The 269,621-nt window shown below is 39.1% G+C and overlaps 18 protein-coding genes, 2 long non-coding RNA genes and 1 pseudogene across 24 annotated transcripts; 14 read left to right on the top strand and 7 right to left on the bottom strand.

Moving 5' to 3' along the window:
- The first annotated feature begins 2,557 nt into the window (after nucleotides 1-2,557).
- Nucleotides 2,558-4,083, top strand: LOC125271156 (microfibril-associated glycoprotein 4-like). The gene is made up of 6 exons (XM_048195153.1): nucleotides 2,558-2,584; nucleotides 2,688-2,752; nucleotides 2,839-3,051; nucleotides 3,132-3,228; nucleotides 3,364-3,531; nucleotides 3,624-4,083. Exons 2-6 carry the CDS (start codon nucleotides 2,747-2,749, stop codon nucleotides 3,878-3,880), a joined length of 741 nt encoding a protein of 246 aa, XP_048051110.1. The 5' UTR covers nucleotides 2,558-2,584; nucleotides 2,688-2,746; the 3' UTR covers nucleotides 3,881-4,083.
- Nucleotides 4,084-11,098: 7,015 nt separating this feature from the next.
- Nucleotides 11,099-19,068, bottom strand: LOC125271131. Its single transcript, XM_048195114.1, has 9 exons — nucleotides 18,816-19,068; nucleotides 18,584-18,726; nucleotides 17,449-17,480; nucleotides 17,240-17,354; nucleotides 17,027-17,119; nucleotides 15,180-15,315; nucleotides 14,948-15,090; nucleotides 12,164-12,357; nucleotides 11,099-12,081 (listed from the first exon to the last, which is right to left on the bottom strand). Exons 2-9 carry the CDS (start codon nucleotides 18,703-18,705, stop codon nucleotides 11,474-11,476), a joined length of 1,443 nt encoding a protein of 480 aa, XP_048051071.1. The 5' UTR covers nucleotides 18,706-18,726; nucleotides 18,816-19,068; the 3' UTR covers nucleotides 11,099-11,473.
- A 13,363-nt stretch (nucleotides 19,069-32,431) lies between these two features.
- Nucleotides 32,432-34,204, top strand: LOC125271169 (microfibril-associated glycoprotein 4-like). The gene is made up of 6 exons (XM_048195170.1): nucleotides 32,432-32,709; nucleotides 32,813-32,877; nucleotides 32,964-33,158; nucleotides 33,239-33,335; nucleotides 33,465-33,632; nucleotides 33,719-34,204. Exons 2-6 carry the CDS (start codon nucleotides 32,872-32,874, stop codon nucleotides 33,970-33,972), a joined length of 720 nt encoding a protein of 239 aa, XP_048051127.1. The 5' UTR covers nucleotides 32,432-32,709; nucleotides 32,813-32,871; the 3' UTR covers nucleotides 33,973-34,204.
- Nucleotides 34,205-37,117: 2,913 nt separating this feature from the next.
- Nucleotides 37,118-38,811, top strand: LOC125271151 (microfibril-associated glycoprotein 4-like). The gene is made up of 5 exons (XM_048195147.1): nucleotides 37,118-37,501; nucleotides 37,605-37,669; nucleotides 37,756-37,968; nucleotides 38,049-38,145; nucleotides 38,228-38,811. The coding sequence occupies exons 2-5, from the start codon at nucleotides 37,664-37,666 to the stop codon at nucleotides 38,656-38,658; spliced, it is 747 nt and encodes a 248-aa protein (XP_048051104.1). The 5' UTR covers nucleotides 37,118-37,501; nucleotides 37,605-37,663; the 3' UTR covers nucleotides 38,659-38,811.
- Nucleotides 38,812-42,559: 3,748 nt separating this feature from the next.
- On the top strand, nucleotides 42,560-56,660 carry LOC125271154 (microfibril-associated glycoprotein 4-like). 2 transcript variants are annotated; one of them, XM_048195149.1, is made up of 6 exons: nucleotides 54,475-55,218; nucleotides 55,320-55,384; nucleotides 55,471-55,683; nucleotides 55,764-55,860; nucleotides 55,943-56,110; nucleotides 56,243-56,660. In XM_048195149.1, exons 2-6 carry the CDS (start codon nucleotides 55,379-55,381, stop codon nucleotides 56,500-56,502), a joined length of 744 nt encoding a protein of 247 aa, XP_048051106.1. In that variant the 5' UTR covers nucleotides 54,475-55,218; nucleotides 55,320-55,378; the 3' UTR covers nucleotides 56,503-56,660. The 2 variants fall into 2 exon arrangements, with proteins under 2 accessions (XP_048051108.1, XP_048051106.1); XM_048195151.1 differs by lacking the exons at nucleotides 54,475-55,218; nucleotides 55,320-55,384; nucleotides 55,471-55,683; nucleotides 55,764-55,860 and adding exons at nucleotides 42,560-42,787; nucleotides 42,876-42,972.
- Nucleotides 48,145-48,800, bottom strand: LOC125271192. Its single transcript, XR_007185533.1, has 3 exons — nucleotides 48,566-48,800; nucleotides 48,360-48,474; nucleotides 48,145-48,239 (listed from the first exon to the last, which is right to left on the bottom strand). It is a non-coding gene; the product is annotated as an uncharacterized LOC125271192 (long non-coding RNA).
- On the top strand, nucleotides 52,254-53,886 carry LOC125271157 (microfibril-associated glycoprotein 4-like). 2 transcript variants are annotated; one of them, XM_048195155.1, is made up of 6 exons: nucleotides 52,254-52,398; nucleotides 52,506-52,560; nucleotides 52,644-52,856; nucleotides 52,937-53,033; nucleotides 53,171-53,338; nucleotides 53,425-53,886. In XM_048195155.1, exons 2-6 carry the CDS (start codon nucleotides 52,555-52,557, stop codon nucleotides 53,679-53,681), a joined length of 741 nt encoding a protein of 246 aa, XP_048051112.1. In that variant the 5' UTR covers nucleotides 52,254-52,398; nucleotides 52,506-52,554; the 3' UTR covers nucleotides 53,682-53,886. The 2 variants fall into 2 exon arrangements, with proteins under 2 accessions (XP_048051112.1, XP_048051111.1); XM_048195154.1 differs by lacking the exon at nucleotides 52,254-52,398 and having other exon boundaries at nucleotides 52,418-52,560.
- A 19,101-nt stretch (nucleotides 56,661-75,761) lies between the features above and the next one.
- On the top strand, nucleotides 75,762-76,564 carry LOC125271178 (microfibril-associated glycoprotein 4-like). The gene is made up of 2 exons (XM_048195180.1): nucleotides 75,762-76,007; nucleotides 76,094-76,564. The coding sequence occupies exons 1-2, from the start codon at nucleotides 75,851-75,853 to the stop codon at nucleotides 76,348-76,350; spliced, it is 414 nt and encodes a 137-aa protein (XP_048051137.1). The 5' UTR covers nucleotides 75,762-75,850; the 3' UTR covers nucleotides 76,351-76,564.
- Nucleotides 76,565-77,830: 1,266 nt separating this feature from the next.
- Nucleotides 77,831-79,364, top strand: LOC125271153 (microfibril-associated glycoprotein 4-like). The gene is made up of 6 exons (XM_048195148.1): nucleotides 77,831-77,898; nucleotides 78,008-78,072; nucleotides 78,159-78,371; nucleotides 78,452-78,548; nucleotides 78,631-78,798; nucleotides 78,931-79,364. The coding sequence occupies exons 2-6, from the start codon at nucleotides 78,067-78,069 to the stop codon at nucleotides 79,188-79,190; spliced, it is 744 nt and encodes a 247-aa protein (XP_048051105.1). The 5' UTR covers nucleotides 77,831-77,898; nucleotides 78,008-78,066; the 3' UTR covers nucleotides 79,191-79,364.
- Nucleotides 78,001-92,397, top strand: LOC125271158 (microfibril-associated glycoprotein 4-like). Its single transcript, XM_048195156.1, has 5 exons — nucleotides 78,001-78,072; nucleotides 86,423-86,635; nucleotides 86,728-86,824; nucleotides 90,688-90,855; nucleotides 90,935-92,397. Exons 1-5 carry the CDS (start codon nucleotides 78,067-78,069, stop codon nucleotides 91,189-91,191), a joined length of 741 nt encoding a protein of 246 aa, XP_048051113.1. The 5' UTR covers nucleotides 78,001-78,066; the 3' UTR covers nucleotides 91,192-92,397.
- A 6,333-nt stretch (nucleotides 92,398-98,730) lies between these two features.
- On the top strand, nucleotides 98,731-100,171 carry LOC125271159 (microfibril-associated glycoprotein 4-like). Its single transcript, XM_048195157.1, has 5 exons — nucleotides 98,731-98,868; nucleotides 98,944-99,153; nucleotides 99,234-99,330; nucleotides 99,417-99,584; nucleotides 99,677-100,171. Exons 1-5 carry the CDS (start codon nucleotides 98,863-98,865, stop codon nucleotides 99,931-99,933), a joined length of 738 nt encoding a protein of 245 aa, XP_048051114.1. The 5' UTR covers nucleotides 98,731-98,862; the 3' UTR covers nucleotides 99,934-100,171.
- On the top strand, nucleotides 98,743-168,697 carry LOC125271165 (microfibril-associated glycoprotein 4-like). Of its 3 annotated transcripts, none has more exons than XM_048195165.1 (5): nucleotides 98,743-98,868; nucleotides 167,478-167,687; nucleotides 167,768-167,864; nucleotides 167,947-168,114; nucleotides 168,196-168,697. In XM_048195165.1, exons 1-5 carry the CDS (start codon nucleotides 98,863-98,865, stop codon nucleotides 168,450-168,452), a joined length of 738 nt encoding a protein of 245 aa, XP_048051122.1. In that variant the 5' UTR covers nucleotides 98,743-98,862; the 3' UTR covers nucleotides 168,453-168,697. The 3 variants fall into 3 exon arrangements, with proteins under 3 accessions (XP_048051122.1, XP_048051123.1, XP_048051121.1); XM_048195164.1 differs by lacking the exon at nucleotides 98,743-98,868 and adding an exon at nucleotides 167,352-167,402; XM_048195166.1 differs by lacking the exons at nucleotides 98,743-98,868; nucleotides 167,478-167,687 and adding an exon at nucleotides 113,767-113,988.
- Nucleotides 114,122-115,181, top strand: LOC125271190. The gene is made up of 2 exons (XR_007185531.1): nucleotides 114,122-114,322; nucleotides 114,588-115,181. It is a non-coding gene; the product is annotated as an uncharacterized LOC125271190 (long non-coding RNA).
- Nucleotides 168,698-178,790: 10,093 nt separating the features above from the next.
- On the bottom strand, nucleotides 178,791-180,449 carry LOC125271143 (annotated as a pseudogene).
- Nucleotides 180,450-190,084: 9,635 nt separating this feature from the next.
- On the bottom strand, nucleotides 190,085-191,638 carry LOC125271141 (microfibril-associated glycoprotein 4-like). The gene is made up of 6 exons (XM_048195130.1): nucleotides 191,518-191,638; nucleotides 191,367-191,416; nucleotides 191,061-191,267; nucleotides 190,884-190,980; nucleotides 190,634-190,801; nucleotides 190,085-190,550 (listed from the first exon to the last, which is right to left on the bottom strand). The coding sequence occupies exons 1-6, from the start codon at nucleotides 191,621-191,623 to the stop codon at nucleotides 190,297-190,299; spliced, it is 882 nt and encodes a 293-aa protein (XP_048051087.1). The 5' UTR covers nucleotides 191,624-191,638; the 3' UTR covers nucleotides 190,085-190,296.
- Nucleotides 191,639-195,580: 3,942 nt separating this feature from the next.
- Nucleotides 195,581-197,068, top strand: LOC125271167 (microfibril-associated glycoprotein 4-like). The gene is made up of 5 exons (XM_048195168.1): nucleotides 195,581-195,738; nucleotides 195,829-196,038; nucleotides 196,119-196,215; nucleotides 196,298-196,465; nucleotides 196,597-197,068. Exons 1-5 carry the CDS (start codon nucleotides 195,733-195,735, stop codon nucleotides 196,851-196,853), a joined length of 738 nt encoding a protein of 245 aa, XP_048051125.1. The 5' UTR covers nucleotides 195,581-195,732; the 3' UTR covers nucleotides 196,854-197,068.
- A 14,269-nt stretch (nucleotides 197,069-211,337) lies between these two features.
- Nucleotides 211,338-214,336, top strand: LOC125271135. The gene is made up of 6 exons (XM_048195122.1): nucleotides 211,338-212,385; nucleotides 212,475-212,603; nucleotides 212,735-212,928; nucleotides 213,008-213,155; nucleotides 213,524-213,728; nucleotides 213,882-214,336. Exons 1-6 carry the CDS (start codon nucleotides 212,170-212,172, stop codon nucleotides 214,184-214,186), a joined length of 1,197 nt encoding a protein of 398 aa, XP_048051079.1. The 5' UTR covers nucleotides 211,338-212,169; the 3' UTR covers nucleotides 214,187-214,336.
- Nucleotides 214,337-214,428: 92 nt separating this feature from the next.
- On the bottom strand, nucleotides 214,429-220,663 carry LOC125271138. Its single transcript, XM_048195126.1, has 6 exons — nucleotides 220,499-220,663; nucleotides 218,662-218,924; nucleotides 218,369-218,559; nucleotides 217,960-218,050; nucleotides 217,639-217,838; nucleotides 214,429-215,063 (listed from the first exon to the last, which is right to left on the bottom strand). Exons 1-6 carry the CDS (start codon nucleotides 220,655-220,657, stop codon nucleotides 214,873-214,875), a joined length of 1,095 nt encoding a protein of 364 aa, XP_048051083.1. The 5' UTR covers nucleotides 220,658-220,663; the 3' UTR covers nucleotides 214,429-214,872.
- Nucleotides 220,664-227,148: 6,485 nt separating this feature from the next.
- LOC125271162 (microfibril-associated glycoprotein 4-like) lies at nucleotides 227,149-228,585 on the bottom strand. Its single transcript, XM_048195159.1, has 5 exons — nucleotides 228,436-228,585; nucleotides 228,151-228,360; nucleotides 227,974-228,070; nucleotides 227,724-227,891; nucleotides 227,149-227,640 (listed from the first exon to the last, which is right to left on the bottom strand). Exons 1-5 carry the CDS (start codon nucleotides 228,439-228,441, stop codon nucleotides 227,384-227,386), a joined length of 738 nt encoding a protein of 245 aa, XP_048051116.1. The 5' UTR covers nucleotides 228,442-228,585; the 3' UTR covers nucleotides 227,149-227,383.
- A 10,931-nt stretch (nucleotides 228,586-239,516) lies between these two features.
- LOC125271181 (microfibril-associated glycoprotein 4-like) lies at nucleotides 239,517-240,128 on the bottom strand. The gene is made up of 2 exons (XM_048195184.1): nucleotides 239,824-240,128; nucleotides 239,517-239,743 (listed from the first exon to the last, which is right to left on the bottom strand). Exons 1-2 carry the CDS (start codon nucleotides 240,022-240,024, stop codon nucleotides 239,573-239,575), a joined length of 372 nt encoding a protein of 123 aa, XP_048051141.1. The 5' UTR covers nucleotides 240,025-240,128; the 3' UTR covers nucleotides 239,517-239,572.
- A 25,011-nt stretch (nucleotides 240,129-265,139) lies between these two features.
- LOC125271155 (microfibril-associated glycoprotein 4-like) lies at nucleotides 265,140-266,588 on the top strand. Its single transcript, XM_048195152.1, has 5 exons — nucleotides 265,140-265,289; nucleotides 265,363-265,572; nucleotides 265,653-265,749; nucleotides 265,830-265,997; nucleotides 266,082-266,588. Exons 1-5 carry the CDS (start codon nucleotides 265,284-265,286, stop codon nucleotides 266,339-266,341), a joined length of 741 nt encoding a protein of 246 aa, XP_048051109.1. The 5' UTR covers nucleotides 265,140-265,283; the 3' UTR covers nucleotides 266,342-266,588.
- Nucleotides 266,589-269,621: the final 3,033 nt, after the last annotated feature.

The raw sequence follows: 269,621 nt of genomic DNA, 5'->3' as shown, positions 1-269,621 counted from the left end.
CAACAAAATAATAAAATGACAAAAGCACAAAAAAATTAAAATTAAACTAAAATTAACATGAAAAGTAAAAGTATAAAAATAAAAGCTCAAAATATTATAGAACATAATAATATTGGTATATTAATTGATGCTAAAACAACACTGCTGTAAATATTACATAATATATCAGATAAATCTGTACATTTGTTTTAATAATTATTAAACTATGAACTAATGAATCTTTATCCTATTTTCACTAAATTAGCTGAAGAACTTAAAGGTTCATTAAAAAGTTACACTAAAATTTACATTAAAGTTACAATAAAATATCTCAATAATATTGTTTTATTATATAAAAAGTAGCTAATAATAAGTAGAAAAATGTAATAATACTAAAACTGAAATTCAGTTGAAAATAATATAAAAATAAAAACTAATGTAAAATATCATTCCTATAATAAGATCTCTTCACAGTGTGCAGTAATTATATAAATGATATTGTCAGTCGCCATAGTTACACAAATGAACAAGATCACTGCATTTATTTACATTCAGAAAGTCTTTTTGCTCTGTCTTCAGATCAGTGTAATGATCAAAATAAGCACACACACTATTTTCACTGTGACGGTCTCGAGCTCTCAGTGTGTCTGAATGTGCTGTCAGTGTAAAATATTGATTTTAAAAGAGCCGTCTGGAGATGATCCTTTCATCTGAAGCCCGTCTGACTTACGCTCTCTCTAGAGTTCATGTTCCTGTGTGTTTCTATCAGCTCAATGATGACAACAACTCTCACAACTACAACAGTGACAGATGGAGACTCTACTGGACTCATTTCTCTAGAGTTGTTGCTGAATTTCATGACATTGTTTTCATCTCAACACAGTGTCAAATGAGTGAAATGAACAGCATCTTTTAAGAGATCAAGCTTTGTTGCACCTTTACAGATTATATTTTAAAATATAGATAAAAAACTGATTATTTACACCATGAATAATTATTATAAATATGCTATATGATATTTACCATCTGAAACAAACCATATCATGTCAACAAATGGAAAAGTCAGCAGCTGTTTACTATCATGTTAAGTATTGTGTCTTTCGCCCCAAATACCATACTTTTAAATATTCTTCTGTTATTGAAAAACTGTTGCTTTAATTACATTCAACAAAACTTAAAATCATTAAGAAGGCCTTTGTCTCAAAATATAAACGTTGATTTAATCGATTCTCATTTGCAACATTTTAAAAAACATCATCAAACTACCTCAGAATCAACTTTGTGTTGCTGCCCTCGATCACGTCAAGGATCAGACAAATTTGCACATGCCTCTTGAAAAGCGGATGTTTAGGAAAGTGCTGCGGCAAGTTTTTGTGCCATCTAGTGGTGTAGAGGGAAATAAAATTAGAGGAGCATTTCGCCCTGTTGTACCTTATATAACAACTGCAAATCTTCCAATGTGTAAACAACATGATTTACACACTAAATCCAGCATAAACCCCAGCACAACCTGCATATGTACAACCACCACCTGGACCTGAAGTGATTGGGACTGCTGATGCAATTACAAACATTCAGAAAACTGTGCTAAGGCGAGTCTGAGGGGATAGAGAAGGGGAGGGGGAGGCAAATCCATAGCCAGAAACTTGTGCCTCCGTTGGTAAAACAATCAGCCAATCACCATTGAGTATTTCACTTTCAGCGATTAGGAGAGTTGAGAAAAGACACATGGTAGAGGAGGCGTAAATTACGTGATATTAGTTTGAACTGCTGACGCTGATGTACCAACTACTTCTGGAGAGTAGAGATATTGATTATTTGATCACAAACAAAATTACCAAGATTCGAACAACAGCTACAAATGAATAATGAAGGAAGACCCCGCGCCTAAGCTAAGATATAGGCTACAGCAATCATTCACTATGTGCTCTTTTAACACAGACATTAAAAAGGACATGAGGACATTTTTGCTTCAAGTGATAGGCTAGGTGAGTGAAATTACATTGTGTTGTTTTCTCTAAATGTACTCTCTGAAAGTGACCCAAAAAAGCCATTTTAAAGCATTTATGCAAACTGCTGACAATAGAAACTGTAGTGATTGGCATTAAAATTGCATTTTAAACCCAGAAATGTGATATTAAGTTTATTCACAAATGGAAAGACACTTATGGTCCATTTTGAAAGAAAAAGAAACTACTGCTAACCATGTAACTTATCACCAATACATATTTCAACATCTTGCAATGCAAGAGTGACTGAAATGTCAGATACTCTTACTGATAAAAAGGTTGGTTGAAGATGTGAGTGACAACGATTTTATAGACATTTCTATGATAAATGAACCCAAATTAAATTATCATTCTGTCATCATGTCAGAGGTGAGTTGATGCTGTACTTTCCTGCTGCTTCTCCTCTATCCTGGCGAAATAAAAGCAAAAAGCGATTTAATAAATAACAAAAGCAGCAGGCAGCATGTTAACATTCAGTTTGTGGCAAGAATCAAGGGTTTTGCAATATAAGTTTCTACAGTAACACAGAGGAGGAGCCTGAGAATCTGACAGATATATAGAGATTGTGTCAGACTGAACCACACAAGGCACAGACGGTGAGTTACTGTTTTATTCTGCATTATTTACCTCACAGAATATTAAGACATTTCTACAACAGAAAAACAAACATCTGATGACTTTTGGTTTGCTTTCTTCAAGATTTAAAAAGAAAACATTGATAAATCTCTGCAGTGATCAGCTGAGAAAATATTGAGAAGATGGCGGTAAGTTCAATCACATTTACTGTTTTTACTTTTATTATAATTGATCATCATGAACGAGGATCTTGATCAGTCGTGTCTCTCTCTAGATGACGGTGTTTGTCGCGGCTCTGCTCTCTGTTTTCACGGGGTTTGTTGTGTCGGTTCCTGATGGATTCAAGCCGGTCGACTGTTCTGACCTTTATAAAGCAGGACAAACAGTCAGTGGGATTTACTCCATCTATCCAGCAGGTGACGTTCCTGTCTGGGTTTACTGTGACATGATCTCAGATGGGAAAGATGAAGACAACGGAGGATGGACGGTACGAATGTGACTGTAGATCATTAAACGCACATCAGAACATACATTATGAATCATATCTTCTATATAAACCCATCACAGGTGTTTCAGAGGAGAATGGATGGCAGTATTAATTTCTATCAGCCGTGGAATCAGTACAAGAGAGGATTCGGGTCCACTGAAGGCGAATACTGGCTGGGTAAGATCTCACAGTGTGTCTGTTTTGGTTTGTCAGAGTTTTAAACTTCGGCATTTGGTGTCAAGAAAAGGTTTGAAATGATAGAAGTGTTCATGTGTTTGGTTGAACATGTTCTTCATGTGTGTGTGTGAACAGGGCTGGAGAACATGTACCAGCTGACACGTAACAGAAAGTACATGCTGAGAGTGGATCTGGAGGACTTCACCGGAAGGAAAGTTTTTGCTCTGTACTCGTCCTTCTCTGTGGGTCCTGAAACTGACGGGTATAAACTGCATGTTTCAGGATTCACTGATGGAGGAGCAGGTATAGGACACTTTCATTCACATTAAAAAAATTCACACTCAGTTGAGTAAATGTGCTCCTGATGTCCTCAATGATGCTCTTCTTCTCTGCAGGTGACTCTTTGACTTACCACAATGGTATGAAGTTCTCCACCTTTGACAAAGATCAAGACTCCTGGGGAAATAACTGTGCCAAACTGTATCTCGGGGCATTTTGGTACGCAGCCTGTCACTATGCAAACCCCAACGGTGTGTATTTAGGGGGAGAAGATCCCACCATTTTCGCCATTGGAAATGTTTGGTACCACTGGAAGAACAATTACGCTGTTGGTATGAAATTCATCAGCATGAAGATCAAACGTGTGTCTTAGACCTTTGAAGAAACATTACAAAACAAAACAATCAAATTAAAGTTTAGTTTCCTTTCCTCTGTTAACTGTGTAACTTAGTAAATCATGTCAGAATATATATCACTGATGTTTTGTGTACTCATCATTTGTTTTCTTCTTCTTTGTTTTGGGTCACTTCTTTAAATTTACAACTGAAATGAATCAACAATAAACTCCAGCAATGAAAGTCAATATATATCAATGTAGTTTTGATTATTGCCACATGAAATAAGTCATAATTTTAGTTCTTGAAACTGAGTAATTGAATTACTTAATTCTCAAATATTTTAAGTAAAATTTAACAAAATATTAAGTATATTTTTAAAATATAATTTGTTAGTCAAATACTTGTTTCCTTTAAAAATTTAAATGAGAAAAATGTAATCAATAGATTTTAGACAAATCAAACTGTTGGATTTTAGGAGTTTATTTTGATATGTTGCACAGATATTTTTAGAGTGTACTGCTAACCATGTAACTTACCACCAGTTTGTATTTCAACATTGTGCAGTGCAATGACTGATGTTCTTACCGATAAAAGGTCAGATGGAGATTTGCATCATATCAGATCCTGCTGCTTCTCTTCTGTCCTGTCAAAATAAAAGCAAAATTAAAAATAAAAGCTTTTTAATTTAATAAATAATAAGAGAAGCAGGCATTATGTCAAAGGGTTAGTTCACCCAAAATTGTCATCAAATAACTGGGAGTCTATTTAAATAAGTTAGACTGGTGTGATCACATGAATTACTTGTATAAAAGGCTCAGAGTCATATCCACTTGAGTTTTGGTGTATGTCGGGTATAGTCAAGGACTTTGTATGATATACTCAAAAAAATATTTCAGTCTAAATTTAAGTAAATTTACTAAATTTAATGTAATTGATTTACATTCAAATTTTCCATCCATTTGGATTACATAGATTTTACATAAACAAACTAATAAACTTAATGTGATCCATATTTGTAAGTCATATGTAGGTAACACTTTACAATAAGGTTGTATTAGTTAGCATTAGTTAATGCATTAGTTAACGTTAACTAACCATGAACAACACCTCTGTTCAGCATTAGTTAATGTTTGTTAACGTTAACTCACGCATGTATTACAGTATTTCACAATTGCTAAAACACATTTCTTGAAACCATCACTCATTTTCTCAAAACATTAAACACAAATCCAATCTTCAAACTAATTTCACTCTGACTCTTATGGCAAAATCAAACAAAGCTTTCAGATCATACACACATTAAACAATATATAAACACTACAGATCATTCACTAGACACTACATTAAAAAATGGAAAACACAACATCCAGAACATGAGGTTACAGAAAAAATGTATATTGAAACACAGTAAACACATTTTGCCATTACATAAAATGTATAGAAATCACAAGTAATGTGAATTTAAAGTATACTATATGTACTGCAAGAACAGTATTAAATTCAATATTATATAGTATTGAATGTCTGTATATTCAATACTTACATACTGCAAACATACAGCAGTCTAAATGCAAATGAATAAAAGGTCAAAGAAAACTCTAAATGAAAAGCATGATACATGCATGATACCTTTATTTCAATTGCAATTTATACTACACAGATACTAGTATAGTATAGTATAGTATAGTCTAGTATAGTATAGTATAGTATAGTATAGTATAATATAGTCTAGTCTAGTATAGTATAGTATAGTATAGTCTAGTCTAGTCTAGTATAGTCTAGTATAGTCTAGTATAGTATAGTATAGTATAATATAGTCTAGTATAGTATAGTATAGTATAGTATAGAATAGTCTAGTATAGTATAGTATAGTATAGTATAGTATAGTCTAGTATAGTATAGTCTAGTATAGTATAGAATAGTCTAGTCTAGTCTAGTATAGTATAGTATAGTATAGAATAGTCTAGTCTAGTATAGTATAGTATAGTCTAGTCTAGTCTAGTCTAGTATAGTATAGTATAGTATAGAATAGTCTAGTCTAGTCTAGTATAGTATAGTATAGTATAGTATAGTATAATATAGTCTAGTATAGTATAGTATAGTATAGTATAGTATAGAATAGTCTAGTCTAGTCTAGTCTAGTCTAGTATAGTATAGAATAGTCTAGTCTAGTCTAGTCTAGTCTAGTATAGTATAGTATAGTATAGTCTAGTATAGTATAGTATAGTATAGTATAATATAGTCTAGTATAGTATAGTATAGTATAGTATAGTATAGAATAGTCTAGTCTAGTCTAGTATAGTATAGTATAGTATAGTATAGTATAGTCTAGTATAGTATAGTATAGTATAATATAGTCTAGTATAGTATAGTATAGTATAGTATAGTATAGTATAGTCTAGTATAGTATAGTATAGTATAATATAGTCTAGTATAGTATAGTATAGTATAGTATAGTATAGAATAGTCTAGTCTAGTATAGTATAGTATAGTATAGTATAGAATAGTCTAGTCTAGTATAGTATAGTCTAGTCTAGTATAGTATAGTATAGTATAGTATAGTATAGTCTAGTCTAGTCTAGTATAGTCTAGTCTAGTCTAGTATAGTATAGTATAGTCAAAGCAGCTTTACAGTGATAACAGGTACATGATGATCAGTAATGCAAAGAGGGTTCATTTTGGCTGTACAGCTCTAAAAGAAAATAGTGTCATTGTTCAGCTGAAGTCAGTTCAGTGTTGATTCACTTACATTGTAAAGACCATCAATTATTACAGTATTTCACAGTTGCTAAAACACTAAACCCCATTCTCTGAACCCAGTGCTCAGTGGCCTAAACCCATTTGTCGAATCAGTCTCTTTGTAGGCAAAACCTTAAACAAGTTCAGGTAGTTAAGACACTGTTTGCAAATCTCATCCACTCTTTTTGCAAAACTCTAAACACATTCTTACTCACTAAAACACATTTTTCACTGTGTTGCAAAATGGTAAATACATGTGGCAAAAGTTAAACACAACTACAACACAGTTGTCATCCTTTAAACACAATGACTCAAAATTATTCACACTTATTTCTAATGATGTGATCAAATCAACTGTATAAAATATAGGTCAGTTCAGAGTGCACAGGTGACACAGGTGCTGAAAGATGATACCAACAATAGATGGAAACAATCTGAAAAGTAGAGGAGGAAGAGTATGTGTAAGAGGATGATGAGGAGAAAGAGCAAGGGGTGTGGAGACAAGGCTGTCAAGGCTGGATCCGGCACAGGTTTTTCCCTTTGCCTGGCAAGAGACGACATTGCCTGTGATGTGGAAAATGTCCTCAACAATATTCAATAATATTCAACAATATTATTGATCTGACAGTACTGACATTATAGGATGAGAACTGAACTAAGCTAGCCTAGATGATGACATCACTGTTTTCTGCAGAACTGCTTTATAGAGGAAAATAATTTAACAAATATTTTCTGATTTTCTAGACTATTTTAAATCATAAAGTGAGCATGATATTTTAAATTTAGATTAAAAAAACTTTGTTAAAACAATTTTTTCTCGAAATTATGTGATGATTGCAATCTGAGGAGGTTTGAGCGCCAAAACTAGGGCCGAGGAAACAAATGCAAGTTAAATTATGAAAAATCGTCCTGCCAAGTTTGAATTTCTGATCAGTTTAATTTCTGATTAATCATTTAAAGATTGCGATCTCGATTCAAACACACACGCAATCTTATTTCTAATGACAACTCTGTATTAAACCTTTAGCCACACAGTATTGTTATTTCTGCCTTACAAATATTCACATTATCATAGAAGTACTGGGATAAACATTTATAGTTCGCAAACAGTGGCCATCAAAAGTGCAAATCACCTTTAAAAAAATAAAGATTGTATCAATTACATCGTTATGCCACCAGGTGGCGACAAATGAATGTTAAAAATGCACCTGCTATTACAGTTTTTCTTGATTGTTTACACACATTTTCTGAAAGCATGCCTCATACTCTCAGAACTCTACACACAAATCAAAAAACACACACACAATGGGCAAAACCCCTCAATTCTCCTGCAAAATGAAACTTTACATTCAAAACAATGTTCTTTCTTCTCAAAATGGTATTTTGTTTTCAAATGACACACACAAACCATCATATGAATAGACATTTATAAGAACCAGTTGAACACTGATGTGCTCTATGTAAAACACTATGATGAATGGAAAACACTTCTCCATTCATCATAATGACTTTGGTCTTTATTTGGTTCAGTGTTACACTTACTACAGACAGTACATACATAAGTGTGTTGTAAAATATTTGTAGTATATATATATATATATATATATATACATATATATATATATATGTATGTGTATATATATATATATATATATGTGTGTATATATATATATATATATATATATATATATATACATATACATACATATACATACATATATATATATATATATACATACATATACATATATATATATATATATATATATATATATATACATACATATACATATATATATATATATATATATATATATATATATATGTATGTATATGTATGTATATATAATCAGAACACAAATACACGGTAACAAATATATTTTATTTTTCCAACAAAAACAATGTACAGTGCACATCCCAACCAATGCAAAGTTGCACATACCGTACAAAACAACAGAAGAATTTACTGTATACAGTTACAGTAAAAAAACTATGCTGCTCTGCCTCTGTTTCCATTGTTGGCATCCATTGCTCCAAAACAGAAGAGCTCACCTGTTGCCCTTTTATGCTAAAGCTCTGTTTGCTAATTGTAAAAATGTGTGACAGGTGTTTGCCCATGTGATGAGTCAGTGTGCATATTTGAATGGCAGTGTGTTCCTTGTGAAAACAAGAGATTTTTCTGCCCGAAAATTGTGCCAAATGCAGAGAATTGTGTGTAGTGTTTTGAAAAAAGTGTGTTTTAGAACTGCAATATGAGTGTAAAGCAGGAATTGTGCTTGTAGTTTAGCAGAATTGGTTCAGGGGGTTGGTGCATGAGTTACATGCTGTGGTCATTGTGTCTCAAGTACCAATATTTGTGTGTAAACAATTGAGAAAAACTGTAATCATTCATTCAAGAGATTCGTTCAAAAACGCTGATTCATCTAGTAATGAAAGAAGTGAAGTCTTTATGAGTCATTGAATCATTCTTTCAAACTGTTTTTTTTTTTTTAAATAATTCATTCAAATGAATTAAACATTTTTAAATACTCTGCAGCAATTTACATTTTGTCAGAACCTCTAGGCTAGTAAATTTAAGTGTTATTTTGTTTAGTTATCTGTTTAGAATCTGAGGGAAAATTGTGATTTAGTTTTTTACATGTTCAAGATTCTTTTCTTTTTTTTAAATTTCATTTTTCTAAAATGCCAGTCGGTGTTTAAAAATTTACTAAAACATTAAAAAATCTTTAATGCAATAACGTTTCATTGTAAAACTTTGAAAATAAAACTGGATTAGTTAAGAAAATTGCTTAAAGTATTAAAATTATGAAATCATAATTCAGGGGAACCAAAGTTTACCACTTTAAACATAATAAGTTTGATATAATGCAACTTTTAGGGTGCTTTCACACTTGGTTCGATTGCCTGGACCGAACCCGAGTTCGATTGCTCCCCCTCCCCCTGCCCCTACTGGACTGTGTTCATGTTATATTACCCCAGACCACCCTTTTTAAAGGATTAGTCCACTTTTTTATACATTTTTCCTGATAATTTACTCACCCCCATGTCATCCAAGATGTTCATGTCTTTCTTTCTTCAGTGGAAAAGAAATGAGGAAAACATTCCAGGATTTTTCTCCATATAGTGGACTTCAATGGGCACCAAACTGTTGAAGGTCAAAATTACAGTTTCAGTGCAGCTTCAAAGAGCTCTTAACGATACCAGACGAGGAATAAGAGTCTTATCTAGAGAAACCATCGAAAAAAATACAACTGTATATGCTTTAATATATAAACAAATTATCATCTTGTACGTGCTTTGGCTTTCTGCATTCTTTGAACAGTTTCCGCTGTATGTCCTACGCCTTCCCTATTCTACTTACGGAAAAAAATTAAACTGGCGCTGCATTCGTTCCATAAGTAGAATTTTATTTTTTATTTTTGACCAATTATCAAAATAAAGTATAGTTCTACAAAAGCTATTATTATCAGAGCATGTCAGCAGACAGAAGGGAGTGAATCAGTGAACGAGAGCATCATTATGTCTTTTATTATTATTATTATTATGATTACAAACAGTACAAAGATGACATTAAAGATATACAACTTTATATACAACACACAAAATGTATCAATAGTATGTTCAATGTCATCTGAACATATAGGAGTAAAAAATAACAATGCTTTGTTAAAAAAGAAAGATAATAAAGGAAAAATAGGATATAAAAAAGAAAAAAAGAACATGAGGGTAAGACATTGATTTATACATCAATTAGAGTGTACAAATTAAAGTCATTAGAAATTGAGGTTGTTTTTCTTGCTTTCTTATTTACAGAGGATGAAATAGTGTTAAGATACATTTTAAATTCTTTCAAAAAAAAATTATAAAAGAATTATAATTATAATTAAGTTGGCTTGAAAAAGACTGTTAAAGCTCGGAAAAATCCCATTGACTTTCATTGACGGAATGTTCAAATGAGCCAAGACTATTCAAACTCCAACTGTCAAAATTCAAATTTAAACAATGGAAGCCCATTAGACTCAAAAACTCAATTAGACTCAAGTGCCATTCTATGTACTATTTCTAATCCATTGAAACTTATTCAAACTCATAAACTCATCTAATCTATCTATCTATCTGTCTATCAAACTAAATCTATCTATCTATCAAACTAAATCTATCTATCAAACTAAATCTATCTATCAAACTAAATCTAGCAACACCCTATCAACCACCCCGAGTACCCTAGCAACCACATAGCAACACCTTAGCGACCACCCCGAGTACCCTAGCAACCACATAGCAACACCTTAGCGACCACCCCGAGTACCCTAGCAACCGCATAGCAGCACCATAGCGACCACCCCGAGCACCCTAGCAACTACATAGCAACACCATAGCGACCACCCCGAGTACCTTAGCAACCGCATAGCAACACCCTAGCAACCACCCAGAGCACCCCAGCAACCACATAGCAACATCTTAGCAACCACTCAGAGTACCCTAGCAACCGCATAGCAACACCTTAGCAACCACCCTAGTACTCTATCAAAATTACTAAACTAAAACTGAAACTTTCAAACTGAAAACTTTTAAAACTGCTTCAAACTTTCTGGACCGGCTTTTTCATTTATAATTATAATTATAAAATTAGAAAATTGTATATTCCCGCCACCTGTTTCCCCCTAGCAGGCATTCATGAGAAGTTTAAATATCACATAGCTCCTCCCAGTCCACACTGCCATCTAGTGGTTAAAAATGACATATGGCTCCTACAAGTATTGTTTCCTTGTGACATAAGCCTTCGAGTTTAGTCAAATAAGCTTTTAAGATCATTTTTATTTTAGCGTTTCAGATGCTATATAAAGTATATCTTTGTGCTCATGCAGACCTAATGAAGGATCAAATGATCAAGGTGCTGCTGAAGCTCCTGAAAGAATCACACCGTGTTGTTTAATGTCACACAGAGACAATGAGGACTTATCATCAACCCTAAATCCAGCATAGAGGGGTTCAGTGAATGTGGTGTTGAATGTGTGTAAGTGTGTGAGTGTGTGTGTGTCAGAGACGCTGTAGAAGGACAGAGTGCCGGCCGACACGTCCACATACACTCCTACTCTCTTAGAGGATGAACGGACAGCATGCACTCCTGATCTATTAGACAGGGGTGAAGGGACATGTATGACAGTGTATTTCTTATCGTGACAGACAGTGAATTTGTTTTTAGAGCAGTTCAGACTCCAGGATTTGTCATTGCATCCAAACACACAGTCTTTCCATCCTTTCCTGACGATTCCATTATAGGCCACTGCTATACGAGCTGTCCCGCTCCATTCAGCCTCCCAGTAACAGCGTCCAGTCAGACTCTCTGCACACAGAACCTGCTCATTGTTCTCAAATCTCTCTGGATGATCAGGATACGACTGATGCTGAAACACACATGTGATCTTCCTGTTCTCCTCAGACAGAATGAGACGAGTGTGTGCTGTGTTTGGATCCAGTGTGAGATCACAGGCATCTGAACACGAGAAGAGAGAAACATTTCACTAAATGAGACAAATCAACATCAAATCACTAGATGACTGTGTGTGGAGACCTACATTTGTGTAGTTCTGCTGTACTTCTGAACTCTCCCCCATAAGCAGCTCCGCTCCGTTCAGCCTCCCAGTCCAGTCCAGTCAGACTCTCTCCACACAGAACCTGAGGAACCTCATGCATCTGAGGCTCTTCCGTGTGTGTGTTTGAAGACACACGTACTTCTGCTGTCGTCTCAAGCTCTCCTCCATGATCCACACTATAAACACACATCAAGAATACACACACGTTCAGTATGTCAGAATTCAGTCCCTGTGATCCAAATCTCAAGTCAAGTTCTGTGTTTAGCAAGCTAGCTATTACAATTAACAGTGTATTTATTAAAAAAATCAATTTATTCATTAATATCATTTTTATATATTAATTCATTCTAATGTGAAATGGTTAAATGAAAGATGCACATTTTCTCCCCAGTAGAATTTTTCTGAAGGAAGAAAATCTCTCAACTAATGCTGTCATTACATTAATATTAAAGGTTAAAATTAACTGATTTGTAGAGGCTATATACATTTAAATTACACATGATAAGTTTTTAAAACAATAACATTATAATAATACATTTTATAATGACATAATTATGTTTCTGCTTGTTTTTAGAACAAACATTTAAATGGTGTCTGTCATAAAAACAGAACGAATTTATTCAAACATACATTAAATATTGAAAAACAGGTTAAACCTCTAGGAGGAGTTTGTTAAAGCAAGACACCTGGAAATGGAAAAACTGCATATAAATTGTAGAGGAAATTTAAAATGGCTGACTTCCCGTTGGGTTTAGGGAATGGCTGCAAGAGGCTGTTTTATAGGTACTAGGATGTCACATGTATCTACCAAATTATGTACATGTACGCGATATGTAGCACGAGGGGCGCTTCGTTGAAATTCGAGCCATTTTGGAATGATTAATTCTGAAACCCTGGGGAGAAAATTTAGTCTGGGAAAAGCTTCTTGCCAGGGACGTGAGATGTCTATAGCTGTACTTATAGTCGCAACTAAGATCCTTCATTTTAACAAGAGTAACATTCAACATTTATTGTAACAAAACACATATACAAGAGAGCTTTAAAGGTGCCCTAGAACGCTTTTTCAAAAGATGTAATATAAGTCTAAGGTGTCCCCTGAATGTGTTTGTGAAGTTTCAGCTCAAAATACCCCATAGATTTTTTTTTATTAATTTTTTTAACTGCCTATTTAGGGGCATCATTAACTATGCACCGATTCAGGCTGCGGCCCCTTTAAATGCTCGCACTCCCCGGCCCCCGAGCTCGTGACTCTATTTTACATTGCATAAACAAAGTTCACACAGCTAATATAACCCTTAAATGGATCTTTACAAAGTGTTCGTCATGCATGCGTCAGATCATGTAAGTATAGTATTTATTTGGATGTTTACATTTGATTCTGAACGAGTTTGATAGTGCTCCGTGGCTAAAGCTAACATTACACACTGTTGGAGAGATTTATAAAGAATGAAGTTGTGTTTATGAATTATACAAGACTGCAAGTGTTTAAAAATGAAAATAACGACAGTCTTGTCTCCGTGAATACAGTAAGAAATGATGGTAACTTTAACCACATTTAACAGTACATTAGCAACATGCTAACAAAACATTTAGAAAGACAATTTACAAATATCACTAAAAATATCATGTTATCATGGATCATGTCAGTTATTATTGCTCCATCTGCCATTTTTCACTATTGTTCTTGCTTGCTTACCTAGTCTGATGATTCAGCTGTGCACAGATCCAGACGTTAATACTGGCTGCCCTTGTCTAATGCCTTGAACATGAGCTGGCATATGCAAAAATTGGGGGCGTACATATTAATGATCCCGACTGTTACGTAACAGTTGGTGTTATGTTGAGATTCGCCTGTTCTTCGGAGGTCTTTTAAACAAATGAGATTTATATAAGAAGGAGGAAACAATGGAGTTTGAGACTCACTGTATGTCATTTCCATGTACTGAACTCTTGTTATTCAACTATGCCGAGGTAAATTCAATTTTCAATTCTATGGCACCTTTAATGCTACACTTGGTTTACCTCCTTAAGGCACTGTTCCACAACCTTTTTTTGGCCACAGCACAGTTTTGATAAATAAAAAAATCCCACAGCACACCACTATATAAAAACATAGCAAAATTGCACAAGCATGCATTGCTTCAAATCGTATATTAAAACATATTATATTTAAAGTAGTACTCACATTTAATGATCTTAAAGTTGACATGAAACGGAAGTTGCAATTGTCTTTTCTTCTCTACTATGATGTCTATCCGAGTGAAACGGCATCTGAAATGAGAGGGCGGGACTTGATTTTGTCCTTCGGGAATTGAAAGTTGGGCGTTGCTAACAAAATGGAAGCAGATCCGAATGCCCGTTTGCAGGCAGTTGTGGGGGATTTCTCTCCACAGGACTCACTGAGAACACCCTCACGTTACTGTAAGAGCTTTATTTACTGAGGATGACGAGGACGGTCAATGGCTGTGACTGGCATCAGCGCTGGTTAATGCATTGATCTCTATAGTGAAGCATCAGCTTAGCCCAGTCACAGCATTTACATTCTACATGGAGGTGGGCGGAGTTATGAGGTTTGACTGACATTTTAAGGAACCAATGGAATTCCCTTTTTAAATGCTTTTTATTGGTTAATATTTGTAAAACCCACATACAGACATATAGGATGACCAATAGTATTAATATTATAAAACATAAATGACGAAATATAGAGATACGAGGTTCCGATAATATTCTTATCAACCTGTCTCAATGGTTGGGAAACTCTACCTCTCTGCAGGTGGACAGATCTCCACACTACTGTTAGTGACCTGTATTCCAAACCAGCCTTTCCAGAACTTTATATCCCTCCCACCGTGAGTGAAACGGATGAACCGGACACCAGGTCCATAATCCTCGAAGACGTGGGTCACCTGAAATAAAGCAGAACAAACACAGGGACAACAGCGCTTTGACTAAGTTTGATTATTGAAGAAGAATTTGACTGTATTATTCGACTCACTTGACGCCACGGCTCATCATTCCCCTTCTTAAACACAACCTTCTCAGGCTTAAAGGATCTGATGGGGTTCCTCATTTGATCAAGCAGCTCTACACAGATCTGATACTCACTCCCACTGTCAGCTCGTGGGGCATACCTGCAGATAAGACTTCAGATCAGTGTGCTTTCATATTACATAAGTTTTTTCTTTTTACATAAGATTACAATTTATGTTTATTCTTACAATAAAAATATAACAATCTACCAATAAAAAAAACTAAATTCACATATGAATGTCATATCACTTTGGGTTCTCATACTGCACATAAGGCACATTTAAACCAGATATATGCCATTCACTAAAATTAATCACATAAAATAGGGCTGAACAATTAATCAAAATAAAATCTAATTTATGATATTTTATAATTTAAATAATTATATAATAATATTTTTAATTTTATGTGCTGTGTGTTTCAGAGTGAAGCGTGGCACTGTGATCATTTACGTATGCTCTCTTTAGGGCTGGGCTATATGTTACAAATATTTTAATCGATAATCGCCTTCAAAATATTGCATAATTGGATTATATCATCCGCCCGAGCCCCAACGGAGACATACACCGTAAACACACATTAGCTTTGCCACGGATTAAAAACTAATTGGTTTGTTCTGCATGAGCAAAAACAGTAAGGTTTTTTCTTTCTTTCTGGTTAGAGTTTCATGGCCTCCTTAGGCTGCTTATAACGAAATAAAAATTATTTATTTAGAAACATAAGGAATTAAAAATTATAGTGGAGTATTTTATGTTTTGTAATTTTTTTCATCTACAGCAATGCTCCCATTATGCTGCCAAAATTGGAAACTATGAGCATGTGCATGAGATATTCAAAGCACCGCAATTGTTCATCCATTTGCAATATAACTAAATTGTATTTATAAAATAGAGTGAATTACAATGGTCATGTTTGTGATTTTTGTTTGTTAATTATGTACATTATTTAAATTAATATTGAGGAACAAGTGCAGTTACTGCTAGCATTTTGTTTCTCATTAACCTTTATTAAACTGCAGACCACAATAAAAAAAGGCCTACCTGATAATATTTAATTTTTAAATAATTAATAAATAATTTTTCGTCTGCAGAACAGAATAATTTGCACACGCACAAAAAAATGAATAGCAATGTTAACTTAGGAATGAAAACATCAAATAAAGATGTGTAATAAAGAAAAAAATATTTGACAAAAAATTATGAAAATAAGGATAAATGATGTTTGAGGGAACGCATCTACACAGACACGTGTTTCCGACTTCGCCACTTCCTGTGGAGCTATTTTTATTCTGCGACTAACCGACTAATACAATTTTTCAATACACAAGCCTAATCATGTCCCTTTAGGGGCTCCATAGAATGAGTTATTCATTATCCAGTTAGATTTTTTTCCCCCAAATCGTTTAGCCCAACTTGAGAATAAAAACAAATCTTTCATTTTCTTTGTCACTGTTTTTCCTATGTTCTCTAAATAAATCTTTCTGCTTGATTTATGGTTCGGGTGTTGAATCAGTTCTGGGACGAGAAACAGGAGCTCTGAAGATGTTCAGTTTGTGCAGTTTATTTAAACTCTTTATTTAGTTCATTGTATCTGTTCTTTCTCCTCTACTCTAGACAGGGGAGTTCGTAACACCCAATCATTCTATGATATTCAAGTCACCTGGTGAACTTTCCTGTGTTTTTAATAATTGCAATATTCTTCACAGAAAAACTAAATATCACATTACGTTTTATTTTCCAATATCGTGCAGCACTTTAAAAGTTCACCAGCTAAGATACTGTAGAATTAAATGGAGTTTCAGCGAACACTCACCAGTCTGATATTCTGATATGAGGTTGCAGATCCATGAAAGCATCACTGTAGCCTTCTTTCTTCAAATCAATCAGCTGTCGCTTCAAAGATAAACTGAGGACAAAGTTATCATGTGTGGATTGGCTTGATGACCGATTCAGTTTCATATTTTAACATGGACTGAAAAGAAACAGGCTCAAAATTTTCTTGAAGGATCTAAAATATCAAACATACCCGTAAGATGTTATAAAACAGTTGGTGACCGTGTCGTCTGGATGTGGTTTATTGTTGGTTCCTGTCACCCAGCCGTCACCTCCATTCTCTACAATCCCCCATCCTTGGAGTCCATCTAATAAGAACATCAGAAAAGAGACATTAGCTGAAGCAAAAATTCATTCATTAAATAGTGACACTTAATGTACAAACTTAATTATGTGAATCACCTTCGGCTCTGGGATTTTTTATCAAGTTGGTCCTACAGGTGGAAACAGAGAAGTTACATTACATATTCTGATGATAAACCAACTGAAACACAAATAATCTCACTACAGGCTGACGTTAACTTTTTATTCTTTAATGTCATGCATTTCACACTTTCTTTTAAAGTTTATTTTTTACAGTGTACATTGTCTCAGTAAAGACAAATCCTGAGTAGGAATAATATAGGAATGCTTCCAAAATATTATAGAAATTCTAATTAGAAACTTTCTTTCTGGAATCGTTTAGGATTGTTTGACAAGGGCATGGTGTCAAGGATGTCACCTGACATCAGAGACGGTCACGATGTGGAGTTCTTTTAAGGGTTGCGGGATGTTATTTGGTGGACCTTCAGGAAACATTCAAGGATGTTCTGGGAATGTTTAGAGCACTATTACTATAGGACGTTCTGTTAACGTCCCAAATGTCCTCTTTGTAACGTTCTTATGTGACCATAAAATAACCAAAATGGAACGTCCCCCTAAAATCATACAAGGAACCTTGAACTGCAGCACTTTCAGTACCAAAAGATGTTTTAGAACGTCCCTAATGTTCTGTAAAGGTTCAGAATGTTCGTCACCTTTAGAGGACTTTTAGGGAACATTGCGCAGGGTCACGAGAACGTCACCTTCTACATGGGTAATGACCTGAATCATAATCATGCACTGTTCGTTGTTGGCCAGAGGAGAACTGGCCCCTGACTGAGCTCCATTCTGTCACCTGATGGAGTTTGGCTTCTTGCTGCTGTCGCCTCTGGCTTGCTTAGTCGGGGACACTTGATATTCAGTGTTTTGATCTGTCTGCATTGACACTATTGAATGAGAACTGAACTGAGCTGGATGATGACATCACTGTTTACTCCAGTGCTGATATATAGATAAATTAATAACTATCAGTACTGAATTTACTTAAGCTGGACAATGACACCGCCATCTTGATTCCCGCCTCAAAAAGTAAAAAAAGTCAATGTTAATTTTCTTTTGTTCGCAGATATGGAAAATAAATAAATAAATAAATAATAAAAAAACTCTAGCTCATCTCTGTGTGCGCACTCAATGTGTTTTTGACTCCCATTGTTAAATCACACATGTTTATCCTCACCTGGGGTCAAAGGTCACTGGTTCATTATTGACATTAGGAGGAGTTATGGATTGATCACTCTTCAGAGACACACGATCGGGTTCTGCAGATGAAGATCCCTCATTGCTCCCTTCATTCTCCATAATGAGAAACTGACTTTAAGCCTGCATACAGAAACAGACAAAACAAATCATACATAAAACCAAAAAACTTTCAGTAGACAAAAACTCCATAAAACAGTTTTGAAACTTACCTGCGATCTATGACCTCTGTCTGTCCCTCCACATACAATACAATATGGTGTCTATCCAGACAAAGGTCTATAGCAAGCACCTGTTATATAAAACCCCACAAAATTAACAGAAAAAAGGGGCCTGCCCCTTTGATCGCGAAAGTGAAAGTGCCCTTTGAGGTCGCATTGCGGTGCCCCCGCGATCCCGTTTCTCCCCGCGAATCTTTACTTTCGGTTTTGATAGAAAGACGTATTCTCAGTATGCGCATGCGCAGAGGCATCAACAACAAACAAACCCCGCCTATCGCTCTCTTTCTGATAGGGTTCAGTCTGAAAAGAATCAGGAACCAGGAAGTTTACACAAGTGAAATGTTTTTTTTTTCTCTCAATAATATTGTTTTTTTTTATATATATATATAAAATATCTAATAATTAGTAGAAAAATGTAAGAATACTAAAACTGAAATTCAGTTGAAAATAATATAAAAATAAAAACGAATGTAAAATATCATTCCTATAATAAGAGCTCTTCGCAGTGTGCAGTAATTATATAAATGATATTGTCATTCGCCATAGTTACACAAATGAACAAGATCACTGCATTTATTTACATGCATAAAGTCTTTTTGCTCTGTCTTCAGATCAGTGTAATGATCAAAATAAGCACACACACTATTTTCACTGTGACGGTCTCGAGCTCTCAGTGTGTCTGAATGTGCTGTCAGTGTAAAATATTGATTTTAAAAGAGCCGTCTGGAGACGCAGCGCTCTGATCCTTTCATCTGAAGCCCGTCTGACTTAAGCTCTCTCTAGAGTTCATCCCAGCTATCAAAAAGAAGTTATCAGAACATTATGTTAACATTCTCTTTAAGTTATGAAAACGTTATTTTGGAATGTTTTTTAAACATTCAAAACGTTCAGTTTTTTTATGTATTAAGAACGTTTTTTTCTTGGTTTATGTGAACGTTAGAGGAACATTCCATTCTATATGTTTGGAAATGTTATGAAAACGTTATTTTTGAATATTTTCTGAACGTTCAAATGATCCGTTTTTTATGTATTAAGAACGTTTTTTCTTGGTTTATGTGAACGTTAGAGGGACATTCCATTTTATCATTTTGGAAATGTTATGAAAACGTTATTTTGTAATATTTTCGGAACATTCAAATGATCCGTTTTTTTATGTATTAAGAAAGTTTTTTCTTGGTTTATGTGAACGTTAGAGGAACATTCCATTTTATCATTTTGGAAATGTTATGAAAACGTTATTTTTGAATATTTTCTGAACGTTCAAATTATCCGTTTTTTTATGTATTAAGAACGTTTTTTCTTGGTTTATGTGAACGTTAGAGGAACATTCCATTCTATAATTTTGGAAATGTTATGAAAACGTTATTTTTGAATATTTTAAAATTATCCGTTTTTTTTATGTATTAAGAACGTTTTTTCTTGGTTTATGTGAATGTTAGAGGAACATTCCATTTTATCATTTTGGAAATGTTATGAAAACGTTATTTTTGAATATTTTCTGAACGTTCAAATTATCCGTTTTTTTATGTATTAAGAACGTTTTTTCTTGGTTTATGTGAACGTTAGAGGAACATTCCATTCTATAATTTTGGAAATGTTATGAAAACGTTATTTTTGAATATTTTAAAATTATCCGTTTTTTTTATGTATTAAGAACGTTTTTTCTTGGTTTATGTGAATGTTAGAGGAACATTCCATTTTATCATTTTGGAAATGTTATGAAAACGTTATTTTTGAATATTTTCTGAACGTTCAAATTATCCGTTTTTTTATGTATTAAGAACGTTTTTTCTTGGTTTATGTGAACGTTAGAGGAACATTCCATTCTATAATTTTGGAAATGTTATGAAAACGTTATTTTTGAATATTTTAAAATTATCCGTTTTTTTTATGTATTAAGAACGTTTTTTTTTTCTATGTGAACGTTAGAGGAACATTCCATTCTATAATTTTAAAAATGTTATGAAAACGTTATTTTTGAATATTTTCTGAACGTTCAAATTATCAGTTTTTTTATGTATTAAGAACGTTTTTTCTTGGTTTATGTGAACGTTAGAGGAACATTCCATTCTATAATTTTGAAAATGTTATGAAAACGTTATTTTTGAATATTTTCAGAACGTTCAAATTATCCGTTTTTTATGTACGTTTTTTCTTGGTTTATGTGAAAGTTAGAGGAACATTCCATTCTATAATTTTGAAAATGTTATGAAAACGTTATTTTGTAATATTTTCGGAACATTCAAATGATCCGTTTTTTTATGTATTAAGAACGTTTTTTCTTGGTTTATGTGAATGTTAGAGGGACATTCCATTTTATCATTTTGGAAATGTTATGAAAACGTTATTTTTGAATATTTTCAAATTATCCGGTTTTTTTATGTATTAAGAACGTTTTTTCTTGGTTTATGTGAATGTTAGAGGAACATTCCATTCTATAATTTTGAAAATGTTATGAAAACGTTATTTTGTAATATTTTCGGAACATTCAAATGATCCGTTTTTTTATGTATTAAGAACGTTTTTTCTTGGTTTATGTGAATGTTAGAGGGACATTCCATTTTATCATTTTGGAAATGTTATGAAAACGTTATTTTTGAATATTTTCAAATTATCCGGTTTTTTTATGTATTAAGAACGTTTTTTCTTGGTTTATGTGAACGTTAGAGGTACATTCCATTTTATCATTTTGGAAATGTTATGAAAACGTTATTTTTGAATATTTTCTTAACGTTCAAATTATCCGTTTTTTTATGTACGTTTTTTCTTGGTTTATGTGAACGTTAGAGGGACATTCCATTTTATCATTTTGGAAATGTTATGAAAACGTTATTTTTGAATATTTTCAAATTATCCGTTTTTTTTTATGTATTAAGAACGTTTTTTTTTTCTATGTGAACGTTAGAGGAACATTCCATTCTATAATTTTGAAAATGTTATGAAAACGTTACTTTTGAATATTTTCGGAACATTCAAATGATCCGTTTTTTTATGTATTAAGAACGTTTTTTCTTGGTTTATGTGAACGTTAGAGGAACATTCCATTTTATCATTTTGGAAATGTTATGAAAACGTTATTTTTGAATATTTTCAAATTATCCGTTTTTTTTATGTATTAAGAACGTTTTTTTTTTCTATGTGAACGTTAGAGGAACATTCCATTCTATAATTTTGAAAATGTCATGAAAACGTTACTTTTGAATATTTTCGGAACATTCAAATGATCCGTTTTTTATGTATTAAGAACGTTTTTTCTTGGTTTATGTGAACTTTAGAGGAACATTCCATTCTATAATTTTGGAAATGTTATGAAAACGTTATTTTTGAATATTTTCTGAACGTTCAAATTATCCGTTTTTTTATGTATTAAGAACGTTTTTTTTTTCTATGTGAACGTTAGAGAAACATTCTATTCTATCATTTTGGAAATGTTATGAAAACGTTATTTTTGAATATTTTCTGAACGTTCAAAACACCCTGCCCCGCTACAAATGTTCCCAGAACATCCTCACTGGTGTTAAGGATGTTGTCTAGTAACATTCCCAGAACATTCAGAAATGGTCACGATGTGGAGTTCTTCTAAGGCAGGGATGGACAACTCCGGTCCTGGAGGGCCGGTGTCCAGCAGAGTTTAGCTCCAACCCTAATCAAACACACCTGAACCAGCTAATCAAGGTCTTTAGGATTAGTACACAGCAAAAACTGCAGTGTTAAATTAACTCTCCTGGGAGTACATGTGAGACCATACTCAAGAGTGTTAAAGTGTTAAAATAAGAGTGTTAAAAGAACACTGAAAAGTGTTAAAGTTAATAAGATAATTAAGTGATTAATTGAGTAATGATTGACCATTATTGAAGACACCTGATGATAACAAGCAGAATCACCAAAGGAGAAAATCACAATTTTTAAGCCACCATCGTGGAGATGAGGGTTTGCTTTAGTTGGGCTCTTGTCCCTTGACTTTTTAAAATAATATTTAGTTTGGGCTGTTTTAACTGAGTTATGACATCCAGACAAACAAATGGCAAAAATGATCAGGTGGTGTTGGTTATGTTTTCACATAATCATTATTTGACCTAAATCACTGAACTCATTTAGAGCCCAATCTCTGAGTTAGATTGACATTATTGATTACAGCAGCACTGTGATTCTACAGCAGATCAGCTTTATCAATATAATCTGAAGGATTTCACAAACAGTTCTGAGCAAAAAAAAAAAGAATCTTTCTCTTAGGCACACACAGACATCAAGAATCAGCCTGTGAATCTCAATGACGGTGACAAGCAACATATTCTGATCAACAGATCAACTCTGAACATTAGAAAAAAAGCTACTGTGAATCTCAACAATGGTGAGAATAATAAAGCATGTTGCAGTGTATTCTGGGTGCCACCAATCAAAATTCATCCATGGCTCCCATCATGCATTGCTGAATGAATAAATTATGAGCTGAATAAATTATGAGCTGAATTGTCTTAGTAATTTCCTTTATTCTCATATTTTATTTTGTTCCGTTTATGCGACTTTTTAGTAGCTTTTTTTCTAATGTTCAGAGTTGATCTGTTGATCAGAATATGTTGCTTGTCACCGTCATTGAGATTCACAGGCTGATTCTTGATGTCTGTGTGTGCCTAAAAGAAAGATTCTTTTTTTTTTTGCTCAGAACTGTTTGTGAAATCCTTCAGATTATATTGATAAAGCTGATCTGCTGTAGAATCACAGTTCTGCTGTAATCAATAATGTCAATCTAACTCAGAGATTGGGCTCTAAATGAGTTCAGATATTCAGACCAAATAATGATTATGTGAAAACATAACCAACACCACCGGATCATTTTTTCCATTTGTTTGTCTGGATGTCATAACTCAGTTAAAACAGCCCAAACTAAATATTATTTTAAAAAGTCAAGGGACAAGAGCCCAACTAAAGCAAACCCTCATCTCCACGATGGTGGCTTAAAAATTGTGATTTTCTCCTTTGGTGATTCTTCTTGTTATCATCAGATGTCTTCAATAATGGTCAATCATTACTCAATTAATCACTTAATTATCTTATTAACTTTAACACTTTTCAGTGTTCTTTTAACACTCTTATTTTAACACTTTAACACTCTTGAGTATGGTCTCACATGTACTCCCAGGAGAGTTAATTTAACACTGCAGTTTTTGCTGTGTATTAATCCTAAAGACCTTGATTAGCTGGTTCAGGTGTGTTTGATTAGGGTTGGAGCTAAACTCTGCTGGACACCGGCCCTCCAGGACCGGAGTTGTCCATCCCTGCACTAACAGATCTCTCTAGATATCTGCATCTTCACTTATTACAAACCACTCTGACTTTATTTCTTTCATACAATTCTTTCAACACATGGTGTTGATGTTTTATCACTTTATAAATGTCACCGTTACGGAGGTAAGCGCTTGCTTTAGTTGGGCTCCTGACCCTTAACAATTGGACTTTTTTTTTCTGCAATTGTTGTAACTGTGTTACTAAAGCATTTGTTGCAAAAGAAATTGTGAGAAAGAAAATCTGATCAAATGGATTTGGCTGCTCATTGTTGATGATTTCCTTATCATACTGTGACCTAATTCACTGATCTCTGAACATTGTTTTTCTTTCATGTTGTTGTAGTCCTATGATAATGTATAAAAATTGATATTTTGAAAGTTTTTATCATTAGGCGGAAATCATTCAGACAGCATCGGGTAGATTCACACAGACATCAAGATTCTGCATATGATCCTCAACAATGGTGACAAAATTTTCAGATAAACAGATTAACTCTGAACATCACAAAACAAGATAATAAAGTCACAAAAAATATTTTTGTTTAACTAACCATTAATAAGAATATTTTCAATGCAGGCAGATCAAAGCACTGTTGAATATCAAATGTCAAGTCAAATGTCAAGTGTCCCCAACTAAGCAAGCCAAAGGCGACAGCGGCAAGGAACCCAAACTCCATCAGGTGACATCAGGTGGCAAACAGATGTTAAAATGGAGAAAAAAAAAAACCTTGGGAGAAACCAGGCTTAGTCGGGGGCCAGTTCTCCTCTGGCGAACAGTGCTTTGTTACGATTCAGGTTGCTATCATAAGTCTGATAGGATCGCAACAATCAAAGTATTTATTTCAGTTCCATCCAGTTGAGGATCGTATTCATCACGCCGGTATGGACGGTCTGTTGATGATGTCTTCACAATGGATGATCTAGTCGACTCGATCTCTGCTGATACTTCAGGGCTGCGTTGTGGTCGTGTCAAGGCGCAGGTCCTTGGTCTCAGCTGGATACAGCCCGGATCCGGTTGACTACGGTAAACCTCGGGATAAACAGAAAGACTAATATTAGCATAGATGCCATTCTTCTTCTGATGTAACGAGTACATCTGGTGTTATAGGAAGTGTACCCGGTTCCGGCTGACATAATTTATGCAGCCTAATAATCCTTTAAAATGTAATAATTTAGGCAATTCATTTACAATCACTGTTAGCAGTTTAACTGAAGGTAGAAGCAATGAGCTCCTGAAAAATGAATTACATATTAACAATAATTAGGATATAGAAATTGAGCAATGTTGATCCAGATGATTGCGTCTTCTGAAGTCCTCGCAGGAGTTGGCGCCGTCTCTTCACAGGTGTTGGTCATCTGAGGTCTTCTTAAGAGGCTGGATCCAAACTGAAGCTGATCCTCTCTAGTCACCCCCGTCCCGAGGTAAAACAGAAAAGCAAATGGAGAATAATTAGCGTAGCTGCTGTTCATAACATTAAGCAAAGATAGTCATGTGCAATTGATCTGATATGAGATGCATTATGTGAATGCTTGGCTAAAGCGATGCGTCTTTAATCTAGATTTAAACTGGGTGAGCGAGTCTGAGCCCCGAACATTATCAGGAAGGCTATTCCAGAGTTTCGGAGCCAAATGTGCAAACGCTCTCCCTCCTTTAGTGGACTTAGCTATCCTAGGTACAACTAGGACTGTAAGCACTGGTATGACAGGACAGGATATCATTTGAAATTATATGTATTGTGAAAAGCGCTATACAAATAAATGTGAATTGAATTGAATTGAATTGAACTTCCCTCTTGAATGGTCTTGGTCTCGGTCTTGGAGGGTCTGGTCTTGACTACACCTCTGGTTAACCTTCCTGACACATTCACTGTGTTAAAATCATTGACTCAATGAATGTGTCAGAATGAACACAAGCGTTGTCCCTAAACCCATTGATGTGTAAGAATTTAACACACTTTGAGTCCGTTTTAACACATCCTTTCTAAGAGTGTAGTAACGTTCCTAGAACATTCAGAGACGGTCGCGATGTGGAGTTCTTTTAAGGTTTGGGTAACGTTATTTGGTGGACCTTAAGGGAACATTCAGGACGTTCTGGGAATGTTTAGGGCACTATTACTATAGGACGGTCTGTTAAAGGTGCCCTAGAAATAAAAATTTAATTTATCTAGGCATAGTTGAATAACAAGAGTTCAGTACATGGAAATGACATACAGTGAGTCTCAAACTCCATTGTTTCCTCCTTCTTATATAAATCTCATTTGTTTAAAAGACCTCCGAAGAACAGGCGAATCTCAACATAACACCGACTGTTACATAACAGTCGGGATCATTAATATGCACGCCCCCAATATTTGCATATGCCAGCTCATGTTCAAGGCATTACACAAGGGCAGCCAGTATTAACGTCTGGATCTGTGCACAGCTGAATCATCAGACTAGGTAAGCAAGCAAGAACAATAGCGAAAAATGGCAGATGGAGCAATAATAACTGACATGATTCATGATATCATTAGTGATATTTGTAAATTGTCTTTCTAATTGTTTCGTTAGCATGTTGCTAATGTACTGGTTAAAGTTGCCATCATTTCTTCCTGTATTCACAGAGACAAGACTGTCGTTATTTTCATTTTTTAAACACTTGCAGTCTGTATCAGAGATGTTCACGAGTCTTTTATCTGGAGTCCGAGTCAAGTCTGAAGCCTTTATCACTGGAGTCTGAGTCAAGTCTGGAGTCTTTTGTCACGAGTCTGAGTCGAGTCTCGAGTCATTAAAAATAAATAAATAAATAAATAAATTCTCATAATCAAATCCTAGTTTATCCTAGTTGTATTATATAGAAAAATTATATGATCTTTCTATAATCTGTTTTATTTGAAATTAAGGTCCTATGATGTAAGGGATAATGTACATCCAGTTTTTTGCTTTATAATCCATTACAATGTACAAAACAGTCGTCCTGGCAACACAAGTAGTCATTTTCAATACAGTCGCTAAACGGACACAAGAGGGCGCCAGTGAGTCACGGTTTGTTATACACTAGTTTGTTATACAGCTTCATTGTTATTGACGACAGTCATTATCAGAAAATATCAAACTTCGGAATGTTTAAGAATGTCAATATAAAACACATGCTGATTGTGATACGTTAAAATATGAGCTTTAAGTAATAAATGGATTAACATCTCTTTCTATCTTTCTCTCTTATGGACACACATTAAGAAATAGAAAAGCTGCAAATAATACGAAGATTGATAAAAACGTAGTGCTAGGTTTAAAATCTAGATTTTTTTTGTTCATATTTTAACAGGCTGGTAATTCAAATGAGCCATGCAGCTACACCACAGTATAATAGCTAGCTGTATGAGTTAATGTGACTAACCTTTGTGGATGCGATGTCTCATAAAATTTGATGATGTTGTTCCGGTGTCTTTAATTGTTTTCCCACATTCTGTGCGTCTAGCTGATCTGACGTGATAATAAACCCAAACGAAATAACATATGGCACGGTGGCTCCCGTCATGTTGCATGGGACTCTTATTATGACATTTCAGAGTTAACGCGCACAGACATACGTAATCAAAGTGTATGACAAGAGTCCGATCTACCACGACACGCAAGGAAATGTATGTGACGCAGATATTATAAAACCATTTAAACACAACACAAATTCTTTATTTATTATATCAGTAGTTATGGGTAAAAGACTTGAGTCGTTTTTAAAATATTTAGAGTCTTTTGTGCCGAGTCAAGTCTGAAGTCATTTCAGGTCGAGTCCGAGTCCGAGTCTGAAGTCTGTTAAAATGTGACTCGAGTGCCCATCTCTGGTCTGTATAATTCATAAACACAACTTCATTCTTTATAAATCTCACCAACAGTGTGTAATGTTAGCTTTAGCCACGGAGCACTATCAAACTCATTCAGAATCAAATGTAAACATCCAAATAAATACTATACTTACGCAATTAGACATGCTGCATGACGAACATTTTGTAAAGAACAATTTTGAGGGTTATATTAGCTGTGTGAACTTTGTTTATGTTGTTTAAGGCAAGCACGAGCTCCGTGGGCGGACTTGGGTAAAGTTGGTTTTATATTCGCACATTCGGACTTCTGATAAATTCAGACTTTCCAATAAATGTGCAATAAATTAATGTTTGCGAATTTTAAGCAGCGACATGATATTGACAACCAACGATTGTCAACTTACAACATTTTTCACAGTCGATCAAAATAGGCAAGTATTGTTTTAATGGCATATTTACTTGTGAATGTCCACTGAATGTCCAATGTAGTGTGATTAACAAGACTATTGAATACGGATGTCCGAATGTGCGAATATAAAACCAACTTTACCCAAGTCGTGGGCGGGGAGCGTGAGCATTTACAGTATTTCACAATTGCTAAAACACATTTCTTGAAACCATCACTCATTTTCTCAAAACATTAAACACAAATCCAATCTTCAAACTAATTTCACTCTGACTCTAATGGCAAAATCAAACAAAGCTTTCAGATCATACACACATTAAGCAAAATATAAACACTACAGATCATTCATTAGACACTACATTAAAAAATGGAAAACACAACATCCAGAACATGAGGTCACAGAAAAAAAAGTATATTGTAACACAGTAAACACATTTTGCCATTACATAAAATGTATAGAAATCACAAGTAATGTGAATTTAAAGTATACTGTATGTACTGCAAGTACAGTATTATATTCAATATTATATAGTATTGAATGTCTGTATATACAGTACTTACATACTGCAAACATACAGCAGTCTAAATGCAAATGACTAAAAGGTCAAAGAAAACTCTAAATGAAAAGCATGATACAGTAAACACACACACACACACACACACACACACACACACAAAACAAAAAACAAAGAGTCAGTGAGAGATTCATTCTGCTTCAGCATCACGTCTTCATGTTGGGTCCGGCCTAAATCAAGTCAAGTCACCTTTATTTCAGTTGTTATTTATACTACACAGATACTAGTCTAGTCTAGTATAGTATAGTATAGTATAGTATAGTATAGTATAGTATAGTCTAGTATAGTATAGAATAGAATAGTCTAGTCTAGTCTAGTATAGTATAGTATAGTATAGCATAGTCTAGTCTAGTCTAGTATAGTATAGTCTAGTATAGTATAGTCTAGTATAGTATAGTATAGTCTAGTATAGTCTAGTATAGTATAGTCTAGTATAGTATAGTATAGTATAGTATAGTATAGCATAGCATAGTCTAGTATAGTATAGTATAGTATAGTATAGTATAGCATAGCCTAGTCTAGTCTAGTATAGTATAGTCTAGTATAGTCTAGTATAGTATAGTATAGTATAGCATAGCATAGTCTAGTCTAGTCTAGTCTAGTCTAGTCTAGTATAGTATAGTATAGCATAGTCTAGTCTAGTCTAGTCTAGTATAGTCTAGTATAGTATAGTATAGTATAGTATAGTATAGCATAGCATAGTCTAGTCTAGTCTAGTCTAGTATAGTATAGTATAGTATATAGTATAGTCTAGTCTAGTCTAGTCTAGTCTAGTATAGTCTAGTATAGTATAGTATAGTATATAGTATAGTCTAGTCTAGTCTAGTATAGTCTAGTCTAGTCTAGTATATATATATTATATATATATATATAATGTATATGTATGTATATGTATATATGTATACTACAAATATTTTACAACACACTTATGTATGTACTGTCTGTAGTAAGTGTAACACTGAACCAAATAAAGACCAAAGTCATTATGATGAATGGAGAAGTGTTTTACATAGAGCACATCAGTGTTCAACTGGTTCTTATAAATGTCTATTCATATGAAGGTTTGTGTGTGTCATTTGAAAACAAAATAGTATAGTATAGTCTAGTATAGTATAGTCTAGTATAGTCTAGTCTAGTCTAGTCTAGTATAGTATAGTATAGTCTAGTATAGTATAGTATAGTATAGTCTAGTATAGTATAGTATAGTATAGTCTAGTATAGTATAGTCTAGTATAGTATAGTATAGTATAGTATAGTCTAGTATAGTATAGTATAGTATAGCATAGTCTAGTCTAGTATAGTATAGTATAGTATAGTATAGTATAGTATAGTATAGTATAGCATAGTCTAGTCTAGTCTAGTATAGTATAGTATAGTCTAGTATAGTATAGTCTAGTATAGTATAGTCTAGTATAGTATAGTCTAGTATAGTATAGTATAGTATAGTATAGCATAGCATAGCATAGTCTAGTATAGTATAGTATAGTATAGTATAGTATAGTATAGTATAGCATAGTCTAGTCTAGTCTAGTCTAGTCTAGTATAGTCTAGTATAGTATAGTATAGTATAGTATAGTATAGTATAGCATAGCATAGTCTAGTCTAGTCTAGTCTAGTATAGTATAGTATAGTATAGTATAGCATAGTCTAGTCTAGTCTAGTATAGTCTAGTATAGTATAGTATAGTATAGCATAGCATAGTCTAGTCTAGTCTAGTATAGTCTAGTATAGTATAGTATAGTATATAGTATAGTCTAGTCTAGTCTAGTCTAGTATAGTCTAGTATAGTATAGTATAGTATATAGTATAGTCTAGTCTAGTCTAGTATAGTCTAGTCTAGTCTAGTATATATATATTATATATATATATATAATGTATATGTATGTATATGTATATATGTATACTACAAATATTTTACAACACACTTATGTATGTACTGTCTGTAGTAAGTGTAACACTGAACCAAATAAAGACCAAAGTCATTATGATGAATGGAGAAGTGTTTTACATAGAGCACATCAGTGTTCAACTGGTTCTTATAAATGTCTATTCATATGAAGGTTTGTGTGTGTCATTTGAAAACAAAATACCATTTTGAGAAGAAAGAACATTGTTTTGAATGTAAAGTTTCATTTTGCAGGAGAATTGAGGGGTTTTGCCCATTGTGTGTGTGTTTTTTGATTTGTGTGTAGAGTTCTGAGAGTATGAGGCATGCTTTCAGAAAATGTGTGTAAACAATCAAGAAAAACTGTAACAGTGATGTCATCATCTAGGCTAGCTTAGTTCAGTTCTCATCCTATAATGTCAGTACTGTCAGATCAGTAATATTGTTGAATATTATTGAATATTGTTGAGGACATTTTCCACATCACAGGCAATGTCGTCTCTTGCCAGGCAAAGGGAAAAACCTGTGCCGGATCCAGCCTTGACAGCCTTGTCTCCACACCCCTTGCTCTTTCTCCTCATCATCCTCTTACACATACTCTTCCTCCTCTACTTTTCAGATTGTTTCCATCTATTGTTGGTATCATCATTCAGCACCTGTGTCACCTGTACACTCTGAACTGACCTATATTTTATACAGTTGATTTGATCACATCATTAGAAATAAGTGTGAATAATTTTGAGTCATTGTGTTTAAAGGATGACGACTGTGTTGTAGTTGTGTTTAACTTTTGCCACATGTATTTACCATTTTGCAACACAGTGCAGAATGTGTTTTAGTGAGTAAGAATGTGTTTAGAGTTTTGCAAAAAGAGTGGATGAGATTTGCAAACAGTGTCTTAACTACCTGAACTTGTTTAAGGTTTTGTCTACAAAGTGACTGATTCGACAAATGGGTTTAGGCCACTGAGCACTGGGTTCAGAGAATGGGGTTTAGTGTTTTAGCAGTTAAAGGGGCCGCAGCCTAAATCGGCTCATATTTAATGATGCTCCAAAATAGGCAGTTAAAAAAATTTATAAAAAAAAATCTATGGGGTATTTTGAGCTGAAACTTCACAGACACATTCAGGGTACACCTTAGACTTATATTACATCTTGTAAAAAGACGTTCTACGGCACCTTTAAATTCCCAAATGTCCTCTTTGTAACATTCTCACACGACCATAAAATAACCAAAATAGAACGTCCCCCTAAACTCATATCAGGAACGTTATTAAATGACCAACAGAGGAGCGTGTGGGAACGTTCTGTTAATATTCCAAATATCCTCTTTTTAATGTTCTATTTTGACCATAAAATAACCAAAGTGGAACGTCCCCCTAAAGTCATCTAAGGAACCTTAAACTGCAGCACTTTCATTATCAAAAGAGGATGTTTTAGGAACGTCCCGAATGGAAATCGGAATTTTTGTCCCCTTTAGAGCACTTTTAGGGAACGTTGCGCAAGGTCCTGAGAACGTCGCCTTCTACATGTGTTATGACCAATTCATATTTCAAAATCTTGGAATGCAAGAAGAGTGACTGAAATGACAGATGTTCTTACTGATAAAAAGGTTGGTTGAAGATGCGAATGACTCAACGATTTCATAGACATCTCTATGATGAATGAACCCAAATTAAATTATCATTCTGTCATCATGTCAGAGGTGTGTTGATGCTGTACTTTCCTGCTGCTTCTCCTCTATCCTGCCAAAATAAAAGCAAAAAGCGATTTAATAAATAACAAAAGCAGCAGGCAGCATGTTAACATTTAGTTTGTGGCAAGAATGAAGGGTTTTGCAATATAAGTTTCTACAGTAACACAGAGGAGGAGCCTGAAAATCTGACAGATATATAGAGATTGTGTTAGACTGAACCACACAAGGCACAGACGGTGAGTTACTGTTTTATTCTTCATTATTTACCTCACAGAATATTAAGACATTTCTACGACAGAAAAACAAACATCTGATGACTTTTGGTTTGCTTTCTTCAAGATTTAAAAAGAAAACATTGATAAATCTCTGCAGTGATCAGCTGAGAAAATATTGAGAAGATGGCGGTGAGTTCAATCACATTTACTGTTTTTACTTTTATTATAATTGATCATCATAAACGAGGATCTTGATCAGTCGTGTCTCTCTCTAGATGACGGTGTTTGTCGCGGCTCTGCTCTCTGTTTTCACGGGGTTTGTTGTGTCGGTTCCTGATGGATTCAAGCCGGTCGACTGTTCTGACCTTTATAAAGCAGGACAAACAGTCAGTGGGATTTACTCCATCTATCCAGCAGGTGACGTTCCTGTCTGGGTTTACTGTGACATGATCGGAGGAGGAGGATGGACGGTATGAATGTGACTGTAGATCATTAAACACATATCAGAACATACATTATGAATCATATCTTCTATATAAACCCATCACAGGTGTTTCAGAGGAGAATGGACGGCAGTATTAATTTCTATCAGCCGTGGAAAGAGTACAAGAGAGGATTCGGGTCCACTGAAGGAGAATACTGGCTGGGTAAGATCTCACACTGTGTCCGTTTTGGTTTGTCAGTTTTAAACTTTGGCATTTGGTGTCAAGAAAAGGTTTTGATAGAAGTGTTCATGTGTTTGGATGAACATGTTCTTCATGTGTGTGTGTGAACAGGGCTGGAGAACATGTACCAGCTGACACGTAACAGGAAGTACATGCTGAGAGTGGATCTGGAGGACTTTGAAGGAAGGAAAGTTTTTGCTCTGTACTCGTCCTTCTCTGTGGGTCCTGAAACTGACGGGTATAAACTGCATGTTTCAGGGTTCACTGATGGAGGAGCAGGTAGGACACTTTCATTCATATTAAAATCACACTCAGTTGAGTAAATGTGCACCTGATGTCCTCAATGATGCTCTTCTTCTCTGCAGGTGACTCTTTGACCTACCACAATGGACAGAAGTTCTCCACCTTTGACAAGGATCAAGACACCTGGCCTAAGAACTGTGCCAAAGAGTATCTCGGGGCATTTTGGCACACAGGCTGTCACTATGCACACCCCAATGGTGTGTATTTATGGGGAAAAAATCCCAACCATTACGGAGCTGGTGTTGGTTGGTACTCCTGGAAGAATAATGTCGACAGTATGAAATTCATCAGCATGAAGATCAGACGTGTGTCTTAGACCTTTGAAGAAACATTACAAAACAAATCAAAACAAAACAAAAAAAATGTTACAAAAGAAAACAAAACTAAACAATTTAAGTTTAGTTTCCTTTCCTCTGTTAACTGTGTAACTTAGTAAATCATGTCAGAATATATATCACTGATGTTTTGTGTACTCATCAATCATCAATCACTTCTCAATCATCAATCACTTCTTTAAATTTTAAATTGAACTGAATCAACAATAAACTCCAGCAATGAAAGTCATTATATCTCAATGTAGTTTTGATTATTGCCACGTGAAATAAGTCATAATTTTAGTTCTTGAAACTGAGTAATTAAATTACTTCATTCTCTTTTAAAATAAAATTTAACAAAAATATTAAGTATATTTTAAAAATATAATTTGTTACACAGCAAAATCTCCAAAGTTAAATCAACTCTGCACAGAGTACATGTGGTCCATCTCTAAATAGTGTTAAAATTAAACTAAAGCAAAGTAAAGTCAATGAGATAATTAAGCGATTAATCAAGTAATGATTGTGCATTAGTGATGAACACCTGCTGTTAACAAGCAGAATCACTGAAGAAAAGAGAAACACAAGAACTACAACTGACTTCAGTCACAGCCTTTTTAATTGCTTAATTATCTCATTAACTTTAACTCTGCTTCATGTTACTTAGAGAGGGACCATAATTATGTACTCTGAGCAGAGTTGATTTAACTCTGGAGATTTTACTGTGTAGTCAAATACTTGTTTCCTTTAAAAATTTAAATGATAAAAATGTAATCAATAGATTTTAGACAAATCAAACTGTTGGATTTTTAGGAGTTTATTTTGGTATGTTGCACAGATATTTTTAGAGTGTACTGCTAACCACGTAACTTACCACCAATTTGTATTTCAACATTGTGCGGTGCAATGACAGATGCTCTTACCGATAAAAGGTCAGATGGAGAATTGCATCATATCAGATCCTGCTGCAAAGGGTTAGTTCACACAAAAATTGTCATCAAAAAACTGGGAGTCTATTTAAATAAGTTAGACTGGTGTGATCACATGAATTACTTGTATAAAAGGCTCAGAGTCATATCCACTTGAGTTTTGGTGTATGTCGGGTTTAGTTAAGGACTTTGTATGATACACTGCAGTTGCATCTGTAATTTTGTATGCTGTGGTATGTTGGGGTGGGGGATTTCTGAGAGGAACAAGGCGCTATCTGAAAATTGAGATTGTAAGGATCTGTCCAGCTAACAGAATTTTGTTATAACGTTCTCTAAATATTCAGTGTTGGTTCTGGGAACATTAAAATGTTAGTAGAATGTTATTTAAAGGTTAGTGTTATGTTCCTGAAACATTCTTTCAATCATTCAAACACCTGCTGTGAACAAACACTGAAAGAAAGAGAAATAAGAACACAAACTACAACTTTCTTCAGCCACAGCCTTAGATGAACTGAAGATAAAAGACATTAAATCTCTGAAGATCTGATTAAACAACTCCACAAACAGCATTACCAGCTTCACTTATTACTAACCAGACTGACTTTATTTCTGTCACACGTCTACAGAAGTTCTTACTGAGAATTAACAGAAGTTTAGATGTTTAGTTTGAGGTCACCATCATGGAGATCAGTGTTTGCTTTAGTTGAGCTCTTGACCCCTGACTGTTATAAAGTTTCTTCTTTATCAGCAATCACATGTTTTCAGAAAACATTTCTGCAATGATAAAGGAGATTAACATGTCTGTTTTAATAACAAACAAATGACAGCATTAAAGTGGTTTAATAAACTGCTTTATTGTCATTTTCTTTAGGTATTGAAGTGCTATGTGAAAAGGAAATTATCAACTCAAAAATGTGATAGAAATGGTTTTTTTTTTAACACTGAACTGATTTATATTGGATTGTTTGAAGCTATTTTTTTTTTAAATAACACACTTAGACATCAGCACTCATCATACAAACCTCAAGAATGGTGACAGTAAAAAATTTCAGCTGCATAATTTATTCATGTCACAATGGATGCTGCGAGCCATGAATGTGTTTTGTATGCTGCATGAAGCATGTCACCATTGTTGTGTTTCATATGCCGAATGTTGATGTCTGTGAGTGTATAAATGACACAAAACAATGTTTTAAACAAGAAGTTGACAAAGACAGTGTTGCAAATTATGTTTTTCACATTGGTTGAGTTTGATACTGGAATTTTGTTTAATCAGCAATTACAGGAGAAAAAAAACAGTTTATTACACCACTTTAGTGCAGTTGTTTGTTTGTTATTAAAACAGACATGTTGATCTCCTTTATCAATGCAGAAATGTTTTCTGAAAACACCTGCAATTGCTGATAAAAAAGTAACTCAACAAAAGTCAAGAGTTCAACTAAAGCAAACACTGATCTCCATGATGGTGACCTCAAACCAAACTAAACCTCTGTTAATTCTCAGTAAGAGCTTCTGTAGACGTGTGACAGAAATAAAGTCAGTCTGGTTAGTAATAAGTGAAGCTGGTAATGCTGTTTGTGGAGTTGTTGAATCAGATCTTCAGAGATTTAATGTCTTTTATCTTCAGTTCATCTAAGGCTGTGGCTGAAGAAAGTTGTAGTTTGTGTTCTTATTTCTCTTTCTTTCAGTGTTTGTTCACAGCAGGTGTTTGAATGATTAAAGAATGTTTCAGGAACATCATACTAACCTTTAAATAACATTCTACTAACATTAAGGAAATTGGACATTTTCATGTTCTTGGAATGTTACAAATCAACGTTCCTACAATGTTTAATTTTAGATCAAAATTAAGTTGAAAGAACGTTTGAGGAACGTTATACCTTATAAAAACATTCCTATAACGTCAAGAAAACTGGACGTTTGTAATGTTCCCAGAACCAACACTGAATATTTAGAGAATGTTCTTATAACAAAATTTTGTTAGCTGGGTGTCTTCCCTCATGAAGTATAAATCTCACCCTCTCCATGACACAGACTATGTGTAGCTTATTTACCAACAGACTTGTTAACCCTCGTTGCTCAAAAGAGCGATATAGAAGGTCTTTTCTTCCATCTGCCGTGAGAATGTTTAATCAAATGTGATCATGATTTGTGTACTTTTTGTCTGAGATGTTGTGTTTGGTGAAGTTTACACTGTATTTTCTGGATATATCTTATAGTATCTAACGTATCACCAGTTAGTATGTCAACACTGTGACTGAAATGACAGATGTTCTTACTGATAAAAAGGTTGGTTGAAGATGCGAGTGACTCAACGATTTCACAGACATTTCTATGATGAATGAACCCAAATTAAATTATCATTCTGTCATCATGTCAGAGGTGAGTTGATGCTGTACTTTCCTGCTGCTTCTCCTCTATCCTGCCAAAATAAAAGCAAAACATGATTTAATAAATAACAAAAGCAGCAGGCAGCATGTTAACATTCAGTTTGTGGCAAGAATCAAGGGTTTTGCAATATAAGTTTCTACAGTAACACAGAGGAGGAGCCTGAGAATCTGACAGATATATAGAGATTGTGTCAGACTGAACAACACAAACGGTGAGTTACTGTTTTATTCTTCATTATTTACCTCACAGAATATTAAGACATTTCTACAACAGAAAAACAAACATCTGATGACTTTTGGTTTGCTTTCTTCAAGATTTAAAAAGAAAACATTGATAAATCTCTGCAGTGATCAGCTGAGAAAATATTGAGAAGATGGCGGTGAGTTCAATCACATTTACTGTTTTTACTTTTATTATAATTGATCATCATAAACGAGGATCTTGATCAGTCGTGTCTCTCTCTAGATTATGGTGTTTGTCGCGGCTCTGCTCTCTGTTTTCACGGGGTTTGTTGTGTCGGTTCCTGATGGATTCAAGCCGGTCGACTGTTCTGACCTTTATAAAGCAGGACAAACAGTCAGTGGGATTTACTCCATCTATCCAGCAGGTGACGTTCCTGTCTGGGTTTACTGTGACATGATCTCAGGTGGGAAAGATGAAGATAAAGGAGGACGGACGGTACGAATGTGACTTTAGATCATTAAACGCACATCAGAACATACATTATGAATCATATCTTCTATATAAACCCATCACAGGTGTTTCAGAGGAGAATGGACGGCCTTATTAATTTCTATCGGCCGTGGAAAGAGTACAAGAGAGGATTCGGGACCACTGAAGGAGAATACTGGCTGGGTAAGATCTCACAGTGTGTGTCCATTTGTGTGGATGATCATGTGTTTGGTTGAACATGTTCTTCATGTGTGTGTGTGAACAGGGCTGGAGAACATGTACCAGCTGACACATAACAGGAAGTACATGCTGAGAGTGGATCTGGAGGACTTTGAAGGAAGGAAAGTTTTTGCTCAGTACTCGTCCTTCTCTGTGGCTCCTGAAACTGAGGGGTATAAACTGCATGTTTCAGGATTCACTGATGGAGGAGCAGGTAGGACACTTTCATACTTTCACACTTTTCAGAAGTTCACCACCTTTGACAAAGACTACAACTACTATGGGAGTACCTGTCCCAAACTGCAACTTGGGGGATTTTGGTACACAGTAGGATGTCACCATACAAACCCCAACGGTGTGTATTTGTGGGGAGAAGACAACACACGTCATGCCATTGGTGTTGTTTGGAAAACCTGGAAAATCAATTCTTCTGTCAGTTTGAAATTCTTTGTAATGAAGATCAAACGTGTGTCTTAGAAGCATAAGTGTTTTCAGGAGCAAATTATCTGCTATTGTTTCCAAAATATAACAAATGTAAAGCTTCAAGGTTTTACTTTCCTCGCTGTAAGTAAATCAATGTATATCTTTGGTTTTGTTCTTTTGATTTACTTTAACATAAATAAATCAAATAAACTCCAGCATTGATATGTCTATATGCATTACATCAAATGTATTTGGGTAACAGGGATGAACACTGATCTAAAATTCAACATTGTAGGAACGTTGATTTGTAACATTCCAAGAACATGAAAATGTTCAGTTTCCTTAATGTTAGAAGAATGTTATTTAAAGGTTAGTATGATGTTCCTGAAACATTGTTTCAATCATTCAAACACCTGCTGTGAACAAACACTGAAAGAAAGAGAAATAAGAACACAAACTACAACTTTCTTCAGCCACAGCCTTAGATGAACTGAAGATAAAAGATATTAAAGGGCATATTGCAGGTTAGAGCTTTAGTGATTCAATGTATAGAAAAATAATGTATGAAATAGATTTTCTTGAAAAAACACGCATAAATACTCTACATAGGCTTCTGGAGTCGTTTTTTGTGAGAAAATTTTACTTCCGCATCTGAAAAATGCCAAATCGGACATGACGTCACTGAAGGGAGCGCGATCAATATAAACTAAAACAATGGATCACAATCACAGTTCGGATGCTGAGGAAATTATAAATGCTTATTTATACTCGTATAACTAATCACAGCCATACAATTAGCCTGCTATGTGGTCAAGAGAGCAGGGACAGGCCAGAATTAGACAGAATAACGGTCAAAAGAGACAAATTGAGCTGTTGTGTGAGGAGAAGCAGTGGAGAACAGGACAGAGACCGGTGTTAGCTTAGCTAACGATATGTGCTCAGATCACAATATTGTACAGATTATTATCATGAATCAGGCAATAGCGAAGCTATTGGTCATCTAGGAGTAGGCCTAACTGATTACTAATAACAGAAACGAATAAACTTTGATCAAGCGTATGTCACACGCGTTAATATCCGTCCACACTAACGTTACGTGATATAGCCGTTTCTCATCACGACTGATTTGGTAGTTAGCAAATGTAATAATCAAACACAAAACTTAAAATGTGCACCGTAAGTCTTCATCGAGCTGCATCTCTGACGGATCCGTGATCATGTCTCCCGCCGGCAGCCAAACATATAGTGTTAACTTACTGTATGTATTTCATGTTATCCTTTATTCATTAATTCTGTGTTATGAGTTTATTCCGTGCCCATTCACTGATTGTGTGAGGATGTATGACGCCGTGATTATAGTTGTGTGAACTTGAATGTATATATAAGTTTACATACATGGCATGAATGAAATTGGAGTATTTACATTACCAGCACATAATTCAAAACTGTTTTGTGTGAGTGTGAGACTGTATGCATGTGTACATAATTTGTATTCATCAGTGTTGAAATTGATTCAAGTAAAAACGGTGAAGAAGCATCGTGTGTGTAAGTTTATTCATTTAATATAATTATTTACAGAAGTATTACAATGTTGAACTCCATCATATCGCCAGGATGATAATCCTCCAGTCTAAAATGAACACGTTTTTCGACGCAGATGCAGAAGTGAAGTCCCGTCTCTTCACCTGCACAAAACACACCCCGGCACAGAAGATAGCAGCGCCCTTTTTCTTGTTAGTAAACCTCTGGACTCGATGTCCTGACAGGCTGAAGTTTGTGCAGTCTCCACAAACACAATAATTTACCATTACGATGATAAATAGAATACAAAAACTACCGAAAACACACTGATTCACGGCCACTGTTGCTAAATACCAATATATTCTGCACTGAATCAACACAGAGCTCTGCGAACATCTCCCTGTAGTGACGTAAAATGATGCGACACTGAAAAAAAAGCGGTTTTTACAGAGACCGTCACTTTATCTACTAAATTAATGTCCTTATGTCCTGCAAAACATTTTTAAACCCTGCAGTACCTTTTTATATGGTATTTTTGTACAAGGTTATATATTCATCTCGAAAAAAATGTTAAACCTGCAATATGCACTTTAAATCTCTGAAGATCTGATTCAACAACTCCACAAACAGCATTACCAGCTTCACTTATTACTAACCAGACTGACTTTATTTCTGTCACACGTCTACAGAAGCTCTTACTGAGAATTAACAGAGTTTTAGATGTTGAAGTCTTATTGAAAATCTGAAATCGCCATCATGGAGATCAGTGTTTGCTTTAGTTGAGCTCTTGACTTCTGTAGAGCTGATTCTTTATCAGCAATTGCAGGTATTTTCAGAAAACATTTCTGCATTGATAAAGAAGATCAACATGTCTGTTTTAATAACAGATGAATGACTGCATTAAAGTGGTTTAAACAACTGCTTTATTGAAGTTTTGCTTATTTTTGGAATTGAAATGTTATATGAGAAAAACTCAAATGATGTGATAAAAATCACTTGTAACACTGCAGTGATTTGTGTAATATTGTCAAAACTATTTAAAAGTTAAAAACGACACACTTAGACATCAGCACTCATCATACAAACCTCAGCAATGGTGACAGTAAAAAAAATCAGCTGTATAATTTATTCATGCCGCAATGCATGCTGGGAGCCATGAATGTGTTTTGTATGCTGCATGATGCATGTCACCATTGTTGTGTTTCATATGCCGAATGTTGATGTCTGTGAGTGTATAAATGACACAAAACATGATTTAAACAAAGTTAACAATGACAGTGTTATTTATACGCTCACATCAACATTCAACAATGTTACAAATGTTCTTTTTCACATTGGTTGAATTTTATATTTCTCGATAGCGTTTTCTTAAATCTGCAATTACAGAAAAAAATATATATATATAAACCACAAATTAATATTTTAAACTACACTACTGTAGAATCACAGTGCTGCTGTAATCAATAATGTAAATCTAACTCAGAGATTGGGGTCTAAATGAGTTCAGTGATTCAGATCAAATAATGATTATGTGAAAACATAACCAACACCACCTGATCATCTTTTCTTGTCTTCTTGTTCTTTGCGTTATTTTTCAAACAAAATCTAATATGAAAAAGTCAAGGGTCAAGAGCTCAACTAAAGCAAACACTGATCTCCATGAAGGTGATTCAAAATATTTTTTTCTCCTTTGGTGATTCTGCTTATTATCATCAGGTGTCTTCAATAATGGTCAATCATCACTCAGTTAATCACTTCATTATCTCATTAACTTTATCACTGCTTCAGTGGGTGGAATAAACATATGGCAGGACTTTTACTTTCTGACCCCTGGTCTTTACACCTCTGAGAAAAAGGGATGGATTCCGTCCTTTTTAGGGCCTCATCTTCCTGTTTTTGGTTCGTTTACATGTCTTTGGTCCATGTTGTATTCATATAATGTCAATGATTTTTTCGATGTAAAAATTCCTGCAAAATGGTCCGTGAGGAAAACATCAACAGTCTTCTCCTGCACCCCTTTCTCCCACAGTCCAATTTTAGTTGGCGATCAACAAAACATTAAAACATCAGGCTTATTGTGAAACTTATTATTTGAAGAACATTGCAAAACAGTCAAATGGACCAACTGATAATTTTCTGAACGCTTGCATCAACGGTAGACATTCCAACATTATTGTGCAATAAAATAATGATTCAGATGATTTTAAAAGGTGGTTTCATACTGATAAAGGTTGGGTTGAGAAAACTGTAAACGCTCTAAATTAAGGACTCAGCGATTGAACACAATATCCAGTGATCTGAACAGAACAGAAATGGTGAGTTACTCTTTTATTCTTCAGCATTTACCTCATAGATAATGAATGTATTTATTATTTTTTCACATTGGTTTAATTTCAATGTGATTTGATCATCATGAACGAGGAACTTGATCAGTCGTGTCTCTCTCTAGATGACAGTGTTTGTCGCGGCTCTGCTCTCTGTTTTCACGGGGTTTGTTGTGTCGGTTCCTGATGGATTCAAGCCGGTCGACTGTTCTGACCTTTATAAAGCAGGACAAACAGTCAGTGGGATTTACTCCATCTATCCAGCAGGTGGCTTTCCTGTCTGGGTTTACTGTGACATGATCTCAGATGGGAAAGATGAAGATAAAGGAGGATGGACAGTACGAATGTGACTTTTTATATAAACAAACATGGATAACATTTAATAAATTTAACCTTTAAACTGATTAATACTACAACCCATCACAGGTGATTCAGAGGAGAATGGACGGCAGTATTCATTTTTATCAGCCGTGGAAAGAGTACAAGAGAGGATTCGGGACCACTGAGGGCGAATACTGGCTGGGTAACAATTCACTAGCGATTTTGGGTTGTGTCAGAAATTAAAACATTTACTGGACACTTAAGTCACTATAAAAATATATAACTGTCTTTGCGTTATATAACAAAAGTACAGTGTTATTTATTTTAAAGGTGCCCTAGAATTGAAAATTGAATTTACCTTGGCATAGTTGAATAACAAGAGTTCAGTACATGGAAATGACATACAGTGAGTCTCAAACTCCATTGTTTCCTCCTTCTTATATAAATCTCATTTGTTTAAAAGACCTCCGAAGAACAGGCGAATCTCAACATAACACCAACTGTTACGTAACAGTCGGGATCATTAATATGTACGCCCCCAATATTTGCATATGCCAGCTCATGTTCAAGGCATTACACAAGGGCAGCCAGTATTAACGTCTGGATCTGTGCACAGCTGAATCAACAGACGTTATGCAGGTAAGCAAGCAAAAAATGGCAGATGGAGCAATAATAACTGTCATGATCCATGATATTTTTAGTGATATTTGTAAATTGTCTTTCTAAATGTTTCGTTAGCATGTTGCTAATGTACAGTTATATGAGATTAAAGTCGGCATGAAATCAAAAATGACCCCATTTACTTTGTTAGTGCATATTACTAGTCTTGTGGTGAACAATTAATCCATGCAAGTTAAAACACAGAAAAATATTGTTTGTCGCAGTAATATTCCGTTTCACTTGGAAATACGTCACAACACTGGAGAAAAGACGTTTGCAACTTCCGGTTCATGGGGACTTTAAAGTTACCATTGTACTGTATTCAGGGAGACTAGAGCTGTTGTTATTTTCATTTTTAAAAACTTGCAGTCTTGTATAATTCATAAACACAACTTCATTCTTTATAAATCTCTCCAACAGTGTGTAATGTTAGCTTTAGCCACAGAGCACAGCCTCAAACTCATTCAGAATCAAATGTAAACATCCAAATAAATATTGTACTCACATGATCTGATATGCTGCATGACGAACACTTTGTAAAGATCCATTTTGAAGGTTATATTAGCTGTGTGAACTTTGTTTATGCAATGTATTATAGAGTTGCGAGCTTCGGGGCGGGGAGCGCGAGCATTTAAAGGGGACACGCACTGAATCGGTGCATTTATAATTATGCCCCAAAATAGGCAGTTAAAAAAATTAATAAAAAAAAAAATCTATTGAGTATTTTGAGCTGAATCTTCACAGACACATTCAGGGGACACCTTAGACTTATATTACATCTTGTGAAAAAGGGCACCTTTAAAGAAATGGAAATGAAGTTTCTTTCATTGTAATATAGGCTACATGCAATAGATATAATGTGAACCCTTTAATTGGCAAGACCATAAAGAGACATCAGAAAATTAATTTATTGCTATTTTCCATCTTATTAAGACACAAATAATACAACTTGATCACTTTTTATTTTTTCAAAATGTGACTTTTAATTTTGATTTTAATGTTTGTATCCCACAGGATAAGTTGTCAGTTTGGGGGTATAAATTTATTGAACACTGAATTCTTGTTTGGCAGTGCCTTTTACAACATTTTAAACTATTTTAAAACATTTTATTCTCTTACAACACACAATAAACATCTTTTCTAACACATTCTGATAAAAAATAAGTGATAAACAATATTTATGAATTCATTTATAATGCAAACTAATATGTTCATTCAGCAAAGTTAAATTAAAACTAGCCCTAAAAAGGGCAAGACCATAAAGAGAAATCAGAAAATTAATTTATTGCTATTTTTCATCTAATTAGGACATAAATAAAACAATTTCATGAAAAACAAACAAACAAAAAATCAAAACAAAAAAACACTTTTTTTTTTTTATTGTAATGTTATTATAAATTATCTGAAAATACAATGCTTGTTTGGCAATGCAAATTGGCACGCTACATTTTTAAAACATTTATTCTCTCATAACTTAAACTAAACATTCTTTGTAAAATGATGTTGAACAATAAGTATAATGTCTGTTTATATATTACTGTATCATATTTAATATGCAAAATCGTAAAGAAACTTTATTCATATTCATACACCATTTTTAATGTAGAAAATTAAAACTTCTTTTTACATTTTTTCATGTTAATGTAAATGTCAAATATGACAGAACAGGCTTTTGGGGAACATTTATTTTTCCATCTGTCAATTATCATTGAATTGCATATATGAGCTTTAAAACCCAGATTTATAAATATGATGCTTAACAAAAAAGATGCATATACTATAGATATATTTATAAGTTTGCATGCATTTTTTTGAATATCATACACACACACATTCTCAAAAAGGATGTATTAATTAATAACACATTTTTTGTGTTATGGCTATTTTAACACATTTTGTGTCAATTTAAGTTGATCATGTGTAGAGAGAGAGAGAGAGAGAGAGAGAAACAACACTGTGTCCAACACAACATGTGTTAACTATCATCCAATCACATTGCTGCTATGTCACTCTGCAAGCCGTTAAGCAAGTTTGTGCCTCTTTCTTCATCGGTGGATGACTTGTGTTCATTTTGACACAGTAAATGTGTCAGGAAGGTGATCTGCTGTTAACGAGCAGAATCAAAGGAGAAATTCACACTTTTAAGTCACCATCATGGAGATCGGTGTTTGCTTTAGTTGAGCTCTTGACCCTTGACTTTTTAATATTAGATTTTGTTTGGGCTGTTGTAACTGAGTTATAACATCCATACAAGCAAGGCTGATCAGATGGTGTTGGTTATGTTTTCACATAATCATTATTTGACCTGAACTCAAATAATGAAAAAAAATAAAATAGTGAGAATAAAGGAAATTACTAAGACAATTCAGCTCATAATTTATTGATGCAGCAATGCATGATGGGAGCCATGGATGAATTTTGATTGGTGGCTCCCAGAATGCACTGCAACATGCTTTTTGATGGTCACCACTGTTGAGATTCACAGGCTGATTCTTGATGTCTGTGTCTCTAAATGAAAGAGCTTTTTTCTTTTATTGATCAAAGCACCTTTTGTGAAATCCCTCAGATTATATTGATAAAGCTGATCTTCTGCTGTAGAATCACAGTGCTGCTGTAATCAATAATGTAAATCTAACTCAGAGATTGGGCTCTAAATGAGTTCAGTGATTCAGATCAAATAATGATCATGTGAAAACATAACCAACACCACCTGATCATCTTTTCACTTCGCTTGACTGGCTGTTATAACTCAGTTACAACAACCCAAACAAAAAGAGCCCAACTAAAGCAAACACTCATCTCTATGATGGTGTCTTAAAAATTGTGATCTTCTCCTTTGATTCTGCTTGTTAACAGCAGATCACCTTCCTGACACATTTACTGTGTTAAAATCATTGACTCAGTGAATGTGTCAGAATTAACACAAGCGTTGTCCCTAAACTCACACACTGATGTGTAAGAATTTAACACAGTTTGAGTCAGTTTTAACTATAACTATAAATAGCACATCTATGACACAAATTGTGTGATTTATGACACATTAGTGTGTTAAATATTTTAACACTGCCTGTGTTAAGAAGAATAACACACTGGTTGAGTTAAAAGTAACACAAAATGTGTTGTCCTTAACTAGACACACAGGTGTGTTAAAATATAACACAGGTTGTGTTGTTTTTAACACAACCAGTGTTATATCTTACACCCGTGTGTTAAGTCATCCACCAATGAAGATAGAGGCACAAATTTGCTTAACGGCTTGTGGAGTGACGTAGCAGCAATGTGATTGGATGATAGTTAACACATGTTGTGTTGGACACAGTGTTGTTTATCTCTCTCTCACATTAGTGTGTTAAATATTTTATGCCTGTATTAAGAAAAAATAACTCTCTGGTTGAGTTAAAAGTAACATAAAATGTGTTGTCCTTAACTAGACACACAGGTGTGTTAAGATATAACACAGATGTGTTAAAAACAACACAACCTGTTTTAAGAGTGCACGCAGAATACAACATAGATGACATATCAAATGTTTAAACTGAGAAAATGTATCATTTAAAGGGAAAAATAAGTTGATTTTAAATTTCATGGCATCAACACATCTCAAAAAAGTTGGGACAAGGCCATGTTTACCACTGTGTGGCATCCCCTCTTCTTTTTATAACAGTCTGCAAACGTCTGGGGACTGAGGAGACAAGTTGCTCAAGTTTAGGAATAGGAATGTTGTCCCATTCTTGTCTAATACAAGCTTCTAGTTGCTCAACTGTCTTAGGTCTTCTTTGTCGCATCTTCCTCTTTATGATGCGCCAAATGTTTTCTATGGGTGAAAGATCTGGACTGCAGGCTGGCCATTTCAGTACCCGGATCCTTCTTCTACGCAGCCATGATGTTGTAATTGATGCAGTATGTGGTCTGGCATTGTCATGTTGGAAAATGCAAGGTCTTCCCTGAAAGAGACGACGTCTGGATGGGAGCATATGTTGTTCTAGAACTTGGATATACCTTTCAGCATTGATGGTGCCTTTCCAGATGTGTAAGCTGCCCATGCCACATGCACTCATGCAACCCCATACCATCAGAGATGCAGGCTTCTGAACTGAGCGCTGATAACAACTTGGGTTGTCCTTGTCCTCTTTAGTCCGGATGACATGGCGTCCCAGTTTTCCAAAAAGAACTTCAAATTTTGATTCGTCTGACCACAGAACAGTTTTCCACTTTGCCACAGTCCATTTTAAATGAGCCTTGGCCCAGACAAAACACCTGCGCTTCTGGATCATGTTTAGATATGGCTTCTTTTTTGACCTATACAGTTTTAGCCGGCAATCGCGAATGGCACAGTGGATTGTGTTCACCGACAATGTTTTCTGGAAGTATTCCTGAGCCCATGTTGTGATTTCCATTACAGTAGCATTCCTGCTTATAACAAAATAAAAATTACTGCTTTATTTATTTAGAAACATAAGAAATTAAAAATTATAGTGGAGTATTTTATGTTGGAAACTATGAGCATGTGCATGAGATATTCAAAGCAATTCTTCATCCATTTGCAATGTAACTAAATTGTATGTATAAAATAGATAAAATAAAATTTAATTACAATGGTCATGTTTGTGATCACAGTTTTTAAGTTTTATTTTCCAATATCGTGCAGCACTATAAAACTTGAAATGCACCACCTAAGATACTGTAGGATGCAATGAAGTTTCAGCGAACACTCACCAGTCTGATATTCTGATATGAGGTTGCAGATCCATGAAAGCATCACTGTAGCCTTCTTTCTTCAAATCAATCAGCTGTCGCTTCAAAGATAAACTGAGGACAAAGTTATCATGTGTGGATTGGCTTGATGACCGATTCAGTTTCATATTTTAACATGGACTGAAAAGAAACAGGCTCAAAACTTTCTTGAAGGATCTAAAATATCAAACATACCCGTAAGATGTTATAAAACAGTTGGTGACCGTGTCGTCTGGATGTGGTTTATTATTGGTTCCTGTCACCCAGCCGTCACCTCCATTCTCTACAATCCCCCATCCTTGGAGTCCATCTAATAACATCAGAAAAGAGACATTAGCTGAAGCAAAAATTCATTCATTAAATAGTGACACTTAATGTACAAACTTAATTATGTGAATCACCTTCGGCTCTGGGATTTTTTATCAAGTTGAAACTACAGGTGGAAACAGAGAAGTTAACAGCAAGGGACAGGCAGAGTAGTGGTTGGGATACAGGCAATGATCAGGACAGGCAGATATCACTCACAGGTCGGTATGCAAAGCACAGGTCAGGGGTAGGCAGCAGAGGAATCGTAAACGGGTAACAGGCAAGATCAACAACAGACAGGCTGACCGGATATAAACGCTCAGAATTGCAACCGAGATAAACAAGACTTCACAAAGTGGTGGTGTGTGTGTGAGTCTTTTATAGTCCAGGTAATGAGCTACAGCTGTATGTGGCAATTGGTGATTGGTTTAGAGTGTGCATGTGACAGGCAGGGAGGATTATGGGAAATGTAGTCCAGGAACTGACAGGAACTGATGGTGATCATGACAGTTTTAAACGCCCCCAATGTTCTGTAAAGGTTCAGAATGTTCGTCACCTTTAGAGAAATTTTAAGGAACATTGCGCAGGGTCATTAGAACGTCGCCTACATGGGTTATGACCTGAATCATAATCATACACTGTTAGAGGACTGTTCGTTGTTGGCCAGAGGAGAACTGGCCCCTGACTGAGCTCCATTCTGTCACCTGATGGAGTTTGGCTTCTTGCCGCTGTCGCCTTTGGCTTGCTTAGTCGGGGACACTTGATATTCAGTGTTTTGATCTGACTGCATTGACACTATTGTATGAGAACTGAACTGAGCTGGATGATGACATCACTGTTTACTCCAGTGCTGATATAGATAAATTAACTAAATTAATAACTATTGATTCTTACAACAGAATGAATCAATACTGAATTTACTTAAGCTGGACAATGACACCGCCATCTTGATTCCCGCCTCAAAAAGTAAAAAAGTCAATGTTAATTTTCTTTTGTTCGCAGATATGGGAACAATAGAAAATTGTTCTATCTCTCTGCTATATAATATGCTATATAATATTTACCATCTGAAACAAACCATATCATGTCAACAAATGGAAAAGTCAGCAGCTGTTTACTATCATGTTATTGTGTCTTTCGCCACAAATACCATACTTTTACATATTCTTCCGTTATTGAAAAACTGTTGCTTTAATTACATTCAACAAAACTGAAAATCATTAAGAAGGCCTTTGTCTCAAAATATAAATGTTGATTTAATCGATTCTCATTTGCAACATTTTGAAAAACATCATCAAACTACCTCAGAATCAACTTTGCACTGCTGCCCGCGATCGTGTCAAGGATCAGATAAATGTGCACATGCATCTTGAAAAGCGGATGTTTAGGAAAGTGCTGCGGCAAGTTTTTGTGTCATCTGTAATGTGTTAATATTACACATGTACACATCTTTGTGTTCATTTCAGAGGTGAGGACCAGACCTCCAAAACCAAGACCATTCAAGATCAGAGGTGTGGACGAGACCAGACCTTCCAAGACCAAAACAAGTCCATTCAATCAAGATAATTCATTAATCGACTATTGAACATTAATGATGAACACCTGCTAAATGTGTCAGGAAGGTGGTCTGATGTTAACAAGCAGAATCACCAAAGGAGAAAATCACAATTTTAAGTCACCGTCATGGAGATCAGGGTTAGTTGGGTTCTTGTGTTTTGGGACAACTTTAGTTGACAAGAGCTCAACTAAAACAAACCCTGATTTCTATGATGGTGACGTAAAATTGTGATGTTCTCCTTTGGTGATTCTGCTTGTTATCATCAGACCACCATCCTGACACATTTACTGTGTTAAAATCATCACACAATGAATGTGTCAAAATTAACATAAGTGTTGTCCCTAAACTCACACACTGATGTGTAAGACCTTTTTTTGACTGGTTTTCCTCTTTCCTTCAATGATTCTGCCTGTTAACAGCAGGTGTTCATCACTACTGCTTGATTAATGACTTAATTATCTCATTAACTTCCCTCTTGAATGGTCTTGGTCTCGGTCTTGGAGGGTCTGGTCTTGACTACACCTCTGGTTAACCTTCCTGACACATTCACTGTGTTAAAATCATTGACTCAATGAATGTGTCAGAATTAACACAACAACGATAGAGAAATATTGGATGGAACTATGATATTACGGGTTAATCTCCCTTTCAATTTTGACACATTTTATTTGGGGAGACTTAATATGCAAGGCAAAAAAAATCTGAATTGTAAAATGTTTAAAATTATCCTACTAGCAGGAAAAAAGGGAATTACTTGGAAGTGGGTAAAGGTGGATGCGCCAAGGAAGGAAAATTGGGTTGATGTGATGCATGATATATACATTATGGAGAAACTGACGTACACTGTTAGATTTGAAATGGATAGGTTTGAGAGGTTGTGGAATGGATTCTTGGAATTTATTAGGCCAATAAGATCGGACTTTGTGTAAAATAGAATACCTGGGACATTCCCCTTGTTTGTTCTTGCTACCAGTTTATTTTAATTTATTCTGGGGGGTTTATTCTAGGACAAGATCAAAATATGTATTATATGACCAAATGTGTATTTATGTCATGCAACTTCAATAAAAATAAATAAATAAATAAATAAAAAAAAAGAATTAACACAACAAGTGTTGTCCCTATACTCACCCATTGATGTGTAAGAATTTAACACAGTTTGAGTCAGTTTTAACACATCCTTTCTAAGAATGTAGTAATGTTCCTAGAATGTTCAGAGACGGTCATGATGTGGAGTTCATTTAAGGTTTGGGTAACGTTATTTGGTGGACCTTAAGGGAACATTCAGGACGTTTCTGGGAATGTTTAGGGGACTATTACTATAGGACGGTCTGTTAACTTCCCAAATGTCCTCTCAACGAGTTAGTTTGCCCATATAATCTTCACTGAGGAGGGGCTCGATGAAGCATCTTCAACTCAAGCTCTGATACACCCCCCCCAGTGAATAAATATAGGATGTGATTACATAGGGCAACGTACCTGAAATGAAGGTGGAGTTTGGGGAGGTGGAGGGATGCTGAAACAGCTGAGACTAAAGAGAGGTAAGCAGTTGCTTATATACTCTGGCTGTTGATTGGAAGATTAGATGGGCTCGCTCCTCCCTAAACTACGTTTAGGAACTTCACTTTGTAACGTTCTCGCGCAACCATAAAATAACCAAAATAGAACGTCCCCCTAAACTCATATCAGGAACGTTATTAAATGACCAACAGAGGACAGTGTGGGAACGTTCTGTTAATGTCCCAAATGTCCTCTTTGTAACGTTCTTTTTTTGACCATAAAATAACCAAAATGGAACATTCCCTTAAAGTCATCTAAGGAACTTTAAACTGCAGCACTATCATTATCAAAAGAGGACGTTTTAGGAACGTCCCGAATGTTCTGTAAAGGTTTGGAATTTTTGTCACCTTTAGAGGACTTTTAGGGAACGTTGCGCAAGGTCCTGAGAACGTCGCCTTCTACATGTGTTATGACCAATTCATATTTCAAAATCTTGGAATGCAAGAAGAGTGACTGAAATGTCAAATGCTCTTACTGATAAAAAGGTTGGTTGAAGATGTGAGTGACAACGATTTCATAGACATTTCTATGATGAATGAATTAAATTATCAAATTAAATTATCATTCTGTCACCATGTCAGAGGTGTGTTGATGCTGTACTTTCCTGCTGCTTCTCCACTATCCTGGCGAAATAAAAACAAAAAGCGATTTAATAAATAACAAAAGCAGCAGGCAGCATGTTAACATTCAGTTTGTGGCAAGAATCAAGGGTTTTGCAATATAAGTTTCTACAGTAACACAGAGGAGGAGCCTGAGAATCTGACAGATATATAGAGATTGTGTCAGACTGAACCACACAAGGCACAGACGGTGAGTTACTGTTTTATTCCTCATCATTTACCTCACAGAATATTAAGACATTTCTACAACAGAAAAACAAACATCTGATGACTTTTGGTTTGCTTTCTTTTAAAAAGAAAACATTGATAAATCTCTGCAGTGATCAGCTGAGAAAATATTGAGAAGATGGCGGCAAGTTCAATCACATTTACTATTTTTACTTTTATTATAATTGATCATGAACGAGGATCTTGATCAGTCGTGTCTCTCTCTAGATGACGGTGTTTGTCGCGGCTCTGCTCTCTGTTTTCACGGGGTTTGTTGTGTCGGTTCCTGATGGATTCAAGCCGGTCGACTGTTCTGACCTTTATAAAGCAGGACAAACAGTCAGTGGGATTTACTCCATCTATCCAGCAGGTGACGTTCCTGTCTGGGTTTACTGTGACATGATCTCAGATGGGAAAGATGAAGATAAAGGAGGATGGACGGTACGAATGTGACTTTAGATCATTAAACACATATCAGAACATACATTATGAATCATATCTTCTATATAAACCCATCACAGGTGTTTCAAAGGAGAATGGACGGCAGTATTAATTTCTATCGCCCGTGGAATCAGTACAAGAGAGGATTCGGGTCGACTGAAGGCGAATACTGGCTGGGTAAGATCTCACAGTGTGTGTCCATTTTGGTTTGTCAGAGTTTTAAACTTCGGCATTTGGTGTCAAGAAAAGGTTTTGATAGAAGTGTTCATGTGTTTGGTTGAACATGTTCTTCATGTGTGTTTGTGTGTGAACAGGGCTGGAGAACATGCACCAGCTGACACGTAACAGGAAGTACATGCTGAGAGTGGATCTGGAGGACTTCACCGGAAGGAAAGGTTTTGCTCTGTACTCGTCCTTCTCTGTGGATTGTGAAAATGTTGGGTATAAACTGCATGTTTCAGGGTTCACTGATGGAGGAGCAGGTAAGACACTTTCATTCATATTAAAATCACAATCAGTTGAGTAAATGTGCACCTGATGTCCTCAATGATGCTCTTCTTCTCTGCAGGTGACTCTTTGACTTACCACAATGGACAGAAGTTCTCCACCTTTGACAAAGACCAAGATTCCGATAAGAGGAACTGTGCCAAACTGTATCTCGGGGCATTTTGGTACAATGTCTGTCACTATGCAAACCCCAATGGTGTGTATTTATGGGGAGAAGATCCCACCATTTTCGCCATTGGAAATGTTTGGTACCACTGGAAGAACAATTACGCTGTTGGTATGAAATTCATCAGCATGAAGATCAGACGTGTGTCTTAGACCTTTGAAGAAACATTACAAAACAAAACAATCAAATTAAAGTTTAGTTTCCTTTCCTCTGTTAACTGTGTAACTTAGTAAATCATGTCAGAATATATATCACTGATGTTTTGTGTACTCATCAATTATTTTCTTCTTCTTTGTTTTGGGTCACTTCTTTAAATTTACAACTGAAATGAATCAACAATAAACTCCATCAATGAAAGTCAATATATATCAATGTAGTTTTGATTATTGCCATGTGAAATAAGTCATAATTTTAGTTCTTTAAACTGAGTAATTGAATTACTTCATTCTCAAATATTTTAAGTAAAATTTAAGAAAAATATTAAGTATATTTTAAAAATATAATGTGTTAGTCAAATACTAATTTCCTTTAAAAATTTAAATGAGAAAAATGTAATCAATAGATTTTAGACAAATCAAACTGTTGGATTTTAGGAGTTTATTTTGGTATGTTGCACAATATTTTTAGAGTGTACTGCTAACCATGTAACTTACCACCAGTTTGTATTTCAACATTGTGCAGTGCAATGACTGATGTTCTTACCGATAAAAGGTCAGATGGAGATTTGCATCATATCAGATCCTGCTGCTTCTCTTCTGTCCTGTCAAAATAAAAGCAAAAAGCTTTTTAATTTAATAAATAATAAGAGAAGCAGGCCAAATGTCAAAGGGTTAGTTCACCCAAAATTGTCATCAAATAACTGGGAGTCTATTTAAATAAGTTAGACTGGTGTGATCACATGAATTACTTGTATAAAAGGCTCAGAGTCATATCCACTTGAGTTTTGGGGTGTGCCGGGTTTAGTTAAGGACTTTGTATGATATACTGCAGTTGCATCTGTAATTTTGTATGCTGTGGTATGTTGGGGTGGGGAACAAGGCCAGCCCAAGAATAAGGTGCTCTCTGAAAATTGAGATTATAGGGACCTGTCTTCCCTCATGAAGTATAAATCTCACCCTCTCCATGACACAGACTATGTGTAGCTTATTTACCAACAGACTTGTTAACCCTCGTTGCTCAAAAGAGTGATATAGAAGGTCTTTTCTTCCATCTGCCGTGAGAATGTTTAATCAAATGTGATCATGATTTGTGTACCTTGTGTCTGAGATGTTGTGTTTGGTATAGTTTTCATTCACTGTATATATCTTATTTATAGTATCTAACATATCACCAGTTAGTATTTCAACACTGTGACTGAAATGACAGATGCTCTTACTGATAAAAAGGTTGGTTGAAGATGCGAGTGACTCAACGATTTCCTAGACATTTCTATGATGAATGAACCCAAATTAAATTATCATTCTGTCATCACGTCAGAGGTGAGTTGATGCTGTACTTTCCTGCTGCTTCTCCTCTATCCTGCCAAAATAAAAGCAAAACGTGATTTAGGCAGCATGTTAACATTCAGTTTGTGGCAAGAATGAAGGGTTTTGCAATATAAGTTTCTACAGTAACACAGAGGAGGAGCCTGAGAATCTGACAGATATATAGAGATTGTGTCAGACTGAACAACACAAGGCACAACAAACGGTGAGTTACTGTTTTATTCTGCATTATTTACCTCAAAGAATATTAAGACATTTCAAGACAAAAAACAAACATCTGATGACTTTTGGTTTGCTTTCTTCAAGATTTAAACAGAAAACATTGATAAATCTCTGCAGTGATCAGCTGAGAAAATATTGAGAAGATGGCGGTAAGTTCAATCACATTTACTGTTTTTACTTTTATTATAATTGATCATCATAAACGAGGATCTTGATCAGTCGTGTCTCTCTCTAGATTATGGTGTTTGTCGCGGCTCTGCTCTCTGTTTTCATGGGGTTTGTTGTGTCGGTTCCTGATGGATTCAAGCCGGTCGACTGTTCTGACCTTTATAAAGCAGGACAAACAGTCAGTGGGATTTACTCCATCTATCCAGCAGGTGACGTTCCTGTCTGGGTTTACTGTGACATGATCTCAGGTGGGAAAGATGAAGATAAAGGAGGATGGACGGTACGAATGTGACTTTAGATCATTAAACACACATCAGAACATACATTATGAATCATATCTTCTATATAAACCCATCACAGGTGTTTCAGAGGAGAATGGACGGCAGTATTAATTTCTATCAGCCGTGGAATCAGTACAAGAGAGGATTCGGGACCACTGAAGGAGAATACTGGCTGGGTAAGATCTCACAGTGAGTGTCTGTTTGTGTGGATGATCATGTGTTTGGTTGAATATGTTCTTCATGTGTGTGTGTGAACAGGGCTGGAGAACATGTACCAGCTGACACGTAACAGGAAGTACATGCTGAGAGTGGATCTGGAGGACTTCGCTGGAAGGAAAGGTTTTGCTCTGTACTCGTCCTTCTCTGTGGGTCCTGAAACTGAGGGGTATAAACTGGATGTTTCAGGATTCATTGATGGAGGAGCAGGTAGGACACTTTCATACTTTCACACTTGAGTGCACTTGTTCATGCACTATCAAATGTTTTTGTAATTTCACTGAAATATTCTTCATCTAAATATGAAGTTAATGTCCTCAATGATGCTTTTCTTCTCTGCAGGCGACTCTTTATCTTACCATAATGGTCAGAAGTTCTCCACCTTTGACAAAGACCAAGACCCCTATGATGGGAACTGTGCCAAACAGTTTCTCGGGGCATTTTGGTATGCAGTAGGATGTCACCATACAAACCCCAACGGTGTGTATTTGTGGGGAGAAGACAACACACATCATGCCATTGGTGATGTTTGGAAAACCTGGAAAAACAGCTTCTCTGTCGGTATGAAATTCATCAGCATGAAGATTAAATGTGTGTCTTAGAAACATTAATGTTTTCAGGAACAAATTATCTGCTATTGTTTCCAAAATATAACAAATGTAAAGCTTCAAGGTTTTACTTTCCTCGCTGTAAGTAAATCAATGTATATCTTTGGTTTTGTTCTTTTGATTTACTTAAACATGAATAAATCAAATAAACTCCAGCATTGATATGTCTCTATGCATTATGTCAAATGTGTTTGATCTCTTCAGATGAATTATTGCAAACTGGAAAGATTCATCTGTTGATATGATGGGTTGATTCTGCTCGTCATTATATAATGAGGCCTGATGCGTCCATATAATAACAAACCTGATGCACAGTATGTGATTTTTCCAACCTTTATGGTTGTTGCTTGTCTGATTTTATGATATGGTGAGATCCAGCATAAAACCAAAGGCAGAATGGATCAATTCAGCGTTTTTTAAGGTAAACATTTAGGCCTACACTCTTAAAAATAAAGATTGCAAAAATAAAGGTTTTTTTAAAGCAATACCAGAAGGTTCAAGGATGTTAAAGGTTCTTTATGAAACCATTGATGCCAATAAAGTACTTTTAGGGTGCGTTCACACTTGTAGTTTGGTTCGAAAAAAGAAGAAAAAAACATTTAGTTCTTGTCGGATTAGCGTTCTGATTGGCAATTTTATTAACGTACCAAAAGATATCAAACCTAAAGGCATAGGGATACGTTCACAACCTGATTGGTCAGATTTTATGACGTATTGCCTTTTTTGCGACAGTTGTTTAAACAACTTTAATGCAGTCATTTGTCAGTTATTAAAACAGACATGTTGATCTGCTTTATCAATGCAGAAATGTTTTCTGAAAACACTGCAATTGCTGATTAATAACTTAATAAAAAGGGTCAAGAGCTCAACTAAAGCAAACACTGATCTCCGTTACGGTGACCTCGGACTAAACACATCCACATCTAAACAACATCTGTTAATTCTCAATAAGAGCTTCTGTAGACGTGTGACAGAAATAAAGTCAGTCTGGTTAGCAATAAGTGAAGCAGGTAATGCTGTTTGTGGAGTTGTTTAATCAGATCTTCAGAGATTTCATGTCTTTTATCTTCAGTTCATCTAAGGCTGTGGCTGAAGAAAGTTGTAGTTTGTGTTCTTATTTCTCTTTCTTTCAGTGTTTGTTCACAGCAGGTGTTTGAATGATTGAAAGAATGCTTCTGGAACATCATACTAACCTTTAAATAACATTCTACTAACATTAAGGAAACTGGAAATTTTCATGTTCTTGGAATGTTATAAATCAACGTTCCTACAATGTTGAATTTTAGATCAAAATTAAGTTGAAAGAACGTTATATTTAAGTTGAGGAACATTATATTCTATAAAAACGTTCCTGTAACATCAAGAAAACTGGACGGTTTTAATGTTCCCAGAACCAACACTGAATATTTAGAGAACATTCTTATAACAAAATTATGTTAGCTGGGGAGACGCGTGTCTGATGCCTGTGATGGGAAAACTCACAACTATGATGGGAAAAACCAACATGTGTGAGGATTCTGTCCTCTTTAGGGCCACCCCTTATGAAAAAGAAGTATACTTTAAGTTAATTTTTTCAAGTATACTTAAGTAATGTTCAAGTATATTTTTAAGTATACCCTATCTAGTAAGTATACTAATAATGTGTACTAGTAGTAAACTTGTAAGTGTACTATTTAAATACTGCTTGGGATTGAATTGGCCAAATTGAAGTATACGTTTAAAGGGTTAGTTCACCCAAAAATCAAAATTCTGTCATTAATTACTCTCCCTCATGTCGTTCCACACCCGTAAGACCTTCGTTCATCTTCAGAACACAAATTAAGATATTTTTGATGAAATACGATGGCTTAGTGAGGCCTGCATAGCCAGTAATAACATTTCCTCTCTCAAGATCCATTAATGAACTAAAAATATATTTAAATCAGTTCATGTGGGTTCAGTGGTTCTACTTTAATATTATAAGGCAACGAGAATACCTTTTGTGCACCAAAAAAACAAAACAACGACTTTTCAACAATATAGTGATGGGCCGATTTCAAAACACTGCTCACATGAACTGATTTAAAGATATTTATGGATCTTGAGAGAGGAAATGTCATTGTTGTCTATAAAATATCTAATATAGTCTGATAAAGGTCTTACGGGTGTGGAACGAGATGAGGGTGAGTAATAATTGACATTGTTTTCATTTTTGTGTGAACTCACCCTTTAAGTGTACAATAAGTGTAACAGTAGTAAACAACACCTGCACTCTTTTTGCTACTGTAGAGAGACTAACAAACCCCCCAAGTCAGATTCTCAGTGAAATGCTCTCAGACAGCAAATTCTGTGAGTTTGCTTCCTTCTTCTATGAGAAAATTAATAATATCAGAAATGCGATCAACACATCCTTGAGCTGCACTGGGGTAAAACAGATGAGATCACAACCTCAGAAAGTAGCTATTATGTCTGTTTTCGAAGCAATTGATGGTAAAATTTTGGAAGAAACAGTACAGCACCTTAAAACATCAACCTGCGCCCTTGACACACTTCCCACATCTTTTTTCAAAAGTGTGTTTAACTGTTTAGAAGCAGATCTCCTAGAAGTGGTAAATGCCTCACTTCTCTCTGGGACTTTTCCAAAATCCCTTAAAACTTCCATTTTTAAGCCCCTCCTGAAAAAGAGTAATCTGGATAACACCATATTGAGCAACTACAGACCAATCTCAAATCTTCCTTTCATAGGCAAGATCATTGAAAAAGTTGTTTTCAATCAGCTGAACAAGTTCTTAAGCTTGAATGGATATTTTGACAACTTTCAATCTGGTTTCCGACCGCATCACAGCACAGAGATGGCGCTCATAAAGATAATAAATGATATTCGCCTAAACACAGATACAGGTAAATAATCTGTGATTAGGTTAAAATTTGGTAAATTTGGATGGGGACAAAACACGGGGAAATTTGAGCTGTGGTGCATGGTTAAGATATCTCTGGGTTACAGTCAGGACACTTTTCAAAGGGGGACATTTCCAAAGGGGAAACTTGAACTGCGTTGCATAGATAAGATATCTCCGAAAGGGGGATTAGGGCTGTGTGGTGCAGTTTGAGGTGTCTTGGCAAAAGGGGAGATTGAAACTTTGTTTATCAGTTTGAAGTGCCTTAACAGGTAGCAGTCCTGTCGTGTGAGGAAGATCCATTTAGATCCACTCTGACGGACAACAACAACAACAAAAAACTCCCTAAGACTTCCTAGCTCTTCCATCCAGATAGCAAAATTCTCTGTTTTTACTGTTATTTCTATTCCTTATGTTATATTTTTATTATTCTTTTTATGTAAAGCACTTTGAATTACCATTGTGTATGAAATGTGCTATACAAATAAAATTGCCGTGCCTTGCCTAAACTGTAAGTACACAACTAGTTCACAGCTCTCATTTGTACTGCATCTGTACTACAAGTGAACTTATACGTATACTAGTAGTTTACTATTTTAATAATAGTAGTACATTTTTAGCATATGAAAGTACACTTTGAAATATACTCTCAGTAAACTACTAGTTTAGTGCAAGTATACTTGTAAGTTTTCTTTAAGTGAACATAACATCACACTAATAGTTTACTTTTCATATATTATTTTTGCACTTTAAGTATACTGCTATGTTCCTATTTAGGTATTTTTTTTTTATACTTGTAATACTCTTTCCATTTTAAAACATTTCATTCTAGCTTCATGAATCCTTTTTTATAAACACTTAAATATGGGTAAGTTTCATTAAAAAAAGCTGAGAAAATTGCATTTTTGTCAAAGACTATGTCCGGATTGGATTCAGAACTTAGACCAAACACAGGTGGAGTAGATCGAGTCCATCAACACCCCCAAAGCTTCATAGTCCTCATTCAGTAACGTTAGTTTAATGTTTGTTAGTTGTTTAATGTGTGATGATTGTTTTATTTTACATTTGCGTGAGTAATCTTCTATCGCTTGTTTCAGCTTCTTCTTCTCATGTATTTTGATCCAGAGATTCTGCACTCTTTCAGTAACAGCGCCCCCTACCATATAGCCTGAAAATTCAGTCAACGGTGAGGAAAGAGTGAATTAGATTTGAAGTAAATATGTACACTCAGGGCCGGCGATTGCTATTGGCGAACTAGGCGGTTGCCTAGGGCGACAAATATGTTGGGGGCGCGGGCGCCCTCTAGGGTCGCCGTTATGTTACATTACGTTAGGCAAGTGCGCAGTTGACGAAGAAAATGAAGCTGTCTAATAAACCCTCCGGTGCACAGGGACGAAAATGGAGAAAGGAAGAAGATAAAAGGAAAACCCAGTATAGAGGTAAATCTTATCAAGTGAGTCTATTTAATAGTATTTATTCAAGCCACATCCATACTTTAAAGTACAACAGAAAAAGGTTAGCATGTATTAAAATACAATAGCTTGTTTTCTTAAAGAAGTTCAACCACATTCATCATTTCACTCACTGCTTGTCTGGCTATACAATATGCTTGTATACAGGTGAAGGTGAAGGGACACCCAGGACCACATCAAGCACTCAGGGCACCAGTGAAAGACAGACGACTGAGACCAGGGACACGCAGCCTGAAGGAAGTTAGTCCTTTGAATAACTAATTCAAGCTTACAACCATCTGACAATATGTACTAGAAGATAATGAAAACACATGGAATCACATGGAACATCCCATCCCTATGAATCTAATTTCAACCACAGTTTTAGTAATTTTCACTAATTTAATTTAACACCACTGATCTGGCTGTTGCAGGTGAAGGGGCCACATCTAACATTCCTGGCCCCACAGACCACTGAGACCAGGGATACTCAGCCTGAAGCAAGTAAGACCCTTGAATACCGTTTATTCAACCACAATTTAAAACTTCAGTGACTTGTTTCCAAGTAAACATTGACATTCCTCATTAATTAATCTCAAACACTACTGGTCTATTATACTCTATATGCTCTATAGTATATCGTCCTTCTTCCTTAAGTTTATTATTTATTTTGGTAAATATCCTCGAACATTCTCTTAAGGTACAAACATTCGCAAAACTCAATCTCGCCTAGGGCAACCAAAGGGCCCTGTGTACACTACCTGTGGATACACAAAAATTCAGATACTCAGAATTAGGAATATATCTGTTTTCTTTGTGAATCAATATTTCAATGTACTTTTATAGTATTCTTTTATAAATATACTTTTAAGTATATCTCAATCAAAAGACTGAGTCCAAGTATAGGCCAAATTGGCCCGGTGTCACAGACAGGGTTTAGCTTAAGACAGCATTAGGCCTTAGTTCAATTAGGGCATTTAAGAAGTTTTTTCTAAATGTTCAGAAAATAACATTACTGGTGTGTGTCTTGAGACAAAACAATGACACTGACTTATTTTAAGTTATGTCAGTGCAAGTTTCTTTCAGTTACAACAGCTCAAACATGCATTTTAATCAGTGGCGGAGCCAGGATTTTTCACAGGGGTGGCCACACAGGGGCCAGCAACCAGTCCGGGGTGGCACAGAAATATTCATTATTTCAACATAAAAATGAGTCTGACTATAATGTACTGGACTTTACCTACAACACAACTGGATACAGTTAATTTGTACTTAATTGTTATTGAGATAGTGAATTAGATCATGGTATTCTGAGTGAATTTGAGTGATTTTTTTTTTTTTCTTTTTTTTATCATTCCTCACTTGCAGGCATAATAAAGGGGCTCACTCTATAGCTGAATTGTTCAGTCAGTTCTGGTTCTCAAAACCCCAATAGCTTGTTCTTCATTGTTGCATCTCTTTATGTATGAGACATACTGTAGTTCAAAGATTATTCAACCTTCACTGAATTTTATGTATAATCAATTAAGTTCAACAATTCTGAGTTTGTCTATTTCAAAAACTAACCAAAAACGTTCTATATTGTCAAAATAAATGATTGCAACAGTTCTGTCGTACCTAAATTAAATTCAGTACAAAGAAAAAAAAATTCTCTTTTGATTTCTGATTTGATGATGTCAGAAGTCAGCACATAAATGACATGGAAAAGTAATTATGCATTTATGTTCGTTTTTACTTTGTAAATTAACGCAAAATCAGCATCTTTTAGTACAAATGCACAGTTCTCACATTTATTTACGCATTAAAAAAATCTGTTTGTGCCTTATATTGTGATTTCACATATAGCAGAATATTTTAGTCGCATATATATCTATCTCAAATAGACCTGCATACATGCATGCACAGTTTTAATGCAACTTTAATCGCAGTTTTGGTTTTTTCATGACATAATGGACCACAGAACTACGACGTTGCATGCTCCACTTGTGCGCTTCATTGAGTAATATACAGTGCGTCGCATTTGCGCGTGATTGAAAAGTGCGCAATCTTGCAACCCACCAGATGAAAAATATTTACGTAAGCTATATATAATGTTTGATGTTCTGCTGAAGCTCATTCAGCATTTGTATTATTTCCGCGCGCGTTTGACTTGCGCTTGGCGCTGAGGCAAAGTTGGAGTGTGCGTCTGAAAAGTCTCCCGTTTTTGTGGTCTTAAAGAAATGGTTCTGCGTTTAAATAAATGCAATTCTTGTCAACAAACAATAGACAGAAACAGCAGTTGTGAGCGGGGTGGCCAAAGGGGTGGCCAAGCTTAGGCCAAGGGTGGCCACGGCCAGCCCTGGCCACCCCCTGGCTCCGCCACTGATTTTAATCTTCGACTATCTTAAGCCCTGTCTGTGAAAACGGGGGATAGACTTTTCTGTCTGTATAAGTCAAGTACACTTAAGTTCACTTTTAAGTATATTTCTCAGAAGTATATAAAAAGTAAACTGAAAGTATGCTTTCTTATTTTTAGTTTAAAAGAAGTATACAAAAATCACACTTGAAAGAACTTCCTTTTCGTAAGGGTCATCTTCCTGTTTTTGGTTCGTTTTGTCTTTGGTCCATGTTGCGTTCATATAATGTACATGATTTTTTGATGCAAAAATTCCCGGAAAAATTATCCGTGAGGAAAACATCAACAGTCTTCTCCTGCACCCCTTTCTCCCACAGTTAAATTTTAGTTGGCGATCAACAAAACATTAAAACATCAGGCTTATTTTTTGTACATATAATTTGAAGAACATTGCAAAACAGATGGACCAGCAAATGGACAAATGGACCAGCTGATAATTTTCTGAACGCTTGCATCAACGGTAGACATTTCAACATTATTGCACAATAAAATAATGATTCAGATGATTTTAAAAGGTGGTTTCATACTGATAAAGATTGGGTTGAGAAAACTGTAAACGCTCTAAATTAAGGACTCAGCGATTGAACACAAGATCCAGTGATCTGAACAGAAATGGTGAGTTACTCTTTTATTCTTCAGCATTTACCTCATAGATAATGAATGTATTTATTATTTTTTCACATTGGTTTAATTTCAGTGTGATTTGATCATTATAAACGAGGATCTTGATCAGTTGTGTCTCTCTCTAGATTATGTTTTATTAACGTAGTTCAGGAGGAACAAGTCAAATAAGCTACCCAGTCATTACATCATCTTAATGATTACGTCATCTCAACCAGCTGTCAACAATCTGTAATCAACGTATCTACCCAATCGGTATGAGTTCAGGCCTGTATATAATCACAGTCAAAACTCACCCAAGGATCCTCGACAGTTTCCAGTAGTTGGTCCCGCCCTAAGTTCCCAACATGTCCGAAGTCGCGTCCAATGAAGAATCATCTTTCATCCTCGAGGAATCTTTGCCACAATCCTCTGGCCTTCGGAACATTTTTTCTCCAATCCAACGGCATTATTTCGGGGGGGGCGTAAGCCCAAACAAACGGGTCCCTGCATGCCAAAATGCCGAGGCCTGTCACCACGTCTGAATCATCCGTGATATCCTTCTGTGTATTTCCCTACTCCGGCCCATTCAATCATTACTGTCATAGAGAAATGGACAATAAGGCAGCCGAGTACCAAGCTCGAGTCTCGGGCAATGCCGCCTCTTCCCGCGAAGGAACGGGCCTTCTTCCAGCGCCAGGCTGCCGCAGTAGGCCTTCAGTAAGCCCGGAGCCGCGCCGCAGCGCATATCCAGTTCCCAGCCAGCTCACACTCTCCACCCCATCGGCTCAACCCCGCAAGAAGCACAGTTTAAAATCCTCCTCGTCTTAACTGAATTTTCACAGTCATTCCATCTGGATCAATGTTGATCGGGGGAATTGTTTCTGTGACGTTCTAAATTACTGTGCCGCTTCCTTGTGGTTAAACACGCAAACACGTTCAGTTCGCACGCAGAATTTTACCGTTCCTATTCATCTGTATGTTCATCTATATTTAGAACTAGCAGAAATCTGTAAGTAACGTAACGAACCATAGACGAATAACCAGTGAATAAACTTATGTTGTATGTTCCTACGCAGTTTGATAAAGCATGGAATTTGATTTGAGTAATTTGAGTACCAGGTCTGGATAAGTATGGGAAAATAGAACTAAAAATAATGAATAAATAAATACATTTATAAATAAATTTAATTAAATAAAATCATGCAAGCAGCATATTCATGGTAAATTTAGCGCTTGTTGAACACAATTGAATCTTTACTAAATGAAGGTGCATGTTACTCAGCAACCGTTAAAAGACCAAACGATCATCTAAATCAGTCTGTAGCATACTTGCTGTTTGATCATTCAACATCAATCAATGACAGTACAAACTGTAAACGACAGTATGGTAACAATCGTGCCAGAGGTGAATATGCAGGTTATAAAGCATTTTAGGCTTATTAATAATAAAAAAATAAAAAATAAATAAATAAATAAATAAATAATCGATTTCTCAGCCTTGCACAGTTTCACTGAACTCAAACTGAATTTATGGGCTTTAACTTAAATACAGTTCATTTCTAGGCCTCACCACATAAGGAACCAATAGGATATTTTTATTTGTTTCCATATTCATAGATGGTCCAAACTGTTCTAAACAGGAACTGCTATCTTTGCTCAGCTATCTTCATGATGTGCATAATCCTGCAGGCCGCTTTTTCATCTTGCATCTCCTCTCTCTTGCTTCTTCAATTCATGCACTAGAAGACAGACGTCAGGCCACAGCAGCAGCGGGCCTGGGCTGGGCCCCAGATTCCACACTCTCCTCCCCCCTCCGCTTAGCCACACACCACAGTTTCCCAGGTGCCACACCACATATAGCAATGCTCGCCCCTCTTGGCGAATGCCTTCCCTCCTAGCGTGAGGATGCCTCCGCTAGCAGAGCAAGCTCCGCTGTTTCAGCCATTTCATCCCACCGTCTCTTACCCTACCCATTGTCTGTGGCCTGTAGATGTTAGCGTGAGGATGCCTCCGCTAATAGCGCAGGCCCGGTCATCAGTCTCAAACTCTCTTTTTGTCTTTGGTCTACAGCTCAACCATGGACCTTAGCGTGAGGCTGCCTCCGCTAGCGGCGCAGGCCCAGATGCCTTATTTTACTCCCCAGTTTCCCTCTTTTCTACACTTCTTGTTCCTCCCCAGGCTCCAGGGACTGACCCAAGCGTGAGGCTGCCTCCGCTAGTGGGCGCAGGCCCAGATGCCTATTTTACTCCCAGCTTCCCTCTTTTCTACACTTCTTGTTCCTCCCCGGGCTCCAGGGACTGACCCAAGCGTGAGGCTGCCTCCGCTAGTGGTGCGTGCCCAGATGCCTTATTCTCTTCCCCAGCTTCCCTCTTTTCTATCCTCCTTGTTTCTCCCTAGGTTCCAGGGGCCAGCCCAAGCATGAGGCTGCCTCCGCAAGCGGCCTTGGTCCCAGCCATTCCTCCAGCCTGCCTTTCCTGATTTTCTCTTCTCAACATTACTTTATTTATATCATGTAAACAGCATTAAGAACCTCCAAGCTCCCAGCAAACCACTTTTCCAGTCATTCGTTCCCCATAGGATCAGCAACCACAGCTGCTCAATAAGGCCTTTCCCATCATCAGATTCAAACACTTGGCCACTGGTCATAAGAAGCTTTTAAGAACTACATCAAACTGTTTCCACATTAAAGAAGCCTAACAAACGCTTATCAGCTAGGTTTTCAGCTCCAGCTCATTTTCTCACACATACCCACAAGCCATATCGAACTCAACTAATACCATCATTCCAATAAAATGGGAATGATCTCATTGCCAGTGCAGCGATGTCGCCTCGGCTCCCGCAGATCAGTTCTTCTGGCTAATTTCTCCACTGCCACAGCAGTGATGTCCCCTCGGCTCCCGCAGATCAGTTCTTCTGGCTAATTTCTCCACTGCCACAGCAGTGATGTCCCCTCTGCTCCCGCAGATCAGTTATTCTGGCTAATTTCTCCACTGCCGCAGCAGTGATGTCCCCTCGGCTCCCGCAGATCAGTTCTTCTGGCTAATTTCTCCACTGCCACAGCAGTGATGTCCCCTCGGCTCCCGCAGATCAGTTCTTCTGGCTAATTTCTCCACTGCCACAGCAGTGATGTCCCCTCTGCTCCTGCAGATCAGTTATTCTGGCTAATTTCTCCACTGCCGCAGCAGTGATGTCCCCTCGGCTCCCGCAGATCAGTTCTTCTGGCTAATTTCTCCACTGCCGCAGCAGTGATGTCACCTCGGCTCCCGCAGATCAGTTCTTCTGGCTAATTTCTCCACTGCCACAGCAGTGATGTCCCCTCGGCTCCCGCAGATCAGTTCTTCTGGCTAATTTCTCCACTGCCGCAGCAGTGATGTCGCCTCGGCTCCCACAGGGGCTCAGTTTCTCTGGCTTTTTCTCTCCACTGCCGCAGCAGTGATGTCGCCTCTGTTCCCGCAGGAGCCCAGCTCTGCCTAAACTCGCCCAATGTTGCAAGAAATCTCCCGGTCTTCAAACTAACCCTCTAAACAGATGATTCAAACCACCCAGTCAAATCAGTCAAACTTCAGTCTGACACCATGAGTATTGAGCTCCCATAAGAACCTCAGAAACAGTATAAATTTTCTATTCTCGTTCAACTATGGCTGGGTTTACCGGTCCGATCACTGCGAGTATTGAACTCCCGTCGGACGGCGCGAGAGCCCTCCCAGTCGAAAATAGCTAAACATTTTGCGTTCACACCAGCAGGGGCTTACCCGTCCAATCGCAGCGAGTATTGAACTCCCGTCGGACGCCATGAGAGCCTCCCAATCTAAAATAACTAACGCTAACCTCACTGCCAATGGGGCCTTACCTGTCCGATTGCTGCGAGTATTGAACTCCCGTCGGACGCCATGAGAGCCTCCCAATCTAAAATAACTAACGTTAACCTCACTGCCAGCGGGGACTTACTCGTCCGATCGCAGCGAGTATTGAACTCCTGTCGGACGCCGCTAGAGCCCTTACCAAACATTCACCCCATGCCAACAGTGGCTTACCCGTCCGATCGCAGTGAGTATTGAACTCCCGTCGGACACCGCACGAGCCACCAATCTAACACCACTAAACGTCCTCCCCACTGTCAGCGTGGGCTTACCCGTCCGATCGCAGTGAGTATTGAACTCCCGTCGGACACCGCAAGAGCCCCCAATCTAAAATTACTAAACGTCCTCCTCACCGTCAGCGGGGGTTTACCCGTCTGATTGCTGCGAGTATTGAACTCCCGTCGGACGCCGCTAGAGCCCTTACCAAACATTAACCCCTCTGCCAGCGGGGGGCTTACTCGTCCGATCGCAGCGAGTATTGAACTCCCGTCGGACGCCGCTAGAGCCCTTACCAAACATTCACCCCATGCCAACAGTGGCTTACCCGTCCGATCGCAGTGAGTATTGAACTCCCGTCGGACACCGCACGAGCCACCAATCTAACACCACTAAACGTCCTCCCCACCGTCAGCAGGGGCTTACCCGTCCGATCGCAGTGAGTATTGAACTCCCGTCGGACGCCGCAAGAGGCCCCAATCTAAAATTACTAAACGTCCTCCTCACCGTCAGCGGGGGTTTACCCGTCCGATCGCAGTGAGTATTGAACTCCCGTCGGATGCCGCAAGAGCCCCCAATCTAAAATTTCTAAACGTCTACCCACCGCCAGCAGGGGTTAACCGTCCAATTGCAGCGAGTATTGAACTCCCGTCGGACGCCATGAGAGCCTCCCAATCTAAAATAACTAACGCTAACCTCACTGCCAATGGGGCCTTACCCGTCCGATTGCTGCGAGTATTGAACTCCCGTCGGACGCCATGAGAGCCTCCCAATCTAAAATAACTAACGTCAACCTCACTGCCAGCGGGGACTTACCTGTCTGATTGCTGCGAGTATTGAACTCCCATCGGACGCCGCTAGAGCCCTTACCAAACATTAACCCCTCTGCCAGCGGGGGGCTTACTCGTCCGATCGCAGCGAATATTGAACTCCCGTCGGACGCCGCTAGAGCCCTTACCAAACATTCACCCCATGCCAACAGTGGCTTACCCGTCCGATCGCAGTGAGTATTGAACTCCCGTCGGACACCGCACGAGCCACCAATCTAACACCACTAAACGTCCTCCCCACTGTCAGCGGGGGCTTACCCGTCCGATCGCAGTGAGTATTGAACTCCCGTCGGACACCGCAAGAGCCCCCAATCTAAAATTACTAAACGTCCTCCCCACCGTCAGCAGGGGCTTACCCATCCGATCGCAGTGAGTATTGAACTCCCGTCGGACGCCGCAAGAGGCCCCAATCTAAAATTACTAAACGTCCTCCTCACCGTCAGCGGGGGTTTACCCGTCCGATCGCAGTGAGCATTGAACTCCCGTCGGATGCCGCAAGAGCCCCCAATCTAAAATTTCTAAACGTCCACCCACCGCCAGCAGGGGTTAACCGTCCGATCGCAGTGAGTATTGAACTCCCGTTGGATACCATTCCTTTTCGATGTTCTGGCCAGTGGGATTTTTCCCATCCGATTGCTGTGAGTATTGAACTCCCGTCGGATGCTGCAGGTGCCACCAGCCAAAACATTTAAACCTTATCTTAGTTTACCAGTTCGAAGAGGTTTATATTCATCAGTTTGCTGTGAGTATTGAACTCCCATCAGATAGAACCCTCCTGATCACGCAGACAGCTTTCTCCTTGCAAACATCAGCCTTATTTCTATATTTTTTTGGGGGGTTACAGTTTAAATTCCCGGCTGCTGTCCGTAGTTAACTTTTGCATTTTTGGGGGGTACTCTGTGTTCGGGCCGATTACCGAGCTCGGAGCCCTCTCCCCGGACAGCACGCCAAATATGTTTACCAATTTATTTACCTGACTTATTTGTAAGTGTGAACTCGTGAAATTATGTTTTATTAACGTAGTTCAGGAGGAACAAGTCAAATAAGCTACCCAATCATTACATCATCTTAATGATTACGTCATCTCAACCAGCTGTCAACAATCTGTAATCAACGTATCTACCCAATCGGCATGAGTTCAGGCCTGTATATAATCACAGTCAAACTCACCCAAGGATCCTCGACAGTTTCCAGAATCCCTCCACCACCCCGTCTCCTCACACTCTCTGGGTTACTTCATATAATCTAAAAAGGGGGGGGGGTACTCTGTGTTCGGGCCGATTACCAAGCTCGGAGCCCTCTCCCCGGACAGCACGCCAAATATGTTTACCAATTTATTTACCTGACTTATTTGTAAGTGTGAACTCGTGAAATGACGGTGTTTGTCGCGGCTCTGCTCTCTGTTTTCACGGGGTTTGTTGTGTCGGTTCCTGATGGATTCAAGCCGGTCGACTGTTCTGACCTTTATAAAGCAGGACAAACAGTCAGTGGGATTTACTCCATCTATCCAACAGGTGGCTTTCCTGTCTGGGTTTACTGTGACATGATCTCAGATGGGAAAGATGAAGATAAAGGAGGATGGACGGTACGAATGTGTCAGGTCTCGGGTCTGATCACCTGTCTTTGTGCTCGTGTTTTGTGTTTTGGCTTTGTTTTGACAGCTCGCCATGTGCTTGTGTCTCTGCCCTTACCTGTTCCTGCTCGTTAGCTCATCTCTCACACCTGGTTCTTGTTCTCCTCATTATTATTTCCCTTTATAGCCCCTCGTGTGTCTCTGTCCTTTGTCAGACTGTTATGGTTTCTACCGCTATTCTGACTCTCTGTGTCCGTATCAGTACGCTTGTCTTGTCTTGTCTCTTCCTGTCTCGTTCAGGCTCCAGTGCTCGTGGCTGCAAGTTGTCTCGCCATTCTACTGCGCTCACTGTGGACTCAATCATCACTCGCATTCAGCGGCGGTTGTCTGGATTTGTGAGCAGCCTTTCCCATTTGTGCCGATTGCCGCGGTCGCGGCTTTTCCTGACCCACGAACTGTTTTTCTGATGCTTCAGTTATTTTCTGTTCAATAAACCTTCTGTTTGCACCCGCATCTGAATCCTGCCTATTTACCTGACAGAACAGTCTGACCAACGATGGATTCAGCGGGATCCGACACGCTCCGTTCTGCTCTCTTTCAGCAAGGGGTTTTGCTGGGCCAGCACTCCAGCCAGATCAACACTACCGCTCAGGAAGTGGACGCGCTGAATGGCCGAGTCGCTGAGCTCCTTTCACGGGTCGATGAGCTTCAGCAAGCTGCTAACCGGGCGCTCGCCCCTCGCGCTGTTATTCCTCCTGAACCCGAACCACACGCCAATAATCCACCATCTATGATGGCGATCCGAAGTCCTGTCAAGCATTCCTCTCTCAGTGCGCTCTGGTGTTCGCTTTACAACCTCGACGCTACGCCACAGAAGAGGCTGCGCCCGCGAATGGGGAGTGGCCATGTGGAATTCTTGTGCTCTCTGCTGTGCTTCTTTTGAGGATTTTCATCAAGAGATGACAAAGTTATTTGACCGTTCAGCACAGGGAGATGAGGCGGAGGCTCAGTTGTCTGGTCTGACTCAGAAGAGGAGTTCAGTGACTGATTATGCGATACAGTTCCAAACTTTGGCGGCTGCTTGTGCTTGGAATGAGGGCACGTTACGTGCTCGTTTTCTTGATGGACTGGATCATGCCATTGCCGACGAACTGGCGGCTTTGGATCTGCCTCGGGGATTGGATGACATAATTAATCGCGCGCTCCGTGTTGAGGGGCGTCTCAATCGTCGCCGTCAGCGCCGTCTGTCTACTGCTCCGTGGCGCCACCTGGAGTCCTCTTCACATGATGCCACAAGTTCCCTGTCAGCTGAGGCTGAGCCGATGCAGCTGGGTCGGCTTCGATTAACACCACAGCAGAGACAGGAGCGTTTAACCCAAGGATTATGCTTGTATTGTGGCAAGCCGGGCCATTTTGTCCTTCAGTGCCCGTTAAAAGCCAAAGCCCACCAGTGAATCGGGGAGTCCTGGTGGGCGCTTTTTCCTGTTCTAACTCTCCAGCCACACACACTCAGATGCCTTTTCATCTTGCCTTCTGGGGAGACGTCCACTCGGGTCAAGCGCTTATAGATTCAGGTACCGAGGGAAATTTCCTGGATTCTGCCTCCTCTCTCAAATGGAATATTCCCACCATCCTCTTGGCTGAACCCATTGTAGCATGGTCGCTGGCAGGAAGTCCCCTTACTACCATCACACACGTCACTCCCCGTGTAAGCCTTTCACTTTCTGGTAACCATTGTGAGGAGATTTAACTGTTTATTTTGGACTCTCCTAATGCTCTGTTAATATTAGGACACCCATGGTTGCTAAAACACCCGCAGGTTGACTGGGTCAATAATTCCGTTTTAGCCTGGAGTCAGTCTTGTCACATGTCTTGTTTAGGTGCTGCGTTTTCTCCTGTCTCTGTGTCTTGTGTTTCGCAGGTGGATCGTCTTGACCTTACCAGTGTACCTGCGGAGTACTTTGATCTTCGGGCGGTCTTCAGTAGGTCTCGGGCCACCTCACTTCCTCCGCATCGCCCTTACGACTGTGCCATAGAGCTCCTCCCGGGCACTTCTCCGCCTAAGGGTCGTCTTTATTCCCTTTCTGGTCCTGAAAGAGAGGCTATGGACAAGTATATTCGTGAATCACTTCAGTCTGGGCTCATCCGCCATTCCTCCTCTCCTGCTGGTGCAGGGTTTTTCTTCGTTCTGGCTCCCTACGTCCTTGTATTGATTACAGAAGTTTGAATGACATTACTGTTAAGAACAGGTATCCCCTACCTTTAATGTCTTCTGCCTTTGAATTATTACAGGGAGCTCGGGTCTTCACCAAATTAGACCTCCGCAACGCCTACCATCTGGTGCGCATTCGGGAGGGGGATGAGTGGAAGACGGCATTCAACACTCCATCGGGGCACTATGAGTATCTGGTTCTTCCGTTTGGTCTTACCAATGCTTCAGCCGTCTTCCAAGGTCTCGTCAATAGCATTTTGGGAGACATGATTAATCAATTTGTCTTTGTGTATTTGGATGATATTCTTATCTTTTCTCCCTCTCTCCAAGCACACACCCAACATGTTAGACGGGTCCCCCAGCGTCTGTTAGAGAACCAATTGTTTGTCAAGGCGGAGAAATGCGAATTCCACACCGAGTCTGTTACGTTCCTTGGCCACATTATTTCATCCAGGGGGATCAAGCCTGATCCAGCCAAGATAGAAGCTGTTGCTAAGTGGCCAGTCCCCGACTCTCGTAAGGCTCTGCAGCGCTTCCTGGGTTTTGCCAACTTTTACCGCCGTTACATCAGGAATTTCAGTCAGATCGCTGCACCCCTCACTGCATTAACCTCCACCAAGGTGGCCTTCAGCTGGAACCAGGATGCTCAGGTAGCCTTTGATAACCTTAAGTCCCGATTTATCTCTGCACCTGTTCTGTTGGTTCCAGATCCCAAGTCCCAGTTCATTGTTGAGGTCGATGCATCAGATGTCGGGGTTGGCGCAGTTCTATCTCAGCGTTCCCTCCGTGATGGGAAGGTGCATCCTTGTGCTTTCTTCTCTCGTCGCCTCAGCCCTGCAGAACGTAACTACGACATTGGCAACAGAGAGCTGTTAGAGTGAGATTGGCTCTGGGTGAGTGGCGTCACTGGTTGGAGGGGTCAGCGCAGCCATTCTTGGTCTGGACGGATCACAAGAATTTAGAATATATCCGTTCGGCCAAGAGGCTAAACTCGCGCCAAGCCCGTTGGGCACTCTTCTTTGGCCGGTTTAACTTCACCCTCTCGTATCGGCCGTGGTCCAAAAACGTTAAGTCTGATGCTCTCTCGCGTCTGTTCGATGCTCCGGAGGGAGAGCTTGCGGCCGATGCCATTCTCCCTGAAGGGGTGGTGGTCGGGGCGCTCTCCTGGGGTATTGAACGGCGAGTGGAGGAGGCCGGCCGAGGGGTGTAAGTGCCCGGGGAGTGTCCTGAGGGTAGGTTGTTCGTGTCGGCTGCGCTGCGCTCTGAAGTCCTTCAGTGGGGTCATTCGTCCAGATTGGTCTGCCATCCTGGGATTCGGAGAACGTTGTCTGCCATCCATCAGCGTTTCTGGTGGCCCTCTCTGGCCGCAGATGTCAGACAGTTCGTGTTGGCCTGCCCCACTTGCGCTCAATGTAAGCCGATTAACCGCCCTCCTGATGGTCTGCTCCGCCCTTGACTTTGTTTCTGGGCTTCCTCCCTCAAAGGGGAACACGGTCATTCTCACGGTGGTGGATCGTTTCTCCAAAGCAGCCCATTTCATTCCCCTCCCTAAATTGCCCTCTGCCCGGGAGACCGCTCAGCTGATGGTGGATCACGTCTTCCGTCTCCATGGTTTGCCGGTTGATGTGGTTTCTGATAGGGGTCCTCAGTTCGCCTCCCAGTTTTGGAAGGAATTTTGTAGACAGATCGGGGCCTCTGCGAGTCTGTCTTCTGGTTTTCACCCTCAGACCAATGGGCAATGTGAGCGGGCCAACCAGGATCTGGAAAGAATGCTCCGCTGTCTGACATCCAATAACCCAAGTTCCTGGTGCCAACAGCTCTCTTGGATTGAGTATGCCCGTAACTCCCTTCCGATGGCGGCTTCAGGTATGTCCCCCTTTGAGTGTTCCGTGGGTTATAAGCCTCCTCTGTTTCCATCACAGGAACCCGATGCTGTGGTCCCGTCTGCCCTGGCTTTCGTCCAGCGTTGCCATCGCACCTGGAGAAAGGTCAGGGGGGTTTTGGCCCAGACCTCTAGACGAACCAAAGCAGCAGTCGATCGCCGCCGGTCCTCTCCTCCTACCTATGTGTGTGGTCAAAGGGTATGGCTCTCTACCAGGGATCTGCCTCTCCGGGCGCCCTCTCGTAAGCTGGCACCCAGATTCATTGGTCCATACCGTGTCACCAAGGTGGTTAATCCAGTGGCGGTCAGGCTCAAGCTTCCCCCTGCTCTTGGTCGGGTTCACCCTGTGTTTCATGTTTCCAGGGTTAAACGTGTTTTCCTCTCCCATCAATCCTGCTGGCGATCGTCCAATCCCCGCACCCCCTCGTCTTGTGGATGGCTCTCCCACCTATACGGTTAGGAGGATACTCGACGAGCGGCGCCGCGGTAGAGGGTTTCAGTATCTCGTGGACTGGGAGGGCTATGGTCCAGAGGAGAGGTGCTGGGTGCCATCCCGGGACATTTTGGACTGCTCGTTGATCGAGGACTTCCGTCGGGGATGAGGTGAGCCTCCTCCTGGGGCGCCTGGTGGCTCTCTGGGAGGGGGGGTACTGTCAGGTCTTGGGGCTGATCACCTGTCTTTGTGCTCGTGTTTTGTGTTTTGGTGCGTGGCTTTGTTTTGACAGCTCGCCATGTGCTTGTGTCTCTGCCCTTACCTGTTCCTGCTCGTTAGCTCATCTCTCACACCTGGTTCTTGTTCTCCTCATTATTATTTCCCTTTATAGCCCCTCGTGTGTCTCTGTCCTTTGTCAGACTGTTATGGTTTCTACCGCTATTCTGACTGCCTGTGTCCGTATCAGTATGCTTGTCTTGTCTTATCTCTTCCTGTCTCGTTCAGGCTCCAGTGCTCGTGGCTGCAAGTTGTCTCGCCATTCTACTGCGCTCACTGTGGACTCAATCATCACTCGCATTCGGCGGCGGTTGTCTGGATTTGTGAGCAGCCTTTCCCGTTTGTGCCGATTGCCGCTGTCGCGGCTTTTCCTGACCCACAAACTGTTTTTCTGACGCTTCAGTTATTTTCTGTTCAATAAACATTCTGTTTGCACCCGCATCTGAATCCTGCCTATTTACCTGAAAGAATGTGACTTTAGATCATTAAACACACATCAGAACATACATTATGAATCATATTTTCTATATAAACCCATCACAGGTGTTTCAGAGGAGAATGGATGGCAGTATTAATTTCTATCAGCCGTGGAATCGCTACAAGAAAGGATTCGGGTCCACTGAAGGCGAATACTGGCTGGGTAAGATCTCACAGTGAGTGTCCGTTTGTGTGGATGATCATGTGTTTGGTTGAACATGTTCTTCGTGTGTGTGTGTGTGAACAGGGCTGGGGAACATGCACCAGCTGACACGTAACAGGAAGTACATGCTGAGAGTGGATCTGGAGGACTTCACTGGAAGGAAAGGTTTTGCTCTGTACTCATCCTTCTCTGTGGATTGTGAATGTGCAGGATATCAGCTGAGTCTTTCAGGATTCACTGATGGAGGAGCAGGTAGGACACTTTCATTCATATTAAAATCACATTCAGTTGAGTAAATGTGCACCTGATGTCCTCAATGATGCTCTTCTTCTCTGCAGGTGACTCTTTGACTTACCACAATGGACAGAAGTTCTCCACTTTTGACAAAGACCAAGATTCCGATAAGAGGAACTGTGCCAAACTGTATCTCGGGGCATTTTGGTACAATACCTGTCACTATGCAAACCCCAACGGTGTGTATTTATGGGGAGAAGATCCCACCATTTTCGCCATTGGAAATGTTTGGTACCACTGGAAGAACAATTACGCTGTTGGTATGAAATTCATCAGCATGAAGATCAGACGTGTGTCTTAGACCTTAGAAGAAACATTACAAAACAAAACAATCAAATTAAAGTTTAGTTTCCTTTCCTCTGTTAACTGTGTAACTTAGTAAATCATGTCAGAATATATATCACTGATGTTTTGTGTACTCATCATTTGTTTTCTTCTTCTTTCTTTTGGGTCACTTCTTTAAATTTACAACTGAAATGAATCAACAATAAACTCCAGCAATGAAAGTCAATATATATCAATGTAGTTTTGATTATTGCCACGTGAAATAAGTCATAATTTTAGTTCTTGAATCAGAGTAATTTAATTACTCCATTCTCAAATATTTTAAGTAAAATTTAACAAAAATATTAAGTATATTTTAAAAATATAATTCGTTAGTCAAAAACTAATTTCCTTTAAAAATTTAAATGAGAAAAATGTAATCAATAGATTTTAGACAAATCAAACTGTTGGATTTTTAGGAGTTTATTTTGGTATGTTGCACAGATATTTTTAGAGTGTACTGCTAACCATGTAACTTACCACCAGTTTGTATTTCAACATTGTGCAGTGCAATGACTGATGTTCTTACCGATAAAAGGTCAGATGGAGATTTGCATCATATCAGATCCTGCTGCTTCTCTTCTGTCCTGTCAAAATAAAAGCAAAAAGCTTTTTAATTTAATAAATAATAAGAGAAGCAGGCCAAATGTCAAAGGGTTAGTTCACCCAAAATTGTCATCAAATAACTGGGAGTCTATTTAAATAAGTTAGACTGGTGTGATCACATGAATTACTTGTATAAAAGGCTCAGAGTCATATCCACTTGAGTTTTGGGGTGTGCCGGGTTTAGTTAAGGACTTTGTATGATATACTGCAGTTGCATCTGTAATTTTGTATGCTGTGGTATGTTGGGGTGGGGAACAAGGCCAGCCCAAGAATAAGGTGCTCTCTGAAAATTGAGATTATAGGGACCTGTCTTCCCTCATGAAGTATAAATCTCACCCTCTCCATGACACAGACTATGTGTAGCTTATTTACCAACAGACTTGTTAACCCTCGTTGCTCAAAAGAGCGATATAGAAGGTCTTTTCTTCCATCTGCCGTGAGAATGTTTAATCAAATGTGATCATGATTTGTGTACTTTTTGTCTGAGATGTTGTGTTTGGTGTAGTTTTCATTCACTGTATTTTCTGTATATATCTTATTGTATCTAACGTATCACCAGTTAGTATTTCAACATTGTGACTGAAATGACAGATGCTCTTACTGATAAAAAGGTTGGTTGAAGATGCGAGTGACTCGACGATTTCATAGACATTTCTATGATGAATGAACCCAAATTAAATTATCATTCTGTCATCATGTCAGAGGTGTGTTGATGCTGTACTTTCCTGCTGCTTCTCCTCTATCCTGCCAAAATAAAAGCAAAACGTGATTTAGGCAGCATGTTAACATTCAGTTTGTGGCAAGAATGAAGGGTTTTGCAATATAAGTTTCTACAGTAACACAGAGGAGGAGCCTGAGAATCTGACAGATATATAGAGATTGTGTCAGACTGAACAACACAAGGCACAACAAACGGTGGGTTAGTGTTTTATTCTGCATTATTTACCTCAGAGAATATTAAGGCATTTCTACAACAGAACGACCACAGAAAACAAACATCTGATGACTTTTGTTTTGTTTTCTTCAAGATTTAAAAAGAAAACATTGATAAATCTCTGCAGTGATCAGCTGAGAAAATATTGAGAAGATGGCGGTAAGTTCAATCACATTTACTGTTTTTACTTTTATTATAATTGATCATCATAAACAAGGATCTTGATCAGTCGTGTCTCTCTCTAGATTATGGTGTTTGTCGCGGCTCTGCTCTCTGTTTTCACGGGGTTTGTTGTGTCGGTTCCTGATGGATTCAAGCCGGTCGACTGTTCTGACCTTTATAAAGCAGGACAAACAGTCAGTGGGATTTACTCCATCTATCCAGCAGGTGACGTTCCTGTCTGGGTTTACTGTGACATGATCTCAGATGGGAAAGATGAAGATAAAGGAGGATGGACGGTACGAATGTGACTTTAGATCATTAAACACACATCAGAACATACATTATGAATCATATCTTCTATATAAACCCATCACAGGTGTTTCAGAGGAGAATGGACGGCAGTATTAATTTCTATCGGCCGTGGAATCAGTACAAGAGAGGATTCGGGTCCACTGAAGGCGAATACTGGCTGGGTAAGATCTCACAGTGAGTGTCCGTTTGTGTGGATGATCATGTGTTTGGTTGAACATGTTCTTCATGTGTGTGTGTGAACAGGGCTGGAGAACATGTACCAGCTGACACGTAACAGGAAGTACATGCTGAGAGTGGATCTGGAGGACTTCACTGGAAGGAAAGGTTTTGCTCTGTACTCGTCCTTCTCTGTGGGTCCTGAAACTGAGGGGTATAAACTGGATGTTTCAGGATTCATTGATGGAGGAGCAGGTAGGACACTTTCATACTTTCACACTTGAGTGCACTTGTTCATACACTATCAAATGATTTTGTAATTTCACTGAAATATTCTTCATCTAAATATGAAGTTAATGTCCTCAATGATGCTTTTCTTCTCTGCAGGCGACTCTTTATCTTACCATAATGGTCAGAAGTTCTCCACCTTTGACAAAGACCAAGACCCCTATGATGGGAACTGTGCCAAACAGTTTCTCGGGGCATTTTGGTACGCAGTAGGATGTCACCATACAAACCCCAACGGTGTGTATTTGTGGGGAGAAGACAACACACATCATGCCATTGGTGATGTTTGGAAAACTTGGAAAAACAGTTTTTCTGTCGGTATGAAATTCATCAGCATGAAGATTAAATGTGTGTCTTAGAAACATTAATGTTTTCAGGAACAAATTATCTGCTATTGTTTCCAAAATATAACAAATGTAAAGCTTCAAGGTTTTACTTTCCTCGCTGTAAGTAAATCAATGTATATCTTTGGTTTTGTTATTTTGATTTACTTAAACATGAATAAATCAAATAAACTCCAGCATTGATATGTCTATATGCATTATGTCAAATGTGTTTGATCTCTTCAGATGAATTATTGCGAACCAGAAAGATTAATCTGTTGATATGATGGGTTGATTCTGCTCGTCATTATATAATGAGGCCTGATGCGTCCATATAATAACAAACCTGATGCACAGTATGTGATTTTTCCAACCTTTATGGTTGTTGCTTGTCTGATTTTATGATATGGTGAGGTCCAGCATAAAAGCAAAGGCAGAATGGATCAAATCAGTGTTTTTTAATGTAAACATTTAGGCCTACACTCTTAAAAATAAAGATTGCAAAAATAAAGGTTTTTTTTAAAGCAATACCAGAAGGTTCAAGGATGTTAAAGGTTCTTTATGAAACCATTGATGTCAATAAAGTACTTTTAGGGTGCGTTCACACTTGTAGTCTGGTTCGAAAAAAGAAGAAAAAAACATTTAGTTCTGGTCAGATTAGCGTTCTGATTGGCAATATTATTACCGATCCAAAAGATATCGAACCTAAAGGCATAGGGATACGTTCACAACCTGACTGGTCGGATTTTATGACGTATTGCCTATTTTGCGACAGTGGTTTAAACAACTTTAATGCAGTCATTTGTCTGTTATTAAAACAGACATGTCGATCTGCTTTATCAATATATTTTGTTGAAAAGTCGTTATTTTGTTTTTTTTTGGTGCACAAAAATATTCTCGTTGTTTTATAATATTAAAGTAGAACCACTGTACTCACATGAACTGATTTAAAAATATCTGAACTGATTTAAATATATTTATGGATCTTGAGAGAGGAAATGTTATTGCTGGCTATGCAGGCCTCACTGAGCCATCGGATTTAATTAAAAATATTTTAACTTGTGTTCTGAAGATGAATGAGGTCTTACGGGTGTTTAACGACATGAGGGTGAGTAATTAATGACAGAATTTTGATTTTTTGGTGAACTAACCCTTTAAGTGTACTATAAGTGTAACAGTAGTAAACTGTAAGTACACAACTATTTCACAGCTCTCATTTGTACTGCATCTGTACTACAAGTGAACTTATAAGTATACTAGTAGTTTACTATTTTAATACTAGTAGTACATTTTTAGCATATGAAAGTACACTTTGAAATATACTCTCAGTAAACTACTAGTTTAGTGCAAGTATACTTGTAAGTTTTCTTTAAGTGAACATAACATCACACTAATAGTTTACATTTATATATTATTTTTGCACTTTAAGTATACTGCTATGTTCCTATTTAGATATTATTTTTTATACTTGTAATACTCTTTCCATTTTAAAACATTTCATTCTAGTTTCATGAATCCTGTTTTATAAACACTTAAATATGGGCAAGTTTCATTAAAAAAAGAGACATTTTAAACATAAAGCTGAGAAAATTGCATTTTTGTCAAAGACTATGTCCGGATTGGATTCAGAACTTAGACCAAACACAGGTGGAGTAGATCGAGTCCATCAACACCCCCAAAGCTTCATAGTCCTCATTCAGTAACGTTAGTTTAATGTTTGTTAAATGTTTAATGTTTGAAGATCGTTTTATTTTACATTTGCGTGAGTAATCTTCTATCGCTTGTTTCAGCTTCTTCTTCTCATGTATTTTGATCCAGAGATTCTGCACTCTTTCAGTAACAGCGCCCCCTACCATATAGCCTGAAAATTCAGTCAACGGCGAGGAAAGAGTGACGTAGATTTGAAGTAAATTCCTATGTACACTACCAGTGGACTAGCCTACACAAAAATTCAGATACTCAGAATTAGGAATATATCTGTTTTCTTTATGAATCAATATTTTCAATGTACTTTTATAGTATTCTTTTATAAATATACTTTTAAGTATATCTCAATCAAAAGACTGAGTCCAAGTATAGGCCAAATTGGCCCGGTGTCACAGACAGGGCTTAGCTTAAGACAGCATTAGGCCTTAGTTCAATTAGGGCATTTAAGAAGCTTTTATAAATGTTCAGAAAATAACATTACTGGTGTGTGTCTTGAGACAAAACAATGACGACTTATTTTAAGTTATGTCAGTGCAAGTTTCTTTCAGTTAAAACAGCTCAAACATGCATTTTAATCTTGGACTAGCTTAAAGGATTAGTTCACCCAAAAATGAAAATTATGTCATTAATGACTCACCCTCATGTCGTTCCAAACCCGTAAGACCTCCGTTCATCTTCGGAACAGAAGATGGCTCCCATCATCTGTTGTCAATCCGGGTTCACGACTCCGCAGTGACGCTGCTGATGTTAGACGCTGCTGACGTGTTATCCGGTGCGCCCGAGCTTCGTTTACAGTCTGAGGGAGACGCATGCTGTATTCAAGCTGTTCTACATTGTTTGTATTTTGGTATTGCTATATTTTTTAAAATGGTGCGTAAGTGTGCATGTCGCGGATGTCCTAATCGCCAAAAACAGCGACGTAAAAGTGCATTACCAACGCAGACAGATGAAAGGATTCAATGGAATCAATTCAATGGAAAGGATTCCGGAAGAGAAGACAATGCTGAATAAAGTTATAGTTTTTGTTATTTTCGGACCAAAATGTATTTTCGATGCTTCAACAAATTCTAACTAACCCACTGATGTCACATGGACTACTTTGATGACGTTTTTATTACGTTTCTGGACATGGACAGTATACCGTACATACACTTTCAATGGAGGGACAGAAAGCTCTCGGACTAAATCTAAAATATCTTAATTTGTGTTCCGAAGATGAACGGAGGTCTTACGGGTTTGGAACGACATGAGGGTGAGTCATTAATGCACTCTTAAAACAGATGAGTTAAAAACAACACAACCTGTGTTATATCTTAACACAACCATGTGTCTAGTTAAGGACAACACATTTTGTGTTACTTTTAACTCAACCAGTGTGTTATTCTTCTTAACACGGGCAGTGTTAAAATATTTAACACACTAATGTGTCATAAATCACACAATTTGTGTCATAGATGTGCTATTTTGACCAATTAAAATGAATGCAATACACACTCTTAGAAAGGATGTGTTAAAACTGACTCAAACTGTGTTAAATTCATCAGTGTGTGAGTTTAGGGACAACGCTTGTTGTGTTAATTCTGACACATTCACTGAGTCAATGATTTTAACACATTAAATGTGTCAGGAAGGTGATCTGCTGTTAACAAGCAGAATCAAAGGAGAAAAATCACAATTTAAGTCACCATCATGGAGATCAGTGTTTGCTTTAGTTGGGCTCTTGACCCTTGACTTTTTAACATTAGATTTTGCTTGGGCTGTTGTAACAACCAGTCAAGCAAAGAGAAAAGATGATCAGGTGTTGGTTGTGTTTTCACATAATCATTATTTGATCTGAATCATTGAACTCATTTAGAGCCCAATCTCTGAGTTAGATTTACATTATTGATTACAGCAGCAACGCTTCTGTAATCTGATAATCTTAAAATAAATGCTTCTGTAATCTGATTCTACAGCAGAAGATCAGCTTTATCAATATAATCTGAAGGATTTCATTAGTGATGTTATGACCTGTGCCGAGGCTTCGGAGCGTGTGTCGAGAAATCCTGGAAGCTTTCAGTGAAGCGCGTATCGAGGCTTATATCGCTTTAGATCAATTACGTTATTGATGACGTTCAAAGCCTCGCTTCTGCCTGACTGGTTCGAGTGGTTCGACTGAATGCGGTTCAAATCTTGGCACGACATTTTGACAGATATATAAACCCATGGGATCCCCTTAGAATTTGTGGTTTTAAAATAATAATAACGCCCCTCCTGCCTGTTATGACCAAAGCATTTGTTTACACACATTTGATATCTCCATTCATTTGAAGCCAATACGTTTATTACAGAGTTATGTTATACAATCATTATATACAACCAGAAAATACACATTACATTCAAATAAATATATAAGTCTTTGTGGAAATTGATTTTTTCTTCACCCTAATTTCTAAGCCATAACTGCCGCAAAATAAAGTGTATCGCAGATCACATCAGGTCATCTGTAATCTGTCTACTTGTTTTACACTCTTTGACCACCAGTTGGTATTGTGAGCAAATGAAGCCTCGAGAAATTAACCCGTTTTTGAACCACTTGGCTGAAAAGCTTCAATGCTTCATGAGTCTTCATCTCGCCATCACTAGATTTCATTAGTGATGGCCGATTTCGAAACACTGCTTCATGAAGCTCCGAGGCTTCATGAATCTTTTGTTTCGAATCAGTGATTCGGAGCGTGTATCAAACTGCCAAAGTCACGTGATTTTAGTAAACGAGGCTTCATTACGTCATCACTGTTTCGAAACATTTCAAAACAGTTCGAAATTTCAATGGTTCACCGGTAGAGGGCGATGATAAAGTGAACCCATGAATCATGCAGATTCACTGAGAACTATTGAAGTGTCTAGGGCTTTACCCTATGGTTTTACCTGATCTCTGATCAGTTTTATACAGTTGTAGATGTTTTAATTATACATTAGAATAATTAAAATTAATAGTGGTAGTTATTAATATCTTATTGGCCTGTTTAGCTTGAGCCATGGAACAGTGAAACAAGCCTTTAAAATTGATAAAAGAACACATATTATACAGACATATTATATTATAATCTTATTAGATGATTAGTTAATTCCATTTAATTGATTTTACTTTAAATAAAACTTTTGCAATACATTTGTTAAAGTGTATTTTTAATGCATGTTTGGCCTGAGTTTTGTTGCATTTGCACTGCTCTGACCACTAGGGGTCACCGTGGAGTAGTGATGTGTCGTTCTTGAACGATTCGTTCATTTTGAACGAATCTTTAATGTGACTCGGGAAGAACGAGTCGTCTCGGGGGGTGATTCGTTCAGTCGCGCATGTGCAATATTCTACAGGTTCTGTACTGCTAGAAGTAGTTCACCTGATGATTCAATTGATTAGTTCATTTCATGAGTCTTTCGGGTTTTGATTCGTTCCTTAATCACGTGACAGACCCATACGCTACCAATGCATTCTGAGCCGGAAAGAGAATTGATTAGTTCTTTTTATGAGTCTTTCGGGTTTTTGAGTCGTTCCTTAATCACGTGACATACCCATACACTATGCTGTGTGACCCAAGCACATTATATTTATTAGTAAATAACGTTAACTCTCCAGTTTTGTTTGAGTTTGTGTTACAACTGTTAAAGCTGAAGTTATCATAACCTTGATGTTTTAAACTAACATTAATAATTCAAATTCAAAATGTTATTTGCTTTTAATTTATGTCATTATGTCCTTTTTGAGCAATCTTCTTATACATATATTAGACCAATATGTCAAGTCTGCCTAGGAAAAGCAATTATTATAACTCAAAATTGGAGTAAAAATGAACAAACTAGGCTATAAATACTTTGTATTGTAGGCTTGGATTATTATATTATTATATAGCCTAGTGTTTATTTACAGATAGACAGTCAAAAAGATAAATTAATCAATATTTTATTTATAACAGGGCTTTATTTATTTATAATAACACAGATCCTCAAGAAACAGTAACAAAAACAGTGACAGAAATGTCAGAAATAGCGTATGGGTCTGTTACGTGATTAAGGAACGACTCAAAACCCGAAGACTTGTCAGACAAGAGGTGAGGTGAGCTTAATCAGCTTGTCATATACTGAAGACCCAGGTATAATCATTTCTGAATCTTATAGCATTGTAGTTTTGTATTGTTTGTAGTGAGATCAACGTTTGCATAAGTAGTAGATGTGTTGGGGAAGTAACACGTAACAATTTAATTACATTTTGCTAAAACGAACGAAATTACTCGAAAAAAGATTCATTCATTTTGTTGAACGAGACTCAAAAGTCCGAGTCAGTAAAATGATCCGAACTTCCCATCACTACCGTGGAGACGGGTGTCAGATTGTTTCGAAGCCCCGAATCATTACAGCACATTTGATTCAGCTGCTTCAGTGTTTCACGAAGAAAAAAAACTGTTTCATTTACAGACACAGACATCAAGAATCAGCCTGTGAATCTCAACAGTGGTGACCATCAAAAAATCTAAATATAAAAAAATCAAGGGTCAAGAGCTCAACTAAAGCAAACACTGATCTCCATGATGGTGACTCAAAATTGTGAATTTCTCTTTTGATTCTGCTTGTTAACAGCAGATCACCTTCCTGACACATTTACTGTGTTAAAATGAACACAAGTCATCCACCGATGAAGAAAGAGGCACAAACTTGCTTAACGGCTTGCAGGAGTGACATAGCAGCAATGTGATTGGATGATAGTTAACACATGTTGTGTTGGACACAGTGTTGTTTCTCTCTCTCTCTCTCTCTCTCTCTCTCTACACTTGATCAACTTAAATTGACACAAAAATGTGTTATTAATTAACACATCCTTTTTGAGAGTGTGATATAGACTATCCGGGGGATAGACTTTTCTGTCAGTATGAGTCACGTATACTTAAGTGCACTTTTAAGTATATTTCTCAGAAGTATACAAAAAGCACACTTGAAAGAACTTCTTTTTCGTAAGGGTCATCTTCCTGTTTTTGGTTCATTTTGTCTTTGGTCCATGTTGCGTTCATATAATGTACATGATTTTTTGATGCAAAAATTCCCAGAAAAATTATCCGTGAGGAAACATCAACAGTCTTCTCCTGCACCCCTTTCTCCCACAGTTCAATTTTAGTTGGCGATCAACAAAACATTAAAACATCAGGCTTATTTTTTGTACATATTATTTGAAGAACATTGCAAAACAAACAAGTCAAATGGACCAGCTGATAATTTTCTGAACGCTTGCATCAACGGTTGACATTTCAACATTATTTCACAATAAAATAATGATTCAGATGATTTTAAAAGGTGGTTTCATACTGATAAAGATTGGGTTGAGAAAACTGTAAACGCTCTAAATAAAGGACTCAGCGATTGAACACAAGATCCAGTGATCTGAACAGAACAGAAATGGTGAGTTACTCTTTTATTCTTCAGCATTTACCTCATAGATAATGAATGTATTTATTATTTTTTCACATTGGTTTAATTTCAGTGTGATTTGATCATCATAAACGAGGAACTTGATCAGTCGTGTCTCTCTCTAGATGACGGTGTTTGTCGCGGCTCTGCTCTCTGTTTTCACGGGGTTTGTTGTGTCGGTTCCTGATGGATTCAAGCCGGTCGACTGTTCTGACCTTTATAAAGCAGGACAAACAGTCAGTGGGATTTACTCCATCTATCCAGCAGGTGAAGTTCCTGTCTGGGTTTACTGTGACATGATCTCAGGTGGGAAAGATGAAGACAATGGAGGATGGACGGTACGAATGTCACTTTTTATATAAACAAACTTGGATAACATTTAATAAATGCTTTTAACCTTGAAACTGATAAATACTACATCCCATCACAGGTGATTCAGAGGAGAATGGACGGCAGTATTAATTTTTATCAGCCGTGGAATCAGTACAAGAGAGGATTCGGGACCACCGAGGGCGAATACTGGCTGGGTAACAATTCACTAGCGATTTTGGGTTGTGCCAGAAATTAAAACATTTACTAGACACTTAAGTCACTATAAAAATATATAACTGTCTTTGCGTTATATAAGAAAAGTATTGAATCCAGTGTCATTTATGTTAAAGAAATGGAAATGAAGTTTCTTCCATTTTAATATAGACTACATACAATAGATATAATGTGAACCCTTTAATTGGCAAGACCAAAAAGAGACATCAGAAAATTAATTTATTGCTATTTTCCATCTTACTAGGACACAAATAATACAACTTGATCATTATTTTTTTTTTTCCAAAATATGACTTTTAATTTTGATTTTAATGTTTGTATCCCACAGGATACATTGCCAGTTTGGGGGTATAAATTCATTGAACACTGAATTCTTGTTTGGCAGTGCCTTTTACAACATTTTAAACTATTTTAAAACATTTTATTCTCTTACAACACACAATAAACATCTTTTCTAACACATTCTGATACAAAATAAGTGATTGAAGGAAGTTCATTCAGCACAGTTAAATTTAATACTAAAAGACCATAAAGAGAAATCAGAAAATTAATTTATTGCTATTTTTCATCTAATTAGGACGTAAATAAAACAATTTAATGAAAAAAACAAAACAAAACAAAACAAAAAACTGACTGAAAAATGACTTTTATTTTTTATTGTAATGTTTTTATCTCCAGGACACGTTGCCTCTTTGAGTTTATAAATTATCTGAAAATACAATGCTTGTTTGCCAATGCAAATTGGCACACTACATTTTTAAAACATTTATTCTCTCATAACTTAAACTAAACATTCCATGTAAAATTATGTTGAACAATAAGTATAATGCCTGTTTATATATTACTGTATCATATTTAATATGCAAAATTGTAGGGCCTATAAATTATCAATATGACCAAAATTTTGCTGAAAAAACACAATCTACTCCATTCCTTCTGTCCTCTGTTTGATAGATCATATGTTTTCTTCTAAGTAAATTATTTTTTTGCTCATAAATCTTTAAAGATTGTTTATAAAAATTAATGTAGATAAACATTTACTGGACTGAAGAAACTCAGTTATTCATATTCATACACCATTTTTTAATGTAAAAAAATTAAAACTTCTTTTTACATTTTTCATGTTAATGTCAAATATGACAGAACAGGCTTTTGGGGAACATTTATCTTTCAATTACATTGAATTGCATATATGAGCTTTAAAACCCAGATGTATAAATATGATGCTCAGCAAAAAACACATGCATATACTATATATAAGTTTGCACATATGTTTTTTTGGGTATCATATTTCATATATACACACACACACAATAGTCTACTTTCATAAATAGGCATTATATTTATAGTTCAACAGAATTTTACAACAAATGTTTTCTTTAAGTTATGAGAGAATAAATGTTTTAAAAAATTTGGCTAATATGTAACACGCATTGCCAAAAAAGCACTCTTTTTTCAATTAATTCATAAATTCATAAATTTTCAACATTAACGTAATAAGCTAACACTGAACAGAAACTTTTTAAACATGTAAGTCCCCTCCAAATATTGTAAATATGAAATATATCAAGTTTTATCAGAAGGTGAGTAGATTTCCCACTACAGCTGGTCATGCTGTTTTTAAATGCTGCCCGTGAGCTAAACAAAAACTTTATGAACAAAGTCAATATATCTAAATATTCACAAAAAAACCCTTTCAACATGATTGATTACTTTATTTCGAGCCATAGAAATAAAAGTATTGTACACAGAATAAATATTTTGTACAATATTATACATTATACGCACACTGGGTAGAAAAAAACAAACAAAAGAAACAATCGGAATAACAGTATCTATACTGATACTATCTATACTAAATATATTTCGGACATGTTCAAAGTTTGTATATTATTATAGCTCGAAAAGGAGTGGGAAGAAGACAAACTTATTTAACCCCACCCCCTATTCATCATAATGAATGATTACTAATATAAAGAGAAATGTATTTATATACAATATCAGACATATATCGTACATTATACCTTAATAATTACATTACACATATGCAATGTAGATGTTTCTTTCTAAGCTTATGATACTTGTTAATATAAATATTACTGTTATAACTCATTTTACCATCGTATATCATCATATATCAATATATTAGTTAAGAATTGTGAATAATACTTCCAATTATGTATAATATACTATAACTTACTATTTAAGCATGACAATTATATTAAATAATTAGGATGGCTTATTGGTGTTGATGGTAATAATAATCAGTTAGACTGTGTGTGTTGTGCATTAACGGAGGCCAGGTGTTCTTGTGAACCTGCTGTCAGAGAGAAGCAGCCCCCTAACAACAGCACCACCCTTTGCCTGTTTGTCTATGCTGTGCATTAAAAGAGACAAGATTTTGGTGAGTCAGCTGCCAGAAGGGGGCGCTCTCCGAGCAACAGAGCCACCACTTGCCAGCCCTGATCTGAGAATTATGTTGTGTGCAATAGATTTAATTACTGAAATATTTATATGTGTTTTTCCATGTCATTATCTCTATATTTATTACCATCAACACTGTCACCACCTGATTCAGTTCACGCTCCTGACCACAAATTGAATGTTATATATTGTTATATACTGATATAATCTTAATGACGATGATAATCATAACAGCAGCAAATATCAAGCCTGGAGACATTATATAGATAATATACTGATCATATGCAATATCCCACATTACTCACTTATGCCTTCACTGTAGGTTATAACATTATCTCTTCTGGGATGCTATTTTTATCTTATTATCAAATCCGACTACTATAATAACCTAATAACTGTTATAATATAATCATGATAATCAGTCAGCTAAAATCACAATATGTTTTCAGAGATCAGTATTATAATATAGTCATATTCATTCATCGTATATATATATATATATATATATATATATATATATATATATATATATATATATATATATATATATATATATATATAAATCAGTATCTTATCTACTTTACTGCTCATAATGTATTTAAATCAGTTAATTATTTACTTAATTATAAGTTATGACCTTTCTATAATAATAATAATAATAATAATAATAATAATAATAATACATAACCTTTTTTATTAATGAATGACTGATTCCATTATATTTTATAATACATATGAATACCCATAACAGTCAAACACCACCTTCCTCATTCATGTAATGTGACAAATTTCCTTATATCTAATTTTAAATTGATGAATATTTGGACATTGCTTGAGCTGTAACCCCAATCAAACACACACAAACTTTTCCTTGTGGTTCTCACTGCCTGAACTTTAAAGTTACCAAACCCCCTCAGATTATCACTCCCTCTCTCTGCCAAAAGAGCTTTTGAATATTCATAGGAAGTGTACTTTTACTTTGTATAACAATTGCACAGTATAAAAATCAACTAAATCAAAGAATTTTAACAATTTAGATTGCAGAAATAAACTTTTCGTGTGATCACAAAATCCTACCTTATGAATAATTCTTACTGAAACCAAGAAATGAGACCTAAACTTTCCCTCACTCTCCCCACAGCCTCTCAAATGTTTATATCTCACAGGATACGCTGCCAATTAAAGGGTTAAAAAAATTAAGAAAAGTGCCAACTTTTGGTTGTGAAACTGAGTTGATTATATTTGTCATGATACCTGTGTGAACTTGAGGAGAAATTACTTCATCCAAGTATCCAAAAGAAGCCAAATACATGTTGAGGCCGCTGTATATTATGTCTGGAATGACTATAAACTTTTAAAATGTGATTTATGAATGTCCAGTGTTTGGTTGAACATGTTCTTCATGTGTGTGTGTGAACAGGGCTGGAGAACATGTACCAGCTGACACGTAACAGGAAGTACATGCTGAGAGTGGATCTGGAGGACTTTGAAGGAAGCAAGGGTTTTGCTCTGTACTCATCCTTCTCTGTGAGTTCTGAAACTGATGGGTATAAACTGCATGTTTCAGGATTCACTGATGGAGGAGCAGGTAGGACACTTTCATTCATACTCATGAAAACTCATTCCAGTTGAGTTACTGTCCTCAGTGATGCTCTTCTTCTCTGCAGGCGACTCTTTATCTGCCCATAATGATCAGAAGTTCTCCACCTTTGACAAAGACCAAGACTCCTATGGAAGTAACTGTGCTAAAGAGTTTCTGGGGGCATTTTGGTACAAATTTTGTCTCAATGCAAACCCCAACGGTGTGTATTTATGGGGAGAAGATGACACCCATTTCAGCATTGGTGTTGTTTGGTCAACCTGGAAGAGCAGTTTCACTGTCAGTTTGAAATCAATCAGCATGAAGATCAAACGTGTATCTTAGGAATATTAGTGTTTCTAGAAGCAATCATCTGCGATATAACAAGATTTAATGTTGTGCTTTCCTTCCTTAACCATGCATCAGAGTAAACCAATAATGTTGTCTTTATTTTTTGGTCAGCTTTTAATGTCTGTCAGAGGGCTTGAAGTCTGTCCAGATGAAAACAGAAAACAGGAGCTCACATAAGAACAGTGTGCATGCAATAACGTACGCCACAGAAGAAGTCATCTTATTACATTAATGTCATTTAACAGTATTCAACATTAGGTAAAAATTTAGGTAAAGGCTGCCCTCAGCTGTACATAACTGAATACAACATTATTCATACATGAAAAGATGTTATTTCATTGAACCACAACTCTGGACCAGTAAGTCTGGATCACATGACGGTCCCATATACAATGAGTATAACCTCCTATATCAGACTTGCATTCAGGGCAGAGCGGTGAAATAGTTGAATTGTGTGTCTTATATGAGGCGTAATATGAGGATTCTGTTACACACTGAAAGCCAATTGGTCTGGGACCAGACCGTCTCCCACTCCTCTTCCAAAATATCAGAGTCAGAATCCACTTTTATTGCCAACTACAACATGTACAAGGAATTTGCTTTGGTATGCAGGTGCATAAAAAGAAGAATAAAAACATCTATAAATTTTAGATAATAATCCATAAATAAAATATCCACCCTGAGCTCTTTAAGTTCCATAGTGCAATATATAGTTTTTTTTTTTTTTTTTCTGAATAACAAGGAAATAGAAATTAATTTTTGCCATACGACAACGCCTTACAAGAGGGTTAAATCATTTGAATGTGTTCACAAGGCATTGTGTGTTTTAGTAGTTATCAACATTAACCAGATCATGGATAAATACAAAATATTAAGCACTGTTTGTTTTGTTGTCAGATAAAATCTGAACAAATATTTTATGTCCTGGAAAAAAAAAAAATGAAATTGGAACGTGATATTTTGTGCTTCTGGCATGGTGTGTTGATGCTCTTTTGTAAGTTTGGCTTAGTTTCAGCTCACATGACTTCCAGCTGTGTGTGAATTTGAGAATATACTGTACATGCTTTTTATTACAGTTTTTGTATTCGCTTTGGTACTTTTTTCACAAGTATATTTTCGAAACGTCAAACTGATCACACTTGTGCTTTCATTCTAGCTGTACATGTTTTCATTCTACATAAACATCATTTCAAAACACAAGATCATTGTGATGTGTAATAAGAACATTTGGTTTAATCACAGAAACACAACAGTATGATCTTCTTTTTTTTTGTTTAGTACTTTTAACAGTCAGTTCATTCAGTAGCAAACAATGCAAGATCCCAGCTAACAGAATTTTGTTATAAGAACATTCTCTAAATATTCAGTGTTAGTTCTGGGAACATTAAAAACATCCAGTTTTCTTGACGTTACAGGAACGTTTTTATAAGGTATAATGTTCCTCAAATGTTCTTTCAACTAAATTTTGATCTAAAATTCAACATTGTAGGAACGTTGATTTGTAACATTCTAAGAACATGAAAATGTTCAGTTTCCTTAATGTTAGTAGAATGTTATTTAAAGGTTAGTATGATGTTCCTGAAACATTCTTTCAATCATTCAAACACCTGCTGTGAACAAACACTGAAAGAAAGAGAAATAAGAACACAAACTACAACAGACATGTTGATCTGCTTTATCAGTGCAGAAATGTTTTCTAAAAAATACCTGCAATTGCTGATAAAGAAGCAGCTCAACAAAAGTCAAGACTCAACTAAAGCAAACACTGATCTCCATGATGGTGACCCCAAACTAAACATTTTCATTAAGACATCAACATCTAAACCTAATTCTCAGTAAGAGCTTCTGTAGACGTGTGACAGAAATAAAGTCAGTCTGGTTAGTAATAAGTGAAGCAGGTAATGCTGTTTGTGGAGTTGTTGAATCAGATCTTCAGATATTTAATGTCTTTTATCTTCAGTTCATCTAAGGCTGTGGCTGAAGAAAGTTGTAGTTTGTGTTCTTATTTCTCTTTCTTTCAGTGTTTGTTCACAGCAGGTGTTTGAATGATTAAAGAATGTTTCAGGAACATCATACTAACCTTTAAATAACATTCTACCACAGTAATGCTTACAGTATCTCATTGCACACATACTGTAATGTGAAGTGCTTTATTTGATGCCATCTGTCTCTGATCAATCTGATGTTATACAGTCATTGACAGTTTCTTTTCCTTGTATGTTTACAGATATCAATTCCCTCTGTATCTGTATCTCTCTCTCTCTCTCTCTCTCTCTCTCACACACACACACACACACACACACACACACACACACACACACACACACACACACACACACACACACAACCTCAATTTTCAAAGTGTGTGTGTATCATCTAAGATAAACTGCTTATAATGTAAAAAGAATATGATAACATTTGGTTATCCATACTGCTTTGAAACCCAATTGAAAGATCTCATAGATGTGATTATCATCTATATAAGACTGAAGTCGAGGGAAAGTCCAGTTTAAAAGCAATGGGAAAATGATCAGAGATTAAAGTTTCAATAATTTCAGTGTCGGTGATAGTCAGTCCAGAGGATAGAATTAAATCCGATGTATGTCCTTGGATATGTGTGGGATGTTTAACCCATTGTGTCAAATTAAAAGAGTCAATAATATTCTGGAATTCAGATGTGAGAGGTTTGGAAGGGCAGCACAGATGTATGTTAAAATCACCTAATAGAAGGATCCGTTCATATTTAGTAATAAGGTCTCCAACAAACTCAGAAAATTCCTCATTAAAACCTTTGGATAAGTGAGGTGGTCGATATAATAGTGCTAAAACAGTTGGAGCGGACCAGTCAAATAGCAAAATCTGTGCCTCAAAGCTTGAGTAAGAGGTGGATGAAAGTATCTGACATTTCTGTTTATAACATTCCCTGGCAATAATAGCTAAACCACCTCCTCTACCAGAGAGGCGGGGAGAGCTATAAAAACAATAGTCAATTGGTAAAAGGGCTTTGATCCCCTACTTTTACCCATGTTTCGGTAACAAACAAGAAGTCCAATTTCCGCGTTGATATAAACTCATTTAGAATGAATGTTTTATTTACCAGGGATTGAGCATTTAGTAACATCATTGTCGGGGAGCGTGGCGTTTCTGAGTCGTTAGATTTCCACAGGAATTGGAGGTTCGAGCTATTTACTCCTCCAGAGTGGCGTCGAGTTATAAGACGTGGGCAAAGTTCCTTCGGAGGGAGGTCGGTGGGGTCGGGAGAGGCCAAGGAGGCTAATTTGATGTATTTTAGCCAGTGAGATGAGTGGGACGGCCTTGCCATGAACGCATATTGGCCTGGATAATGCCTCAAGGGCCCGTTTGCGGCGACGCCATCGCGTAGCCAGATCTTTAGTCTGACAACCAATCCGCTGCGTTTGCCCCATCTTTTCTGGCGCCTTCTCGGTGCAGTCTCTAGCGGCCATTGCTGAAGGAAATCCGGGGTGTCGTACACAGGACTCCCATGTATATTGTCGATGGTACATCCCAGGTTAGTGTCGCGTATATATATACTCTGTTTTAGTTTTGTCTAAAAGAGTCTGTCGATCGTAAACGAGAAATGAGAACAAGAGGACACAGAGAGCCCAGCAGGGCCAACGAAAGACAAACGAAACAAACGAGGTGCTGCGAGACAGACAGCTTGCCATGCACACCGGCGCCATCTCGGTGTAGCTAAAGTTCTAGAACTATAGAAATCTATAGATGTAACAAATGATTCATTGATTAACCATTAAGATCAGATGTATTAAATAATAGACAAATCATTCCCTTTGGAATTATAAGGATCTGCATTCTGAGTAGTTTTGAGTTATTGAGCTTCAAAATTTCTGCATTCCATTCTACTTTTTAGACAGAACTTTGTTTTGTTTCCTAAATAAAAAGTCCCAAAATGTACACAAAATAAATCATAAAAAAAAAAAAAAAAAATCACATAATGTAAAGTTGTCACAGAATAAGAATATGTGAATAACTCAATATTGACAAAAATGTCAGATAGAACCTCATTGTAAAAAATTGTGCTGTAAAATAATAGTAATCTACTGGCAGCAGTGGTTGCCAGTAATGTATCAGCAACTGCAGTTACTGCCTTTAAATAAAGCAATTATTGACTTCACATAACTTTTCCTATTAACTTTCACTAATATTTCGGTGAAATTGTTTCATTTAGAAAATCTGACTGTTACGTTTTACAGAACATTACAGTTTTTTCCTTGATTTTATGGTAATAGTGGTTGCCATTACTGTAAAAAATTGTCCTGTGAATTTATAGTAAAATACTGTAAAAAAAAAAAAAAAAAAAAATGTGCTCAGGTGTTGTTGGATATGTTTTGATTATAATAATCATGTAATGCTTGGTTCACTGAACTTGTCCAGTGTCTTAACCATTATCTGAAATTTAAATAATTTTTTTAAATAAATGTAATTTTATATTGGCAACATTGAGATACTACAGCTTAATATCAAGCAGTGCAAAAGCAATCAGTAAAGGATTTTTAAACTCATCATTTACAAAAATGTTTGAACTATGGCATCATTAAGATAAACATCAAGTGACATCAAGAATCAGTGAAATCACATGGATTCCATAATGAAAAAAATAACCTAGTTTAGTGTTACAAACAGAAGGGACGGAGACAACAGAATACAGGTAGGTGATGTTTATTGGACTGACAGCAGAGTAAAACAGTGAAGCAGGTGAGTAATGTGCGAAAAAAAAACTTTGGTAGATGATAACGGGATGGTAATACTGTCCTTTGTGTTGCAGGAGTGGAGATCGTGGCTGGTAGCGAACCAGAGAGTGAAGCAGAGCAGAGACGATGCTTGAAGACACACATGGAGACGGGATCACAGGAGGAGACTGGGAACATGCTGGAGTGGAGACGGTGAGTATAACTAGAGTCCTTGAGGTAAGCATACAATGAGTCCAATGAGTCCAGTTGTTTAATCAGATCTTGAGAGATTTAATGTCTTTTTAATTTTTAGTTGATTTAATCTTTTTTTCTGTTCTTGTTTCTCTTTCCTTCAGTGATTTGCTTGTTAACAGCAGGTGTTCATCAGTTTCTGAATTCACACATGTGTTTTCATTCACTCTGTCAAGTGGACTATATTAGTGAACTAATGTAGGGAATAGGGAATGAGTGTATAGGGTGTGAGCCTCGGAGTGTCGACTTTGAGTGCTGTTAATTCACGGTATATTGCTATAGGCTACTTTCTCGAAAACATCAAATATTACCCAGAATGCACTGTTTTCTATGGTATATTACTGGTTTAATGGAAAACAGCATGTTACTGTCGAAATTTGGCCGCAATTTTTTACAGTGTATAATTCCAAGGGGACAAAATGTATTAAACTGAATGAAAAGAGATGCAAATGAAAAGTTTGAAAGTATAAGCTTTTTGAAAGATGGTTAATGTGAATAAAATATTTATATAGATGAAACACTTATTTTGTGTAGTGAAAAGGATACTTTGTGATTTTGTGTATTGTACTAACAGAATTGAAAACATGCTGAAATGTTAGGAAAAAGTGTACTTTTGATGATCTGTTGTGATATTAGTACTAAGAGTTTTGAAAATTTCTTCTGAAAACTGCACCAAAGCAATTAAAAAAACATTTCAGCCACTCAATTATTTCAGAGTATTATAAACCATTTATAAAATATAAATGTATTCTGTTCATAATGACCCTATACTGTTCAGCACATAAAAGGGATTTTAAACATGAATCATTTAAATTTGTAATTGGTGTGTAATTGGTATTTGTGTGAACGATTTTCATAACTATTTTGAGATGTCACTGGTGTCACAACAGTTTCTTAATCTGTGATGTAAATAAATAAATAAAAGACAACTGAACCCTCACACACCTTTCTGCATGTTTATTATCAAATATACTCTGTTTAAAGGTATAATGGACAGGATCCTGTCCAAACCCCTTCATGACACAACATTAAACAGCAACATGTCTCTGATTTTCTTACAGTATCTCACTCTAATAGACATTTACTCTTTTCATCCAGTTTCATGCAAGGTATGCTGGGAACTGAAAATGCCGTATCTCTGGTAAAATCTTCTGTGAGCTCTCAAGAAAAACGTCTTTAACTTGAGAAGAGAAACAATGTGTTGTACCCTGGGTCATGGCAGTCAGCTGATCTTCCAAGGCAACAAACATCAAAATCAAACATCAGTCTATATTAAATCGACAAGATTTAATCTTTTGTTTAACTGAGTCTGTTTGATGAGACCATGTTTGTCCAGGATGTGCTGAAGGAGGGAAACAGCATTTGTATTTCCCCCTCATTAATCCTTTGTGTTTTTAGGGAAAATATCTGGTCCGGATGTGCAGTATGACTTACTGTATATAAACGTATGGATTTATTTGTACGTTTTGCAAAGAATTGATAAAATACAGCTGCAGCGATTACAGTGCCTGAGCAAAGTCTGCACCAATCTCATATGTAGCTTTATGGTGATTATTTTTGGCAAAGTGATTTAAAATGGAATTTGCAGAATTACTGACTACGTAACAGAAATTGCTTTTAGCTTTTAAAGTTTAATTTCTATATTGCAAACTGTTGCAGATATATATGCAGATATGTGTTGCAGATCCTTTTGTTTCTGTAAAACCAATAATACGACTGACTACATGCGAAAAGGAGGATCTTAAAGTAAATTCTAAATGTAGATGCTGTAACAACAAATAATTTATCTGGAACATTTATGCTGGGATGAAGGTTGTTGCTAGGTGGCCTAACTTGAAACTATTTCATGGACGTACTGAAAATAACCCATGTATAATTTTACCTGTGGGCAGGGATGGGACAAAACATGAATGTTTCTGGTGGGAATGGGAGAATTTTGCTGGAGCGGGCAGGAGTTTGTTGAAGATTGGTCAGAATTTGTAGGAGAAGACAAGAGGAAAAAACATTTGATTCAAACTGAAAACGGTCTAATATTTTATCTGCTGGAAACTGTAAACATGGTATGCATCTGACTTAGAATGAGTGCTGGAATCAGAGGAAAAATGTGCCCTGATCAATGTTCAGACTCTCCTCTTTCTATGTGCCAGTTTTCACAATTTTTGACCAAACAGTTCTGCCATAGACTTCCATTAAAGAAAAGGAAGAAGAAGAAGAATTTGGGGCCAAGCACTGAAGGCACTGAAAAAACAGCAAACAACACATGGAAAATTCATGAAATCTAAGGCACATTATGAGAGAGACCACATTTACATTTACATTCAAAATAATAAACATGATGGATTTAATCGAAACTACAAATTGTAGCTCTAAACTAAATCACCCAGATTCAGTGAGATTTACTGAATAGATAAAATACAATACACTGCATATATAATTTGCATTGAGGATGACAGATGCCTTTTTTAATTGCATCCAAAATGTGGGTGTTCATTAAGTAAATTTCTTCTGTGACACAGAGGAGGAGCATGGAAATCTGACAGATATATAAAGAGTGTCTGTCAGACTCAACAACACAAATGGTGATTTACTGTTTTACTCGTCACTTACCTCAGAAAACATTCAGACATTTATACAACTTTAAGAATTTTTTTTTGTCTAGATTAAACAGATCCCTGCTGTGATCTACTGAGGAGAGACTGAGAAGATGGCAGTAAGTTCATCAACAACATTTCTAGAGATGGTTTTCAGTGTGATGTTCATATATTTCTCTCTCTGTCTCATGTAGATGATGGTGTTTCTAGTGGTTCTTCTCTCTGTTGTTCTGGTGAGCGGATGCAGTACTGATGAAAGCACGCCGGTCGACTGTTCTGACCTTTATAAAGCAGGACAAACAGTCAGTGGGATTTACTCCATCTATCCAGGGAGTGGCTTTCCTGTCTGGGTTTACTGTGACATGATCTCAGATGGGAAAGATGAAGATAAAGGAGGATGGACGGTATGAATGTGACTGTAGATCATTAAACACACATCAGAACATACATTATGAATCATATCTTCTATATAAACCCATCACAGGTGTTTCAGAGGAGAATGGACGGCAGTGTGAATTTCTATCGGCCGTGGAATCAGTACAAGAGAGGATTTGGGAATGTGGAGAGCGAATACTGGCTGGGTAAGATCTCACAGTGAGTGTCCGTTTGTGTGGATGATCATGTGTTTGGTTGAACATGTTCTTCATGTGTGTTTGTGTGTGAACAGGGCTGGAGAACATGTACCAGCTGTCACGTAACAGGAAGTACATGCTGAGAGTGGATCTGGAGGACTTCACCGGAAAAAAAGTTTTTGCTCAGTACTCGTCCTTCTCTGTGGATTGTGAAACTGACGGGTATAAACTGCTTGTTTCAGGGTTCAAGGATGGAGGAGCAGGTATAGGACACTTTCATTCATATTAAAAAAATTCACACTCACTTCAGAAAATGTGCCCCTGATGTCCTCAATGATGCTCTTCTTCTCTGCAGGTGACTCTTTGACCTTGCACAATGGTATGAAGTTCTCCACTTTTGACAAAGACCAAGACACCTGGGGAAATAACTGTGCAAAATCGTTTCTCGGGGCATTTTGGTACGCAGCCTGTCACCATGCAAACCCCAATGGTGTGTATTTATGGGGAGAAGATCCCACCATTTTCGCCATTGGAAATGTTTGGTACCACTATAAGAGCAATTACGCTGTTGGTTTGAAATCCATCAGCATGAAGATCAAACGTGTGTCTTAGACCTTTGAAGAAACATTACAGTGTTTCTCAGAAACAAAATCAAATTAAGGTTTTGGGTTTCTCTTCTTCTGTTAACTCTGTAACTTAGTAAATCATGGTATATATTGTAACAGGATATATGGCTGTTGTTTTGTGTAATCTCATTAATTATTTTCTTCTTCTTTGTTTTGGGTCACTTTAAATCTACAACTGGAACAAATCAACTATAAACTTTAATAAACTCCAGCAATGAAAGGCATTATGTGTTGATGTGGATTTCTTTAATTCTACAAAAGACCTCAGGAAACGTAAATGAGGAATTCAGTTCAACTGCTCTTAAACTTTCCCTATAAATACAACCTTATATGTAAATGAACAATGTGTAAGATTTTATTATCACAGACAAGCTTAGCTTGACTCCTTTACAGAAAACGTGATTTATTTGTGAATTTTTTTTGTTGGGAAAGATAATGGGATAAGAGCTAGCTTTTTTCTTTCTTTTTTTTTTTTTTTTACCTTGGTTTCAAATCTGAGTTTAATAGATGTAACTGGGCTGTGCTTTTGTCAGTATGACCTAGTGTCACTTTCCAATATCAAAAATATTATTCTCCATTCAAACCGTGCATCTTGCCTCAGTGACGCAGTTCCTTAAAGGATGGTGTTGATATTAGTTGCCCAAGCATTTTATCCATTATTAATTACAGTCTCCAGCATGGGATTGTACCGCTTTGCAATCAAGCTATTGCTAAAAAAAATAAAAAATAAAAATAAAATAAGACAATCTGGACCCACATGATTAAAAAACTATCGACTGATATCAAAATAAATTAAAAAAAAGTTGTTGTGGGATAATTACTTTTTTTTTTTTTTTTTTAAGTAGTTTAAAAAAAATAATTTTAATATGATTCACGAGTTCACACTTACAAATAAGTCAGGTAAATTAATTGGTAAACGTATTTGGCGTGCTGTCCGGGGAGACGGCTCCGAGCTCGGTAATCGGCCCGAACACAGAGTACCCCCCAAAAATGCAAAATGTTGGCTACGGACAGCAGCCGGGAACTGTAACCCCCCAAAAATATAGAAATAAGGCTGATGTTTGCAAGGAGAAAGCTGTCTGCCGGATTGGGAGGGTTCTATCTGATGGGAGTTCAATACTCACAGCGAACCAATGAATATGAACCTCTTTGACCAGCAAACTAAGATAAGGTTTAGATGTTTTGGCTGGGGGCGTCTGCAGCATCCGACAGGAGTTCGTTACTTGCGGCGACTAGAAGGGTAGCTTCAGCTGAGGGGGCCCCTTTAGGTGTCTGACGGGAGTTCAATACTCACTGCGATCGGACGGGTAAGCCCCAGCTGACGGTGGGGAGGACGTTTAGTAATTGGGGGGCTCTTGCGGCATCCGACGGGAGTTCAATACTCACTGCGATCAGACGGGTAAGCCCCTGTTGGCATGGGGTGAATGTTTAGTTATTTTAGATTGGGAGGGTTCTAGCAGCGTCCAACGGGAGTTCAATACTCGCTGTGATTGGACGGGTAAGCCCCCCCGCTGATGGTGGGGTGGACGTTTAGTAATTTTAGATTGGAGGCTCGTGTGGTGTCCGACGGGAGTTCGATACTCACTGCGATCGGACGGGTAAGCCACGGTTGGCATGGGGTGAATGTTTAGTTATTTTAGATTGGGAGGGTTCTAGCGGCGTCCGACGGGAGTTCAATACTCGCTGCGATCGGACGGGTAAGCCCCCCCGCTGGCAGAGGGGTTAATGTTTGGTAAGGGCTCTTGTGGCATCCGACAGGAGTTCAATACTCGCAGCAATCGGACGGGTAAGCCCCCGCTGGCAGTGAGGTTAGCGTTAGTTATTTTGGATTGGGAGGCTCTCATGGCGTCCGACGGGAGTTCAATACTCACTGCGAATGGACGGGTAAGCCCCTGATGGCATAAACGCAAAACGTTTAGCTATTTTCAACTGGGAGGGCTTTCGCGCAGTCTGACGGGAGTTCAATACTCGCAGCGATCGGACGGATAAGCCCAGCCATAGTTGAACGAGAATAGAAAATGTATACTGTTTCTGAGGTTCTTATGGGAGCTCAATACTCATGGTGTCAGATTGAAGTTTGACTGATTTGACTGGGTGGTTTGAATCATCTGTTTAGAGGGTTAGTTTGAAGACCGGGAGATTTCTTGCAACATTGGATGAGGGCGAGTTTGGGCAGAGCTGGGCTCCTGCGGGAACGGGGGTGACATCACTGCTGCGGCAGTGGAGAAATTAGCCAGAAGAACTGATCTGCGGGAGCCGAGGCAACATCACTGCTGCGGCAGTGGAGAAATTAGCTAGAAGAACTGATCTGTGGGAGCCGAAGTGACATCACTGCTGCGGCAGTGGAGAGAAAAAGCCAGAGAAACTGAGCCCCTGTGGGAGCCGAGGTGACATCACTGCTGCGGCAGTGGAGAAATTAGCCAGAAGAAATGATCTGCGGGAGCCGAGGGGACATCACTGCTGTGGCAGTGGAGAGAAGTGCCAGAAGAATTGAGCTCCTGCGGGAGCCGAGGTGACATCGCTGCACTAGCAATGAGATCATTCCCATTTTATTGGAATGATGGTATTAGTTGAGTTTGATATGGCTTGTGGGTATGTGTGAGAATATGAGCTGGAGCTGAAAACCTAGCTGATAAGCGTTGTTAGGCTTCTTTAATGTGGAAACAGTTTGATGTAGTTCTTAAAAGCTTCTTATGACCAGTGACCAAGTGTTTGAATCTGATGCTGGGAAAGGCCTTATTGAGCAGCTGTGGTTGTTACTCCTATGGGGAACGAATTACTGGAAAAGTGGTCTGCTGGGAAAAGTGGTCTGCTGGGAGCTTGGAGGTTCTTAATGCTGTTTACATGATATAAATAAAGTAATGTTGAGAAGAGAAAATCAGGAAAGGCAGGCTGGAGGAATGGCTGGGAACGAGGCCGCTTGCAGAGGCAGCCTCATGCTCGGGCTGGCCCCTGGAACCTAGGGAGGAACAAGAAGTGTAGAAAAGAGGGAAGCTGGGAGTCCAATAAGGCCTCTGGGCCTGCGCCGCTAGCGGAGGCAACCTCACGCTTGGGTCAGTCCCTGGAGCCTGGGGAGGAACAAGAAGTGTAGAAAAGAGGGAAGCTGGGAGTCCAATAAGGCTTCTGGGCCTGCGCCGCCAGCGGAGGCAACCTCACGCTTGGGTCAGTCCCTGGAGCCTGGGGAGGAACAAGAAGTGTAGAAAAGAGGGAAACTGGGGAGTAAAATATGGCATCTGGGCCTGCGCCGCTAGCGGAGGCAGCCTCACGCTAAGGTCCGTGGTTGAGCTGTAGACCAAAGACAAAAAGAGAGTTTGAGACTGATGACCGGGCCTGCGCTATTAGCGGAGGCATCCTCACGCTAACATCTACAGGCCACAGACAATGGATAGGGTAAGAGACGGTGGGATGAAATGGCTGAAACAGCGGAGCTTGCTCTGCTAGCGGAGGCATCCTCATACTAGGAGGGAAGGCATTCGCCAAGAGGGCGAAGAGAGCTGTATGTGGTGTGGCACCTGGGAAACTGCGGTGTGTGGCTAGGCGGAGGGAGGAGGAGAGTGGGGAATCTGGGGCCCAGCCCAGGCTCACTGCGGCCTGACGCCTGTCTTCTAGTGCATGAATCGAAGAAGCAAGAGAGAGGAGATGAAAAAGCGACCTGCGGGATTATGTGCATCATGAAGATAGCTGAGCAAAGATAGCAGTTCCTGTTTAGAACAGTTTGGACCATCTATGAAGATGGAAACAAATAAAAAAATATCCTATTTTTCCTTATGTGGTGAGGCCTAGAAATGAACTGTATTTAAGTTAAAGCCCATAAATTCAGTTTGAGTTCAGCAAAACTGTGCAAGGCTGAGAAGTCGATTATTAATTTTTATTAATAAGCCTAAAATGCTTTATAACCTGCATATATTCACCTCTGGCACGATTGTTTGATACCATACTGTCGTTTACAGTTTGTACTGTAATTGATTGATGTTGAACAATCATCAAACAGCAAAGTAGGCTACAGACTGATTTAGATGATCGTTTGTTCTTTTAACTGTTGCTGGTTTGAGTCACGTGCACCTTCATTTAGTAAAGATCAAAAGAGACTAGCTTGTAAAAAGAGAGCTTTGCATAATAAAAATGTGCAACTTGGATTTATTCAATTGTGTTCAACAAGCATTAATTTTTTTTTTTTTATTTAATCAAATTTATTTGTTTACTTTTTAGTTCTATTTCCCAATACTTATCCAGACCTGGTACTCAAATTGCTCAAATCAAATTCCATGCTTTATCAAACTGCATAGGAACATACAACATAACAGTTTATTCACTGGTTATTTGTCTATGGTTCGTTACGTTACTTGCAGGTTTCTGCTAGTTCTAAATATAGATGAACATACAGATGAATAGGAACGGTAAAATTTATTTAAATGCATCAGCAAAAGAACGATTTTAAGAATTTGTCCTACCAGTCTGTGCCTCGTCTCAATAGTGAAGCTGTGGGTTGAAGTTACAGAAATGCATACTATTACTTTAAGTTTCCAAGCGATTTGTTGATAAATCGCAGAACAGCGATGACAATAAGTTCCGAGTTTCATAGTGATTCAGCATGCAAACTGAACGTGATATATGAGCCACTGTTTGCGTGTTTAACCGCAAGGAAGCGGCACAGTAATTTATAACGGCAAGTCACAGAAACAATCCCCCGATCAACATTGATCCAGATGGAATGACTGAAAATTCAGGAAAGAAGACGAGAAGGATTTAAACTGTGCTTCTTGCGGGGTTGAGCCGATGGAGTGGAAAGTGTGAGCCGGCTGGGAACTGGATCTGCGCTGCGGCACGGCTCCGGGTTTACTGAAGGCCTGCTGCGGCGGCCTGGCGCTGGAAGAAGGCCCGTTCCGTCGCGGGAAGAGGCGGCATTGCCCGAGACTCGAGCTTGGTGCTCGGCTGCCTTATTGTCATTTTTCTATGACAGTAATGATTGAATGGGCCAGAGTATGGAAATACACAGAAGGATATCGCGGATGATTCGGACGTGGTGACAGGCCTCGGCGTTTTGGCATGCAGGGACCCGTTTGTTTGGGCTGACGCCCCTCCGAAATAATGCCGTTGGATTGGAGAAAAATTGTTCTTAAGGCCAGAGGATTGTGGCAAAGATTCCTCGAGGATGAAAGATTCTTCATCGGACGCGACTTCAGACATGTTAGGAACTTAGGGCGGGACCAAATGCTGGAAACTGTCGAGGATCCTTGGGTGAGTTTGACTGTGATTATATACAGGCCTGAACTCATGCCGATTGTGTAGATACGTTGATTACAGATTGTTGACAACTGGTTGAGATGACGTAATGGTTAAGATGATGAAATGATTGGGTATCTTATTTGACTTGTTCCTCCTGAACTACGTTTATAAAACATAATTTGTGAATGTAATACTGTGTAGAGGTCTTTATGGGTCAACTTTGATCTGAAAACCCGAGAGCCAACCCGAGATTTTGATGAGTGCCTCTGACACGGGTCGGGTCGGTATTAGTGGCCTCTGGTCTCGGGTAATTTAAAATAAATGTGCTTTTTCCAAATGGACCCGAGAAGACCTGAATTCTTATAAATGGCGCTGGACATTTAAAGGGCTAATTTACCCAAAAATGAAAATTCGGTAAGACTTTATAATAACTGCACACTATGAAGCATTAGTTAAGCATTAGTTAATAGTTATTTCATCACTTATAAAGCATTAATAGACATTAGTAAGTAGTTTATAAATACAGCTATAATTGCTTTATTCTTGATTTATAAGCATATCTATAATGTGTTTAATAATTTTTATTTTCATACTTTATTAATGATCAATTTATCATTTCTAAATTAAATATTACATTATTTACAAACCAGTTATTTAGGAGTTGTCAGTAGTTCATTTAGTAAGTGTAAGTAAATGATTAATAAACTATTTAAACATTCATTTATACATCTTATTATTTAGACACATACAGTAATAGTTACTTAGTGTGTTAGTAAATGTTTTATTAGGCAAGGCAAGGCAAGGCAATTTTATTTGTATAGCACATTTCATACACAATGGTAATTCAAAGTGCTTTACATAAAGAATAATAATAAAAATAGAACATAAGTAATAGAAATAACAGTAAAAACAGAGAATTTTACCGCAATATTTAAAATGCATTAAAAGTCAGAATCAGGATGATACATAAAAGATATAAAATACATTAAAAATGAAATAAAAACAGGAAAAGGAATTTAAAGAATAAAAAGATAATACGTATAAAATAAAGTGCAAACAGTTCGGACATAGCACAGTGCTCAATCAGCAAATGCATAGATAAAAAGATGTGTTTTGAGTCTGGATTTGAATGTGGCTACTATAGGAGCACACCTGATCTCTTCTGGAAGCTGGTTCCAGCTGCGGCTGGCGTAACAGCTAAAAGCAGACTCTCCCTGCTTTGAGTGAACCCTTGGTATTTCTAAATGACTTGATCCTGATGATCTGAGTGATCTGTTAGGTTTATATTCTATGAGCATATCTGCAATGTATTGGGGTCCTAGGCCATTGAGTGATTTATAAACGAGTAACAGTACTTTAAAATCAATTCTAAATGCAACTGGAAGCCAGTGCAAGGACCTGAGGACTGGTGTGATGTGTTCATGTTTTCGGGTTCTGCTCAGTATCCTGGCAGCAGCGTTCTGTATGAGCTGCAGTTGTCTTATGATCTTTTTGGGAAGACCAGTGAGGAGCCCATTACAATAATCCACCCGGCTGGTGATGAAAGCATGAACAAGTTTCTCTAAGTCTTGACTGGAGACAAAGCATCTAATTCTTGCAATATTTTTGAGATGATAATATGCTGATTTAGTTATTGTCTTTACATGGCTACTGAAACTCAGGTCTGACTCCAGAATCACACCAAGATTCCTGACTTGATTTTTAGTTGTTTGACCCCTAGAGTGAAGGTACGTGTTCACTTTGAGAACTTCGTCTTTGTTTCCAAACGCAATGACTTCAGTTTTGTCTTTGTTTAACTGAAGGAAGTTTAGGCACATCCAATTTTTAATTTCATCAATGCATTGGCACAGGGAGTCAATGGGGCTGTAGTCGTTAGGTGAGAGGGCTAGGTAAATCTGGGTGTCATCTGCATAGCTGTGATATGCAATTTGGTTCTTTCTCATTATTTGGCTCAGTGGCAGCATATATAGGTTGAACAGGAGGGGTGCAAGTATTGAACCTTGAGGGACTCCGCATGTCATGGATGTCCACTCAGACTTATAGTCACCGATACTCACATAATAACCTCTCCCTTCTAAGTATGACCTGAACCATTTAAGGACCATCCCAGAGAGCCCAACCCAGTTTTCGAGCCTGTCAAGAAGAATGTTGTGATCAACAGTGTCAAACGCAGCACTGAGGTCGAGTAGAACCAGCACTGATAATTTACCTGAATCTGTGTTTAGGCGAATATCATTTATTATCTTTATGAGTGCTGTCTCTGTGCTGTGATGTGGTCGGAAACCAGATTGAAAGTTGTCAAAGTATCCATTCAAGCTTAAGAACTTGTTCAGCTGATTGAAAACAACTTTTTCAATGATCTTGCCTATGAAAGGAAGATTTGAGATTGGCCTGTAGTTGCTCAATATGGTGTTATCCAGATTGCTCTTTTTCAGGAGGGGCTTAACAACTGCAGTTTTCAGGGATTTTGGAAAAGTCCCAGAGAGAAGTGAGGCATTTACCACTTCTAGGAGATCTGCTTCTAAACAGTCAAACACTCTTTTGAAAAAAGATGTGGGAAGTGTGTCAAGGGCGCAGGTTGATGTTTTAAGGTGCTGTACTGTTTCTTCCAAAATTTTACCATCAATTGCTTCGAAATCAGACATAATAGCTACTTTCTGAGGTTGTGATCTGATCTGTTTTACCCCAGTGCAGCTCAAGGATGTGCTGATCGCCTTTCTGATATTATTAATTTTCTCAGAGAAGAAGGAAGCAAACTCTTAAACATTTGCTGTCTGAGAGCATTTCACTGGGAATCTGACTTGGGGGGTTTGTTAGTCTCTCTACAGTAGCAAAAAGAGTGCGGGTGTTGTTTAAGTTTCTGTTTATTATATTTGAGAAGAAGGTCTGTCTAGCTTTGCCTAATTCCACATTGAAAGCATGAAGAATATCTTTATAGATGTTATAATGAATTTCAAGTTTTGTCTTTCGCCACATGCGCTCAGCTTTTCTGCATTGTCTTTTCATATTTTGCACTGCTGTTGAGTTTCTCCACGGTGCTTTTTGTCTGCCACTTTTCTTCCTGACTTTCACAGGAGCAATGTTATCAATAACATTCTGTACTTTTGAGTTAAAAGAATCAAGGAGAAAATCAACAGAGTCTGCGGATATGCTTGGTGTTAAAGATATATCCTTCATAAACAGTGCACTAGTATTCTCATTTAAGCATCGCTTTTTGCCCGAGACAGATCTAGCTTCAACAGTCGGACAGATCAATATTTCAAAGAAAATACAGAAATGATCAGATAGCGCTACATCCTTAATGACAATGGATGAAATGTTTAGACCCTTACTAATAATTAAATCTAGAGTGTGTCCACGATTGTGTGTAGGTCCATGTACATGCTGAGTCAGATCAAAAGTATTCAGAACAGTTATGATTTCTTTTGCCATATTGGATTCTGCATTTTCTATGTGGATGTTAAAGTCCCCAGTAATAACAAAACAGTCAGACTCTGAGGAAATTGCTGATAACAGTTCTGTAAAATCCTCCACAAAGGCTGGAGAGTATTTTGGAGGCTTGTAAATAACTATAAGTAGAATGCGAGGAGCACCTTTTAACACAATACCTAAATATTCGAAAGACAAGTAATCCCCAAATGACACTTGCTTGCCTTGATAGACATCTTTAAATAGAGCAGCAACACCTCCACCTCTCCTAACAGCTCTGCAGACACTCATAAAAGTAAAGTTAGGAGGGGCTGTTTCATTCAGGATTGTTGCACTGCAGCTGTCTTCAAGCCATGTTTCATTTAGAAGCATAAAATCTAGGTTGTTTGTGGTTATTAAGTCATTGACAAGATTTATTTTTAAGTGAGCGGATGTTTAAAAGTGCTAACTTAACAGTCTTACTTTCTGTCTCTACAGTAATCTTAGTTTGACGTGTAATAGGTAGCAGATTAAATGGGTTTGCCAAACGGTTTGAAAAGGCCTTAGGCTTTCTATAATGTAATAAAACAGAAATAGAGAAAGCTACAGGCACACTGGGTTCCCGCTTGTTCTGTAAACAATTGATAAAGTCACTGTTATCGTAGCGGGGACCCGACACACATCACTGAGAGCTGTTATCGGTTGTTTTTGATTCACCTAGAACAGATGGAGGAGGGTGAGGGCCCTGGCGTTGTGGCAGGGGCCGAAGAGCTCTCGCAGGAGGAGGGGGAGGCCGAGCTGGGCCCACAGGCTTTGGTGGTTTCGGGGCTTGACGCTTTTTTGTTGATATCTGGGGGCTCGCAGCAAAAGAGTGGGAGAGTTTGGTTCCAGCATACACCAGTTCCTCCATTTTCTCTGAAAAGCACAGAAGAGGGGATGCTGGAGAGAGGGATAACGTGTCCGGTGAGAGGGGCTGTTGCTCTGGTGTTACCGGAGGCTGTAATATGTTGTCCTGGCTTCCCTGGCTGTTTTCCCAAAAGTCGTCCTTGGGTGCTGAATCTTGGAGCAGTTCTAACACGTCACTGTCTCTCGGTGAGCTCTGTGGGCAGGGCTCAGTTAGGATTGTGTCCGTGAGCAGTGGTTGTTGTGGCTGCGTGGTGTTATCATTGACCTTGTGGGAAGTATCAACCGCATGTCCATTCAGCTGCTGAAGTGAAGTTCTGTGGTCAGTTGTACTCTGTCCAGGTGTGTTTGTGCCATTCAGGTTGAGTGGATTTGCACACACTGCTGAAGGATGATGGAGGCAGAAGTAGATATTGTCCTTTAGCACTCTTGAGCCCAAGCAACCGTGTAAATCTATTTGTTCCTCTTGCTGGGAGTGGTCCACTGATGAACGACTGAACTTTTAGTCTTTTAAGCATTTCAAAAAGTTCATTGAAATCCCTCTTAAGGAGTTCTGACTGCTCCTTCTGAATATCATTCTTCCCCACATGAATGATTAGTCGATTTGCAGTCTTATATTTCATCAGAATGCTCTTAAGTTCCCTGTTTACATCAGAAACTGTTGCTTGTGGAAGGCAGAATGTAGTTGTATCCCTGCTGCTAATGTTTCTGATAATAGAGTCACCCACTATCAGAGTCCTGGGCTTGGCTGCTCTAAGAGCTGAGTGCCTCTGACTGTTCAACCTTGAGCGGCAGTTAGCATCGGTGTTAGCTGCTGGCTGATTTGATCTGTGTCCGATCATGTTTGGGGATTCCTCACCCACATTCATCAAGTCTGGAGATTCCTCACCCACATTCATTAACACTTCAAATCTGTTCTCCAGATGTATTGGCGGTGGTAGGGAGCTAGTGTTTGGGGTAGAGGATGCTACTGCATTAATATGTGATACTCGTGACAATCTAATGTCTCGAGTGCCTTTGGGTCTCGCTCCCTGTGTGTGCCATCGATTAATGTGCTGATCAGTTCCGGCACTCAGTACGGTCTGTTTAGGGGCATTAGATTCATGAGACTCACCGGCTTTGTGCTGAGGACGTCCATGACGAAGCTCTGTTGTGTGTTCCTTCTGGTTTGGTAGTCCCGCAAGTAACTTTGTTTCAAGAACTGCAATCCTTTGTAGAAGTCTGTGGCAGTTTGTGCAGCAGGTAGATTCTTCAACCAGAAGAGGCATATTATTTCTAATCCTTTTGAATGTAGGCAGCTGTGTTTTCCCTTCTCCGGAATGTAAGCTGATGGCGGTCAGTGGGAGGCTGGTTGGATAAAAATTCCCCTTTTTTGTAGCAATTCTTCCAGTTAAAAAGATTGTTGTTGCCAAGATTTGTCGTTTGACCACTGTGCCGATTTGCTGTAGTTAAAATTAGGAGATAAAATATAAAAGCAATAGAGCAAAGCGCGGAGCTGTAAGCAAGAGCGTCCGAACAGTAGCGAAGCAGGAAGCAACTCCCACATATTAACACATATTCCTACTGCAATTCATGATTAATTCAGGCAGTTATAACACATTTAGAAGTGGTCAGTTAACTATTTTTGTGAGCTCATCTGAAGTGAGGACTGTTTATGCCTCGTAAAGCTTTTATAAATGAGATTTAAAGGTTCAGTGATCTTCTGCACTGCTGTACTCTAATGTTTTAAAGTTAGTACCGAGGTAGTTTTGACACTAGGAATATGTTAATAAAGCATTTATTAACACACTGAGTAACTAATACTATATGTCTAAATAATAATATGCATAAATGTACATTTAAATATTTTATTAATCATTTACTTACACTTCCTAAATGATCTTATGAACCACTGACAACTCCTAAATTACTGGTTTGTGAATAATGTAATACATAATTTAGAAATGATAAATTGATCATTAATAAAGTATGAAAATCCAATTATTAAACTCATTAAAGATATGCTTATAAATCAAGAACAAAGCATTTATAGCTGTATTTATAAATGGCTTACTAATGTCTATTAATGTTTTATAAATGAGGATTTAACTATTTACTAATGCTTAACTAATGCTTCATAGCGTGAGTTATTCTAAAGTGTTACCGAAAATTCTGTCATTAATTACTCACTCTCATGCCCTTCCACACCCGTAAGGCCTTCGTTCATCTTCAGAACACAAATTAAGATATTTTTGATGAAATCCGATAGCTCAGTGAGGCCTGCATCACCAGCAATGGTACTTCCTCTCTCAAAATCCATAAAGGTACTTAATAACATTACGCCAGGAGTTATAGGATGTAATGAGGTTACAGATATACAGACACAGACATTTCAGCACTTCAGGTTACAGTGTTTAAAACAGATTGTCAGAGTCCAGGGAACCTTTTTTAAATGGTTTGCCTCTTTTTCTTCTCCAGCATCCATTTCCTGTAGGGTCCCACAAGGATCCATCTTGGGCCCAGTCGTGTTTTCATTATATACTGTATTACTATAAATTACAGCAACACCTCCCCCTTTGCCTTTCTGACGAGGATTGTGTTGATAATCATAACCTTGAGGGCTAGACTTATTTAAAGTAATGTAATCGTCCGGTTTAGCCACGTTTCTGTCAAACACAGCACATCTAGATTATTGTCTGTGATAATATCATTTACAATAAGTGTTTTTGTAGAAAGGGATCTAATATTTAACAACCCAAGCTTTATCAGTTGTTTATCAGTATTATCTCTATTTTTTATTTGTTGAACATCAATTAAATTTTTACCATTGAATGGGTTTGGAAGTTTTTTGTTTTTACTAATTTGGGGTACAGACACAGTCTCTATGTAATAATATCTAGGTGTGAGAGTTTCTATGTGTTGGGATTTATCTGACTTCTGTAACGTGAGGCAGCTAGCAGACGGTCGGTTTAGCCAGTCTGTCTGCTGCTTTTTCCTGTCCTGGGCCTCAGTTTGTCATGTTTCAGCTCTAAGACTATGTGCCATATTACTAGAGAGAAGAGCAGCACCATCCCGGGAAGGATGAATACCATCTCTTTTCAACAGGTCAGGTCTGCCCCAAAAACTTTTCCAATTGTCTTTGAAACCTATATTATTCTGCGGACACCACTTAGACAGCCAGCCATTGAGTGATGATAATCTGCTAACTATCTCATCACTCCAATGAACAGGAAGAGGGCCAGAGCAAATTACTTCTCCTGACATTGTACTTGCGAGTTCACACATCTCTTTAATGTTCATTTTAGTGATCTCCGACTGGCGAAGTCGAACATCATTAGTGCCGATGTGAATAATAATTTTAGAGTATTTACGATTAGCATTAGCCAGCACTTTTAAATTTGCTTTGATGTCAGGTGCTCTGGCTCCCGGCAAACATGTGACTATGGTGGCTGGTGTCTCTATTTTCACGTTCCGTGTAATAGAATCGCCAATGACTAGGGCACTTTCAACAAGATTCTCAGTGGGTGCGTCACTGAGTGGGGAGAACCTGTGTGATGTTCTTATTGGAACGGAAGAGTGGTGTTTTCCGCGGCTAGGCCGCCTCACCGTTACCCAAGTGCCCTGCTGCGCGGGCTCTACAGCCGGAACCGAACAATGTACAGAGTTCACTAAGCTAGTCGCATCCAAAACAGTATCTGAAGCCCTTGCATTCTTACTATCCTCAATTAAAGTTTGGATGCGTGTCTCTAATTCTGAGATTCTCTCTGTCAGCCTGACTATTTCCCTACATTTATGACATGTAAATGTGTGTGTGTCTTCAACTTCTGGTTGTGTGTGAGAGTGTCAGTGTGTCCAAGAACTACTAAATCCCAAGACACAAAGAAAGTCAAAAAGTGAAGCCCAAGAAATAAGAAATTATTTAACACTTGTCTTCATCTTTTCCATCTGAGATCATGTGACAGTAAACCCAGACAGGAGCGCCACCTGCTGGATAGATGGAGTAAATCCCACTGACTGTTTGTCCTGCTTTATAAAGGTCAGAACAGTCGACCCCTTTTCTATATCACTATCACACTCACAGCCCAGTAAAACAGGGATAAGAACCGCCAACAAAAACATCTGCACAAGACAGAGAAAGAAGTGAACATCAGTCTGAAATGAAGATAAAAACCACATCAAGGTATCTGACTGACAAAAAGGAAACAGATGAACTTACTGCCATCTTCTCAATCTGTCCTCTGTAGATCACAGCAGAGATCTGTTTTAACTGTATTTCAGTGTGATGTTCATCTCTTTCTCTCTCTGTCTCGTCTAGTTGATGGTGTTTCTGGTGGTTCTTCTCTCTGTTGTTCTGATGAACAGATGCAGTAATGATGAAAACACGCCGGTCGACTGTTCTGACCTTTATAAAGCAGGACAAACAGTCAGTGGGATTTACTCCATCTATCCAGCAGGTGATGTTCCTGTCTGGGTTTACTGTGACATGATCTCAGGTGGGAAAGATGAAGACAACGGAGGATGGACGGTACGAATTTGACTTTAGATCATTAAACGCATTAAACAATATCTTCTATATAAACCCATCACAGGTGTTATGATTAGTTATGTTTATATGGTCATTTGTTGTGTTTTTCACTTGATTGTGATTGGTTTTCCTTTCTGTCATTCAAAAGGGGTTTGTCCACTGACTCCTCCCTGACGTAAGTATAAAAGGCGACGTCGCATCTGTTTTCAAGGTTTGTTTGGTTTATTTAGTGTAGTTATATTCTAGGTTAGACTTAAATCCCTTATTTAGAAAACTTTTGTTTTATTCTGTTTTTTGATTTGGCAACACTCTTGCTCTCTTCATTATTTCATTGGTGAGTTTGTATTTATTTCAAAGTCCCTTTCTTTTCCTTTTGTTTATTGTTAATTGTGAATGCATATATTTTTGTATATATTTAAAGCTTTTTCTTGTTATATTGGTTGGTGGTAAAGATTAATAAATGTTTTCTCTGCTTGAACCTCTGTTCTCCTCTTCACTATGTGCCCACTGTTTGATTTGCCCTAATAAGTTAGGTTTAATTTTGGTTATTTAGTTGTTGTTGTTTTTTTGTAAATGTTGCATTCCCTTAATGTCCCTAGGCAAACTGAAAAGTTTTTGGGTCATAACAACAGGTGATTCAGAAGAGAATGGACGGCAGTATATTTCCAGCTGTGGAATCAGTACAAGAGAGGATTCAGGAAAGGTTTTGCTCAGTACTCGTCCTTCTCTGTGGATTGTGAAACTGACAGATATCAACTGTATGTTTCAGGATTCACTGATGGAGGAGCAGGTCGGACACTTTCATTCACATAAAAAAACAAAAAACAAAACAAAACACATGTTCAGTTGAATAAATGTGCACCTGATGTCCTCAGTGATGCTCGAACAAACTCCAACGGTGTGTATTTATGGGGAGAAGATGATACTCATTACGCCATTGGAAATGTTTGGTCTAGCTGGAAGAACAATTTTGCTGTTGGTATGAAATCCATCAGCATGAAGATCAGACGTGTCTTAGACTTTTGAAGAAACATTACACTTTACACATTACACAGGGTTTCCTTTTCCTCTGTTAACTGTGTAACTTAGTAAATCATTGTTTTGTGTAAGTTTCTTCTTCTTTGATTTGGGTCACTTCTTTAAATGTACAACTGAATCGATAATAAACTTCAATAAACTCCTGCAATGAAAGGCATTATGTGTCAAAACTGGATTTGCTGTTGGATATGTCCACAATAGACATCAGAAACACTAAATGAGGAATTCAGTTCAATTGCTCATAAACCGATAAACTTTTCCTATAAACATAACTCTATATATATGTAAATGAACACTGTACTTCTGTTTATCTGTCAGCAAATTGTGTTTTTAGGGTGAATGTGTTTTCACTACTCACTGCTGTGTGTGTGGACTTGGATGGGTGAAAAGCAGAGCACAAATTCCAAGTATGGGTCACCATACTTGGTCACAAGTCACGTCACGTTGTCAAAAATAAAGTTTTGCATCATCCAGCAGTCTTTTGCTGACACATAGTGGTGTAATTCTCGTGTAGTATACAAGAGAACTCTGGTTACCCTATACCCAGCTAACAAAAAAATATTCTCTAATAACATTTTGCTAACATCCCCATTAGGTTATAAAACTTTATTCCTGAATGTTCTCTGAACATCTGTTTTTTAAAACGTTTTAAAAAATGTCTTTTTCTTGGTTATGTGAACATTTATCATTCTTCTAACATTATGGGAATGTTGTTTTTGAATTTTCTCTGAATGTTCTGAAACTTTAAAAAACATTAGACGAACATCCAACTAAACATCTCAGGAGAAAAGGTTCCCTGAGCATTGTACAAATAATGTTATGTTTTGTGCTGACGTTTTGAGAATATTACTAAAGACTATATAACTCTGAACAAAGATTCTATTAATGTTACTGGAGGAACATTTGTTCATAACTTTGAGAGGACCTCGCCAGAACAGAGGTCCGAGGTCACGCCATGACATATTGATCTTCTATTGGTCACACAGCTCCACATAATATGAGTTTGGAGGTTAAGCCGTGGTCACACTTGACTTTGAGCACACTAAATTTCTACGGACATTTTAAAGGTCGTCACACTCTGCGGCATCTTTTTTATAAACATGAATTCAACATATAACAAAAAGTAATACATTCAAAATGTAAAAATATACAATCTACTCTACTGCAAAAATATGTTTTCTTTTAATTCAGACAATGGGTCACGCTGTGATGCATCGACTGGTTACACATCAAACTTGGAATGCAGTGGAATGCAAAACTTTATATATACACTGCTAAGAACACTTTTAATCAGAGAATAGCATCAAGTCAGTTAAACTTGTGGGATATTGATCTGGTCAGTTCAGTAGCAGAGGGGGTTGTTAATCAGTTTCAGCTGCTTTGGTGTTAATGAAATTACCAACAGGTGTACTAGATGGGCAACAATGAGACGACCCCCAAAACAGGAATGGTTCTACAGGTGGAGGCCACTGACATTTTTTTCTATCAGCAAGTTAAACTAAAATACTGTAGTTTCTTTCTTACTTTGCAATCTGTTACTTTTCTTAAATGAGATCACCTCTATGCAGTCTTTAAATGCAACCTCCGGAGGACACAGCCTTCGAAATGAGATGCAGCTTCTAACACCATATATTATTATGGAAAATTAATAATAAATAAAAAAATAATAAATTACACTTTACTATATATTCACATAGAAAACAGTTTTACATTGGAATAATATTTCGCTGTTTTACTGTATTTTTGAACAAATAAATGCAGAAGAGACTTCTTTCAGAAACATTAAAAATGTTTTTACCCATAATGTGTGTATAACATTACATTTAATTATTTACAGTACATTAACCTCATATATATATGGATGAGAGAGAGAACTTAAAGCAGAAGCAGACAAGTACCTTAGATTGAAGATTAATAAAAAAATATATATATTAACACTTTAATATTACAGTATTGTACTGTCTTGTTGCACTGTAATGGACTATTTTTCTTAGTGTAAGCTTTAAAATCACCTGCAAGAAAGATAATGAAATAATTTCAACTCAAACTATTTTGTACTTTATTTTCTGAGAGAGTACAAAATTGTCACCAAAGGTACAACACTTGTCTCTTAAGGTACAAATCACAAGGGTACAAATTTGTACCTTTGTACCATTGTACCCCTAAAGGTACAATTATGTACTTTTTTTTTCTCAGAGTGTATACTACATTTAGTCAAAGCGGCTAAACTGCATCCCTGCCATAAATTTGGTAGAACCATTCTACCACTAAAGATTGCTTTATAAATAATCTTCCTGATCAGTTTCATCGCCTTAGCATACCAGACAGCTTAGAAGACCTCGATGTTGTAACAGAAACTATTGCCTCTGTCTTTTCCAGCACATCAGATTCAGTTGCTCCTTTGCGTTTAAAAAAGATTAAGGAAATTAATACAATGCCATGGTACAATGAGCACACTCGGGCCCTAAAAACAGCAGCCAGAAAAATGGAGCACAGCTGGAAGAAAACAAAACTAGAAGTATTTCGCATTTCGTGGAAAGAAAGAATGATTGAGTACAGAAAGGCCTTATTTTTCAAAACATTTAGAAGAAAATAAACACAACCCTAGGTATTTATTTGATACAGTGGCTAAATTAACAAGAAATAAAGCTACAACTTCTGATGTTTCCAAAGAGCACAGCAGTAATGACTTTATGAAGCTCTTTACTTGCAAGATTGATAATATTAGAGAAAAAATTATAACCATGCAACCGTCTACTGCAGTATCGTGCCAGACAGTGCATTGTAGTATCCCTGAGGAAAAAATCAATTCATTTACTGCTTTAGGAGAGGAAGAATTGTCTAAACTTGTTAAATCATCAAAATCAGCCACATGTATGTTAGACCCTATACCGACTAAGCTATTGAAAGAGATGCTTCCAGAGGTCAAAGATCCTCTTCTTAATATTGTTAATTCATCTTTATCACTAAGATACGTACCAGAAACTTTTAAGCTGGCTATTATTAAACCTCTTGTTAAAAAAACACAACTTGATCCTAGAGAATTAGTCAATTACAGGCTGATCTCAAATCTTCCTTTTCTGTCAAAAATACGAGAAAAGGCAGTTTCATCACAACTCTGTTCCTTTTTAGAAAGAAATAGTATCTGTGAGGATTTCCAGTCAGGATTTAGACGGTACCATAGTACTGAGACTGCTCTCATTAGAGTTACTAATGATTTGCTCTTATCATCAGATCGTGGTTGTATCTCTCTATTAGTGTTACTGGATCTTAGTGCTGCATTAGACACTATCAATCACAATATTCTTTTAAATAGATTTGAAAACTATGTTGGCATTAGTGGCATTGCCTTGTCATGGTTCAAATCATACTTATCTGACCGTTATCAGTTTGTAGAAGTAAACGATGAGATGTCATATCAATCACAAATTCGATATGGAGTACCACAAGGCTCAGTACTAGGACCGTTGCTTTTCAGTTTGTACATGCTACCCTTGGGAGATATCATTAGGAAGCATGGCGTTAGTTTTCACTGTTATGCTGATGATGCTCAGCTCTATATTTCTTCGTGCGCTGATGAAACTTACCAATTCGCAAAATTAACAGAATGTATATCTGATATAAAAAACTGAATGACCAGTAATTTCCTACTACTAAATCCAGAAAAAAACAGAGATTCTAATTTTTGGACCGACAACTTCTTCACGCAATAACCTAGAATACTGTCTAACACTTGATGGCTGCTCTGTTAAGTCTTCATCGTCAGCTAGGGTGTGCTCTTTGATACCAAACTTTCATTTGAAGGCTATGTTACTAGCATACTACGACATATGCTTTCAATGAAAAATGCAGAACAGTTAGTTCATGCGTTCATGACCTCGAGACTAGATTACTGTAACGCTCTACTGGGTGGTTGTTCCTCCCACTTGATAAATAAATTAAAGCTCGTACAAAATGCAGCAGCTAGAGTTCTTACTAGAACTAGGAAGTATGACCATATTAGCCCAGTTCTGTTGTCACTGCATTGGCTTCCTGTTGAACATCGTATAGATTTTAAAATCTTGTTAATTACTTACAAAAAACCCTCTGTCAAACATACAGAAAAAACAGCAATGCTGTGAAATATTATTACAATTTAAAATAATGGTATTGTAGGACTTCGCCTATTTATTAGCTCAATTAAGTATAAAGAATTAAGTTACAGGGAATAAGAATCGAATCAACTGTAATTGATTCACTGTAAATGATTCAGAATTAATATTTAACACTTCATCAATTATTCGTCCAGTGAAAAATTGAGGTTAAAGTATTTTACCAATTCTGGATAAAATATTATTCTGTGGCCAACAGTAACAATATTTTATTATGATTATCATAAGCAAGAGGTAACTGATCTTTGAGTTTAAGACAGTAATTTGATACACAGCACAAGAAACTTGTATATGTGAAAATCAAAACAAGCTTTATTGACTACTTCTAATGATTACAAGAAACTAAGGCTAAACACACACATACATACATACATACGCACACACACATTCGCGGAGTTGATATGAGTTATGGAGAAAGTCCCAAATAATAACTAAACATCGCAACCTGAGGAAAATCACAAAAGCAGAGCTTTGGCTTGATTCTTTAGGTTCAAAGGAGTTTCACCAGTTTCCAGCAAGAGAGAGAAGTTTGCTTGTACCTGCGTTTGCTCTGACAGCTGAGGTAATCAGGTTGTTTTGCGACTCGTGTGCAGCGGAGTCCCGTTCTGGATTGGCTGTCTTTCAGGTGACGTCTTCTCGGGAAAGCCCTTCGTGGGTTGCGCGGAAGCTTTAAAGTTTTTGCCGGCTGGTGGAACGCGCTGTTCTGCACAGTTTTCTTCTTTGGAGACTTTGGTCAGATATTTCACGGAGTGTTTTGGAGTGACCATTCACGGCTGTTGAATGGTCAGCTGCGCGGCTCGTGGATGACGTCGGCGACTGTTAGATGGAAAATCAGCCCCGGTCAAGGATCAGTTCTCAACTTCTTCTTTTAGCATGACCCAAGCGACTTTTCAGCCGTGGTCAAAGTAGCGGTGCTTTGGCTACTGGGTTTCAACGACTGGGCTAACCACTTCGACCGACTTTTGACCGACTTTTGACAACTAGCTATTGGGAAAGCATAGTTTTAAAGGAGGAAGTTAGCTCCGTCCCCCGATGTGTTTCTCCAATGAGACGTTGCTACGGAGCTTAGACACGCCCTGTCTATTGTCCATTGATTGTGATGTCCGTGGAACATAATCATGTTTATCAATAACTTCATAAAGTGTCCTAATATTTCTCTGGTACCAAATTTCAATATTCATGCACACTGAATCAAAGAGGATAATAAACATGACACACTTCTTACACACATATTACTAGACTGACCTAATTAAAACAATGATTACAATAATGCATTTGAAGAAAACCCATATATTGAATACATTGAATAGACATGTTAGTAATTACATCATGGCATGTATTATTCTGTATATAGTTTAAAATGATCTCTTAATGATGGTCCATTTGAAATTCAAGATTGAGTCTGTAAGCATAAAGTCATTGAACAGCGACCGGAGTCACAAGTGACCAGGTCAAAATGGATTGCTCAACACAAAGGAGGTATAGATAGGACAGATTCGTCTTTAAATCCTTTGATGGGTGTTTTCCTGTTCCGTCCGATAATACAAGAGGGTTTTATGAAAGAATCAATAGATTTAATGTGATCAGACCCACGTGATAGGTTCTGATTAGTTTATTGCTGATGAGCTAAGAAGTCCTTTAGACAGAGTCCTTTGTTAAAAGAAGTCGCGTCATCACTTCTGTTAAGGCTAGGTTTTTCCTGTCAGGAAATGGATCTTTTGGACCAAATGAAGCTTTGTTCAATCATGCCTCTGGCTGATAAAGCCATTTGGTAACGTCTGTCGAACGAGTCCCTACAGTATTCTATTATATACTTTAAAATATAATGTATTTCTGTGATGCAAAGTGTCTGAACAATTATGTTACCTCTGTGGCTTTTCATATAGGCTTTTAGCTTAAAAGCATGCACATTTGGAGACATATTGATGGATTCACATATGTTTATGTCAATTTTTTATACAGAGGAGTAATATTTATTCAATATTTATTGTCATTACTATGAGAGCTGGATACTGTGTTTTCAATTCATACTTGCAGCCGGAGGGCGCTCTGTGCACATTTAGTCCACAAATACCTCCTAAAGAAGAACAGGCCATGTGACAATCCAGGAACTAACAGAGGCTTCCAGAGATCGCTAACTATGGCTATGCAAAACACTTTTGAAGACAATAAATACACGATTGAGATGATGTATACATGTATTGCCTCAGAATTTGCGTCTGAATAGCGCTGGCTCCATGGGCGTGGCTGCATTAGTGGATAATGAGCTGAATCACGGGTGTCTGACATGGCTCTTTTTTCATACAGATTACATAAACAGAAAATATTTGTTTTCGATTTGACTTACATGATTTAAAACCTGACATTTCAATGTTTTTTTAGACATAAGTCTCATTTTTGTGTCATTAGTATTCATTAAGTTACAGTTAATTTTCTGAGAACTATCAGATTGGACTTCGTTCAGAGGGAGACGACAGATCACGCATCATGTTAGTGTAACAGAAGGGAGTCCACTGGAGGCGAGCGTAGGTAGAACCCAAGTGCAGTTTAATATAAATCCAAAATACAAAACATGAACAAACACAAAGACATGACTTGACTAGACTTGACTTGACTTGACTTGACGTGAAAATAGATCCTGGCACTCACCGGTAGCGGGTTACATACAAACAATACATGACCAAGGAACATGGGGAAGGCAATGGGTATAAATACAAGAACTAAGAGAACACATGACTAAGACAACCAATGAGAACAAGACACATAGACTAAGGGAGAACATGAGGAGCAAGGGAAGCATGACACAAACAAGCAACATAAATCAAACTACAAAATAAAAGACACGAAATCAAAAACATGAACACAAAACCAAAACACCTGTGACAGATCCCCCCTCTAAGGGCGACTCCTGACGCCCAAAAAAAAACAAAAAACAAAAACAATCAAGGAGGGTGGTGGAGAAGAGGCAGTCCTGGGGGGAGGGATGGTGGGCAAGGCCTGTGCAGGGGAATGGGAGGACCTGGGCATGGCAGAGGCGGGCCTGGGCCGTGGGGCATGGGAGGAACTGGGCATGGCAAAGGCGGGTCAGGGCTGTGAAGCATGGGAGGACCTGGGCCGTGGAGCGTGGGAGGACCTGGGCCATGGAGCGTGGGAGGACCTGGGCCATGGAGCATGGGAGGACCTGGGCCATGGAGCGTGGGAAGACCTGGGCCATGGAGCATGGGAAGACCTGGGCCATGGAGCATGGGAGGACCTGGGTCATGGAGCGTAGGAGGACCTGCGCCATGGAGCATGGGAAGACCTGGGCCTTGAAGCATGGTAGGACCTGGGCCATTGAGCGTGGGAGGACCTGAACCATGAAGCGTGAGAAGACCTGGGCCATGGAGCATGGGAGGACCTGGGCCTTGAAGCGTGGGAGGACCTGAGCCTTGGAGCGTGAGGTTCCAGTGCTCTGGAGGACCTGGGCCATGGTTCAATGGTGTACCAAGCTCTGTAGACGCAGGTGCTTGGTACCTATAACCCCCCCAAAAAAAAATCCTTGGGGGAAACTAGGGCAGATTTTAGGTGAAGGGGCTCTGGTGTGGCAGGTGTGGCAGCTGTGGCGTGATAAGGCTCTGGCATGGGATGGCGAGGCTCTTGCGTGGCAGCCGTGGTGAGGCGAGGCTCTAGCGTGGCAGCCGTGGCGAGGCGAGGCTCTGGCGTGGCATGGCGAGGCTCTGGCATGGCGCTGGCGTGGCGGCCATCTCGGGGCGAGACACTGGCGTGGCAGCCATCTCGGGGCGAGGAGACTGGTTTCACACTTGAGTGTGAAACGGGCGGCGGGATTGAGAGCGAAGCGGCCGGCGGGCTTGAGAGCGAAATGGCCGGCGGGCTTAAGTGCAAAGCGGCCGGCTCGAGGCGTGGTTCAGGATGGGCATAAACAGGTCTTGGCGTGGCAGTCTGTGGTCGAGCAGGCATGGCTTGAGTAGTAGGTGGCTGGACGTACACAACTCCAGACATGACAGTTGGGATGTGGAGGCTCTCAGGTGTGTTGGATACTGTAGGGTTGCGAGGCTCCTCATCCGCAACTCCTACAGTAAATGATGAGCCAGCCAGCAAGAGTGCGTGGTCAATATATTGTTAAAGCGAGAAATTGTCGACTTTGAGCGATGTTAACTCACAATATATTCCTGTTGGCTATTTTCTCGAAAAACCCAGAATGCATTGTTTTCTACAGTATATTACTGTATTACTGTCAGAATTTGGCCGTTTTTCTACAGCAAGGTCTAACAGTGTGAACTAATAATGAACTGCACTTCTACAGCATTTATTAATCTTTGTTAATGTTAATTTCAACATTTACTAATACATTATTAAAATCTTGTTAACATTAGTTAATGCACTGTGAACTAACATGAACAAACAATGAACAACTGTATTTTCATTAATTAACATTAACAAAAATTAGTAATGTAAGACTTGATTTTCCTGCTAGACAAAAACGTCTCGGTTACAAAGGTAACCTTCGTTCCCTGAAGGAGGGAACGGAGACATACGTCGGACAGACCGACGAATAGGAATCTCGCTAGAGAGGCCAATCTACTTCGAGTGTAACTAAAACGAGCCAATGCACATTGGCATGCAATCATATGCATCAGCTGCTCGCCTCGCAGCGCGGGTATATAATGAGCAGCAGGTGCGTTGCATCTTCAGGTTTTCGCTGAGGAGCCGAACCGGATAGGCGGCAGCATCAGCGGGGTACAGCGACTGTGGCGACGGGACGTACGTCTCCGTTCCCTCCTTCAGGGAAAGAGGGTTACCTTTGTAACCGAGACGTTCCCATTCAGTCAGTCACGTTCGACGTACGTCGGACAGACCGACGAATAGGAATCCCTACCAAAGCGCCACAGGAGCTGCCCCCTTCCAGCACTCTGTTGTAAGCCACCTGAACCCCCTTGCCTGAGGATGGTGGGACAGGGCTAACACAGAGAGAGTCGATCACTGCTGTTCCCCAAAACCCATTCAGTGAGACTATTGGATAACGCTGGGAAAGCGTACCCTTTCGCTGGGAAAGGAACGCTGCGGAAGCCACATCCTTCACCGAAGGAGTTATGTGGAGAAGTACATATGGACTAACCCTGTAGGGCTGTGCTACATATGGAATAGCTGGGGTGACTCCAACCCGATGAAGGGTAGGTTCTCCCAGAGGGAAAGACACGGGCTTCGTTTAGGAGCAACCGTGGAACCAACCATATGGGATCCCCGTAGGGTCACACATATGGAACCCAGCCTAAACCCGGTTCTCAAGGATACAACGGAGTATAGGCCTGGCGCCAGACGCTCCGCCACATCGGCTGCCGAAGGGATATCGGAGGACTCGACAGGGTCTGCCTTGTAGGGACTCTCTGGAGAAAAGAAGTGCATGTAGCGCAGCAAGCCGACACTAAGCCGGGGCCTCTCCGTGCCTCTGACCTGTGGCGAGAACACGGGAGGAGACCGGCTCGACACGAAGGCTATAGTATCTAGCAAACGTGTTAGGTGTCGCCCAGCCCGCAGCTCTACAAATGTCTGTCAGCGAGGCGCCACGAGCCAGCGCCCAGGAGGATGCGACACCTCTCGTGGAGTGAGCATGCAACCTGAGCGGGCAGGGCACGCCCTGAGCTTGGTAAGCCAGGGCGATGGCATCCACTATCCAGTGGGCCATCATCTGCTTGGAGACAGCCTTTCCCTTCTGCTGGCCTCCATAACAGACAAAGAGCTGGTCTGAGGTCCTGAGGCTTTGGGTTCTGTCTATGTACTGTCGCAAAGCGCGAACTGGACAGAGCAAAGCCAGGGCTGGGTCTGCCTCCTCCGAGGGCAGCGCTTGCAGGCTCACCACCTGGTCCCTGAAGGGAGTGGTAGGAACCTTGGGCACATAGCCAGGCCGGGGTCTTAATACCACGTGGCTATCACCCGGCCCGAACTCCAGGCACGATTCGTCGACCGAAAATGACAGCAGGTCCCATACCCTCTTGATGGAGGCCAATGCAACCAGCAGCAAAGTCTTCATAGACAGAATCTTTAAGTCTGCCGATTGCAAAGGCTCAAAGGGAGCAATCTGAAGTGCTCTTAGCACCAGAGTGAGGTCCCAAGAGGGTATGGAGGGGGAACGAGGAGGATTTAACCGTCTCGCCCCCCTAAGGAACCTGACGACCAGGTCGTGCTGACCAACAGATTTGCCATCTATGTGGTCGTGGTAAGCGGAGATAGCAGCAGTATGGACTTTGAGGGTGGAGGGGACAGCCTACGCTCCAACCCTTGCTGCAAGAAGGAAAGCACGACTCCGATCGAGCATCCTCAGGGGTCTTCTCGGCGAGAAGAGCACCACTCGACGAACAGGTTCCACTTTGAGGCGTAAGCACGTCTCGTAGACAGTGCATGTGCCGAAGTGATGGTGTTAAGTACCTCAGGGGGTAAGTCACCTAGAACCTCTGCGGCCCGTCCAGGGACCAGACATGGAGTTTCCAGAGGTCTGGACGCGGGTGCCAAAGAGTGCCCCGTCTCTGAGAAGAAGGTCCTTCCTCAGAGGAATGGGCCAGGGAGGGCTGTCGCAAGGAGTGAAAGTTCTGGGAACCAGGTCTGGTTGGGCCAATAGGGCGCAACTAAGAGGACCTGCTCCTCGTCCTCCCTGACTTTGCACAGGGTCTGTGCAAGTAGGCTCACTGGGGGAAACGCATATTTGCGAAGGCCCCGGGGCCAGCTGAGTGCCAGTGCGTCTGTCCCGAGTGTTCCCTCGGACAGGGGGTAAAACAACTGGCAGTGGGAGGTTTCCGGTGAGGCAAACAGGTCTACCTGAGCCTCTCCGAACTCTCTCCAGATCAGCTGGACCACCTGGGGGTGGAGTCGCCACTCTCCTGGCAGCTCAGCTCGTGATAGCTCGTCGGCCACATGGCTGAGCACACCAGGGACAAGAATGGCACGAAGCGACCTCAGACGCTTCTGACTCCAGAGGAGGAGATGGCGGGCGAGTTGCGACATGCGACGGGAGCGTAGACCACCTTGACGGTTGATGTACGCAACGGTCGCAGTGTTGTCCTTAGGGACCAGTACATGCTTGCCCTGTAGCGGCCCTTTGAGGCGGCTCAGAGCAAGACGTACTGCTAGCAACTCGAGGCAATTGATGTGCCAATGCAGATGGGGTCCCGTCCAAACCCCTGACACTGCATGCCCGTTGTACGTGGCACCCCAGCCGGTGGCAGAAGCATCTGTGAATACCACAGCATGCCGGGACACTTGTTCTAGGGGCACTCCTGCCCGGAGAAACAAAGGGTCCGACCACGGACTGAAGGCTTGGCGGCACTCCTGAGTGATTGGCACCCGGAACGTGCCGCGTTGCCACGCCCATCTCGGGACTCTGCCGTGAAGCCAGTGTTGAAGCAGTCTCATATGAAGCAGACCGCTCTTTTTGGGTACAATGAAGTAGGGACTGTAGAACCCTGACCTCATATCGGCTGGAGGGGCCGGCTCTATCGCGTCCTCCGCCAGTAGGACTGCGATCTCCGCACGCAAGACAGGGGCAACGACATCTTTCACTGTAGTGAAGGACGTCCCTGAACTTGGGGGGATGCCGGGCGAACTGAATGGCATAGCCGAGCCTGATGGTCCGAATGAGCCAGCGAGACGGACTGGGGAGCGCTAACCAGGCTCGCAGAGACCGTACAAGCGGGACCAAAGGGACCACCGGCGTACCCGCAGCGGGGCAGCGAGGTGGAACACAGGGACACGGCTCGGGGGGCTCTCTTTGTGAGGCGGCCCGAAGCGGCGTCACAGTGTGCTAAGCAACACTTACCTGGTTCCGCAGTCGAGGCTTTGGCTGCCCGCTGCTCGCTGCTGTCCGCTGGCGACAGAAGAGGGGGATGAGAGTGGTGAGGTTTTTCTCCTCCCACTGCTCTCCAAACCCTCTTCAGACCTGGAAAGGGAGGAACTGCTCTTTTAATTTTGGGTACCGCTGCCTCTTGGGTCAGTGGCGGAACAGAAACAAACCCAATAAAAGGATTTACCACCCGGCCTCCTCCAGGGGTGGAAGAGCAGCCCCACCCATCTCTGGGTCGCCCGTCTCAGGGGTGATTCTCACCAACCACTTAAACAACTGCAGAGACGGGAGGCATCATCTCCCCGCAATGGACACAGCAGAGCCTGCTGGGCCAGAGTTTCTTGCAGGGGACGACACCCTTGGCGATGAGCAGACTGAGGGGCGGCCCAAGAGGAACTCAATGGTTTGTCATGGGAAGCTCCCCGATCCGCTACTAACTGAGGAGAACTGCTGGGCTCAGTCCTCGACAGTGTCACCGAAAAGGCCACCTTGTAAGATGGGAGCATTGAGAAAGCATTTAGCTTGACAACCTCTCGCACCTCACAAGGTAAGCCAGGGGGCACTTCTGGACCACTGAGGTGGACATCGTCTGGCTGAGGGCCTGCGCCGTGACTTTGATCACGGTTAGTCAACAAGCGCAGCTCAACCCCAGCACAGAACTACCCTCATGCAAAAAGAGTGCCTTGGCCTCACATGCAGGGTGGGTGTGGTCTGTGTACAGCCACCCCATCCAAGAGGGTAGTGAGAGAGGAAAAACTTATGCAGATTTTGGCACTTTTGGCATTCCATATTTATGGCACCAACATACCCCCATACTGCCAAGTTTTCCATGCACATCTGGAAGACCCAGGAAAGCATGGCTGTAAACTCTGAATCTGAGTCAGCATAAGCACACGCACCATTACAGTGGGCAGCGTCACCCTCATTTCCAGAGCATAACAGCACTCTCTCCGATGCTGCAATCGACGTCTGTCCCTCAGCTGGAGCTCTGAATGAAATGCTAGGTTCCCCTATGAGAAGGACCAGCAATCCAATCCAGAAACTGCATAGCTTGCAATGCGCTAGAGAGGGAGGGGCCCTAGGGGGTTGGTTCCCCGAAGGAACCCCTCAACCTCATGTCACCCAAGCCATATCAGCAAAGTAGACCTCTTCTGGTGCACCAGAGAGGGCGCTACAATGGAGATTATGCAAGGGAACCGCGCATCTAGAGCACCGAGCGAGCGCTGGGTTGCCGTGACAACCCGCGCTGCAGCCCGGCAGCTCGACGGCACACGACACGCAGAGGAGCGAGAGGTTTGCTCTCGCAGATCTCCACGGTCTCCCAGAGTGTCGGGCAGTCCCGTGGCTGTGCTTTTACACACAAGCGGCAGCTTGTGAGAACAGCCTTCTGACGCTGTCAAAACAGCTATTTGCTCAAAAACGGCAAACGAAACAAAAACAGAAAAAGAGAGGACTTCGACCCTGCTGCTGTGCTGTTCGCCCGCACTCGGAAAAAAAGAGAAGTTCAACCAAAAAGCTTGACTCGTCTTCTAGCAGACACTCGCTTGCAGAGAACAGGAACAAACACCGTTCGGCTCCGAAGCGAAAAGCTGAAGATGCAACGCACCTGCTGCTCATTATATACCCGCGCTGTGAGGCGAGCAGCTGATGCATATGATTGCATGCCAATGTGCATTGGCTCGTTTTAGTTACACTCGAAGTAGATTGGCCTCTCTAGCGAGATTCCTATTCGTCGGTCTGTCCAACGTACGTCGAACGTGACCGACTGAATGGGAACTGAGATCAAGCATTCACTGGTATTATGAAGAAGATTGAAAACAAAATTCTGTCCTCTTTTTGGGTGCTGTTGTGAGAACCCACCCCTCTCCCCCCCAAAACAGGTTTTGGTGTAGTAAAAATTTACAATTCTTTTGTTCTGCTCTGTGTATATAAGGTAAAGTGCAAAGCAGTCCTGTGGGATCTTCTGTAGTAGTGAATACTGATCACAGAAAAATTAAACTTTTGTCTAAAAAAACGTTAAGATGTCAGGTTTTAAATCATGTAAGTCAAATCGAAAACAAACCTTCTGTGTTTATGTAATCTGTATGAAAAGAGAGCCATGTCAGAAGTCCGTGATTCAGCTCATTATCCGCTAATGCGGCCACGCCCACGGAGCGAGCGCTATTCAGACGCAAATTCAGAGGCAATACATGCATTCATCATCTCAATCGTGTATTTATTGTATAGAAAAGTGTTTATCTGGATGTAAAAGTGATGGTTAGGGAGCTCTAGAAGACATGCAGTTAGTTCCTGTTTTCTTTTCTTCTATAGATGAATTTTAGATGAGTTTTTGTTTCTTTAGCGCCCTCCGGCTGCAGTATGAATTGGAAACTCCATTCATGGAATAGCCTCTTCTTCTTTTAGATGAATTTGTGGACTAAAAATGCACAGAGAGCGCCCTCCGACTTCAAGGATGAATTGAAAACACCAGCGCTCATAGTAATGACAATGAATATTAAATAAATATAACTCCTCTGTATAGAAAATTGACATAAGCATTTAAGAATCCAATATTTCTCCAAATGTGCATGCTTTTAAACTAAAAGCCTATATTCAGACTCTTTGCATCACAGAAATACATTATATTTTAAAGTATAATATAAAACCATTACTTTTTATTGTAATAATATTTTTCTGTATGTTTCATATATCATGATGAGCTTGAGACATCACAGAAGGTTTTTTTCACAGCCTACCTGACTGAAATGCCTCATTAATATGCAAGTCATTTCAGCTCATTACTATCCAATTCTTTTGTCTTCTCAGCTGAGAATGGCCCATTATTCAGTGGTGATTCACGCCTCCACGCATACTGTGTTTCTTGGCAAAAAGTGTCTTACAGAAACTAAATCAATATATTGTTTTATATGAAGGAGTAGGCAGCATAATTTTTACATAATTTTGAAGCAAAAACTCTAGTTTACAACCTCCAATACCCTAAAGTATTGTAAACACAGATTTACTATACTTTTTTTGGCCTTATTTCAGTGACTTAAGTTTTTTGTTTTTTCAATAACCACGCATAAATGTTATTCCTTCAAAAACACAAACATGTACATACATGTTCCTCACATATTATTGTAGCCTAGTTTGTGCTGAATACAGTGTAATGACACTTTTTCCATTAATATGTTTATGAACAACTGAAAAAAGCACAAATGTCAGGGCATGTCAAAACTTCTCCAGGCCCCAAATCAGCCTCAGACTCCAGAGGGTTAATGCATAACCAGTGATTAATTTGGAAACACAAACTAAGAATACGAATCATTTGAAATTGGAGTCAGATTAAACAGGTAAAATTAAGTGAACTTCACAGGGGCGCTAAAAAGGCATACACGCGTTAACCTTCGCCCAGGACATTGGATTCCATTTATGGGCAGTTGGGGGGTTTCTTACAGTAAATACAGTAACAGATGTATTGGTTAGTTCATGTTAGTTAATACATTAACTAATGTTTAACTAATGAACCTTATTGTAAAGTGTTATCAAAACTTCTTTTTATATATATTTTTTCATGTTAAAGGTGCCCAAGAATGCTTTTTCACAAGATGTAATATAAATCTAAGGTGTCTCCTGAATGTGTTTGTGAAGTTTCAGCTCAAAATACCCCATAGATTTTTTTAAATTAATTTTTTTAACTGCCTATTTTGGGGCATCATTAACAATGCACTGATTTACACTCGACGCCGCCCCTTTAAATGTTCACGCTCCCTGCCAAACGAGCTCTCGACTATATTACAGCGCATTTACAAAGTTCACACAGCTAATATAACCCTCAAATGGATCTTTACAAGATGTTCGTCATGCATGCTGTATGCATGCTTCGAATTATGTGAGTAAAGTATTTATTTGGATGTTAATGTTTTATTCTGAGTGAATTTGAGGCTATATGCTCTGTGGCTAACGGCTAATGCTACATTGTTGGAGAGATTTGTAAAGAATGAAGTTGTGTTTATGAATTATACAGACTGCAAGTGTTTAAAAATGAAAATAGCGACGGCTCTTGTCTCCGTGAATACAGTAAGAAACGATGGTAACTTTCACCACATTTAACAGTACATTAGCAACGTGCTAACGAAACATTTAGAAAGACAATTTACAAATATCAGTAAAAATATTATGATATCATGGATTATGTCAGTTATTATTGCTCCATCTGCCATTTTTCGCTGTTGTTCTTGCTTGCTTACCTAGTCTGATGCTTCATCTGTGCAGATCCAGACATTACTGGCTTGTGTAATCCCTTGAACATGGGCTGGCATTATGCAAATATTGGGGCGTACACCCCGACTGTTACGTAACAGTCTGTGTTATGTTGAGATTTGCCTGTTCTTCGGAGGTCCTTTAAACAAATTAGATTTATATAAGAAGGAGGAAACAATGGAGTTTGAGACTCACTGTATGTCTTTTCCATGTACTGAACTCTTGTTATTTAACTATGCCAATATAAATTCAATTTTTGAATCTAGGGCACCTTTAATGTAAATGTCAAATGACAGAACAGGCTTTTGGGGAATATTTATTTTTCCCTCTATCAATTATCATTGAATTGCATATATGAGCTTTAAAACCCAGAAGTATAAATATGATGCTCAGCAAAAAACAAATGCATATACTATATACAAGTTTTCACATATTTTTTTGAGTGTCATATTTCATATATACACACACGTCTGGTTCACTATCTTTGTGGGGCTCAATGATAATTGAGAAATGGACAAATAAATGTTCCCCAAAAGCCTGTTGTGTCATATTTGACATTTACATTAACATGAAAAAATGTAAAAAGATTTTTTTAATATTAAAAAATGATGCATGAATAATCAAGTAAACCCAAGTTGCTTTTGAGTAAAAAAAAAAAAAAAGACTTTACTTGGAAAAAAAGTATGAATTATCAATCAGAGGACAGAAGGAATGCAGTACACTGCAAAAATGCTGTTCTTACTTAGAGTTTTTGTCTTATTTCTAGTCAAAATATCTTACAGTTCTTAAATCAAGAAGCATTTTCTTGACAAGTAAAAATTATTTTCTTGTTTTCAGGAAAAATAATTCAAAATTAAGTGAGTTTTTCCTTAAAACAAGCAAAATAATCTGGCAGTGGGGTAAGTAAAATAATTTCATATCAAACCAAAAATAAGATATATAATCTTGTTTTCAGTTTGGATTAAGATTATTTTACTTACCCCACTGGCTGATTATTTTGCTCATTTTAAGGAAAAACTCACTTAATTTTGACTTATTTTTCCTAAAAACAAGAAAATAATAAGACAAAACTTGAGCTAAGAAATTTTAGATATTTGGACTGGAAACAAGACAACAATTCTAAGTAAGAACAGCATTTTTTGCAGTGTAGATTGTGTAAAACAAGTTTTTCAGCAAAGTTTTGGTCATATTGATCAATTATAGGCCCTAGAATTTTGCATATTAAATATGATACAGTAGGCTAATATACTCATAAATAGGCCTTATATTTATTGTTCAACAGAATTTTACACCGAATGTTTTCTTTAAGTTATGAGAAAATAAATGTTTTTTTTTTTAATGTGGTTAATATGTAACACATATTGCCAAACAAGCACTCTTTTTTCAATTAATTTATACCCCTAAACTGGCAATGTATCCTGGGGGATACAAACATTTACAGACAGATTATGCAAAATGTAAAAATTAAATTAATAAATTTTCAACATAAACGTAATAAGCTAACGCTGAACAACAACTTTTTAAACATGTAAGTCCCCTCCAAATATGGTAAATGTGAAAAATATCAAGTTTTATCAGAAGGTGAGTAGATTTCCCACTTACAGCTGGTCATGCTGTTTTTAAATGCTGCCCGTGAGCTAAACAAAAACTTTATGAACAAAGTCAATATATCTAAATATTCACAACAAACACCCTTTCAACATGAAACCAAAAAAAATGAGACCTAAACTTTCCCTCACTCTCCCAACAGCCTCTCAAATGTTTGTGGGATACACAGTGCCCACGTTTGATTGTGAAACTGTGTGGATTATATTTGTCATGATACCTGTGTGAACTTGAGGAGAAATTACTTCATTCATTACAAATCACCTCAGTAGTGATACCCTGCACCTTGTGTCAAAAGGATTGATGATGACCTTTGACTTGTCTGACCCCTGTGACCCCTGGGGCCACCCACGACGTTCCCCTCCCCCACGGGCCACCCACAAAGTTTTCCCATCCCCCTCCCATGGTTGACCGTATCACCCCAATTACCTTTGACATTGTTGGAGATCCTCCGGGGATTGATATGACCTTTGTCCGCATATTTTGAATAGCGATGTTGCCCTGTGAACCTCTGGATGTCTTCTGGGTGATTAAATGGCAGACGGATGATTTTAAATGGTTGAGGGTCATTTTTGAACTCTGACAGGCCATATTTGAGGGTGTGATGTGACGGCATCCACATTCCGGCTTGCTCGGGGTCATTTATGACGCTCTCATCTCTCTGTCTGTGCAGACGATAAGCAACACGAGTCTAGAAACAGTCGTATCAAAAGAATAAATGTATTTTATGAAATAGATTACACACATTTCAATCATTCTGTTCTTTTAAGGAAGTTGGTGATAAAATTATAATACACTGAATTACAAACAGTTACTAAATTTACTGAGACCAGTTAATTATAGTTTTACCTAAATTATATTAAACACCCAAAATGAGGTTGTAATGATCAGCCAAATCGGTTGAGTTACAAGATTTAAAATGGGTCGGATGATCAGATTTTACAGCGTGAGTTTGCTAGTGGTTAAAAGAATGAGACATAAAACAGTAATTAGTTTAAATAAGAATTGTGTATTTACAATATTCACATGAAACTTTAAAAACATCACAATAAAGCCAGGAAAAGATTTCCTCGTGCAATGATGTTCTAATGAAATTGGTTTACAAATGCTTATGAAATATTAAACACACAAAATGAGGCTCATCAAGTAGTTGAATATTCATTTTAACTTTGTCAAAGCATAAGAAGTTTTTGTGGGCATGTTTTGCTGAGGTCTTCCATAGACATGACTATTTTTTTATCCCTAAAAAACTCCAACATCACAGCAGTTCAAACAGTTGATTACTAAATGGTGTTTAGTATATTTAGTATATTTCAAAAAGTTAATTGAAAACCATTCACTTATTTTAAAAGTTTATAAATAAATTGTATAAAATTAAGCATGTTTCTAAAGCAGGATTGAACATTTATTTACAAAACAACATATTTTTCAGAGAGTAGGGGAAAAAAGTTACTTTTTGATATCCTTAATGCAAATAGAAGAATGCAATGAAGTCTAAAAATCTCTCCCTCTGTGTGTCTTCTAAGCGAACGTGATGTGTGAAACCTGAGAAAATGCTGTTTTCTCAAAGCAGCGGGTGATGGGACAGAGAACTGTTTACAGAGTGATTTCCCAGGAAAGTCTGGATGCCTATATTTTTACAAATGATAAATGTCTCTTCAACATATGTTTTTAAATACTTTATTCTAAGGGCACCCGAAGCCTTTTGGTTGAGCTAAGCACACACATGTGACATAAGCATTTTATTCGCTCTGTCCTGCTATAAGATTGCTATGGTCCCTCTGCAGGTCGTAGTAGATAATTCAGTTGGTGATTTATTCTATTTAAATCTATAAGCTAAATAGATAAATAAATCCAATAGCCTAATGTTGCACCTCATGCCCTTATAGTTTTAAGAAAAATTAAAATGGCCATTAGCATTCTGAGACAACAACTCTGCTGAAAACAGATTGCTCTGGAATGTTTACGTCTGGCGTCTTATACAAACTCATTTGTGACACCCGCAGTCACGCACATTTTAAAAGTTTGTTTAAATAACAAACTTGATATCTTAATATCTTGTCTGTGGGGAATACCACCTTCACATATGGAAAATCCTTTCAAAAAGCATCTTCTGTTGTCTTTCGGGTGCACTCTGACATTTGGGGAAATAATCTGGCTCATATGGCCTTTTCACCCCCGGAGTGAAAAAACATCTGGTTTTACAGGTACAATATATAGTGCTCTGGTGCCATCTCTTGGTCATTGATGAAAATGCTATTCTCTCTAGAGTTAATATGGAACACGAAATTATTTAACTAAAAATGAAAAAAATGAGATATATATGATAAAACATATATATATATATATATATATATATATATATATATACAAACGCGCACACAATTTTCTAATATCTAGTTTTAACCACATATCTTTGTTATACATTTATGTAATATCATGGTATATGGTTCTATCATTGCAGATCAAATGTAATTTATACAAAAAAATAGCCATGTAAGGCATTTTCTGGTGAGTTAATTTCTTTAACACATGCTCACCCCCAACACGGACAAATAATAACAAGGCTCCGTCCCCTGCTGGGGCTGTCTGTATATAATCGGCCTGTGTCCCCAGTCATAGCTGTACTTTTTCTGAGAGTTCAACGAAATCTGTTGCTGCTTTTCTCCAGTCTCCGAAAAAGATGCCAGCGTATTGTTCAACATATTGTTTTCATAACTGGCGAAAGCTTTATTCACCTTTTTGTTGGCTGTATGACTTTTCTGTATTTATGCATTGATAATATGTTTCGGGCTAGTGATGTTACGGTCTGTGCCGAGGCTTCGGAGCGTGTGTCGAGAAATCCCGGAAGCTTTCAGTGAAGCGCTTTAGATCAATGACGTCATTGATGACGTTCGAAGCCTCGCTTCTGCCTGACTGGTTCGAGTGGTTCGACTGGATGCGGTTCGAATCTTGGCGCGACATTTTGACAGATATATAATCCCATGGGATCCCCTCAGAATGTGTGGTTTTAGAATAATAATATCCCCCCTCCTGACCAAAGAATTTATTACACACATTTAATAGACCCATTCATTTAAAAACCAATACGTTTATTACACAGTTATGTTATACAATCATTATATACAACCAGAAAATACACATTACATTCAAATAAATATATAAGTCTTTGTGGAAATTGATTTTTTTCTTCACCGTTATTTCTAAGCCATAACTGCCGCAAAACAATGTGTATCAGATCACATCAGGTCATCTGTAATGAATCTGCTTGTTTTACACTCTTTGACCACCAGGTGGTATTGTGAGCAAATGAAGCCTCAAGAAATGAACCCTTTTGTGAACCACTTGGCTGAAAAGCTTCAATGCTTCATGAGGCTTCATCTTGCCATCTCTACTTCGGGCTGTTATGTTCGGCTGTTATTGGCTCACCAAGACAACGTCATAACGCTGACGTAATTTGTATGAGACAAAATGTAGTTTTTTATCCCGATTACGCTTTGCAGTCTTGTAGTTTCTCATACGCAATTGCACTGGTTGATTTTACACTCATTTTCACATGTGGAAAAAGTTTTTAATGCAGCGTTTAAAACGGCTTTCACTGCTGATATAGTTGAGATTGCAACGTTACAATGTACGAATGCTTTTGCTCCTGTTTATATTATGCTTCGGGCTGTTATGTTCGGTTGTTATTAGGCTTGTTCGACTTGATGCAGCGCCGCAAAGACCGATCGGCGGCTGACTTGAAGCAGTGCATGCCGGTAAGAAATGTTGTCCGACTTGAGACAGCACTGATGTCATGTGACTGTGACGTATGGCTTTAAAGTACCGCGAGAGCGATTCGAGATCAGCCGCCTGAGTTAGCCAGCGCAGTTTCTCAAGAGGAGCTGCACGAGCGCTGATGACGACACAGCTGTTTCCTGATTGGCCGGATTCACCGCATGACAACGATCACGTGTGTTTCGTGTTTATTGTCACGCCTTCAGCTCCACTAATGCTCAAAAATCTGTGTTTTTATGACAGTTAAAGCTCTTTTCATGTAGTCGCGATGTTGTATTGTGTCATGTTTATCAAAATAAAATGGATAGAAAACAAAGACCCCACTACATTGTTATTTAAATAACATATGCTTATGTTGAACTTTATTCTTGTAAAAACAGACGCTGTAAGCAGTACATCAAGTTTTGAATGAAAATGTCTCTGAAACATCAGTGTATTAGTCAAATATTGCATTTATTTCACTTCAGCTGTGATAAAGTATGCAAACCAATGCAAACGCAGCGCGAGCGTAACTACGGGAAGCAGAAAGTGTCCGACTTCACGTCTCCGTTTTCAGATCCTCCCCGCCCGCACGCGGCTAATCTCGCCGATCGGTTACATCCAGCCGCAGCCGATGTCGAACACACCTATTGGCTCATCAAGACAACGTCATAACGCTGAAGTAATCTGTATGAGACAAAATGTAGTTTTTTGATACAATGTTTTATTGGAAATAAATTCTGGTTTAATTAATGTTTTAATTGAGAAAAATTCTGGTTTAATCTGTTTTAAATATTACACATTTCACGTACTAATTTTATACATTTTTCATTTTTGTAAAAAAGTTAAACATAACACTTGACATTTTTGTTTCTGTTCAAAGCACTGCTTTTTTAAACAATGTTTTAATTTGAGATAAAATCTGGTTTATTCTGTTTTAAATGTTATATATTTCACATGCTATTTTTGTAAACGTTAAACATAATACTTGCCATTTAATTAAATTATTTGCTTTGTTAAAAGTTTGCTCGATTACTCTGTAGTGATGTTCCTACATTGAGCCACAAGATGGCGACAAAGCATTGCTTTTTTAACACTTAATTGAGTGGTTTATACACTAAATTCAGGTTTATTGTTAATTGTAATGTTTGAATATGATTCTTATTATTTGTGTAAATTCATAACAGGCTTTTTATATATTTAATAGGATTAAATGTGGAACAGGATGCATTCGCTGCCATAAATCTCTGTAAGTGCATATTTTATTTATTTTTATTTATTTATACAAATAAAATTTACCATTTGTTATTTGTTTAAAGTGACGGGGACCCCAGATGACATACACTTCTCAGACACATGTAATTTTTTCGTTCTTGTAATAATATTATATAATGTCAATGTAAAATATTAATCATATTTATCTTTTAATAGAAATTGCACTTCTAGTGACACAACCAGGGTTTATTGATCTGACGCAGGATTTTGAAAAACACGGTCCTAGCACTAGCGATGCTGATAGGATAACAGACGCCCTGCCTACTTACGCAGCAGCGAGATCTCCGGCGGGACAAATCAGTACTGCCGAACCGGTAGACCTCACGTCAGATTCAGACAAAGAGTCTGAGGTGTGCATCAATGTACCTCCCAGGAAACGGAAAAACATAGATGACTCTACACCACACCAAACTCCTCAGGTTAAGTTAATTAATGGTAAGACTATCTTTTCTTTTATTATTTTATAGAAATTTTTACGATATTCAAAGCATTACCTTTGATGTTTTTGATTTATTTTTTAATTTATACAGATAGAGGTATCGGCTGTGCTGAACAAATAATCGACCTCACATCGGATTCTGACATAGAGTCTGACGTATCCGTCGTTGAACCTCAGAGGAAGCGGAAAAACATTAGAGGATTTAATTCACACCAAACTCCTCAGGGTAAGACTATCTGTCACGGTTCATGGATGCACTGGTCTGATTGCGATCTGTTGCCAGCTGAGTCTTGTTAGTGTTTGCTATATATTGTGCGTGTCTTTATGTGGTCTTTGTCAGTTCGTTGCAGGCTGTCCATGTGTTGTGCACTCTGTTTATCTCTTCCTGGTTTCTGGATTCCTGGATTGTCGTCGTGTGTCCCTGCTTTCTGGGTTGGATTATCTCTGGTCTCTGATACCTGCTGTAGCCCTGCGTCACCCTGCTCTGATCACTCTGCACGCCACTGGCTCTGCCCGCTTCAGTCTCTGCATCGACTGGCCATTTGGAGTGAAGTTATTGTACAGCGAATTCTGTCAATAAATATTGTTATACTTGCAGTTGGATCCTCTGTCTGTGTTCTTTTCCTGACACTATCTTATTTTTCAGATTCACAGTTATAGTTATCATCGTATTCCACAGCATGACAGCCATTAATATGGAAAATCTGCTTTAATGTTTTTAAAAAATAATCTATACAGATAGACACGTCAGGAGTGTGGACGACGTTTTATCCTGGATGGAATCACAGGTCGTCGAATGGGATCGTTCGTCATGGAACAGTGATCGATACGACGAGGCTACAGTGAGAGCCAGGCAGACGCCGTATCCTTTTTACATTGCTACGAAGGAAGAAGAAGAAGCTGAAAAAGAAGAAGTGCGGGTGTCGGAGAGCCGAAATGATGAACAGGATGATGTTCGGACTCTGTTTCGTGAAATCATTAAAAGATTATATGACCAGGCCATAAAGAAACGTAACAGTACATCTGCCATTAATAAGCGTTTTGATGAACTTAGCAGATAGCAGATTGGATGACATTAGTATCAGATTGGACGGTCACTTCAAAGAGAATCAAAACAGAATCGCCTCTGAATTTTTAGCGATTCATAACAAATTGGATTACCACTTTCAAATAAATTGTGAAAGAATAGCGGCAGAGTTTTTTGAAGTTCATAACAGATTGAAGCCGGTTAATGCATTGGTTCCTGAAATATTAGATCACTTATATCAGCTGAATCAGTCATTAGAGGAATCTCTCCATAGATTGCAGACACGTATCGAAAAGAATCATGAGCGTATCCTTAGAGAATTAAATGATCAGTTGAGAGAAAGACAATTAACCGTTAGTCTTCTCAGCGCCATGGTTACCTGTGTGCATCCAAGTTAGAAATGTATAATGGATTATGTATTCATTTCTATGGTATTAGTTATGCGTGATTGTAGTACCTTTTTCAGAACAGACATGTTATGATTTTTCTGATTGTAGAGCCTTTTATTTGTGTTTTTATTTAATTTTGTGATTTTTTGCCCTAAAAATAAAGATTAAAAAATGGATGCAGAGAAATCTTTTTCCACAGCTGAAGCACCCAACTGTCAACCAGACCAAACTCTCTCAGACTTGTTACAGAGTATGCTTGAAATACAAAATGCAAATCTGTATCTCTTGTGTGAAAGATTACAACAACTGAAAAATATGTATCCAGATTTTGTAGAAACAGCTTTTAATGATGTATCATTACGACAAACTCCTAATTTAGAACATTTGCAATCTTCTATTGACCAAATTCCTGATATTAATTTGTCCGAACGATTACAGAAATTATTAAACACATGCAACATGCGATTAGCACAAGATGGCAGAGCTTTAAATAATAGTCACGGATCAAGTCAAGTCAAGTCACCTTTATTTATATAGCGCTTTTTACAATGCAGATTGTGTCAAAGCAGCTTTACATTGATAACTGGTACATAATTTTTGCTGCACAGCAGCTCTTAAAGAATAGTGTCAATGCAGGCAGATCAAAGCACTGTTGAATAAATGTCAAGAATACTGTTGAATATCAAATGTCAAGTCAAATGTCAAGTGTCCCCAACTAAGCAAGCCAAAGGCGACAGCGGCAAGGAACCCAAACTCCAACAGGTGACATCAGGTGGCAAACTGGTGTTAAATTGGAGAAAAAAAACCTTGGGAGAAACCAGGCTTAGTCGGGGGGCCAGTTCTCCTCTGGCAAACAGTGCTTTGTTACAAATCAGGTTGCTATCATAAGTCTGATAGGATCACAACATTCAAAGTATTTATTCCAGTTCCATCAAGTTGAGGATCGTATTCATCACGCCGGTATGGACTGTCTGTTGAGGAACTGTGCTACTGGCTGTCGTGTCGATGAGGCCTTCACAATGGATGATCCAGTTGACTCGATCTCTGCTGATACTTCAGGGCTGCGTTGTGGTCGTGTCCAGTTGAGGATCGTATTCATCACGCCGGTATGGACGGTTTGTTGAGGACTGTGGCACTGGCTGTCATGTCGATGATGTCTTCACAATGGATGATCTAGTTGACTCAATCTCTGCTGATACTTCAGGGCTGCGTTGTGGTCGTGTCAAGGCACAGGTCCTTGGTCTCAGCTGGATACGGCCCGGATCCGGTTGACTACGGTAAACCTCGGGATAAACAGAAAGACTAATATTAGCGTAGATGCCATTCTTTTTCTGATGTAACGAGTACATATGGTGTTATAGGAGTGTTCCCGGTTCCAGCTGACCTAATTTATGCAGCCTAATAATCCTTTAACGGATTTGAAAATATAAATTGATAATGTGTTATGTGTATGCCAGGTTAAAGAGATGTGTTTTTAGTCTAGATTTAAACTGACAGAGTGTGTCTGCATCCCGAACAATGCTAGGAAGATTGTTCCAGAGTTTAGGTGCCAAATAGGAGAAGGATCTACCACCTGCAGTTGATTTTGATATTCTAGGTATTATCAGCTGGTCTGAATTCTGAGATCGCAATAAATGTGAAGGATTATAATGATTTAAGAGCTCGCTTAGGTACTGGGGAGCTAAACCATTTAGTGCTTTGTAAGTAATTCGCAAGATTTTAAAATCTATACGATGTTTAACCCTCTGGAGTTTGAGGCTGATTTGGGGCCTGGAGAAGTTTTGACATGCCCTGACATTTGTGCTTTTTTCAGTTGTTCATAAACATATTAATGGAAAAAGTGTCATTACACTGTATTCAGCACAAACTAGGCTACAATAATATGTGAGGAACATGTATGTACATGTTTGTGTTTTTGAAGGAATAACATTTATGTGTGGTTATTGAAAAAACAAAAAACTTAAGTCACTGAAATAAGGCCAAAAAAAGTATAGTAAATCTGTGTTTACAATACTTTAGGGAATTGGAGGTTGTAAACTAGAGTTTCAAAATTATGTAAAAATTATGCTGCCTACTCCTTCATATAAAACAATATATTGATTTAGTTTTTGTAAGACACTTTTTGCCAAGAAACACAGTATGCGTGGAGGCGTGAATCACCACTGAATAATGGGCCATTCTCACCTGAGAAAACAAAAGAATTGGATAGTAATGAGCTGAAATGACTTGCATATTAATGAGGCATTTCAGTCAGGTAGGCTGTGAAAAAAACCTTCTGTGATGTCTCAAGCTCATCATGATATATGAAACATACAGAAAAATATTATTACAATATAAAGTAATGGTTTTATATTATACTTTAAAATATAATGTATTTCTGTGATGCAAAGAGTCTGAATATAGGCTTTTAGTTTAAAAGCATGCACATTTGGAGAAATATTGGATTCTCATATGCTTATGTCAATTTTCTATACAGAGGAGTTATATTTGTTTAAAATTCATTGTCATTACTATGAGCGCTGGTGTTTTAAATTCATCCTTGAAGTCGGAGGGCGCTCTCTGTGCATTTTTAGTCCACAAATTCATCTAAAAGAAGAAGAGGCTATTCCATGAATGGAGTTTCCAATTCATACTGCAGCCGGAGGGCGCTAAAGAAACAAAAACTCATCTAAAATTCATCTATAGAAGAAAAGAAAACAGGAACTAACTGCATGTCTTCTAGAGCTCGTTAAGCCATGACTTTTACATCCAGATAAACACTTTTCAAGACAATAAATACACGATTGAGACGATGAATGCATGTATTGCCACTGAATTTGCGTCTGAATAGCGCTGGCTCCGTGGGCGTGGCCGCATTAGCAGATAATGAGCTGAATCACGGACTTCTGACATGGCTCTCTTTTCATACAGATTACATAAACACAGAAGGTTTGTTTTCGATTTGACTTACATGATTTAAAACCTGACATCTTAACGTTTTTTTAGACATAAGTTTAATTTTTCTGTGATTAGTATTCACTAAGTTACAGTTAATTTTCTGAGAACTATCAGATTGGACTTCGTTCAGAGGGAGAGGAGAAATCACGCATCATGTTAGTTTTCTTTATTTTACAAAAAGCACAACATTTTGTTTTTACTCTGAGTGTATACAAATAAAAGAAGATATTCTATAGTTTCAATTGATATATTACTTATGTCTCTATGACAAAAAATGACGGAGTATTTTAAGTCTGTTTTGCTGCAATGTGAAAAAAAACCTGCAAAACGAGCCGGCGCGTTTTCAGACCTCAGAGTGTTAACAGGAAGCCAATGCAGTGATGACAGAACTGGGCTAATATGGACATACTTCCTAGTTCTAGTAAGAACTCTAGCTGCTGCATTTTGTACGAGCTGTAGTTTATTTATCAAGCGGGAGGAACAACCACCCAGTATAGCGTTACAGTAATCTAGCCTTGAGGTCATGAACGCATGAACTAACTGTTCTGCATTTTTCTTTGAGAGCATATGTCGTAGTTTAGATATATTATTAAGATGGAAGAATGTGGTTTTACAGATGCAGGTCCAAGCCTGGTATCAATCAGTATTCTAGGTTATTACATGAAGAAGTTTTTGGTCCAAAAATTAGAATCTCTGTTTTTTTCTGAATTTAGTTGTAGGAAATTACTGGTCATCCAATTTTTTATATCAGATATACATTCTGTTAATTTTGTGAATTGGTAAGTTTCGTCAGGGTGCAAAGAAATATAGAGCTGAGTATCATCAGCGTAACAGTGAAAACTAACACCATGTTTCCTAACGATATCTCCCAAGCGTAGCAAAAAGCAAGTGTGAAAAGCAACGTTCCTAATACTGAGCCTTGCGGTACTCCATATTGAACTTGTGATCGATATGACATCTCTTCGTTTACTACTACAAACTGATAACGGTCAGATAAGTATGATTTGAACCATGCCAATGCAATTCCACTAATGCCAACATAATTTGAGTCTTTTTAAAGAATATTGTGATCGATAGTGTCAAATGCAGCACTAAGATCCAGTAACACTAATAGAGAGATACAACCACGATCTGATGATAAGAGCAAATCATTAGTAACGCTGATGAGAGCAGTCTCAGTACTATGGTACGGTCTAAATCCTGACTAGAAATCCTCACAGATACTATTTCTTTCTAAAAAGGAACATAGTTGTGATGAAACTGCCTTTTCTAGTATTTTTGACAGAAAAGTGAGATTTGAAATCGGCCTGTAATTGACTAATTCTCTAGGATCAAGTTGTGGATTTTTAATAAGAGGTTTAATAACAGCCAGCTTAAAAGTTTTTGGTACATATCCTAGTGATAAAGATGAATTAACAATATTAAGAAGAGGATCTATGACCTCCGGAAGCATCTCTTTCAATAGCTTAGTCGGTATAGGGTCTAACATACATGTTGTTGATTTTGATGATTTAACAAGTTTAGACAATTCTTCCTCTCCTAAAGCAGTAAATGAATTGAATTTGTGTTCAGGGACACTACAATGCACTGTCTGACACAATACTGTAGTAGACGGTTGCATGGTTATAATTTTTTCTCTAATATTATCAATCTTGCAAGTAAAGAAGTTCATAAAGTCATTACTGTTGTGTCATTATTTAGCCATGTATCAAATAAATACCTAGGGTTGTGTTTATTTTATTCTAAATGTTTTGAAAAATAGTCAGATCTAGCAGTTTTTAAGGCCTTTCTGTACTCAATCATTCTCTCTCTCCACGAAATGCGAAATACTTCTAGTTTTGTTTTCTTCCAGCTGTGCTCCATTTTTCTAGCTGCTGTTTTTAGGGCCCGAGTGTGCTCATTGCACCATGGCGTTGGATTAATTTCCTTAATCTTTTTTAACACTCTGAGGTCTGAGGTATCGCCGGCGATACCACCGCGTTTTTTTTCTTACCAGTGTAAAAGAGACTCAAAATACTCCATCAATGTTGCACATACAATTAAGAGTTATACACCATTTTAATCTGTGGAATATCTTCTTTTATTTGTGTACACTCAGAGTAAAAACAAAATGTTGTGCTTTTTGTAAAATAAAGAAAACTAACATGATGCCTGATCTCTTGTCTCCCTCTGAACGAAGTCCAATCTGATAGTTCTCAGAAAATGAACTGTAACTTATAAAAACTAATGACAAAAAAATGACACTTATGTCTAAAGAAACATTGAAAACAAACATTCTGTGTTTATGTAATCTGTATGAAAAGAGAGCCATGTCAGAAGTCGTGATTTTGTTCATTATCCGCTAATGCGGCCACGCCCACGGAGCGAGCGCTATTCAGAGGCAAATTCAGAGGCAATACTTGAATGCATCGTCTCAATCGTGTATTTATTGTCTTGAAAAGTGTTTATCTGGATGTTAAAGCCATGGTTAGCGATCTCTAGAAGACATGCCGTTAGTTCCTGGTTCTTGTTCTTCTTTATATGGATTTGTGGCCTAAAGGTGCACAGAGCGCCCTCCGGCTGCAAGTATGAATTGAAAACACAGTATCCAGCACTCATAGTGAAGACAATAAATATTGAATAAATATTACTCCTCTGTATAGAAAATTGACATAGACATATGAGAATCCATCAATATTTCCCCAAATGTGCATGCTTTTAAGCTAAAAGCCTATATGAAATTCCATAGAGGTAACATAATTGTTCAGACACTCTGCATCACAGAAATACATTATATTTTAAAGAATATAATAGAATACCATTATTTTAAATTGAGCTGAGACATGATTACAGAGGGTTTTTTCACAGCCTACCTGACTGAAAGGCCTCATTAATATGCAAGTCATTTCAGGTCAATTCTTTTGTCTTCTCAGGTGTAAATGACCCATTATTCATGATGATTCACGCCTCCACGCATACTGTTTCTTGACAAAAAGTGTCCTACAAAAACTAAATCAATATATTGTTTTATATGAAGGAGTAGGCAGCATAATTTTTACATAATTCTGAAGTAAAAACTCTAGTCTACAACCTCCAATACCCAGAAGTCTTGTGAATACAGATTTAATATATTTGTTTGGCCTTATTTCAGTGACTTAAGTTTTTTGTGTTTTCAATAACCATGTATAAACGTTATTCCTTCAAAAACACAAACATGTACATACATGTTCCTCGCATATTATTGTAGCCTAGTTTGTGCTGAATACAGTGTAATGACACTTGTGTCATTAATGTGTTTATGAACAACTGAAAAAAGCACAAATGTCAGGGCATGTCAAAACTTTTCCAAGCCCCAAATCAGCCTCAGACTCCAGAGGGTTAAACGCAAAGGAGCAACTGAGTCTAATGTGCTGGAAAAGACAGAGGCAATAGTTTCTGTTACAACATCGAGGTCTTCTAAGCTGTCTGGTATGCTAAGGCAATGAAACTGATCAGCAAGATTATTTATAAATCTACCATATTTATGGCAGGAAGGCAGTTTAGCCTCTTTGACTAAATGTAGTATACACAAGACTAGATAATGATCTGAGATGTCATCACTCTGCTGCAGAATTTCAACGGCATCAATATCGATTCCATGTGACAATATTAGATCTAAAGTATGATTATGACAATGAGTGGGTCCTGACACGTGTTGTCTAACACCAATAGAGTTTAGAATGTCTTTAAATGCCAATACCAATGAGTCTTTTTTATTATCTACATGGATATTAAAATCACCAACAACAAGGACTTTATCTGCAGCTAGTACTAATTCTGCAATTTCTTACATAATGTTACGTAAAGCACCATCACTTCGAAGGAATTATATTTGAAAGACTTCTGGCTGATACTGTAAATGTTACTATAAATTACAGCAACACCTCCCCCTTTGCCTTTCTGACGAGGATTGTGTCGATAATCATAACCTTGAGGACTAGACTCATTTAAAGTAATGTAATCGTCCGGTTTTAGCCAGGTTTCTGTCAAACACAGCACATCTAGATTAATGTCTGTGATAATATCGTTTACAATAAGTGCTTTTGAAGAAAGTGATGTAATATTTAACAACCCAAACTTTATCATTTGTTTATCATTATTATCTCTATTTTTTATTTGTTGAACATCAGTTACATTTTTACCATTAAATGGGTTTGGAAGTTTTTTGTTTTTACTAATTTGGGGTACAGACACAGTCTCTATGTGATAATATCTAGGTGTAAGAGTTTCTATGTGTTGGGATTTATCTGACTTCTGTAACGTGAGGCAGCTAGCAGACGGTCGGTTTAGCCAGTCTGTCTGCTTCCTGTCCTGGGCCCCAGTTTGTCATGTTTCAGCTCTAAGACTATGTGCCATATTACTAGAGATGAGCAGCACCATCCCGGGATGGATGAATACCATCTCTTTCAACAGGTCAGGTCTGCCCCAAAAACTTTTCCAACTGTCTATGAAACCTAGATTATTCTGCGGACACCACTTAGACAGCCAGCCATTGAGTGATGATAATCTGCTAACTATCTCATCACTCCGATGAACAGGAAGGGGACCAGAGCAAATTACTTATCCTGACATTGTACTTGCGAGTTCACACACCTCTTTAATGTTAATTTTAGTGATCTCCGACTGGCGAAGTCGAACATCATTAGTGCCAATGTGAATAATAATTTTAGAGTATTTATGATTAGCATTAGCCAGCACTTTTAAATTTGCTTTGATGTCAGGTGCTCTGGCTCCCGGCAAACATGTGACTATGGTGGCTGGTGTCTCTATTTTCACGTTCCGTGTAATAGAATCACCAATAACTAGGGCACTTTCAACAAGATTCTCAGTGGGTGCGTCACTGAGTGGGGAGAACCTGTTTGATGTTCTTACTGGAACGGAAGAGTGGTGTTTTCTGCGGCTAGGCCGCCTCACCGTTACCCAATTGCCCTGCTGTGCGGGCTCTACAGCTGGAACCGAACAATGTACAGAGTTCACTAAGCTAGTCGCATCCAAAACAGTATCTGAAGCCCCTGCATTCTTACTATCCTCGATTAAAGCTTGGATGCGTGTCTCTAATTCTGAGATTCTCTCTGTCAGCCTGACTATTTCCCTACATTTATGACATGTAAATCCCTCGTCGCTGACAGAGAGAGCTATACTGAACATGTAACAAACTGAACATGAAATAACACTGGGAGAGGATGACATGACTCACTGTGTTTGTAGACTGATCCGATCCGAGTTACCACAGCTGTTTGATGAACGCGTTGAAAGAGGAGCGTGCAAGACTGATGACAAGTTAACAAGCTAGCGAGATGCAAACGTGTTGTAACAGCGATTTAGACTCAAAGATTACAAGCTAGCTATGTCAGATTAATGTGGTAGGCAATAATAATAATATAAGCAACAATGAATAAAAGTAAGAGATTCAATAAAAGTAAAAGAAAACAAAGCTATACGGAGACGCAAACCACCAGCAGCGAGGCAGACAGGAGCAATCGAGCAGGAGCAATCGAGCACCAGGTAATGCATCTACTGTCACGGCTCAGCCTGCAGATCCGGTGCGAACGTCAACCAGCAATGCGGCACCCCCTGATCCCCCTACAGGTATGTCACGACTAACATACTTTGATTCGTGAGGGTGGGGAAGTAAATGGTTACCGTATATTACTGAGACCCCGTTTCAATAGCGTACAATTACGAAGACCACTGAATCTGAGAGAGATTAACTCTACAGATTTAGCGTCGTATCACATTTTTTTACATCATTGAGATCGGCGTACAAATCATGGAGATTATATTACGGAATTTTGCTCTAGCGGGCCAAAATCTTATGGGTATCACACCGCCAAAGGTAAAGTATGCATGAAGGCAAAGGGCATAATGCTCAACGCTAAAAATTCCCAAGCTATTCGGTTGGTGAGTCTTATTGGCCTGGTTGACAGCTATGTGACTGCACGTGACAGCACGCAATGCATCCTGGCCCACACCGAAAACATTGTGAGGAATAAAAAGACTCTCACTTTGCACAACAAAAAAAAGTGAAAAGTAGCGTTTGGTAGCGTTCCCTGCGGGTATGGAGAAATTTTTTTTTTAGACAAACTCGATCTATAGGGTACTTTGCTGTAGTCGATAGCAAAGCCTGGGCATGACCCAGTCTCACAGGGGGTGATACAGAGACTTTCTTGACAAATAGGCTCGCTGACATAATATTTAATTTGTACGCCACATCGCAGTCCCTCATCAGACAGAATTCGTCTTTGGCTCTGATCATTCTCAGTTTAATGTCGACATTATTCAGCATCAGTTTTTCTTGAAAGAAAATATTGCTGTGAATAGGTGCCAACAGTTCCACAACACTGCTGTTCGCTGTGTAGGTGGCCCTCTTTGCCAGCCCCTGGTTGCGTCCGCCGGGGTCAGTCGTGTCCATATGGCCGGCTGTGTCTTTGTAAAACAAGCCGGCGGAGAAAAGCGATTCCAGCGCATCTTTACTGTAGTTGATCAGACACTCAATGATACATTGGTAAGGATACGTGCTCGAACTCTGAGATATCAAACGATCGCCCAGGCTCACATTGACTTGTGAAAATATAGTAGCCCCGGGTTAATTTATCAGGCCAACCTTGGCATCAGCTGGTAAATCTTCGCCGTTAGGCTTCGTGATTTTAAGACACAAATACAACAGCGTGTTATTTAGGTCGACATAATCGTCACCATTACCCGCTATAAAAAACTCCAAAGGTGAAGAGTCCGATATAGCCAATAAAGGAGGTACTTCTAAATAACTGCTTTTCTCAATAACTGTCTGCATCAGAGGAACCGTAAATGAGTCCAACTTAGACTTGATGCACTCTCCTGACATGCCGTGGAGTAATGCTATGTTAGAATATGGTTCTTTTAAATATGGTTCAATATGGTTAAATATGGTTCTTTCTTACGCTTTCTGTGTACGACTGAATGTTTCTTGGGTCCACGCTTTGTTTCCTTCTTTATCGAATGACCACGCCTCCTTATACCCGGTGGTTTAGACATTCTCTTACGAGCCATGACCATCAAACCCGACCCGTCTTGAGATTTAGAGTTATCGTTATACGTTCTCGACAACGCGTTTGAGACGACGCCGGATACTATATTTTTAGCAGCTGATTTTAGGTGGGGTTTAGCGATACTGAACCCCCTTTTCAACAGCGGTATAGCCATCCTAAACAAACCTCTAAACAACCCCCTAACCCCGCCCCGTACATGACGCCACCCCCTGAATATCCCGGTAGACCACCGCCAGCCTGATTTTGGTAATAGTTAACATAATCCATAGCATCCATCCCACGGGGGTTGTAATATGCCATTTTTTTAAAAAATGGATTGTTTCGACGGTTTAAAGTGTAGTTTTACGATGACTTTGCCATAAGAAAATGGTATTTCGCGGTTTTGGTCGTCCTTCAGTTCGATGGTAATATCTGTGATGAGCTCCTTGTTGACCGATGCGTAATGTGGTTTGTCGTATCTAACACTGACGATATCATTAGTATAGAAACCCGCGTTGATATTGGCTTGATGAGGAGCGTATGTAGTTTGGCTCGTAGTAAAATCAGCATCTTTATGGTAGGCCGAACGGCCGATAGCATCACCCAGATTCACTCCTAAAATAGTGGCGAGTTTCCCAAAGAAGGATACTGAGACGTTAGGTCTCGCAACCATATACATCTTGTTTTTTAAAGGATCATGACTCAATACAGCCGTCGGTACGAGAGTGTTACTTATCGCACGGATCACTTCACAAACGTTCGCGTAGTACCCACCGTCTATTTGTACCTTCCTTGATACATAAAACCCTGATAATTCTTTAAACGGGTATGGTTCTGGGGTAGGTTGTGTATGTTTCGGGACTGGCATGGGGGCGGTGTGTAGGGTGAAAATTACGTCTTCATCATTAAAGGAGTACCAACTTCTAGGATATTCAATTTCAACGAGTGCGACCTCCCATTTACCTTTCAAGTTGATAGGACTCGCTAACCTTGTTCTGTAACTAGAGATACGATTTTCCGGATAAACCGACAAAGAAGCGTTGCACGGCAGCGTAACGTAGAATCCGTCGTCGCCCATGGTACCCCGTTTACTCAAATGATCAAATCCTGTATGCGTTCAAGTGTTTTAAGGCGATTGCAAGTCCACCAGAGTTTTTTTGTCTACATAAATTTCGATGGCCATCCTAACCATTTCACTAAGACAAGCGTAGATCTCCCCTGTTTTTTCTCCCCTAAAATCTTTTCTACCTTAAACGCTTTGTTTTTGCTCACGATTATTTTTTGCTACTCTTTTTCATAAATAAACTCCGTCGATGACCTCACCGTCATAATCAGACTGTTTGTAAACAGGAGGATGGCGTGGAATACATGAGGATATTGTGAAAAATTCTTCTGTGTAGTTCTGTTCATATCCTTTAGTGAATGGTCCTCTCACTTTAGAAATTCAAACAACGTCTCCGACTTTATATTTAAATACTGCTTTTTCAATCTTCTTTATATCTCCGTACAGATTTTGAAACACCAGACCCTCATTTTCTTTGTTGATGTCCACCGGTCTCATCCTAATACTACGATGATAACTGGTGTTGTAGCCCTGCAAAATATCTTGCAAAACGTCTATGTAACGCCGGGAATTTGTAGCCGTTAAATATCACCACATCCGACTTTTTAGCATTCTATTAAATCGTTCAACGACGCTGGCTTTCAAATCAGTAGCCATAGCAAAATGATTAATGTCATGCTGTTTCATCATATCTTGAAAATGTTTGTTGAAAAACTCGGTCCCCTGGTCCGTCTGCAATTTACGCGGCCATCTTTGAGTATAGACTCAAATGCTTTAGTTACTTCGACCCCGCTCTTATTCTTTAACACACGAGCCCATGCGTACTTGCTAAATATGTCGATGCACGTTAGCAGATATTTATTATTATCATTGTCTTTGGAATAGGCCGACATGTCAACAAGATCCGCTTGGAACTGGGTATCCACTCCGTACATGATGACTCTATTGCGTTTGTATTTTATAGGAGCAGCTCTGTGTAATGTGTAAGCATCCTTCCCGGCCAACCAATCCGAAACCTCTTTATCGGTTAGACGTACTCCACTATCCTTTAAGACGGACTCTTTTAATCGCTTTTTACCACCCAAAGAGCCGGGGTTGGATGGTGTGTAATAAGCTTTTTTTCATGAGCTCCGACATGTTGCCGTTTCAACCCTCACAAAAGAATAAGACATGAAAAAGGGTAGAATCAATCTTTTATTAAAAATGAAAAATATTAAAAACCGGATACATAATGACAACATGTTCTAAATAAGAATACATTGAAATGGCTACACACCAAGTAAAACCATTATAATAATATAAGATGTAATCTAGCATATTAAAAACAGGATACATAATGACAACATGCTCTAAATAAGAATATATTGAAATGGCTACACACCAAGTAAAACCATTATGATAACATAAGATGTAATCTAGCCAGAAAGATAGATAATGACAGCATGCTCTAAGAAATCAAAATGTTAAAAAGATTAGTGATAGTCTATCCAGAAAAGAAATTCTCGGCATGACCTACAACATAGTTGGCCGTTGTTTCAACAATATCACTGATAGTGTATGAATAAACATCATGTTTTCTAACCAATTCCACACATACATCTGTTACATATGTGTAGATACAGAGGATGTCACTGAGGCGAAAGCCTTCGCTACATTGAGTCATCACCTCCAGAACATTTTGTATCATCTTGCAATATGGTTCAGTCCCATTAACACACGTTTGTCCAATCGTTCCATGAATCAGCTAACCCTCTAATATGTTGTGTGTATTTCTTGAATTTTAATTCAGGGGAGGTATACTCCTCATCATCGTCATCATCCTCCTCATCATCTGAATCGAGGCCTTCTTCGATCAAATTTTTCAATAATGCAATCATTTGTCTTTTGTAATGACCTTTAAACAGATTTTCTATGATGCTCCTTTGGCTACATACAGCGCCCATGGTGGTGGGATCTTGCTCACTCTCCATTCACAATTGAGAAACCTTGCCAGAGATCAACGGTGCCATGCACAACTTTCTCACAGGATTTGTCCAGAAGTTTGTATCTGATTTCTTGTAGTTTTGCAGTGATGAATGGCTCGTCTTTTAATTCATGCAGAATAGCTCCGGCTGTTCCTTGAATTCTCTGAGGATGAGACTTTAAGCCAGACCGGTGTAGGGCGTAGGCTATGATGGCTCGTAGATCAGGTTTAAACAGCTTGTGGGTCAGCTCGTCAAAGTGGGTGTCGAAAAAGTATGGCGGTTGTTCAAACAGGCAGGAATGCTGCAGTTGGCTCAGATGATTTAATGCGCAGCCTTCACAGTCATCCTTTAGCTTTTTGCTGATGAGATGTTGCAGAAGTACGGCAATCAGAGTTTTTATGATTTTGAATCCGAGGTCGGTGAAGCATCCGTCTGGGGCATCAAACCCCTTTTCGGTTGAGGCAGTGTCAGACAATCCAGTTTAGAATCTCAGGTTGCGATATCCAAGTTCTTTGCAGAATTTATCTAACCATTGTTTATCAGTATCAGATGGCCCAGATTCGTCCATCAGAATAGTATCGGTAGCGTTGTCATCAGGAGGATCAACTGTAGGGTTGAAAGAGACGTCGTAGCTGCAGCCGTGAGCACCGTCTTGAGACATGGCTTATAAAGATGTTGTGTGCAGTGGGGGTGGAGTACTTTTCTCTTTATGGGCATAGTGAATGGGTGGGGACGGCAAAGAGTATGTACTGCTGCGCGCGCATCTCTCAGGGTGTAACAGCTGTACTTTAACATTATTGTAGCCATCACGCATGTCACACCATTTGAACATTTTGTTTATGACTGAAAAAAGACAACTCAACAGATCCCGATCGCACCACTTGAACAAAAATAGCATTTCGTACATAACTTGATGCTCATTTTGTCGGATGAATCCTGAGCGATCGCTGAGCTTCGTCTTGTCTTTGCAGCAGAATATGTAAAAGCACTCATCAGACTTCTTTTTGGAGTGATCCCCGACCACTCGGTAGCGATGATTAGGAGTTACCCCATCCCACTCTGAGATGTACAAAGGTTCTTCTCCACTGTCATTCAGGTCTTTCCAGACACGGGTGTAGAATAAAGTCCAGTCCTTATCAGGAAATACCAGACAGGGGTCTCTTCCCGATATAAATTCACCGGCACTGTCAGTGGTGTAGAGCGTCACGACTCGTGACGGTTTATGGAATATGTAACCGAATACATAGTTATTATTCAACATAATATCATCTTTCACATATTCCTTATTCTCATGGAGAAAGTCTGTCAAATAGACATGCCAGCGCTCTTTTCTCTGGGCCAGAGTTAGACTTTTCATCATCTCTTCACCCCATTCTCCCCATTCTCTCTCAGGCGTTTTAGGTGAGTATAAACCAGCCATGTTTCACCCCCCTCTTTTTTCTTTTTACACAGAATGCTGCAGTGTCTATTTATACAGATGTGTTCTGACACACATGTGCGAAGCACATGTAACCCTCGACCTTTAAAATCATCCGTCTGCCATTTGATCACCCAGAAGACGTCCAGAGGTTCAAAGGGCAACATCGCTATTCAAAATATGTGGACGAAGGTCATATCGATCCCCGGAGGATCTCCAACAATGTCAAAGGTCATTGGGGTGATACTACGGTCAACCATGGGAGGGGGATGGGAAAACTTCATGGGTGGCCCATGGGGGAAGGGAAACTTTGTGGGTGGCCCCAGGGGTCACAGGGGTCAGAAAGGTCAAAGGTCATCATCAGTCATTTTGACACAAGGTGCAGGGTATCACTACTCACCTCAAGACTAGTTGTGAGAAAAAAATCCTGGTTAGGCTGCAAAGGCTCTTTTCTTGTCCTCATGCTGTAATTGTCAGTCACTCTCACATGTGCTGTTGCGCACGCACACCGTCCACATCCTGAGTTTTCTGTGGAATTGTATGCGGGCGACAGTGCATGTACTAACTGATTGAGCTTTTAAGCTAAAAGCCTATATGAAATGCCATATAGGTAACATAACTGTTCAGACACTTTGTATCATAGAAATGCATTATATTTTAATAATAGAATACCATTATTTTAAATTGTAATAATATTTCACAGTATTGCTGTTTTTTCTGTATGTTTGATTTACATTATGATGAGCTTGAGACATGATCAACAGGGTTTTTTCACAGCCTACCTGACTGAAAGAGCTCATTATTTATGCAGGTCATTAGAGCTCTTTATCTGATTCTTTTGTCTTCTCAGGTGAGAATCATCCATTATTCATGATTATTCACGCCTCCACGCATACTGTGTTTCTTGACCAAAGATGTTTTAGAAAATTTAAATCTCTCTATTGTTTTATATGAAGGAGTAGGAATGATCAACATTATTCCTTCAAAAATACAAACATGTACATACATGTTCCTCACATATTATTGTAGCCTAGTTTGTGTTGAATACAGTGTAATGACACTTTTTCCATTAATATGTTTATGAACAACTGAAAAAAGCACAAATGTCAGGGCATGTCAAAACTTCTCCAGGCCCCAAACCAGCCTCAGACCCCTGAGGGTTAAACACACCTCCCTTGATCAAACGTCACACAACCCAACCCATTTCTGCGTGTAGACCATCACCTGACTATGATTAGCTCCACCTTTCACCTCGACCTCGACCGTGCCTCAAGCCCCAGCTGGCCTGCTTTGGACCAAGGTTTTCGGCAGGCCGAAAAAACCCGTGCCTTTGGCACTGAGGAAGCACCGAAGAGGTACGATCAAGCCCCGGAAGTGACAGTGGAAACGCGACCGGCCCTGGCACGCACTAGCACGCCCGCCTTTGACCCGGCAGTGGAAACGCGGCTAATGACGTGCTTCTTCTCTGCAAGCGACTCTTTATCTGCCCATAATGATCAGAAGTTCTCCACCTTTGACAAAGACCAAGACTCCTATGGAAGTAACTGTGCTAAAGAGTTTCTGGGGGCATTTTGGTACAAATTTTGTCTCAATGCAAACCCCAACGGTGTGTATTTATGGGGAGAAGATGACACCCATTTCAGCATTGATGTTGTTTGGTCAACATGGAAGAGCAGTTTCACTGTCAGTTTGAAATCAATCAGCATGAAGGTCAAACGTGTATCTTAGGAATATTAGTGTTTCTAGAAGCAATCATCTGCTATATAACAAGATTTAATGTTGTGCTTTCCTTCCTTAATCATGCAACTAGTAAACCAATAATGTTGTCTTTATTTTTTGGTCAGCTTTTAATGTCTGTCAGAGGGCTTGAAGGAGCTCACATAAGAACAGTGTGCATGCAATAACGTACGCCATAGAAGAAGTCATCTTATTACATTAATGTCATTTAACAGTATTCAACATTAGGTAAAAAATTAGGTAAAGGCTGCCCTCAGCTGTACATAACTGAGTACAACATTATTCATACATGAAAAGATGTTATTTCATTGAACCACAACTCTGGACCAGTAAGTCTGGATCACATGACGGTCCCATATACAATGAGTATAACCTCCTATATCAGACTTGCATTCAGGGCAGAGCGGTGAAATAGTTGAATTGTGTGTCTTATATGAGGCGTAATATGAGGATTCTGTTACACACTGAAAGCCTATTGGTCTGGGACCAGACCGTCTCCCACTCCTCTTCCAAAATATCAGAGTCAGAATCCACTTTTATTGCCAACTATAACATGTACAAGGAATTTGCTTTGGTATGCAGGTGCATAAAAAGAAGAATAAAAACATCTATAAATTTTAGATAATAATCCATAAATAAAATATCCACCCTGAGCTCTTTCCCAAATCAATCTGTATAGAGCTTTATAGAAAAGAGGAATGAACTTGTCCGGAGGAGGTTTCAGAAGGATTTTCTCAATAACTGAGAATGAATATTTAGAAGTGACAGTAGTATTTTTGAAAATATAGCCTAGGTAAATTATATCTTGAGATGTTATCAAAGGACAGTAGAGATCCCTCCATAAATATCCCACAAATACTAAGATCTGGCCATAAGTTACAGTAAATCCAGGGTCTATACTTGACAGGACCTTCACTGTGGTACAGCATTGCCATGTAAACATTGATATTTTCTCAATTTACACTAAAACTATGTTAGGCAAAGTTGATTTGTGAATAAAAATATCTAATTTACTTATCAAAGATGCTGCAAAAAATTACCCCTTTGAGAAGAGATGTTTAGAAATTAGGTTAAAAGAGCAACTTCTGGAGCACTTCAACAGGCGTCTTCAGTGTGAGGGTGACTGTGGGAAAGAGAGTTTTAGAGGGACATTCACATGCCATGTGACTTAAAAACAGCACATCATTGGCTACCTTAAGGCCTGTGCCTTTAATTTCCATAGTGCAATATGTTGTATTTTTTTCTGAATAACAAGGAAATAAATAGAAATTAATTTTTGCCTATACGACAATGCCTTACCAGAGGGTTAAATCATTTGAATATGTTCACAAGTCATTGTGTGTTTTAGTAGTTATCAACATTAACCAGACAATAGATAAATACAAAATATTAAGCACTGTTTGTTTTGTTGTCAGATAAAAACTGAACAAATATTTTATGTCCTGAAAAAAAGAAAAGAAATTGGAACGTGATATTTTGTGTATCTGGCATGGTGTGTTGATGCTCTTTTGTAAGTTTGGCTTAGTTTCAGCTCACATGACTTCCAGCTGTGTGTGAATTTGAGAATATACATGCTTTTTATTACAGTTTTTGTATTCGCTTTGGTGCTTTTTTTACAAGTATATTTTCAAAACGTCAAACTGATCACACTTGTACTTTCATTCTAGTTGTACAAATTTTCATTCTACATATACATCATTTCAAAACACAAGATCATTGTGATGTGTAATAAGAACATTTGGTTTAATCACAGAAACACAACAGTATGATCTTCTTTTTTTTAGTTTAATACTTTTAACAGTCAGTTCATTCAGTAGCAAACAATGCAAGATCCCAGCTAACAGAATTTTGTTATAAGAACGTTCTTTAAATATTCAGTGTTAGTTCTGGGAACATTAAAAACGTCCAGTTTTCTTGACGTTATAGGAATGTTTTTATAAGGTATGATGTTCCTCTAACGTTCTTTCAACTTAATTTTGATCTAAAATTCAACATTGTAGGAACGTTGATTTGTAACATTCTAAGAACATGAAAATGTTCCGTTTCCTTAATGTTAGTAGAATGTTATTTAAAGGTTAGTATGATGTTCCTGAAACATTATTTCAATCATTCAAATACCTGCTGCGAACAAACACTGAAAGAAAGAGAAATAAGAACACAAACTACAACAGACGTGTTGATCTTCTTTATCAGTGCAGAAATGTTTTCTGAAAACACCTGCAATTGCTGATAAAGAAGCATCTCAACAAAATTCAAGAGCTCAACTAAAGCAAACACTGATCTCCATGACGGTGACCTCAAACGAAACATCTAAACTTCTGTTAATTCTCAATAAGAGCTTCTGTAGACGTATGACAGAAATAAAGTCAGTCTGGTTAGTAATAAGTGAAGCTGGTAATGCTGTTTGTGGAGTTGTTGAATCAGATCTTCAGATATTTAATGTCTTTTATCTTCAGTTCATCTAAGGCTGTGGCTGAAGAAAGTTGTCGTTTGTGTTCTTATTTCTCTTTCTTTCAGTGTTTGTTCACAGCAGGTGTTTGAATGATTGAAAGAATGTTTCAGGAACATCATACTAACCTTTAAATAACATTCTTCTAACATTGCTGAAATAATTGCAGTAATACAGGCTACGGATGACACATTAGAAAATACATGAACATTACCTAACTTACAGAACTGGCGCAAAATCCATAATGTTTGTAACAGTATTCAGTGTGTTATCCAAAGGTGTGATGAAGTCATGAAACAGTCATGTGGTTTTGTGTAGTTTGTGGCAGTTTACTGCTGAATCTATAATTGATCTTTACAGATGAAGGGTGAGTTACAGTAATGTGGCAGTTTCTATCACGGTAATGTTTACAGTATCACATTGCACACATACTGTAATATGAAGTGCTTTATTTGATGCCGTCTGTCTCTGATCAATCTGATGTTATACAGTCATTGACAGAGTCTTTTCCTTGTACACATCCTGCTCTATGTTTACAGATATCAATTCCCTATGTATCTGTATCTCTCTCTCTCTCTCTCTCTCTCTCACACACACACACACACACACACACACACACACACACACAACCTCAATTTTCAAAGTGTGTGTGTATCATCTAAGATAAACTGCTTAAAATGTAAAAAGAATATGATAACATTTGGTTATTTCATATTGGAATTGCAGACAAGTTCTATAGAAACTGCTTATAGAATCAATAACTACAGAAATCTATAGATGTAACAAATGATTCATTGATTAACCATTAAGATCAGATGTATTAAATAATAGACAAATCATTCCCTTTGGAATTATAAGGATCTATCTGCATTCTGAGTAGTTTTGAGTTATTGAGCTTCAAAGTTTCTGCATTCCATTCCACTTTTTAGACAGAACTTTGTTTTGTTTCATAAATAAAAAGTCCCAAAATCCACACAATATAAATCATAAAAAAAAAAAAAAAAAAAAAAAAAAAAATCACATAATGTAAAGTTGTCACAGAATAAGAATATGTGAATAACTCAATATTGACAAAAATGTCAGATAGAACCTCACTGTAAAAAACTGTGCTCTAAAATAATGGTAATCTACTGGCAGCAGTGGTTGCCAGTAATGTATTGTAAATTTACAGCTCTCCTTTTTTTACAGTATGTTACCGTAATACTACCATGGAAATGAACTCATTTCGTTCAGGAAACCGATTGCTTCACAGGTATTATACAGTGTTAGTGCTGTGAACTTCTTTCATTTGAGTCAAGTGAAAATGAATATTTCTTAACTCCAAACACTTAATGTATAATAGTGAAATAATTAAAAACATGACAAACTCAAATCTTTGCAGTTTGTTTAAGCTTGCAATAGCACACATAGGCGATTAAGCAAACAGCTTATCACTGTATCAGCACCTGCAGTTACTGCCTTTAAATAAAGCAATTAAATCAGATCTCTCCTATATCATCTTGTACAAAAACACAAACCACTTCAGTTCAATATTTACTCTCCTTATCAGTTATTGACTTCACATAACTTTTCCTATTAACTTTCACTAATATTTCAGTGAAATTAACTTGTTTCATTTAGAAAATCTGACTGTTACTGTCACAGACACGTCAGGCTCCACCATGCACCAATCGGCAGAGGACTGCTGCGGGTTCCTGCTGCAGTGTGAACTGGTCCTGGAGATGCAGCTGCACCTGTACCCGAACGACACAGCCAAAATAGCGTTCCTTATCTCCCAACTCAGCGGCAAAGCATTGAAATGGGCTGATTCCATCTGGTCACAACATGGCGCTATAACTCAGTCATACTCAGCCTTTATTTCCCACTTCCGGGATGTTTTCGGGAAACCCATCACCGACTCGTCTGCTGGTGAGAAACTTTACAATTTAAAACAAGGTTCCATGTCTATTTATGATTATGCTTTGCAATTCAGAACGCTGGCTGCCATAAGTGGATGGAATGAACAAGCTTTGATCATTACCTACCGCCAAGGATTGGAGCCTCGGGTGCGGCTGCATCTCGCTGCATACGAGGATTCCATCGGCCTAGAAAAATTCATCCAGCTCTCCATCTGCTGCGCCACTCGTATGCAAGCGTGTTTACAAGAACACCAGGGTCAGTCATTCTCCATCTCACTCCTCTGCCGGTCCGAACCCGTCAGCTCCCCAGAACCAGCCAACGTTCCTATGGAGGTCAAAAACTCTCGTCTCACCCCCACTGAACGACAACGTCGGCTGACCCTGAACCTCTGTCTGTACTGCGGTACGCCGGGGCATGTCATCTCCGCATGCCCCACGCGACCTCCTCATCCCATGGTGAGTGCCATTCTTCATTCAACTCATAAAATGAAACCACTCACCACTGTTGTCAATCTTACTGCTGCTGATACTTCACTTACAGTGGTGGCGCTCCTCGACTCAGGGTCAGCCGGCAACTTCATCTCCAGCGCCCTCTGCCGGCACCTCAGCCTCAAGACCTCTCCGTCTCCGACTATCTACCAGATCAGCTCCATAACTGGAAGACCTCTCAGCCATAAGCATGTCCGCCGTGTGGTAGGACCCATTCAACTGCAAGTCGGACTTCTTCACGTCGAAAGTATTCATCTGCTGGTTCTGGAGGATTCCACCGCTGATGTGGCATCTTTTTCTTCGTGGCTAAGAAGGATGGAGGCTTGAGGCCCTGTATAGATTACCGCTCTCTCAACAAAATCACAGTGAAGTTCCATTATCCCCTTCCTCTCGTCCTCCCGTACCCTGGAACATCTCCGTGGTGCCACTGTGTTCACGAAGCTGGACCTCCGCAGCGCGTACAACCTCATCCGGATACGCGGGGGGGGAGTGGAAGACCGCCTTCATCACGCCCACCGGCCACTATGAGTACCTCGTCATGCCGTATGGTCTGGTCAACGCCCCCTCCATATTCCAGGATTTCCTCCATGAGGTGCTCCGGGAGTTCCTCAACCGATTCGTACAGGTGTACATCGATGACATCCTCATATACTCCCGGAGCCTGGCCGAACATCACCAACACGTTGCGGAGGTCTTCCCCCGTCTTCGACAGATCTGTACACTTCCTTGGGTATATCATCGACCACAGTGGCATCCGGATGGACGAGAGGAAGGTGGAATCCATCACCAACTGGCCAGAACCTACCACCATCAAAGAACTTCAAAGATTCCTGGGATTTGCTAACTTTTACCGCCGTTTCATTAAGAATTACAGCTCCATCACTCATCCTCTCACAAGCCTCCTACGCCACCAGCCCAAGTCTCTGTCCTGGTCACCAGCTGCCACCAATGCTTTCAATCTCCTAAAGGAAGCCTTCACCACCGCTCCCCTCCTCGTCCACCCCGATCCAGAGCTGCCCTTCATCGTGGAGGTGGACGCCTCCACCACCGGAATGGGAGCGGTGCTCCCAGCAGCAGGGGACCCCAAGCAAACTCCATCCATGTGCCTTCTTCTCCCGCAAGCTCAACCCGGCGGAGGTCAACTACGACATCGGTGACAGAGAACTTCTCGCTGTGAAGCTAGCCCTGGAAGAGTGGAGGGAGCTAAACACCCTTTCCTGGTACTAACTGATCATAAGAATCTAGAATATCTCCGTGCTACCAAGAGACTTAACCCAAGACAAGCCCGCTAGGCCATGTTTTTCTCCCGCTTTCACTTTACCATCTCCTACCGCCCTGGGTCAAAAAATGTGAAAGCTGACGCTCTCTCCCATCTCCATGCTCCTGAAGAAAGATCTGAAGAACCTGAACCAATCATTCCAAGTTCCCTCATCGTAAGTCCCATCACGTGGTCGGAAGAGACCATCCCCTCCTCCAATGCCTCCATGAATCCTCCGCCGGGTTGTCCACCAGGCTTGCTTTTCATCACCTGGTCACGACGCACTCCAACCATCCACTCAGCCCACACGTCACTTGGCACTGGTCACCCGGGGGTCAGTGGAACCGAACCCTCTCGTTGCTAAAACAATGCTTCTGGTGGCCAAACATGGTGGCAGATGTCAGAAGGTACGTGCAGGGCTGCAAAGAGTGCACCATCTCCAAGAGCTCACGTCATCTACCAGCCGGCAAGCTCCTTCCTCTGCCCGTTCCAAATCGACCCTGGTCACACCTAGGAGTAGATTTCATCACCGACCTCCCAGCATCTAATGGATTCAGCTGCATTCTGATTATCATCTACCACTTCTCCAAGTCATGTCGACTAATCCCTCTGAAAGGACTAACCACTGCCATGGAAACTGCTGAACTGTTATTCAACCATGTGTTCCGGTACTTCGGAATTCCTGAAGATATTGTTTCCGATAGAGGACCACAGTTCATTTCCTGTGTCTGGAAGGCCTTCCACTCACTCCTAGGTGTGGCCGTCAGTTTAATATCTGGATACCACCCACAGTCGAACGGGCAGATGGAAAGGAAAATCCAGGAGATCGGCGCTTCCTCCGTACCTTCTGTCATGACTACCAGAACTCTTGGAACCAGTACTTGGGTTGGGCCGAGTACGCACAGAACTCCCTACATCAACCAACTACTGGACTCACTCCATTCCAGTGCGTACTCGGATACCAACCCCCACTGTTCCCCTGGGATGGGGAACCCTCCAACGTACCAGCTGTGGATTACTGGTTCCGAGAGAGCGAGAGGGTCTGGGACTCAGCACACCATCAGCTGCAATGAGCCCTGCACAGACGCAGACGCAGACTGACAGCCGACCTTCGCCGTTCCGACACCCCAGTCTACCAGCCCGGACAGAAGGTTTGGCTGTCAACGAGGGACATCAGACTGCATCTGCCCTGCAGGAAGCTGAGTCCCAGGTTCATTGGCCCATTCACCATCGTCAAGCAGATCAACCCGGTCACCTATCAGCTCCAACTCCCACCAGGTTACCGCATTCACCCCACATTCCATGTTTCCTTACTCAAACCTCACCACCCTTCTGTCTCCACTCCCACAGGGCCTGAGCGGGCCGTGGAGGGGGGGTACTGTCACAGACACGTCAGGCTCCACCATGCACCAATCCCAACGCTCCCAATCACCGGAATACTAATCACTGTCACCTGCACATCATTATCCCCTTCATCACCACCAGTATAAAGAGCACTCACACACTGCACTCACTGTCCGGTCTCGTTGAGCAATAGTTACCTGTATGCTTACCTCAAGGACTCCCCGCTTGCTACTTACCTGTCTCCTGTGTGACCCCATCTCCCGGTGTGTTCCTCGTCTGTGTGTGAGTGCTCCTACGTCTCCTACATTCTCCAGCTCCATCCAGTTAAAGGACTCTGTCATCTGCAATCACAAAAGGACCGTAACTATCACCAGTCATTACCATTGCTCATCTGTTCACTCCTGCTTGCCATATCTGCTCACTGGTTTTATAATAAAGACTGCTTACCTGTTTACACCTGTGTCCGACCCCTCTGTATCATAACAGTTACGTTTTACAGAACATTACAGTTTTTTCCTTGATTTTACGGTAATAGTGGTTGCCATCACTGTAAAAAAATTGTCCTGTTAATTTACAGTAAAATACTGGCAAAAAAGTTGCCAATACTTTCCTGTTAATTTTACAGTTCTTTACCATAATCTACATTGCAGTATGTTGCTGTAAAAATACCATGTGCTCAATTAAAACTGCTGTAACCGTGTGCATTTAAGACACATTTGTTGTGGCCAAAAAAAGAAAAATTGTGCTCAGGTGTTGTTGGTTATGTTTTGATTATAATAATTATCATCATGTAATGCTTGGTTCACTGAACTTCTCCAGTGTCTTAACCATTATCTGAAATTTATATAATTTTTTAAAATAAATTAAATTTTATATTGGCAACATTGCGATACTACAGCTTAATATCAAGCAGTGCAAAAGCAATCAGTAAAGGATTTTTAAACTCATCATTTACAAAAATGTTTGAACTATGGCATCATTTACATAAACAGAGACATCAAGAATCAGTGAAATCATATGGATTCCATTCAATTCCATTGATGCTGTAAAATCAAAAAAATCTAAATTCCATAATCAAAAAAATAACACAACCTAGTTTAGTGTTACAAACAGAAGGGACGGAGACAACGGAATACAGGTAGGTGATGTTTATTGGACTGACAGCAGAGTAAAACAGTGAAGCAGGTGAGTAATGTGTGAATATAAACTTTGGTGGATGATAACAGGATGGTAATACTGTCCTTTGTGTTGCAGGAGTGGAGATCGTGGCTGGTAGCGAACCAGAGAGTGAAGCAGAGCAGAGACGATGCTTGAAGACACACATGGAGATGGGATCACAGGAGGAGACTGGGAACATGCTGGAGTGGAGACGGTGAGTATAACTAGAGTCCTTGAGGTAAGCATACAAAGAGTCCAATGAGTCCAGTTGTTTAATCAGATCTTGAGAGATTTAATGTCTTTTTAATTTTCAGTTGATTTAATCTTTTTTTCTTTTCTTGTTTCTCTTTCCTTCAGTGATTTGCTTGTTAACAGCAGGTGTTCATCAGTGTCTGAATTCACTCATTTGTTTTTATTCACTCTGTCAAGTGGACTATATTAGTGAACTAATGTAGGGAATATGGAATGAGGGTATAAGATGTGATTTGAAACAGCCTCGGAGTGTCGACTTTGAGCGCTGTTAATTCACAGTATATTGCTGTAGGCTACTTTCTCGAAAACATCAAATATTACCCAGAATGCACTGTTTTCTATGGTATATTACTGGTTTAATGGAAAACAGCATGTTACTGTCGAAATTTGGCCGCAATTTTTTACAGTGTATAATTCCAAGAGGACAAAATGTATTAAACTGAATGAAAAGAGATGCAAATGAAAAGGTTGAAAGTATAAGCTTTTTGAAAGACGGATACTGTGAATAAAATATTTATATAGATGAAACACTTATTTTGTGTAGTGAAAAGGATACTTTGTGATTTTGTGTATTGTACTAACAGAATTGAAAACATGCTGAAATGTTAGGAAAAAGTGTACTTTTGATGATCTGTTGTGATATTAGTACTAAGAGTTTTGAACATTTCTTCTGAAAACTGCACCAAAGCAATTAAAAAAACATTTCAGCCACTCAATTATTTCAGAGTATTATAAACCATTTATAAAATATAAATGTATTCTGATCATAATGACCCTATACTGTTCAGCACATAAAAGGGATTTTAAACATGAATCATTTAAATTTGTAATTGGTGTGTAATTGGTATTTGTGTGAATGATTTTCATAACTATTTTGAGATGTCACTGGTGTCACAACAGTTTCTTAATCTGTGATGTAAATAAATAAAAGACAACCGATCCCTCACACACCTTTCTGCATGTTTATTATCAAATATACTCTGTTTAAAGGTATAATGGACAGGATCCTGTCCAAACCCCTTCATGACACAACATTAAACAGCAACATATCTCTGATTTTCTTACAGTATCTCACTCTAATAGACATTTACTCTTTTCATCCAGTTTCATGCAAGGTATGCTGGGAACTGAAAATACCATATCTCTGGTAAAATCTTCTGTGAGCTCTCAAGAAAAATGTCTTTAACTTGAGAAGAGAAAAGCTCTGAGGAACAATGTGTTGTACCCTGGGTCATGGCAGTCAGCTGATCTTCCAAGCCAACAAACATCAAAATCAAACATCAGTCTATATTAAATCGACAAAATTTAATCTTTTGTTTAACTGAGTCTGTTTGATGAGACCATGTTTGTCCAGGATGTGCTGAAGGAGGGAAACAGCATTTGTATTTCCCCCTCATTAATCCTTTGTGTTTTTAGGGAAAATATCTGGTCCGGATGTGCAGTATGACTTACTGTATATAAACTTATGGATTTATTTGTACGTTTTGCAAAGAATTGATAAAATACAGCTGCAGCAATTACAGTGCCTGAGCAAAGCCTGCACCAATCTCATATGTAGCTTTATGGTGATTATTTTTGGCAAAGTGATTTAAAATGGAATTTGCAGAATTACTGACTACGTAACAGAAATTGCTTTTTAGCTTTTAAAGTTTAATTTCTATATTGCAAACTGTTGCAGATATATATGCAGATATATGTTGCAGATCCTTTTGTTTCTGTAAAACCAATAATACGACAAATTAATTTACAAAATAATTTATCAGGAACGTTTATGCTGGGATGAAGGTTGTTGCTAGGTGGCCTAACTTGAAACTATTTCATAGACGTACTGAAAATAACCCATGTATAATTTTACCTGTGGGCAGGGATGGGACAAAACATGAATGTTTCTGCTGGGAATGGGAGAATTTTGCTGGAGCGGGCAGGAATTTGTTGAAGAAGACAAGGGGAAAAAACATTTAATTCAAACTGAAAACGGTCTAATATTTTATCTGCTGGAAACTGTAAACATGGTATGCATCTGACTTAGAATGAGTGCTGGAATCAGAGGAAAAATGTGCTCTGATCAGTGCTCAGACTCTCCTCTTTCTATGTGCCAGTTTTCACAATTTTTGACCAAACAGTTCTGCCATAGACTTCCATTAAAGAAAAGGAAGAAGAAGAAGAATTTGGGGCCAAGCACTGAAGGCACTGAAAAAACAGCAAACAACGCATTCATGAAATCTAAGGCACATTATGAGAGAGACCACATTTGCATTTACGTTCAAAATAATAAACATGATGGATTTAATCGAAACTACAAATTGTAGCTCTAAACGAAATCACCCAGATTCAGTGAGATTTACTGAATAGATAAAATACAATACACTGCATATATAATTTGCATTGAGGATGACAGATACCTTTTTCATTTGCATCCAAAATGTGGGTGTTCATTAAGTAAATTTCTTCTGTGACAGAGGAGGAGCATGAAAATCTGACAGATATATAAAGAGTGTCTGTCAGACTCAACAACACAAACGGTGAGTTACTGCTTTACTCGTCACTTACCTCAGAAAACATTCAGACATTTATACAACTTTAAGAATGTATTTTTTTTTTTTTGTTATTTTTGTCTAGATTAAACAGATCTCTGCTGTGATCTACTGAGGAGAGACTGAGAAGATGGCAGTAAGTTCATCAACAACATTTCTAGAGATGGTTTTCAGTGTGATGTTCATATATTTCTCTCTCTGTCTCATGTAGATGATGGTGTTTCTAGCAGTTCTTCTCTCTGTTGTTCTGGCGAACGGATGCAGTACTGATGAAAACACGCCGGTCGACTGTTTTGACCTTTATAAAGCAGGACAAACAGTCAGTGGGATTTACTCCATCTATCCAGGAAGTGGCGCTCCTGTCTGGGTTTACTGTGACATGATCTCAGATGGGAAAGATGAAGATAAAGGAGGATGGACGGTATGAATGTGACTGTAGATCATTAAACACACATCAGAACATACATTATGAATCATATCTTCTATATAAACCCATCACAGGTGTTTCAGAGGAGAATGGACGGCAGTGTGAATTTCTATCGGCCGTGGAATCAGTACAAGAGAGGATTTGGGAATGTGGAGAGCGAATACTGGCTGGGTAAGATCTCACAGTGAGTGTCCGTTTGTGTGGATGATCATGTGTTTGGTTGAACATGTTCTTCATGTGTGTGTGTGAACAGGGCTGGAGAATATGTACCAGCTGACACGTAACAGGAAGTACATGCTGAGAGTGGATCTGGAGGACTTCACCGGAAAAAAAGTTTTTGCTCTGTACTCGTCCTTCTCTGTGGATTGTGAAACTGACGGGTATAAACTGCTTGCTTCAGGATTCAGTAATGGAGGAGCAGGTATAGGACACTTTCATTCATATTAAATTCACACTTCAGTAAATGTGCCTCTGATGTCCTCAATGATGCTCTTCTCTGCAGGTGACTCTTTGACCTACCACAGTGGTATGAAGTTCTCCACCTTTGACAAAGACCAAGACACCTGGCCTAATAACTGTGCAAAATCGTTTCTCGGGGCATTTTGGTATGGAGCCTGTCACCATGCAAACCCCAACGGTGTGTATTTAGGGGGAGAAGATCCCACCATTTCGGGCATTGGAAATTTTTGGTACCACTGGAAGAACAGTAATGCTGTTGGTTTGAAATCCATCAGCATGAAGATCAAACGTGTGTCTTAAACATTTGAAGAAACATTACAGTGTTTCTCAGAAAGAAAACAATCAAATTAAGGTTTTGGGTTTCTCTTCTTCTGTTAACTCTGTAACTTATTAAATCATGGTATATATTGTAACAGGATATATGGCTGTTGTTTTGTGTAATCTCATTAATTATTTTCTTCTTCTTTGTTTTGGGTCACTTTTTTTAAATCCACAACTGAAACAAATCAACTATAAACTTCAATAAACTCCAGCAATGAAAGGCATTATGTGTTGATGTGGATTTGTTTATCTCCTCAACAGACCTCAGGAACTGTAAATGAGGAATTCAGTTCAACTGCTCTTAAACTTTCCCCATAAATACAACCTTATATGTAAATGAACAATGTGTAAGGTTTTATCATCACAGACAAGCTTAGCTTGACTCCTTTACAGAAAACTTGATTTATTTGCATCCCCTTCTGGAAAGAAAATATATTTCCCTATATTATAACCGTTACTTTGATCTCCCAAAAGCATTAGTTATAAGTCTGTTTTATAAGGAGGGAACCACTAACTGGATTTTGTTTAGTGCACAACAGAAAATCAATGAGGCAAGATAGTTTCATATATTACAAGCATTGACAAAAAACTATGATCTATAAACCCAAAAATAAATAAATGCTTCTCATTCATTTACATCTTTTTATCTATCAAACACTTTCATAAATACAAACAAAACATACATTTTTCCCAATCAATAACCAGTAGCATAGAAATAAAAATCTTATCTGCTTTTCTGTGGTAATGACGATGATGATGATGATGATGATGATGATGAATGTTCATTCACAGCAGTGCAGGAATCAATGTCCATGAAAGCCAATGTCCAAGAATCCAAAAGTTCCCCAGAGCAAACTGTACTCCTTAGTGTCAATACCATTCCAAGCAAACTAGAAAGTCTTTAAATTCCCATATGTGGCATAATCCGGTCCAAGGATCCACAACAGTTGAACATAGTTCATAGCCTCTAAACCCACTTCAAAGTCATCTTTCTGACACGGGTCAAAACAGGCATATGAACAGAAGGATAAATCCCACAGAATGTGGAGTCCTTCTACAAATTAGATGAAATACATCATATTAGAAAAATAACTGTGCATAAATTAACCAGAAAACTTTCAATCAATATAAGAAAAGAAACAATCCTTACTTCAGATTGAGCATAAAACTCAAGTTTCTCAATCAAGACAAGTAAATATGTGGAGCCATAAGCCATGCTTATTCCGTCCGTTACAAATCTATCTTCTTCTTCTTCTTAATTTATAAGGGTTTGGCAGACCAGCTTTCAGTGCATTACCGCCACCAACTGAACTGGAGTGTAGAGCATTTATTTTTATATGCTATGCAGTTTATGAGAACAAGTTCAACTGTTTCTGGTTCATTACACTTATTGCACTTCCCTGTAGGATGTTTATTGATTTTATGTAAACTATAATTTAACCCTGTATGTCCTTTGCGAAGTCTAAAAATCAATGATGATTCTTTCCTTCTTAATATTGAATTCCAATCTCCTTTTCCCACTTTTTTCTGAATTTGAAACAGGTGTCTCCCCTTCATCTCTCTTTCCCAACGCTTCTGCCAGATGTCATGTGCTGCCTTTTGAATACATGTTTTTGCTTCTGATTTACTCATATCAATGTGAATCTCTACATTTCTGCTTTTAAGTGAGTTCTTTGCCAGAATATCTACCACCTCATTGCCCTCCACCCCTACATGTGCCGGAACCCAAAGAATACTAATGTAATTTCCTGTATTATTGATCCTGTATAATGACTGTAAAATTTCAAATACAATATCTTGTCTACTGTCAGAATGACCAATCTAACTTCTACTCTCTACACCAATTTTATACCTGAGAGTATCCCTGCGTTCCATTCAGAAGGGCTCATCCCTATGCCCTAATCCCTTCAAAGGGTTTACCCTCCGGAGTGAGAGCTTCGAAGGGATGAAGGGTGAAGGGATCAAAAAAACTCTTCTTTTGGAATGCACTTCTGCGTCATCTTAACGAGACAATCAAGGAGGAGTAACTTAGATTGTGCAAGCTGCGCCCTTTATTTAACGTTAGTTTATTTATTTATTTTAGGTTTAGCGCATGTAGGCTATATTGTATTTATGTATTTTAAACATTTGAATGGACTGATAAAGGGAGCTGTAAAGTATTTTTGTTGAAGTAGAAAGTCGTTTTGACCATAATAATGTACCAAATCTAACTCATATAAATATTAGGCTACAGTAGTACAGAAAAATATTATATATTTAAAATATGTATAAAATATTATACATACCTTTATAGTTAATCGAACTCTGAGCCTCCTGTACCCATTCTGTGACGTCAAACTTCCCTGTGCAAAGGATCATGGGGGCCCGAAGTGTCCATCAGTTGTTCCCTTCGAAATCCTTAATTCCGAAGGGCCCTTTGAAGTGGCCAGTTTTGAGCACTTCGGTTTGGAACGACCCTTCAATATGGCGGCCATGATTATTTTCACTCCGAAGTGCCCTTCGGAGGGCGATATATCCCGTTTGGAACGCACTGTATAGATCCCCCCTTAGATCGCCCCCTCATGGTGTGTAGTACAATTACAAAAAGAAGAAAAAAAAAATGTTAGCAGGTTTATAGCTGCTACAATATATGAACGATCAATATATTACATGTTTTAACAACGGATTTGAAAATATACAGAAAAATATATTACGTAAATATATTACAATATATTGTATAATACACAAGGAATTGCTGCTTTTTATATATTGAAAAATATGTGATAATACATTTACTAATATATCATAATATATGTAATTTTATATTCAGTAATATACTTCATAATATATAGATTTATATGTGATCAGATATGGTACTGCATGCATAATATATTGCAGATATATTTACTCATGAGGTATAAACACATATGGTAAAATATATTATGTAACATTTCTTATATTTTATAATTATTTGCATGTTAAATGTTTCATATTTTCAAGTTTGTTAACAAAAGCACACCTGCATGTACTTGAGTTTCTACCAAAGAGACTATCACTGTGCTATAGCGTGCACACATTTATATGGGAACATGTATGTGCAATATATGTACACAATGAAGGATAAAAATGTATGAATGTAATGCTATTTTGGTCTTCATTTATAAATATTTTATGTGTATTAATATATAGCCATACATGGGGAATGCATATATTGCAATATATTGACAAATATAAGCACTAGTTTCCCAAATATGGAAATGTATTATGTAAAATATCACATTATATTTTACAATATATTCCCATATATATATATATATATTTTTTTTTTTCCGTAAGGGTCAGTGACGCAGTTCCTTAAAGGATGGTGTTGATATTAGTTGCCCAAGCATTTTATGCATTATTAATTATAGTCTCCAGAATGGGATTGTACCACTTTGAAAGCAAGCTATTGTTTAGCCCGTCTAAAAACAAACAAACAAACAAACAAAAATGAAGCTGGACCCACATGATTCAAAAAACTATCGACTGATATCAAAACCAACTTGGCTAAGATATTAGACAAAGTTGTTGTGAGATAACCAAGAATAACATTTTAAATTAATTTTAATATGATTGTGGATGTAGTATGGAGTTCGACATAAGTGGCCTCTGGTCTCAGGTAATTTAAAATAAATGGCCGTTTTCCAAATGGACCCGAGAAAATAATGTCATTAATTACTCTCCCTCATGTCGTTCCACACTCGTAAAGCCTTTGTTCATCTTCAGAACACAAATTAAGATATTTTTTTATGAAATCCGATGGCTCAGTGAGGCCTCCATAGCCAGCAATGGTACTTCCTCTCTCAAGATCCATAAAGGTACTAAAAACATATTTAAATCGGTTCATGTGACTACAGTGGTTCTACCTTAATATTAAAGTGACGAGAATATTTTTTGTGTGCCAAAAAAACAAAACAACGACTTTTCAACAATATCTAGTGATGGCTGATTTCAAATTACCTGACTTAAAAGCACCGAACCACTGATTAAATTTGTATGAATTTTTTAATGCCATCATCAAATCACAACCATCTAGTAGGGTCACAGCTGCAGAGATTGGTGTTTGATCTAAAAATATGTTACAAATTGCAAGAACACGAATGCTCAGACTGTCTTTATTAAATGCAGTAACTCACCGTTTGTGTTCTTCAGTGTTTGATGACACAAACACGTCTTGAATATCTGATTTTCAAACTCCTTCTCTGCATGTCAAAGTCCATTTGTGGCAATCTTGGAAAAATCCTCCAGCAGCTGTTTTCACATTTACGAAACATCCAAAATGTCTGGAGATTCCCTTCTCCTATGAAGCAGAGTACTTTTTTGAATTCAAAGATTTTTATGTTAATTTTTTTTTTTTACTCCTGTAAAACTGTAAGACCACTAAAACACTCAAATGACAGCAAACATGAGATATCAAATCACTTTAATTCACACAGAACATTACATATGTTGGATATTTAGGTGAACTTCAGGTGATCTAGTGGTGAGGAGAGAGAGAAGGAAATGAGGGAGCGGTGCAAACCTTGCCAAGTGAACTGTGCAACCAATGGTACGTGTTGATTGTTCAAAGTGTTTTATTGTGTGGTTTGTTTCCCACAATAACTTGATTTCATCATCCAAAAGTCTGTTTCATGGCGCAAAACATAATTTTCTGCCAGCTCCAGGGCTTTTGTTAAAACTACAAGTCAGTTTAGGTTTTTTCACCTTTCCACTGCACAGACACCAAAATGTTACTAAAAGACCATCTTCCCATTGGTGAATTATACCCTTTTAACTTTGCTGGACTGTTTTGCTTATTGTGTATCTTTATGCCTATTTTTGTCAAACACATTGAATAAATAAATGTGTTATATTATTAAGCATTTCTATTTTTAATGATAATTAGGCCCACTATAAAGAAGATTTTGTCTAATGGAAAGATTCCATGGATGTAAAAGCTTCTTCATGGATATGTGTTTGTTCTCTATTTCTGTCACCTCTGGAGAATACAGGTGAGGAAAAACACGACATTTCTGGTAAGCGAACACAGTGAGGAGTCCGAAATCACTGGTTTTTGCACTTGTAGTTCTCTGTGGGGATTTTAGGGAATGGATGTTTAAGTGCACTGGAATGATTTTGACACAATAGGGCCGTCCAAGCGAAGAAGACTCATCTGATCAACACACACCCTGTCTGTGAACCCTGTTGTCCGTCACCAGGTGGAGCCCTCATTCAACATCTTGAGTATGTAGGTCATGACATCTTTAGTTCCTGCCAGTAATTGTTTTTTGATGGTTATTCATAATAGAAACACATGCATTTTCTCAAAGTCAATTGCCTTGCAGCTCTATATTGGACACTGTATATCTTATCTTGGGATTATGTATATTACACTTGTCACTCGTGTTACCCTTGATTTTCATTTTTTTATTTTGTAGAAACTATGGAAACAGCAAAGACGCTATAATATGTGTTTTGTAAGATAGATGAGCAACTGTTTGGATACATTAATCGACAGAAAACGAATCATTGTTATATACTGTTGCTCAACACAGTAAGTCTTATTGTTTAAATCTCGGATACGCTTGATGGGAAGAAGAGGAAAAAGAGTCGTCTGCAGCGTTATAAAAGCTCCACTGCTCTCGAACCGTGTGTTGCGCTTGTCTCTCTCAAAATTACATATTGTGCCTTTATGCAGAGGAAATATGGCACATTTTATAATGCAGCCGTATGCTAAAGTGCTTTCAGTTATTTTATTACATCAATCTACACATTTAAAAAACAGATTTGACTTTGCAAACGTGTTAAAAAGAAAAAGAACTGAAAAATCGCCTAAATGTATGTATTCAGACACTTTGCTACTGTGATATTGTAATATTTGTTGAATGTATATTTAATAATTCACAGAGACACCAGATGAACATGACGATCTCTTTTAACTCATCCTCTTGTTCTTTTTCAACAGGTTATATCCACACACATTTCCAGATGGAGAGCGCCCTCAACAGGTAAGGAGTAATTACACAATTACCATACATCACATCTCCCTTATTAAGAAATATATTCCTTAACAGAACAGTTTAAGCAACACAACTCCTATTGTTTTAAATTTAGAACTCACATACTGTATTTTGTTAGAACCCAAACCTTCTTCTATTACCCCACACAAATTCGCAAACCCTTCGCAAAGACCCGCCTCCTTAGTTACTGTTGCTTTGTCCGACAAGCCGTGGCGCTGCCACGCCACACACTGTTAGACATTTCTGTAATTTCTACAGTTATTTACCATATATCACCCAGTATTATACTGCTAATTCTCTTTACAGTAAATAACTGTGATTCCCATTGCATCATGGGAATTTTCTGTGACGTCAAACACCACATACAGTGATTTACTGTATTTTTTAAATTTGCAGTATACTACTGTATTTGCTGTAACGGATCCTCTGGCTCCATTCCATCGTGTTTTTTTTATTTTCCTATTTTTTGTACATTTGGTTTGACATGTTTCGCCTTACACCACGCGTCTACAACGCTAACAGCCCGCGGCTGTCTATATTGGACACATTGAAGCTACCGGACCTTTACAAAATGCAAACCTTGTGTCAGAAATAGCGCGAGCGCTTGGACTCGGAGTACCGTACATATAACGGGCCATCAGTAACGTTATACTGTCTGGGATTTGTCGTGTCGCGCCGGAGCATTCAGTGCAAACAGTGATTGTAATGGGTTCTGTCTTTTGTTGGGTCGCGTCGTTCGCGTCCGAGGTAGAGACGGAACCACTGCGGCAGCGCCACAGTCTGCGGCCGGTGTACCGATGCACCCCATGAAGACTTATCCCCGAGAGAGAGAGAGACCAGCAAGCAAGGTAAAAAAAAAAATCTTAACGTTAACTGCGTTAACGTTTCATTTGACAAAAGATTTTGTTAGATTATGGAATTTAATATTTACTGCAAGTTATGTATGCGTGTTTTAAAGGTCTCAACTGCAACAAAGCGCCGGTGACTGCTAGCAAGATTTCTGAGGTAAGCTGTAACTGTTACTTGAAAACATATTGTTACTTAAATGTCCTAACAAAACCAATGTTTTCTGCCTATGTTATTGTAATACTGGTTTAAAAGCACACCACAGCTAAATTTTGCGGGCCACAAAGTTCATTGTCATTGTCAGTAGTATAGCTGAAGCACAGCTAAAGCATCAGTCACAAGCATTGTTGAATTAGCAATATGTGAAGCAAGCAGTGGATTCCAGTGCAGACTAGGTAGCATTATAAATTTGCTAACTTTTTATCAAATAAGTGACTTTGCATCATGTCTAACATTTATTTATTACATAGCAAATGAACCAATCAGAAGATACTTCGGTAAAGTTGGTTTTATATTCGCACATTCGGACTTCTGATAAATTCAGGCTTTCCAATAAATGTGCAATAAATTAATGTTTGCGAATTTTAAGCAGCGACATGATATTGACAACCAACGATTGTCAATTTACAACATTTTTCACAGTCGATCAAAATAGGCAAGTATTGTTTTAATGGCATATTTACTTGTGAATGTCCACTGAATGTCCAATGTAGTGTGATTAACAAGACTACTGAATACGGATGTCCGAATGTGCCAATATAAAACCAACTTTACCCAAGTCCAGAAGATGGACCATTTTCTATGTTCAGTCTCACCAGATTACATTTATCCAGGTAAGCACTGCAGTAAAACTCTCAATAAATCATTCATATCAAATTTAGCATTCTAAACAACTTTAGTTTATACTTTTTAATTATTTTGATCTTTTATTAGGCAGAAGACTCTCTACCATTGAAATGTCTAACAGTGTACGCAGTGAAAAATACATCGCGGAAGAAAGAGGACACTGACAACACGTCGACGGACAAGACAAAGCAGGTTACTTATGATTAGTGATGGGAAACCGAGGCTTTCTGAAGCATTTGAGGCTTTCATCAAATTGTGCCGAAAAACGGTTCATTACTCGAAGCTTTTAACACAGTGACATTAGCGACATCTGGTGGTCAGACTTGTTTTCTCCACCATATCATCGCGGAGCAGATACGGTTTGAAAAATCACATGACCAAAGCTTCAAGTCCGTGACAGAATCACTCTTGGATCAGTTCTATCGAATCTGATGTAATCTCATCTAAATTAATTTGTGACAATGAGACTCGTGTCATGTGTAACCTGGTCAACGGATTCACATATTGATCAATAATATAAAATATACAATTATGTGATCATAATTGATGTGAGTAGCCTAGTTGAAAAAATATTTTGGGTGAGCTGTTTAACCCTTATGTTCTGTTTGGGGTCTCTGAGACCCCAGCAATAAAACATAAATGCATTTTCCTTTTATGCAACAGCTGAAGCGCCAATTTTTTCAAACCAGCTGTCTCGACTTTCCGATACTGCATGACGTTCGAAGCTTCAAACGTCATCAATCACGTGGTATTGTCATTTCGATACAAGCATCGGTACAGTGTGTGATACAATAGTGCTTTGAAAACTATTTCGGAGCATCAAAGCCCCGGTATCAACCGTCCCATCACTACTGATGATATTAAACAAAGTCACAGCTTTCAAATTGTGTATTTTTTTAAAGAAATTCAAACAATAAAAACCATTTTGTGGCTCTTTAATGTGTCGTGACAGATTGCTGTAGCGCCTCAGCTCAAGCGGCTCGTGAACGATCATCTCTTCCTACTAGTTCATTTATAGCATCAAATAAACATGAATGAACATGAGAATAAATGTTGTTTCAAATGCGGAAAGACGTCAGTACACACTATTTTTCAAGTTTAACTCCACCTAGGTTAATCTTATAACTCCTGACTGCTTTGTCGGACAAAATGGCGGATTCGGCATTCTGATTGGTTAGAACGCTTGTCAATCAAACTCCCGGCGAAGGGTCAATTACTTTAGTTTTTAAAGTATATACTAAAGTGTTACCGAATATATATATATACACACTTTAAGTTTACAACTTTAATCAACAATAAACTTCAATAAACTCCTGTAATGAAAGGCATTGTATGTCATAAACATCAGAAAGACTAAATGGGGAATTCAGTTGCATCGCAAATGCTTAAACCAATATATTTTCCCTATAAATATAATCCTATATACACTATATGTACAAATGTATAGGGACAACTGACCATTACACCAACAGGGACTGTAATGACATTATAAATACATAAACATTGACATGGAGGTGACCCCCTCTTTGGAGCTATAACAGCTTCCTCTCTTCTGGAGAGGCTTTTGAAGAGTTTCTGTTGGAATTTTTGCCCATTCATCCAGTATTTGTGAGGTCAGACACTGATGTTGGACGAGAAGGTAAGGCTTCTCTCTGAAGAATCTCTGTTCCAGTTCATCCCAAAGGTGTTGGATGGGGTTGAGGTCAGAGCTTTGTGAGGGGCAGTCAAGTTCTTCCACAACAAATGTTCCCACAAAGTTGGAAGCATAGCATTATCCAAAATGTCTTGGTATACTAAAGCATTAAGTGTTCCTTTGACTACAGGTAAGGGTAAATCACTCCAAACTTTACATTTGGCACAATGCAGTCAGGCAAGTAATATTCTCTTGGCTTCTGCCAAAGCCAGACTTCAGCCAGCCAGTCACATTCATAAATATATTTTCACAATCCCACATCACAAAGTAGTATGTTTAACAAGCAAGAAATGGCTTTGATTCAAAATATATCATCAAATATCAGTGATATTACCATTTAATTGCTCGATGAGCCACAAGACAAAGGCCTCTTGGCTCAGAAGGAAGTGAACGGAGCGAGTGGAACATGTTTGTGAGAACAAGTATATACTCTTAAAGTTCTGAAACAAGTAGTAACATTTAAAAAATGTTAGATGAAATTCCAATTGAAACATTTCAGACAAAAACCTTCCATTTTTTAAAGTGTTTGCATTCTGAGAGGACTCGTTTCATCTGCATTATTGCGCATCTAGGCTCAACAACACAAATGGTACCCAGTCAGGAACCTAGTAGTATTTTAAGACCAGTTAATAAATATCTGAAGACACATTACCAATCCTCCAAGCATGTGTGAGTTTTGAATGTTTTTAGAGACTTTTGTGAAGTTACAGTATTTTGTAATTGGATACACGCTATGACTTAATATGTGTCAATCGTTCATGCTAATGTTCCAGAAACAGTACAGTATACCTTCTGAAAGCTGGAAATATTTACATGTTTTAGAGAAGTGTCAGGACAGGATCTTGTAAATCTCAGAGTTTGCATTCACAATAGGAGGTTAACGAAGCTTTAGGAAGTGAAGAATCATGTACATAGTAAGTCAAAGAAAGGTTTTAATGAAGTAAACCAACAGCCAACATACATTCAAATAAAGATAATAACACATGATTGCTCAGTTACACAGTGAAATGTCGTAAAAATCCAGTGTTTCCCCTTCCGAAGCACACGGTTCTAAGACACTCGTTTGATCTTCAAGCTGATGGATTTCATACTGACAGCATAATTCTTCCAGGTTGACCAAACAACACCAATGGCGTAATGAGTAGCATCTTCTCCCCATAAATACACACCGTTGGGGTTTGTAAAGTGACAGTCTTTATACCAAAATGCCCCGAGATACCGTTTGGCACAGTTACTATCATGGGGGTCTTGATCTTTGTCAAAAGTGGAGAACTTCTGATCATTATGAAAAGATAAAGAGTTGCCTGCAGAGAAGAAGAGCATCATTGAGGACATTAACTCAACTGGAACATCACAAATGAATATTTATGATAATTAATGAAAATGCCCTACCTGCTCCTCCATCAGTGAATCCTGAAACATGCAGTTTATACCCGTCAGTTTCAGGACCCACAGAGAAGGACAAGTATTGAGCAAAACCTTTCCTTCCAGTGAAGTCCTCCAGATCCACTCTCAGCATGTACTTCCTGTTACGTGTCAGCTGGTACATGTTCTCCAGCCCTGTTCACACACACACATGAAGAACATGTTCATCCAAAAACTGGACATGAGCACTAAGTATGGGGTAATGTACAGTCAGCCAGTAGTTATCACAAAAAAACCCTAACAGCTTGATTAGGACACCGACTTGAAGTGGAGACCTGAAGATTTATCATCCTAAAGGGGCTTATTTTGTGATAACAACTGGCTGACTGTGTGTTATCCCACTTATTATAAGCCTACTTATCACATACGTAAATAAATGGATATTAAATATTAGCCCACTTGAAAAGCTTCCGCAAAGAGAAAAATGTTCTTAGCAAGCAGCTTTGAGCCAAGACAGACATTTAAGAGTCATGTCACTGATAATATAGATTATCACCACATAAATATTGACATAAAATATTGTTTTTGAGCTGAAACTGTTTTAAAATCTTACCTACTCATTAAAATGTTCAAAACAGCTTAAAAATACTGAAGTCTTTAGGCTTCACAGTGTGATACAAAACACTGAAAACTATGGTGGATTGAGAAACTCAGACAACAAAAACAGACAGATCTTACCCAGCCAGTATTCGCTCTCCACATTCCCAAATCCTCTCTTGTACTGATTCCACGGCCGATAGAAATTCACACTGCCGTCCATTCTCCTCTGAATCACCTGTGATGGGTTTATATAGAAGATATGATTCATAATGAATGTTCTGATGTGTGTTTAATGATCTACAGTCACATTCGTACCGTCCATCCTCCGTTGTCTTCATCTTTCCCATCTGAGATCATGTCACAGTAAACCCAGACAGGAAAGCCACCTGCTGGATAGATGGAGTAAATCCCACTGACTGTTTGTAAGGTCTTTATAAAGGTCAGAACAGTCGACCGGCATGTCTATATCACGATCACACTCACAGCCCAATAAAACAGGGATAAGAGCCGCCAACAACAACATCTGCACAAGAGAGAGAAAGAAGTGAACATCAGTCTGAAATGAAGATAAAAACCATGTCAATGTATGTGACTGACAAAAAAATGAAACAGATGAACTTACTGCCATCTTCTCAACCTGTCCTCTAGATCACAGCAGAGATGTTTGTTTCTTTAAAAAAAGAAGAAAGAATTCTTTACTCAGACCATTTGTATAAAATATAAACTTCTGAATGTCCAGACAAGCTTTGGAGAACAAGCCAGTAACTCACCGTTTGTGTTTTCCAGTTGTAGACGAGACAAACTCTCCTTTAAATATCGGATGTTCAAGCTCCTCCTCACTGTCAAAGTCCGTTTGAAGCAATTTTGGGAAAACATTTTTTGCAAATTTAAGAATCATCCAAAATGGGAAAGCATGGAAATGCCCAGTTCCTATTAATAATTGATAAAACACCAGTATGCACAGAAGAATGTCTCTAAATACTGTCTACTTAATCACCAATAATCCTAAAATTGTGGAGTCTCCATAAATAGTTTTCCATAAATACCCAAACCACACAAGCAAAACCCCAAATAATAGATTACAGATTAACAGACTGAATTTTACCCTAACAGGCCTGTGGCCTAAAGAGGTCAAACAGCCGAGAGTCTCCAAAATCAAGAGTTACCAGAGAACTTTCAGGCCTTTCTGGTGTTTCAGAAGCATCATTTGCTAATGGCTTGTCTATTACCTGCTAGACAGCATGCATGTTGTAGTGGAGGCCGTCTGTGAAAAGCGTCAAGGTAATCAAGCCCTTGATTCTCAGTCCTTTCTGCTGACTTCAATAGAGTCTATGAGCATGGATGAAAAGGCCTTACCTCCAGAAATCCAGAAAGAAAATGTCTCCCAGAGATAATTTTGCCAGTCTGAAGAGGATCTGATCAGGAAGCACCGAGCCAACCCTGAAAAAAAAAAGGTAACTGATTACTTGGAGTCTAATAACAAACCATCCAACATGAAATTCCACTTACCTGCAGTAACCCCGCTGAGACAATAGAACAAACTTGAGCTGAAGAATAGTTTGTTATATCAGAAGAGGATGGACGGAGGCAAAGTTTTGCAAACTCTCAATCTTCTCCATTCCAGATTTTATTTGCCGAAGATGGCGGACGATGTTGACAAAAAAAAAAAAAAAAAAAAAAATCAAAACGTACAAGCGCTGTGTTCATAGGAAGATTCCTCCACAGAAAGTGGCTCTCTTGGTGAATATTCAGACCCATAAGCCACTAGAACTGGTTTGTATGGATTTTCTGACGCTGAAACCAGACAGCGGTAACAGCAAGGATATTTTTGTCATCACAGACCAGTAAATCCCTTGCAATCCCTACCTGTAACTAAAAAAAGCACCAACAGTTGCTAGATGCCTGTGGGATAATTTATTTGTGCCTTATGGGTTTCCAAAAAGGCTGCTTCCAAAAAAGGGCCAGACTTTGAATCTCATATTATCCAAGAGTTGTGTAGGATTGCTGGCATCCGCAAAGTGAAAACCACCCCCTACAATCCTACAGGAAACCCTGTGGAGTGCTTTAATCTGACCCTTTTGCAAATGCTAGGGACAATGGAGAACAAGAACAAAGCTCATTGGAAAGATCATGTCAGACCATTGGCATATGCGTATAACTGCACTAGGAGCGATGTAACAGGATACTCACTGTATGAGCTTATGTTTGGCAGGCAGCCTTGACTACTGGTCGACCTTGCTTTCGGAGTTCCTCATTGGAGGACTTCATTTCCTCCAATAAAATCGCATTTTGAATGATGTCATTAAACATCTGTTATCATAGCACGTTCAAGATCTTTCTTTTCTCTGTGAATCTCTGACGCAAGCGGATGCTTGCTGCTGCGGGAGATTCAGCGTTACAAAATGAGAGAGAAATGATCAGTGTTGCCAACTGCTTTCAATTGAAAACTGGAAGCTAAAAGTCACTAGATGACATCATAATGGCAAATTCATCGATCTATATAAATATAAATATAGATCAGTAGGCAAAATAAGAATCTAGATAAGGTTTGTCCAAGAAGTTGCTAGATTTGTCCCTAAACGTTTGAAAAAAGTCTCAAAAGGGGCGGGGACGTCATTAAATCTAGTGACAAAATCGCTAAATTGGCAACACTGGAAATGATGTAAGAATTGTTTAAAATATCTCCAAATCATTTATACGTCGATGATATAGAAATTAGTAGTATTTAAAATGAGTGGAAGCGATTAATGATGCAATTTTAGCTTTAGCTTAAAGCTAATATAATGTGGTGCATATCTCTCTAACAAAGGGTTCAGAGAAAAACTGAATATATTTGAGAGTGACATCTTGAAACGTGCTTCATCTGGAGATTTTCTGGTTCCCTTTCAGTCGGTCACGTTCGACGTACGTCAGTAGTGACCGACGAATTGGGATATCGCTTAGAGAGCCCTATCAGCTTCGTGTGAACTAAAACAAGCCAATGGAATTGGCGTGCGATATTTGCATAATGCGCACCGCCTCCGACAAGTGTATATAAATAGGAAGCAGATGCAATCGCACTCTGTCTTTCGCTTCGGAGCCAAACACTGGTGTTCTGCTTCAAAGAAGACTTTCACTAAAGTGAAACTAAAACTGACTCAGAAGACGATCAACAGCGCTGTTTTGTGTTGGCAGTCACGGCACTTCAGCGAGGTCGCGAGCTTCCGGGGAGCCTGAGCTTAAAGCTCTCAACTGCTGTTTTTACAGCAACCTTCAAATCCACCTAAAAGAATAGTGTGTGTTGCGATTCGGTCCGGTTTCCCCGGTGTGTCAGGGAGTGGTGTACCTGAACACATCGCGTCACTCCCTGTGTGCTTCAGCACGAGTGAGCTGACTGTTCCCCTTCTAAAAGAGCTTTACAGACGAACCCTGACAGTATGTCATTTCGTCTGTGCGTTACTGGGTGCGGTCGTTCCCTGGTCCCTGCTGATGGGCACAATCGCTGCATCTCGTGTTTGGGCGTTCAGCACGCTGAAGCAGCTTTTGTGGATGGTTCATGTTCCCATTGCGGGAATATGACTATTGCGGTGCTGAGGTCTAGACTCTCCTTCCTGAAGTCTCAGGAAGCGGGGGTCCCCTCCCCTATGCCCCGTTCGACCGTTTTTTTCGGCCCCGGTCGGAATGACGGTTCGGCGGCGTATAGGAAGGGTGACTTGAGGATCACGGTTAGGGCTTCCCCGCCGAGCGTCGCTCCGCGGGCCCCTGCCGCCTCATCAGCACCGCAACCCATCGTGCCGCCGTTGGTTTCCGCTGGGCCCTCTACGGACTGTCTAGCCATTACCTTTGGTGTGCCTGCAGCAGAGCAGATGTCAATCTCTGCATCGGAAGGTGAGCCAGAGTCCTCGGGGGAGGAAGATCCGGCTGCGCTGCCGCCCTCCGGGACGGTAGCGTTGCCCGAGTCAGACCCCGAATTGACGACTGTGCTTTCCCGGGCCGCCATGTGTGTCGGGCTCGAGTGGAATCCTCCACCCTGCCCCGGCCCATCTCGGTTGGATGATTGGTACTTGGGGGGGGTCGCGCTGGTCAAACCCAGCGTCCCGCCCCAATGCCCTTCTTCCCGGAAGTGCACGATGAGGTGACCAGGTCTTGGCAAGCACCGTATAGTGTTCGTGCAAGGCCCGGTCCCTCGTCCGCCTTCACCTCCCTGGACAGCGGGGAAGCCAGGGGATACGCGAGGATCCCACCAGTCGAGCGGTCTGTTGCGATGCAGCTGTGTCCAACGGCCACCGGCTGGCGTGGTGAGTCGCGCCTCCCGTCCCGGGCCTGTAAGTTCTCAGCCGGTCTGACTGAGAAGGCTTACAGAGCCTGTGGGCAGGCTGCCTCCGCCCTGCATGCGATGGCCCTTTTGCAGGTTTACCAGGCAAAGGCGCTATCGGAAATGCCCCAGGAAGGGCCTGACCAACAGTTGCTTGGGGAGCTGCGCGCTGCCACTGACCTTGCCCTCCGGGCAACGAAGGTGACAGCGCGCTCTGTTGGTCATGCGATGTCTACTCTGGTAGTCCAGCAGCGCCACCTCTGGCTGACCCTGGCAGACATGAGGGAAACCGACAAACATCGGTTCCTGGACTCCCCCGTGTCTCCGGTTGGCCTTTTCGGCGACGCAGTGGAGAGCTTTGCCCAACAGTTCTCTGCTGCACAGAAGCAGGCTGAGGCCATCAAACACATCATGCCACGGCGGTCCGCTGCTGCCTCCACCCAGCCGCCTATGGCTCAGCCTCAGCCTGCTCGTTGCCGAGGGCGCCCGCCCACGTCGTCCTCCACCCCTGCTAAGTCGGCAAAGCAGCAGCCTCCACCAGCCAAACAGCAGGGTGCAGGTCGCGGACGTGGTGCCCAGCCCGTCTCTGCCAAGCCAGGTGGCAAGCGGTCGTGGTGGCAAGCGCCCGTCCCGCTGGCTCATTCGCACTATCAGACTCGGCTATGCGATTCAGTTCGCCCGGCGTCCCCCGGTTTTCAGGGGTGTCCACTTCACTCAGGTGTCGTTGGACAGTGCACCTGTTCTCCGGGCGGAGATTGCTGTCCTACTGGCGAAGGATGCAATCGAGCCGGTCCCTCCAGCCGATATGAAGTTGGGGTTTTACAGCCCCTACTTCATTGTACCGAAGAAGGGCGGTGGGCTACGGCCAATCCTGGATCTGCGCGTTTTGAACCGGTATCTTCACAGGATGCCGTTCAAGATGCTCACGCAGAAGCGCATTTTCGAATGCGTCCGTCCCCAGGATTGGTTTGCAGCGATCGACCTGAAGGACGCGTACTTTCATGTCTCGATTCTGCCTCGACACAGACCCTTTCTGCGGTTTGCGTTCGAGGGTCGGGCATATCAGTACAAAGTCCTACCCTTCGGGCTGGCCCTGTCACCCCGCGTCTTTACGAAGGTTGCGGAGGCAGCCATTGTTCCCCTCAAGGAACAAGGCGTTCGTATTCTCAACTATCTCGACGACTGGTTGATCCTGGCCAGCTCGCGAGAGCAGTTGTGCGAACACAGGGACATGGTTTTAGCTCACCTCAGCCGGTTGGGTCTTCGGGTCAAGTGGGACAAGAGCAAACTCGCCCCCGGGCAGAGGATCTCTTATCTCGGTCTCGAGCTAGACTCGGTCGCACGGACTGCGCGTCTCACCGAGGGCGCGCGTCCAGTCGGTGTTGAACTGCCTGAGCTCGCTCAAGCGCAGGACAGCGGCCCCACTGAAAGATTTTCAGAGGCTCCTGGGGCATATGGCATCTGCAGCCGCGGTCACGCCGCTCGGATTGCTCCATATGAGGCCGCTTCAACACTGGCTCCACGGCCGGGTCCCGAGATGGGCGTGGCAGCGCGGCACGCTCCGTGTCCCCGTGACAACCGAGCTGCCGTCGCACCCTCATCTGGTGGTCGGATCCTTCGTTCCTGCGGGCCGGAGTACCCCTCGAACAAGTGTCCAGGCATGCTGTGGTCTCCACAGATGCCTCTGCCACGGGATGGGGGGCCACGTACAACGGGCATGCAGTATCGGGTCTTTGGACGGGGCCTCAGCTGCATTGGCATATCAATTGCCTGGCGTTGCTAGCAGTACGTCTTGCACTGGGCCGCTTCAAGGAGCTGCTGTCAGACAAGCACGTACTGGTCCGCTCGGACAGCACTGCGGCCGTTGCGTACATCAACCATCAAGGTGGTCTACGCTCCCGTCGCATGTCGCAACTCGCCCGCCATCTCTTGCTGTGGAGTCAGAAGCATCTGAGGTCCCTTCGGGCCACTCATGTCCCAAGTGTGCTCAACCGTGCAGCCGGCGAGCTCTCACGGCAGCCTCCACTTGCAGGCGAGTGGCGGCTCCACCCCCAGGCGGTTCAGCTGATTTGGCAGCATTTCGGCGAGGCCCAGGTAGACCTGTTTGCCTCCCCAGAAACTGCCCACTGCCAGTGGTTCTATTCCCTGACCGGTGGCACGCTCGACACGGATGCCCTGGCACACAGCTGGCCCCAGGGTCTGCGCAAATATGCGTTTCCCCCAGTGAGCCTTCTCGCACAACTCCTGTGCAAGGTCAGGGAGGACGGGGAGCAGGTCTTGTTAGTGGCACCGTACTGGCCCACTCGGACCTGGTTCTCGGACCTCATGCTCCTCGCGACAGCCCCTCCCTGGCCGATTCCTCTGAGGAAGGACCTCCTGACTCAGAGACGGGGCACCCTATGGCACCCGCGTCCCAACCTGTGGAACCTTCACGTGTGGTCCCTGGACGGAAGGTTCTGAGTGATCTCCCGCAAGCGGTCGTAGACACCATCACTTCCGCTAGAGCTCCTTCCACTAGGAGCCTCTATGCGCTGAAGTGGAACCTGTTCGTTGAATGGTGCTCCTCTCGCGGAGAGGACCCCCGATCATGCTCGGTCAGATCTGTGCTTTCCTTCCTGCAAGAGGACTTGGAGCGAAGGCTGTCTCCCTCCACCCTCAAGGTGTATGTCGCCGCTATCGCTGCACATCACCATGCAGTTGAGGGTAAGTCCCTGGGGAAACACGATCTGCGAACAAGCGCTGCCTTCGGAGGAGGCAGACCCAGCCCTAGCTTTGCTCTGTCCCGTCCGCGCTCTGCGTGTGTACGTGGATAGAACACGAAGCTTCAGGACCTCAGACCAGCTCTTTGTCTGTTACGGAGGCCAGCAGAAGGGAAAGGCTGTCTCCAAGCAGAGGATGGCCCACTGGATAGTGGATGCCATCGCCTTGGCGTACGATTCCCAGGGCGTGTCTTGCCCGCTCGGGTTGAGAGCCCACTCCACCAGAGGGGTGGCCTCTTCCTGGGCGCTGGCTCATGGCACCTCGCTGACAGATATCTGTAGAGCTGCGGGCTGGGCGACACCTAACACGTTCGCTAGATTCTATAGCCTATGTGTAGAGCCGGTATCTTCCCGTGTACTCGCTTCCACTAGCCGGTAGACACGTTGAACCCGCTCTAAGTGTCGGCTTGCAATGCCATTCCCGCCCCCTGGGCCGGATGCGTCCATATTTTGACTCCAGTCGCGTTACCCGCTTGGCGAACCCTGTCGAATTCCTCCGCCTCCCCCTTCGGCTCGGACATTGCGGAGTGTCTGATGCCAGGCCTACATCCGTCGCTGACGCTGTCTGTTGGCTGGGGTCCATATGTCGTGACTCCTCTACGTGAGCGGTCCCATATGTGTAATTGTCCATGGTTTAAAACTCCCTACGGCGAGTCCGTGTCTTTCCCTTAGCAGAGCCAGCTCTGCTGTCACCTGTCAGATGAGTCTCCCCCTACCCAGGTGGAGCCATCCCAGGGACTCCATATGCGTACTGCCCCCCGGGCCAGTCCATATGTGTATTCTCCACGTAAACTCCTCCCCCATTGGGTAGGTAGTGGCCTCCGCAGCGTCCCCTACGGGTTCGCTTCCCCAGTGTAGTCTAGTTTACTTAGTGGGTATTAGGTAAAACAGCAGTAAACTCCTCGGCGTGAGCTCGCCCCCTTCTCCATTCCTCCGGTGCTATGGGCAGCCAGAGCTCGCGTTGAGCACTGGAAGGGGTTTTGTAACTGTGGCGCTTTAGTTGGGATCCCAATTCGTCGGTCACTACTGACGTACGTTGAACATGACCGACTGAAAGGGAACGTCTCGGTTACGTATGTAACCCTCGTTCCCTGAAGGAGGGAACGGAGACGTACGTCCCGTCGCCACAGTTTCTGTACCCTCGCTGATGTGCGGACACCAGTTGTCTCCTCAGCGAAAAACAGAGTGCGATTGCATCTGCTTCCTATTTATATACACCTGTCGGAGGCGGTGCGCATTATGCAAATATCGCACGCCAATTCCATTGGCTTGTTTTAGTTCACACGAAGTTGATAGGGCTCTCTAAGCGATATCCCAATTCGTCGGTCACTACTGACGTACGTCTCCGTTCCCTCCTTCAGGGAACGAGGGTTACATACGTAACCGAGACGTTCTTCTGATGTATATGTAAATGAGTTGGTGAGTTAATATGTTTTTATTTATTATCATTTCAATATTGTTCATATTAAGTTTGTTTCATCAAATTATTGTTTATTTGGTGCAGTATTAGCGAAAAATAAAGCCTTAGTGTGGAACGTAAACATAAATGTTGTTGTTTATGTAAAAAGAAACTGTTAATGTGCATTTGTGTGTCAAACAAGGGGATATTTACACAAGTACACACAATTTAAGTGAAATTATTGAACAAAGGGAACATTTATCACACAGAGTATATGCATGGATATTATTTGATGTGTTTTATTAGGAGTTGTGTTTAAACTAAATTGATGTGTAATTGTTCTTTTGGCCTTGTGTGTTCAAGGCCAAGGTTTTTTTTCCCTTCTGCTTTTGTTCGATGCAAGCTCTCTTGATGTTCAGCTGCTGAATGTGGTCTACAGGTTTCATCAAATCTAATTTAGTGCTTTTTGATGCCAGTATTTAAATTTAATGCCATTATATATAATGTGTTTGTGTGTTGAATGGAATAATTCAGGCTGAGATCAGGTGGATGGTCACTCAAGGTTACTTTACTAGGCCTGGCTGGGACAAGACAGTTGGGACAAACAGGACCAAAAGGCTGATCAGCATAGAGTACATCAAAGTTGTTGCATGAGAAATCAGCAGATCACTTTTACAAAGGCGAAGGTTAATGCGTGTATGCCTGAAGGTTAATGCGTGTATGCCTTTTCAGCGTCTCTGAATGTTCACTTAATTTCACTCATTTAATCTGACTCCAATTTCAAATGATTATTACTCTTAGGTTGTGTTTCCAATTAGAAATTAATCATTTGTTATGTATTAATTTAGATATTCGATTATTCTGATTACCTTATATCTTCAATTATTTCGTTCACTGCAGTCCTGGTATCGCTTTAGAAGAGTTACTTCGGGCGATTTGAGCACTCTTCCCGGACACAAACTCGTCAGTCTGACCTTAAACATTGGATGCAGGGTAAATATCTACCTTTAAGTCGGTCGCACTCTGCTTACTCATAACAAAAAGCATAGTTTTGATATATTTACGAAAACTGCAACTTATTTAAGGCAGTGATTGTCAGAAATCGAAATGGACTTAATTGACGTGCCCTATATGCTCCATCTTTTAAACCTTCTGTATGATCAATCCTGAACACAGATTTGAGGTAATACCTTCGCTTTGATCTACTAAAAATAATGGATTAAGAATAATACAGAATCAACCAAATATAACCTTTTATTTGTCAAGTAAAAATATATCATGCCAATTACATTACAATTAGACAATTAGAAGCCAATTCAGAAATGTTAAATGCATAACATCAATTACTCGAAGAAATGCATATATACACAGGGTGGGGGCCTGCAGAAGATCCCACATGAATGCTTTGCTCTTTACCTTTAATACCAGGACCAGAACAAAAGCATCGTAAATGTTTATTACACCAACACCTGTTTTGGGGGAGAGGAGAAGAGACACCACCCAAAAAGAGGACAGAATTTTCCTTAGTTTTCCATCTTCTTCATAATACCAGTGACTGCTGTGAAAATGAGACCATTTTACCAATCACACTGAGACATTTAAAATGATACCAAACATGAAAGGGAAAAACAATATATATACAAGTTACATTATACATAAAATATAAACTTTCAGTGACTTGAGGCAGGGGGAAGGAGAGTTTGCGTGTGTGTGTGTGGGGGGGGTTGCATACTGTAAATGTGTGGGGGCAAGGCGTTGTCCTATGCTGTTCTTTTAAGATCTTCTCTCCAGATACGCTTTATTGCTTTATTGCAGGATGCTTGATCTCAGTTTTCGTTTAACAGGAAAATCAAGCCTTACATGACCAAAATAAAATGTGCTACACCAACAGCCAACATATATTTCCAAGATTGCTCAGTTACACAATTAAAATAGAAAAGAAAACCTTAAAATGTCATAAGATAAAAAGTCCAATGTTTCCCCTTCAGAAGCACTGTAATGTTTCTAAGACACTCGTTTGATCTTCAAGCTGATGGATTTCATACTGACGGCAGTATTCTTCCAGGTTGACCAAACAGCTCCAATGGCGTAATGGGTGGGATCTTCTCCCCATAAATACACACCGTTGGGGTTTGTACCGTGACAGTTTGAGTACCAAAATGCCCCAAGGAAATGTTTGGCACAGTTACTATCATAGATGTCTTGGTCTTTATCAAAGGTGGTGAACTTTTGTCCATTATGGCCAGATAAAGAGTCGCCTGCAGAGAAGAAGAGCATCATTGAGGACATTAACTCAAACTGGAATGAGTTTTCATTGAGAATGAATGAAAGTGTCCTATACCTGCTCCTCCATCAGTGAATCCTGAAACACTCAGCTGATATCCTGCACATTCACAATCCACAGAGAAGGATGAGTACAGAGCAAAACCTTTCCTTCCTTCAAAGTCCTCCAGATCCACTCTCAGCATGTACTTCCTGTTACGTGTCAGCTGGTACATGTTCTCCAGCCCTGTTCACACACACACATGAAGAACATGTTCAACCAAACACATGATCATCCACACAAACGGACACTCACTGTGAGATCTTACCCAGCCAGTATTCGCTCTCCACATTCCCAAATCCTCTCTTGTACTGATTCCACGGCCGATAGAAATTCACACTGCCGTCCATTCTCCTCTGAATCACCTGTGGTGGGTTTATATAGAAGATATGATTCATAATGTATGTTCTGATGTGTGTTTAATGATCTAAAGTCACATTCATACCGTCCATCCTCCTTTATCTTCATCTTTCCCATCTGAGATCATGTCACAGTAAACCCAGACAGGAACGTCACCTGCTGGATAGATGGAGTAAATCCCACTGACTGTTTGTCCTGCTTTATAAAGGTCAGAACAGTCAATCGGCTTGTCTACATCACGATCACACTCACAGCCCAATATAACAGGGATAAGAGCCGCCAACAACAACATCTGCACAAGAGAGAGAAAGAAGTGAACATCAGTCTGAAATGAAGATAAAAACCATGTCAATGTATGTGACTGACAAAAAAATGAAACAGATGAACTTACTGCCATCTTCTCAACCTGTCCTCTGTAGATCACAGCAGAGATGTTTGTTTCTTTAAAAAAAAGAAGAAAGAATTCTTTACTCAGACCATTTGTATAAAATATAAACTTCTGAATGTCCAGACAAGCTTTGGAGAACAAGCCAGTAACTCACCGTTTGTGTTTTCCAGTTGTAGACGAGACAAACTCTCCTTTAAATATCTGATGTTCAAGCTCCTCCTCCCTGTTAAAGTCCGTTTGAAGCAATTTTGGGAAAACATTTTTTCCAAATTTAAGAATCATCCAAAATGGGAAAGCATGGAAATTCCCAGTTCCTATTAATGATTGATAAAACCTCAGTATGCACAGAAGAATGTCTCTAAATACTGTCCACTTAATCACCAGTAATCCTAAAATTGTGGAGTCTCCATAAATAGTTTTCCATAAATACCCAAACCACACAAGCAAAACCCCAAATAATAGATCACAGATTAACAGACTGAATTTGACCCAAACAGGCCTGTGGCCTAAAGAGGTCAAACACGCATGAGTCAGTTTTATTGGAAGAGGATTTACTCAACTGATGTAGGTGAAAGACCATGGAAACACTGACTCAAACATGCTTGAAAGGAGTCTCGTCACTCAGTCTGATTCTGTGATTCACATGATCAGTGTGCCCATAATCCATGTTGTTCAGAGCATAAACCTCAGGCTGGAGATGAACAAGGCTGATATCTGTTCTTTCCATTCAGAGGGTAGCGGAGAGTATCCAAAATCGAGAGTTACCTGAGAACTTTTAGGCCTTTCTGAAAAGATCTGGAGATATTCTGCATGAAGGAATGATCTCTGATCTCTTGTCAGGTGTTCTCCAAACTCATCAAGCATTATAGAAGAAGACTCAGAGCTGTTATCTTGGCAAAAAGAATTGAATAAAAGGGTATGATTAATTGCAAGCAGTGTGTATTAGAGAAAAACATTTCTCTCATAATGTGATTTACCCCCATTTAAAATTCTTATCCTCCAATGAAAGGTTGGATTTTTGTACATTTTTAAAAATAAAAGATCAAAACGATGAACAATGCAGATTTATTTTCACAGCCTTCTTTGGTCTTATTTACAAAGGGTATATGAATAATTTTGAGCACAACTGTATATTATGGGGAAATGGGGTATGCTGTGGATAGGTTAATAAATCAAGGTTATTGGTCTTGTTTAGTACTTTTTGCTTTAATAATATCCCACCTAAAACATACACGCTAAAAAGTGCTGGGTTAAAAACAACCCAAGTTGAGTTGAAAATGGACAAACCCAGTGATTGGGTTGTTTTAACCCAGTGGTTGGGATAAATGTTTGCCCAACGTGCTGGGTTGTTTTATTTAACTCAACTATTGTTAAAAAAATGACTATATGTCTGGCATAAAATGAACCCAAAATATGTTGGAAATTAAAAATCAGACACATAATTACTAGAGGCAACAATAATAATCAAAAGGTGAACATTTATTAATAAGCAATTTAATAAATGTCTACACTCTGAAAAATGCTGGGTTAAAAACAACCCAAGTTGGGTTGAAAATGGACAAATCCAGCAATTGGGTTGTTTTAACCCAGTGGTTGGGTTAAATGTTTGCCCAACGTGCTGGGTAGTTTTATTTAACTCAACTGTTGTATAAAAATTACTGTATTGCTTGCTTAAAATGAACCCAAAATATGCTGGAAATTAACATTTATTAATATGTTTAATAAATGAGCATTTATTAATAAGATAATGAATAATAAATAATAAACATTTATTAAATTGCTTATTAATAAATGTACACCTTTTGATTATCATTGTTGCCTCTAGTAATTATGTGTCTGATTTTTAATTTCTCACCTATTTTGGATTCATTTTAAGCCAGCCATATAGTCATTTTAATCAGTAGTTAAAATAAAATAAAATAAAATAAATAAAATAAAACTACCCAGCAGGTTGGGCAAACATTTAACCCAACCACTGGGTTAAAACAACCCAATTGCTGGGTTTGTCCATTTTCAACCCAACTTGGGTTGTTTTTAACCAAACATTTTTTAGAGTGTATGTTTAATTATTATTCATTAAACTTATTAATAAATGCTCATTTATTAAACATTAAATAAATGTTATTTTCCAACATACTTTGGGTTCATTTTAAGCAAGCAATACAGTCATTGTTAAACAATAGTTGAGTTAAATAAAACTACCCAGCAGGTTGATCAAACATTTAACCCAACTGCTGGGTTAAAGCAACCTAATAGCTTTATTTTTTTTATTTTCATTTAACTTTTTGATACACACTGCCCTGCTGGGGCAACCTAATGGCTGCACTTTGTTCTGCACTATGTTCCAACACTTTAAGACAAATGGATTTGTTGTTTATTGTTTTTTCATATTCAAGAGATTATAAGATAGATTCCGCCTTTTTGGGTTCACATTGAATGTTCTTCAACTTTTATACATAATAAATCTGTTTGTTTATGCATAAAGATTGATCTGTTGAAAGCAGTTATTTTGAGTTAGATGCCAAATGTTCTCCTCCTTTTAAATTTTCAAGAAAAAAAAAACCTGGGGAAAATAAATGCAGAACATGTTCACATAGGACACTATTAACATGACTATATGCACGAAACCGTTCAGAAAAATTTGGGCACAAATGGGTTGGCTTGTATTGCATTATTGTTGTTGCATTATATAATTATTGCACAATTCTCTCAGGTCAAATGAGTCCACTGCGTTTTAACCTAATCGACTTCTGTTAACGTTTTCTAATAACTGCTGGATACTGTTTGGCTGATCGTGGCCATGTTTTTAAAGACACACAAATTTTCTCAAGCACTCTGATGGCACCTTGGACAAAGACACTGCATGCCAATTTTAAAGTAATTTGGAACAACGTTTTGGTATTTAGAGCCAATTGCATGCTTTATGGCCCACTATTTATTCTCTGTGTCCTCAGTGTGGGCCCTTACATAAGTGCATTAAAGTTTGTGAAAATATATCATTCTGTTCAAGAGTTATAGCTATTTATATTATTGTGCACTTAAAAACATGGCACCCCCATTTTTTTGTCACAGAGAATCAAAAATGTCATGTTTCCTAATTCATTACAGAACTCAACTACGCAGGTTATTATTTCAGGGGTTTCATTACAATTGGTGAACAGCCTAGAAATAATTTGCAAAAAGAAGTTAAAGTGATAAATCAAAATGGCGGACAGGCCGTAGGGCAAACTATGTCAAGTTTGGTATCATTGTACTTGACATGTCCAGATAAATGTAAGGAGACAAGTTTTGTTCAATAAAAGGTCAATCAGGACAAAAGTTATAAGCATGTATTTACATGTTTTTTCCACTAGGTGGTGCTGGCCCCAAACTTCTCAGGCTCCTTCAGGGCACTGTGGTGATAACACATGCAACAAAAAAGGCTGATGCCCCAAATGGCCGAAGTGAAAATTGGGTATCACTCAACTCTATATGTCACAGAATCTAAAGAGACACATTTGTGATTTCTGGTCAAAATAATAATTATAAAAGTTATTTTGTAATTATAATTAATATTAAAGTTATACATTTAAAAAGCCATTATTCATATCTCTTAACCAGTAGTTAGCGCTGTTCTGAAACTGTGCATAATTTAGCAGGAACTGAACAAAAGTTTTAGAAGAAGCAAAAAAAAAAAAATGTGTTTTATTCTTCAAAAATTATTAATGTAAACATCAGTGCAATTTTGACCCATTGGTGGTACTAGAGGGTTTGAGATAGAGACTCCAAATTTGCTATGGTCAATGTTCAGACTCTCTTCTATCTGTGTGCCAATGTTCATCACTTTTGACCAAATTGTTTTATGTGCTGCCATAGACATCCATTCAAGAAGAAGAATCAGAAGAAGAAGATACAGAAAACATGTCAAACAAAACAGGGAACATTCATGAAATTTAATGTACATTATGAGAGAGACCACATTTACACCCAAAATTACAATTAATCATTAAGGAAATTAATACAAACTACAAATTGTATCTCTAAACTAAATCACCCGGATCCAGTCAGATTTACTGAATATATAAAATACAATTGGGTCAGTCACTGCATGTTTAACTTACATCAAGGATGCAGAAGACTTTATTTGAATCCAAAATGTGTTTGTTATGTAAATTTCTTCTGTGACACAGAGGAGGAGCCTGAGAATCTGATTGATATATAAAGAGTGTCTGTCAAACTGAACAACACAAACGGTGAGTTACTGTAATATTATTCATTTACCTCACAGAACATTCTGACATTTATACAACTTTCAGAAAACAGACATAATATTATTTTCGTCGTGATAAAACAAATCTCTACTGTGATCTACTGAGGAGAGACTGAGAAGATGACAGTAAGTTCATCAACAACTCTACATTCATACAGAGGGATTCAACTGTATTTCAGTGTGATGTTCATATCTTTCTCTCTCTGTCTTGTTTAGATGATGGTGTTTCTAGCAGTTCTTCTCTCTGTTGTTCTGGTGAGCGGATGCAGTACTGATGAAAACACGCCGGTCGACTGTTCTGACCTTTATAAAGCAGGACAAACAGTTAGTGGGATTTACTCCATCTATCCAGGGAGTGGCTTTCCTGTCTGGGTTTACTGTGACATGATCTCAGGTGGGAAAGATGAAGACAACGGAGGATGGACGGTACGAATTTGACTTTAGATCATTAAACACACATCAGAACATACATTATGAATCATATCTTCTATATAAACCCATCACAGGTGATTCAGAGGAGAATGGACGGCAGTATTAATTTCTATCGGCCGTGGAATCAGTACAAGAGAGGATTTGGGAATGTGGAGAGCGAATACTGGCTGGGTAAGATCTCACAGTGAGTGTCCGTTTGTGTGGATGATCATGTGTTTGGTTGAACATGTTCTTCATGTGTGTGTGTGAACAGGGCTGGAGAACATGTACCAGCTGACACGTAACAGGAAGTACATGCTGAGAGTGGATCTGGAGGACTTCACCGGAAGGAAAGGTTTTGCTCAATACTCGTCCTTCTCTGTGGATTGTGAAACTGACGGGTATAAACTACATGTTTCAGGGTTCAAGGATGGAGGAGCAGGTAGGACACTTTCATACTTTCACACTTGAAGGCACTTGTTCATCCACTATTAAATGTTTTTGTAATTTCACTAAATATTCTTCATATAAATATGATGTTAATGTCCTCATTGATGCTTTTCTTCTCTGCAGGCGACTCTTTATCTGTTCATAATGATCAGAAGTTCTCCACTTTTGACAAAGATCAAGACCCCTCTGAGAAGAATTGTGCCAAACTGTATCTCGGGGCATTTTGGTACGCAGCCTGTCACTATACAAACCCCAACGGTGTGTATTTATGGGGAGAAGATGATACTCATTACGCCATTGGAAATGTTTGGCTCACCTGGAGGAACAGTCACGCTGTCACTATGAAATCCATCAGCATGAAGATCAAACGTGTGTCTTAGAAACATTACAGTGCTTCTGAAGGGGAAACATTGGACTTTGTCTCATTTTACAACATTCCACTGTGTAACTAAGCAATCATGAGTTAATATCTTTTAAATGTTTGTTGGCTGTTGGTGTACTGCATTAAAACCATTCTTTGACTTACTATGTGTGATATTCGAGCTGTTTGAAAACAGATTTGTTATGCATTTCCTGCATAGGCTGTATGGAGCAGTGGGTGAGCAGGTGGTGAAGTGGTATAGACAAAAGGACTACGAGAAAAATAAAAGGAAGTCCGCATGTGTTCCAGCTGATATCAGACTCAGTCATCATAATTTTCTATGATAATACATGGTGTTAGAAACTACATCTAATAGACCCCTTAATCGCCTATGTCACGTCACCCTCACGACAATAAGCCTTAAATTCCCCGAACCACCCGAAAGTAATTCATATGTTGTCTAGGAAATATCCAAAACTTAAGTTAATTTACAAAAATAGCTGTCACGGTCCCGCAGAGTCAGTGACTGTACATATTCGGACAGTTCTGAACCTTCTTCTGCATCTATGTTTAATAAATCCCTCCTAAAACATGCTAGCTTACGCTTGTCAACATTGAGTCCAGCGTCTCTTTTTGCCTCCAGCTAAGCCCCGCCCACCAGGAAATGTTGCAATGTTTACAAACTTTTAAGGGGTCTATTTGTAATAAGATAATCCACGGGTCGAGTAATAAAAAATAATATAGTGTTTTATAGTGTGTTTTTTTTTTGTCAGGCACTAATTTGCAGATGCAATTACAGGGTTCGTTAAGCAGCAATGGAGTCAAAAGAGATCCGAGAGAAATTTCAAAAAAGGAGGATTAAAAACAAAGGGAAGGAAAGAGAAGTACCAGGTACCAGTAACCAGGAAGAATCAAGTGTTGGGTATGTATATGATTATGCATGTGACGGTATAAAATTTTCAATTGAAGTTTTAAGAAAGTAAGCCTCTATTAAAGACACATGGTTTTGCCAAAGAAGACCTTTTTACTTTAAATAGCTAAATGTTCATTTAAAGGTTCTTTACATGTAGTTCAGGGTTCCTCAAATCCGGTCCTGAAGGGCCACTTCCCTTCAGAGTTTAGTTCAAACCCTGATCAAACTCACCTGTGATTTTCTAGTTATCCTGAAGACCCTGTTTAGCTCGTTCAGGTGTGTTTGATCAGGAATGGAGCTAAACTCTGCAGGGTAGTGGCCAATGGCCATCCAGCACCCGATTTGAGGAACCTTCATGTAGTTCATATGCTGAGATGGTTCTTTGCATTAGAGTTTAAAGTTCTTTTTTCCCGACTTTTTGCTTTTCAAATCTGTAACTGTCAAAGCCACATCATTACTAGTTTTCTGGAACTCAAATTGTAATAATAATATAAAGATACTGACTAATCAAGATAAACTTATTAAAAAGGCTATAGCATCTTTATTTTTAATCAAATATAAATAAAATAATCATTTATTATGTCTAATTTGTAATTATTTCTCTAGCCATTTGAACAGAGAATTGTTTTGCCAACATTTTGCCACCATAGCTATTTTTTGTGTCCCTCCCCCAAAGGAAATCTGGATTTTTTTTTTTTTTTTTTATTGTTTTGAAACAATATTATAGAGGTGCAGTTGCACACCTTACAGATGACAAACCACGCAGGACAATGACGGAAAGCTCATCCACGGTTAGAAGCTGTTAACACTGGTGTTCCACCCTGTTATGTTCCGTTCCACCCTGTCAGACAAGTAATTTCAAATAATAATTTGACAGCAACGTTAAATGTTTGGCATATTTTTGTCTTATTTTGTGAGGTGAGGAGCACTAACAGCATATATATGCTTTTCAGCAAAAAAAAAAAAAAAAAAAAAAAAATTATATGTATATATATATATATATATATATATATATATTATTTACCATCCTATTGGCAAAAAATGGGCACAAAAAAGTACCTGTTCTTAAAAATCAAGACATATTCTATTAATCAATAATTGTTTTGTTATTGTTTCAAGAATAAAGAAATACTAAGATGGCATAAGGGACATATACAATCCCGATTCCAAAAAAGTTGGGACACTGTACAAATTGTGAATAAAAAAGGAATGCAATAATTTACAAATCTCATAAACTTATATTTTATTCACAATAGAATATAGATAACATATCAAATGTTGAAAGTGAGACATTTTGAAATGTCATGCCAAATATTGGCTCATTTTCGATTTCATGAGAGCTACACATTCCAAAAAAGTTGGGACAGGTAGCAATAAGAGGCTGGGAAAGTTAAGTGTACATATAAGGAACAGCTGGAGGACCAATTTGCAACTTATTAGGTCAATTGGAAACATGATTGGGTATAAAAAGAGCCTCTCAGAGTGGCAGTGTCTCTCAGAAGTCAAGATGGGCAGAGGATCACCAATTCCCCCAATGCTGCGGCCAAAAATAGTGGAGCAATATCAGAAAGGAGTTTCTCAGAGAAAAATTGCAAAGAGTTTGAAGTTATCATCATTTACAGTGCATAATATCATCCAAAGATTCAGAGAATCTGGAACAATCTCTGTGCGTAAGGGTCAAGGCCGGAAAACCATACTGGATGCCCGTGATCTTCGGGCCCTTAGACGGCACTGCATCACATACAGGAATGCTACTGTAATGGAAATCACAACATGGGCTCAGGAATACTTCCAGAAAACATTGTCGGTGAACACAATCCACCGTGCCATTCGCCAGCTAAAACTCTATAGGTCAAAAATGAAGCCATATCTAAACATGATCCAGAAGTGCAGGCGTTTTCTCTGGGCCAAGGCTCATTTAAAATGGACTGTGGCAAAGTGGAAAACTGTTCTGTGGTCAGACGAATCAAAATTTGAAGTTCTTTTTGGAAAACTGGGACGCCATGTCATCCGGACTAAATTGGACAAGGACAACCCAAGTTGTTATCAGCGCTCAGTTCAGAAGCCTGCATCTCTGATGGTATGGGGTTGCATGAGTGCATGTGGCATGGGCAGCTTACACATCTGGAAAGGCACCATCAATGCTGAAAGGTATATCCAAGTTCTAGAACAACATATGCTCCCATCCAGACGTCGTCTCTTTCAGGGAAGACCTTGCATTTTCCAACATGACAATGCCAGACCACACACTGCATCAATTACAACATCATGGCTGCGTAGAAGAAGGATCCGGGTACTGAAATGGCCAGCCTGCAGTCCAGATCTTTCACCCATAGAAAACATTTGCCGCATCATAAAGAGGAAGATGCGACAAAGAAGACCTAAGACAGTTGAGCAACTAGAAGCCTGTATTAGACAAGAATGGGACAACATTCCTATTCCTAAACTTGAGCAACTTGTCTCCTCAGTCCCCAGACGTTTGCTGACTGTTATAAAAAGAAGAGGGGATGCCACACAGTGGTAAACATGGCCTTGTCCCAACTTTTTTGAGATGTGTTGATGCCATGAAATTTAAAATCAACTTATTTTTCCCTTAAAATGATACATTTTCTCAGTTTAAACATTTGATATGTCATCTATGTTGTATTCTGAATAAAATATTGAAATTTGAAACTCCCACATCATTGCATTCTGTTTTTATTCACAATTTGTACAGTGTCCCAACTTTTTTAGAATCGGGTTTGTACTATCCAAGAAAAGCTCATTATTGTTTAACATTTACATTATTAACATGTTGTGATAACTATGTATATGTCCCTAACAGGGTGGAATATTTTCATGGCCAGTGTCTGAACAATCTACCTATAATTATTATTTGACCAATATGTATTCCTAATAGTTAAAAATGTCACTATTTTGGTAGAATGAAAAACATGAAAATCATATAGCTTTTTTTTCCAACACTTGTGAAGCCAAAATGTTACCAAATACCAGGAATGACCCAAATACAACATTTCATATGGCTGTTATGCAGTTTCTCAGTTTTACCTTCCAGTAAGGCTTAACACCACAGTTTCATTTGATGTGTTATTACTGATACGTGTAAATGTTATCAAGAGGTGGATGACAAATAATTTTCTGCAGCTAAATTAAGATAAAACAGAGGTTTTAATTTTAGTTTGTCCTGCAAATTTTCCCCCTGATCTCAAAGCTAAGTTAGGTTCTCTCTCAACCAATGTACACAAACAAATCAAAACCCTTGGAGTGATCTTTGGCTCTTCAATTTTTTGATAAACAAATTATTGCTGTTATTAGAGGAAGCTTAAGATCTATTGCAAAGTTGAAGAATCTTCTTTCCAGAAATGGTTTAGTAGTTGTGATTCATGCACTTGTAACATCACGATTAGATTATTGAAACTCTTTATTCTCGTCTCCCTCAATCTTCGTTATCAAGATGTCCAAAATACGGCTGCAAGACTCTTGACTGGGTCTAAAAAGAGTGACTATATCTTCCCTATTTTAGTGTCCCTTCACTGGCTTCCAATTAAATTCAGAGTTGATTTTAAAATCCTTATGTTTGTATTTAAGGTATTGTTCGGCATTGCACCAAGGTATATAAGTAATCTTCTTGTGTTATACTGTCCTGCTAGGGCACTTAGATCGGGGCCTTTTCTGTGGCTCCAAGCTTTGGAATGGTCTCCCCTATCATGTGAGGTCTGCTCCCTCATTGGACATTTTTAAATCTACTCTTAAATCATACTTTTATTCTTTATCTTTTGGGAACGTGTAATTGTTTATTGTGTAGACCGGCTTTGTACTCTGTACAACACTTTGGATCAATCTATATTGATCAAATGTGTTTTACAAATAAATGTTGTTGGTTTAAATCAGATGTGCCCAAACCTGTTCCTGGAGATCTACCTACCTGCAAAGTTTAGCTCCAACCCTGATAAAACACACCCGAATCAGCTAATTATCTTTAGGAGCAGTTAATAATTACAGACAGGTGTGTTGAGCTGGGCTGGAGCTGAACTCTGCAGGAAGGTAGATCTCCAGGAACAGGGTTGGGCACCCCTGGTTTAAATGTTTTATCTGTCTCTTCCTTGTGCTTTTGTTGATACTGGACTAATGCATCTACATGTCACACCCTCCGGTTAACTCGTATAACTCATAATTCCTTTTTTCTTCTCATGAGCTCCCTCCGTTGCTCTGGCTGAAAGGATAACAGTATAGTGAGACGGAGAGATCGCTCAAACCTCCTCGGATTGCAATCATCGCATAACTTCAAGGAAAATGAATAGAAATGCTCAGAAAAGTGACAAACATATGATATTTTGTTTTTTATTGTAAAACATTGTTCAAATGTTGATGCTTGAATCTTAAGTCTTTAAGTAAATGCCAAACTTCAGCAAGTTTGGATCGCTAAATCTTGAATGACTGTCAACTGTTGAATGAATGTCAGTCCCGCTTGTTTACTTCCAACCAGAAGGCGCTCCCACTTTTGACGCAAGGCCTCATGGGGCATAGGAAACTTGTGGATCGGCCTAAACATTCCTTTTTATTTTATATATGTTATGTAGCCTATAGTTTTATTTACTATGTTCACAGAAGCGCTGCAGGTGCAAGACATGGCGTTGTGTGAACTTATGTTCTACTATCCTGCAATTTTCGCTGGTTTCAAAACACACAACAAGCTGCATATTACTTGCCATTCATTTTCACTTAAATGTAGGCCTAATGCTTGACGGTTGGTGACATATATCATCGGAAAAATGAATGCCAGGGCATTGCCATTGTGACTTACCTAACCTATGATGACTTGACAGCTGAGTGAGCGCGTCAGCGTGGTCATTTCACTCAGTTTAGAGCCTGAGCTCTGGTGTTTCACACACATTTGCATAGGCTGTACTATTTTAATTCATAATTGGTTGACTGCCAAATCAAAATATTAAACGGAACGATAAAACAACATTATTAACCGGTTAATGGACATTTCAAATTGGTGTTTCTGTTCAGAACGATTACATTTGATTTCATTTCCATTTCTGGTTATGTTCCGTTTCTGGTTTTCGTTTCCTTGAACCGGTTCAGAGCCCTGCAATTAATGCAGCATCCATTTTTTTCCCATCATAATTTGTCTAGCATTACATATGATGATGCTCTTATTCACGCAAATACTTTTAAACCATTCAAGTACCACAAGACAAACGAGAATGCTGTCTGTGAAAACATGACATTCACAGACAGCATGAGAGTATGAGTATTCTCATAAGCGCAGTCTTAAATGAGTTAAATAACATCTTAAATGAACTTAAAGAGTGGTGAGAAAATGAGATGCACATCAGATCTGAGCCATGTGCAGCAGGCACAGGTCTTAAAGTCACAGCAGCAAACAAAGGAATCAAGAAATCAAAGAACAGAGGCAACAGATTAGTCGATATTTAATTTATCATTTATGCAGTTACGACTGTAAAGAGTTTGATAACTTTATTTCTGAACACTTTATTTATAACAAATTAAAATATTTATATTATATGATAAATTATATTGTCAGTGTTTGAATACTTATAATTATAATTTGAATATAATTTGAAACTTCCACATCATTGCATTCTGTTTTTATTCACAATTTGTACAGTGTCCCAACTTTTTTGGAATCGGGTTTGTACTATCCAAGAAAAGCTCATTATTGTTTAACATTTACATTATTAACATATTGTGATAACTATGTATATGTCCCTAACAGGGTGGAATATTTTCATGGCCAGTGTCTGAACAAACTACCTATAATTATTATTTGACCAATATGTATTCCAATAGTTAAACATGTCACTATTTTGGTAGAATGCTATAAACATGAAAATCATATAGCTTTTTTCCAACACTTGTGAAGCCAAAATGTTACCATATACGAGGTATGACCCTTTTGTGGTCTGAGCCGACTATGATATATGATCCGCTCTGTGTTCTCTTGTGTCTCTGGACCAGATTAGACAGTGATCGTGCTGCGGTGGTACACATGTACACACTAACGCAAAAATGGACTTAATTCGCATTAATGGAAAGCAAATATACACTGTCTGAATCGTTCCCTGTTCTCTTTATAGTGCACTGTGTGCCAGTCACCATGTAGAAACTAGTAAATGTGTGAACAAATGACAGATTTTAGCTGCAGCTTCAGCATCTGTTTACAGTGTAGGAGGGGCGGGACTTCAAATTCTATAGTGCATTTGATTGGACCGAAGATTTAGCCGAAGAGAAGCTGAAGTGTGATGTGATGTCATGAAAATCTGTGATCCATTTTAGCACAAGTGAGAGACTGTACGTTTTAATGCTTATATCTCCTAAATACGATTTTGTCATTGTTTTGGAACACACCAGTTTATTCATAACCTTAAGGCTAACATATTCATACTAAAAGCTAAAAAACGTACATTTTGATTTTAGGGGGACTTTAACTCTGGGAGCTCAGTCAGAATATTTTAAACTTATGTGTGAAAGGGTTCATCTAATTTTAATTAAATTTAATCTAATCTAATTTCTTCCCAATGTCCATTTTCAAATAAAGTCATTAGGTTGAGTTGTTGTTTCACAATCATGAGGATTTACTCTACTTCTGCAGGAATAACATTCAAATCATAAACATGAGAGATGTTATGTTGCATTGCATATAATACACAGCAAAATCCCCAGAGTTAAATCAACTCTGTTCAGAGTACACATGGTCCCTCTCTATATAGAGTTAAAGTTAATGAGATAATATGCTGTTTGTGGAGTTGTTTAATTAATTAAATCTTGACATTTAAGAAGGGAGATGTGATGTATGGTAATTGTGTAATTACTCCTTACCTGTTGAGGGCGCTCTCCGTCTGGAAATGTGTGTGGATATAACCTGTTGAAAAAGATCAAGAGGATGAGTTAAAAGAGATCGTCATGTTCATCTGGTGTCTCTGTGAATGATTAAAATATACATTCAACAAATATTACAATATCACAATAGCAAAGTGTCTGAATACATACATTTAGGTGATTTTTCAGTTCTTTTTCTTTTTAACACATTTGCAAAGTCAAATCTGTTTTTTAAATGTGTAGATTGATGTAATAAAATAACTGAAAGCATTTTAGCATACGGCTGCATTATAAAATGTGCCATATTTCCTCTGCATAAAGGCACAATATGTAATTTTGAGAGAGACAAGCGCAACACACGGTTCGAGAGCAGTGGAGCTTTTATAACGCTGCAGACGACTCTTTTTCCTCTTCTTCCCATCAAGCGTATCCGAGATTTAAACAATAAGACTTACTGTGTTGAGCAACAGTATATAACAATGATTCGTTTTCTGTCGATTAATGTATTCAAACAGTTGGTCATCTATCTTACAAAACACATATTAAAGGTCTTTGCTGTTTCCATAGTTTCTACAAAATAAAAAAATGAAAATCAAGGGTAACACGAGTGACAAGTGTAATATACATAATCCCAAGATAAGATATATAGTGTCTGATATAGAGCTGCAAGGCAATTGACTTTGAGAAAATGCATGTGTTTCTATTATGAATAACCATCAAACAATTACTGGCAGGAACTAAAGATGTCATGACCTACATACTCAAGATGTTGAATGAGGGCTCCACCTGGTGACGGACAACAGGGTTCACAGACAGGGTGTGTGTTGATCAGATGAGTCTTCTTCGCTTGGACGGCCCTATTGTGTCAAAATCATTCCAGTGCACTTAAACATCCATTCCCTAAAATCCCCACAGAGAACTACAAGTGCAAAAACCAGTGATTTCGGACTCCTCACTGTGTTCGCTTACCAGAAATGTCGTGTTTTTCCTCACCTGTATTCTCCAGAGGTGACAGAAATAGAGAACAAACACATATCCATGAAGAAGCTTTTACATCCATGGAATCTTTCCATTAGACAAAATCTTCTTTATAGTGGGCCTAATTATCATTAAAAATAGAAATGCTTAATAATATAACACATTTATTTATTCAATGTGTTTGACAAAAACAGGCATAAAGATACACAATAAGCAAAACAGTCCAGCAAAGTTAAAAGGGTATAATTCACCAATGGGAAGATGGTCTTTTAGTAACATTTTGGTGTCTGTGCAGTGGAAAGGTGAAAAAACCTAAACTGACTTGTAGTTTTAACAAAAGCCCTGGAGCTGGGCAAAAATTATGTTTTGCACCATGCAACAGAGTTTTGGATGATGAAATCAAGTAATTGTGGGAAACAAACCACACAATAAAACACTTTGAACAATCAACACGTACCATTGGTTGCACAGTTCACTTGGCAAGGTTTGCACCGCTCCCTCATTTCCTTCTCTCTCTCCTCACCACTAGATCACCTGAAGTTCACCTAAATATCCAACATATGTAACGTTCTGTGTGAATTAAAGTGATTTGATATCTCATGTTTGCTGTCATTTGAGTGTTTTTGTGGTCTTAAAGTTTTACAGGAGTAAAAAAAATTAACATCCACATCTTTGAATTCAAAAACGTACTCTGCTTCGTAGGAGAAGGGAATCTCCAGACATTTTGGATGTTTTGTAAATGTGAAAACAGCTGCTGGAAGAATATTTTTTTTAAAGATTGCCACAAATGGACTTTGACATGCAGAGAAGGAGTTTGAAAATCAGATATTCAAGACGTGTTTGTGTCATCAAACACTGAAGAACACAAACGGTGAGTTACTGATTTTAATAAAGACAGTCTGGGCATTCATGTTCTTACAATTTGTAACATATTTTTAGATCAAACACCAATCTCTGCAGCTGTGACCCTACTGAGGAGAGATTGAGAACATGGCAGTATGTTTATTGGTTTCCTTCATTGTGTCAATCAGATTTTCAGTGTTATGTTCATCTCTTGATGTTCATCTCTTTCTCTCTGTGTCTCTTGTAGATGATGCTGTTTTTGGCAGCTCTTCTCCCTGTTGAATTGGGAGGTGACTGTAAATTAATCCTATTTGACTGTTCTGACATCTGGAACTAGAGAAACAGTCAGTGGGATTTACTACATCTATCCAAGTCAAGTCACCTTTATTTCTATAGCGATTTTTACAATGCAGATTGTGTCAAAGCAGCTTTACATTGATAACTGGTATATAATTGTGGCTGCACAGCAGCTCTTAAAGAAAATGGTGTCAGTATCCATCTTAAGTAAATTCAGTAAAGCACATTTGTTTTGGCCAGAGAAACTATGACCTGGGCTGCATTTCCCAAAAGCATCGCTAGCATGAGTTGATGATTAACTTACTGTAGGCTTACAATGCTTTGGGAAGCACAGGCCAGGTCACGATGGTTGTGATTTGATGATGGCATTAAAATGATTTCAAAACACTGCTAAATGAAACTTCGGAGCTTTACAAATTGAATCAGTGGTTCGGTGCGGCAAAGTCAGGTGATTTGAAATCAGCCATCACTAGATATTGTTGAAAAGTCGTTGTTTTGTTTTTTTGGCACACAAAAAATATTCTCGTCACTTTAATATTAAGGTAGAACCACTGTAGTCACATGAACTGATTTAAATATGTTTTTAGTACCTTTATGGATCTTGAGAGAGGAAGTACCATTGCTGGCTATGGAGGCCTCACTGAGCCATTGGATTTCATCAAAAATATGAGTGTGGAACGACATGAGGGTCAGTAATAAATTACATTATTTTCTCGGGTCCATTTGGAAAACGGCCATTTATTTTAAATTACCTGAGACCAGAGGCCACTTATGTCGAACTCCATACTACATCCACAACCATATTAAAATTCATTTAAAATGTTATTTTTGGTTATCTCACAACAACTTTGTCTAATATCTTAGTTTTTAATAGATAGTTTTTTGAATCATGTGGGTCCAGATTCATTATTGTTTGTTTGTTTGTTTGTTTGTTTGTTTTTAGACGGGCTAAACACTAGCTTGCTTTCAAAGTGGTACAATCCCATTCTGGAGACTATAATTAATAATGGATAAAATGCTTGGGCAACTAATATCAACACCATCCTTTAAGGAACCCTTACGGAACACTGACCCTTACGGGGGGGAAAATATATGAGAATATACTGCAAAATATAATGTAATATTTTACATAATACATTTCCATATTTGGGAAACTAGTGCTTATATTTTTCAATATATTACAATATATGCATTCCCCATGTATGGCTATATATTAATACATTTGGGCGTTCAGCACGCTGAAGCAGCTTTTGTAGATGGTTCATGTTCTCATTGTGGGAACATGACTATCGCGGTGCTGAGATTGAGACTCTCGTTCCTTGGTTCTCAGGGAGCGGGGGTCCCCTCCCCTATGCCCCGTGCGGCCGTTTTTTCCTGTGCTGGTCGGAATGACGGTGCGTCGGCATGTAGGCAGGGTGATCTGAGAATCACGATAAGGGCTTCCCCGCCCTGCCCTGGTCCTTCTCGGCTGGATGATTGGTACCTCAGAGCTGGCCGCGCTGGTCCTCAGCGCCCCGCTCCAATGCCATTCTTCCCAGAAGTGCACGATGAAGTGACCAAGTCCTGGCGGACGCCGTATAGTGTTCGCTTGAGACCTGGCCCCTCGTCCGCTTTCACCACCCTGGATGGCAGGGAAGCTAGGGGTTACACGGGGATCCCGCCAGTCGAGCGGTCCGTTGCGATGCAGTTGTGTCCAACGGCCGCCGGCTGGCGTGGTGATCTGCGTCTCCCATCCCAGGCCTGTAAATTCTCCGCAAATCTGACGGAGAAAGCTTACAGAGCCTGTGGGCAAGCTGCCTCCGCTCTGCATGCCATGGCCCTTTTTTATTTATTTTTATTTTTTTATTTTAAAGAGACAGGGACAGCGCACAATAAACATTAACCTCAAAGGGAGAGATGCATTGTACCGGGTTTTAGCTCAAGAGCTACTTTTCACCCGTAGTCCCTGGGCAGGCTGATGTTAAGCTACAGAATATAAAACATACATAAGTAATAGAATTTACAAACAAAAAACAGCATAACACACACAAAAAAAAAAAAAAAATACAAAAGTTCATATTCACACCTTTCAAATACTTAGACCTTAGAACACATATTCACACACACATACATATATCTGGTCAGATGTGAAGACAGATTTGATTTGATAAAAGCCATTTCTTTGCTTGGCGTGTGAACGTGTAAAAATTTGTGGGTTTTTTTAGCTCTACAGGCAACATATTCCACTGACGAGCAGCCATACAAGAAAAAGCAGAGTTTCCAAATACTGTCCTGCGTTTAGGGATCCTGCATTCACCTCGCACTGTTGATCTTGTGGCTCGAGCTGTCATTTCAGAGCCTAAAGATATGAATTCTTTTAGTGGAGGAGCAGCATTATCATAAAGGATCTTATACATCAAACACAGATTGGTGTGAGTTATCAGATTTTCAAAGCTAAGAAATTGGTATTTTACAAGAATATGACAGTGATGGAATCGTCTGCTTTTCTTATCATGAATCTTTAGAGAGCTTTTATGTAAGGACTCAAGTGGCTTGAGGGCAGTTTTAGTAGCCTGTGACCAACTTGTCATACAATATCGAATATGAGGACCAATCATTGCATTAAGGTAGGCCCCTGAGGCCTCGACTGTAAGGGAATTTCGAATGTATCTGAACTGTGCCATATTAAATTTTATTATATTAGTTAACTTTTTTATATGCTTTTAAAGCCTAAATTTGGTTCCAATATGACACCTAAATATTTTACCTGTTCTTGATTTGAGATGATTTGTCCATCTATTAAAATATTAGGGTAAAATTGTATTTTAAAACGATTTGTGAAAAACATATAGACATAGAGACAGTCTTATCTAAATTTAGAGTAAGGCATGAATTTTTCAGCCACAAAGAAACTTTCTTCATCTCTTTGGTCAATTTGTGAGCGACTTCTTCAGCAGTTTTACCATGTGCATATAGCACCGTATCATCAGCATACATAATAATTTTACTTTTACACACAGTAGGTAGGTCATTTACAGTGATGGGAATAACGGCGTTATAAATAAACGGCGTTACTAACGCCGTTACTTTTTTCAGTAACGAGTAATCAAACGAATTACTTTTTCTCCCGTTACAACGCCGTTACCGTTACTGACAAAAAAATGCCGCGTTACTATAATTAAGCTCACTGAAGCGGTTTTCATCCGAGTAAGCTCTCTCTCAGCCATAGGACCTGCAAAGTTTTTTTTCTCTGGTGTGTGCTGCGGTTAGTCATACACAAATATAATTTTAAACTGATAATAATGTATGATGTGCTGTGTGTGTGTCTGTCAGAGCATGCGCGCGAAGCGCGAGCTCAAACCAGAATACCCTTTTTGATGCTTGATCGAAAATATGTGAAATTAGTTTTTTTTTCTAGTCGACTAGTAGTTGTTCATTTAAGCTATTAGTTGACTAATCACATTTATATTAATTTAATTTCTTAAATACTGGAGAGAATAAACCATAATAAGGAGCGTTTACATAATATAGGCTATATAGCACTCAATGGCACGCATAATTGCCATAAAGAACCGGCAAAAGTAATGACTATGAGTGTGACAAAAAACAGCAAGGAGACATTTTAATTGTTTATTAATAAAGTAATGTTTTCTGAATCAGTGTCGGCTGCAAAGATGAAGTTGACATTGCTGATTCTCATTGCTGATCATCTGCTCATATGGACGCGCCTAGAGAGATAGGCTAACGCACATTTCATTCGGATTAGGCTATATAATCAGAGTAGCCTCTTTCTTTTCGTTTTTAATAACTTAATTTTCGTTAAAGTAGATATTTCAAGCATTCTATAGATATATTTCTCATGTCTGCGAGGCAAGCAGCCTCTGAGTTTCGGTTCATTTAGCCTATGAGACGCGCTCCAGTTCACGCGCCAGTGATCGCGCCCGAGCCTCCATGTCATGATTTTATTGTCTGCTATATTTGCTTGTTATATATTAAATCAAAGCAATTGGTAGATGAAACATTGATTAAAATTAAGATACAATTTTTACAAAACGAAATTCACTTTAAAGAAAGGCTTTCTACAAAGCAAAACTTAATGAAGTGTTTAAAATCATGTCTGACCCACTCCATGTCTCCCGATTAGGGATGCTCATTTCGGTTAAATTTCTCGACCGACAACCGACGCTCGTTATCCGATTATTAACCGTTAACTGATAAGATTAGAATATTGTATAGCCTATATGATGATAATATGACATATATATGACATTAAATAAAAAATACAATTGACGAGTGTCTGTGTCTTCCACGGGTTTATTTTAACATGCAAACAGCAGCATAGAACAGATAAACAACAGAACCTGGGTTCACATTATCAAATTGTCACGCACCTGCAGCGTTTCTGACAACAGAAAAAAATAATTTAAATAAAAGGCATAAAATAAATAGGCCTACACTAAATATTTTTCACTTAAATGTTTAACAAATTAAGATGACAAAACAAAAACACGGTGAATCCATTGAAGCTTTGAACAACCGGTATTTTAGACATTTTTCCGTCAAATAAAAATAGCAGGCCTACCTCAATCTACACATTTTTTTATTTAAATAAATAACATGTCTACGTGTTGTGGGGTTAGTCTGGAGCGCAGCCTGTTGACCGTTAGACCCGCGGCAGAAAACACCCTCTCAGATGGCACTGATGTCCCGGGAATACAAAGATAACGCCGCGCTAGAGTGGCCAGCCTTGGGAAGCGCCTTTCATTTGTTTTCCACCATTCTAGAGGATTAATATCCAAAGAGGGCGGATCGTCATATAGATGTCAACTTCTGCTTCTGGATCATCACTCGATGCTTGTGGATGTTTGGTTCGCAGGTGATATACTGCATTGTACTTGTGCTGCTGCTGTATTTTAATACCGCGTGGCATATTTTACAAGTAACTTCTTCACCCTTTCTATCGAAATGGTCCCACACAGTAGGCCCTACTTCTTTTCGCTCGCTTCATTTTGCTTGTTGCTTAGCGAAATATGTCTGGCACGTGTGACACGCCACGCGAGTTAACAAATAAGTATATATAGCATATTTTTTATTTAACCATGCAGCAAACAGCAAAAAAAAAAAAGAAAAAAAGAAACGTTTAACTGACCGGTCCGTGTATCATCTGATCATTCAATTATTTCATTTAATCTGGCAAACGAAAAACGGGCAAAACAGGTCGATATTTCGTTTTTCGGTGGTTCTGTATGAACCAAAAAATGAAAGCTGATGTCTTTTTTCCAGTTTTCAGCTCGAAACCGAAAAACAAATAAACCGAAAAACCAAAACGAAATAATACGGCTAATTTACGTTTTTCTGTATTTTTCCAGTTCTCACGGTGTTTACAGCTGCGCGCCGCGCTTTGCACATGCGCACTGAATAGCAGCTCAATAAGCCTGTGATCATTTCTGGTGACTGGTATGCCGAAAGACCCACAATGGCATCACTCGAGTCATACATGCCAGTAATATATGATATGTTTGTGAATGGAGTGACATATAGGGAGATGTCTGAAAGGCTGCGAGAAATGGGTGTCCAGCGGGGAAACTCTGAGATCAGTATCCGGAGACAACTTGCCAAACACAATTTGCGGAGAAAAGGACACTCTTCTGATTCAGACCTTGAAATTGCAGTCTCTCGAGCAATACATCAGGTATAAATAATGAATAAGCAATAGTCAAAAAAATAATAATGCTGTACTATTTGATGGAGCGTGTGTGTGTGTGTGTGTGTTTTTAACAGACTGGATCAACTTATGGTCGTAAAATGATGACAGGCTTCCTGTCATCAGTTGGAGTACGTGCAGGAGAATGCCGAATCGGACGTGTTCTGAGAGCAGCCCATGCCCCATACCACGAAGAACGGCGTAAAGTATGTTATAAAGCAGTTATAAGTTTCATGTTTTTACAAGAGTTTATAAGAGTAACGATTTGTATTCCACGCACATGCATGCCTATGTCTATGCTGACCTAAGTTATTCATATATTTTCTTGCTTGTATAGGGTACCCGTAACTTTAACCCAAACCCATATACTGCAGAATACATGGGACACAAGCTACACATGGACCAAAACGAAAAATTGGTCATGTTTGGAGTGACTCATGTAATTGCTGTGGATGGATACAGCAAGAAAATTGTTGCAAATGCAATTATGCCTACCAAAAACAATCTAGCCATCTATGATGCTGTGTACAGGTCAGTATTGTATGTTAAGTATAAAATGTAACATTTTAATTGTCATAACAGAAATAAATTGTCATACTTGTTTACGTAGACCTGCAGTAACACATTATGGAATGTGGGATCAACTTCGTGTGGATCATGGCAAAGAATTTTACCTCAGTCTGTACATGCAAGAGAGGCTGTCAGAATATAGACACAACCAGCAAAGAGCACCATACCTCCAAACTCAGTCAACAAGGGTAATGTTATTAGTCTGCAAGCCATCAACCAGCCTTAAAAAGTAATATATTTGGCCAATTATTGCTTTTAAGTAAAAGTTTGAGGTTCCTGTACTACTTTATACTCCACTGCAGTATGAATAATGACAAACTAATACACGTTGGCCAGTTTACAAGAGTGGTTACATTTTGGAACTTCCAGTACATTTAGCTGAAAAAACTTACTGTACGATTTTATGGTTGTGTACTTCAACATCATGATGTTGGTGCTTTGAGTATTTCATCCATCCCACACACCATTCTTTCTTTGATTGCTTGTTTCTATAGTTTCTAAATGTGTACAGCCTTCTTCCAACCTTTTATTATTATTATTATTATTATTATAACAGAATCACACAGTGGAAAGGATGTGGCCAGAAATCAACAACCGGGTAAATTACCCACTAAAAGAGGCCCTCATACAACTACAAGATCAGGAAGCAATAGATATGGAGGACAGCCTGACAAGGTTCTGCACATCCAATCTGACTGGCCAAATGTGCCAGATTGGAATAAATAGATTTGTGCATTCATGGAATGCTCACAGGATCCCAGGTATGTTACGTTATGCGAATTGGATTTGTTCATAATGAGATGGATCCAGATGGATTTGTTAATAATGCTTTCAGGCTATTTTACAAACACAAACTACATAGATTCTAGAAGAGATTTACTATTAAACATAAGAAATTGTTTGTGTTGATACAGGGAGAGGGATACCAAATCAGCTGGCTGGGACAGGAACACCGAGAAAAATCACAGCAGATCTTCTACCAGATGCCACGGTAGCAGCTGACATGTATGACAGGGACATGGGATCATCCCTCACCAGAATATCTTCTTTCGGAAGTGACCCCTTTCTGTCTGAGGCAGACAAAGTGAGAGTAGAGCAGCACTTTTCACAGTATTACCCAGACCTTGCAGTTGTTTTTGACAATGTTGCCAATTACAACTATGTCCCATTCAAACAGGCTTTGATCTACCTCATTAATGTAACAAAGAGATTTTCCTAATTTCATATGTCTTGGATCATGTGGAACCTTGCCATAAATCGAGGAATAGCCTCAGCCATGAGGAAAATGTTAGCACTTATTTTCTGTTTAGTATACATACTGTAAATATGGACTCCAACATTATGCAGTCACTACTATGTACTCTGTAACAGGGTGCAGAATTAAATGTATCTTGTTACTATTAAAACAATTAATTAAATAAATAAATACACTTTGATATTGTCATTTTATTAATTGCACAGTATACACTGGACTGTTTTGTGGGGAAAAATTTATTTGAAAAATAATATATTATAGAACCAGGAAGAGCTTAATGATAAAACACAAAAATGTAAACAAATTAGGTCCAACTTTAGGAATCACATAAGATAAAAAACAAACAAACAACACCTTTAAATCAGTGTGGAGTGAGCTCAAAACAACAAAGCAATGTAAAACAACATATTGCCAATTTTTCTACCTCTAATAAAATCCCTGTGAGTTCAAAACAAAGCAATATAAAACAACATACTGCCACATTTAACTCTTAAGAAATCTGTCAGCTCAGAACAGAGCAATATAAAACATTTAGACTCTTAAAACTCTAATAAAATTCCTGTAAGTTTACACTAAGATGCCACATAAAACATATCCACCAATTTCTCATGAATACTGTGAAAAGATGGATTTAGTGGCAAGAATAGTGTTTACTCGCATGCCAATCCTCTAACTACATTCACTAGTTCAGTAAAGCCAGTGACTCTATGCATGTTGGTGGAAAAATCTTCCGTTCGACATTTCAGACACTGTGAAGAATTTTGGAGCCACAAAGTTGTGCAGGATCTGCAACCAACTAAGCTTTCGCAGCAGGCTGCAAAAACCGGATCTTCCATGATTCCTGACGGGAGAGAAAAAAAAAACATTTCAGGTCTAAAACTGCAATACAAGACACAACAGATTAAGTCATAAAAAAATGTTTTTGAATTTATATATTTTTTAAATTGCCTCCATTATATATATTTTTAAATTGCCTTAAAATGCCTCCAGATGCTCCAAGCACAAACATAAATGTCAATGTTATATGTTAACAATGTTATAGTGCTGTGCCCAGTTAACAATTTGTCTCCCAGTGATCTCACCATGAGCTCCCAGGGTACTCATGATGTGGTCACAATGTGAGGTCTCCCTAGCTATAAATTTTATTGGACGTGGACTCTGACAGCGCTCAGACGTCAAATGTTGGTTGAAAATTAAAATTGTGTTTACGTCTAAACATATGTTTGACGTCAGACTCCAACATTATTAAACAACTCCACAAACAGCATTACCAGCTTCACTTATGTCACGAGTTCACACTTACATATAATTTAGAGGGAGTAGAGTTTTAATGCGTATTTGGCGTGCTGTCCGGGGGAGGGCTCCGAGCTCTGAGTACAAATGGAGGTCAGATATGGCTGTGTCCGAAAACCTAGGCAGCTGACTTGTTGCCTCGCTGCCTTATCAGACAATGACTTGTAAGGCAGCTTTTGTGCAATAAAGGCACATCACAAAACTAATTTCGGACAGACTACTGAGGCAGCGTAACAGTTTAATGATCTACAGCAAAATAGAGAGAGCTTTGGTGAGAACTAAAGTATTTAATTACTACATTAGTAATTTCTTTCTAGAAATGACATCAGAAGTGGAAAATGTTGGTAAAAAACATACATTTACACTAGGGCTGCACGATTAATCGTATGAGATTGTCATGCGTGTCTCATCAGTAAAGCCGGTTCTGTGATTAGCGGTAAATGTCCATCACCTGCTTTCAAATGGAGCTGCACTTAATATACAGAGCCGTAGTTCGCGGACAAGCTACGCAATATCGCCACATTTACCGCTAATCACAGAACCGGCTTTACTGATGAGACACGCATGACAATCTCATGCGATTAATCGTGCAGCCCTAATTTACACACAAACTGACCAGAAAATCCAAATTTCGGACGGCAACTTTTTTTTCCAGCGCAACTGTATGGAACCCACAGGATTGTGGGATATCAAATGGCAGTGAAGAATACATATATGCTGCCTTCAAAAATCGATCAGATGAAGGTCTCTCAGGAGACAGGAAGTGAAGCTAACATTAGATTCAGACGTGCCTTGATGCCTTCCGACCATGAAATGTGTCCTCCGAAGGCAGCATTTTACAGGTTTCGGACGCAGCCTATATATACCTCCTGTCATTGATTGCTGAGTGCTCTCCAGTTGTGTTAATTATCTGAATGTGCTCCTCCTGAACTTTGTTAATAAAACATCATTACAAACCAGATTGACTTTATTTCTGTCAGAAGTCTACAGAAGCTCTTATTAAGATTAACAGAGGTTTAGATGTTGATGATTTATTGAAAATAATAGTTTGGTTTGATGTCACCATTATGGTGGTCTGTATTTGCTTTAGTTGGGCAGTTTGACATACCTGGCAGTTTTGATGTTTTAATGCTAGTTTTCTCTGGCTGCTGTAACTGTGTTTGTTATAGCAAGAGCAGCAAGAAAAAAATTGTAACCAGATGGTCAGCTACTTGATGGCGTTAAAGATACAATCATTATGTAGTGTTTTTATCAGCTGATCTCATCTAGACCATCATATGTGTCATTAACTTCACATAACCGATTACAGTAATGTTTCTACAGCATGAGATCCAACAGTATTTTAATAAGAAAATCTGTATGATTTTAAGAACACACTAAACACTGAAGAACAGTGAAGAAATACTGCTTCACACATTTAGACACACTCAAACATCAATAATCGGCATTTGAATCTCAACAATGGTGACATGCTTCATGCTGCAATGCATTCTGGGAGCCACTGATGTGTTTTGTATGATGCACCCAGAATACATAAACAGTTACAGCATCCAGAGAAAAACTAACATTAAAAAGGCAAGGCCAAAGAGCCCAACTAAAGCAAACACTGACCAAACTTCTACTTTCAAACTAACTTAAACATTTAAACATCTGTTAATCTCAATAACCCTAACCCTGTAAATAAAGTCAATCTTGTTAGTAATAATTGAAGCTGCTTATGCTGTTTTTGGGGTTGTTTAATGGCAATGGAACTTGACTTCAACCTTTTATAAGAATGTTAGGGGATAATGTTCTATCAATGTTAACACTTAACATGTTTAGAATGTTTTTAGAGAATGTTATCCTAACTTTTAGGAGGACATTCTGGTAACAAAAATAAAACTAGCTACTAAAAACATTACAAGAACATATAATGTTCACAGAACATCCTAAGAACAATGACATTTCTAGCTGGTGTGACCTCACATTGTGACCAAAGTATGAGCACACAGTGAGAGTGCTGTGAGGTTACACTTTTAGATCACTGAGACCACAGGGTGAGATCACTGTGAGTTCAGAATGTTGACTGGGTGTGATGGCTGAATAACCATTTTTAATAAATTCCATACAAAGAAAAGACTGACCTCTGCAAACTAGACAAGTGAAGACATCCCTCACATTCCTGGACTGTTCTTCAGTCAGTACCAATGTTGTCTTCCTGTTTTGGACCAGGTCAGACAGTTCATGGATGGCAGTGGTCACCTCAGATAAACCCTGAGCAGCCAGGACAACCTCCTCGATCTTCTCCAATACACTGTCCATTCCCCCTTCATCATCTCTGCGTCTATGAATCAGAAACATGTCATTTATATATTAGTTTTTAATATAAATTTTATATTTTTAAGCACACACAGGTAACTAGGATTGCATTTGGTATTGTAACTTACAAGATTTACGAGACTTACGAGATTCTCCGCCTCTTTTGTTGCATAGCTTGGAAATCAGCCTCCAGTACAGCCATGATTTTTCTTGAGTTTTGCTTCCAGTAAAAGGACCCTAAATGAGTACACAAAATGTATAATGTATGAATAAGAGCTAATTTGTGAGACTGATATGTGAATGCATTTCTAATTTAGCAGCAAAAGTTTGACATTGTTTATAGCAGTAGTTTGTGATGTGGGACTTCATAAATGTTGATGCAGCAATTTAAAGCCCACCACATATTTGCAGCCTAATTGTTAAGCAGCAAAAGTTTATACCACTGTAAAAAGTTAACTTTTTAAGACACATGGATACGTAAACTTTACTTAGATTCATGGTAAATAATAGTTAATGAGATAAATAAAGGTAAATAAAAATTTTCCACTGAAGCACCTCTTGTTCCTTCGGAGTCTAATATTTCAATCCCATTGTGGTCTGTCAAAATGACTGGGTCATTGGTTCCTAGGGCATCTTTCACTTTTGCGGTCAAAATTGGGACACTGGCCTCCTGCTCTGTGAATCTTACCACCACCATTCTGCTGGTGACAAGCTTCCCACTTTGAAACTCTCCCAGGCTGACTGTCCTGGAATTCAAAACAGCTTAATTTAGGGTCTTGCATAATGATGAACATTGTATACATGTAAAAAAAAAAAAAAAAATTATTGCCAGCAGAAAATTAGCTTACTTTGTAAAGTATTTCAGGGATTGGGCCCTGGGTGGCAGTGAGGGACTCGCTGAGATACCAGGCCTGGAGAAGCGAAACTGGCTGCTTGAGGATGGAGGTGGCCCAGAGGCAGCAGCATTACCACTTGTGTTGGGTACAGCCCCAGACCCATGTACCTCATAGTGGGCCTTGTCCCTGAGATCTAATGAACTGAAGTGGCCATCTGCTCTGGGGAACACTGCCACATTAGCATCATCAGTGAGGTACAGGCTCTGGCTGGATACCTAGAAAAAGTAAGGTTTTCTTAAGTAGGCACAACCAGCATGAAATTCATTGTACCCTTTATTCTTTAGATATGTACAGTTGTCAGTTATAATCATCAAAATTAAAAGAAATAAACATTTGAAATATATCAATCTGTGTGTAATGAATGAATATAATATACAAGTTCCACTTTTTGAATGGAATTAGTGAAATAAATCAACTTTTTGATGATATTCTAATTATATGACCAGCACCTGTATAGGAATCACTACAATCAGATGCCATATTTTAGGTTCACTAAGCTAAAACTAATGAAATCAAACACAGCAGTCCTTCAATAAATAATGGCTAGTTATAATATTCAGTTTTGCTGAAAGAGTTTTAGAGAAGCATTGCCTCAAGTGTATGATCATTTTGCAGGATGCAGTTTGTGGTGTTATTGATCTGTATTGCACAGAAAGGTGTTTCTGTCATTGAGCTGAGCTCAAATGATCTAAATGGGGTAGACAAAATAATAAAAACCTGTCAGTACAACACAATACATTTCAACAGCACCAGTAACGGCAACCACATGACCGCATCAAAACTCTCTAAACCAGTTTTAATACAATCTGAACATTATAACCACAAAGATAATTACTATATAGCAGAATGTTTAGACAGCATTAGTTTTAGCTTGACATACCTAATAAACTCCATAGAGTGGGGATAGGGTAAGGAGAACTTTTGGCAACCCATAACTGCACGGTTCCAACAGATCAGTAACTTATGGGCCGACAGCTTTGCCATTTACCATTTTTTATGATAAAAGTGTGGTAACCATGTTTTTTCATGTATCGATTACCATTTGTATAATCAGTTTGGTAACACTTTATAATACTGTTCCTTCATTAATGCATAATATATAATAATATATATTTAATTCTAAAGTAAAGGTAATTTTAACCCACATGTAATGATTCAAGTGTTACTACATCCTTCTAAAGGAATTACTAATGATTTGGATCAGTATTCTAAAGTGAAGATCATGATAACTCTCTAGTAATGACTGAAATCATAGCTTTTGAGGCTTTTGAAAGGTTTTGGATAGCAACACTTCAGTCATTACTATCATGTTTTTCACTTTAGAATGAATTATATATTATGCATTATTCACATTAATTATGGACCTGTATATAGTAGCCTAGTCCTTAGTAGTGAGTAGTCATACTGTGAGGTATGAAAAAATAGTAGTCACTGATTAGCTAATAGTGAACTACCACATTCAACTGAGCGCTATTACTACTAATATATTAATCAGAGTTTCTTGTTAGTTAATAGTAGTTTCTAGAGTGTTAATAATACCTTACTCATTTGTTCCTATGTATTTATTAATTGATGATGGAACAGTAAGTGTTACCATCAGTTGTCCAACAAACTACCATGCTTAAATGCTAGCAAAACCATGGTTAATTTGTGGTTTACGTACAATAATTTTTGTAGTAAAAACATGGTTATTTTCGTAAGGGTATCCACTTAATGTCACACATTCAAAATTGAATGCCAGCAAACCTCCATTAATAAGCTTCATGCTATTGTAGTTCGTCCATATTACCTGAAATATTTTAGAAATGTTTTCAACCATCATGTCTTCCTCTCTCAATGTTACCCTTCTAGACGAAGTGAAAAGAACAAATGATACATCCATTTCGTCGCAATGATGTTGCCTCCGAGTGTACAAACAATGGTTAGCGGCCTTAAATTCATTGCGCATGCGCACAGCGCGGCGCGCAGCTGTAAACACCATGAGAACTGGAAAAATACAGAAAAACGTAAATTAGCCGTATTATTTCGTTTTGGTTTTTGGGTTTATTTGTTTTTCGGTTTCGAGCTGAAAACTGGAAAAAAGACATCAGCTTTCATTTTTTGGTTCATACAGAACCACCGAAAAACGAAATATCGACCTGTTTTGCCCGTTTTTCGTTTGCCAGATTAAATGAAATAATTGAATGATCAGATGATACACGGACCCTGATAGTATTAATCGGTTAAAATTCTTACTTTCGGTTAACGGTTAAACGGTCAATGTGAGCATCCCTACTCCCGATATATTTGCGCATCTTATGATGCATCTTACTCATGCTGTTCACTAACTTTTCATAATCGAATAAATGGATTTAAAACATAACATAGGACTATTTAAACATAAATATGAAACTACGTTTTCTTTAATGGCTACCAACACAGTACAGAGAAATTTCATATCGTGAGCAAGAGCGGATCATGAATCAGGAGTCGCATCAAGAATAATTTATTCTTAGACTTATATGTAATATTGGGGGCATTCAATTTATTTGGCATATTTTTATTTTTTATTTTATTTTTTTAAAGTAACGCAATAGTTACTTTCCCTGGTAATTAGTTACTTTTCTAATGATGTAACTCAGTTACTAACTCCGTTACTATTTGTGAGAAGTAACTAGTAACTATAACTAATTACTTTTTTAAAGCAACGTGACCAACACTGGTCATTTATGTAAAGGCTAAAAAGCAGGGGGCCCAGAATGGAACCTTGTGGCACTCCCATGCTACAAGGTCTTAATGGTGATTTTTTTTATTATCAACCGTAACACATTGTTGTCTATCATTAAGGTAAGATTGAATCCATTTTATTGTATTTGTGTCAAGAGAAAAATCAGATAGTTTGCTCATGAGAAGCTGATGATTAACTGTATCAAAGGCCTTTTTCAAGTCCAGAAAGACCGCCCCTACCACACCTCCACCATCAAGACTGGATTTGATGTCTTCTAGTAGGTAGCAGCACGCAGACTCAGTGGAGTATCTTTTCCTAAACCCAAACTGGCAAGGATGTAATGCATCAGTGTGGTTGAGATGCTCTACCAGCTGTTCTGCCACCACCTTCTCAAAGATCTTGGAGATGGCTGGTAGAATGCTAATAGGTCGATAGTTTGAGACACAGAGCTTGTCTCCTGACTTGAAAATCAGCTTGACTACTGCTTTTTTTAACGCCAAAGGAAAACTGTTTTCATTTATAGATTGATTTACAGCTATTGTTAAAGGAGGAGTTAGAATAGTTTTGTGTTCTTTTAAAAATGATGTATCAAGTCCAAATATATCCTTTGCTTTACTATTTTTTAAATTTGATATTATTTTAAAAATTTTATCTTCATCTATATTCTGCAACCTACAGTAAGACGCATTACCATCCCCATGATCATCTCTGCAGCAGTTCACTTCAGGGAAAGTCTCCGCCAGATCTAATACAGAATCCAAGAAATAGTCATTGTAGTGTTTAGCCAAAATAGAGCCCTCATTTTGAACAGTTCCATTGATTTTGAGCTGTAAATGCTCCTGATTTATTTTTTTCCTTCCCAATAGTTTGTCCATGCTTCTCCACAGATTCTTACAATTACCGTTTGCCTCTTTCATTAAGTTTAGGAAAAAATTTGCTTTTGCTTTTCGAAGCAGCATGGTAACTTTATTTCTCAAAGATTTATAAATGTAATAATCAGTGGTTAATTTAGTTTTAAGAGAAACCTTGAGAGCTTTATCTCTCTGTTTCATTGTATCCCAAAGGGATTTATTAAACCACGGGAGATTCTTTTTATTAGATTTTCTATGTTTGAGCTGTGTATGTTTATCAGTTTGATTCTTTACAGCAGTTATAATATTGTTGCATGTATGTACACAGCTTTCTTCATCAATTTTGGAGGCCCAGTCAATTTCATTTAAATCATTTTTAAGGTGTTCTTTATTTCTTTTAGGAATATGAGGAATGTTACATTGTTTATTTGATTGTTCTTTATTTATGTATCTTGATTTATTTAATTTCCTGGCTATTAAAACAAAATTATGATCGGATAGTCCAGTTATTAGGTTGTATGTTTTAACTATCCTGTCTGGTTTATTGGTGAATATTAAATCTATCAAAGTTTGAGATGTTTTTGTTATTCTAGTAGGCTTTTTAATCAATTGTGTCATTTGTATTGAGTTTGCAATGTCTTTTTAGGTGTTTCCTCTTGCCTTTATCAAGCCAATTTATGTTGAGGTCACCCAAGAGCAATATTTCCTTTCGTTCATATGTTTTTAAAATTTTTGTTAAACCAGTATAAAAATCACTTGTTGCATTTGGTGGTCTATATACACAAAGTACAATAAATGACATTTGAGGCGATAGTTTGATTGTAACACCAACACACTCTATAGTTTGATCTGGAATGTCTATTTGGTGACTGTCAATACTGTCCTTTACGTAAATCAAGACCCCGCCCCCTTTTCCCTTTCCTCTGTCCCGTCTATATACTTTATATCCCGGAATCATAAATGCCAATACAGGAGTTGTAGCTGTAATCCAAGTCTCAGAAAGACACAGGTAATGTAGATTTGATCCCAGCAGTAGATGTTCCAACTGTTCCGTTTTAGACATTACGCTACGTATGTTGATATGTCCTCCGAATATTCCTTTCGGCTTTGTCAATGGGTTCCATAGGACCGACGCATGGTTTACTGTTTGAAATAGTTTCATCTGGCTTTGTTTTGAGACAACTATAGTCTGCATAGCGTTTAATTTACCACTTCCATTTGTTGGCTTAGACGCATGTAGTGACAGACGGTTACCTTGTTGCAATGTATTGATAAACATAGATGCGCGTGGATGCGCACTGTTAGCCATGTTACCTGATATCATCTGCGCTGTATTGAGAGCATGCGGGGTGTGAATCAGAGTGGTCTCCTCCACCTGCAGTGGTTGTTGTAGATCCATCGGCCCTGGATTCACTTGAATATCCCCGCATAAAAGTAGAATAATGCAGAGAAAAGTTGTACAACCCCGGTAGATTGTTATTGGAGTCATACTCCATGCTTTCGACTTGAGTTGCTTATTTGGAGCATTCGCACGCCCAGCATCAAGAATTTTGGAGTAGATGACATACTGGCTCCATGAGTCGAGGGGTGTAGCAGGCCTAGGTGTACCACTTGCTTGTGAAATTGATCGTTCACTGACAGCAGTCCAACTCCCATACATCTGCGTAGTGATGATCGTCATCAAGTAGAGCGATGCAATAAGCACATTTAACGCCTTGGCTTTGATTAGCTTTAATGGCCAAAATATCCAGGTTTTAGGAAAAGATTTTAGATCGGGCGGTTTTTCAGATGTCTTTAGAAAAAGAAGAGCATCAACACCAGCACCAGCACTTTTGCAAGTATATCAGACCAAAGCGTTAATGGAGATGCCCCAGGGTGGCCTTGATCAACAGTTGCTGGGGGAGCTGCGCGCTGCCACCGACCTCGCTCTCCGAGCGACTAAGGTGACAGTACATTCTGTTGGTCAAGCGATGGCTACGCTTGTAGTCCAGCAGCACCACTTGTGGCTGAACCTGGCTGACATGAGGGAGACCGATAAATATCGGTTCCTGGACTCCCCCCTGTCCCAGGCCGGCCTTTTCGGCGACGCGGTGGAGAGCTTCGCACAACAGTTTTCCGCCGCCCAAAAGCAGGCTGAGGCGATCAAGCACGTATTGCCCCAGCGGTCCGCTGCTGCCACCACACCGCCGGTGGCTCAACCTCAGCCTGCTCGTCGCCGAGGGCGCCCGCCCGCGTCGTCCTCCGCCCCTGCTAAAACAGCAAAGCAGCAGCCTCCACCCGCCAAAAAGCAGGGAGCTGGCAGAGCCCTGGGCCGGATACGTGCATCTTTGACTCCAGTCGCGTTCCCCGCTTGCGAACCCTGTCGAGTTCCTCCACCTCCCCTTTCGGCTCGGACATTGCGGAGTGTCTGAGGCCAGGCCAACATCCGTCACTGATGCATCTGTTGGCTGGGTTCCATATGTTGCGATCCCTCTACATGAGCGGTCCCATATGTGTATTGTCCACGGTCAAACTCCCTACGGTGAGTCCGTGTCTTTCCCTTAGCAGAGCCAGCTCTGCTGTCACCTGTCAGATGTGTCTCCCCCTTCTCAGGTGGAGCCATCCCAGGGACTTCATATGCGTACTGCCCAGCTGGCCAGTCCATATGTTATCCCCACGTAATTCCTCCCTACTGGCAGGTAGTGGTCTCCGCAGCGTCCCCTTGGGTTCACTTCCCCAGTGTAGTCTAGTTTACTTAGTGGGTATTTCGGAACAGCAGTAAACTCTCTCGGCGTGAGCTCGCCCCCTTCACCGTCCCTTTGGTGCGACAGGTGGCCAGGGCTTGCGCTGGGCACTGGAAGGGGTTTCGTAACTGTGGCGTTTTATTTGGGATCCCAATTTGTCGGTCACTACTGACGTACATCGAACATGACTGACTGAAAGGGAACGTCTCGGTTACGTATGTAACGCTCGTTCCCTGAAGGAGGGAACGGAGACGTACGTCCCGTCGCCACAGTTTCTGTACCCTCGCTGTAGTGTGGACACCAATTGTCTCCTCAGCGAAAAACAGAGTGCGATTGCATCTGCTTCCTATTTATACCCACCTCTTGGGGGCGGTGGGCATTATGCAAATATCGCACACCAAACTCCATTGGCTTTTAGTTCTCTCGAAGCTGATAGGGCTGTCTAGCGATATTCCAATTCGTCGGTCACTACTGACATACGTCTCCGTTCTCTCCTTCAGGGAATGAGGGTTACATACGAAACCGAGACGTTTCTTTTCTTATATTGATTGAATGTTTTCTGGTTAATTTATGCACAATTATTTTTCTAATGTGATGTATTTCATCTAATTTGTAGAAGGACTCCACCTTCTGTGGGATTTATCCTTCTGTTCATATGCCTGTTTTGACCCGTGTCAGAAAGATGACTTTGAAGTGGGTTTAGAGGCTATGAACTATGTTCAACTGTTGTGGATCCTTGGACCGGATCATGCCACATATGGGAATGTAAAGACTTTCTAGTTTGCTTGGAATGGTATTGACACTAAGGAGTACAGTTTGCTCTGGGGAAATTTTGGATGTTGGTTTTCATGGACATTGATCACTGCACTGCTGTGAATGAACATTCATCATCATCATCATCATTACCACATAAAAGCAGATAAGATTTTCATTTCTATGCTACTGGTTATTGATTGGGAAAAATTTTGTTTGTATTTATGAAAGTGTTTGATAGATAAAAAGATGTAAATGAATGAGAAGCATTTATTTATTTTTGGGTTTATAGATCATAATTTTTGGTCAATGCTTGTAATATATGAAACTATCTTGCCTCATTGATTTTTTGTTGTGCACTAAACAAAATCCAGTTAGTGGTTCGCTCCCTATAAAACAGACTTATAACTAATGCTTTTGGGAGATCAAAGTAATGGTTATAATATAGGGAAATATATTTTCTTTCCATAAGGGGAGGCAAGATGCACGATTTGAATGGAGAATAATACTTTTGATATCAGAAAGTGACACTGGGTCAGACTGACTAAAGCACAGCCCAGTTACGTCTATTAAAGGATTAGTTCACATTCAAATAAAAATTTCCTGATAATTTACTCACCCCCATGACATCCAAGATGTTCATGTCTTTCTTTCTTCAGTTGCACCAAAACCACATTTTCTATGTCTTCCCTATTCTACTTACGCAATGAACGCACCGCCAGTTACATTTTTTCCGTAAGTAGAATAGGGAAGGCGTAGGACATACAGCGTGAGCTTTTTGGAGAATACATAAGTGCAGTTTTGGCGGAAGTACTTAGAAGTCAGCGATCATTTGTTTATATAAAGCATATACATTTGCATTTTTTTTCGAAAATGAGCAATGGTTTCTCTAGATAAGACTCTTATTCCTCGTCTGGTATCATTTAAAGCTCTTTGAAGCTGCACTGAAACTGTAATTTTGACCTTCAACCATCTGGAGGCCATTGAAGTCCACTATAAGGAGAAAAATCCTGGAATGTTTTCATCAAAAACCTTCATTTATTTTCGACTGACGACAGAAAGACATGAACATCTTGGATGACATGGGGATGAGTAAATTATCAGGACATTTTTATTGAAAGTGAACTAATCCTTTAAACTCAGGTTTGAAACCAAGGTAAAAAAAAAAAAAAAAAAAAAGCTAGCTCTTATCCCATTATCTTTCCCAACAAAAACTTCAGAAATAAATCAAGTTTTCTGTAAAGGAGTCAAGCTAAGCTTGTCTGTGATAAGAAAACCTTACACATTGTTCATTTACATATAGGGTTGTGTTTATAGGGAAAGTTTAAGAGCAGTTGAACTGAATTCCTCATTTACGTTTCCTGAGGTCTGTTGTAGAGTTAAAGAAATCCACATCAACACATAATGCCTTTCATTGCTGGAGTTTATTAAAGTTTATTGTTGATTTGTTTCAGTTGTAGATTTAAAGTGACCCAAAACAAAAAAGAAAATAATTAATGAGATTACACAAAACAACAGCCATATATCCTGTTACAATATATACCATGATTTACTAAGTTACAGAGTTTACAGAAGAAAAGAAACCCAAAACCTTAATTTGATTTTGTTTCTGAGAAACACTGTAATGTTTCTTCAAAGGTCTAAGACACACGTTTGATCTTCATGCTGATGGATTTTAAACCAACAGCATTACTGTTCTTATAGTGGTACCAAACATTTCCAATGCCCGAAATGGTGGGATCTTCTCCCCATAAATACACACCGTTGGGGTTTGCATGGTGACAGTTATTGTACCAAAATGCCCCGAGAAACGATTTTGCACAGTTATTAGGCCAGGTGTCTTGGTCTTTGTCAAAGGTGGAGAACTTCATACCATTGTGGTAGGTCAAAGAGTCACCTGCAGAGAAGAAGAGCATCATTGAGGACATCAGGGGCACATTTACTGAGTGTGAATTTAATGTGAATGAAAGTGTCCTATACCTGCTCCTCCATTACTGAACCCTGAAACAAGCAGTTTATACCCGTCAGTTTCACAATCCACAGAGAAGGACGAGTACTGAGCAAAACCTTTCTTTCCAGTGAAGTCCTCCAGATCCACTCTCAGCATGTACTTCCTGTTACGTGACAGCTGGTACATGTTCTCCAGCCCTGTTCACACACACACATGAAGAACATGTTCAACCAAACACATGATCATCCACACAAACGGACACTCACTGTGAGATCTTACCCAGCCAGTATTCGCTCTCCACATTCCCAAATCCTCTCTTGTACTGATTCCACGGCCGATAGAAATTCACACTGCCGTCCATTCTCCTCTGAAACACCTGTGATGGGTTTATATAGAAGATATGATTCATAATGTATGTTCTGATGTCTGTTTAATGATCTACAGTCACATTCGTACCGTCCATCCTCCTTTATCTTCATCTTTCCCATCTGAGATCATGTCACAGTAAACCCAGACAGGAGCGCCACCAGTTGGATAGATGGAGTAAATCCCACTGACTGTTTGTCCTGCTTTATAAAGGTCAGAACAGTCGACCGGCGTGTTTTCATCAGTACTGCATCCGTTCGCCAGAACAACAGAGAGAAGAACCGCTAGAAACACCACCAACTAAACGAGACAGAGAGAGAAATATATGAACATCACACTGAAAACCATCTCTAGAAATGTTGTTGCTGAACTTACTGCCATCTTCTCAGTCTCTCCTCAGTAGATCACAGCAGAGATCTGTTTAATCTAGACAAAAAAAAAATAAAAAATTCTTAGTTGTATAAATGTCAATGTTTTCTGAGGTAAGTGACGAGTAAAACAGTAAATCACCATTTGTGTTGTTGAGTCTGACAGACACTCTTTATATATCTGTCAGATTTTCATGCTCCTCCTCTGTGTCACAGAAGAAATTTACTTACTGAACACCCATATTTTGGATGCAAATAAAAAAGGCATCTGTCATCCTCAATGCAAATATATATGCAGTGTATTGTATTTTATCTATTCAGTAAATCTCACTGAATCTGGGTGATTTAGTTTAGAGCTACAATTTGTAGTTTCGATTAAATCCATCATGTTTATTATTTTGAATGTAAATGTAAATGTGGTCTCTCTCATAATGTGCCTTAGATTTCATGAATTTTCCATGTGTTGTTTGCTGTTTTTTCAGTGCCTTCAGTGCTTGGCCCCAAATTCTTCTTCTTCTTCCTTTTCTTTAATGGAAGTCTATGGCAGAACTGTTTGGTCAAAAATTGTGAAAACTGGCACATAGAAAGAGGAGAGTCTGAACATTGATCAGGGCACATTTTTCCTCTGATTCCAGCACTCATTCTAAGTCAGATGCATACCATGTTTACAGTTTCCGTCAGATAAAATATTAGACCGTTTTCAGTTTGAATCAAATGTTTTTTCCTCTTGTCTTCTCCTACAAATTCTGACCAATCTTCAACAAACTCCTGCTCGCTCCAGCAAAATTCTCCCATTTCCACCAGAAACATTCATATTTTGTCCCATCCCTGCCCACAGGTAAAATTATACATGGGTTATTTTCAGTACGTCCATGAAATAGTTTCAAGTTAGGCCACCTAGCAACAACCTTCATCCCAGCATAAACATTCCTGATAAATTATTTGTTGTTACAGCATCTACATTTAGAATTGACTTTAAGATCCTTCTTTTCGCATATAGTCAGTCGTATTATTGGTTTTATCTGCATATATATCTGCAACAGTTTGCAATATAGAAATTCAACTTTAAAAGCTAAAAGCAATTTCTGTTACGTAGTCAGTAATTCTGCAAATTCCATTTTAAATCACTTTGCCAAAAATAATCACCATAAAGCTACATATGAGATTGGTGCAGACTTTGCTCAGGCACTGTAATTGCTGCAGCTGTATTTTATCAATTCTTTGCAAAACGTACAAATAAATCCATACATTTATTTACAGTAAGTCATACTGCACATCCGGACCAGATATTTTCCCTAAAAACACAAAGGATTAATGAGGAAGAAATACAAATGCTGTTTCCCTCCTTCAGCACATCCTGGACAAACATGGTCTCATCAAACAGACTCAGTTAAACAAAAGATTAAATCTTGTCGATTTAATATAGACTGATGTTTGATTTTGATGTTTGTTGGCTTGGAAGATCAGCTGACTGCCATGACCCAGGGTACAACACATTGTTCCTCAGAGTTTTTCTCTTCTCAAGTTAAAGACGTTTTTTTACTATGAAATAACTGAGTGGCTGAAATGTTAGTTTTTTTAAATGCTTTGGTAGCGTTTTCAGAAGAAATGTTCAAAACTCTTAGTACTAATATCACAACAGGTCATCAAAAGTACACTTTTTCCTAACATTTCAGCATGTTTTCAATTCTGTTAGTACAATACACAAAATCACCAAGTATCCTTTTCACTACACAAAATAAGTGTTTCATCTATATAAATATTTTATTCACATTAACCATCTTTCAAAAAGCTTATACTCAAACTTTTCATTTGCATCTCTTTTCATTCAGTTTAATACATTTTGTCCTCTTGGAATTACACTGTAAAAAATTGCAGCCAAATTTCGACAGTAACTTGCTGTTTTCCATTAAATCAGTAATATACCATAGAAAACAGTGTATTCTGGGTAATATTTGATGTTTTCGAGAAAGTAGCCTATAGCAATATACTGTGAATTAACAGCGCTCAAAGTCGACACTCCGAGGCTCACACCCTATACACTCATTCCCTATTCCCTACATTAGTTCACTAATATAGTCCACTTGACAGAGTGAATGAAAACACATGTGTGAATTCAGAAACTGATGAACACCTGCTGTTAACAAGCAAATCACAGAAGAAAAGAGAAACAAGAACAGAAAAAAAGAGATGAAATCAACTGAAGATTAAAGAAGACATTAAATCTCCCAAGATCTGATTAAACAACTCCACAAACAGCATTACCAGCTTCATTTATTACTAACCAGATTGTTGTCATTTCTGTCAGATGTCTACAGAAGTTCTTATTGAGAACTAACAGAGGTTTAGATGTTGTTTTATTGTTTCGTTTCATGTCACCATGCTGCAGATCAGTGCTTTAGTTGGACTCATGACCCTTGATTTGTGAACATTAGTTTTTCTTTGGCTGCTGTAACTGTATTTAAAACACATTTGTTGTGGCAAAAAAAAATCCAAAATAAGATGAGGTTAGCTAATTATTAATGGTCAAAAACATTATCTAAAGGCCAGATTCATTAATCTCATCAGAGTCTAAACTAGGTTGTTTTCTTTTTTTGATTATGGAATCCATATGATTTTACAGCATCAATGGGATGGAATGGAATCCATGTGATTTCACTGATTCTTGATGTCACTTGATGTTTATCTTAATGATGCCATAGTTCAAACATTTTTGTAAATGATGAGTTTAAAAATCCTTTACTGATTGCTTTTGCACTGCTTGATCTTAAGTATGTAGTATGTAGTAATGTAGTATCTCAATGTTGCCAATATAAAATTACATTTATTTAAAAAATGTATTTAAATTTCAGATAATGGTTTATACACTGGACAAGTTCAGTGAAACAAGCATGATTCTTATAATCAAAACATATCCAACAACATGCACCTGAGCACAATTTTTTTTTTTTTTTTTGGGGGCCACAACAAATGTGTCTTAAATACACACGGTTACAGCAGTTTTTATTGAGCGCATGGTATTTTTACAGCAACATACTGCAATGTAGTTTACGGTAAAGAACTATAAAATTAACAGTAAAGTATTGTCAACTTTTTTGCCAGTATTTTACTGTAAATTTATAGGACAAATTTTCTACAGTGAAAGGAACCACTGCTACTCTGTAAAAAAAATTGCTGTAAAAAACGGCCAAAATTCGACAGTAACATGCCATTAAGACAGTAATATACCATAGAAAACAATGCATTCTGTGTAATATTTGACATTTTCAAAGTAGCCTACAGCAATATACTGTGAGTTAACATCGCTCAAAGTCGACGCTCTGAGGCTGTGTTCCAAATCACACCCTATACTCTCATTCACTATTCCCTACATTAGTTCACTCCATCATGGTAAGGTCAAACGAAACAATAAATCAACATCTGAAGCTCTGTTAATAAGAGCTTCTGTACACACCTGACAGAAATAAAGTCAATCTGGTGAGTAATAAGTTAAGCTGGTAATATTATTTTTGTTGTTTAACCCTCCTCTGCTGAGATATTGAGTGATTTAATGTCTTCTTTTATCTTCAGGTGATTTCATCGAAGGCTGTGGCTGAAAGTCAGTTGTAGTTCTTGTGTTTCTGCTTGTCTCTTCTCTTGTTTCTCTTTCCTTCAGTGATTCTGCTTGTTAACAGCAGGTGTTCATCACTACTTCTCAATTGTCACTTAAATAATCACTCAATTATCTCATTAACACTGTTTCAGTATTACTCTAACAATCCGTCGTGTGGACACATACAAGTGTTCATTAAACACTGGTGATTTTGTTGTAGGGTTAAAAGGGTTAAAGATGTAAGATGAAAAAACACGCATAGTGAAAAACTTTTTTACACTAACTAACTGTAAATTCATTTTACAGAAACAAACTGCAGGAAAACAGTAATATACTGGCAACTGTATGAATCATTTGGTACATCTGTAGATTTCTAGATATTGATTCTATAAGCAATTCCGATATGGATAACTAAATGTAATGGCTTTTTTTTTTTTTACATTATAAGCAATTTATCTTAGATGGTAACCACAATTTTCAAAGTGTGTGTGTGTGTGAGAGAGAGAGAGAGAGAGAGAGATACGGACATGGATTTGAAATCTGTAAACATAGAGCAGGATGTGTACAAGGAAAAGAAAGTCAATGACTGTAATATCAGACTGATCAGAGATACAGAAGAAGAGAGACAGATGGCATCAAATACAGCATTTTACATTACAATATGTGTGCAATGTGATACTGTAAACATTACCATGGTAGAGACTAGGGCTGCACGATACTGGAAAAAGTTACATTGCAATATTTTGTTTTTCTGCAATATATTGCAATATTAAAAAATGATTGGGGTAATTTTGTAGGTGAGTATATACACATAGAAATTAATGAACAAATTACAAGAACAGATAAATATAATAGAACAAAGATACAAATTAAATAAATAGTGCTTTATATTTTCCAGGTAAGTCTAACAGTATTCAGGTAAAGAAAATTAATAATCAAATGTAAAATAATACTGTATGTAATAACACAGTGTAAAATAATACATAGTCTCACTGTATGAATTAAACATAATCTGTCTTAAAACTACAAAAGTGATGTTTCTTTTTGTCTTTTGTTGTTTGATTAACATTCATGACGCAGAAAGCAGCAGTTCAGTTTCTGTCACTTTAAAGGATTAGTTCACTTTCAAATAAACTTTTCCTGATAATTTACTCACCCCCATGTCATCCAAGATGTTCATGTCTTTCTCTCTTCAATCGAAAAGAAATGAAGGTTTTGATGAAAACATTCCAAGATTTTTCTCCATATAGTGGACTTCAATGGCCTTCAAATGGTTGAAGGTCAAAATTACAGTTTCAGTGCAGCTTCAAAGAGCTTTAAATGATACCAGATGAGGAATAAGAGTCTTATCTAGAGAAACCATCAGCCATTTTCAAAAAAACAAAAAAAACTGTATATGCTTTATAAACACAAATGATCGTCTTGCATATGCTTCCGCTTTCCGTATTCTTCAAAACGCTTACGCTATATGTCCTACGCCTTCCCTATTCTACTTACGGAAAAAAACGGAATTGGCGGCACGTTCTTTCCGTAATTTGGTCTGTGAGAGTTTGGTTGTTATCGGCAAAGATTGTGACACCAGTGACAAATACATCACAAAATAGTTATGAAAATCTTTTTCACTAGTATTAAACAGTGTAACATTATACATTTAAATGAATCATGTGGGAAAATCCATTTAAACGTAAATTAAGAACTTCAACATGGTGAGAAAATCCTCTCTGAACTTTCACCTACATTACAACATTACTGTTTTATAGACTTTAAAGATTCTTGACTATTTTAAATCATTTTTATGGCTGAAAAGTTCATAAAATATTTATGAACTGTGAAAAACTGCTTATAAAAAGAACAGACAAATAGTGCTTTATGAGGATGTGTGATCACATGTTCACACAAAAAACTGGAAGTCGTGTGACTTGTATTTAAATTCAGGACATTAAATATTGGTTCAGTCTTTGTCTGATAACAAAACTCTGTGAAAACAAACAGAGCATATTGTCTTATATTTATCTATGATCAACCTGATATTTAAAAGAAAAACCTAAATAAATAATATATAAAAACTGCCTTCTGAACATGTTCAAATCGTTTATTTCTTTCACATTTGGTTATGTTGCAGCCTTATGCTAAAGTTTCACATGACAAAGCATTATGAGAAAGCACTAAAATATCACATTGTGTAAGTATTCAGACCATTAAATCAGTACTTCATTGACGCACCTTTGGCGGTGATTACAGCCCTGAGTCTCTTTGAGTTTGATGTGACAAGCTTTATACTCCTGGATTTGGGGATTTTCTGCAATTTCTCTCTAGAGATCCTCTTGTCAGGTTGGACAACTATTTTCAGAGCACCAGGAAGAGTTCTGATTGTCCCAAACTTCTTCCTTTTTAAGACTTATGGAGGCCACTGTGCTCTTGTGAACCACAGAATTTTTTGTAGTCTTTCCCAGATCTGTGCCTCTGCTCAATCCTGTCTCTGAGCTCTGCAGGAAGTTCCTTTGACTTCATGACTTGATTTTCCCTCTTATATGCCCTTTTTTGGCTTTTAGATCTTACATGGACAGGTGTGTCTCTTTCCAAATTATGTTGAAATTGCCACAGATCTGTGTAGAAACATCTCAAAGATGAGTAATGTGATGCACCTGAGATACCGTTCAAATGTCGTGGCAAAGTGTCTGAATACATACATTTAGGTGATTTTTCAGTTCTTTTTCTTTTTAACACATTTGCAAAGTCAAATCTGTTTTTTTTCTTTGTCATTATGTGAGTGTAGATTGATGTAATAAAATAATTGAAAGCATTTTAGCATACAGTTGCATTATAAAATGCCATATTTCCTCTGCATTTAAAGGCACAATATGTAATTTTGAGAGAGACAAGTGCAACACACAGTTCGAGAGCAGTGAAGCTTTTATAACGCTGCAGACGACCACTTCCTCTTCTTCCCATCAAGCGTATCCGAGATTTAAACAATAAGACTTACTGTGTTGAGCAACATAACAATGATTAGTTTTCTGTCGATTAATGTATCCAAACAGTTGCTCATCTATCTTACAAAACACATATTAAAGCGTCTTTGCTGTTTCCATAGTTTCTACAAAATAGAAAATGAAAATCAAGGGTAACACGAGTGACAAGTGTAATATACATAATCCCAAGATAAGATATATAGTGTCTGATATAGAGCTGCAAGGCAATTGACTTTGAGAAAATGCATGTGTTTCCATTATGAATAACCATCAAAAAACAATGACTGACAGGAACTAAAGATGCCATGACCTACATACTCAAGATGTTGAATGAGGGCTCCACCTGGTGACGGACAACAGGTTTCACAGACAGGGTGTGTGTGTTGATCAGATGAGTCTTCAAATGCAGAAGCCCTTTGAAGACGTCTCATTCGCGCTGAAGGTCGGAGACATGAGCGGCCCCGTGTTCACCGAGTCTAGAGTTCACATCATCCTGAGAACTGGATAATCATGCCCTCTCTGACCGTTGGATTGTGGGTGATAGCTGGAGGTGAGGCTGACAATGATGTTGAGCGCTTGACAGAATGCTGCCCAGGGGCGAGAGGTGAATTGGGGGCCCCGGTCAGACACAATGTTCTCTGGTAGACCATATATACGTAAGACCCTGTTGCAAAGTTGTTTGGCGGTTTGCATGGCTGTGGGTAGCTTGACGAGGGTAATGAGACGGCATGCCTTGGAAAACCGGTCCACCACGGTGAGTATGGTGGTGTATCCGTTCGAGATAGGCAGGTCCGTGACGAAGTCCACGGCGATGTGGGACCAGGGGCATTGTGGAAATGGTAGAGGTTGCAGCAAGCCAGCGGGGAGTTGATGTGAGGGTTTATTTCTTTGGCAGACTTGGCATGAATTGACAAAGTGAGTTGTATCCTTGGAAAGAGATGGCTTCCAGAACCGATTCTGAACAAGTTGAGTGGTTGCTGTAATACCCGGATGACCAGAAGAGGGGGAAATGTGTACCATCTCCAGGATGCAGTTGCGGAAGTCCATGGGCACAAAGGTTCTCTCTGGGGGACAGTCAGGAGGTGTCTCGTTTCCAGCATTGGCCTGTTCCAGTTCCGTCATAATATCCCACTGTATACGTGCAACAACAAGAGAGGCAGGTATTACGGTATCATGGCTTTGAATTTGGTTCTCACCTTCGAATTGCCGTGACAGAGCATCTGCTTTGACGTTTTTGGATCCAGGACTGTAGGTGACAGTGAAGTGAAATCGAGAGAAGAACAGGAACCAGTGGGCTTGATGTGAGTTGAGTCTCTTGGCAGTTTGTAGGTACTCTAAGTTTTTGTGGTCAGTCAAGACAATGAAAGGATGTGTAGCCCCCTCAAGCCAGTGGTGCCACTCCTCGAAGGCGGTTTTTATGGCCAGTAGTTCCCGATCCCCGACATCGTAGTTGCATTCTGCAGATGTGAGCTTCCTGGAATGATATGCACAAGGGTAGAGTTTAGATGGATTACCTTGCCTTTGAGAGAGTATAGCCCCGAGACTAGTGTTGGATGCATCCATTTCGACGACGAACGGGAGAGAGGGGTCTGGATGGTGGAGAATGGGAGCCGAGGTGAAGCACTCTTTCAGGTCCCGGAAGGCATTAATGGCAGGTGGAGACCACTTGAGTCGGTTTTGCCCCTTCTTCACCATGCTGGTAAGCGGACAGGCTATGGTACTGAAATTTCTGATGAACCAGCGGTAGAAGTTGGCAAACCCCAGAAATCGTTGTAGTTCTTTGAGTGAATTGGGATGCGGCCAGTTCAGGATGGTGGTTACTTTTTTCTCGTCCCCCGTCCTCGCCCCGTTTTTTCTAGACCCCCATCCTTCTTCCCCACAAAGAAGAAACCAGCAGATGCAGGTGAAGTAGATGGTCGTATAAAACCCTTGGCCAGGTCCTCCTCGATATACTTCTTCATAGACTCAGATTCAGGTTGAGATAACGGGAAGATGCTACCCTTGGGCGGTGATGTTCCTGGAATTAGATCTATGGCACAGTCGTGAGGACGGTGAGGAGGTAATTGAGACACACGTACCATGCTGAAGGCTACTGCCAGATCTTGGTATTCGCTGGGAAGTTGTAAGCCAGAGGGAGTCTCTGTGGCGGGTTCAGTGGTGACTACAGTGGGTTCGGTGGCCTGGATGGTTCTGATACATAAGGAAGGTGATTGAGGCAGACACTTGGATAGGCAGTGTTTGTTCCAGTGGATGATTTGACCTTCTCTCCAACAGATGTGTGGGTTATGAGTGCGGAGCCACGGTAACCCCAGAATGATAGAGGAGGTGGATGTAGGCAGGACATGAAATTGGATGCGTTCTGTGTGAAAGATGCCAATCTGCATGGTTAGAGGTTGTGTAATGGTGTTAATGCTTCCTGAGCCCAGAGAGCGTCCGTCTATGGCTTCCACTGTGAGAGAAGAGAAACATTCTATTAATGGGATTTTCTGCTGATCAGCATAGCTTTGGGATATGAAGTTTCCCGCAGCCCCGGAACCCAGTAATGCAGAGGTCTCCAGATGAACGCCATTAAACACCAGTTTGATGGGCACAGAAACACACATATCTGAGGAGTAATGAGGTTTGGAATCACTCACCAAACATGGGGTTTCAGGGCGAGAACGCACCGGGCAGTTGTTTCTCATATGACCAGGGCTGCCACAGTACAGACACAGACGATGGACTATGCGGCGACCTCTCTCTTCCTCAGACAGACGGTAAGTGTTGATTTGCATGGGTTCACTGGACTCAGGGTCAGCTGCTGGAGGAACGAATGAGGTTATCGACATGAATGGCGAGTTTAATAAACTGTTCCAGACTTTTCCCTTCATCTCGGCAGGCGAGTTCAGGTTGTAATTCATGAGACAGTCCTCTTCTGAAACATACTTTGAGCGTGTCACTCACCCAGTTGGTCTGTGCAGCAAGTGTACTGAAAGCCAAAGCATACTCAGCCGCCATTCTCCGACCTTGAGTGAGTTCTATGAGGCGATTGCCGGCCCCCTTGCCATCACCAGAATGATCAAACACCTCATACGAAGGGAAAGCAGATCCATCATCTCCCCATACCGCTGTAATCCAGTCTAGCGCTCTCAATAAAAATGTTAGCAAGCGTTCAATTAAACATGTTGACAATACAGCAATGATAATCGTATTAGGAGAATAAAATGATCTGACCTCATGATCGCGCCTGATTAACCGCTCTCATGTGATGCTCTGAACGTAGAACACATCACTGTTCTTAAGCGGCTGTTCATTCAGAAATCAGTTATTGTGTTATAAAAATGAGACGGAGGCAGTGGAATGAGAAAAAAAGGCAAAGTTATTAAACACAAGTTGAGCTTTTTTATTTTTTAACTTGACCGCCGTGTTTTTACAATGCCGTTTCATGGGTGAGACGCTGCAAAAGACACGAGACAAGTACAACACCTAAACATATCCGCCAAACATAAAAACAAAAGGACAAATAGTGCAATGAAATGCAAAAACCTGTAAACCTGTTTAGTATTTCATGTTTGCATGATGGTGACAGGCTGAAAGCTGTTGTTGTTTTCTGTTTTACTAAGTTTTTACTAAGCATTTGCTGTTAATAATAGCCTATTACTGGGGTTATTTATTGCTATTTTTGGCTAAGAAATATTTAGCATTTTCTTATATTATTTCTGAGTAGGATGTGTTTAAGATAAGTTTGTACAACATTTGTCTTCATATTTCAGGCATATTTCTGCAAAGATATAACAAATTGTTTTACATTTACACCATGTTGATCACTTCATGTGTGCTCCACTTGGAACTGAACTTTTTTTTTAACTAGATTGTTAATAAAGAGAACGTTACTTAAATCATATTGATATTGTAGTTAAGTTAAGGTGACTAGTTAAACCGGGAAAAAAAAACGGTCAATCGTTCTGAAAAATCGAGATTTAATTTTTTTGCCATATCGCCCAGCCCTATTTCACACTCAGTGTGGCTGAAGTCAGTTGTAGTACTTGTGTTTCTGCTTGTCTTCTTTTTTCTGTTCTTGTTTCTCTGTCCTTCAGTGATTCTGTTTATCAGGTGTTCATCAGTGTCTGAATTCACTCACTTCTTTTCATTCACTCTGTCAAGTGGACTATATTAGTGAACTAATGTAGGGAATAGTGAATGAGGGTATAGGGTGTGATTTAGAACACAGCCTCTGAGTGTCAACTTTGAGCGATGTTAAATCGCAGTATATTCCTGTAGGCTATTTTCTCGAAGATGACAAATATTACTGTATTTCTACAGTATATTACTATTTTAATGGAAAATGGTTTGTCACTGTCAATTTGGCGATTTTTCTACAGCAAGGTCTAACAGTGCACTTGCTTCCGCGAAGAAAAAAAACATTCTTAACAAGCAGCTTTGAGCCAAGACAGACATTTAAGAGTCATACCACTGATTACATGGCTTATCACCACATAAATGTTGACATGAAATATTGATTTTGCATTGAAACTGTTTTAAAATCTTACCTACTGATTACAATGTTCAAAACAGCTTAAAAATACTGAAGTCTTTAGACTTCACAGTGTGATACAAAATACTGAAAACCGTGGTGGATTGAGAAACTCAGACAACAAAAACAGACAGATCTTACCCAGCCAGTATTCACTCTCCACATTCCCAAATCCTCTCTTATACTGATTCCACGGCTGATAGAAATTCACACTGCCGTCCATTCTCCTCTGAATCACCCATGATGGGTTTATATAGAAGATATGATTCATAATTTATGTTCTGATGTGTGTTTAATGATCTACAGTCACATTCGTACCGTCCATCCTCCTTTATCTTCATCTTTCCCATCTGAGATCATGTCACAGTAAACCCAGACAGGAACATCACCTGCTGGATAGATGGAGTAAATCCCACTGACTGTTTCTCCTGAGTTGTAGATGTCAGAACAGTCGAATGGCATTAATGTACAGTCACTGCCCAATACACCAGGGAGAAGAGCCACCAAATACACCATCATCTACAAGAGACATAGAGAAAGAGATGAACATCACACTGAAACGAAGGTGGAATCGTCCCAAAAAATGTGACTGACACAATGAAAGAAACCAAAAACATACTGCCATGTTCTCAATCTCTCCTCAGTAGGGTCACAGCTGCAAAGATTTGTTTTTGATCTAAAAATATGTGACCAGTCACGGAAAGTAGGGACACAAGTCGGTTTTGGGGCATTTTGAGTTATTCACAGATTCTGAAAGTGCAGTCTCCAAGCTTTCCAACGATGTGTGACACATGGAAATCTGATAATATTTGGAGAAGTTGTGGCCATTTGAAGGTAGGCAATCAAGAAAGCTCTATAGGGAGAAAAACGCCTCTAAAGTTGCAGTTCTCGCCTGTTCTCACCTGCTGGGAGTGACAATAGGGCTCATTTACATCTCATTTAGATAAGCCATACCCCCTGTAAAGCTGCATGGACCGCATACTATTAATAATAAAGGTTAATGTGCATTGTAAATGTCAGAAAATTTATCTTTTTTGACTTTTATAAAAATGATTTAGAGGCTGAAATATGTGACTTTTTTGTCAAAACTCTATTTGAACTTGTGCATTGTAGATAACATGTTGCAAGACACTCCTTTAAAATCTGCCCATCATTTTTAATGTTATTATTTTAATGTTTATGTAAAGAAAACGTACATATTGATGCTAATTTTATTTTTTATTTGCTGGTTTTCCACATAAAACTTGGTGAATTGACTTTTTGAACAGGATTCTGTGATAACCGTGATCATTTTGGTCACTATAATCATGAAATGAAATGTTCTCACCTGAGAAGCCTGTTAAAGAAGAATAGGCAATCCAGGAAATAACTGGACTAACAGAGAGGCCAGAGATCGCTAACTATGGCTATTCAAAACACTTTTCAAGTCAATAAATACACGATTGAGACGATGAATGCATGCATTGACTCAGAATTTGCGTCTGAATAGCGCTGGCTCCGTGGGCGTGGCCGCATTAGCAGATAATGAGCTGAATCACGGACTTCTGACATGGCTCTCTTTTCATACAGATTACATAAACACAGAAGGTTTGTTTTCGATTTGACTTACACATTTTAACACTTGACATTTCAACGTTTTTTCAGACATAGGCTAAGTATAATTTTTTTATGATTAGTATTCACTAAGTTACAGTTCATTTTCTGAGAACTATCAGATTGGACTTCGTTCAGAGGGAGACAAGAGATCACGCATAATGTTAGTTTTCTTTATTTTTCAAAAAGCACAACATTTTGTTTTTACTCTGAGTGTACACAAATAAAAGAAGACATTCTATAGTTTCAATTGACAATTACTTATGTCTCTATGACAAAAAATGACGGAGTATTTTAAGTCTGTTTTGCTGCAATGTGAAAAAAATCCTGCAAAATGCGCCGGCGCGTTACCCGACTCCAGAGAGGTAATGTCTTATTATGCCGCTTTCATCGTCGCTCAGATCGTCTTCAGAATCAGTGAGCGCTTGTTCATAAGCATCCGGCTTGTCGAAGAAGTACTTCAAAACATTCATTGAATTTTGATATCAGCTAGAGCCGGCCAGAGCGCTGCATAGTAAGTAGCCACGCTTCCCAGTATGGAAATACACACAGACAATGACATGCCCCTACTGCGTGCTAGAGTCTCCGAAAAACAAGCCGATTTCAACCTCAAAATGTACGCTTTTAAATATACCAATACTGCTATCTCAAACACGGAAAGGCTTCTTCATGATCTCAACTAACAGATTCTGCAAAAAAACGAAAATCACCAATTTTGAAAAAAAATGCTTCTTTCTCATTTTGCTCGAGAGTTGTGCTGCCGACTTGTGTCCCTGGTTTCCGTGACGGGTCACATATGTTAAAAATTGTAAGAACATGAATGCCCAGACTGTCTATGTTAAATGATGGAGAATAAAACAGTAACTCACCGTTTGTGTTCTTCAGTCTTTGATGACACAAACACGTCTTGAATATCTGATTTTCAAGCTCCTCCTCTGCGTATCAAAGTCCATTTGTAGCAATCTTGGAAAAATCCTCCAGCAGCTGTTTTCACATTTACGAAAGTGAAATGTCCCCAATTCCCAAAATGACCAAAAATGACCCAAAATGTCTGCAAATTCCCTTCTCCTATGAAGCAGAGTACTTTTTTGAATTCAAAGATTTTTATGTTAATTTTTTTTTTTACTCCTGTAAAACTGTAAGACCACTAAAACACTCAAATGACAGCAAACATGAGATATCAAATCACTTTAATTCACACAGAACATTACATATGTTGGATATTTAGGTGAACTTCAGGTGATCTAGTGGTGAGGAAAGAGAGAAGGGAATGAGGAAGCGGTGCAAACCTTGCCAAGTGAACTGTGCAACCAATGGTACGTGTTGATTGTTCAAAGTGTTTTATTGTGCGGTTTGTTTCCCACAATTACTTGATTTCATCATCCAAAAGTCTGTTGGGTGGTGCAAAACGTCATTTTCTGCCAGCTCCAGGGCTTTTGTTAAAACTACAGGTCAGTTTAAGTTTTTTCACCTTTCCACTGCACAGACACCAAAATGTTACTAAAAGACCATCTTCCCATTGGTGAATTATACCCTTTTAACTTTGCTTGACTGTTTTGTTCATGGTGTATCTTTATGCCTATTTTTGTCAAACACATTGAATAAAGAAATATGTTATATAAATAAGACTTTCTATTTTTTAATAATAATTAGGCCTACTGTATGTGTAACCCCTCCAGTTCTACTCACACTGCTCCGAGTGGGATTCAAATGAGCGTTTCTGGCATGGGAGGTGGGCACACTAACAAGGACGCTAAAGACTGATTCCACGGCCGATAGAAATTCACACTGCCGTCCATTCTCCTCTGAATCACCTGTGATGGGTTTATATAGAAGATATGATTCATAATGTATGTTCTGATGTGTGTTTAATGATCTACAGTCACATTCGTACCGTCCATCACCAGTGTATGGAGTATGACGTCTGATCCCCGGGTGTCATGGCACGTCAGCGCCAGGGGCGGGGTTTGGGGTGTGTGTGTGATAGCTTGTTATTCTGGCTGTTGTCGCCATTAAAGCAAGTGTTAACCATCCTCTCGAGTCGGCGATTCATTGTGAGATCAGTTCACGCTACGAGTGCATATAAACTAGCAGCGGATTATCTTTGCCGACGAGACGTGAGCCGTAACAATGGCGAACACACACAGAGCGCCGAAGCAGTGGTGCCTCACTAAAGTCGAGACAGTGAACTCCTTTGAGAACTGGCATCAGAACCTCATTTATACGCTATCACTGGACACTGAGTTTGCCCCGTTTTTAATGGACGGCGTAAACTGGGAAAAGAAGACGAGGGCTTCGCCATATAGGGGTTTCACGGATGATAACGAGGAAATTCCTGCAGCTCAACGACGCACGCGCCAACAAAAGGTTAGCATGCTTGAGCTTATGCTGGGGCAGATCGCTAATTACTGTCCAGTCATATCCCGCAATACTATTGTTAAGAATTCCACTTGCATTGACCATATATGGCAAGTAATCAGACTACACTTTGGATTTCAGTCCACTGGCGCTCATTTCATTGACTTTGCTGCTATTAAACTAGAGCCCAATGAGGGCCTGGAGGACTTATACCAGAGATTAATGGCTTTTGTTGAGGACAATTTACTCTGAAAAGACTCTGGCATTACTCATGGAGGTGTACCCATTGTGGAGGATGAAGAACTCTCCCCCACAATAGAAAATATCATTGTTCTCACATGGCATCGACTTATACACAGCGAGCTGCCAAAACTCGTAAAGCAGAGGTACGGTACTGAATCACGTTCACGCACAATGGCGTCTATAAAACCAGAGATATCCCAAGCCCTCAGCTCATTACTGGATGAACTTCAGTCGTCAGAGGATGCCAGAACAATGCGCACTGCGGTGTCCAGCATTCCAAGGCAGAGACTGACGTCTCTGGGTCGATCCAGGAAGTCGTGTCCACTGTGTAAAGAGGCTCACAGACCAGATAATCATTTTCTCAGTAAATGCCCCTTTCTGCCTCCTCACGACAGGGCATTCATTGCTAAAGCACGGCAAGTGGCAGGTTCGTCGGGTCACACAGAGGGTGAATCTGATGATGGCAACGATGACTCTGTGTGTTGCCCGATGGCAGTGCAGCGCGTTCGTATCATGCAGTCGCCATGCCTCGATGCTTTCCATAGTTATGCCCCAGTCAGACTGACCATCGACAGTGGTGCTACGGGAAACATGATAAGAGCAGCTTGTGCTAACAGACTGGGTCTTAAGGTCACCAGCAGTACTCAGTCAGCTCACCAGGCAGATGGCTCTTCACCCTTAAAGGTAGTTGGAGAAACACACACCCACTTTCACAGAGATGGACATGAGCTTTACTTTGAAGGGCTTGTCGTAGAAAATTTAGACTCTGATATTCTCGCTGGCATACCGTTTATGGAATGTAATGACATCTCCATCCGCCCTGCTAGACACGAGGTCTGTGTAGGGTCCAACACATGCGAGTATGGTGCCAGACGGACTGAGGGGGATACTCACACTGTCAGGCGAGCTCATGTCCTCCGTGCTACGTCATCTCATACTGTTTGGCCTGGCGAATTTGTTGAGCTTGAACTTCCAGGCGAGCTGGTGAACGTTAGCGAGGAGCTCGCTGTTGAGCCACATAATGCCTCTACACAGTGGCTTGCACCTGCCCTGTATAAAGGAATATCCGGTAGAATCAGAATTCCCAATTTGACTAACACACCGCAGGGTATTAAGAGAAACGATCATGTGTGCTGCATTCGCATGACTTATGTCCCAGAGCCACTACCCAAACAAGCCCCGTCTGCGGCCCCACAGACATTTGCCCCCAACTCCAGTCTGACACTGTTTTCTGACCTCATCTCATTAGACCCAGACAGCGTAATGACTCCAGTCATCAGATACAAATTTCGGGAAGTCCACAGGGAATTTGATGAGGTTTTCAACCCACAGTTTAGGGGCTATAATGGCGTTGCTGGCCCCTTCCAGGCTAGAGTAAACATGGGTCCCGTCCAACCGCCTCAACGAAAGGGTAGAGTTCCGCAGTACTCAAGAGGCCAGTTGCAAGAACTACAGGCTCAATTCGACGTGTTAGAACAGATGGGCGTCTTTCAGAAACCTGAGGACGTTGGCGTTGCGGTTGAGTATGTCAATCCATCATTTCTTATCAAAAAGCCGAATGGGGGATTTCGTCTTGTGACAGCATTCACTGATGTAGGACGGTACAGCAAACCTCAGCCATCGCTCATGCCAAACGTCGATGCCACTTTGCGTCAGATAGCTCAGTGGAGATATATTGTCGCAACCGACCTCACAAAAGCGTTCTATCAGATAACCCTTTCAAAGGACTCCATGAAGTACTGTGGAGTAGTTACGCCATTCAAGGGAATCCGGGTGTATGCCAGATGTGCTATGGGTATGCCTGGATCAGAAACTGCCTTGGAAGAATTGACCTGTCGGTTTCTTGGTGACTTAATTCAACAGGGACAGGTGGCCAAAATTGCAGACGACCTGTACTGTGGTGCTGACAACTTTGAAGAGCTGCTTGCGGTTTGGAGAAGAGTCTTAGCGGCCCTCCAGGCATGCAACTTATGTTTATCCCCTGTAAAGACAGTTGTTGCTCCTGCACAGACAAACATCCTGGGATGGGTGTGGCACCATTAGTGCTAGTCCACATCGCATTGCCACACTAGCCTCATGCACCCCCCCTACTTGCGTTAGTGGACTGAGATCTTTTATTGGTGCTTATAAAGTCTTAGCAGGTGTACTTAAGGGCTGCGCATCCATCCTTGCCCCCTTGATGACATGGTAGCTGGGTGTGAGTCGAAAACTGCAATTGTGTGGTCAGATGAGCTTCTCCAATGTTTTCACAGGGCTCAGCAGACGTTATCCAATAACTGTGCGGTGACAATACCGCGACCTGACGACCAGCTTTGGATCGTCACTGATGGTGCTCTCAGGGACCCAGGCCTTGGGGCGACAATGTATGTTACATGTGAGGGGACATTACTGGTGGCTGGCTACTTTAGTGCTAAACTTTGCAAAAAACAGATCAATTGGCTCCCGTGTGAAATCGAAGCTTTAGCTATAGCTGCTGCATTAAAGCACTTTGGTCCATTTATCATCCAGTCTACACAGAAAGCGTGTGTCCTCACTGACAGCAAACCGTGTGTGCAAGCTTTCGAGAAGTTATGTAGGGGCGAGTTCTCTGCAAGTCCACGAGTCACCACTTTCTTGTCAACCGCAAGCCGCTTCCAGGTTTCTGTCCGCCATGTTGCTGGAGCCGCTATTCTCCCTTCAGATTATGCTAGTCGCAATGCTGTAGAATGCAACAGCCACATGTGTCAGGTGTGTGGCTTTGTCCAGGATTGCATGGCCTCGGTTGTGCGCCGTTCTGATGTTGTTAACATTATGCAGGGTGTGCAGAAGATACCCTTCTCAAACAGAGCATCATGGTTGTCCATACAGGCGGCGTGTCCAGACCTCCGTAGGGTGTGTGCACATCTTCGCCAAGGTACACGCCCCTCCAAAAGAGTAACCAATGCCAAAGATGTGAAACGTTATTTGAACACTACCACTTTGGCCAAAGATGGGCTCTTAATCGTAGGCCGTCAGACACTGCTGGTGAGCTCCTCCGAATGCATTGTCGTTCCAAGGAATGTGTTGCATGGCTTGCTTATGTCATTGCACATCAGATTGAATCACCCTTCTGCACATCAGTTGAGACTCGTGGTCGGCCGTTACTTCTATGCGTTGGATTTGGAGGCAGCTATCCAACATACCAGTAGGGGTTGCCATCAATGTGCTGCACTGGCGAAATCCCCCTCGTTTGCGGTGGAACAATCCAGTTGTGACCCACCTGAGGCTGTGGGGTCCTCCTTTGCAGCTGATGTGTTAAAACGCGCACGTCAGCTCATCCTAGTTGTTCGTGAATGTGTGACATCCTTCACGGCCGCCCTTCTAATCGCAGATGAGCGCAAAGAGACGTTGCGGGATGGTATCATAAGCCTGTGCATTGGTCTCCGTCCACTCGATGGTCCGTTGGCTGTGGTCAGGACTGACCCAGCACCTGGATTCGCAGCATTAACAAATGACGAGGTGCTCGCCCAGCACAGGTTGGCCATTGAGGTGGGCGAAGCCAAAAATGTCAACAAAAACCCGGTTGCTGAAAAGGCCATTCAGGAGCTGCAGGGTGAGGTTTTGCGCTTGGAACCACACTGTCAGGTTGTCACTCCCCTTCTTTTGTCTGTGGCTGTTGCTCAGTTAAACAGCCGTATCAGATCACGTGGCATGTCAGCTCGGGAGATGCTGTTACAACGTGACCAGTTCTCTCTCAAACAGTTACCAGTCCATGATCAGGAGTTAATTACTCAACAGCATGCACAACGTCTAGTGAATCATCCCCATAGCAGTAAGGCCAAATCACCATCGAATCAGTTCACAACATGCCCAGATGTTGGCCCAGGTGATCTAGTGTACTTGTATAGTGATCGGAACAAGTCCCAGGCACGAAGTCGATATCTTGTGCTAAATACTGACGGGGCATGGTGCAACATTCGAAAGTTCACTGGCTCTCAACTTCGACGCGGATCATATAGGGTCAGACTGAGTGACTGTTACAAAGTTGAGTCTATCCCTGAGCAAATGGTGCCTATTGAAGATGATGCAGACTCAGAGAGTGAAAGTCTGGATGCGAGCTCTCCTCCACCGGTTCCTGACATTCCTCTGGCAATAGCCGAGCCAGCATCATCACCCGTCGGGCCTGTTAGCAGCACGAGTAGCCTATGCGAGAGCAGGAGTGCATCCCCGTCGAAGTTACACGTCCCGATGCCGACCCCTCGGCGGTCTGGTCGTCTCCGTCGGCTCCCAGTCAAGCTGATGGACTACGAGCTGCAATAGGCCTGCAGCCTTACCTTGTATCCTTTGTTGGGTGTGGGGGGGGGAGTTTTGTTGTTATATATCTTTGTGTTTGTGGTGTTCTTTGATAGCCTGCTAGGCTGTACTGAATAGTTGATTGTGACATGTTGTTTCTTGTTGCCACACATTGCTATTCTGGTTACCCTGCTGTGTTTCACAGGTCAGCAGTCACTGTAGGAGAGGGAGTGTGCTTTATGGAAAATGGGTGGCGCCAGTGTATGGAGTATGACGTCTGATCCCCGGGTGTCATGGCACGTCAGCGCCGGGGGCGGGGTTTGGGGTGTGTGTGTGATAGCTTGTTATTCCGGCTGTTGTCGCCATTAAAGCAAGTGTTAACCAGCCTCTCGAGTCGGCGATTCATTGCGTCTCATCTACACACAGGCGCATCCTCCTTTATCTTCATCTTTCCCATCTGAGATCATGTCACAGTAAACCCAGACAGGAGTGCCACTTCCTGGATAGATGGATTAAATCTGTTTGTCCTGCTTTATAAAGGTCAGAGCAGTCGACCGGCTTAATCTATCTAATCTTAATAATCTAGCTAAAGTTCTGTTTAAAGAAAAATGCAGGATTTTATTGAAGATTGATGAAGTGGAGAATAATCTAAATGAGAACTCAAACAGACCAGAAACATTCTCCTCTGAATCACCTGTGATGGGTTTATATAGAAGATATGATTCATAATGTATGTTCTGTTGTGTTATATCAAGAAAATGCAATTACCCTGCCTCCTTGTTAAGGTTTTGGATGTCTGCTGCTACACATTTGGCCAATGTATTAAATATTAGGCATTAGGCAATATTATTGTTATTTATATCTGTTTGTTTCTAATGTATGTATTATATTGTATGGCCAGAGATGTGCAGTTAGATATGTGTGTGTGGCTGTTTACGAGAAGGAGGAGCAGAACTGGACTGCAATACACAGAGGTGTGTGCGGTTCTATGTGTGTTTGCTCAAGGACATGGAGAACTGTGGTTCTACTCCAAGAACCTTATAAGGACATCAGCCATCTTGGCTGAGTTTACTGGAGTCCAAGGACACAAAAGCCAGACAGCCTGCACCTGCGAGGCCTTGAGAAGTGTCTGGAAACTTTGGGAAAGTTACAACGTATGTCAATCAAGAAGATAACGTAACGTCTGTGATAAACAACATGAGTATAAAAGACTGATGAGCTGATTGCCTCTTCGGATACTGATACGTCAGTACCCCCGACGCCTAGAAGCCCAGAGCTGAGGACACGAAACCCCAAGCTGAAGATGGGAAGCCCAGCGCTGACTACACCTTTGACTCAAGAGTGATTACTGTATTTTATACTTTAATTATGAAGTTTTATTTGCCTTTACATTTTTGTTTATTATAAAAGAAAAGTAACCAATTAAAAGAAATTTAATTGATTACAAAAGCTGCCTACCCTGATTATATATTTACTTATAGCTTGATTTATAGTGTTTTAAGACTTTGAACAAGAACATACCACAGAGGAGTCTTCTGACCAAATTGTAAGTAATTTAAAATGCTTATAATTTAGGCCAGACTCAACTTACTTTACCTAACCTGAGAATAATAAATAATAAGGTTAAAAGGTGTTAAAATCAAAATTCACACCGCAAAACAGTTCTGATGTGTGTTTAATGATCTGCAGTCACATTCGTACCGTCCATCCTCCTTTATCTTCATCTTTCCCATCTGAGATCATGTGACAGTAAACCCAGACAGGAACGCCACCTGCTGGATAGATGGAGTAAATCCCACTGACTGTTTCTCATGAGTTGTAGACGTCAGAACATTTGAATGACAATAATTTAGTCACTGCCCAATACAACAGGGAGAAGAGTTGCCAAAAACACCATCATCTACAAAAAGAGAAAGAGATGAACATCATACTGAAATCAACATAATGTGCCTGACACAATGAAGGAAACCAATGAACTTGCTGCCATCTTCTCAATCGCTCCTCAGCAGTGCAGTTTATCTAAAGTAAATTAAAAGAAAGCTTTACTTAATTTCATTTGTAAATTGTATAAAATTCTGGATGTATAATTTAAATGCTGGAGAATAACTCACCGTTTGTGTTCTTCAGTTGTAAAAAACGCTCACGTGAAACACAAACTCTCCTTTAAATATCTGATGTTCAGGCTCCTCCTTTGTGTCAAAGACTCTTTGAGGAAATCCTGGTAAAGCCCACCACCACATTTTTTCACATCTCGTAATCATCCAACATGTGAATGAATAGCAATTCCCTGTTCCTTTTTTATTATCATAAAACATCGGTACACAAACAAAAGTTGTTATACAGCACCCACATCATGAGCATGTTATTGAACATATGGATTCCACCTAAAGAACACTAACTATCTTTTCTCGAGAACTTACCAGCTTTCCACAAACACCCAGATCAAAAAAAACCTCAAATAATAATATTAATAAAGACTGAATTTGACATGAAAAGACCCCCATGACCTCAAGCGTCATTCCTCATCACACTCATGATGGAGTTGTACAGAAAGACGTTTCACAATCATGAGGATTTACTCTACTTCTGCAGGAATAACATTCAAATCATAAACATGAGAGATGTTATATTGCATTGCATATAATACACAGCAAAATCCCCAGAGTTAAATCAAGAGAACATATGGTCCCTCTCTATATAGTGTTAAAATAATACTGAAGCAGAGTTAAAGTTAATAAGACAATATGTGGTTCGTGGAGTTGTTTAATTAATCAGATCATAGGAGATTTAATGTCTTTTATCTTCAGTTGAGTTCATCTTAGGCTGTGGCTGGAAGTCAGCTGTAGTTCTTGTGTTTCTCTGCTTGTTAACAGCAGGAGTTCATCACTAATGCTCAATCATTACTTAATCAATCACTTAAAATTATGTCATTAATTTTAACTCTGCTTCAGTGTTATTTTAACACCATTTAGAGAGGGACCATATGTACTCTGAGCAGAGCTGATTTCCAAGGCATTTCCAACTGTACATTACTTCATTTTCAAACATTTTATGATTTAATTATTTACTTTTTTAAATACTTTGCATCAACTCATGAACCTCAGCTTTATAAAAACATAATTTTCATGCTTTGAAATAAAATTTTCTTAAGTGACATGGTCAATTTTATTGGTCATTGTTTGGACATACGATCATCTACCGTCCATCATAAGAGCTGGTCACCAGCGCCGCTGCAGGACAGCAGACCATGTGAGTGTTTAGCCGTCGAGTGGAAATGCGGGATTCGAGCCTGTCAAAAGGCAACTGTAACATGTAAGATCACGGAAACACCGGATGGATTTAACGTGCAGCTTTGACAAGCCAAGCGAGGTTTTTCAGGAAAACAGATTAAGATAAGAAATCGTGGGATAGATGTGTGTGTTATCTGCGGGTGAATGAATGAAGGCATGACGGAGAGGGAATGATTATCCGGTTCTCAGGATGATGTGAACTCCAGACTCAGTGAACACGGGGCCGCTCATGTCTCCGACCTTCAGCGCGAATGAGACGTCTTCAAAGAGCTTCTGCATTTGAAGACTCATCTGATCAACACACACCCTGTCTGTGAACCCTGTCCGTCACCAGGTGGAGCCCTCATTGAACATCTTGAGTATGTAGGTCATGACATCTTTAGTTCCTGCCAGTAATTGTTTAAAGATTATTCATAATGGAAACACATGCATTTTCACAAAGTCAATTGCCTTGAAGCTCTATATCAGACACTGTATATCTCGGATACGCTTGATGGGAAGAAGAGGAAGTGGTCGTCTGCAGCGTTATAAAAGCTCCACTGCTCTCGAACCGTGTGTTGCGCTTGTCTCTCTCAAAATTACATATTGTGCCTTTAAATGCAGAGGAAATATGGCATTTTATAATGCAACTGTATGCTAAAATGCTTTCAGTTATTTTATTACATCAATCTACACTCACATAATGACAAAGAAAAAAAAACAGATTTGAATTTGCAAATGTGTTAAAAAGAAAAAAAAAATTAAAAATCACCTAAATGTATGTATTCAGACACTTTGCTACGACATTTGAACGGTATCTCAGGTGCATCACATTACTCATCTTTGAGATGTTTCTACACAGATCTGTGGCAATTTCATCTGATTCAACATGATTTGGAAAGAGACACACCTGTCCATGTAAGATCTAAAAGCCAAAAAAGGGCATATAAGAGGGAAATTCAAGTCATGAAGTCAAAGGAACTTCCTGCAGAGCTCAGAGACAGGATTGAGCCGAGGCACAGATCTGGGAAAGACTACAAAAAATTCTGCGGTTCACAAGAGCACAGTGGCTTCCATAAGTCTTAAAAAGGAAGAAGTTTGGGACAATCAGAACTCTTCCTGGTGCTCTGAAAATAGTTGTCCAACCTGACAAGAGGATCTCTAGAGAGAAATTGCAGAAAATCCCCAAATCCAGGAGTGCAAAGCTTGTCACATCAAACTCAAAGAGACTCAGGGCTGTAATCACCGCCAAAGGTGCGTCAATGAAGTACTGATTTAATGGTCTGAATACTTACGCAATGTGATATTTTAGTGCTTTCTCATAATGCTTTGTCATGTGAAACTTTAGCATAAGGCTGCAACATAACCAAATGTGAAAGAAATAAACGATTTGAACATGTTCAGAAGGCAGTTTTTATATATTATTTATTTAGTTTTTTTTTTTTAAATACCAGGTTGATCATAGATAAATATAAGACAATATGCTCTGTTTGTTTTCACAGAGTTTTGTTATCAGACAAAGACTGAACCAATATTTAATGTCCTGAATTTAAATACAAGTCACACGACTTCCAGTTTTTTGTGTGAACGTGATCACACATCCTCATAAAGCACGACTTGTCTGTTCTTTTTATAAGCAGTTTTTCACAGTTCATAAATATTTTATGAACTTTTCAGCCATAAAAATTATTTAAAACAGTCAAGAATCTTTAAAGTCTATAAAACAGTAATGTTGTAATGTAGGTGAAAGTTCAGAGAGGATTTTCTCACCATGTTGAAGTTCTTAATATATGTTTAAATGGATTTTCCCACATGATTCATTTAAATGTATAATGTTACACTGTTTAATACTAGTGCGAAAGATTTTCATAACTATTTTGTGATGTATTTGTCACTGGTGTCACAATCTTTGCCGATAACAACCAAACCCTCACAGACCAAGTAGAATAGGGAAGGCGTAGGACATACAGCGTAAGCGTTTTGAAGAATACGGAAGCACGTGCAAGACGATCATTTGTTTATATAAAGCATATACAGTTGTTTTTGTTTTTTTTTAAATGGCCGATGGATTCTCTAGATAAGACTCTTATTCCTCGTCTGGTATCGTTTAAAGCTCTTTGAAGCTGCACTGAAACTGTAATTTTGACCTTGAACCGTCTGGAGGCCAGTGAAGGCCATAGTGGAGGCCACTATATGGAGAATAATCCTGTTTTCATCAAAAACCTTAATTTCTTTTCAACTGAAGAGAGAAAGACATGAACATCTTGGATGACATGGAGGAGAGTAAATTATCAGGAAAAGTTTATTTGAAAGTGAACTAATGCTTTAAAGTGACAGAAACTGAACTGCTGCTTTCTGCATCATGAATGTTAATAAAACAACAAAAGACAAAGAGAAACATCACTTTTGTAGTTTTAAGACAGATTAATTATGTTTAATTCATACAGTGAGACTATGTATTATTTTACACTATGTGTTATTACATACAGTATTATTTGACATTTGATTATTCAATTTCTGTACCTGAATACTGTTAGACTTACCTGGAAAATATAAAGCACTATTTATTTAATTTGTATCTTTGTTCTATTATATTTATCTGTGCTTGTAATTTGTTCATTCATTTCTATGTGTTTTCACTCACCTACAAAATTATCCCCAATCATTTTTTAATATCACAATATATATTGCAGAAAAACAAAATATTGCAATGTAACTTTTTTCCAGTATCGTGCAGCCCTAGTCTCTACCATGGTAATGTTAAAAATTATGTTTACAGATTTCAAATCCCTCTGTATCCGTATCTCTCTCTCTCTCTCACACACACACACACAAACACACTTTGAAAATTGTGGTTACCGTCTAAGATAAATTGCTTATAATGTAAAAAAAAGCCATTACATTTAGTTCCCTTTCAATACTTCACTCGTACTGCATATGGGGAAAGGTCTCCTTTTTCCCCGTTACTGAAGCCTTTTTCAATAACGCAGTGTAACTGCATTGTCATTGGTTCACTCATAGACAAGTTGTTGAACCAATGACGGCGCGGCATAGCTGCTCGACCTATGGCGACAGAGCGCGCGAATATTCCCGCCGAAATGGGCGGGGTTTAAGGCTATATAAGCGGGCGTTTCGCCATAGGATTTCAGTTCTCTCTCCTTCAGCGACGACTTCACATCGCTCCTTGCGGATCTCCGGCTGAAGCCTTCGCCGCCTGGAAGAAGCTCGCCTGGAAAGAAGCTCTCGCTGCCGTCAAAGAGGCTCCTGCAGGGGACTGCTGAGCTCACCGACGAAGAAGCGCCGGCACCCTCGTCGACTGCCGCCTCGAGCGCCGTCTCGAGCCGCCCGCTTCCCGCTTCCGGCCGCCTGCCAGCCCGACTCCTGCCGCCATCCGGCGCACCTAAAAGAGTGATTTTCCCGCGGTTTATTGCCGCTCTAAAAGAGCTTTCCAACAGCGGTTTTCACTGCTCTAGCGGCCCTCGCCGCTCTAAAAGAGCCCCTCAAACGCCGTTATCACGGCGGCGGCATTGTTACAAATGCCGCGCCACTCGTGTGGCACATGCAGAGCCCCTCTGCATGACGACGACAGGCATGGTGAGTGCGTCGGCTGCCTGGGCAGACCCCATGCGCTCGCGGATCGCTTTCTTCGGTGAAGGCGATCTCGCCACTCGTGCCCTCCCGTCTTCTTCCTCCCGCAAGCCGGCTAGGAAGAGACAGCGGGGCAGAGCGGCCCAGGACACGGAGTTGGATGACGTCATGCCGGCTTCCCCGCATGCCTCACCCTCTCCCTCGAGAGAGCAGTCCCCCGTCCTGTTCTCCCGCCCTGAGCTGCGTCCCTCGGCAGATGTGAGCGACCTCATCTCTTTTGGTGGTTCTGAGGACGAGCTGCTTGATGACTCCATGTCTCTCGTGGCCTCTGAAACCGAAGGTTGGGCCGGTGATTCTGACCCCGCCCGCCTTCCTTCGCTGTAGCCCATTGACTGCAAGCCGGGTATGGATGCCGAGCTCTTCCGCATCCTCACGAAAGCAGTAGGTTTTGGACCTCGAATGGGCTCCGCCAGAGGAGCCATCACGGAGCAGGCTTGACGAGTGGTTCCTGCCACTGACTTAGCCCTGCGTGCCACAAAGGCCACAGCTCAGGCCATTGGACGATCCATGGCCAGCCTGGTCGTGCTTGAGCGCCATTTGTGGCTCAACCTGACCGAGATTAAGGAGATGGACAAGACGGCTTTTTTGGATGCCCCGGTCTCTCCCTCTGGTCTCTTCGGGCCAGCAGTAGAGGGCTTTACGGAGTGTTTTACTGCAGCACAAAAGTCGTCCCAGGCTATGCGACACTTCCTGCCTAAACGCTCTAGCTCCACGTCTGCTTCCAGCCGCCCCAAGTCTGCGCCGGCTCAGCAGAACAAACCTGCCCCCTCTACCTCTCAGGCAGCACCACCCAAGGAACAGCGCCATCGTAGGCGCTCCTCCTTCCCGAGGCAACGTCAGGAACCCCGGCCTAAAATTACGCTGGACCCGACGCCTCCTAAGCCCTCCTGATTTTTCAGGAAGGAAGAGGATGGGGCAAAGTCTCGCCACGGCCGGACCACCCCAAAAACTCTTTCGTTCCACCCCCCCCTCCGCCTCGTTCAGCTCCGGGTGTGGGAGATATGTTCAGTGTTGTGCTAACTGGGCCCAGTGCTGCGTCCATGCAAAGACATGAACATCTTGGATGACATGGAGGAGAGTAAATTAGCAGGAAAAGTTTATTTGAAAGTGAACTAATGCTTTAAAGTGACAGAAACTGAACTGCTGCTTTCTGCGTCATGAATGTTAATAAAACAACAAAAGACAAAGAGAAACATCACTTTTGTACTTTTAAGACAGATTAATAATGTTTAATTCATACAGTGAGACTATGTATTATTTTACACTATGTGTTATTACATACAGTATTATTTGACATTTGATTATTCAATTTCTGTACCTGAATACTGTTAGACTTACCTAATTAATTTGTATCTTTGTTCTATTATATTTATCTGTGCTTGTAATTTGTTCATTCATTTCTATGTGTTTTCACTCACCTACAAAATTACTCCCAATCATTTTTTAATATCACAATATATATTGCAGAAAAACAAAATATTGCAATGTAACTTTTTTCCAGTATCATGCAGCCCTAGTCTCTACCATGGTAATGTTTACAGTATCGCATTGCACACATATTGTAATGTAAAATGCTGTATTTGATGCCATCTGCCTCTCTTCTTCTGTATCTCTGATCAGTCTGATATTACAGTCATTGACTTTCTTTTCCTTGTACACATCCTGCTCTATGTTTACAGATTTCAAATCCCTCTGTATCCGTATCTCTCTCTCTCTCACACACACACACACACACACACAAACACACTTTGAAAATTGTGGTTACCGTCTAAGATAAATTGCTTATAATGTAAAAAACCCCCATTACATTTAGTTCCCTTTCGATACTTCACTTGTACTGCGTATGGGGAAAGGTCTCCTTTTTCCCCGTTACTGAAGCCTTTTTCAATAACGCAGTATAACTGCATCGTCATTGGTTCACTCATAGACAAGTTGTTTCAGCGCCATTCTTATGGCGAACACTATGGATATTTTACCTTCTCTAAGAAAGAGCAAAGTTCCTCTTCCACTCTCTCCGCTGCACGGGCCCCGATTGGCGGCCCGTCACCCGATACCATTCAGCCCCTTGTCACGCGGGCCGAGGCCTGGCGGGCCATCCCCGGAGTGTCAAGCTGGGTTCTGGGAACCATAAGTCGATGCTACTCACTTCAGTTCGCCCGAAGGCCCCCTCGCTTCAGCGGGGTGCTTCAGACTTCAGTCAACACGGACGACGCTCATGTCCTCCGAGCCGAAGTCATGTCTCTTCTGAGGAAAGGAGCTATAGAAATAGTCTCCCCCTCAGAAAGCAATTCGGGGTTCTACAGCCGTTATTTTCTAGTTCCCAAAAAAGATGGCGGTCTCAGACCCATCTTAGATCTCAGGCTCTTGAACCTCTCCCTCATGAGACGGAAGTTCAAGATGCTAACGCTGAAGCAGATCCTCGCGCAGGTTTGCCCCGGGGACTGGTTCTGCTCGCTGGACCTGAAAGATGCATACTTTCACATCCAGATAGCCCCCCATCACAGGCGATTCTTGAGATTCGCATTCGAGGGTGTGGCTTACCAACATACGGTCCTTCCATTCGGGCTGTCCCTAGCTCCTCGCACTTTTACCAAGTGCATGAACGCGGCGCTTTCCCCACTGAGACAGATGGGAATCCGGGTTCTCAATTACTTCGACGACTGGCTCATCCTAGCCCAGTCATGAGCCGAGCTGGAGCATCACAGATCCATGTTACTCAGCCACTAGGAGTGCCTGGGTCTCAGGGTCAACTTTGCCAAGAGTTCACTGCTCCCCAGCCAGCGTATAACGTTCCTGGGTGCGGTTTTCGACTCAGTCCGTATGACGGCTGTAGTCTCTCCAGAGAAGCGCTCTGGCCATTCAGCAGCTCGCGGCATCAGTCAGGAACAGAGCCTATTTCCCTCTGAAGTTTTTCCAGAGGATGCTAGGGCTGATGGCTTCCGCCTCCCCGGTTCTGCAGCTCGGCCTTCTTCGGATTTGGCCTCTGCAGTACTGGTTGAAGTTCCGGGTCCCTCCTCAAGCCTGGCGGCACGGCCGCCTGCGTCTCAGGGTCAATCAGGCCTTTTTGGCAGCTCTGAAACCCTGGATGAACCCTGTATGGTTCAGCCAAGGGGTACCCCTACAGGCGGTGTCCAGAAGGACGGTGCTCTCAACGGATGCGTCCAACACAGGTTGGGGCGCTCTTTGCGAGGGCAGACTGGCCTTCGGCTCGTGGTCTCATGAGGAATGCCATCAGCACATCAACTGCCTCGAGATGTTGGCAGTGATTCGAGCCCTTCATGCGTTCCAGCCACACCTGACAGGGCGCCATGTCTTAGTCCAGTCGGACAGCATGACGGTGGTGTCATACATAAATCACCAGGGGGGCCTTTCGTTTCACGCTCCTATCGCTGGCCAGTCAGTGGGACGAAACAACCTCGTGGTGCGTTTCTTGAGAGGTTCTAGGCGATTAAATCCTCCTCGTCCTCTCACTGTTCCCACCTGGAACCTCTCTTTGGTCCTCAGAGCTCTTAAAGGGCCTCCCTTTGAGCCACTGCATTCAGCTGACCTCAGGCCCCTGACGCTCAAAACTGCCCTGCTACTTGCACTAGCATCGGTTAAGCGAGTTGGCGACTTGCAGGCCCTCTCCGTGAGCCCTGCATGCCTTGAGTTCAGGCCCAACGACTCCAAAGTCGTTTTGAAACCTAGGCATGGCTACGTCCCTAAGGTGCTCTCGACTCCATTCAGAGCACAGGTCATTTCCCTCTCAGCGCTTCCTCCCTCGTCAGACGAGCGAGAGCTGGAACTACTCTGCCCTGTCAGGGCATTAAGGACCTACGTTGATCGATCACAGCCTTTTCGGCAATCTGATCAGCTCTGTATCTGCTTTGGTGGCCGCACCAAAGGGTCTTCGGTCTCAAAGCAACGTCTTTCGTGTTGGATAGTCGACGCTATTGCTCTTTGTTACTCCTCTATGTGCCTCGACTGCCCCATAGGAGTTAGAGCTCACTCTACTAGAGGAATGGCTTCCTCTTGGGCCTGGTCTAGTGGAGTTTCGATTAAAGACATCTGTGAGGTGGCCGGCTGGTCCTCGCCGTCCACTTTTGTCAGATTTTATCATTTGGACGTCCCGACCTTACAAGCTGGGGTCCTCTCGGTATGATCCAGCGGCCTCTATCGAGCTCCGCTTCATGCCACTCTGGGAGTTAACTCCCTTTTTGTAGTGTAACGAGGGTTCGACGGCTCCGGCCTTCTCACTTGTCCTCTGGTTCCCTCACGGTGCCCAAGACAAGTCCAGTCATTCCCTGCCGTGGCACGGCGCGGTTGAATCCGTTCCCCATACGCAGTACGAGTGAAGTATCGAAAGGGAACGTACTCGGTTACTAACGTAACCTCGGTTCCCCGAGATATGGAACGAGTACTGCGTTACATGCCGTGCCACGAGGCTGCGGCTTCAGTGTCGTCGCTTCAGTCGAATGACCTGAAATCCTATGGCGAAACGCCCGCTTATATAGCCCTAAACCCCGCCCATTTCGGCGGGAATATTCGCGTGCTCTGTCGCCATAGGCCGCGCAGCTATGCCGCGCCGTCATTGGTTCAACAACTTGTCTATGAGTGAACCAATGACAATGCAGTTACACTGCATTATTGAAAAAGGCTTCAGTAACGGGGAAAAAGGAGACCTTTCCCCATACGCAGTACGAGTGAAGTATCGAAAGGGAACCGAGGTTACGTTAGTAACCGTGTACATTATCCATATCGGAATTGCATATAGAATCAATATCTAGAAATCTACAGATGTACCAAATGATTCATAGAGTTGCCAGTTAATTACTGTTTTCCTACAGTTTGTTTCTGTAAAATGAATTTACAGTTAGTTAGTGTGAAAAAGTGTTTCACTATGCATGTTTTTTCATCTTACACCTTTAACCCTTTTAACCCTACAACAAAATTCCCAGTGTTTAATGAACACTTGTATGTGTACACACTACAGATTGTTAGAGTAATACTGATGCAGTTTTGAAATTAATGAGATAATTAAGTGATTATTTAAGTGATGATTGAGAAGTAGTGATGAACACCTGCTGTTAACAAGCAGAATCACTGAAGGAAAGAGAAACAAGAGAAGAGCTACAAGAACTACAACTGACTTTCAGCCACAGCCTTAGATGAAATCACCTGAAGATAAAAGAAGACATTAAATCACTCAATATCTCAGCAGAGGAGGGTTAAACAACAAAAAATAATATTACCAGCTTAACTTATTACTCACCAGATTGACTTTATTTCTGTCAGATGTGTACAGAAGCTTCAGATATTGTTTTATTGTTTCGTTTGACCTTAACATGATGGAGCGGACTATATTAGTGAACTAATTTAGGGAATAGTGAAGGAGAGTATAGGGTGTGATTTGGAACACAGCCTCAGAGTGTTGACTTTGAGCGATGTTAACTCACAGTATATTGCTTTAGGCTACTTTCTTGAAAATGTCAAATATTACACAGAATGCATTGTTTTCTATGGTATATTACTGTTTTAATGGCATGTTACTGTCGAATTTTGGCTGTTTTTTACAGCAATTTTTTTTAGCAGAAACCTTTGATTGACCTTTGTAGCAGTGGTTGCTATCACTGTAGAAAATTGTCCTGTGAATTTACAGTAAAATACCGGCAAAAAGTTGCCAATACTTTACTGTTAATTTTACAGTTCTTTACCATAATCTACATTGCAGTATGTTGCTGTAAAAATACCATGTGCTCAATTAAAACTGCTGTAACCATGTGTATTTAAGACACATTTGTTGTGGCCAAAAAAAAAAAAAGAAAAAAAGAAAAAGAAAAATTGTGCTCAGGTGTTGTTGGATATGTTTTGATTATAATAATCATGTAATGCTTGGTTCACTGAACTTGTCCAGTGTCTAAACCATTATCTGAAATTTAAATAAATTTTTTAAATAAATTTTATTTTATTTTGGCAACATTGAGATACTACAGCTTAAGATCAAGCAGTGCAAAAGCAATCAGTAAAGAATTTTTAAACTCATCATTTACAAAAATGTTTGAACTATGGCATCATTAAGATAAACATCAAGTGACATCAAGAATCAGTGAAATCACATGGATTCCATTCCATCCCATTGATGCTGTAAAATCACATGGATTCCATAATCAAAAAAAGAAAACAACCTTGTTTAGACTCTGATGAGATTAATGAATCTGGCCTTTAGATAATGTTTTTGACCATTAATAATTAGCTAACCTCATCTTATTTTGGATTTTTTTTTGCCACAACAAATGTGTTTTAAATACAGTTACAGCAGCCAAAGAAAAACTAATGTTCACAAATCAAGGGTCATGAGTCCAACTAAAGCACTGATCTGCAGCATGGTGACATGAAATGAAACAATAAAACAACATCTAAACCTCTGTTAGTTCTCAATAAGAACTTCTGCAGACATCTGACAGAAATGACAACAATCTGGTTAGTAATAAATGAAGCTGGTAATGCTGTTTGTGGAGTTGTTTAATCAGATATTCAGAGATTTAATGTCTTCTTTAATCTTCAGTTGATTTCATCTCTTTTTTTCTGTTCTTGTTTCTCTTTCCTTCAGTAATTTGCTTGTTAACAGCAGGTGTTCATCAGTTTCTGAATTCACACATGTGTTTTCATTCACTCTGTCAAGTGGACTATATTAGTGAACTAATGTAGGGAATAGGGAATGAGTGTATAGGGTGTGAGCCTCGGAGTGTCGACTTTGAGCGCTGTAAATTGATTTAAATGGAAAACAGCATGTTACTGTCGAAATTTGGCTGCAATTTTTTTACAGTGTATAATTCCAAGGGGACAAAATGTATTAAACTGAACGAAAAGAGATGCAAATGAAAAGTTTGAGAGTATAAGCTTTTTGAAAGACGGTTACTGTGAATAAGATAAGATATTTATATAGATGAAACACTTATTTTGTGTAGTGAAAAGGATACTTTGTGATTTTATGTATTGTACTAACAGAATTGAAAACTGAAATGCTAAAATGTTAGGAAAAAGTGTACTTTTGATGATCTGTTGTGATATTAGTACTAAGAGTTTTGAAAATTGCTTCTGAAAACGGCACCAAAGCATTTAAAAAAACTAACATTTCAGCCACTTAATTATTTCATAGTATTATAAACCATTTATAAAATATAAATGTATTCTGTTCATAATGACCCTATACTGTTCAGCACATAAAAGGGATTTTAAACATGAATCATTTAAATTTGTAATTGGTGTGTAATTGGTATTTGTGTGAACGATTTTCATAGCTATTTTGAGATGTCACTGGTGTCACAACAGTTTCTTAATCTGTGATGTAAATAAATAAATAAAAGACAACCGAACACTCACACACCTTTCTGCATGTTTATTATCAAATATACTCTGTTTAAAGGTATAATGGACAGGATCCTGTCCAAACCCCTTCATGACACAACATTAAACAGCAACATGTCTCTGATTTTCTTACAGTATCTAATTCTACTAGTCATTTACTCTTTTCATCCAGTTTCATGCAAGGTATGCTGGGAACTGAAAATGCCGTATCTCTGGTAAAATCTTCTGTGAACTCTCAAGAAAAATGTCTTTAACTTGAGAAGAGAAAAGCTCTGAGGAACAAAGTGTTGTACCCTGGGTCATGGCAGTCAGCTGATCTTCCAAGCCAACAAACATCAAAATCAAACATCAGAATATATTAAATCGACAAGATTTAATCTTTTGTTTAACTGAGTCTGTTTGATGATACCATGTTTGTCCAGGATGTGCTGAAGGAGGGAAACAAAAACAGCAAAGTGGTTTAAAATGGAATTTGCAGAATTACTGACTATGTAACAGAAATTGCTTTTAGCTTTTAAAGTTTAATTTATATATGGCAAACTGTTGCAGATATAAATACAGATATATGTTGAAGATCCTTTTGTTTCTGTAAAACCAATAATATGACTGTAAAATGTGCTATGCATTCAACTCGGCATGAGCTCCGGAGTCAGAGGAAAAGTGTAGTTTCTATGTGTTACTATAGAAAATATTCAGTCGATATTCAGACTCTCCTCTATCTTTGTGCCAGTTTTCACAATTTTTGACCAAACAGGTCTATGGGCTGCCATAGACTTCCATTCAAGAATAATAATAATAATAATAAGAAGAAGAAGAAGAAGAAGAAGAAAAAGAAGAAGAAGAAAAATAATTTGGGGTCAAGCATTGAATGCACCGTCCTGACGAATGTAATGTGACAAGTTTCGGTTAACGGAAGGTCAGTCAGAACAAAAGTTATATATGTTTTTTTCACTAGTTGGTGCCAGCCCCAAACTTCTCAGGTACACTCCCGCAGGACTACCGTAGGACCCGACACATCAGAGTGCAGTGTGGGACAAGATTTGTTGGTGCGGGAGGTGAGACACTTGTGTGTGTGGATTGTGGGAGAATAGAACGACTTGCGAGACTCCTGCAAAATAGTAATATCTAAAAACAAATAAATTGTTATTCATCTATTGCACAAAAGCAACAAGCACAATTAAAATATAAAATAAAAATGGTTTACAGGTGCAAGCATAAGCGGAGCTGCTGCTGCTTCTGATTGCTTTTACAGGGAAAAGCTGCCCATAACGGCTGGTCTAGGATCAGTTTTCTCCATATTAATTGCATACTGGTGAAAAAGATTTGGCAAACGGTCCAGTGTGTATCTGTGTTTGCGCTCTGGAGAGCATCAAAGGTTTCTATTTACAATGTGTTTTTGCAGCATTGTGCAATGTAGCCAATCACAAACATATCTGTTGATTTCTTGAATGGCCAATCAGAGGTGTTTAAGTTAAAATCCACTCACTGCCCAGAACAGTTCATAATGTTTTTATGTGCATATCTAAACTCCTGAGTTTTTGTAAGATCACATTTAACTAAAATGAGTGACAGATTTTTAGTGATTATAAAAGGAGCCCTCTTTTGCAGGCTTTCTCACAAGCCAAATCACACATGCAGTAGCCAATGCTTGCTTTTCTGTTAAAGCTGCAGTCTGTAACTTTTGGCGCTCTAGTGGTGAATAAACAGAACTGCATATGTCTTGCAGAAGAACATTGTAGCCGGAGCTCCTTCTCTCTGTGTATGTCTAAGACGTGTCATGCAGTTACTGTGCTACTCCGCAGCGGTTCCTACCAGACCGGTCTAAAATAGTCTGAATATAAACACTTATTATAAGTGTACCAGAATGATTCAGGGTAAGACAAAAACATGGTTTGGAAAATTGATTCATGTTGTACATTCTTATTATATATTTTTTGAAAATTTTGAACACAAAAAAAGTTACGGACAGCAGCTTTAAAATCAACAGTGGTTTGTGAATATAGTCAAGTCAAATTTTATTTATGTAGCACAAATTTAACACAACTGTAGTTGATCCAAAGTGCATTACACTAGATCAGAATTTAAAACAGAAAAATAACAAATAATTTATCAGGAACGTTTATGCTGGGATGAAGGTTGTTGCTAGGCGGCCTAACTTGAAACTATTTCATGGAAATTTCATGGACGTACTGAAAATAACCCATGTATAATTTGACCTGTCGGCAGGGATGGGACACCATTCTGATGGGAATGGGAGATGTTAACAGTTTTGGGGAGTGGGACAGAATTTTGCTGGAGCAGGCAGGAGTTTGTTGAAGATTGGTCAGAATTTGTAGGAGAAGACAAGAGGAAAAAACATTAAATTCAAATTGAAAATGGTGGAATATTTTATCTGCTGGAAATTGTAAACGTGGTATGCATCTGACTTAGAATGAGTGCTGGAATCAGAGGAAAAATGTGCTCTGATCAATGCTCAGACTCTCCTCTTTCTATGTGCCAGTTTTCACAATTTTTGACCAAACAGTTCTGCCAGACTTCCATTAAAGAAAAGGAAGAAGAAGAAGAATTTGGGGCCAAGCACTGAAGGCACTGAAAAAACAACAAATAACACATGGAAAATTCATGAAATCTAAGGCACATTATGAGAGAGACCACATTTACATTTACATTCAAAATAATAAACATGATGGATTTAATCGAAACTACAAATTGTAGCTCTAAACTAAATCACCCAGATTCAGTAAGATTTACTCAATAGATAAAATACAATACACTGCATATATATTTGCATTGAGGATGACAAATGCCTTTTTTATTTGCATCCAAAATGTGGGTGTTCATTAAGTAAATTTCTTCTGTGACACAGAGGAGGAGCATGAAAATCTGACAGATATATAAAGAGTGTCTGTCAGACTCAACAACACAAACGGTGAGTCACTGTTTTACTCGTCACTTACCTCAGAAAACATTCAGACATTTATACAACTTTAAGAATTTTTTTGTTTTTTTGTTATTTTTGTCTAGATAAAACAGATCCCTGCTGTGATCTACTGAGGAGAGACTGAGAAGATGGCAGTAAGTTCATCAACAACATTTCTAGAGATGGTTTTCAGTGTGATGTTCATCTCTTTCTCTCTGTATTGTGTAGTTGATGGTGTTTCTAGCGGTTCTTCTGTCGGTTGTTCTGGTGAGCGGATGCAGTACTGATGAAAACACGCCGGTCGACTGTTCTGACCTTTATAAAGCAGGGCAAACAGTCAGTGGGATTTACTCCATCTATCCAACTGGTGGCGCTCCTGTCTGGGTTTACTGTGACATGATCTCAACTGGGAAAGATGAAGATAAAGGAGGATGGACGGTACGAATGTGACTGTAGATCATTAAACACACATCAGAACATACATTATGAATCATATCTTCTATATAAACCCATCACAGGTGTTTCAGAGGAGAATGGACGGCAGTGTAAATTTCTATCGGCCGTGGTATCAGTACAAGAGAGGATTCGGGAATGTGGAGAGCGAATACTGGCTGGGTAAGATCTCACAGTGAGTGTCCGTTTGTGTGGATAATCATGTGTTTGGTTGAATATGTTCTTCATGTGTGTGTGAACAGGGCTGGAGAACATGTACCAGCTGTCACGTAACAGAAAGTACATGCTGAGAGTGGATCTGGAGGACTTCACTGGAAGGAAAGGTTTTGCTCAGTACTCGTCCTTCTCTGTGGGTTGTGAAACTGACGGGTATAAACTGCTTGTTTCAGGATTCACTGATGGAGGAGCAGGTATAGGACACTTTCATTCACATTAAAATCACACTTCAGTAAATGTGCACCTGATCTCCTCAATGATGCTCTTCTTCTCTGCAGGTGACTCTTTGTCCTACCACAATGGACAGAAGTTCACCACCTTTGACAAAGACCAAGACCTCCATGAGAAGAACTGTGCCAAAATGTTTCTCGGGGCATTTTGGTATGCATCAGGATGTCACCATGCAAACCCCAACGGTGTGTATTTATGGGGAGAAGACAACACACATCACGCCATTGCAGATGCTTGGTACCACTGGAAGAACAATTTTGCTGTCGGTATGAAATTCATCAGCATGAAGATCAAACGTGTGTCTTAGACCTTTGAAGAAACATTACAGTGTTTCTCAGAAACAAATAAAACAATCAAATTAAGGTTTTGGGTTTCTCTTCTTCTGTTAACTGTGTAACTTAGTAAATCATGGTATATATTGTAACAGGATATATGGCTGTTGTTTTGTGTAATCTCATTAATTAATTTCTTCTTCTTTGTTTTGGGTCACTTTTTTTTTAAATCTACAACTGAAACAAATCAACAATAAACTTTAATAAACTCCAGCAATGAAAGGCATTATGTGTTGATGTGGATTTGTTTATCTCCTCAACAGACCTCAGGAAACGTAAATGAGGAATTCAGTTCAACTGCTCATAAACTTTCCCTATAAACACAACCCTATATGTAAATGAACATTGTGTAAGGTTTTCTTATCACAGACAAGCTTAGCTTGACTCCTTTACAGAAAACATGATTTATTTCTGAAGTTTTTTGTTGGGAAAGATAATGGGATAAGAGCTAGCTTTTTTTTTTTTTTTTTTTTTTTACCTTGGTTTCAAAGGTTTTATAGATGTAACTGGGCTGTGCTTTTGTCAGTATGACCCAGTGTCACTTTCTTATATCAAAAATATGATTCTCCATTCAAACCGTGCATCTTGCCTCCCCTTATGGAAAGAAAAAATATATTCCCCTATATTATAACCATTACTTTGATCTCCCAAAAGCATTAGTTATAAGTCTGTTTTATAAGGAGGGAACCACTAACTGGATTTTGTTTAGTGCACAACAGAAAATCAATGAGGCAAGATAGTTTCATATATTACAAGCATTGAAAAAAAACTATGATCTATAAACCCAAAAATAAATAAATGCTTCTCGTTCAAAATCAATGAGGCAAGATCAATGAGGCAAGATAGTTTCATATATTACAAGCATTGACAAAAAACTATGATCTATAAACCCAAAAATAAATACATCTTTTTTTACATCTTTTTATCTGTCAAACACTTTCATAAATACAAAGAAAACATACATTTTCCCCAATCAATAACCAGTAGCATAGAAATGAAAATCTTATCTGCTTTTATGTGGTAATGATGATGATGATGATGATGATGATGAATGTTCATTCACAGCAGTGCAGTGATCAACGTCCAAGAATCCAAAAGTTCCCCAGAGCAAACTGTACTCCTTAGTGTCAATACCATTCCAAGCAAACTAGAAAGTCTTTAAATTCCCATATGTGGCATAATCCGGTCCAAGGATCCACAACAGTTGAACATAGTTCATAGCCTCTAAACCCACTTCAAAGTCATCTTTCTGACACGGGTCAAAACAGGCATATGAACAGAAGGATAAATCCCACAGAATGTGGAGTCCTTCTACAAATTAGATGAGATACATCACATTAGGAAAATAACTGTACATAAATTAACCAGCAAAAAATTCAATCAATATAAGAAAAGAAACGATTATTACTTCAGATTGAGCATAAATCTCAAAGATTCATCTAACCTATCAAGATCAAGATGGCGCCTATCAAGATCAAGATGGCGCCGCGCATGGCAGCCACAGTGCTTAGCTCTTCAGTGTTTGTTCTGTTTTTGTTAGTTTTTCCTGTTTTCTGTTTTTCAAACACCATCAGTTTTACCAGGGATGAACTGCTGAACATTTGGCAGTTCACACCACAAAATCTTTTACCGGATTTCGATTATTCAGACGTTTTGTTGAATGTTGTAGTCGGCGGAGCGGCAGCGCTGTTTAGACGCTTCAGGACGCGCAGACGGGGAAAGCGCGCCGGCGCCCTCGTGAAGCTCAGACAGCGCGGATTAAGAACGCCGCTGCCTAGCATCCATCTGGCGAATCTCCGCTCTCTGCCCAACAAAACGGACGAACTCCTTCTGCTCTCCCGGACAAATAAGGATTTCTCGAACTCGGCTGCTCTGTGCTTCACGGAAACCTGGCTGAACGACGCCATTCCGGACAGCGTGTTAAGTCTGCCGGGCTTTCAGCTGTTTAGATCAGATCGCGACGCTGAATCAACGGGGAAATCGCGCGGCGGCGGGACGTGCTTTTACATCAACGAAAGGTGGTGTTCAGATGTAACGGTGTTAAAGAAGATGTGCTGTCCAGATCTTGAAACACTCTTCATTAACTGCAAACCGTTCTATTCGCCGCGGGAGTTTTGCTCGTTCATTCTGGTGAGCGTCTACATTCCTCCGCAAGCGCACGTGAGCTCGGCTTTACAGTTACTCGCTGATATGATCACAGAGAGCGAGCAACAACACCCGGACTCTGTTCTTATCATTCTCGGGGACTTTAATAAAGCGATTCTCTCACGTGAACTGCCCAAATACAGACAGCATGTTACTTGTCCCACCAGAGACAGTAATATACTCGACCATTGTTACACAGCAATAAAGGATGCATATCACTCTGTCCCACGGGCAGCTTTGGGGCTCTCTGATCACTGTTTAGTTCATCTCATACCAACCTACAGGCAGAAACTGAAATCAGCTAAACCTGTAGCAAAGACTGTAAAGAGATGGACCACCGAAACAGAGCGGGCTTTACAAGCCTGTTTCGAATGGACTGATTGGAGTGTTTTTGAAGTTGCTGCCACCGATCTGGACGAGCTCACAGAGACTGTTACATCATATATCAGTTTCTGTGAGGATCTGTGCATTCCTACAAAGACTCATTTATCTTACAACAATGACAAACCCTGGTTCACTGCAAAACTCAGCCAGCTCCGTCAGGCCAAAGAAGATGCTCGCAGAAAAGGGGACAGAGTCTTGTACAAACAGGCCAAATACACACTGGAAAAGGAGATCAGAGTGGCAAAGAGGAATTATTCTGATAAACTTCGGAATCAGTTCTCTTCTAATGACACAGCTTCAGTGTGGAAAGGTCTGAAAGACATTACCAACTACAAGACACCATCCCCCAGCTCTGTGGAGAATCAACGACTGGCAGACGATCTGAATGGGTTTTATTGCAGGTTTGAAAAATCACCATTCACACCTCCATCAACCCCACTCTCCCCCACACCTGCAATTCAGTTCAGTGAAGATGACGTGCGCCAGGTCTTCAGAAAGAACAAGAGAAGAAAGGCACCAGGCCCAGACAGCGTTTCACCAGCCTGTCTGAAAACCTGCGCTGACCAGCTGGCCCCCATCTTCACACAGATCTTCAACAGATCACTGGAGCTGTGCGAAGTCCCCTCATGCTTCAAACGCTCCACCATCATCCCTGTCCCAAAGAAACCCAAAATTACTGGACTAAATGACTACAGACCTGTGGCTCTAACGTCTGTGGCCATGAAG

The sequence above is a fragment of the Megalobrama amblycephala genome, linkage group LG7 (assembly GCF_018812025.1).
Source record: "Megalobrama amblycephala isolate DHTTF-2021 linkage group LG7, ASM1881202v1, whole genome shotgun sequence".
Taxonomy (NCBI): domain Eukaryota; kingdom Metazoa; phylum Chordata; class Actinopteri; order Cypriniformes; family Xenocyprididae; genus Megalobrama; species Megalobrama amblycephala.
Note: the sequence above shows the minus strand (reverse complement) of the source record. Positions and strands in the feature narration are given on the sequence as shown.

Excerpts from the sequence above, each read along its gene's own strand:
- LOC125271138 (XM_048195126.1), bottom strand. The coding sequence starts at position 220,657 with ATGCGCAATGAATTTAAGGCCGCTAACCATTGTTTGTACACTCGGAGG. Across the intron at positions 218,560-218,661 it reads TCCCTGAAATACTTTACAAA|GACAGTCAGCCTGGGAGAGT; the intron begins GTAAGCTAATTT and ends TTTGAATTCCAG. Across the intron at positions 217,839-217,959 it reads CAAAAGAGGCGGAGAATCTC|ACGCAGAGATGATGAAGGGG; the intron begins GTAAGTCTCGTA and ends TCTGATTCATAG.
- LOC125271162 (XM_048195159.1), bottom strand. Across the intron at positions 228,071-228,150 it reads AAGATAAAGGAGGATGGACG|GTGTTTCAGAGGAGAATGGA; the intron begins GTACGAATGTGA and ends AACCCATCACAG. Across the intron at positions 227,892-227,973 it reads GGAGAGCGAATACTGGCTGG|GGCTGGAGAACATGTACCAG; the intron begins GTAAGATCTCAC and ends GTGTGTGAACAG.
- LOC125271135 (XM_048195122.1), top strand. The coding sequence starts at position 212,170 with ATGGCATCACTCGAGTCATACATGCCAGTAATATATGATATGTTTGTG. Across the intron at positions 212,386-212,474 it reads TCTCTCGAGCAATACATCAG|ACTGGATCAACTTATGGTCG; the intron begins GTATAAATAATG and ends TGTTTTTAACAG. Across the intron at positions 213,156-213,523 it reads TCCAAACTCAGTCAACAAGG|AATCACACAGTGGAAAGGAT; the intron begins GTAATGTTATTA and ends TTATTATAACAG.
- LOC125271178 (XM_048195180.1), top strand. The coding sequence starts at position 75,851 with ATGCACCAGCTGACACGTAACAGGAAGTACATGCTGAGAGTGGATCTG. Across the intron at positions 76,008-76,093 it reads ATTCACTGATGGAGGAGCAG|GTGACTCTTTGACTTACCAC; the intron begins GTAGGACACTTT and ends TCTTCTCTGCAG.
- LOC125271156 (XM_048195153.1), top strand. Across the intron at positions 3,052-3,131 it reads AAGACAACGGAGGATGGACG|GTGTTTCAGAGGAGAATGGA; the intron begins GTACGAATGTGA and ends AACCCATCACAG. Across the intron at positions 3,532-3,623 it reads ATTCACTGATGGAGGAGCAG|GTGACTCTTTGACTTACCAC; the intron begins GTATAGGACACT and ends TCTTCTCTGCAG.
- LOC125271159 (XM_048195157.1), top strand. Across the intron at positions 99,154-99,233 it reads AAGATAAAGGAGGATGGACG|GTGTTTCAGAGGAGAATGGA; the intron begins GTATGAATGTGA and ends AACCCATCACAG. Across the intron at positions 99,585-99,676 it reads GTTCAAGGATGGAGGAGCAG|GTGACTCTTTGACCTTGCAC; the intron begins GTATAGGACACT and ends TCTTCTCTGCAG.
- LOC125271158 (XM_048195156.1), top strand. Across the intron at positions 86,636-86,727 it reads AAGACAATGGAGGATGGACG|GTGATTCAGAGGAGAATGGA; the intron begins GTACGAATGTCA and ends ATCCCATCACAG. Across the intron at positions 90,856-90,934 it reads ATTCACTGATGGAGGAGCAG|GCGACTCTTTATCTGCCCAT; the intron begins GTAGGACACTTT and ends TCTTCTCTGCAG.
- LOC125271157 (XM_048195155.1), top strand. Across the intron at positions 53,034-53,170 it reads TGAAGGCGAATACTGGCTGG|GGCTGGAGAACATGCACCAG; the intron begins GTAAGATCTCAC and ends GTGTGTGAACAG. Across the intron at positions 53,339-53,424 it reads GTTCACTGATGGAGGAGCAG|GTGACTCTTTGACTTACCAC; the intron begins GTAAGACACTTT and ends TCTTCTCTGCAG.
- LOC125271151 (XM_048195147.1), top strand. Across the intron at positions 37,969-38,048 it reads AAGATAAAGGAGGACGGACG|GTGTTTCAGAGGAGAATGGA; the intron begins GTACGAATGTGA and ends AACCCATCACAG. Across the intron at positions 38,146-38,227 it reads TGAAGGAGAATACTGGCTGG|GGCTGGAGAACATGTACCAG; the intron begins GTAAGATCTCAC and ends GTGTGTGAACAG.
- LOC125271131 (XM_048195114.1), bottom strand. The coding sequence starts at position 18,705 with ATGGAGAATGAAGGGAGCAATGAGGGATCTTCATCTGCAGAACCCGAT. Across the intron at positions 15,316-17,026 it reads CATATCAGAATATCAGACTG|GTATGCCCCACGAGCTGACA; the intron begins GTGAGTGTTCGC and ends TCTTATCTGCAG. Across the intron at positions 12,358-14,947 it reads ATCTGTCCACCTGCAGAGAG|TGTGGATCATGGAGGAGAGC; the intron begins GTAGAGTTTCCC and ends GTGTGTTTATAG.
- LOC125271169 (XM_048195170.1), top strand. Across the intron at positions 33,159-33,238 it reads TCGGAGGAGGAGGATGGACG|GTGTTTCAGAGGAGAATGGA; the intron begins GTATGAATGTGA and ends AACCCATCACAG. Across the intron at positions 33,633-33,718 it reads GTTCACTGATGGAGGAGCAG|GTGACTCTTTGACCTACCAC; the intron begins GTAGGACACTTT and ends TCTTCTCTGCAG.
- LOC125271181 (XM_048195184.1), bottom strand. The coding sequence starts at position 240,024 with ATGATGGTGTATTTGGTGGCTCTTCTCCCTGGTGTATTGGGCAGTGAC. Across the intron at positions 239,744-239,823 it reads AAGATAAAGGAGGATGGACG|GTGATTCAGAGGAGAATGGA; the intron begins GTACGAATGTGA and ends AACCCATCATGG.
- LOC125271165 (XM_048195165.1), top strand. Across the intron at positions 167,688-167,767 it reads AAGATAAAGGAGGATGGACG|GTGTTTCAGAGGAGAATGGA; the intron begins GTATGAATGTGA and ends AACCCATCACAG. Across the intron at positions 168,115-168,195 it reads ATTCAGTAATGGAGGAGCAG|GTGACTCTTTGACCTACCAC; the intron begins GTATAGGACACT and ends TCTTCTCTGCAG.
- LOC125271141 (XM_048195130.1), bottom strand. The coding sequence starts at position 191,623 with ATGTTTTCCCAAAATTGCTTCAAACGGACTTTAACAGGGAGGAGGAGC. Across the intron at positions 190,802-190,883 it reads GGAGAGCGAATACTGGCTGG|GGCTGGAGAACATGTACCAG; the intron begins GTAAGATCTCAC and ends GTGTGTGAACAG. Across the intron at positions 190,551-190,633 it reads ATTCACTGATGGAGGAGCAG|GCGACTCTTTATCTGGCCAT; the intron begins GTATAGGACACT and ends TCTTCTCTGCAG.
- LOC125271155 (XM_048195152.1), top strand. Across the intron at positions 265,750-265,829 it reads GGAGAGCGAATACTGGCTGG|GGCTGGAGAACATGTACCAG; the intron begins GTAAGATCTCAC and ends GTGTGTGAACAG. Across the intron at positions 265,998-266,081 it reads ATTCACTGATGGAGGAGCAG|GTGACTCTTTGTCCTACCAC; the intron begins GTATAGGACACT and ends TCTTCTCTGCAG.
- LOC125271167 (XM_048195168.1), top strand. Across the intron at positions 196,216-196,297 it reads GGAGAGCGAATACTGGCTGG|GGCTGGAGAACATGTACCAG; the intron begins GTAAGATCTCAC and ends GTGTGTGAACAG. Across the intron at positions 196,466-196,596 it reads GTTCAAGGATGGAGGAGCAG|GCGACTCTTTATCTGTTCAT; the intron begins GTAGGACACTTT and ends TCTTCTCTGCAG.
- LOC125271154 (XM_048195149.1), top strand. Across the intron at positions 55,684-55,763 it reads AAGATAAAGGAGGATGGACG|GTGTTTCAGAGGAGAATGGA; the intron begins GTACGAATGTGA and ends AACCCATCACAG. Across the intron at positions 55,861-55,942 it reads TGAAGGAGAATACTGGCTGG|GGCTGGAGAACATGTACCAG; the intron begins GTAAGATCTCAC and ends GTGTGTGAACAG.
- LOC125271153 (XM_048195148.1), top strand. Across the intron at positions 78,549-78,630 it reads TGAAGGCGAATACTGGCTGG|GGCTGGAGAACATGTACCAG; the intron begins GTAAGATCTCAC and ends GTGTGTGAACAG. Across the intron at positions 78,799-78,930 it reads ATTCATTGATGGAGGAGCAG|GCGACTCTTTATCTTACCAT; the intron begins GTAGGACACTTT and ends TCTTCTCTGCAG.